This window comes from Nyctereutes procyonoides, unplaced genomic scaffold (genome assembly GCF_905146905.1).
Source record: "Nyctereutes procyonoides isolate TBG_1078 unplaced genomic scaffold, NYPRO_anot_genome, whole genome shotgun sequence".
NCBI lineage: Eukaryota > Metazoa > Chordata > Mammalia > Carnivora > Canidae > Nyctereutes > Nyctereutes procyonoides.
Genome location: NW_026575144.1, coordinates 10,345,304 through 10,628,822, shown reverse-complemented (window position 1 = coordinate 10,628,822; position 283,519 = coordinate 10,345,304). Strand labels below are relative to the sequence as shown.

Below are 283,519 nucleotides of genomic sequence, written 5' to 3'. Positions count from 1 at the left end.
ATGAAATGGGCAGCACCTGATCTAACAGACTGAAAGGACCTCTGAGGAGTTGTACAAAATAAAAGACTTTTATAGGCAGAAGGAGGAAGGAGCAAACAAGTCACATTAATAATAATAATAATAAAAGCAGGTTGGTTATTGCAAGGTGACTTTCCTTCAGGGGGTGGTGGGGGTCCATCAGGTAGATGACCTAAGGAGTGCTGATCAGGTGATGACTGATTGACTGGTTTCAGATTCCATTTCTGGGAGAGCTGAAATCATAAGTAAGTCTCGGTTCAGTGACATGGGGCTTAGCATAAGCAACTCCATTTTGTGCCTGTTGTCTTGTTTTTAACAGTTACTTTATAACACATAATAGCAATTTTAGTAGCTTTAAACAACTTAGTTTATTATCTTACCATTTCTGTCTGTCAGGAGGCCAGGCACAGCTTAATGGGGTCCTCCACTTGGGGTCTCACTCAAAGGACAAGAGAAGGTGTCATCTGTATTCTCACCTGCAGGCTTCACCAGGGAAGAATCTGCTTCCAAACCCACTCAGGTTGTTGGCAGAACTCATTTCCTTACACCTGTATAGTTTGATGGGAGGTCAGGAGGAGAGTCTTCTGGCTGTTAACTAGAGACTATCCTCAGCTCCCAAAGGCTACCTGCAGTCCTCCGTTGTATGACTGCCTCCACAGGTGGTTCAAAACATAGCTCTTTGCTTCTTCAGGGCCAGCAGGAAAGCCTCTCATTCCAATCAGTAAAAACAGTCTTATTTAATAACTTGTGATCATAATGGCATCCCCTTACCTTGCCAAATTCTACAAGCAAGTCCCAGGTCCCATCCAAACTCTCGTCCACACTCAAAGGATAAACACAAGGGGACAGGTATCACGAAGCTGCCTTAGATGCTGTTGAACACACCTCTAACCACACTCACTGCATAGATAAGTCCACTCTTTCTCAGGGCCTGAAATATCACCTATATCCTAATGATGTTCATATTTATGTCTCCAGCCTGGACCTCATCCCTCAACTCTGAACTCATGTATTCAGTTGCCTGCCTGACATTTCAATGTGGATTCAACCACCATCTCAAATGTAACGTCTCCAAAACCAAACACCTGTTTCCCATCAAACTTGATTCTCTCGTAGTCTTTCCCATTTTCGCAAATGGCAACTTCATCGTTCCAGTGCCTCAGGCCAAAAAATCATAAAATCATCCCAACTCATCTTTTCCACATACTCCACACTTAATGTATCTACAAATCCTGTGTGTTTCACCTTCAAAATACAGCCAGAATCTCACCACTTCTCCCTACCCCCACATTTACCACTCTGGTCCTGGCCAACACCACCTCTCACCTACATCGGTGGTCCTCACGCAGGAGAGTTTTGTGCACCTGCCCCCCAGGGGACTTTGACAGTGTCTGGAGACACTTCTGGTTGTCACAACTAGGGGAAAGGGTGCTACTGGCACCTAGTGGTCAGAGGTCAGGAGTCCTGGTAAATATCCTGTAGTGCAGGGGACAGCCCCCACAACAAGAATTTATGTGGCCCAAAATGTCATGAAATCTCAATCTATATTAATGTGAGTGGCCTCCTAACAGGTCTCCTGCCTCCAATCTTGCCCCCCACCATAAGTCTATTCTTCACACAGTAGCTTGAGTGATTCTTTTCTAATCTAAGTCAAGTCAAGCCTCTTCAAAACCATCCAACGGCTTCTTGTCTAGCACAAAGTTAAAGGCAAATCTTTACAGGATACCTGGGTGGCTCAGCGGTTGAGTGTCTGCCTTTGGCTTAGGGCGTGATCCCGGAGTCCTGGGATCGAGTCCTCCATCAGGTTCCCTGCAGGGAGCCTGCTTCTCCCTCTGCCTATGTCTCTGCCCCTCTCTCTGTGTCTCTCATGAATAAATAAATCTTAAAAAAAAAAAAAGACAAATCTTTACAATGGTCTTTGAGGCGTTACGTGATCTGAGCCTACCACCTTCCTTACTTATCACCTACCACTTGCCCTCTTGCTCATTTTTTATCCAGCACTATTGGTCACAGTGTAATTCTTGAAACACACCAGATGTGCTCCCACCTTGAGCTTGCTGTTTGCTTTGTTTGGAATACTCTTCTCCAAATAGCACGATTGCTTATTCCTTAATTTCCTCCAGGTCTTTGCTCAAATGAGGAAGACTTTCCTGACACAATCTTCTATAAAGTACCAACCTACTCCCTTAAACCCCCACCCTCCACATCCCCTTATGTAGCTTTACTTTTCTTTCTACCCATGTTGACACGTGACATATATGTATATTTATTTGCTTATTTTTTCACTCAACCACTAAAATGGAAGTTCCATGGGGGCAGTAAATTTATTTTGTCTGTTGTTAACTATTCTAAGATTTAGAACAGTACCTGACACATAGTAGGTGTTCCATAAATATTGCAGAATGGTTTGTTTCTATTTTTGCCTTCATTCTGCTCACTCTCTACACAGCAGCCAAAATGATCTTTTAGAAATACAAAAGGAATACCACCACCAGCCACAACCCACCACAACAAGACCCTTCAATGGCTTTTCATTGCGCTCAAGCCTCAGTTGACAGTCTTCAGACCAGGCCAGATGAAGATTTCAGAGTTCTTGAAGCACCTGGGTAGCTCAGATGGTTAAGCATCTGCCTTTGGCTCAGGTTGTGATCTTCTGGTCCTGGCATTGAGTTCCAGGGGCTCCCGGCTCAGTGGGGAGTATGCTTCTCTCTTTCTCTCTGCCTCCCCCTACCCCCCACACCCGTGCTCTCTCTCTCTCTCAAATGAATAAATAAAAATCTTTTTTTAAAAAAAGATTTCAGAGTTCTTAATCACTGAGAAGATTACGGTATCATTACCACTAGAGATAATTTTAAAGTTTTTAAATATTAGATCCCAAAATAAGTGTGTTAAAAGCCTAATTAATGATTTTGGATTTCACAAATTCGGATTTCACAAAGTCTCATTAATCTTTCACCTTGTGTATGTTTAATCTTTCCACTGCCCCCTTTTCTGCTTCAGGCACTAACTATACACTGCCAGAATTACTGTAATGGCCTTCCAATTTGTCTTCCCATCCCCAGCCCCATGCCTCTCTCCTTCCCCTCCCCACATCAATTCATCTTCTAAATTTATTTCAAGGAGCACCTGGGTGGCTCAGTGGTTGAGTGTCTGTCTTTGACTCAGGTAGTGATCCTGGGGTCCTAGGGATCGAGTCCCACATCGGGTTCCCCATGGAGAGCCTGCTTCTCCCTCTGCCTGTGTCTCTGCCTCTCTCTATGTCCTTAAGAATAAATAAATGATATCTTAAAAAAGTAAAAAAAATTTATTTCAAAATCATCACTCTAAAATGCACATCTCATTATATCCTTCTCCTATTGAAAATTAGTCAGTATCTCCTAAAGATGTCCGAATTTCCTTGGTGTAGGATTTCTGAAGACCCTTTGGTTAAATGTGACAGCAACCCAAAGAAAACTGGATTGAACAAAAGGGAAAAAGGAAACAAATAAAGCAAAACAAACAAAAAAAGGGAATTTTCAGGTTCATGTAGGGAAGAATACTGTGGTAGTTCATGAAATCAAAAGAGCTGCAGAGCTAGCAGAGTCAAGAGGTAGGGACTGGAAAGCAGAATACTTTTCTCTTTGTCCATGTCTCATGATTACTTGTCTCCACGTGGCTACTTTCTTTATGGACAGTCTCTTCAAATGTCAGGGAAGATGGCCACTGCCAGCTCCTGAATCCCATCTAGCAAGGCCAGCGACTTCACTAAAAAGAGAATGTCTCCTTCCTGCCATTTACACATCAATCCCAGGGAGGCTGCAATTGGTCCTATTTGTGTCAGGGGGACCAATCACTGAATGTTCATATGTGTGATTCCCCACCAGACTGCATAAAGCATGGAAGAAATTACCTCAGGCAATGGGCATTCTGCTCCCTAGAAGAGAGAGGTGAGAATGCACAGTGGTCAGCCACAACACATGGCCAACAGCTTCCACCATTTACTAAGCATGGCACCTAAAGACCTTGCAGATCTGGCACCTAATGACCTCTTCAACTCCACTTTTATCTGTTCCTTCCTAGTGTTCTGTGCTCTAATCACAGTGAACTACTGTGAATTCTTGGATGGTTTTGGCTCTCACATACCTGCAGGTAGCCACACGTACTGCTCTCTGTGCCTAAAACACTATTTGCTGGCTTGTTATATGAAGGTAATACCTTTGGACATTCTTCATACATCATACACTTCATACAACACCTCCTCCATGAAGTCTTTGTTTTGACTTCTCGGTTTTGCTATTATTTAGGGATAGTAAGGCCAACAGACCAGGAGACCACTGCCATTGAAAAGATAGTTGGTTACTCACAGATCTCAGGAGGAAGGGGGCCAGGCAACCACCAAGGTAAGGTTGAGGAGGACACAGGGAAGCACCAGCGTCTGTCAGGATAGTACTGAGGGTCTGTCAGGATAGGACTGAGAAATAAGAGCCTTTATTGTGGTTCCTGCAGGAGGGAATGGGGGAAGCAGGGACAGCAGTTTAGGACTGGCTCATTTGAATACTTCAGCAGGTGCTGGGGCCTAGGGGCTGTCTCTGGTTGTCTGGTACCTGGCCCGGGGTGGTTAAGGGTGATGAGTTCTACAGAGGAGGTGGTCAGGGATCCAGACTCTGCATTAATTGCTTTGCATTTAAAAAGCACACTCCCAGGTGAGTTGTTTACTGTCTCTAGGAATTGACCAACCCTGGAGGGGCAGTCCTTCTAGGGTCAGCAAGGCTCCAATTATCAAAGCATCAGAATATAGAAAATAAAAGAGGGCAGCCCAGGTGGCTCAGCGGCCTAGAGCCGCCTTCAGCCCAGGGTGTGATCCTGGGGACCCAGGATGGAGTCCCACGTCGGGCTCCCTGCATGGAGCCTGCTTCTCCCTCTGCCTGTGTCTCTGCCTCTCTCTCTCTCCCTGTGTCTCTTGTGAATAAATACATAAAATCTAAAAAAAAAGAAAAGAAAAGATATGACTACTCATCGTCCCTGATATTTTTCAGTCTCTCCCCCAAGCCAGGTTTATGTGTGCTTTCTTTATAATCCCGCAATAACTTGTGTATATTTGTCATTGCAAGGTGGCAGAGCCAACAATGGTATCCCAAGCAATAGCTCCAGCAATCTTCGACCTTCAAAGATTGATTGATTTATTCATAAAGACACACACACACACAGAGAGAGAGAGAGAGAGAGAGAGAGAGAGAGACAGGCAGAGGAAGAAGCAGCTACCATGCAGAGAGCCTGACGTGGGACTCGATCCAGGGTCTCCAGGATCATGCCCTAGGCTGTAGGCGGCGCTAAACCACTGAGCCACTGGGGCTGCCCAATCCTTGACCTTCACATTCCTTCTTGGGAAGTAAGTGAGAACTTTAAGCCATTTTAATTTTGATTTAATGGATATGTGACCTCATTTTATGCTGAGAGCCTGTAAGATTGCACAGTCTTTACTCACGTGTCTTAAGAAATATTTTTATTCATATTTTTTATTAAAATGATGACAACAACACTCTAGGTTTAGTATATTCTGAATTTCAATGCAGTACAGGCCACCACCATCTACTTATGCAGTCACTATTCATTTATCCTCATTCAGACTAATGAATACATTTTTTTCTCTGCATTATTATGCATATATTTGACCTTCCAAATACTCAGTTAATTAGGAAATTTTAAACTCTGAACTGCTCTTTTAAAAAATTCAGGCCTGTGAATATCCATGCATATAAAATCGAAACTGTATGCATGAATACATAACTACCCCTCACATAGCTGGTTATATAGTGCCTTCTTATCTTTATATGATGTCTGTGTGTGAATTAGGAAAAGAAGCTCCTTCCTTTGGGCAGATGCAGCTCCGTGTTGTGCAAGCTGCTTGAGGAGCAAAGTACAGGTTGGTTTTCAGCCAAAAGTATCTTCTTCTGAACTATTCTGTAAAACCATAGGCAAAGATGCTAAATGGGCACTTGCTTTGCTCCAATGGGCATAGCTCGATGCATGTTCTTTCCTGAGATTTTAATGTCCTCGAGGGGATATGATAGCCGTTATACAACAGCAAGTGAGAACTAACATATCACGGTGTAAATTTCAACCGCTTTAATAAAATGTTCGTGTTTATATTTAGGAACGTGAACACATATTTAACGTTTTTAGTGATTCAACTTTGAAGCAAAGCTCTTTATCATCTTTTCTTTGAGCCTTTAGGTTAATTAAAGAGTGCCCTGAGATTTCAAGGCAAATTGTCATGAGTCAGCATTTATCTACAATTACTTATCTCTGTAATCAAATTCTTCTCAAGAAACAAACTACAAGTAAACATACAATAAAACACAGATATAGTTTGGAAGCTGACTCAAATTGTCAACCACAACTGCTAATTACACATTTTCCATCAAGTCAGGTGATTGTCTATATGAAGGTAAATATTATAGATTTGCAGTTGAGAAATAAATATATAGTAATAAAATATACTTTTATTGTTTTTTACATTAATGGATTTTGGTTAATTCTTTCCCGTTTTTTTTACAAAAGAATTTATTTAGGTTCTGCTATGGACTGACTGTGCCCCTCCTCAAAATTCATATTTTGGAACTCTAATCCTCAATGTAATGACATTTACAGATAGGGCCTTTGGGAGGTTATTAGGGTCATGAGGGTGAGGCCCTAATAATGAGATTAGTGCCCTTGTGGGAAGAGACAGGAGAGAGTCAAATTCCTCTTTCTCTGATCTTTACCATTAGTGCAAATTATATTCCATACTATGGACGTATCATAGTTCATTTATCCATTAACCTACTGAAAGGCATATTTTCTTTTCCAAATTTTGGCAATTATGAATAAAGCTGCTATAAATACTTTTGTGTAGGTTCTTGTATGGACATATGTCTTCAGCTCGCTTGGGCAAATACTAAGAAGCATGATTGTTGGACCTTATGATAAAAGTATGTTTAGTTTTGTAGGAAACTGCAAAATCACCTTTTTAAAAAAATATTTTATTTATTTATTCATGAGAGACAAAGAAAGAGAGGCAGAGACATAGGTAGAGGGAGAAGCAGGAGCCTGATGTGGGACTCAATCCCAGGACTCCGGGAACATGACCTGAGCGGAAGGCAGATTCTCAACCACTGAGCTACCTCGGTGTCCCAGAAACTGCAAAATCACCTTTCAAAGTGGCTGTACCATTTTACATTCTCACCAACAATGAATGAGGGTCCCTGTTGCTCCACAGTCTTGCCAGAATTGGTGTTATACGGGGTGGCGGGGTGGGGGTGGGGAGAGCCAGAGAGCACAAGCAGGGGGAACAAGCAAAGGGGGAGAAGCAGCCTCCCTGCTGAAGACAAAGCAAATATGGCAAAACCATGACTAGGACATATGTCCCTAACTGCCATCTGATTATTCTTTCTTGTATTTTCTTCTATAAATGTTTTCTTGGTTCTTCTTTCTCACGAGATGATAAGACACAATCATGAGTGCCAGGATTCACCCCTAAATTTCTCTAGCTGTTTCAAATTCTGTCCAATAGATTTCAAGGTGACAGAGACTTAAGCAAGCTTAGTACTTCTATTACTTTAATAAAAACTTTTTACAAAGTATTTCCTCGAGTTAAAATTGACATTGGCATACTGATGTGTGAATCTAAAGATATTATTTCTGAACCCTTACTTATTCAACCAATATTTTATTGGAATCTGCTTCAATAAATATTTAATATTCCATACGAATACCAATTATTAAATAACAAAATATTGATATATGTATTAATACATAATACAGAATTATAAAAGAATATACAGTATTAATATAAAATATGATATACAAAATATAATATATGAAATATGATCATATTATTATATCAATAAATAAAATGCAATAAATAAATAAATGGGGACTCCTGGGTGGCTTAGTCAATTAGGCATCTGCCTTCAGCTTGGATCATGATCTCAAGGTCCTGGAGTGGAGCCCCATGTCAAGCTCCCTGCTTCTTCCTCCCCCTTTGCTTGTTCTCCCAGCTTGTGCTCTCTGTCTCTCCCTCTTTTTGTCATATAAATAAATAAAATATTTTTAAAATAAAATAAAAAATAAATGGGCAGGTACTGTACAAGACACAAGAGATAAGCAGTAGCAGAGAGGAAGTTCTCCCGGGCCTTCTGGCATTATATATTTTTTCCAATGATATTAAAGAAAGCTATTTTATGAATTAGTGGGTTAAAATAACTGACTTGTATGTAAGCCTCTCCTAAAAATATTCCTAATCAGTCATTTATTTTAAACACAGTACATTTGACTCAAAATAATAAAAAACATAAAGTATAATTCTAGCATATACACAAAATAAAATTAAATAGAATGACAGGTATTTACAGAAATTTATTGGGAGATTGGGTACTTGAGAGAAAGCAAGTACAAGGGAAAGACACTGAGGATATTTGTCGGTGTTTGGGAGTTTTTGTGTCCATTCAAGGACTTTGGTTCTCCGTATTACTCTGCTCCCTGGACTTTCAAAAAGGAGAGACTGGGAATGAACTGGGTGGATTACAGGGGTGCATGAAAGGATGTTGGACTTCATCAGTGATTCAGGATGCAGGATCAGAGGTGCAGACGTTGTCAGTGTGGCAGAGCTAGGGGAAGAGGAGTTGGTTTTACATATCTGGGATAAGCCATTTGGAGATACTGGCAAGGATTGGTTTCCGAAGATGGAAACATCAATTTACATTTTAATTCCTTAAAAAGAAACCAAAAAGTTAAGCAAGTATCCACCCATCCTTTGACAGTGAGAGTATAACCCGACATTTGCATCTAAGTAGAGCTCCCACTCCACCTTCTTTGGCAAACGGACCCACGTCCGCCTTTCCCTGTGATCACTGAGGATTGCTGGGCTGTGTGGGGAAATGGGCAGAAGCAGAACACCGTCTCCCAAAGCAAAGGGAAAAACTTTGCTTGTTCTAAGATTGACACCAAGTAATGGAGATTATCTTTTTCAAAAATAAAGTCAATATAACCTCACTTGGGCCCAAAATTCATTTCCATGTGGACTTCCGTCCCTATAGCAGAGCCATAAGTGTCAGGAAGGACTGCAGTGCCACTGAAACTAAAGAGGTCATGCACCACCTGAGTCTCAAAGTTGAGTTGTTTTGAATCCCCAGCTAGAGAAGCTTCTTCTTATTAACCTTCTAGGAACCAGACCTGACAGGCTCCATGTTAGTGTTTTTTTCCTAGTGTGTCGACTTTATTTAACTTTATTAACTTTCTTTAATATCATTGGAAAAAAATATATGATGTCAGAAGGGCAGGGACAACTTCTTCTTTGCTACTGCTTATCTCTTGTGTCTTGTGTACAGTACCTGCCCATTTATTTTTTATTTAATTTTTTCCTCGAGTGTCTTCCAATCATTAAAGTTGACTCAAGAAGTTTAGTGTTTGGGTGGAGGAAGATACAGGGCACGGAGTTGTCTGGGCAGAAGAGACTGAGGTGACCTCCTGGCTCCACACAGCCTGCGTGGTGTGCAAATGACCCAGAGTCCCCCCAGCTCCTGCCAGGGAGCAGAGAAAAGCCCAAGAGGAATGGGGCTGGGATGAGAGAGTCGCAGTATGCAGGGACTTCACAATAGGAGCCAGCCTCCAGTAGTGGGAGCACACAAGACCTGCCCAGGGCCAGCCACAAGCCACATCCTGCATCAAAGACCTTCAGTACCCCAGGACGCAGCGCGAATCCAAGGGCTTTGTCTCCAGTCCCAACCCACACTACACGCAGACCCAGGGCAGGGAGGAGGGTAAACCTTTACCTGAAAAAGACTGCGTGGTGCAACTGAGTGTTTAACTGCACCTAGTGGGGAAGCCGCATTGTGAATGTACTCTGCTTAACAGAAGATGCTGAGATACTGAAAGTCCTCCCACTTACTCTCCCTACAAGGCGGACCTCCATGAGCAAGAATGGACAAGACAATAAAGAAGCCATATTTTCTTTTTCACACTGATGGTAGCATGCACTCTATCCATCCACCAAGGGGGCAAATCCAAAAAACGTGCCGGAGTAACTCTGATAATCAAGCCCCCAAACTGGAGTAGGGCAATAAGGCCATGAGAGAAAAATCACCATAGGATAAGGCAAGGAAGCAGATTTGGTTCTGGTCATGTGGCAACTGTGGCAACTGACACGGAAGAGCTCTGTCTGCCATCCTAGGGGTCTGTGTCCCAGGAAAGGGCTGTGTGAAATGAATTGGAAGGTCTGTGTCAGGAAGAGCAGCCTAAGTGTCCATCACCAGATGAACAGACACACAAAATGTGGTAAATCCACACAGTGGAAGATTATTCAGCCTTACAAAGGAAGGAACATGGATGATGTGCCCGGTGGCTCATGCTGGCTCTTGGCTGGGACCTCAGCCAGAGCTAGACTGAAACCCTGCATGGTCCCATCAGTTTGGGGTTTCCTGCTGTCTGCCCCCACAAAGGACAAGTGTCCAATGTCAGAGGATGAGGGACAGGAATAGTCTCAGTTATTTCCTACATTAAGAGTTGCTTTGGAAACTTCCTGAAAACCCACCATGTCATCCTGGTAAGACCCCCTGCGATGTGGCTATAAAGGAATATCTATAACATTTATCCTATGACCCATGTTTTACTTTGTAGAATGCCAAACATTCAGCAAGCTCAAGAGTGGTCTATTTATCTGCAAGCCTGGGTTGCTGTTTCTTGCCTTTAAAAACCAAGTACTATAATTGCTACCATAGACTGGTACAGCCTTTTATAGTTTTCAAAGCATTTATGAGTTCTCCTCCTATTATGTAGCTTCTGAAAAGCAATGTGTATCAGTCAACGGTCTAACTAGCTTGAGCAGAAAAGGACTATTAAATATTATCAGGGGACTTGAAGAACCCCCCAGAGGGTATGGGGCTGTAGCACCACAGGACTGCCAGGGGACATACTGCACTGACTCCCCAACAGTGGGCCCTAGATGGAACCATGGCCATGGCTGCTCAGAGAACTCCAATCATTTGCCTCCATCCTTAGTGCTTGGTGCTTGCTTCTTCTCCCACCAAAGCCTCATGTGAGTGCATCTGATCAGCAGACAATAGGTCACATCTTTATATATTTGCAAGGTAGAATGAGAAAGTACTTTTCTGGCTTCTCTTTTGGGGTAGAAAGGTAAAACAGGAAAATTCCTCAAAGGTAGGAAGAGTGTCCAAAGGATGCTGGCAGTTGAAAATTATGATGAACATGACTAAGTATCACTGACCACCATAAGTGGGGTTTTCACATCTTGAAATGGTTATTATTGTGTTTTGGATGATTATGGAGAATTATTTGCTGTAGTCACAAGAGATCTGATAAGAGGGCACCTTTTAGATTTCTCTAACCAATAACGTCCGCATGCCGATCCTATGAAAAAGTTCTCTGAAAGAGCTGGTCAACTTTGATTGCAATACAATTTCTCGGTTGATTCTTTTCATCTCATTTGAAGCTGAGCTCAAAACTCTGTTCTCAGTGGGTGGCTGCATAATTGTTTTAATTCATTTGTTAAACGTAATTGTCTCTCCTCACTTCTGTCCTCTTCCTTTCATTTGTGCTCTGCAACAGGGTCCCTAATGGATGTGATTAGAGCTTCCCACAGTGTGCGGTGTGTGAGGGATGGAGTGTTAACATCGTTAAGCTGGGGACACGTCTTCATTTCATGTTTCAGACTTAGGCTGTTCCTTCTGACACCTGGGGGCTAAGTTAACAAGAGAGTTCTTTGATGGCTTTATGCGAGCTATTTCTGCTTGTCACATGCTAAAGGGGAGCTGGAGAACTGGGAGGAAGATAGAAGGCACAGAACAGGTGGGGTACCTTGTGTTAAACGACCATCCCCTCACCCCTGCCACCAACCCAGTAATTATCTGTGTGCATTTAAACAGAGACATCCCAGGACAGATCAGAGACAGGTCCTCGGCAAGAAGTCAGAACATATTCTTAGGAAGAGTAGTTATTATGCTAGTGGTCCCTTCTGAATCTTAGATTCAAGACCAAAATAGAACTTCTCACTTCTTGTGCCCTGAATTGAAAACTGGTGCCAAGGGAATAGTCTACCTGGCCCAATGCACCCTTGTTTACCCTAAGGATATGAAGATTTTGCCCTGCACTTTATTTCAGAAGTTTTATGGTTTTAGCCTTCATGTTTAAGTCTATGATCCATTCTTAGTTAATTTTTGGATATGGTGTGAGGTACGGGTGAGGATTTGTTTCCCATACATATGTCCAATGATAGAAATGCTTTCCAGCCAGTCCCCGAGAAGAATAAGCCTGGGTCATTCCCAGTGGGTTCCTGGCGATGGTCCAGCACAGCTTTTCTTTTGAGCAGGCAAGTAACTGAAAGAAAATCCTCAAATTTAACGATCTTCTCTACTGGGTTTCTAATGTTTCTTTTTTTTTTTTTTAAGATTTTACTTATTTATTCACGAGAGAAACAAAGACACAAGCAGAGGGAGAAGCAGGCTCCATGCGGGAGCCTGATGTGGGACTTAATCCTGAGACTCCAGGATCATGCCGAGCCGAAAGCAGACACTTAACCGCTGAGACACCCAGGTGACCCTCTAATCAGTTTCAGCTGAAGTCCATACATTTTATCTGCTCCCCCTTTTCAGCCAGCTTTCTATAGGTCACCTCAAGTCACCTGTTTAAATTAAACCTGCAAAAAATGACAAGATTACAAACTAAACCGCTTATAAGAGTGTCATTAAGTACCAATCTTTTATTCTTAACCCCAGGACTGGAGAAAACTCCTATTCTTGTGAGTAGAAATAGAGTGAGCACCCCTTTCCCATCCTATGCAATAGTGTGCATAGAAACCTTGTCCAAGTAAATCTTAGAATTTAGGTGTTATAGAAAACAGAACAATCATCAGTTTGATGAACCATTGGAAATGGGGACCTTCACAGCTTTGGCTTATAACAGTGGGCTTGTACATTTTTGGGTAGCTGTGTGTTATTGATGGACATCAGATTAGTTAGAGAGTTTCACCTGAGGAGCAGAGGCTTGTTGTAGCTGTTTTAGGTAGAGTCCAGAGATTCTGTATTAAAAAAAAAAGGCCTTTAAATGCATACAGCAACATTTATTGCACACTGAGATATCAACACTGAAAACTCAGCAAGTCTACAAGGTACAGAAGCATAAGCACCAATGAATAGATGGCAACAGGAGCTACAGGAATATTGAGGAGAGAAGACTGTGATACTTTTGGGTGGTCAGGGAAAGCTTCTAGAGGATTCAGTACCTGCTGTGATCATTGAGTCATGAAGAAGGGACGTCAGAAAGAGTAGTGTGGTGAGCAAGGGCACAGAAGATGAGCTAAGCCCATATGGCAGGTGGCAACTAGACTGGCAGGTGGGGCCACGAGAAACTGTGGTCAAGGCAAGCAGCCAGGAGCCAGGAAGCCTCCTTAAAGCCTGAACGCACATATATCATATTTCCCAGAGTAGCATATCCTCAAATGAGGATTATAAGACATATGATTATTTTACATACTGCTAATTGGGAACTTTGCCATTAAACCATGCTACATCTTTGATTGTAAGATGTATCCGAATTTCAAAGATGTTAGAATGTGTGGGGATAAAAGCGTAAGTCAGTGTGATTGCCAGCTTCCACGCCTCCCCCTCTCCCAGTTTCTCTCCCTCACCATTAGCTCTTGTGGACACTCAGGTAGCCCTGTAGATACCCATGTGGCAAGGAACGGAAGCCCTCTACACCTATCACCTGCATAGCCTGCCACGTGAGTGGACGTGTCCATGAGACAGCCGCAGCCCAGTTGACAGTTTGATGACAACCTCATGAGACACCCCGAAGCAGAAACACCCAGATAGGCTGCTTCCAGATGCCCGACCCTCAGAAACCGTGTGAGATCACAACTACTAAATATGTATTGTTTTAAGCTGCTAAGTTTGGGAGTAATTTATTACATAGCCATAGATGAGCGATTCTACACTCAGAATCAATGAAAGCCATATACCACATGTGTACTCGGTCAATGTCAGTCTAACATGCAGAAACAGGTATGCCCATCTGAGTCAGTTTGGACCCTGCAATGCCTCCAAACAGGTAGAGAGATTAAAGAGAGGTAATCATGGGGACTCAGGTGGTGGATCACATAGTCATGAATGAGGATGGTTTACAGAAGTAAGACTGGGAGGTTCCAAGCAAAGTATAAGTGCCTTCCAAGCTGAGACAGCTGTCTGCCTCTGTCCTGGAACATTCTATCTCCTTCCTACACAAGTAGAAGCCAACTCCAGAACAAAGTCCCACCATATTTCATAGAAAGAATTAAGTGGAATACTTCTACAAAGTAAGAAGCTCGAGGATGGGTGTGGATCCAGACATTTCCAGGATGCTAAAATTTTCAAATTTCAGAATGTTATAAGCCAGTGATAGATCCTGGAGGACCCTGACAGCTAGACTAAGGTATTTTGACATCATTGTGCAAGCCAAAGGCAGCCGTGGTGATTTGGAGCATGAGAGCTGGGTGATAATAACAGCCTTTAGGAAGATGAAACCGATCATGGCGTGCACTGTGACCTTGAGTCGGAGAAGCTATAAAAGCTGTGGCTATTTCCAGCATGAGGATGTCAGTTTAGACTTAGCAGAATCCTTGTTTTCTTATCCCTCAGGCCACCTGCCAGGCTCAGCATCAAAGTGAGCCTGATTTCTCTGTTCCCGGGGCCTTGCTAGCACCTCACCCTAACTAGAAATTTCTCTTCCCATGAGCACTCACTCCCTCATAAAAGCCCTTCCATAGGATACTTCTAGCAGCTGAAGTCCATCAAGGCAAGCATGCTGAGCCCAGGGCCAAAGATGGATTGGGTACTGGGAGAGGCTAGGGTGGGTGCCAAATCCTTGCAGAGGGAGAATGGGGCAGCCTCCCCTGGGGTATGGAAGGAGCTTCAGAAGAGTCAAACAGCTGATTCTAGAGGAGGATCTGCAAGAACAATGGCTTCCCACAGATGTTTTAATGTGCTGGAGGGATCTTAAACATACTCTGATTCAGCTCACAGTTTTGCTAATAAGGCACTGAGCCTAGACTCATACACGCAAGCTGTGGAAAAGTCTAGGCTCCTGGTCTGCAGTCCCCCAGGCTGGTCTTGTAGCACCTGCAGATCCTATCTGCCTCCATAAAGGAAGAAAACCCAGTGAGTACCTACACTGAAGGTGAGCATCCATGAAGGGGGATGACAGCACATGGTTCCTTAGAAAGCAAACTCCCCCTGTGATGTATTTGCTGATATTTTTGATGAGTTCAAGAGTAGAACTTGATGCTGGTGCCTTCCACTTTCACCTTGACAAAAATCATTTTTATACATGGGTGAAGGAGAAAAGAATTCACATCTAAGTTCACTTTCTGTGACTCTACTTAGTGGGAAGTTAGAAGGTAAACTCTACATATTTTCCTAAGTCTGATTTAAGAATGTCAAAAGATTAATGTGATTTATTCAAGATTATCTTATACTTCTATAATTAGTCCTTGCTAGTATAGATTTATTTTCCCTTACCTGGGAATGTCACAATCCTAAACAAGGGGAGGAAATCCCCCCACTCCAATTTTGTCATGTCCTTTTTCACATCTTTTCTCTCTTCCTGAGAAAGTCACACAGTTGACCTGTAGCACTTCATACTACCTAGGATGAAAGCAAAAGTCATAATACGTGTTAGTCACACAATATGATTGAAATACCTGTTTACAAAATTAATAGCAGCTTTATTTACCAACCTGTGCATTTTATTAAGCATCATTTTTTTTCTCTATGTTTCATGCAAACAAGCCCTATAGGGTTTTCTTTCTGGCAATATGGCAATCCAATTACCCAAATCGTCCTTCTTGCTGAAAATAACTATAAAGGTTGAAATTCAAAGGCTTCTTCAAAAAGCTGATGAGCTGGCAAGAAATCAAGACATACACAGGGAAAAATCCAAGGGAACACAGCAACAGAGGGAAATAGCAGAGCCAACTCTCAGCCTGGGGCATTTGCCAACCTTGGTGATCCTGAGATCTAGTTTTCAATGGCTTTGTGGAGCCTAGGAGACAGAGACACAGCACGAGACAGTCAACATGGCACATCCCAAAAGACCTTCTTCCTACAAAGCTGGGACCCCAGACAACCACACCCTCAGTGTTAGCTTGATCTGGAAATATACCCAACTCTCCCCTCACCACACTACAGCAATACAAGAAAGTCACCCAGCTCCTTGGTGTAGAGCAGAGGCAGAAACCACACCCATGTGAAGTTGTAGCCACAAGCTAGACTTTACACACATTTGCAGCACAGATTCATACTGCCTTGGGTAAAATAACAGCACTCAAGGTAAGATACATAAAAAAAAAGGTAAGATATAGCGTGGAGGGACACTGCACACTAATGGTCCCCTAGGCATCTGGCAAAATAACTGCAACTTCTCTACAGAGAGCTCTGCTTTAACTCCAGATAAATTAGGAATACTTTTTTTTTTAATTTAAATTTTAGGTAGTTAACATACAGTACAATGCTGGTTTCTGGAGTAAAATTCCATGATTCATCACTTATATACAACACGTAGTGCTTATCACAAGTGTCCTCCTTAATACCCAGGGAGGTAGTGACATGACTGCCCAGCAGTTCACGGTTAATAGCAGAAAGTGGGTGCCAAGACCCACTGCCCTCTACTGGCTTCCCAGATCCTATGCCTGAGAACAATGTAGCACCTTGGTGCCACCCTTCTTCCTGTGACACAGGGGATGCTTAGACCACCCTGTCATTCTTGGGACTCTGCCCTCTATGCCACCTGAGCACATTTAATCCAGGCACATCCCCCACGGTAGTGAACTTAAAAGTTCAGATTGTGCCTCTGCCTCTAATACTTCATGGTAGCCTCCAGAAGCTGGCTCCCTCCCCACTGCCATATCCACAGCTATGCCTCCCCCCAAGTGAACTTCTGCACCGCCTACCTTCTGAAAGGTGGTTGCATTTCTACTCATAGACTTGTAATTTTTGTTCTCTCCGACCTCTGATTGACTTCTTGGGTGTTCAGAATAATTTGACAATTATCTAGCTGTGTTAAGGGACAAGATGAGCTCAGGGTCATCCTACTCCTCTGTCATCCTACCTCCCCCCTCCAGAATCAGGAATTCTTAATCCTCAAAAAACTTTCTCAAATACATTTCCAAGTAGAACAAGCAGCTCACAGAAATATATCATAAATGTTCAAGGAAACAAGGTGGAATGATTGAGAACCATTACAGACAACAGACAATAGAAACAGACCTGCAAAGATCTCAGATACTGGAATTATCAGACACAGAATTAATATAACGGTGTTTTCTATGTTAACAAAGAAACAAACTTCAATTGGCAAGAAGATTTGAAAAAGAATGAAGTAGAATGTCTAGAAAGAAATGTTGTAACAGAAATAAATATCTGGGGATCTCTGGGTGGCGCAGCGGTTTGGCGCCTGCCTTTGGCTCGGGGCGCGATCCTGGAGACCCGGGATCGAATCCCACGTCGGGCTCCCGGTGCATGGAGCCTGCTTCTCCCTCTGCCTGTGTCTCTGCCTCTCTCTCTCTCTCTCTCTCTCTCTCTCTCTCTGTGTGTGTGTGTGTGTGACTATCGTAGATAAATAAAAATTTTAAAAAGAAAGAAAGAAATATCTATTTTTATAAAGATTTTATTTTATTTTATTTTACTTTTATTTTTTAAGATTTTATTTTATTTATTTGACAGAGAGATAGAGCCAGAGGGAGAGGGAGAAGCAGGCTCCCCACTGAGCAAGGAGACCAATACAGGGCTTAATACATTAGACATGACTAAAGAGAGAATTGGCAAAAGGAGTACAGATCTTAAGAACTTACTAAACGTCCCATAGAAAGGAGAAGAGATGGGGCAGTTGAAAGAAAAGTTATGAAGCAAGAAATGTAAAGTGAGAAAGTCTAACAGGTTTAACAAGATATTTAGAAGAAAAAAAAGATAAGACAGAGGAGATGAGGCACAGGCACTATTTAATGATGTAATGGCTAAAATTTTTCAAGAGCTTTGAAAGGACACAAATCCACATACAAAAGTCCAACAAAGGGATCCCTGGGTGGCGCAGTGGTTTGGCGCCTGCCTTTGGCCCAGGGCGCGATCCTGGAGACCCGGGATCGAATCCCACGTCGGGCTCCCGGTGCATGGAGCCTGCTTATCCCTCTACCTGTGTCTCTGCCTCTCTCTCTCTCTCTCTCTCTCTCTCTCTCTCTCTCTCTGTGTGTGTGTGTGTGTGTGACTATCATAAAAAAAAAAGTCCAACAAATACCTAACATAATGGAACTGTAGAAAAACAGTGACAGGGAGGAGATCTTAAAAGGGATCAGAGAGAAGAGAGAGGGTACCTTCAAAGGAGCAACCTTTAGCTTAATAATCTCAATAGCAACTGTAGAAGTCAGACAAAAACAAAATACTTCCAATGTGCTGAGAGAAGATAACCAGTGCACATGCACAGACACACACCTCTAGTCAAAGTATATTTCAAAGGTGAAGGCTAAATAAAGCCATTTTTAGGCTTATAAAAACTGAGCTTGCCACTAGCAGACATCAGGGAGTTGGGTTTTTTTAAAGATTTACTTTTTTATTTGAGAGAGAGAGCATGCGAGCAGGGGGAGAGGCAGAAGGAGAGGGAAAGAGAGTATCTTGAGCAGATTCCCCACTGAGCACAAAGCCCAACACAGAACTCAATCCCATGACCATCGGATCATGACCTGAGCTGAAATTAAGAATTGGACACAACTGACTAAGCCATCTAGGTGCCCCAGACATTGAAGAGTTTAGGGAAATTTTAAGGGATATTCTCTAAGTAGGAGAAAGGTGATACTAGATGCAAGGAATAAAAAGAAAAGGAAGTGATAATTACATGGGAAGATGTATTTTTAAATGGCTGTATAAAACAACAACAGTAATGTTTTGTAGGTCTAAAAATGACACAGAATTAAAATATATAAAAACAGCATAATAAACAGGTTCAATTTGTTGACAAGTGGAGTTTAAATATTCTTAAATCCTTGAAATTATTGGAAGGAGGTAAAAATATTTATTAACTCCAGGCTTTGATAAATTAAATAAGAATTTGGTAAAAACAACACAAGAATAAAAAGAATGTGTTGCTTCTGTAATCATAGGAAACTTAGAGGAAAAATTATTAGAAAAAACAAAATGAGGGGCACCTGGCTGGCTCAGTTAGTAGATCATGCAACTCTTGATACTGGGGTTGTGAGCTCAAGCCCCATGTTGGATATGGAGATCACTTAAAAATAAAATCTTTAAAAAGTTAGTTCAAAAGAAAGAAAAAGGGACAGAAAAGAAATAGAAAACAGTGAAACTAGAGGGGAAAGTATAGAATAAGACAGTGGCTATAAGTGCAATGATATAAGTCCAAATATATAAATAATTACAATAAATTAAAAGACAAAGATTGGGGTGCCTGAGTGGCTCAGTTAAGCATCTGACTCTTGATTTTGGCTCAGGTCATAATGCAGAGTCCTGGGATACAGCCCCATGTTGGCCTCTGTGCTCAGAGGAGAGTCTGCTTGAGATTCTCTCTCCCTCACGCTCTGCCCCCACACCACTCACACATTCATGCGCACGTTCTCTCTCTCTCTCTCTCTCTCTCGTGAGTAAATCTTTTAAAAAAGACAAAGATCATGTAGAAGTTAAAAAGTAATTTATCTACATGGCTGTTAGATCTTCGATGTTTTGATTCTAAAATAGAAATAGAAATACAAAGAGCCAGGGCACCTGGGTGACTTCAGTGGCTGACTCTTGATTTTGGCTCAGGTCATGATTCCAGGGTTGTGAGACGAGCACCGTGTAGAACTCTGCATCCCACATAGGATTCCGCACTTCGTGTGGGCCCCATGCTCATCACAGAGTCTGCTTGAGATTCTTTCTCACCCTTTCCCTCTGCCCTTCCCCCTCCCAACACAAGGATATGTGCTCTCTCTCTAAATAAATAAATAAAATATTTTTTTAAAAAGTACAAAGAGTCAGTAATAGTGAAGACATTCTTTAAAAGGGTGAACCTTATGATAAGGTTCTAATACTTAGGACAGCATGGCATTGGTTCAGGTGTAAAGGCATAGACAGGCCATTGGAATGTGATAGAATCCCAAAAACAGATGTATTTCATAGGCAATGCTACTGACATGTTAGGTAGCATCAGGGACAGAACCAGCATTTCAAAATATAGCATGAGTAAAATTGGTTCTCTATAGGGAAAAAGACCAAACTCACACCAAAATACACCCTGTAACTCCAAGAGGGTTCAAGTGAAAGGCAAAATCTATAAAATGTTTCAAAAACAATATAGAAAAATATCTTTATGACTTGAAGGAAGACAAGAATTTATTAAAGAAAAAGCAGAAACCATAACTTTAACAAATTCAACAATTTAAAATTAATTTTTTTTTCAAATCAAAGAGTCAGGACTAAAAAGACAGACAACCGGGCAGCCTGGGTGGCTCAGCGGTTTAGTGCCGCCTTCAGCCCAGGGTGTGATCCTAGAGTCCTGGGATTGAGTCCCATGTTGGGCTCCCTGCATGGAGCCTGCTTCTCCCTCTGCCTGTGTCTCTGCCTCTCTCTGTGTCTCTCATGAATAAATAAATAAAATATTTTTTAAAAGACAGACAACCTTTGAGAACATATTTGCTATACATGTAGTCAACAAATAACTAGTATATGGAAAATATGTATATTATTGACTATTTTATATCTTCCGAAAAATGTCTAAACAAGTCCCTTGCCCATTTTTTTAAGATTTTATTTACTTATTCATGAGAGACACAGAGAGAGGGGCAGAGATGCAGGCAGAGGGAGAAGCAGGCTCCACACAGGGAGCCCTACGTGGGACTCCATCCCAGGTCTCCAGGATTAGGCCCAGGGCTGAAGGCAGCACTACACTGCTGAGCCACCAGGGTTGCCCTCCCTTGCCCATTTTTATTTTTATTTTAAAGATTTTATTTATTTATTCATGAGTATACACAGAGAGGAGAGAGAGAGAGGCAGAGACACAGGCAGAGGGAGAAGCAGGCTTCACGCAGGGAGCCTGATGTGGGACTCGATCCAGGGTCTCCAGGATCACACCTCAGGCTGCAGGGGGCGCTAAACCGCTGAGCCACCGGGGCTGCTCCCTTGCCCATTTTTAAATTGGGTTATTTGTATTACTGTTCTTTCTGAGCTGAAGGAATTCCTTATATATGCTGGATATTAATCCCTTATCAGACATATGACTTGCAAATATTTGACAGATTTTTTTTAGTAAGAAACAAAAACCAAAATGCTTTGGAATGTAGTAGCATTCAACTAAATTCCTTCACTCAAATTGTTTCCATTGAAAGCCTAATGTATTTAAGAAAGAAAGAGGAAAGAAAGAAAGAAAGAAAGAAAGAAAGAAAGAAAGAAAGAAAGAAAGTCCAGACACCAAAAAAACTGGATTTCTAACATTTACCTCTCTCCTAGAGCATCATTTCTAGATTTTTCTCCATCTTTTTATCAATAAAGATTCCCACCCAAGCAAAAGTTTCTGTTCCATAACCCTAATTTATCTTCCTGACCTACTATACTGGAATTAGAGAAAATGATAATAAGAAAGATAGTACAACAGGAATACCTATGGTTTAGGGAACACATACAATTTGTCCATTCACCAGCTTAGCCCCCAAACCTATGAAGCACAGGTATTGCTATCCTCATTTCACAGGCAAGAAAAATAAGGGTCTGAGGGGAACCTGGGTGGTTCAGCAGTTGAGCATCTGACTTTGGCTCAGGGCATGGTCCTGGGGTCCTGGGATCGAGTCCCACATCCCCTGCTTCTCCTTCTGCCTATGTCTCTGCCTCTCTCCGTGTATCTCTCATGAACAAATAAATAAAACCTTTAAAAATAAAAAAGAAAGAAAATGAAAAAGAAGGCTCTGAAATGATGTCTTTTGTCCAAGGTCATGAGGCTGTAGGCAGAGAAGCCAAAATTCCATCTTGATTCCTCCAATGCTTGTGTTCTCAAGTACTGGGCAGTACTATCATCCTCGTGCCCGGAGAGAGGAAAATCCTACTGAACATTGCACCCTCTAAGAAGGTCTCTCTGTTGGTCCACCTGCTGGAGAAGGTACGTATCCTGACCTGTGATCGCACAGCCAATAATAATGGCCAACACTAAAGAGATAGAGCTCTACCCTTTACATCCATTATCTTGTTCAATCTTTGGAATGCTCTTATGAGAGCATAATACTATATCTTTTCACTGATGAGGAAACTAAGGTTTGGCTGAGTTAGATCATTAGCTGACAAGGGCAAGGGAGATGTGTGCCGTGCTAAGAGGCAGAGGACTGCATGGGTTGAGACTGGAGGCCTGGTTCTTTCCAGTTATCTCCTTCAAAGGAACAAACCTTTCTACCTGGCCCTGCTGTAACTTTGTCTGCAGATTCAAAGCAGGAAGGAGGGCACACGCCCAGCCATTCATATCTAACATTAATGTAGGGAGGGCCCAATGTTGCACCAGTATCCTTTCCCCCAGGCTTTGGGTTCTCTGCCAATCCTGGGACAGGCCTCTCCAGGAACAGATGGTGGGATTCTTAGATGCTTCCACTTGAGCAGAGCTGTGATAGGCACATCAACATGGAGGCCAGGCGCGGACCCTGAGATAGGCTAATTTCTTGCCAAGACACTGAGCTAATTGGCACCAGATGATCAGCTGTTGTTCCAAGAAGGGAAGGGCATCCCTTTTCAGAATGCCTGGCTGTAGCATAAGATTAGGGTCAGCCTGGGGAAGATTGGAGGGACAACATAGCTGGCTTCCATTTCATTTCTATTATGACTTCCTGCCAAACCCTGGAATGAGTTTTGGCAAGCACTAGAAAACTGAAGCCCACCAGGAGGGATTAGAGGATGAAGAATAGGATCATGATGATTATGGCAGAGAATTCTTGGTCACTCTCTTGAATTCTTAACTTGACCTATAAATGTTATCTTTAAAACTCTGTTTCAATATCTTTAATATTAACTTTTAGTAGCTATGCTGTTTATTTGTATGTTTCCTTCCTATTCTTTGCTTTCTGCATTCTAAAGTAGGACAGTCCACGTGGAATTGTAACTTTCAAAGACCTGATAGCCACTGACGAGCTGGTTAACCCTGGACAAGTCACTTCTGCTCTGTCCACTCCAGTCCCTCACTCCCACCCATCTTCTTCCTCCAAACTATAACATGCAGTAACTAATATCTTCAAAACACAAGTCTTTGAAGATTATGATGCTGCATTTGAGAAGACATGAAGCCTAGAAGGGCTACCAAATATACCTAAAAGTTGTTAATTTCTTAGAGTGGTTTATGAGTTAAAACTAAATATTAGGAATGGGCCCAAATCTCTTTTAGCTTTCTCTCTAACCCACACATCTTCAGTTCACAGAAAAGTCCTCAGACAAAATCATTTGAAATGCCATTCTGGCATTGCTTCCAAAGCTTCCAGTGTCACCCAGATCAGGAATGGGTTAAGCTGTATTTAAAGAATCAGATACGTGATCTTGAGAAACAGTTTATGACAGTTCATATTAAGATATAAAGTACTCTCACGTCCTTTCATTTACAAACGTAATGATCTCAGGGTCAAATCTGAAGCACCTGTAGTTCTATGAAGCTCTTGCGTAGTCTTAGGTGAAAAGCATGCCATAAATAACATTACTACATAGGCAAATTATATAATTGCACAAGATTTAAAAGACCTAGATCATGCTTTGTAATGAAAATCATGATGACGCAGAACTGTGCCTGGGGAAGGCTCTAATGCAGGAACATTGCTGGGGTCTCAGGACAATGAATTTGTCTGCCAGCCTCCTTCTCAATCCTGGCACCCCTGGTGCATTGATATGAACACCCAGATTGTCCCTTTCTTTCCTTGTACCAATGTTAGAATTCAAGAATAGTGACAACATTCTCCCTATATTTCAACAGATGCTTTGAAAACAAATGATCCTAGTTTCCAATTTTATTAAGAATTAAAATCCTTGTGCTCGCTTCGGCAGCACATATACTAAAAAAAAGAATTAAAATCCTCGAGGGTAATTAAGGAGTTCTTCTATTAAAACACATGGTGCGGGATGCCTCACTGGCTCAGTCAGAGGGGCGTGAGACTCTTGATCTCCAGGTCATGTGTTTGAGCTCCATGTTGGGTATAGAGATGACTTAAATAAATACGTAAACTTAATAAAATTGTTAGGTTTTTAAAAATAAATAAATAAAAATAAAAAATATGGTGTGATGTAAATATATGATGTCCATTTTAATAGCTTTTGTATTATTATTTGCCTAGCAGCTGGTTAATCAAATCAAGACTGATTTAAACTGAAAATGAGGGGCACCTGGGTGGCTCAGTGGTTGAGCGTCTGTTCGGCTCAGGGAGTGATTCCAGGGTCCTGGGATCGAGTCCAATATCAGGCTCCCCATAGGGAGCCTGCTTCTCCCTTTGTCTATGTCTCTGCCTCTCTCTGTGTCTCTCATGAATAAATAAATAAAATCTTTAAAAAATAATAAACTGTATATGAGTAAGGGAGGAGAAACACTGACACAGAATGATCATGGAAAATAGCAGTTAAGGCAAGGAAATGAGTATCTGGTGATTCACATGAGAAAAAAGGCAGGGAGTTAGAGGTAAGGCTTATGACCTCAGATGTTTATTACATAGATTATGCAGAGTAAATAAGGTGAATTGAGTAATAACACCAAGTGGTAAAGCTATCACAGAGATTTGGAAGATACTGTTTAAGTTGGAACCTAGAGATGCTGCTTGTTCTAGGCAGAAGCAGTTGAACAACAACATGGATTTCCACGTGGAGAAATCAGACCTGGAAATAGGATCTCAGGGGAGCATAGGGATAAGGATTGAAGAAAAGAAATTACAAAAGCGATATCCCAGTGCCTGTGTTCTACAGCACCTGATCAGGGAGAGGAAATAGGTAATAAAGTTCTAATGCAAATATGTTGTGGTCAAGGATCCTTTAGCAGAAGCTCCAAGATCCACAAAGCTCCGAATAGCTCGTTTGTCAGCAAAACTTGACCTGACATGAAGCTATTTATATTCTTTTGTTGGTGGTGGTGCTGGTTTTAGTCACTTTAGTTAAACAAAATACACACACATCAGAGAAGAAATTAGGAAACAGAGAGAAGAGTAGAAAATGAAAACTATCCAGTTATAAAAAAAAACTATCAGTGTTTTAGTGTAACTCCTGCCACACTTTTGGTTTTCTACCTACCTCCATGTCTACCTACTTACTTGCCTACCATCCATTATCTTTAACACCTAACGTGTAAATCTAGCTATACAAATATAGCTCTTTTTACAAAGGCTAGGTTATACTATACATATTATTCTATAAACTTCTTTCTTTTCCATTAAGTAGCAGATCACAAACAACATTTTGTAGAATTAACTATATGCTTACCATTGAATTAAGGTGGCTACACTTGCAGGAATGTACCCTCTTTATTAATTAACTACAACTTAATGCATTTAATTTTTTCAGACTTTTCATCACCAAAAGCAACCCTGTGATCATCATGCTAGTAACTAAATCTTTGCAAATAATTTAAATGATTTCCTTACCGTAAACCTCCAAATGTGAGATCATAAATCAAGAGATATTTTGATAAGTATTTGATACATTTGTCAAATAACTCTTTAAAAATTCTGTTTCAGTATATAATCATCTCACCAAGATGTTGGTATACCACCAACATATTAAAATGCTCATTTTCTAACAATCTCTCAACATTGAGTAGCAAAGTTAAAAATCTTTGCCAAATTTTAGGTGGAAATGGTGTTTACTTAATTTAATTTTAATATCTTTGATTACTAGTTATGATAGTTAATTTTATGTGTCAACTTGACCTGCCACAGGATGCACAGGTTAAACATTATTCCTCGGCTTGTCTGTGGTGTTATTTCTGGGTGAGGTAACATTTGACCTTGTGGGTTCAATATAGTTTGCCCTCCCCAGTGTGGGTGGGCATGATTCAGTCCACTGAAAGTCTAAACAGAAAAAAAGGTGTAGGAAGGAGGAATTCACCTCTTTTTTCCTGTCTCACTGCTTGAGCTGGAACATCTCAACTCACTTTCTCCAGCTCTTGGACAGGGACTTAAACCACCGATTCTGGTTCTCAGGCCTTTGGACTCAGATCAAATTATGCCACCAGCTTTCCAGGGTCTCCAACTTGCAGATGGCAGATGGTGGGACTATTCAACCTCTCATGGACCAATGTATGTGTGTGTCTGTGTGTGTGTGTGTATACAACATATATAAAACATATATATACCTATGTGTGTGTATATATATACATATACATATATGTTTTTTATGTTGTATATATACATATATATGTACACACACACACATACTCATATACATGCATATTGATTCTGTTTCTCTGAAGAATCCTTATACACCAGTGATGTTGAGCATTTTTCCATGAATTAATCAGCCAGTTGTGTGGTTTTTTTTTTTTTGTTGAGGCAAAACACACATAAATAAAAGTATACAAATCGAAAGTACAGCTTGGTGAATTATCACAGAGCCAACACATGCTGCAACCAGACAGAGGTCAAAAAACAGAATTCCCAGCACCTCAAACACTTCTTTTTGGCATGGTCTTTACCTTTCTCCTCAAAGGAGAGGGAGCAATTTCTGAATCAGTTAGCTATTGCCAGCAATCACTATTGTCATGGATGTGTGGCTTTGCTAATTTCAGCTGGGTTCATTAATGTATCTGGGGATCAGCTGATCTAGACTGGGCTTAGCTGGGCCACTATCCCAACATCTAACATCATAATTAAGCTTCACTTCTTTTAGTACTTTACATAGATGGACTCACACAATAGGTATTCTTTTATGTCTCGCTAATTTCATTCAATATTATTTTTTGAAGTTCGTCTGGCAGTATGTTTCATAACAGCTTGCAAGAGCTGATGATTTTTAATTTTTTAGGATTTTTTTTTAATTTTTAGGAATTTTGAAAGTCAGTTGTCAAACATAAAAATTAATTGATAAAAACCCATAATTAAATGAATTAGATTAAAAACAAAGGTAATAAATATTCAAAACTCATTGCTTCCTAATTATTCAATTACATTTTGCTTTTACCTATGCTCTTTATCTATCCATGAGGTTATTTATATCAATTGTAACAGCATGGAATAAGTATTATAAAAAGGAGCAGTATTGTGTGTTTCTTCCCAATCTTGTGTTCAACAGTGTCACATTGGTAGCTTGAAATTGGCCACAGTGGGAGTATTTACACCATGGAAATTAGCTAATGCTTTAAATTAGGGCTTTATTTTATTGTTCTGTTAATTCTCTAGACTTAAGAAAGTGATGGAGAAAATGTTAATTAAGAATGCAGGGCAGGGGGCAGCCCCGGTGGCGCAGCGGTTTGGCGCCGCCTGCAGCCCGGGGTGTGATCCTGGAGACCCGGGATCGAGTCCCACGTCGGGCTCCCTGCATGGAGCCTGCTTCTCCCTCTGCCTGTGTCTCTGCCTCTCTCTCGCTCTCTATGAATGAATGAATAAATAAATAAATAAATCTTTTTAAAAAAAAGAATGCAGGGCAGGGATTCCTGGGTGGCGCAGCGGTTTGGCGCCTGCCTTTGGCCCAGGGCGCGATCCTGCAGATCCGGGATCGAATCCCACGTCGGGCTCCCGGTGCATGGAGCCTGCTTCTCCCTCTGCCTGTGTCTCTGCCCCTCCCCCCGTGTGACTATCATAAATAAATAAATTAAAAAAAAAAAAAAAAAAAAAAAAAGAATGCAGGGCAGCCCGGGTAGCTCAGCGGTTTAGCGCCGCCTTCAGCCCAGGGTGTGATGCTGGAGACCTGGGATGGAGTCCGACGTCGCGCTTCCTGTTTGGAACCTGTTTCGTCTCTGCCTCTCTCTCTGTGTGTGTCTCTCATGAATAATAATAATAATAAAGAATGCAGATTAACCTTACAATTGCGTTGTGTCTGTAGTCAATTATATTGTGAGAAATAAATAAAAACAAATATTCTTCCAGTATTCAAAATTATTATCCAATTTAGTACAGAAGTTGCTCCCTTATTGACAAGTGAGAGGTCTTGATATAAATCTTCATTTTCTTTTGTCTTATTCTTTAACATAAGTAAAATGATCAAGTAATATGCATGTCAGAGCTACATTTATTTGTCAATTGCATCCACAGGCTGGCTACAGATACAAGAGTTCAGCAAGAATCAACAAAATTGAGAATCAATTGGCAATGTGAAATTTCCATTAAGGAGTATTACAGATTTTGTTATTTGTAGATTGTGTCCTATCCAAGATTGTGTCCTTATAGCAGTAAATTTATGACAAGTGTACGTATATATAGATATAGATAGATAGCTAGATAGATAGACAGAGATATAGAAAGATTTTCTTTTCCCAGAGAGACAGTTGTTAAACATTTAGCAGCCCCCCCTGGATTCATCTATATTACATATTGTTTTGTATGGTAGTAGCTCATTTATTTCCACTTCCTGTATGGTATTCCATTGAATGATTATACCACCATGTATTTATCCATTCTACTGTTGATTAATGTTTGGATGATTTCCAGATTTAGATTGAAGAAATAAGGCTCTTGAAAATTCTTGTGAATGTATTCTGGTACACATATGTACTCATTTCTTTTGATGTTCTATTAGTTGTTTTTTTGCTTATATAACAAATTATCTCAAATTTAGTGCCTTAAAACAACATAAATTCATAATGTTACAGTTCTGGAGATCAGAAGCCCAAAGCAGGTCTCATCGGGCTAAAATCAAGGTTTCGGCAGCAATGCATTGCTTCTGGAAAGTCCAGTGGACAGTCTGTTAGCCTTTTGCTCTTTCTAGAGACTACCCACATTCCTTGACCTTTCAGCCATCACTCGGGTAGGTGCCTACTTCCATTGTCACACCTCTTATTTGGAATCTGACTTCCTGCTTCTCCCTTGTAAGGACCCAAGTGTCATATTAAGCCTTCTTCAATAATCCAGGGTGACCCCTCCATCTCACGATCCTCAATTAATTTTTTAAAGACTTTATTTATTTATTCATGAGAGACACAGAGAGAGAGGAAGACACATAAGCAGAGGGAGAAGCAGGCTCCCTGCAGGAAGCCCCATGTGGGACTGCAGAATACAGTCTTGCAGGGATCCTGGTCATATTGGGCAGCATCCCACTGGTCCACCACACTGACAATAATATGCTGATTGGCTGAAGTGCTCAATCCCAATGAGCAGGGTAAACTTGGCCTCTGCACAAAAGAGCCACATAGGACTCTATCTGGAAGCCAGGGGGATTCACTGAGTCATTCTTAGGATTGCATGGCCAATAGGAACCTGGGATCATGGCCTGAGCCAAAGGCAGATGCTCAACCACTGAGCCACTCAGGTACTCCTATAAACCTTAATTTAAACACATGTGCAAAATCCCTGTTGCCAAGTAAGATAACCTAATCACAGGTAGCAAGGATTAGGATGTGCACATCTTTGTGGGTCCCATTATTCTGCTTGACATAGAAACGTTCTAAAAGTGGAATCAAAAATAAAATTAAATTAAATTAAAATAAAAGTGGAATCACGGAGCCACAAAACACACATATATTCAGTTTTAGAAAATCCTACCATGTAGTTTCCCCAAGTTGTCCCAATTTACCCTCCAGAACAATATCTGAGTATTTCTATTAATCCGCATTTTTGCTTGATAGGGTCGGTCCTCTTCTTTTGGGTCATTTCAGTGGATTAGTATTAGAATCTCATTGTAATTTCAACTTGCATTTTCCTGATGACTAAAGCAGATTTTTATAGGCTTATTGACTATTTGAATATCCTCTATTGTGAAGTGTGTGGTTGAGTCCACCCTCTATTCATTTTTATTTATTTTTTCTTTTTTGTCTCAAATATTCAAATACTTTTTATATAAAAGTACTTATATAAAATATTAAATGCTTTTTATATAAAAATGTAACTAATCACTCTTTTTCTCATTTCTTTTTTTAACTCAAATACAATTAACATATGGAGTGATGTTTGGTTCAGGGTTACAATATAGTGATTCAACAATTCTATATTTGGTGCTCATGACAATACGTGTGCTCTTAATCCTCTTCACCTATTTCACCCATCCCCTTACCCACCTATTCTTTTAGATGTATCCGAATTTTTTAAAATTTGTATTCTTGAATCAAGACTTCTATCATTCTAATTATTAAAATATTTTCTCCCACTCTGTGTCTTTCATTTTTTATTCCTTTTATCATGTTATTTGATGAACAGAACTTTCCATTTTAATATAATACACTTTATCAATCTTTTTCTTCATGGTTAATGTTTTCTGGATTGTTTAAGAAATTTTTTTGCCTACTTTGCCTACTCAGTGTCTTGAAGTGGTTCTCCTGCATTGTCTTCTAGAAGTCGTACTGTTTTACTTGTCACATTTATATCTACAATCTGTACAGAATTGATTTTTGTGTGTGGTGTGGGGTTTTTTCCTACCATGTAGATACGCAATTCACTTAACATTATCGAAAAAAATTCTTTGCCTTCATTCTTGCATTATTGTATGTACACTTATTTTTAATTCAGTACTGGACATTGAGCATAAAAATTCTGACGTATAATTTGAGGCTTTGAAGGATTTTATCCTTTTCCAGAGAGGATTAGCTTTTATTCTGCAGACAGGTTAGAGTAGATGATCTGAATCCAATCAAGGGTTGAGCTGATTGGAAGCTAGACCTTCAATCTTGGGGAAGCAGGTTTATTTCCAGGTTTCCCCTCCTTCCAAGGTATAGCCCCTTGGGGTCCCAACTGCAAGCCTTGGGGTTTGTCAGGGCCTCCCTCTTTGGCGGGTCATAATATTTGTCTCTCCTGCCCCATGGAAGTGCTGAAAGTTCTGCTCAGTTTCCCAGCCTTTTAGTTGTTTTTTCTTTTAGCTCCCCAGCCTCCTAGGTGCAACTTTAGAACCTACTAAGGATTCCAGAAGAAAAGTGTGACCTGATATCAGCTCACTCAAAATGAAACTGTAGCCCACCAGTCAAAGCAGAGGTTTAGGGGCACCTTAGTGGCTCAGTGGTTGAGCGTCTGCCTTTGGTTCTGGACATGATCCTGGGGTCCGAGGATTGAGTTCCACATTAGGCTCCTTGCAGGGAGCCTGCTTCTCCTTCTGCCTATGTCTCTGCCTCTCTCCCTGTATATCTCATGAATAAATAAAATCTTTTTTTAAATTTTTATTTATTTATGATAGAGAGAGAGAGAGAGGCAGAGACACAAGCAGAGGGAGAAACAGGCTCCATGCACTGGGAGCCTGACGTGGGATTCAATCCCGGGTCTCCAGGATCACGCCCTGGGCCAAAGGCAGGCGCTAAACCGCTGCGCCACCCAGGGATTCCAATAAATAAAATCTTAAAAAAAAAAAAAAAAGCAGAGGTTTATGGTGATCAGTTGATAATTGGAGTCTAACAGTGAGCTCACTCTGTGGCTATTCCCCTGGTTGCTGATTACTTGGCAACAAGGGACATTTCGATTGGAAATCCTAAGTAGAAACCCCCAGAATTTCCTCTCCTTACCACAATAGTAAGCCAGAAGCAATACTATACCTCCGGTGGAATTGCAGAGATTAATACTATCATCAAAGACTTGAAAGAGTGCTAGCTATCACACCACCAGTTAACTCACCTATTTGACCTGTGCAGAAGCCACGTAGATGCTGGAGAGTGATTGGGGATCATCCTAAACTAAATTAAATGGTAAGACTTCAAGTATGTCAGTGTAACATCTCTACTGGAGTAAATCAACAGAGCACCTGGCACTTGGTCTGCCACTATTGGGCCAATGGTGTAACTTCCCAGCGCTGTCTCAGGGACAATCAGTTGCCCGGCTCTCTGCCAGAATACAGTCTTGCAGGGATCCTGGTCATATTGGGCAGCATCCCACTGGTCCACCACACTGACAATAATATGCTGATTGGCTGAAGTGCTCAATCCCAATGAGCAGGGTAAACTTGGCCTCTGCACAAAAGAGCCACATAGGACTCTATCTGGAAGCCAGGGGGATTCACTGAGTCATTCTTAGGATTGCATGGCCAATAGTAAAGCTTAATGGAAGATGATGTAGCAACAACAAACGCAGTACAAGTAGAGACTCAGGCCCATGGAGAATGAAGACTTGCATCACAATACCCGGTAAAGGACCCTGAGCAGCTGAGGCTCTAGCTGGGAGGGCAAGAGAAATATGAACTGGGCAGTGGAAGAAGATAGCCAAAGACACCATGATCCCTTGACCACTTATAGAAATGAGTTCTGTAGAAGCTTTGTGTATTTTTCCTATACTTGTTATATGCCTATGTTTTCTGGCATATACCAGCCATTTTCTTTTCCTATATCCTTCCTATTTTAGTTATTTTTAAGATTTATTTATTTATGTTAGAGAAAGAGAGAGACCCCAGGCACATGTATGCACCCACGCAAAAGAGAGAGAGAGAGAGGAGAGGGAGAGCACCTTCAAACTGACTCCTCACTGAGTATGGAGCTGGATGCACCAAAGGATCCTGACCCTGAGGTCATGACCTGCACCAAAACCAAGAGTCAGATGCTTAACTGACTGAGCCACCCAGTTGTGCCTCCCATTTTAATTTTTATACACGTTGTTGGAAATTACCTTTACCATTTAGGTAACAGAATATTCCATGGAATGATAACTAAATCTTAAGATTAATTAATACAGCCAGTGACAGATACAATAACTCTTGGGACTCTGTGTCTTCTCATTTGGGGGAAAGATGAGAACTTCTCTGGCAAAGAGGAACATATCTCTCTATGTAGAAATATTGAGTGGTTTTGGTTTTATGTGAAAGTCTCATGGGCACGCAAGGGTGGGTGAGGAAGCTGAGCAGCACCAGGGTTAGGCTGCCAGGTAGCCATTCGCAGCCTCTTAGCTCCACATTCACCCTTCAGTGCCTGCTCTGCTATAAAGGACACAACTCTTGAAGCTTTCTTCTTTTCACTGTGAACATGGGGATATGCTTTGTCAGTAGAGGGCACTGGAGGAAAGCTTTTCTTCCTGGTTCCAGCTGATGTGTTTTGCTTTTGCTGGCTCCTGCTGTACTGCCCTTCCGGATGTTTGTGTGGAAACATCAGTGGTGCTCTGCCCCAGCCACATGTGCAGAGCTTGAGCCCCTTAAGAGACTTTGCTATTCTGGTAGGGGCCCAGGCACCATCTCTCTGGCCCTCCTGACACACAGACTGTACTTCAGGCCTCCAGGCTGCAGGGGGCCCCCAAGTCCTTCTGTGTGCTCACCTCCATCCTTGGCTCACTTGCACCCAGAGGGACGTTTCCTGCTTACCTGGTGAGATGTGGGCTAGCTCTGACCCAGCAGCCCAGCCGACTTCTCTGCCATGGGCAGAGGTGGGTGCTGCTACCACACCTTCTCCCATGAGGAGATCCCTTTCCAAGTTTGCCCCACCTGGGGGACTCCCCCTCAGCCCTAGGGCACACTCTTTCATTTTCTTTACATCATTGTAGTTATTCTCCTGGAGTAGTTTAATAATTCTTTATATTAAGCTTCCTGATTCTTCATTACTAGGTGGTTTCTGTTTTCTGATTGGTCCCAAACTGATGTGCAGGGCAATAATGAAGGGAAGCCCCAAAATGTCAGCAGGCAGCTGGCCCAGCCATCAATCAGTTCAAACTGGAACAGGAAGCCACAGGGCTCTGGAAGGGACGCAGCCTGAACTGATAGATTTCCTCACCACATGGAAAATTGAATCGAAAGGCTGTTGGGGGCATGAGAAAAAAATATCTACACATATATAGAATCATAAGACTATTCTAATTGATTTGATCATGTGGAAAACTATTGTGGGGCTGTGGGAAAAGCAAGAACTGGCTATAGGTACATCAAAGCCTTAGAGAAAATGAAAATCATGCATTTGTTAAATCAAGAATTAACAATTAATTATAAAGGAAAGGAAATAACAATCATAACATGCTACTTGCATGTGGAGTTTACAATATTTATGAAGTAATAATTCTAATGATTCCATCAAAATTGTGATAAACCTGTGGTTGAAAGTGAGGGGGTAGGAAGCAAAGCTGGTGATAAAGTGATGTAAGACGCCAAATCTTCTATCTAATATAAAAAACAACACCTATGATTGATGGAAGAAATTTCAGTCTAAGCATAAAAAGTAGAAACATAAAGCTAAGCATTAGAGAAAACTGGTAAGAGGGGATACTAATCATAGGCAAAGAATACTTACAGCACCTATAATATTTTTTGTAACAAACAATTCAGCATTACTTGACATTTTAACTATGTGCATGTATTACACAAACTTATTTCAGAGAAAAGCTAAGAAATTTCTTGGGTCGGAAGACAGTGAAGAGGAGGCAATCTTACGAGTTTGAAAGGTCCTCAAATATAATTCAAACAATACACTTACAGTTGATCTTGGAAGAAAAGGGGATGGTATGGAAAGAAGAAGCACACATGCCCAGAAAGCATAGCATGCGAACAATGGCAACTTGGCTAGTACCGTGCACGAAGGGAAGAAAACAGTCCAGATACATGAGAAAAAGAGCAGGACACAGAAGGTCACAGAGTGAGAGCTGTTGAGGGAAAGAAAAGGCGGGGCAAGCTCAAGGGACTTTTAAAGCTTGCTCTGTTTAACAATTCAGGCATTGTAAGATCCATTTTTCAACCGAGAGCTGCCACTCAGGAGGACATGTGCAGAGAGATCATAGAAAACATGAAATGAAGACCACACAGAACGCTACTCACCCCGGTGTAAGAGAGAACCCTCTGGCCAAGGGCCTTCTGCTGTAGAAAGGTCGAGTCTATGTGACTAAAACTGTAATGTGCAGATCCCCCAGAGAGCTTGTTAAAATGCAGTTTGTATTCAGAAAGTCTGGGATGGAGCTTGAAATCCTGAATTTCTAACAAGTTCCCCAGTCGTGCTACTCTTTGAATATCAAGAGTCTAAGTGATGCCAAGTTGGCCTTGCAACCAATCACTCAGAAAAACAAAGCCCAATGCATCAATCAATTGGGAAGGTCCAGAGTCTGGGAAACACACACATTCACATCACACGGGGCTGGTTCTGTCCAGGTGCTGCCAGGAAGATCGGTCTGTAAGCACTCCGGTTCTCAAGGACCCAGTCTTGTCAGAGGAGGAGGCACCTGAGAGAGAGCTGAGAAACTCCATCAGGAGTCTTTAAGAATTCCTTCACATCAAGGAAAGAGAGGTGTGGGGAGAGCGCCACAGCTGAGAAAACCACCAGCTCAAGAACCAGTCACTTGGAAGATTCTCCTCTTCCTCAGTGGCATTGCTGGACCTGTAAGTCTGGAAAATTTGACAATTTTTCAAGACATGCTTATGGACTGTGTAAAGAAATATGGATTATATGCTATTTATAATTAAGTGGAGGAGTCACTGGTTTAATAACCATACCCAAGTGTATTGATTAATTGGCTGATGTCAACTTAAAAGGACGTTTTAAAGGAGCTGTGGGCAGCTCTTTCATGTTCAACAGCATTAGTTGTGATTGGTGTGAAATGGGATGAAGAGGTACACATACAGTAGGACTCTTCTCCAAGTGACAGAAAACCAAGTCAGACAGGCTTAAGCAAAAAAGGACTGTATTATATGTATTGGCTCATTATGTATTTATTGGCTCATTGTATGTATTGACATTATATATTGTATTGGCACATTAATTTTTCCTATTTTTTATTATGGTGAAATATACATAATGTAAAATTTACTATCTTACCCACTTCTCTTTTTTAAAGATTTATTTATATGAGAGAGAGAGTGTGTGAGAGAGCCGGGGGAGGGGCAGAAGGAGAGAAAGAATCTTGAGCAGGCTCCCTGCTGAGCATGGAGCCCAGTACGGGACTTGATCTCACAACCCTGAGATCATGACCTGAGCGGAAACCAAGAATTGGACGCTCAACCAACTGAGACACCCAGGCGCCCCTTAACCATTTCAAAGTGTATATATCAAGGGTATTTAAGCCATTCATAACGTGCAATCATCACCAACCATCCATCTCTGGAACTCCTTTCATCTTGTAAAACTGAAACTCCATATTCATTAAACAATAGCTCCCTATTCCTTCCTCTCTCATAAGACCCTGGAAACCACCATTTTACTTTCTGTCTTTATGATTTTGACTACTTCTAAATATCTCAGATAAGTGTACACATTCTTTTGTGACCGGCGCATGTCTCTCCACATAATGGCCTCAAGGCTCATTCATGCTGTAGCATGTGTCAGGATTTCCTCCCTTCTCAAGACTGGACAAGATCCCATTTTATATAAATATATACAGTCCACATTTGGCTTACCCATTCGTCCACCAACAGACACTTGGGTTGCTTCTAGTAGAGTACATAGTTAGGTAGACATGAACTGGAGGGTAAAGTGGTGAAATGTAGGTGACACATTTGAAGTCCAAGAGCTCAGCATCCTCCCCAGGTGACAAGATGGCCATTGTCAGTTCCAGCAAGAACCTTGTAGGACCAAAAGCTCCCCTCCCAACCAGTAGGAGGAGCCCTGTAGAGGATTGGAAATAAGCCTCAGTGGGAGATCGCCCTAGCTATGACCCACAACCTATGCAAACATAAAAAGAAAATACACCCCTCACTCCAGGGCAGTCACCACCTCTGGACCTGCCCGTTCTCCCACCTTGAGAGTGCACTATCCCCAGTAAACTGCTCTGTCCTCGCTACCTTCCCTCTGGCTGTCTTAATTCCAGCAGAGATCCTCACATGTACCTTTCCAGGGGAATCCAAGGAGAAAAACCTCCATTTGCACAACACAGACTCTCCTACCAGCTACACCTCTTCCACTTTTGCCTGTTGTGAATAAGGCTGCTGTGAACGTGGGTGTACAAATACCTCTTTGAGACCCTGCTTTCAATTCTTTTGGGTATATACTCAGAAGTAGAATTGCTGGATCATATGATATTTCTTTCTTTCTTTTTTTTTTTTTTTTTTTAGTATGGCCTCTGTGTACCTAGTGGCTAAGCCCAGTGGAATCTAATAATGTGATAACTCTGGAAATCCGATTCTCTTCCTTCTCCAGAGTTTTCTGGCTTTTCTATTGTTCTTACATATTGTTTTTGACGTTTCTTTTATTGATGTTTCTTTTATCATCGTGGGCTGTCTCTCTGCTGAGGATCAGACTGAAATGTAAACTTAGGGTCTTCTGAGATCTTCTCCAAGCCTTTCCCTGGGCATGCACAGGCACTTTCTAATTTTTCCCGTATATGTAGTCGTTTCTCAAGGTTCTAGTCTTTAACGTCTGGCTCCCAAAAGGAGAAATAGAGAAAAATGAAGGTGGGGATGAGTTAGGAATGGAACCAGCATTTTAAATCTCTAGAAGTCACTCTAGCAGGATTTGGGGTGAGGTGGGAGAGTTGCTTGTGGCACAAATCCCCGATACTTGGGAGTACTGGGTCTTTTTTGTCTGTGTGGCTGGGGGCAGGCTGCTCCAGAAACACATGCACAACTGCCTGCTGAGGGTGGAGATGGGGGATGGGTAGACTACTGTGCTAAGAGCTGCAATTGACTGAAATTAACAGCAATTTACCATCCTAGTCTTCCCTGAAAGTTGCAAGCTTTCAATAGACTGCACAGTTCCAGAATAGTTGTATCTGGCAGATTCCGCTAGTGCAATTGTCTCTATGGGGAGACAGATGTCTGGTGCTTTGTACTCCAACATCTCCCCAGTCTCCTTCCTACTTGCCTTATTTATTATTGTTGTTATTATTTTCATCATAATAAGTGTACTCTTTAATCCCCATCACCTTATTTCACCCGTCCCCTGCCCTCCTATAACCATCAGTTTATTATAATTAAAAGTCTGCTTCTTGCTTTGTCTCTCTCTTTTTCCTTTGCTCATTTGTTTTGTTTTTTTAAATTCCACATATGAGGGGCACCTGGGTGGCTCAGTGGTTGAGCTCTGCCTTTGGCTCAGATTGTGATCCCTGGGTCCTAGAATAGAGTCCTACATCAGGCTCCCCAAAAGGAGTCTGCTTCTTCCTCTGCCTATGCCTCTGTGTGTGTGTGTCTTTTATGAATAAATAAAATCTTTAAAAAAATTCTGCATGAGTGAAATCATACATTTGTCTTCCTCTGACTTATTTTGCTTAGCATTATACACTGTGTTGTTACAAATGGCAAGATTTCATTCTTTTTATGGCTGAATAATATTCCATTATATATATGTGTATGTGTATTTAATACACACACTGTTTTTATATATATATGTATATATATACATATATATATGCCACTTCTTTATCCATTCATTAATTAGTGGGCTATTTCTATAGATTGGCTATTGTAAATAATGCTGCAATAAACATGAGGTGTGTGTATCCCTTTGAATTAGTGTTTCTGTGTTTTGGGGGTAAATACTCAGGAGTGCAATTACTGAGTGGTATTTTTAAAGGAGCCTGCACGCTGTTTTCCAGAATGACTGCACCAGTTTGCATTCCCACCAACAGAGCAAGAGGGTTCCTTTTTCTCCACATCTTCGCCAACACTTGTTATTTCTTATGGTTTTTATTTTAGCCATTCTGGTGCTGTGAGGTGATACTTAGTTTATTAATTTGAAAGACCAGAGCTAAGGTAGGGTCTAGACAGCTCGAAAACTCTAACTGGTTCTCAAACTGGCCGTGGCTCTCAGCAAATTAACAGAGTGCACAGAGTGGATGATTTGGGAGTTGCAAAAGAAGAATATAGTATAGGTATAGTCAGGGTATAAAATGAAGAGAAATCAGATCCACCTGGCAAGAAGGTCAGGAAAAACTTTTTTCTATGAAAAAGTCATGGAAGAGTCTTGGTTGAGTCTTGAAACATGGATATATGGTCTTTAAGAATTCAGAGGGCCCCAGTGTAGGAAGAACTACATCGTGATGAAATAAAAATGTCTGAGTTCAAATCCTGGTTCTATATTGGGTGCTGCAACCTTAAGCTAATTACACTTCACCGTTCTTAGTCTTTGTTGTCTCATCCATAAAATGGGTGTCATGGCTGGATTGTTAGCAATGGCTAAAATTTATTGAGAGCATATAATATGCCGGCTATCATGTGGATACCTTCAAACATGCATTGCGTTTACCTATGACATAGATATTCCTATTACCCCTATTTTTAGATGAAGAAACTGAGATTCCAGAAGGAAATTTTCTCTGTCATAGAAAGAGAGGGTAGGGCAGCCCCAGTGGCACAGCATTTTAGCGCTGCCTGCAGCCCAGGGCGTGATCCTGGAGACCCGGGATCGAGTCCCATGTCAGGCTCTCTGTATGATGCCTGCTTCTCCCTCTGCCTGTGTCTCTGCCTCTCTCTCTCTCTCTCTCTCTGTCTCTATGAATAAATAAATAAAATCTTTAAAAAAAAACCTTAAAAAAAAAGAAAGAGAGGGTAGACCAAGGTTTAAAACTTGGACAGAGGTGAGCCCCATGCCTTTAACCTTCTAGTCCTCTGGTGTTGTAGGACATATTTGTAAAACTCTTAGCAGGATGTCTGACACATAGTAAACACTCAGTAAGTGCTAGTTGTTGCTAGTGTTGCTTTTGTGGTTGCTGTTTTTCTGGTTGGATGTGATCTTGAAACATATTCTCTGCTCCAGCCACCAGCTCAGCCTTCTTATCTTGATAGTGGCCTGGCTGACCACAGTGCCCTACCTTATACCATATCATAATCTACTATCACACAGGATTTTGAGACAGGTATTTTCCTCCATGCTTGTCACATAAAATTCACCTCCACTTCTTCCTCAACATTTCTTAAACTCTCCTGACAAGGTCAGATGACACCAAGGCAAAAAGATGCAAATCCAGCAGAAAAGCTTTTTATTTTTTAAGATTTATTTATTTATTCATGAGAGACACAGAGAGAGAGGCAGAGACATAGGCAGAGGGAGAAGCAGGATCCCTGTGGGGAGCCTGATGCGGGACTCGATCCCAGGACCCCGGGACCACAACCTGAGCTAAAGGCAGACGCTCAACTGCTGAGCCACCCAGGCATCCCACAGCAGAAAACCTTTTTCCAAGGAATCTGTTTGCTTTAAAAATCACATAGGATTACTTTTCAGTGGTCAGATTTCTCATAAATACTGTGGTTTGGGGCACTTTCTTTGGGGCAAGAAGTTAATGCTCACAAAATGGGCACCTTGTTTCTGGTCCAAGGCACTGCTTCACCTTCAGAGTGTTTTTCCAGCTCAGCACCAGATGCTCCATGGCCCACTTTTATGCCCTTCCTTTTCTTTACACTTCCATGAGGATATCTGGGCATTTGCACTCTGGGAATTGTTATTCATAGCTCTAATGTGGCCAATTGTTTCTCTGTCCAGAGATTTGAAATCTACGAAGCATCCAAAACTTAAATGTTCATCCTCTGAGAAGCAACTGTCTCCTGTATAACCTTATATAAGTCCTGTGATCCCGGGCAGCCCTGGTGGCTCAGCGGTTTAATGCAGCCTACAGCTCAGGGTGTGATCCTGGAGACCCAGGATTGAGTCCTACGTGGGGCTCCCTGCTTAGAGCCTGCTTCTCTCTCTCTCTCTCTCTCTCTCTCTCTCTCTCTCTCTCTGTATCTCATGAATAAATAAATAAAATCTTAAAAAAAAAATAAGTCCTGTGAGAAGACCCAGGCTTAAAGTTGACCTGCTTTCTACTCTGGGGAAGAAGAGGTTGCGATGGCTTTTGTAAGATTTGGAATCCCACCTTTAAGATGGGTCATTTATCCTCTGGATGATCCCCAAAGCTATCTGGGGTGGTGACTCTCAACTCTTTCTGCTCATTTGAATTCACCTTGCGAGATTATAAAAGTTCCCAGTGCCCAAGCTAATCACATGAATCCCTGGGGTTTGAGTTCAGGCATCCGTATTTTTTAAATTCCTTACACAGTTTCAATGTGCAGTGAAGACCAAACCTCTCTGACCCTACAGCACGCTTCTTAAACTTAGATGTGCCTATAATTCACCAGGCGATATTGTGAAAATGCAGGCTTTGATTCGATAGGTCTAGGATGAGGCTTTTCCAACAAATTCCAGGTGCTGCTGATGGTGCTGGTCAGTAGGCCATGCTATGTACAGCAAAGCCCTAGGGAATATAGTTCTGTCTGCAGAAATTCAGACCGAAGTTCTTTAGGGCATGAAGAACAAACATGCACCCCAAGAGGACTGCTATTGATGGGTTATTAATTCCATCAATGCTAATTAGAATCACCTTTGGAGATTAGAAAAAATGGTTTCCATCCTGGAGATTCTGATTTATTGGTCTGAGCTAAGACTTTATATCTACATTTAAAAAATACTCCTTGGGTGATCATGGAACACGGTTATACCAACAACCATGGACAAAAATAACCACTACTCCATGAGTTTATTCTTTCAGAGAATTATGGGGGTGATGGGTTCAAGCTGTGGATTTTTGCAAACGAGGTTCTAGGGTCTTGACTTGGGATACCAGGACTGTCTGTCTGAAATCTATATTTATCCATGGGCACATATGAAATAAGTTCATAGGACCAAGGCAGCTGGAAATCTTGGCACAATGTTAAGAAACCAACCGTAACTTCCATCCAAAAAGGTAAGGTGGTTGTAGAATCCAAGATTAACCAGCAGACTAGCTGCATCTCTGTATCCCTCTGTCTCTCTCTCTCACACACACACAAACATACACATACACACCCCTAGACACAACCTTAATTTCCTTTCAGCCTGTGGTTATTTTTCAACTTAACATTGATAGTGTTCCTATGAGACAGTAACTTATCTCCAAAGAACCCAAAATGACAGATGGAAATGAAGACAGATAACACACCCAGAGAGACTTGCATTCTCTAAGATCAGGAGAATGACGGGTTTCCACTGTGGCCACACAGGTGGCGGGAGCATGTCCTCATCCTGACTTGCCTACAGCCCCATTTCCAGTCTCTCTCACAGGGACCAAATCTGCATCTTAAGTGCATGAAATTAATTGAATTTATCTTTATTCATGTGATAAATTTTTAAACTTGCAAATTAAAAATCATCATTTCCCCGTGAAACTCAAGTTAAATAAGAAGCCCTTACTCGTTTTCAGAATTCTGATATTTTAGAATTTGTGGGCTATTTTTTTTTAACTGACAGTAATCCCAAAATAGCCACTCATGTTCTAAACAGAGCAGGTATTCATAGATGCATATTAGGGAAGATGACTGCAGTTATGTTTCTAGGGCACAATGGTAAGTGTTGGAAACGTCCTCAGCCCAAAGAAAGACACAGAACCTTGAGAGAACAAAAAAGAAATGTGTTTCTCTCCTGTATTGTCTACATAGTATAGGGCACCATCACTCACCCGGTTACCAAAGCCAGACAGCCAAAAATCAGGATATTTGCTGAATGAATCCCTGATTTTCTCCATTCATACCACATGTACTGAATCACTGAGGTCAATTGATTCGACCACAAAATACTGCTCCAATTCACCCTCTGTTATATTTCTGACCCTACCTCTTCACATCAGGCTCTTTTCTCCCTCTTTCTCTAAGACAACAGCAGTAGCCATTCTTGAGCATTGTCTGTATATCAAGCACTGTGCTTGGTGCAGAGCATACAAAGAAAAATAAGACATGGCTTTATGCCTTCAAAAATGAATTCTAGAGGGGAAATGAGAAAAGTACTCAAAAACATTGCTCAAGTATTTAATATGTGCCAGGCACCAAGTTAGATACCAGGGTAGGGGTGGGGAGAGGTAGGGGACAAATAAGACAACATTTGTCTCCTCTTTTTGCTTCAGAACAATAAACCCTCCTTCCGAAAGCAAGCAAACAAACCCAAAAAAGGCAACTTCAACTAGCTTGGGCTCCCAGATTCCTGAAAAAGTTTCAGCAAGCAAACAACAGGAAGGACAGGTTGTACCCGAGCCTCAAGAATGCAAATACCCACAACATGATTTTCTACCTCCTTTCTCTACATGTTGGCTTCGTTTCCTCCACATAGCAGCCTGATTCTCTAGGGTTTCATCTTTTAGATACCTCTACCAGAAATCATCCTCTTTACATGACCCAGCTGGGGCCTTGAGTATATCCAACTGGCCCAGCTTGCCCTGAGTGCCCACCCTGGACAAGTGGACTGTGACCCAGGGGCACAGGAGCATGGCAGTTCCCAAACAGCCACAGATATGGCTGGGGGGAGGGTGACTAGCTCCCAGGAGGAGAGGGGCAGGACTTAGTGGACACAGGTATCTGTCACACTGAGGAATCAGAGGACGTGCGGTGTGGTGCGTACAGTGATTGGGTATTACAGGATTGGTCACAGTGGGTATTACTGTACCAGTAATCCCAGTGGTATTACAGTGGGTATTGGTTACCAGGGGTAACCAATAAAGCACAAAAGCCCAGGGTGGTGAGGTCTGAGCCAAGGCAGTAATTGCAGGAAGAAAAGATGGTGGAGGAAAAGATTACAAATAAGAACACTTGGTGATTAGGAGTACCTGGGTGCTCAATCAGTTGAGCGTGTGACTCTTGATTTCAGCTCAGGTCATGATCTCAGGGTTCTAGAATTAAGCCTCGCATCAGGCTCTGCTCAGTGGGGAGTCTGCATGAGGATTCTTTCCTTCTCACTCTGCCCCTCCTCTCTCTCAAAAGAAAATAAATAGATCTAAACACACACACACACACACACACCTGCTGGTTTATTTGCTGTGAGGCCAGACCACTGGGTGGCTGGAGGGGACCAGGAGCTGACCATTAAATGAAACCATTAAATGAAAGAATTATGGGGGATTGAGAAGTGATAAGGTCGTTTGGGCAACCGAGCTGACATTTCTACAAAATATCCATGTGAAAACTGAGGGACACTTGGGCTCTGAATATAAGGACCTGGAGTCATCAAAGCCATCATCTTCAGATACTAGAAGGATGATAAAATTAGCAAGAAGGCAGAGGAAACAGTGAAGAGCTATCACCAGTTAGCCCAGCGTTGGGAGAACCCAGATCTAATTTCAGTACAAAACCCTATAAAACTGCCTCCTCGTTATTACTTTTCACAGAGAGCAGAACTCTGACATTTTAGTGGCTAATAAGCATTCCTAGAGTTCTCCTTGAATCCCTCTATTCAATAAAGTAGGTAATTCAATTGAAAAAAAAAAACATGTACTTTTATGAGGCTTAGTGAAGTTCTTTTTATTTTGGATGAAAAAAAGAATCCAGCCCTAAGCCAGAATCTAGGCTGAAAGAGGCAACTTCCAGGCTCCACTGGAGCCCAGGAACTGTGGGGCAGGGGCCTGGGGGGTGACGATGTTATCTGCAGTGGAGGGCACAATAACCCGAGGTCCAGCTAAGACCCTCTCCGGAGCGGAGCAGCAGTGAGGGGCTGTGGGGACCCAATCAAAGGAGGATTTAAGGAAAACAGGTGGAGGTGTAGGAATGTGGGAGGGACAGGGTGTGTTGGTGACATTTCTTTTGTGCTCCCCTAAGACTGTGTGGCACTGCTTAGAAATGGAAATAAGCTGAGCTGACTGATATTAATCAGTACTGTACAAACCCTGGATTCCCAAGGGCCTCTCCATGTGGTTAACCATTTGCCCCAGGAAACTGGGAGGCCTCGGGGATTTCCTCGAGAAATATAATATGCTTCAGAATGAGGGGAATGGTTGATGTTTCAGAGGTTAGATCCCAAAGGGCAGATCTCGGTTCTCTCACATGGAAGGTCTTCTCACAGGACCCAAGGTTGACCAGACACTAGCCTCAGGCTGAGGGACAAGTTTCCTGTCTTCATACCCACAACTTTGTCCGTGGTCCCCTTGAAGCAGGGTGTAGATTTGCTCACCAGTGCCACGTCTCAGTCAAAACACCCATCAGGTGGGGTGTAGCCAGCACTGTTTGGTGGTCAATTTTCTCAGCATTCTCCTGGATGTAAGATTCCTATTTTCCAGACTGATGGGTTGCATGCTGTCGCCATAAAGCGACGTGACAACTTGTCGCGGGCAAGATTGGCATGTTAAACAACCCACAGTGACAGGATGGCTGCACTCAGACACCAGGCAAACGTTTTGCTCATCACTGGGGCCCTGGGGTGCTGCTCTGAGAAGGTCCCCTCTCCTGGGGACAGCAGGGAGCAGCAGCCCTGCCCATCCACGCGCTGGTTACCAAGGGCTCCTCGTAAGTCAGGAGTGAAGACCTGGCATCAGGGTCCTCTGAGGGGCCTTAGAGTGTTCCTACATATATGGTTGTGCAAATGGAAGAATCAAGAGGGGGTGCCTTGCATGATTTCTATTGGGAACTTAAGTCCACTGCAGAAAAAGGACGAAATGCTTCAGAGGAAGATTCTCCCCCTCCCTTCACCTCTCAAATATCGGTGTGCAGACGGTGAGGGAGCTGAAAGGGGGGCTCGTTTTCTAAGGTGGAGAAGTCCAGGTGCCACAGAGCGAGCCTCGAGGGTGCGGTCAGAGAGAGCGGTGGCCTCAGCTGAAGGCCAGTGGGCAAGGACCAGACACTCCTGAGCCTTGGCAGAGGCCCTGGCACCCAGCGGTTGTGGAGATTCACCAGTGCGTCAGTAACCCAGAAAACCAAGAGACACCTGGGACTTCGGGGAGGACAGTCTCAGGCATGTTACCCCTTGGGGCCTGCGGTCCACGTCCCCTTCTTCTCCTCAGCCATCACTCTCTGCCAGGGGGAGGGCTGGGCATGGAGGGCACGCTGGCGGGCCAAGCTAGGATTCAATCATTTAACAAACTGTGGCCAAGAATATACCAAGGAGCATGCCAGGCAGTGGGAAGTTGTGGTAGCCATTCCCGTAGAGTTTACATGTCAATGGGAATATTTGCTTCCAAAACCAAGAAAAATGAGCACATTAAATAATCACGAATCGAGTAGGTTGTGAAGGAAATAAATAGGGTGTGGAGTGGAGAATGATGAGGGTTGTCTCTTAGACATCTCCAAAGAGTTGTAGAGAGAGACTGAGAAGGAGCACAGTGTGCAAGGGTGGGGGGGCAGCAGCAAGTTCGTGTCCCAGAGGGAGAACAGGGCCTTTGGTGTGTTCGGGGAACAGAGGGCAGTAATAATGTGTAGGGAACAGGGTGAGAGTTGGATGGGGTGCCTGGGTGGCTTAGTGGTTAAGTGTCTGACTCTTGATCTCAGCTCGGGTCTTGATTTCAGAGTTGTGACTTCGAGCCCCACATGGGGCTCCATGTTGGGTGTGGAGCCTACTTATAAAAAAAAAAAAAAAGATAAAGCTGGTTAGATAGAGGCCAGGTCATGCAGGACCTTAGAGCCAGGGTAAGAAGTTTGAATTTCATCGTAAGGGCAATGGGATGCTATTGAAGAGTGTCAGACTGGAGAGAAACACGTCACTTCCTCTTGCTTCCTTATAGTGAACGAAACAGAAAGTAAAAAAACAAAACAAAACCTAGGGAGACTATAAAGCTGGTGTACAAATGGCTTCATATTTATATTTCAATGGCACGAGAGACTGCTCACTTTCTCTGGTCCCTATTTTATTCTTTGCCCTGGTGGCTCTCAATCCTGGCTGATTAGAATTACCTGGTGGACCTTTGAAAAAAATTACTGATTTTTTAAAAAGCAATTTTATTTATTTGACAGAAAGAGAGAAAGAGAGAGTGAACATAGCGGGGGCGGGGGGGAGCAGAGAGAGAGGGGGAGAAGCAGGCTCCCCCCTGAGCAGGCTTAATCCTTGAGATCATGACCTGAGCCAAAGGCAGACACGTAACTGACTGAGCCTCCCTGAAAAATTACTGGTTTTGCTCACTCTTTACCAATTAAGTCAGAATCCCAATCACAGTCGACCAGTAAATGACAAACTAGAATAAAACATTGTTAAGTTAGGTAACACAAAGGTTTAGTATCAAGAACTAGAAGAGTACATTCTCGGGGCACCTGGGTGGCTCAGTCAGTTAAGCATCCAACTCTTGATTTCCACTCAGGTCATGATCTCAGGGTCGTGAGGTCTAGGCCCATGTCAGGCTCCACACTCGGCATGGAGTCTGCTTGAGTTCCTCTCTTTCTCTGCCCCTCCCAGTCACGCTCTCTCTCTCTTTCTCAAATAAATACATAAATCTTTTTTTAAAAGTGCATTCTCTTTAGAATCAATAAGAATAGGGATTTAAAAAACGAATAAAGACAGGAGATCACATAAAGAAGAAATAGACCCGGCCACTAAGCTTCAAGAGGCATACAACTTCTCCAGCAATTAGGGAAATGCAAACCAAAATTGTAATGAGATGCCGTCTTTCACCCACAAGATGGATTTTTGAAAAGGAAATGACTGGTCACAATTGGTAAGGAGGCATGGGAACTGGTATGCTTAGATTCTGTGGAAGCATAAAATGGTTCAGCATTTTAAAAGAGTTGGCAGTATTTATTTTATTATAGAGAGCATATTCCACAATCTAATCATCTAGCAATTCCACTCTGAGTTTCTTTTCTACAGAAATACGTGTGTGCGCATAAAGATACATGTACAGTGTGGCATTGATGGTGAGCTTTTTTTTTTTTTTGAAGGAAATTGACAGCTCCATTAAGAGAGAAATGGCTGAATGAATTATGGGATAAAAACCCCATTTTGTTTTAAAAAAGAGATGTTGATGTAAATATAGTGACAAAGAAATATGTCTCGTATATTCTTCAGTGAAAAAAGCAAGCTGGAGAATATAATGTACAGTAGGACCCATTTATGTGATCCCATTATATTTGTGTGCCAGTCCCATTATTTTGTGCATTATTCTTCGTTCCCCCCCCCCACTCTGCCCCACCTCGAGGTACTTTGATTCCTGGTGATTTCTTGCGTTAGCGATTTTTGCAGGCAGAAAACACAAGTTGTGAGAAGTCAATAAGCTCACAGAAGACAGTACGCTAGGGCATGCCTTTAAGGTGAGACAGGAGGAGAAGGAATGCCTGGGTGACTCGGTGGCTGAGTGCCTGTGATCCCAGGGTCCTGGGATCGAGTCCCACATCAGGTTCCCCACAGGGATCCTGCTTCTCCCTCTACCTATGTCTCTGCCTCTCTCTCTGTGTCTCTCATGAATAGATAGATGGAATCTTTAAAAAAAAAAAAAGAAAAAAAGCAAGCGCACGCATGAGATTTCCTGCCATCTGAAAGGAAGTGGAAGATAAGGGTTTAGATCCAGAGGAAACCAGATATTGCCCCAGGGACAGCAAATGTCAGCAAGGACAGAGCCCCATGGGGACCCCATGGAGCTGGACCCAAGGAGTGGGTACCTTAGTCTGCCAAAGATGACAGTGCTCCTGCCACAAATGAGGCTCAGAATCAGCAGAGCCACTGGATTTGAAAGGACCCGGGCTCACACAGCAGATGATTAGCTGGCATGGGACCCTGGGATCTTGGTGTCATTCTAGGGGTGAGGAAGCCCCGGTGATGGGGGGTGGGGGGTTTGGATTCAGATTTAATTTGATTAAAAAATAATAAAGGAGGGGCACCTGTGTGGCTCTGCCTTTGGCTCATGTCATGATCCGGGGTCCTGAGATTGGGTCCCACAGCCAACTCCCCGTGGGAGGCCTGTTTTTCCCTCTGCCTACATCTCTGCCTCTCTGTGTCTCTCATGAATAAATAAATAAAATCTTTTTAAAAAAAATAAAGGAATGAAACATTTCAAGTGACGTCTGACTTGGGAGAAGGAGGTCTCCATGTTTCCAAATACCTGGAGGAAAGACTAGAGGGGGGATCCCTGGGTGGCGCAGCGGTTTGGCGCCTGCCTTTGGCCCAGGGCGCGATCCTGGAGACCTGGGATCGAATCCCACGTCGGGCTCCCGGTACGTGGAGCCTGCTTCTCCCTATGCCTATGTCTCTGCCTCTCTCTCTCTCTCTCTCTCTCTCTCTCTCTCTCTCTCTCTCTCTCTCTGACTATCATAAAGAAATAAAATTAAAAAAAAAAATTCTAGGAGGAAATGAATTTAAAAAAAAAAAAAAAAAAGACTAGAGGGGTCTGTGTTCACAGCTGATAGTGGTTATCCCGGGGAGAGGAGAGAAATTGCTTGAAGAGGGAGGCAGAGACTTTTAGTTTTACTATCACATCTCTCTGTTGTTTGAATTTTTGACATTGAACATCTATTACTTTGGTGATTTTTTTTTTTTATGATTGAAAAAGCTTTCCAGTTCTGCATGATCCCAAGCTAACCTGCCTTGCTATGCACATGCTCCTGATCCTGTCTCTTGGGGCCCTGACTCCTGATTCATTTCAGCTCTTCTCTGGTCACCCACATGTCTCTCCGGGAGGTCTGGTCCTCTTTCCTCCGCTGCTGTCTGTGTCTGCTTCTGCCACGACAGCACCAAATGCAGCCACAGCCAACCTTCTGCATCTGCCAGCCCCGGGCAGGTCCACTCCCTGCTACAGAAAGCTCCAGACTTGTTTTGACAACCTCTCTCTCCCTGAGTCTAGTCAGATTGGTTAACAGCTGCTTTCTCCTGCTTCGGGGAAAACATCATCTGCACGGGAGCTTCTGGAAAGTGATGGTGGGAAAAATGCAGGATGTGAAACTTTGATAGCAGGACGCTTATAACCTGAAATCAGGGCCCTGTGGTGGGGGGGTCTTTTGGCTCCCAGGCTCAGAGGGGATCACAGGTATCACTGGTTGGGGTGGACAGCACGGGACCCGAGGCTTGGGTACCAAGGAGGCATTTTGAAGTCAACTATGCATGAAAGAAGCAGCCTACTTACCTCCTCGCCAAACACCAGGTCGCTTCGCTTGGAACAGCATAGCCGATGCATTGCCTCATGCTGTGGTGACAACGCCACGCGGAGGGAGGGGGGAGGGTGGCCTGACCCTGCGCACCTGCCTTTCACTTAAAAATGTTTGTTGGGGGGTACCCTGGGTGGCTCAGCGGTTTAGTGCAGCCTTTAGCCCGGGGTGTGATCCTGGAGACCGGGGATCGAGTCCCACATCGGGCTCCCTGCATGGAGCCTGCTTCTCCCTCTGCCTGTGTCTCTGCATCTCTCTCTCTCTCTCTCTAATAAATAAATAAAATATTTTTAAAAAAGTGTTTGTTGGGGGAGATCCCTTCCCAGCTTCTCCTGGTGAATCCTTGCTTTCTGGGGATATTCAGCCTGTCATGTTGGCATCTGAGTCCTTGTAGCAAATGTCCAGAATTACATACACCCCACATTACCAAACAAGGGGAAGGGTCAACAATGTTTGCCAAGGGAGCATCGGTGACTGGGGAGGTGAGACTGACAGGACTGTAGCTCAGTTAAGTCTGGAACAGTTTGTTTCTGATGGGGCCACTCCCAGGAGCATCAGGCAGCTGTGTGTGTGGCCTCTGCCTCCTAGAAGAGGTATAACTTCCAGATAGTTCTTCATCTCTCCTTTCCTCAGTGTTCTCAGCCTCCTGAGATAGGTATGCTTCTGGTGTGTCTGAGGATTAATGAAGAACAAAGAGCCCACTGATACATAGCTGGTGTTCCTACACACATCACGTCCCTCCTGCCAGCGTCTGGGAGAAGGTCCTTCAAACTGTTGGTTATGTCTTCCCATGTAAGACCTGTAGACATATACAAAACCGACAGGGAAGCTCCGAGAAAAGGCATGCTTTCCCCTCATGCTTTTAAGGGACAAGATTACATACATATGAAGACATTCAGCACCCCTCTCCACTGCTGGGTTTGGCCACAGTGACCTCTGCCTGGTTGCAAGGAGACACCTAACTATTGTTGGGGTGCCATGTTTTCCCACTTTGTGTCTTTGCGGAGTTTCTATGTCTTCGGTTGTAGTATTTAAACAAGAAAGCACCAACTGTTTCCTTCAAATTCCTGATTAACTGAAGGGAACTCACCACCCATCTTTCTTTTTTCATATTGTTTCATCGTGGTAAATATATAGATCATAAAATTATCCAATTTAACCCTTTATGTGTGCTTTTAGTGGCACAATTACATTTACAGTTACCACCATCCATCTCCAGAACTTCTTCGGACGTAATTCGTACCACTAAAACATCTCTCCCCCTCTCAGCCCCTGGCAACCACCATTCTACTTTGTAGCTCTGTGAATTGACTCCTCTTGGAACCTCATGCAAGTGGAATCATACAATGGTTTCCCTATCGTGACTGACTTATTTCACTTAGATTCCTGTCCTCCAGGGTCATCCGTATTGTACCACATGTCAGAATTTTCTTCAGCCATTTTTGCATGGAGAAAGTCATTCTCTGTGAGGGTGTTCATGCTGTTCCTCAGCATTAGCTCTGTTCCCTGGAGCGGTCAGGGAAGAGGCGTGGAGAAGGAGTGTGACTGGTCCACACATGGCCACACATCTGTTTCCCACAGGGCTGTACTCTTTTTCCAGTTGTGAAATGGTTACCTTGGCAACGAATCACTTCTCTCATTTTTTAAGGTTGTAAGCAGATGCCCAAACTACAAGAGCAAAGGATTATGAAGGCTGAGTATACATTTATAGAAGGGAATAGTGAATTAATTTTTTAAAAACATACACACACACAAAGCGATTGTGACATGGTTCGTACACCTCATACTGAATCCAAGAAATATGTTTGAGCACGCTACCACCTGCCAGGCACTGTGCTAGCTCATGGGATTCAATGGTGAGCAGAATCAGATGCAGGATACATGGAGCCTGTGGTCAACAGGGGATGCACATGGACCCCCTAATTACAAACACAGCCGAACTCTCGGAGGGAAAAGACCGTGTTTTCACAAAAGCATAGACCAAAGGTACCTGACCTAGACTTCGAGGCTGAAAAGGTTTCCCTGAGGAATTAACATGGAAACAGAGACCAGAAATATGAGTAGGATTTGTACCGGCAGTTTGGGAAGGGGAAGGGCAGCCTGACGCAGGTGAGCATGTGTGCGCATGGTGACCAGAGAACACTCCTCTACTTCTTAGATCAGTCTGACAATTCCAAGTCTTCCAGGGACAAAGGCCATGTTACCTTGTCCTTCGCAGGTGGAGACCAACACAGGGATAACACTTTGCTGGAAAAATATCTTCTTGAGGTTTGCAGTATAGTCTGTCCTTCCTCTGGTTCCATGTGTTTCAGAGGAGGGTCTCTGGGCTGGATTGAGTCATGGCAGTGACCTGGGGGCAGGGTGCTAGGCCAGAGCCCAGATCCAGGGTGGTCAATCGGGGAGGCATGGGACTGGCCAGGAGGTCCCTGGGGACATGGAGAAGAGGGTCCAGTTCTAGAGGAAGCCAAGAACCACGAAGTCAGAACACAGTCTGGGCCTTAACCACTAGCTGGAGGTCTAGGGGTGGATGGTGGGGGAACTTGAACAGAACTAGAAAGTCAAAGTGAAAACCACTCACCCTATAGACTGGCTGGGCCTGGGGAGACCCAGGTGCCCTGGCCTGGCAATATTCTTCTCAGCAGTGAGATTCGGCTCACTCCTGTGCAAAAGTGCATGCAGCCATTCTGGCTGACCTAGGACTGGAGGGGGCTTATCTTTGACTCTCAGGATTCAGAGGCCACCTGAAAAGCAAGGAAGTGTGATGGAAGGGAAGGGAAGGCGCATACTTCACAGGTCTCCGGGGCTTTTTAGAGGAAGACAGTCTGTGCTGACGAGAAGACGACGTTGTGGTCAGAGGCCTCCGAGACCACCCTCTAAGTAAGTGGAAAGGCCTTCTTTAGATGGAAGGTTTGTCAATGATCCACTAGAAGGACTTATGGAACTCGGAAAAGCTGTAAGAGGCATGAATATGATTTATCCCAGTGAAAAAACGTAGGTTAAAACCAGAAAGGGAAAAGGTGTGAGGGGATGAAGTCCAGGAGAACTCGGGCTCGAGCTTCCAGGTGTGCTCTGCCACTGAGCTGTGCAGACAGCAGCTACTTCCCCCAGTGAGGCTGTGTGTCTGCCTGTTTAGGGCACTGATGGACAGGGACACTCCCCTAAGCCTCGGCGTGCAGGGTTTTTATTGGGAGTGGGTCACAAAAGTGTGGAACACCCATATGACTGACCTTAGTTCTCAGATTCCAGCTACTCCAGGATTCAAACTTGGCATGACCAAGGTCCCCACCACAAATCATGCGGTTACCATGGGCTATCTGGTGTGGCCAAAGCTCCAGGTATATCAAAGTATGCTTACTGGGCACATATTCAAAAGGCTTAGAGCCCATCTCTCGGAAGCCCCTCAAGGGCTAGTTTCTTTAGAATGTATGAGGTTTGAACACCCCAAACCTGCTGAGTTAGCTATTTACTACATAGCATGAAAGGCTTATCAAGAGGTTTAAGAGAAACCTACATCAGAGAAGGAGGAAATATGCCCTGGACAATTATCACCTCTTTCAAAAATTTGCGTTGTCTCATCCTTGAATCTTGGCTCTTTCGTGCCTCCAAAATGCCAATCATAACTTCCAGGTGACTTTTCTGGGTCCCCCTCACCTCCCATGCTGTCCCCATGTCTGGAATTGGGCCATGTTGGGGTGGGGCAAGGAGGCATCAAATCAGTGATGATCAGATATTTTATGCCCCACTTAGAAGTCACTATGAAACTAGCCTGGCTCTGCAATGTTGCATGTAGGAATCTGTGGGATGCGTCCAGGGTTCATTCCAGCATTTGCCATACACAGCTCACAGATGGTGTGTGCGGGATATTTTATCCCCCACTCCGTAATCACTGTGAAGCTAGGATACTCACTGTCTGGCCACCTCTCCCAGCATTCCCTCCCATCTCCCTCCCTCCCACCCCCCTCACCCCCTGTGCCAAATAATGCTTATTTTAGCATTGAGACAGAATCCTTCATTAAGTTACAGGCCTCAGCATTTTACCAGACTGCTTCTACTTGCAACTTCTTAAAGGCAACTAACCAAAGAGACGAATTATTTTCCCTGTGAATATTTTAAATACATTTGAACAAAACAAAATGGGTTTTAGAGGGATCCCTGGGTGGCGCAGCGGTTTAGGCTCCTGCCTTTGGCCCAGGGCACGATCCTGGAGACCCAGGATCGAGTCCCACATCGGGCTCCCGGTGCATGGAGCCTGCCTCTCCGCCTGTGTCTCTCTCCCTCTCCCTCTCTCTCTCTTTCTCTCTCTGTGTGACTATCATAAATAAATAAAAAAAAATTAAAAAAATGGGTTTTAGAATAAAAAGTAATTTTACCAAAAGAGAAAGTAATTATACCCACAAACTTCCCCACCATGTATCTCATCATCACAGGAAGCCACTTTGCAGTGAGGTCATTTCCAGTAACAAAAATGCCCATGCCTTTGCAGGTTGACCTTATCCTTTCTCTTAGGTGGCGCTTTCTAGAGATGCAGTGCCATAATTCACACAAACTACTGCAGTTACAGGAGTTTCAGGGCTAAGCCCTTTTGGTATTTATCAAATCGTTTTACCTTTTCCGTCTACAAGTGGAGCCACAGGTCAGTGCTAAGTGGAGATGATATTTAGCAGGGGCACACTAGGAGAGCATGCTGGTCAGTGTCGGTAGGCTCGGTTACTGCTCATGCCTGCCGATTGTTAAATACTTTGAATGTCACATCAAGTTCCACGTGGGAAGTGTGAGTACGGGGGGCCCTGAGTCATACCCTATTCAGTGGAGCATATTATAAATGGATAACACGATTTTCTTCACCAAAAGTTAACAGAACAAAAGGCTTAACTCTGGGCGCCATCAGCAGATCCCAGAACAGTAACAATTCCAAGTGCCTCATAGAGTTAATCTTAGTATTTATGATGGCCTACTTATTTCAGTTTTGTTTTAGAAACTTGGTTCACCACTCACAAAAATGTACAGATCCACAGTATATATTGTGTGATGAGGATGCAAACTTCCACCAAGGCACATTGCTAATCGGGGTTTTTAGGTTGTAAAGGGCAAGAGGCTGTAGGTATCTTCCCCTCTGTGAAGTGAATCATTCATTCCCTATACCAGCATTTCCCAGGCCCATGCCCTGCAGGATGACAGGTAAACTGAAAAGAAAATTGACATTCAAAAGTGTTTGGAATAGAGAACCTGGCGCCACTGCTAGTTCACACGTGCCCATGCCCCAGACCTTGACTCTGCCTCTACTCTGCACACACCTCTGCCCCAGACCCCAACATCAGCGAGAATCTCCTTGGCTGTGACTACCCCTTGCAGCGGAAAAGGGGAGCAGGAAGTTCCCAGCAACCCTTGCCACCACTGTTGACCCCCACAGCCTTGGCCACCGAGGACCCCTGCAGGCCACTGAGGACCGGGATGCTGCGCTCAACTGATGGAGCTACCCAAAGTCCACACTGCTGAACTCCCCTGTGGCAGAAGCCACCACTGCTCCCCCACTGAGCTGGACCAAATGGACCTAACAGGCATATACAGAATGTTCCACCCAACAGCAGAAGAATGAACATTCTCCTGAAGCACACATGGAACATTCTTAGGACAGATCACAGGGTTGATCTCAAAACAAGTCTTGACAAACTTAAGAAGATCTACATCATTCCAAGCACGTTTTTGGACCACAGTGGAATGAAACCAGAAGGCAAATGGGAAAATTCACAAATACGTGGAAACTAAATAACACACTTTGGAACAATCATTGGGTCAAAGAGGAAACCAAAAGGGAATTGAAAAGCACCTTGAGACAAATGAAAATGAGAACACATGTACCAAAACTTAGGATATATGATGAAAGTGTTCTCACCCCCCCACACACACAAACATTCCCTAATCAAGATACATGAACATATCTACATTCCTATTCTCTCTCCCCAACCCCAAGCAACTTCTGATCTGCTTTGTATCACTATATTTTAGTTTGCATTTTACATAAATGTGATATGTATTCTTTTTTGTTTTTTTTTGATCTGGCTTCTTGGGAAATCACATCTTAACCATCTCTTCATCCCCAGGGCTGAGCACTGTCACCTATTAGTGAGTCAACAGATATTTCAGAGTGCCTACTGTGTGCTAGGCTTTGGCCACACAATTCTAGGCACATAATAGGTGTCCAATAAATGCTTGATGACTGATTCTGTGAATCTGGGTATCCTAGACTCTTTTTTTCACTGACATATATTTCACATATCATAAATTAACCTTTTTAAAGTATGCAATTCAGTGGTTTTTAGTTTATAAACATGGGCAACCATCACCGCTATCAAATTCCAGAACATTTCCTCAACTACCCCACCCCCCACAAAAAACCCTCAAATCCATCTGCAGTCATTCCCCATTGCTCCCATTCCTCAGTGCCTGGCAACCACTAATTTGCTTTCTATGTAGATGTGATTCTTCCGGACATTTTCCATAAATGACATTATTACAGTAGCTGGTCTTTTGTGAGTGCTCCTTTCACTTGGCATAATGTTTCCCAAAGGTTCATTCATGTTGCTGCCTCTGTCTGGACTTCCTTCCTTTTTATGGCTGACCATTACCCCACTTCTGTTCACCCATTTATCAGCTGATGGGCATTTGGGTTATTTTGACTTGTTGGCAATTATGAATAATGACATTATAAACATTCAAGTATAAGTTCTTGTGTGAATATCTGTTTTCAATTCTTGGATGTACACCCAGAAGTGGAATTCCTGGGTCATAGGTTAGCTCTATGTTTAATTTTTTGAGGAAATGACTGGTCCCCAAAGTAGCTGCATCATATCATGTTCCCACTAACAATGTTAGAGGGTCCTAATTTCTCTGTGTAACAATTGTTATTCTCTGTGTTTTATCTTGTAGTCATCCTAGTGGGTATGAAGAGGTCTCTCACTCTGTTTTTGATTTACAACTTTCTAATAATGACTAATGATGCTGAGTTTGGTTTCATTTGCTTATTGGTAACACAGACTCATTAATTCATTCATATACTTGAGTCCCAGCTGTCACTTCTGTGTGATCTTAGAAAGGTTTCTTAGCTGTCCTGAGCTCAATTTTGTTATCTATGGAGTGGGAACCATAATCTGTCATGGCCTTGTTGAAAAGAACAGAGCTAATATATGTAAGGCTCTTGGCACAAAGTGAGAATTAATGAAGATGGAACAAACATTCATCATTATGATGACTAAGTTGTACTGGGACTAAGTTACCCAGCATTTGAGCTGGGTCTGGAAGGGAAGTAGTATTTTACTAGGTAGAAGTGGGAAGAAAGGAGATTCAACTAGGGTGACTATGAAAAAAAGGGAGAAAGTCACCTACAGTGGAATATGTGCAAGGAGTTCAAGCAATGCATCTGCCTGGGGGGGACCAAGGAAGGATGGGGGCTCAGACATGGAGGGCAACAGGAGCAGGACAAGAAGGTGTGCCTCATTCGGTTACAGCAAGTGCTGTGCTGTGGTTGTGTGGGCATGTGGGAGAGATAATATTGCTACCTGCTCGGTACCATGGATGTCTTGTGAGCATTGGCGTTGCTTGGATAGTCCTGATTACTCCTACTTCCTGATGTCTCCACACTGGCTCATCTAGGCCAACGCTTCACAATATGTGTTTAATTGATATTTCAGAGAAGCCAGCGTTTCCTACAGGGTCACAGGCAGAAAGTCCTCACACATCCTCCCTCAGGTCAGAAGAGCTTTTTAGGAGCCTCCACCGACCCCCTGGCAAGAGGAGACCAGTGAGGAGAAGCAGCTCGAGGATTTAACCAAGGATGCCCCGCAGAGGGCAATCTTCTGGCTGGCCCTGGTTGGACATGTGTTTGACAGACACTAACCCCTTCTACATCCTTTACCTGTTGTCCTCCTCTCAGGGACCTGACTCCTCAAATCCTGCTGGAAGGATCTGGCGTAAGACTTCAGTATGAATTTAAGCCAGTAAGCCCCTCTTATTTCTAGATGTATCTTCACCCCAAGCAATTCTTTCAATCGCAACTGAGTGGTACTTACCCCATGGGTGTAACCCTCTGTGATCTGAATGTGTAGCTTTCCCAGACCCTGATGAAAACAGCTATGGAAGACCAGCAATAAATGGGATGATGCATTAAACCCAGAAGCTGTGGTTTCCCCTCCTCCCGGGCTAGTTCCCAAACAGCCAGATTCACCAGCCCCGGTTGCTGGTGTGTGCCCGTGGGGACAAGAGCATAAACTTAGGAGCCAGATGCAGCAGATTCCCGTGTGACCTCTTAAGTGTCACCACGGATGCTCCTGAAGTTTTGTTTGGAAATTTACACGGAGGACGGACCACACACGTTACACGAGCGAGGAGCAGCTTCACGGCCGAGCTCACTCCTGCGCCCACTAACGGTTTTCTGATTTTAAACAGGCCTCGAGCGGGACCAGTACACGTGGCTGCCCTGCCCCAAGGTACAGAATGGAAGCCTTGACCGGAGTCCACGTCTTCGGGGAATCCAGTATCTTTTCCCACATAGGTGGCGGAACATCCAGGACAGGAGCTCTGTGAATAGAAGATAGGACACAGACGTGCCCTGGAGAAGGTTGTCGGTGGCACAACACCTGGCAAGTTTCCCTTGTAGGCTTGAGGAGACAGGGGCTGGCTTTGTGTCCCCCCTCTGCCCCTGAGGAAGGCCATCCCTGGACCTCCCCGAAGAAGGAGGCGGAAGGGAGCCTGCCCTCCATGGAAGGGGTTGACTTGCCCTCAGGGCCTAGCCAAACCCCAGTGCCCAGGGGGCATTGCTCCTCCCCTCCTGGGGGAGGTCCCCTCAGGTTGGCAGTATGCCTCTCCGAAACCAGTTGTTAGGGTCTCAAATCACAAAGGAGACATGGTGAGGACAGACATTTATGTCCTGGTAGGAACAGGGGCTTGGCAATATGGGAAGGGGGGGCCACTGCTGAGGTGCCTTATTCCAAGCCAGCGTCCCTGATCCCTGGGCCCCCATGATTCTGGGCACAAGGTCAAAAATTTCTCGCGTTCTGTTTAACTTTGCCAAGGCGGACTCACTCACTGTGTGCGGAACGCTCAGAAACACACCCCCGGGTGAACCACCTAATGGGTAAGGGCTCCTTTTGAAAGAGGCCAAGGTGAAGGCATGGTCCGGAAGGGACGGCGCTGAGCCCGCGTGCCCACGGGCGGGCCCTGCTCAGATCGGAGCTTCGGACAGCAGCTGCGGCCGCAGCGGACACACCTCCAGGCCCCCCGTGCCCGTGCAGGTCCCTCATGCTGGGGGGCCCTGCAAGCACCAGAGCCCTGGGATCCCCCGTGAAGGTCCCCCAGGGAGTTCTGGCCCTCTCCCCCGCCCCCCTCCCTTTCAGGAGCTGGGCCTCAGATGCCCTCTTCCGTCCCCATGCCCCGCGCCCACTGCCAGCCAAGTCAGGCTTCCCAGCACACCTGGCCCTCCTCACCCTCATTCTGCTGCATTATTTATCCAAAGTGGCGAGGACTATTTATAGCTCCTCTGAAAGGCAGCAGCCACTCAATTCCCGGGAAAGTGGAACATTGAGACATTAAAGGGTATTTTCAAAAGAGAAAAACATCCTCTCCCGGACTCCTGAGGTTGCTATCCCCATGCCTCCTCCAAAAATAGGCCTCCCGGCTCCTCTGCTGCCAGTTCTTTCCTTTGAGTTTCGAGCTGCTCTGCCAGCACCATGCCGAAAGCGAGAAATCTGTGAGCCACTTAGCTGCTCTTCCAAAATGGTCAGTTCCAATGTTCTAGCTCTCCTCCAAACCCAGAAAATCCCAGCATTCTTCCCTGAGTAGATACCCATCTGATGAAATGGTTGGAGCCAAGAAAAATAACTAAGTGGCAAATGGCCTTCCCACTGCAAGGAGCCAGGCATTTTGGAGGCTCTGCTCTCCGTAGGAGCACAAACCCATTTTATTTATTTATTTTTTAAATGGGTATCACTCTTATAACCATCTTTATCACATGAATGCTAAATTCTTCTCTATATGCATTACAAAATGGCTATCATATCCATCCCCCAAAATAACACTCTTCTCAACATAGCAAGTAGCAAAACCCATTTTAAATATCACCTCTGTAATGTTTTCAGCCTTCTGGGAAGATGCCCAGACACAATGATTTGCCGAAAGTCTCACAGATTTGTGTGATGCTAAATCAGAACCCCGTGAGCCCAGACGGATTCTCAGGCAAGAGCTAAGGAGCACAGCCAGCTTGGGGCTGGTAGGGGCAAGCCGGGGGCCAGTGCCGAGTTTAGAGATGGGGGGTCTAACTGGAGATTGTGGGGCAATATGTTCCAGAAGCCCAAGGGTGCTTACAGCACATGCGTCGCATTGCTGGGTACACGAGGTGATCTAGTGGCTGGGCCTGACACATGGCAACCATGTACCATGGCATCAGAGATGAGCAAACAGAAGCATTAGGAAGCCAGGAGACTGTCCAAGGCTACACAGTCCCAGGACCAGAGCCGGGACCCCCGAGTCACAGCCTGGGCTTTATTTTTCACAACTGGTTGATTGATCGATTGATTGAGGTACCAAGCATCTCCTGTAAGTGGCAAAAACAAGGCAAGTGGTCAAAGTTCCCAGGTATCAGTGAGAAGTAAGAAATGGAAGTAATAAGAAAAATTATATAAAGAGCAAGAACCAAGAAGGGCCTTGGCAACCCAGGCAACATTTTGTATCAGCGTGGGAGCTCTGAGATCTTTCCTATCACGGAGGAAGTCGGTCCCCAGGCTGGCTAATCTGAGGCCTGCAGGGAGGTGGAAGGGAACGCTCCTAACTTCAGAGAAAAGGAAGGAGTCACTTCTGTCAGGCAGCTCCAGGCATAGGGCCCCTGACAGAAGAGGAGCATCACAAAGCCTTTGCCCTCAAAGAGCTAATAAGCTAGAGAAGCCACACAACACAAAACATGAAACTGTGAGAGAATAATGCAAAATAGAACCTTCCACTGAAATATGATACAGACCTCATGGCCCCGAGCAGCCAGGGAGGAGGATCGATCATTGTATTTGGCTTCACAAAGACCATAAGGCTTGTGCTAGACTCGTATTAGACAGGACCTCTTCACTGCGACTATCAGAGCCTCCACTCAAACAGCTTAAGTACTAAGGGGGCAGTTTTTAGAAGGGTAGGGTAGTATCTTACCGACTTGTTATATAATTGAACCTAATACGGTGTCTACCTATTGGCCGGTAGGTTCTTTCTTCACCACAGGCTGAGATTCCTTAGCTCAAAGTCCATTAGCACCAAACTCAAATTTTTACACAGCTAATTATCTTTAAAATGGTCCAAACAAATGCATTTTTTGCCACTTCAAGACTGCTTGCCCTGCATTCCCCATGAAAGTTCATCCTGTATCTGTTGGCCACTGGTCAGATAGAACCTGTGGTTCTAACGCCCCAAGTCACTAAGGCCCTTTGGAGCTCACTGACCCAAAGACTATCTGTGGAGCTACTAAGTGCCACTGTCTAGACAGGACGGCCTCTTCTTTGATCCTCCTGTCCCCCATAAGTTCCCTTGCCCTTCAGGATAGTGCCCCCTTATTGCAACTCTGGATGGTCTCATGCAGGAAGGGACTTTCCGTCTCATGCCACTCTCTCTGGCAAAGCACCACTCATAAAGCTTGTGGGTTACTGTCTCTCCTGGTCATACCATTTGTCTTGATCGGCTCTAAATCCTTCAAATCCCCTATAAGACTCAAAAGAAAACTAAACAACTAAATCCAAGGAAGGAAGGAACCAGGGCATCTAGGATACTCCCAATAATGACTTCAATTAAGACTCTTCTATCTGTCTTGCCTTCATTCTCATTTATTGAAAACTAGCTTTCCCCACAAATGGGAGACAACAACTTCCCCTCTAGGCCCTTGGGGGGTCAGGATACCATGACTTTGCTCATGCTAGGGCCCTGTTTGACTGGAGTTGGGGGACAAATCCCTTCAAAGAAGGTGACTGACTGCTTGCCATACTTTAGATTCCCTGCAACTAGATCCTGAGATGGGAAGCTGTGTGCAGGTTTACTGGAGAATGCTCTTGGGACACACCCCTAAGGAAGAAAAGAAGGCAGGATTGGCCGATGGGAGAAGCTAACCTGTAGTGTGGTTGTATCTGAGGCCTCAGCTGATCCCCAGGGATCTCTGGAGCTGACTGTTATCCCCAGCTGAGACAAGACGGTTAGGCCCATGTCCTCCCTTCAGCCAGTTATTGTTCTGGACCATTTCCCTAGGAGTGGTATATCTCTGGGTGAGGCAGATCTCTGAAGTCAAGAGTAGTTCTCAGTGAAGGACACAGCTGTGAGCCGTCAGCAGCTGATAGTCCTAGACACTGGGGAATGGGCACATTGTCACTAAACAGGGCATTGGGGCAGTGCATGACAGCACTCAGGACTCTACACCCCTTGTACTGCTCAGATCTACTTGCTTCTTTTAAGTTTGTCCCATGTGGGAACAGCTGCTCTAGAATTTTGGTTGGTCTGGTTTTGAGGGAAATTTACATAAGATGGTTGTGGGTTGCTCTTGAGGTTGTAACTAATAGTCATGATAGCATCATCCCCTCCTCCCCAGCCCATTCTAGATTCAACTCATCTTTGGCTGGGGCCTTTTGGGTTGACCCCGACCTTTATTTCTGAGAGTTGTGAGACCCTGATTACCATGACCTTCTCATACCATCATTGTTGATGTTCATTTACCACTAAAACTGGACACAGAAGCACCAGCAGACTCCCTGTAGATCACTCAGACACTAAATGTATTTCTCCCTGCTCTCTTGTACAACATTAGTCCTACCCCTTCCTGATGGTGAGATCAATAATCCCTGCAGGGATGGTGACCCTTTTCCTTGCTCTCACACCCTGAAGTAATGGAGATGGGAGCCCCAAACTCCCAAAGTGAGCCACTGAGAGTATTGGTAAGTGTGGCCACTCCTACTCAGCCTCATGGGACATATCAGCATGTAATGGTGATTGATTGAGGCTGTATATTCTCCCCGGAGAATGACAACCCATCCTCACAGGGGATCATCTACAAAAACCATCTTTGAGAGGCATGCTCTCTCAGACTGTCAGCTGCTACGGGGCGCAGTATATAACAGGACACGTGGGTTATTTGTGACCACTAGACCTTACTTCCTTTTCTATAAAGTAAGTCCGCTGGCCTGCAATAATGTTGATAGAATTCTTTGTAGACAGATGAAATAAATACTTTACAAGTCCTCAGGTCATGGCCAAGGCCTATGGACAGGACAGACAAACTCATATTGAGAATGTGTGTTGTTCCAGTCAAATCAGCTGTACCAAGTGAACAGTGTTCTCTTCAAGGGATAATGCCATGTCAGAGCTTAGTGCAGATCTATTGCTGGCAGGCTGGACATGTGGCAGCTAAGTGAAAATTGGTGAGAGGAAGCTCTTGCTCTTGGGCCCATATATGACCTCCATCTCTGCCATGGAGCTACTCTGTTCATATATCACTTATACCAGCTCTGGAGTGGTTGACACGAACTTGCTGAGTCATTCTGTCTAGCTTGTTGTTCAAAGCCTCTTCCACAGTGGACACTATTTGGTGGGCATTAAGGTGTGATATTCTTTTGTCATTCTTTCCAGATCTCCTTGTCCCTGCCTTTCCAATCCTTCTCCTTCCAAGCCCTCACTAACCAGCTGGACCACTCATGATTGCTCATGGATCTTTGCATATTCTTGCCTTGGGCCTCTTCTTTTCCCATAATTGGGTGACCAGCTATGCTGCCTGGATCTCTACCTGTGAGAGAATTTTCCTTCCCTGCCATTTCAGGGCTGCTCCCAAAGAGTGCAGCTGCCATCTGTTTTTGATAAACTGACAAAATCTGAGCCATCCACGAACCAAGGTTGGCCCTTTCCTTTCCCTTGATCATAAGGGAACCTCCCAAACAGCCATTACTATGAGGTAGAGGAAAGCCAATGCAAAAGTGATGGATACCAGGTGATATGGACCACCTGTACACACAGTCTACTTGTACCTTCTGACCCTATTGTGCTTAATCTACATGTATAATTTCCACCCTTTGATGGATTGCTGCTGGGCCACTTGACCTAATGACTTGATGAGACTACAGAATCCAGTTCAGGATGGGCAGCTGTGGCCATGTGGTTACTTGATTTCCATGACCAGATGTTCCATTTGCCAAGATCCAGTCTTGGACAAGATCCAAGTCTTGTCTCTTTGTTCCTCAAATGGTATAACATTCTCTGCTACATGGGGCATAGCCTTGTTCCAGAATCTTCAAAGTCTACTTTATAATTCTCCTACTAAAGACTAGCATAAACCCCACAAAGCTACCATTCCCACTGTGAATAACTTTAGCATCTGGGTCTTCTGAATCACATGGTCCACAGAGCAGAGCTACATTCACCATTGCCTGGACCTGCTGCTGAGCCCGTTTCTGCCTTGGGCCCCACTCAAATCCCATGGCCTGTCATATCGCCCTGTAAATGTGTCAAAGTGTAGAATTTTCTCAAGTGTGGTATATGCTGCCAAAGGAATACCAAAAGGCCTACCAGGCATTGTACTTCATTAATAGTGGGAGGTATGAGATGCAATAAATCATCCTTTACTTTGGAGGGCACTTATAGGTGGGAGGGGACTGAATCTCCACATAATTCTTCTCCCACTCTTTGAAATGAATGTGCTACTGAGTGCTCCCCTGCCCCTTCTCCTCATCTGGTCTAATTAACATTATGCCATCTATATAGTGGACTAATGAGATGTTTCATGGAATATCCAGACTTAACTTCCATTAAGTCCAGATCCCTTTGGACTGCATCTGACAGAGACTAAGGAAGTTAACACAATGCTGGGGCAAGACCAGACATATGAACTGTTATCTATCCCATGTGAAGGTGAGCCATTTCTGATCCTTTGCCTAAATAGGGGTGGATGAGAACTGACTCATCAGGTCAATGGCCACATACTACATCCTGGAGGTTAATCTAACAAAGATACTGCAGTCAGCATGGTAGCTGTACTTGGTGTGGCTACTTGGTTAGGCTTGTGGTTGTTCACTGTTGCTAGGCATGATCCACTGATTTTTCTGGAGGCCAGACTGGTGAATTATAGCATTACACAACCATCACGCCTGCATTCATTACATTTTTAAAGTTTGCACTATTCTCTGGCATTCTCCATGGAGTGGATCATTGTTTTTTACTTCCTATCTTGACATAGGGTGGGAGTCATTTACAGTTTCTTGGTCTTTCCTACATTATAACCTTTTATCTTGGGTTTTGTCACCTACCAAGGTCCCCAAATATCAGTGTCAATCTAAACCCTGTGACCAACATCCTTAAGAGGACTGGGAACTCTCTTTTCCCTCAATGCACAATCACTTCAGTAAATGGCAGTAGGTCCCATTGGGGAAAATCTGCTATCATGGTCTATTTCACGTATCACTTGTTGAGGCCATGGTGCTCAGGTGTTTGGCCAACCACCAGTCTAAATACTGTGAAGGTATTTTTAAGACATGATTAACATTTAATTCAGTAGACTCTGAGTAAAGTAGATTCTCTCTATAATGTGAGTGGGCCTCATCCAATCAGTTGAAGACTAAGATTGAGAACTAAGACAGGTTTTCCCGAAGAAGAAATTCACCTTAAGATTGCTATTTCAACTTGTTCCTGAATCTTCAGGCTGCTTGCCTGCCCTATGGATTTCAGACTTGCCAGCCACCACAACTGCATGAGTGAATTCCTTAAAATTTCTCCCTCTCTTTCTCTCCTCCCAAATGAAGATAGCAGGATGGGCAGAGGGAGAAGTCACCTACCCTGAAGTTGCAACTGACACCTCAGGAGATCCTTTAAGGAATTCTGCGTCAGCCAGTCATTGGCTGCAGGGTATCCCTGGGAGGAAACAGAACTCTGGGGGGAGCTCTTCCCTGTAGCTGGGAGAGATGCAGCTGTGAGCTGTCAGCAGCTGGCATTCCCAGACTCTCAGAGATAAATGGACGAACCCTGAAGTGGGGATCTGCGGTGGAAAGCACAGTATCCCCCATACTACTGTTCCATGAAAGGGTGCTTGGCATAGAAAACAAATAGACATCCACTCTAACCCAAAGAAGTGGATACAATCTGTCTAGGTGTAGCAGATGGTGAGGTCATTTCAGCTGGGAAAAGGCCTGGACATGGAAATGAGCATGGAATATTCTGATGTGCAAGTAACCCAGTGAGTAGAAAGAGCAGGGAAAAACCAAAAGTCAGTTTAGGGTATCTGTAATAAGAGAAAAGGCATCATTTTGTCAGCCTCCAATTGGGAAAATTTTCCTCATATCTAGGTTGTTATGAAGATCCAGTGAAATTGTAACTTATGAAACCAAAGGAATAAAAAGAATAAAGCAAGGGGAGCCTGGGTGGCTCAGTAAGTCAAGCATCTGAGTCTTGATTTTGGCTCAGGTTATGGTCTCAAGGTCGTGGAATCAGGCCCCACATCAGGCTCTGCCCTCAGTGTGGAGCCTGCTTAAGATTCTCTCTCTCCTTCTCCCTCTGTCCCTCCTCCCTCCTCTTTAAAAAAAAAAGGTGGGGGGGGGGACTAAAACAAGGATTGCAAATTGAAATGTCTACAGGAGCTGGTCAGGCAACGTAAATAAGTAAAGCAGGATGAATTTTATTCTTTCAACACAGACACACGCGTATAAACTATGCCCCACCTCTGCTAGCCCATATAAAGGCTTTGAGCAAAGGAGAACACGACTGCCTGTCTGGGCTGTCACAGCCCAGTGCCAGGGGCATGGCTCGCAAGCAAGCCGAGCAGGGGCTGTTTCAGCTGTCTCACACCTGCTGTGCAGGGCAGATGCCACAATTGTTAGGCAGCCCCGCTAAGGTGTCCTGTTCCATTTTTCTTCAAACAAGTGGCCTTTTCTACCTTTTATTTCAGGAAGAACAGCAGACACAGCAGGTAGACACCAGGGACATGGAGCCTCAGCGCCAGGGTGACAACAGGGAATGCTGAGGACTGAGGTAAAGTGGCAACATCATGCTCCACTGTGCCCTGCAGGATGTGGGTTTTGTGTGGCCACATCCCGTGGTTTGTGACAATGTCAAGAATCTGGATTCTCTTTTCTTCTTGTGAAATCTCCTGCTTTCTCATTGCTTGCCAAGTTGTTTAAAAAGAAAAAAAGAATGGTTCAGTCCAAGCACAACATCACTGCTGGCTGCTGTTTCCCATCTGCAGACCATCCATTTGCAACTCGTCAGTTCAATAATCACGACCAGCACCACCCCCCAGCTACATTCGGGGACATGCTCAGAGAAAGAGTGGGGAGTTTGTGGAGCTGCTCTTGGTAAGAGCATCCTCTTGGTTCAAATTGGAGCTGGAAGTGTTTTCCTCAGTTCAAAGCCAAGTAAGTGAGAAAAAAGTCAAAAAAGATAAAGATGCTGCAGAACAAAGTGTTCAGGGCGGAGATACTGAGAGCGGAGTGCATCAGTATCAGAGGAAAGCACTTTCCTGGAAACTGCTAAATGGGTGGCAGGCCTCCTGTTGAGTCCATCGAAGCAAAGCAAAACCTTCTGGGGAATAAAATGATGAGCACTTCTTTACTTTTAAAAATCTGAACCCCACACCCGAGAGGTCTCAATGATTATTAGTAAGGGTTCTCCAATTAGGGGGACCCACTGACAACCTCTCCCATTTTCTGCTATCAAAATGAGAATTGGAAACCAGCACATTGTCTTCTCTCTGGATGGAGAAGGGGCGTGCATCCATCAGCCTAGGACTCAAAGGCCAGTGTCCTGGAAATGCATTAATCAGAGTTCTTTATTGCAACCAACAGAAAACAAGTCTGGCTACTTTAAGTGAAAAGAGGATTTATTAAAAAAAAAAAAGAAAAGAAAAGAGGATTTATTGGAAATATGATAGAGGAGCACAGAGTCCACCCGGGGGCCAGAGGGTAAGGGAAAAGAGCCAAAATAAAGAAAGCCCTGGGGCCGGGCATCCAGAAACCCCACTAAGCTTATGACTGGAGCATCCAGACTGCTATTTAAAGTAAGATTCCTTATAAACAGTGCATAGTTTTTAAAAAAATACAATACCTGAAGTTGATCCAATCTTTATTTTTTTAAATTGAACTATCTAGTGTTTTTATATTTAATATAATTGCTGATATGTTTGTGACTAAATTTATTACAAATTTTGTTTCACTTTTTAATAATTCTTTTCCTCTATTCCCTTACCTTCTTTTTCTTCCAGCTTTCTAATTTTTATGAATGTACCAAGTATAATATGAGGTCTATGGTTATTTTACTTCACATTTCTCTAGTTATTATGTTCTGAGCATCCTTAATATGATTCTTGGTCTTTCAGATTTCCTTCAATGAACTGACTCCTCACATTTTTTTTAAGATTTATTTATTTGAGGGAGAGAAGGAGAGGGTGTGAGTGGGGGGTGCAGAGAATGAGAGAGAATCTCAAGCAGACTCCTCCACTGAGCATAGAGCCCAACATGGGGCTCGATGTCCCGACCCTGAGATCGTGACCTGAGCTTAAAATCGAGAGTCAAACACTTAACTGAGCCATCCAGGCACCTCCTGCTTGTTCACATTCTTTGCTGAACTTTCAACCAGGCTCTTTCTTTTTCCTTGCTCATTTGCCAGAGCCCCTGGTTTAGGGTGGACATCCATCCCTTGTTTATTCTAAATATTGCATGTATCTTCTCCTAATCTGCTAATTTTGTCCATGGTATCCTTTGTTGACTAGGAATTGTTTTTTGGAGGAGAAATCATATCCACCTATCTTTTCTGCTTTCCACCTTTCTTATTATTAGACCACTAATATTGTCTTCCATTAAGTTGGTACATAGGGGAGTCCTTCTTTATAATATTAACTGGAGCCCAGGGTTTTTTCCCATATCAATAGTGAGTTAGTCTGTCCTTTTCTGACTGGTCTGTAACAGTTTTCTTGAAATATGAAGTTCACAAAGATCTGTCCCTGAGTGCTGCCTTCTGCGCCATTGATCTATTGTTTTTGCTGCAGGCCAGCAACAGACTGCAGCTCTTATCATGGCTTTTTAGGGGACATTAATATCTAGCAATATCTAGGGAGGCAAGTCTCCCTTCTTTTCTTATTCAAAATCAGCTGTGCTATTCGTGGTCCTTTCTTCCTCCATGTAAATTTTAGAATAAGTTTAGTGAATCTGAAAAAAATTGTCCTAAATTTTGAGTTAGAGTTGCAACCAATTTACTGATTTGGGGAATAGGATTGCGCTTTCATGTATTCACAAGAGCATAGGATATCTTTCTCTGTATTCATGTAATCTTTTCCATCTTTTTTTTTAAGATTTTATTTATTTATTCATGAGAGACACAGAGAGAGGCAGAGACATAGGCAGAGGAAGAAGCAGGCTCCCTAAGGAGAGCCTGAGGCAGGACTCAATCCCAGGACCCTGGGATCGTGACCTGAGCCAAAGGCAGACCTTCAACCACTGAGCCACCTGGGTGCCCTTCCACTTTTATTATAGTTTCAAGGTTTTCTCTATAGCAGTTTTGCCAGTTCCTTGTTACGTTAATCACCAGGTATGGTTCTTGATTTGTATTATATTTCTTAACTTCTTTTTAACCAAGTACTTTTATAATCCATTGATTCTCATTTAATAGCATATTGGGTATACATTCTTTTACTATTTTTTTTCTTTTACTATTTTTTAATGGTTATCCTAAATTAATACACACCCTTAACGTATTAAAGTCTACCATAAATTATTAATCTGCCCCTTCCTCGAGTGCAAGGACCTTAAGATATTTGAGCTACATTTATCCCTCTTTTGCTTTTCGTGCTATTGTTATTGAGTATTTTGTTTCTTAAATCCCACAAGATATTATTATTGTTAGAATTAGTGTTCATATTTATTTATCTACATTCTTTTTCCATTGTTAACCTCTACCTGGGACCATTTGCTTTCTGCCCAGACTTCCTGTAGTATATCCTTCAGTGTAGGTCAGTAGCTGACAAATTCTCTCAGTACCTGTATAGATGTGAATGTGTGCTTAAAATGTCTTTATTTCACCTTTATTTTTTAAGGCTAACTTCTCTGGGCATAGGCTTCTAGCTTGGCAGTGTTTGCTTTCAGTGATTTGAGAATAACACTGTCTTCTACTTCCATTGATATGTGGTTAAAAAAAAAAAGCTGTTGGTCTTACTATTGCTTTTTTCAAGAAAATCTTTTTTTTTTTTTTTTTTACGTGCTTTAGGACTTTTTTCTTTTTTTTTCCCTCCCTAGCAATTTCAGCAGTATGATTTACCTATGCCTGGCTTTCTTTTTTTTTTTCCTGGCTTTCTTTGTATTCATCCTGCTTGGGATACACAGAGCTTAGTAACTCTGAGATCTGACATTATTCATTAGTTTGAAAAACCCTTGGTCATTATCTCTTCAAATATTTTTTGTAGATCCACTCCCCCCTCTTCTTCAGTGACTAAATTTATGTATAATTTATGTGAACCATAAGACTTTTGTGTTCTTTCTTGTATTTTTAAAATCCACCTATTTAGAGGCACCTGGGTGGCACAGTCAGTTAAGCACTGGGCTCTTGGTTTTGAGTCAGGTTGTGATCTCAGTATCATGAGATCAGGTTCTGCATCAGGCTCTGAGCTCAGTGCAGACTCTCTCTCTCTCTCCCTCTGCCCCTCCTCACATGCTCTCTCTCACTCCCTAAAATAAATAAATAAATCTTAAAAAAATAAAACCCACCTGTCTTTTCATATTCCTATCTGATTACTTTCTTCTGATTAGACTTCCAATTCACTATTTCTCTTTTCAGTTTTGTCTAATCTGCTGTTAAGCTTATTCCTGAGTCCTTAATTTTAGTTATCATGATTTTTAGTGATAAATTTTCCATTTTATTCTTGTAGCTTGCATTTCTTTGAACTAAATTTTCCATGTTGTTTTTAAACATTTTGAATATATAAATCATAGTTAAAATCTAACTCTAATCATTTTAATATCTGGATTGCCCATGAGAATATTTCTATTATGTGATTTTTTTTTCTCTTGGTTTTTGGTCTAGTGTACTTTTGAATGCCTAGTTATATTTTTTTGAAGATTTTAATTTATTTGAGAGAGAGAGAGAGAATGAGCAAGGGGAGGGGTAGGGGAGAAGCAGATTTCCCACCTAGCAGGGAGTCAGATGTGGGGCTTGATCCCAGGATCCTGGAATCATGACCTGAGCCGAAGGCAGATGCTTAACCAACTGAGCCACCCAGGCACCCCAAGGTCATTTTTAATTGAATGTCCGCATTTTATATGACAAATGTTTTGTGGCTCAATATATTATCTTCCATTTACTTGTGTTTGGGGTAAGCAGTTGCATGAGGGGCAGATGACTTTAAAATGACTTGGGACTGAACTGATCTGAAGTTGAATTTTAGCACTTTGGAGAGCTGGTCTATTTCCGATTCACTCCTACTTCAGGGTATCATGTGAAAGTTTGGGGTGTTTGCTGGGATCTCTCTTTCTTGGTGGTTATTAAACATCAACTTTTGTCCCCAGCCTCATGTATATGACAAAAGTTCTGCTCAGCTTTCCAGGCTCTAAGTCACTGCTTTCACTTTTGGAATAATTAACTGCCTCAGTGGAAGGTGCAGCACTAAACAGGGCTCATCTTTCTGGATTTCCTTTCTCTCTGGAATTTTAACTCCTCAAGTCCTCACTATTTCAATATCTCTAACATTGGCAAACCAACGTTTCTTTTTTTCTTAAGATTTTTTATTTATTTATTCATAGAAACACACACACACACACAGAGGCAGAGACACAGGCAGAGGGAGAAGCAGGCTCCATGCAGAGAGCCTGACGTTAGGACTCGATCCAGGGTCTCCAGGATCACACCCTAGGCTGCAAGGCGTCACTAAACCGCTGAGCCACCAGGGCTGCCCCAAACATTTTCTTTCTGGCTTTTTTGGTCTTTCTCAGTAAGGAAGTAGGTTTGAAACAAACTACTCATTCACATTCATTTATGTATCATATATCAGGTAGAGATGTACAACATAATCCTTATTGTGGGTCTTCATCAAGACAAACTGAAACACACTGTTTTAACCCACACTCTACTGCAGGCTCTGTGCTTTATAGTCAGTATGATAGATAAGAAAACACACTGGCTTTGGAATAAAAGACTAGGGTTTATATCCTGTCTCTGTCTTTACCAAGTTGTGTTAAACAGGCAAGACACTTAAGCTTCACCCTCTTTCTGATTATCTGCAAACTGAAGAATTTGGGTAAAACGTTCTGTGATGTCCTTACCATTGTTTTTCTCTCACCTTCTCTAATTCAAAAATTGCTTAGACTTCTGTTTCTCACTTTTCCCACCTGCACATAGAAGTAATGGAAATAATAATAGCACACAAAGATGCATATTTCTCACATTTTGATGCCTCTGTAGTCAGTGTGCCTTACAGTTGACAGCATCTTATAAATACTGCCAGTTGGTCGTGACTCTGTGGTCATGACCTGTGAATGTGGAAACTTGGTCATAGCCACACACAGTCATCACTTTGCTTAACTGGGTCCATCGTCAGTACTACCATATTGAATTTAGTTGCCACTTAAAGACTCCTCAGAAAGATAACAATCTGTTTTAGGGTTGCAATGAAAAGTCATCATGAATGGAGAAAGACCCAGAAAAGAGCACTGGAGCATAAACTGGATATTAGTGTATGCAGCAGTTGGCTGAATCAAATTAAGCTACACGTATGTTTCTCAGAATCTCTAACCCTGTGAGGTTTCAGGTTAGAAATGACCAAAAGAGCATGACATTTAAGAGATGGAAATGAGGGATGTTTGGGTGGCTCAGTGGGTTAAGCATCTGCCTTTGGCTCAGATCATGATCCTAGGACCCTGGACTTGAGCTCCATACCAGGGCTCCCTCCTTGCTCAGCAAGGAGTCTGCTTCTCCCTCCCCCTGCTAGTGTGTATGTGCTATCTCTCTCTATCTCAAGTAAATATATATATATATATATATATATATATTTTTTTTTTTTTTTTTTTTTTTTTAAAAAGGGTGGAAATGAAGCAGCTGCCATTACTGTCAGACGGCCCTTGTGGTCAGATGCAGTGAAAGGGCCTACAGATTCCAGCTGTTTCTTTGTTTTCTCAGCTCCATTCATTTTTATCCCTGCTGCTGACCTTGCTGATCAACAATGGCCTCAGTCCACCACCAGACACTTAGCTGCAGAAGCAGTGAGTATGCAGAAGTGATAGCTTCTCACAGACATCTCCACAAGCTCCTATCTGGGGTGACCTAGAAGCTTTGACTTTTCCCTCTGTGCCAGCATGTCAGGTGGGCTGGCTGCTGAATCCTCTCTATGATACGTTGTGGACTCTTACTTCCTAATGTCTTCCAGAACCATACATGGTCATATTCCATGCAACTTACTGGCTCTATTCTCGTGACTGAACCCTGACTCCTACTATGTAGCAATCCCGTCATTGCATTAGTGTTCAAAATTCTTTATTGTCTTGCAAAGCGATAACCAAGTGCTTTACAGATTCTAAGAAATGAAGATGACTATGGTAGACAGAGCTATTTACATTTTGTACTGAGATTCATGCAAAATCCTTGCCTTTCACCCATGAAGCAATAAATGGAAAGTGGGAGACATTACCAAATCCTTTTGAGTAGATGAAAGATATGAGCAGTGAGAGGCTGCCATGACCCATGTTATATCTCATGGTTCAACCTTCAAGGTAGTGACTACGGTAGTTAGAGATGGCCAAGTCCTTTGTCCTTGTGTGTGCATGCTGCTCCATTAAGAAGGGAGTCTAGGGCACCTGGGTGGCTCAGTCTGCTAAGCGTCTGACTCTTGATTTCAGCTCAGATCATGATCTCAGAGTTGTGGGATCAAGACCCATAACAGGCTCCACACTGAGCATGGATCCTGCTTGAGATTCTCTCTCCCTCTGCCTCCCCCCCGGCCCCCCCAAAAAAATAAGAGAAAGAGAGAGCAGTCTAATTTCTCTTCTCTTGAATCTGGGCTTGACCAACAGAAGGCAGCAGAAATGTTCTGGGATTTCTAAGGCTGCATTATAAGAAGCCTACTCTTCCTGGATGTTTCCAAACACTCTCAGGACACTCCTGTAAATAGCCACCATGCTGTGACAATGTCCAAGTCATATTTGGAGGCCATTTGCTGTGCTCCAGCCAATGGTTCAGCTGATCTCCCTGTCAACAGCCCACATCAACTTCCAGGCAGGTGAGGGAGCCATCTTGGATGCCTACCAAATGTCTGATGGCTACAGCCCCAGTTAAACCCTTACCCCAGCTACACCACATGAGAGACCCCGAGGGCGAGTCACTTAGAGGAGTCTAGTCAACCCACAGAACTGTGAGATATCATCAAACAGGGATTGGATTAAGCCACTAACTTTTGTGATAATTTGCTTATTTGCTTTGCAGCAATTGATATGCAGAACACTGTCAAAGTTTAATTGGCATTTTTTCCTTTTTTTAAATACTAAAAATTATACGTGTTTAAAATTTTTGGCATTTCACATTTGATGACACGCAGTAATGATTTTCTCACGTATTTCACAGGGTTGCTTTGAGGATCCAATATTTTTACTAAGCTGGATCATAGTGTAGCTGTTTGTGTAGTTCTGTGGAATTCCTGTTGCTCCACATCCTCGCCAGCATCTGCTATTGTCAGTTCTTGGGATTGGGCACCAATTCCAAACACAGAACTACCTTCAAAAGACCTTTCTGTTCCTTGACCCTTACAAAATGCACACACACCACAGAAATTGATGTGTGCATTGGATGTGGAATGCAGGTTATTCTGAGGCTGTGGGAGCGCTCAGAACAGTGGCACCAGCTTCACAGGGGCCAACTACCAGGCAGAAATTCCTGTTTGCAGGGATCTCTATCCACACTAAGCCATCCCTCAAGTAGGAAACAAAGACAGTGATTTAATGTTTCCCAAACCCCAGCGGCTGACCCCATTGAGGAGTTTCTTTCTGTGGAGCCACGTCTACTTCTTAGAAGAGTGTGCTGATGTTGTGACCTCAGGGATAGCCATCAGCTAAGAGGACTACTTCGCTACCATCCTGCAGAGCCACAAATTCATTTGTAAACACTGGAGTGGTTGATCACAATATATGGAACTAAGATGCCTGAAGGGGAAAGACAAGCTTTTCCTTTGCTCTGGCTTCTCCCTCCTGTGAATCAAGTTCTCAAATGTTGACCACATCTAATGTGAGTCACTTGCTTGCCCTTCTCACTGGTTATCCTGTAAAGGACTTGAAATTAGGATACAAATTATATTAGTTGACTCAATTCGTCAAAAGATTTTGGTGGTGAGGAAAATGCACCAATTTTGCTTCATTTTTTTGAATCCAGTCACATTACAGGAAGCGTCTTTTGTAAGACGCCAAAGCCTATTTTTTAATCGCCCCACCCCCACCTGCTTTGAGCTGCCAGGGAGAAGTGTTCTCCTGCCATTTCACGATTATTCTCTTCCCCCTCCTGACTCCCCCGGGGAGGCTGCCTGGCTGGGTCTGTCTCCAGCTGCTACTCAGTTTGGCACAACTCAGCCAGCGCAGTACAGGCAGCTAGAGGTCAGCAGAGGAAGGGTGAGGGGACGTGGGCCATGGTGGTGGTGGAGGGGGTGGTGTCCAAACCTAGGTGGCCAGGGTGGGCTGGGAATGTGGGAATATAGTCATCCTGTCCATGCTGTGCCTGCCCACAGCCAGGCTCGCTGAGCACCAGCTCCCTGTGAAGCACATTTTAGGTCTTGGAAGGAGAGATTAAACATAAACTCACACACACACACAACACACACAAACACACACACATAATATAGTTTGCCCATGCTGCCATAACACGGTACTACAGACCAGGTGACTTAAACAACATTTATTTCCTCTTTGTTCTGGAGGCCAGAAGTCTAAGATTAAGGTATCAGCAGGGTTGGCTTCTCCTGAGGTCTTCATTCTTGGCTTGCAAATGGCTGCCTTCTCCCTGTGTTTTCATACTGTCTTCTCTCTGCACATAAGTGTGTCCTAATCTCCTCTTCTTATAAGGATACCAGCCTTGCTGGATTAGGGTCCACCTTCATGATTTCATTTTAACTTTATTATCGCTTTAAAGAACCTATCTCCAAATACAGCCACATTCTGAAGCACTGAGGGTTAGAGATTTGTCATATGAATTTTGGGGGAACACAATTCAGCTCATATCACATTCATGTACATATAGACACGCACATGCACAGAGTTTCTTTCTTCGAGGATGCTGATATTACTGAGTCCATGCAAGGAAATATAAATTTTGAACTGTAGTCTTCTAAGTCTATCTGTGGCACTACTCTAGACGTTGTACCAAAGGGTCACAAAATTGTTCCTAACTTCAGTTAACTTAAAAGTTGAACCTGGCTCTTGTTTTAGAGCAACTATTTTTCATTTTTCTGCACTTGTGATCCTGAGACTGTTGGAATGGAGCAGGGTAGCTGTGTAGCTGTGTTGACTGGGTAACTCTCAAAATGAGGCCTGGGACCATTTGCCTTGGGATCACCAAAGTTGCTTGTTAAAAATGCTTTCATTTTTACAGCAATAAAAGTGAACAAAGTATTGCCATACTTAGCAATAACTGACGAATCTCTCCAGCATAATGTTGAGCAAAAAAACCCAGTCACACAATAATGCATTCTGTATGATTCCATTTTTAGTTGGTATTTTTAAAGCAGTGCGTAACTAATCTATGATATTGAAGGGTATGGATATAACTGTGATGAAGGTCAAACAGGTTCATGGTGGTAACAGTTTACTTGGATTGTCGTTACATGACAACTTCTCAAAACACATACTACTGACTTGTGTGCTTTGCTTTGTGCATGTTTTTCTTGAGTTTTAGAAAGTTATATAAGAAAATAACTCAGGGGCACCTGAGAGGCTCAACTGTTAAGCATCTGACTCTTGATTTCGGCTCAGGTCATGATCTCAGGGCTGTGAGACTGAGCCCCAGATTCTGGGCAAGGAGCCTACTCAAGATTCTCTCTTCCTCTGCCTCTCCCCCTTCCTCCTCCTCATGCATGCATGCTCTCTCCCTCTCTTGTTCTCTATCTCTATCTAAAAAGAAAAGTAGATAAAAGAAAGAAAGAGAAAGAAAATATCTCCAACATTTTCCATTTGACTTTCCAAGCCACCATTTCTTTTACTTTGAATCTTATTATCATCATGCCATGGGTAAATCACTTATCTTTTCCTTCAGTAAGTTGGAAACTCCTGAAATTTCAAAAAAAAAAAAAAGTTTCATTAAGGACTATGACATGCCAAACAAATATCAGCAAAGAAAATTTAGAAGGGAAAAAAACCCAGGTTTATTTAGAATGATATGGCTTTTAGCACAGTTTAGGGGTCTCCTGCCCATTCATTTACTCTGCCTGGGGAGGGAAGAGAAGGGGAAAAGAGAGAGAGAGAGTGTGAGGACAAAGAAGAGGAGAGGGATGGAGGGAGAAGAAGGAGGAAGGAAGAAAAAACCTTTGGTGAATTCTTCCATAAAGAGGAAGAGCCTCCTGTCATGATACAACAGTGCAACACCTCACCAAGTTTATCCAAGCTGGATTTCAGGGGATAATTCACTTTGGGGGTATACCCCTTTGTCTTGTGAGTCTCTAAAATTCCTGTTTTCCCTTAAACTTGGCCAAATCTTGCATTTTGCAGACCCCTCCTGGGGAACAGATGGCAGAGCACAGGGCTCTGAAGGGTGGCTCCTGGGGGAGCAGCCCAGGTGGGGTGAGGGCCCAGGTCACACAGCTCTCTCTCCTTTCCCGACCTGGGATTCTGCAGTCTTGGGGACACAGGCGTGGGAAGGTCAAGTGTGACATTTTCCTATCTCCCCCAAACAACCTGTATTTATCACCATTAGGAATGTTCTAAGTTCTATGTCATTGAACTGAATGAAAGTACTAAAAATGTGTATGGACCCATGAAAGAAATTGAAGATGGCACAAAGAAATCAGAAGATATTCTATGCTGATGGACTGAAAGAACAAATATTGTTAAAACGTCTATATTACCCAAAGCAATCTACACATTTAATGCAATCCCTGTCAAAATGCCAACAGCATTTTTCACAGGGCTAGAACAAGCAATTCTAAAAATCTAAAATTTGTATAGAACCACTTTAAAAGACCTGGAATGGCCAAAGCAATCTTGAAAAAGCAAAGCAAAACTGGAAGCATCACAATTCTGGACGTCAAGTTATAGTATAAAGCTGTAGTGATCAAAACAGTATGGCAGTGGCACAAAAATAAACACACAGATCAATAGAACAGAATAGAAAACCCAGAAATAAGCCCACAACTATATGGTCAATTAATCCTTGACAAAGCAGGAAAGAATATCCAGTGCAGAAAAGACAGCCTGTTCAACAAATGGTGTTGAAAAAACTGGACAACAACATGCAAAAGCATGAAACTGGACCACTTTCTGACACTATACCCAAAAATAAATTCAAAAGGAAATAAAGACCAAAATGTGAGGTCTAAAACCATAAGAATCCTAGAAGAGAGCACAGGCAGTAACCTCTTTGACACTGACCATAGCAACTCTTTTCTAGATATGTCCCCTGAGGCAAGGGAAACAAAAGCAAAAATAAACTATTGGGACTTAATCAAAATAAAAAGCTTTTGCACGGGAAAGGAAACAATCAACAAAAACCAAAGGCAACCTACAGAATGGGAGATTTTTGCAAAGGACACATTTTATGAGGAACTTATAAAACTCAACACTCAAAAAAACACTCAGAAAAATAAATAATCCAACTAAAAAATGGCCAGAAGACAAAAAAGAGATATTTCTCCAAAGAAGACATCCAGATGGCCAACAGACACATGAAAAGATGCTCATCATCACTTATCATCAGGGAAGTGTAAATCAAAACCTCAATGAGCTATCACAACTCTCAGAATGGTTAGAACCAATGAAACCAATAAATGGTTAAAATAAAAAGAAACAAGTGTTGGCGAGGATGTGGAGAAAAAGGAATCCTCGTACACTGTTGATGGGAATGCAAACTGGTGCAGCCACTGTGGAAAACAGCATAGAGCTTCTTCAAAAAGTTAAAAATAGAACTACAGTAGGATCGTAGGATCCAGCAATCACACTACTGAGCATTTACCCAAAGAAAACAAAAACACTAAATCAAATGGATACATGGCATCCGTATGTTTATAACAGCATTATCCATAATAGCCAAGACATGGAAGCAGCCTGAGCATCCATCAATTGATGAATGGATAAGGAAGATGTGGTATATGTGCACATGTATATGAATGTTATTCAGCCATAAAAAATGAAATCTTTTTGCAACAACATGTATATGATGAGGAGAACAAAGGCAAGAGAAAAGTAGCCAAAATGAAATCTGACGGCTTGCAGCCCAGTGATAGATACCTGAACATGCAGAGCATAATCTTCCTCAAGGAACTCATGCATGTCTTAGTGATGATGTTTTGCCAAAAACTAAGAGTAACTTTATCTTAACAACAACTAGTCCCTCAAGATCCTGAAAGCCTTCCTTTCAAATTCCTTAGAGACTTCCTTAGAGACTTTTAATTAGTTAGGGACCCCAACTAATTAAAAAGTATATAATCAGTCACTCCTCATAATCCCAGTGCAGCTCTTTCTGCCCATGGGTCTTGTCCCCGTGCAATAATAAAATCACCTTTTTGCACCATAAAATGTCTCAAGAATTCTTTCTTGACCATTGGACTCAATGGTCCTTAGTCAGATGGAGCTGTGGAGTATTACACTAAGTGAAAGAAGTCAGTCAGAGAAAGACAAATACCATATGATTTCACTCATCTATGGAATTTAAGAAACAAGAAAAACAGGAGAAAGAGAGAAACAAACCAAGAAACAGACTTTAACTACAGAGAACACACTGATGGTTTCTGGAGTGGAGGTTGGGGGGGAGAGGGGGGCAGGGGAAGTCTATTTTATAGATTTTTTTCTCTTATGAGTCATGCTTTCTGATGTTTAGACATGATCCCTCACTGATTCCCAAGTCCAGAAGTTTTTCTCCTTATCTTCTAAAAGTTCTATAATTATATGTTTTTCATTGAACCTATTTAAAATTCATTTTTGTGCAAAGTAAGGATTAGGTTGAGGGTGTTATATTTGGGGCTTATGGTTATCCAATTGCTCTAATATCATTTGTTAAAAAGTGATCTTTCCTCCATTGTACTTCTTTTGAATCTTTGTCAGATTAGTTCCCTTACCTGTGTGGATCTATTTCTGACTTCTCTATTTTGTTGCATTAATCTATGTGTCTATCCTTCCACCAACACCACTGAGTAACTATAACTGGCTGTACAGTAGTCCTTAATATTCAGTAGTGTAATTCTACTTTATTCTTCTTTCTAAAAAATTTCTTCAGCTCTAGGGACATGATATTTTTCTCCATTTATTTAGCTCTTCTTTTATTTCTTCTATTAGTATTGTGTGGGTTTGTTTGTTTTTTTAAGATTTTATCTCTTTATTCATGAGAGACACACAGAGAGAGGCAGAGATATAGGCAGAAGGAGAAGCAGGCTCTCTGTGGGGAGCCTGATGCGGGGCTTGATCCCAGGACCCCAGGATCATAACCTGAGCCAAAGGCAGATGCTCAATCATTAAGCCACCCAGGCTTCCCTATTGTGTGGTTTTGGCATAAACTGTAGGCATAGTTCCTTAGATTTACACCTAAGTCAACTTTTTGAGAAGTTGTAAATGATATTGAAAATGTAATTTTAATGAATCACAGTTTCATTGCAAGTATGTAAAAATACCACTGATTTTTATATAATTATCTTAGATCCTGTTGCCTTGCTAAACTCAATATTTTTAAAAGATTTTTTAAGGAAATTCTTTGGAATGATTTAAGTAGACCATTATATCACCTGCACTTACGACAGGCTTGTTCCTTCCTTTCCAATATGTATGCTTGTCTTTTCATTCCTTATTATTTTAACTAGAACTTTTGGCATTATTTTGATTAACAGTGTTGAGAGCAAACACTCATTTTATATTTGACTATCAGAGGAATGCATTCAGTATTTCTCTCTTTCTTTCTTTTTTTTTTTAATCCAGATTGAGAGAGAGAGAGAGAGGCAGAGACACAGGCAGAGGGAGAAGCAGACTCCATGCAGGGAGCCCGACGTGGGACTCGATCCCGGGTCTCCAGGATCACACCTCAGGCTGCAGGCGGCGCTAAACCGCTGCGCCACCTGGGCTGCCCCGCATTCAGTATTTCAACATCGATGTTAGTTGTAGGTATTTGTTATTGAAGAAATTAACTTTCCTCTTAATTAGTACCTTGAATAACTACACTACATTGATTATTCATGGAAGACAAAAGTGCTTCTTAATTATATTCATTTTCTTTTTCTTTTTCAGAGAAGCCACGCTTTTGACTGATAATTTTGTTTTTAAATTTTTATTATCAAAGTATAGTTAATATACAATGTTATATTAGTTTCAGGTATATAGCATAGTGATTCAACAATTCTATACATTATTCAGTGCTCAGTGTGATAAACGTAGGCCCCATCTGTCATCCTACAATGCTATTATAACATTGAATCTATTCCCCGTGCTGTACTTAAATCTATCTTTACATAAGTGGCTTTTTTTTCCCTAACCTCTGGTGACATACTTAGAAAGCTATTCCTCATCTTAAATTTGTTCTATAATTCATCTAAATGAGTTGTTACATAATTTTTAAAAAGCATTTCTGTGACCTAGGGGATAGTATGCTAAGTGAAATAAGGCAGACACAGAAAGACAATTACCATATGATTTCACTTACACGTAGAATCTAGAAAATCAGAACAAATGAACAAACCAGAAATGGAAGTGATCTCATAAAGACAGAGCACAAACGGGATGGCCAGGGAGGAAGGGGCCGAGGATGGGTAAAATAAACGAAAGGTATTAAGAGGCACAAACTTTCAGTTATAAAATGATAAGTCACGGGTTTAAAAAGAACAGTATAAGGAATATAGCCAGTAATATTGTAATCACATGGTATGGTGACAGATGGTAACCACACTCATCACGATGAGCACTGAGTCATGCACAAAACCACTACGTTGCACACCTGAAACTAATACAGTACTGTATGTCACCTATAGTTCAATTTTTAAACAGTGGATTTCCGATTAAAAAACAAAGTACTACTCTTTCAGGATTATTTTTATTAAATGATGGGCAGATCAGTCATCTTCACCCATTCCCTGATGCCCCTCCCCCAAACAAGTCTTGTCAGAGGAGAGGACACTGGGGAGGGGTGAATGCCAAGGTTGTCTGTTGCGATTATTACTAAGATTTTTTAATGCGCTCCACATAATATCTCTGACCCTTAGTATTCCTTGTGTTAGAAAAAAAAAACAGCCTTGGATAATGTAATGTTTAGGGCACTTCTAGCTTTAAAATTCCATAAATTACATTCAGATTCTAGTTTAAAGAATATAAAATCTGTTGCAGCCACTGATTAATTCACTTACACACAAAATGATGAAACCCACACAAAATATGCCTTAGCTGGAGTTTGAAATCTTACTAACAATAACAAAAAAATGTGTTTTATATTCTGTAATGGCCATTTAATTAAAATGGTTGCATGAAAGTGTCCTGCCTCTGTCTATTGTGCTTCCAAACAGCAGTCACCAAATGACAGCTAGAGGCCCTGGAGAGCGCACCTACGCCATGCCACACGGCAATAGGTACAGTGGCCGAGCTGTGACTTCATCCTGGACATGCTCTTTCTCTCATTTCCCCTCTGCCAACATTCTCTAGGATGCCTCCATACCCTCTCTAAAAAAATGTTCTATACTCCCACCCATATTAACGTTGTCTTTTATTTTTTGTTTTCTGATGCCTTGACACCTGGGGTCCTGCTGACCCTGAAGGGACTGTCCCCGCAGAGGCTAATTGATCCCCAGAGATAGTAAACAACTAGCCTGAGAGCAAGCGTCTCACATACAGCCAACCCATCCAGAGCCTACACCCCCAGCCACCTTCTCCAAAGGGATCTCACTGTCCCTCTGCCCTAATCATCCAGGGCCAGGCACCGGGGCACCAGGTAAAGCCAGCCTGTTGGCCTTCCAATACCTAGAGAATAATAAAATTCACATGAAAACACCCTACTTCCTTCCTATTCCCTGAAGGGCCTACATGGGATGGATGCCAAAGGCACGCTCTGTCTCCACATCCATGAAAGATTTTTGACGCTGACCTCTACACTTGCCATGGTGTTGGCTGGGTCTGTCTAGGCATCGAACTCAGTCCTTAGTGACTGTGCATGAGCTCCATGGATCTCATCCTGGATTGCAGCTGTCCGTTCTGCATCCACAGGAAGACCAGAGCCCTTTCTCAAGCCTTGAGTAGGATTTTGCCTGCACATTGTTTATTAAATGGAACAATGAGGCAATGCCTTCACCCACCTTCCTCTCTCTGCACTTGGCCTTGGGGGTGTGCAGGTCTGGTCCTTCTATCGGAGCAGCTAATCCCTGCCCAGCCCCTCTCACAGGCTCACAAGGTGCCTCCTTGCAGGTCCCACCATGTGCTCTGTGGCCAGGAAAACAGCACCCTGCACCCAACAAGGTGAGGCGAGGAGGCCACACAGGTGATCAGCTTCCCCATGCATCTTGAGACCTTCAGGTTGCCAGCAGAACTGAGAACTTGACTTGACAGGACATCTGGGAGTCAAAATCCCTCACAGAAACTCAAAGCACCAAGCACAGATCCTAGAAACATGGGCTGCTTGACACCCTACAGTTGAAGGACTTGCTCACCGTTTCCATGGCCAAAGGAACTCACACCCACTCCAAGCCTCAAGACAATCTCCGCTCCTGCCTGTTGAGGGCGGGGGGGGGGGGGGGGCAGCGGGGGGGGGGGTCAGTGCACTGAGCTACTAAAATTCCAGCATAATGTGTACAGCCCTTTACAGTCTGCAGATTTTTCCTATACCCTGTCTCATTTCATCCATAGAAACAACTAGAAAACAATCATGCAGCAACACAAAGCAATGGTTGATGACACTACTATAAAAGTTAAGTCTTCTGATGAGTTCGGGAAAATATTGAGGAAGAGAAAGACTTTATTTAGTTTTAATTTTTTTTACCTTTGTTTTTATTTAATTTCAATTTGCCAACATATAGTATAACACCCAGTGCTCATTCCATCAAGTGCCTTCCTCAGTGCCCATCGCCCAGTTACCCCAACCCCCCACCCACCTCCCTTCTGCAACCCTTTGTTTCCCAGAGTTAGGAGTTTCTCATGGTTTGTCTCCCTAATTTTTCTCAGTTCCCCTCTTTTCACTTATAATCCCTTTCACTATTTCTTATAATCCTCATATGAGTGGAACTATATGATGATTGTCCTTCTCCGATTGACTTATTTTACTCAGCATAATACCCTCTAGTTCCACCCATGTCGAAGCAAATGGTGGGTATTTGTCCTTTCTGAAGGCTGAATAATATTCCATTGTATACATAGACCACATCTTCTTTATCCATTCATCTTTCGATGGACACCGAGGCTCCTTCCACAGTTTGGCTATTGTGGACGTTGCTGCTATAAATATTGGGGTGCAGGTGTCCTGTCATTTCACTGCATCTGTATCTTTGGGGTAAATCCCCAGCAGTGCAATTGCTGGGTCGTAGGGCAGATCTATTTTTAACTCTTTGAGGAACCTCCACACAGTTTTCCAGAGTGGCTGCACCAGTTCACATTCCCTCCAACAGTGTAAGAGGGTTCCCCTTTCTCCACATCCTCTCTAACATTTGTTGTTTCCCATCTTGTTAATTTTCCCCATTCTCACTGGTGTGAGGTGGTATCTCATTGTGGTTTTGATTTGTATGATTTTGATTTTGATTTTGATGGCAAGTGATGTGGAGCGTTCTCTCATGTGCTTGTTGGCCATGTCTATGTCTTCTTTGGAGAAATTTCTGTTCATGTCTTCTCCCATTTCATGATTGGATTGTTTGTTTCTTGGGTATTGAGTTTGATAAGTTCTTTATAGATCTTGGATACTAGCCCTTTATCTGATACGTCATTTGCAAATATCTCCTCCCATTCTGTAGGTTGTCTTTGAGTTTTGTTGACTGTTTCTTTTGCTGTGCGGAAGCTTTTTATCTCGATGAAGTCCCAACAGTTCATTTTTGCTTTTGTTTCCCTTGCCTTCATAGATGTATCTTGCAAGAAGTTACTGTGCCCAAGTTCAAAAAGGTTGCTTCTCTAGGATTTTGATGGATCTTTGTCTCACATTTAGATCTTTCATCCATTTTGAGTTTATCTTTGTGTATGGTGTACGAGAATGGTCTAGTTTCATCCTTCTGCACGTGGCTGTCCAATTTTCCCAGCACCATTTATTGAAGAGATTGTTCTTTTTCCAGTGGATATTCTTTCCTGCTTTGTCAAATATAAGTTGACCATAGAGTTGACTGGTTCAACACTTGTAAAACAATCAACATGATAGATCACATCAACAAGAGAAAAAACAAGAACTATATGATCCTCTCAATAGATGCAAAGAAGGCATTTGACAAAATACAGCATCCATTCCTGATTAAAACTTTATTTAGTTTTTAAAAAAACAATTCATGTGGGGGCTCCTGGGTGGCACAGTCGGTTCAGCATCCGACCCTTGATCTCACCTCAGGTCTTGATCTCAGGATTGTGAGTTCAAGCCCCGCATTGGACTCCGTGCTGGGTATGGACCCTACTTAAAAAAGAATCAATTCAAGATACAAAGGTGACTTTCCTCCTGTGTACCCCAAACTTTTCTCAAGATCAAAAGAGTTCTTTAATAATGATGACTATTGTTTATATTTGCCTAATGATTTATAGTTTACAAGTATTTCCAAGTATATTTCTTAATTAGTTCTTGCCAAAAAATAAAAAATAAATAAAAGCTAACACAAGATTTGTGTTTTATCCCAGTATTATAAATGAGGAAATTGAGGCTCAGGGAGTCGACATTCTCCAGCTGAGCGTTCACTATGTTTAATTAAAGCAGCTGCTATAAAGTGTTGAAATGAAAAAGCAAGCTCATGTATGGCCTCATTACAAAGTTCCACTTTGGCTTCCTGTTCTTCATCACTCCTCTGACTCCGGTGAATTCTGTTCCTGGGATCCCTTCTCCACTGCAATGGACCAAGCACAATCTTGGGACACTCTGTCTGAAAAGATGGAGACAGGACCCGGATGGGAGGGGGCTCAGGAGAAGTGGTGCCCCAGGGAGCAGGGATGCGGCTCAGGCAGCAGGGGTACCATACAAAGCATTCCCTCGCTGAAGTGCAGATCTTTGGGGGAAACCACACAGACAACACACAAAACAAACCCAAGCTTCCAATAAAGCTGAGTGAGAAAATAAGTCTAGTCTCGCATGGGGGTATGCTTAGAGTATTATGTTGTTTCCCCGGGCTAAGGGCTTGGATCCAGAGCAACTCAAAGATTTGTTCATGATTGTTCCATGCACTCTCCCATGGCCAGCATCGTGCTGAAGATTCACGAGTGAACAAATTCACCCTGCAGTCACTGTGAGTGGGGGTGACAGACCCCACAGTGACCCCCCCCCAGGGGAGACACATACCTCCCTTGATCCTCCTGCGCCCCAAGGGGAGTGGCCGACCAGGGTAGTAGGAGCAAAGGGAAAGGCTCAGAACTTTCACTCCCTGGAGGTTCACTCTCCTTTTCCTCCCCAGAACTGCTCAGTTCAGCATTGGGAAAGATTCTGTGCTTTGGCTTATTCTAGTGGACCGTGGCATCACACGTTGAGAGCATTTCAATAGGTGGGTGGGTCTTCGGGTGTTTGGCCCTTAGCGTTTGCTCTCTCCATGCCATGGGCCAGGTCCATTCCCCTCCACACCTTTGGCTACACCAGAACCTGGGTTCTTAGAGAAACTGAGGCCAGGCTGAACCCGAGTATAAAAATCAATCCCACGTTCACATTCCCACATGCTCCCCACCCTGCCCCGGGGAGAAGGGAACCTATAATTGGGGATTTTTTTTTTTTTTTAACAAGGCTGCTTTCACACATCACACACAGCCTGAGGCCATGTGGGAAAGGTGGTTAGAACCTGGAGAAATTACCCAGCCAGGGCTGCTGAGTTTTCCAGCCCTCCCTCGCCACCAGCCCTGGGAGAGCAGCTGAGCCTTGGGAAGCGACATTGCTCTAAATAGACAGAAAATTTCACACATAAGCTCGGCAGATTTTCAAAAGAAGAAGTAATAAAGTACTTGTGATAGCAAGTAGCCTTCCTTGGATTATTTCTCAAAATCCAGTGGATTTAACCCCCTGTGGCTTCCGGACTACACTAGTAAACTCATAACCAATGCCATCATTCTACCCTTAAGAGGCTGTTGACCATCTCTGCCATTGGTAAGGTTAGAAAAATACTCTGAGGGGATGTTGAGGGCTTTAGCGACCCCTGGTTCAATTTAAGTGTAAATGATTAGAGCAAATGTATGGGAGCAATTGTATGGTGGGAGCTATGCTAGTTCGTTGGGACGGCCACAACCCGGTACCAGAGCCCCGGCTTGAACAACAGGGTGTCATTATCTCCCACATCTGGAGGCCGAAGTCTAAGACCAAGGTGTCGGTTCCTTCTGAGGTCTCTCTCCGTGGCTTGTCAATGGCTGTCTTCTTCTCACATGGTCTCCTATGTGTGTCTGTGTCCTCAACCCCTCTTCTTAGAGGGACACCGATTGTGTTTGACTAGGGCCCACCCTAATGACCCCATTTTCACTTAATCACCTCTTTCACAACCTTATGTCCAAATACGGTCACATTCAGAGGTGCTGGGAACTAGAACGTCAGCATATATACCTAGGGAAGGGCCACGTGTTGGCCCTTATCACCAACCATAAGCTACGCTTCACATGAAAGGAACAATTTATGTGTTTCTCCTTCCAAACACACGCAGACCCACATAGAATTCTGTGGTTCTCCTTCAACATTCTTTTGTATTATCATGAGTGTCATTTGCACCTGCAAGGACTTCAAGTTTATCTTTGGAACTTACTGGACTTTTTTTTAAATCTATAAAAGTGGTAGACCATAACATACTCTTAGGCTTTGGGCTTTTCCAATTCCTCAAACTTAAATACAAGGCAAGAGCAGAGCCCCACAAATGGGCATACAGTCTGACGGAGAGGGAAAGCACAAGACTTGCAGTTGCCAGGCCCGATGCCCGCAGGGCTCTGCCAAGTGTTACTGTGCAAGCTTGGGCAACTGGGCTGACCTTCCTAAGAGTTGGCTCCCCTCTTCAAAATCGCCCTACCCAATGAGGTCTGTAGGACAATCTAATGAGATATTGTAAAGCAATTAAAGCATAAGGGGTGAGAGTAACATCTTTTTAAATTGAATTTTTCTGTGATTCTTCAAAGTACTGCCAAAATTCCCTCCAGCTCCAAAAATGCTAAGCCCAGCTGTCCAGCCACTGCCCAGGGAGTCTTACCTTGAGACCTGCTCCAGCTACTACTGCTCCTAGCCAGTCCTCCCAAAACATAAGGTTGTCAAACACCAGTGCTTGATGCTACTGATGCTTCGTGTCAGGGAGGCCACAGGACACAGTAGGGATGACTAGTCTCTGTTCTCTGACGTCTGGGCCACAGCTGGGGAGACTTTGTGGCTGTGAATGGAAATATCCACAGATGTCTTCTCTTCCTGAAAGTTTCCCTGCTGGAAACTTCCCACACATCTGGTCCCTAGACTGTGTAGACTACAAAGTTTGGGTCAATGGGGCCTGTTGACATAGGTACCTAGGCATGGACTCCCCATGGGGCCTGGGCTTCCAAAAGCCAGTGTCCCAGTGAAGGAAGTGGAAACAGCCTCGCTCCTCATCATTCAGCCACTCCTGTCACTCTATAGGTTATAAAAAATAGTCGCCAACCACTCAAATTCAGGAGAAGGGGACATAGACCTGAAGTGTCCATGAAGGGAGTATTTGCAGCAATATGTAATAAGCCCCCACAAGATTCTTGGGCAGAAGGAGGGAGACAGGGACCAAGCAGCCTGGAGAGGAAAACTGCCCTCATCTGGCTTGGGGTAGAGATGAGGAGAACAATCAGCCGTCAGTGACTTTTGCCCTACTTTAATGGAAACTAAAGCATTATTTTATTTCCTTCCAAAGATATACAGGGTCCTCCGCCATTCTGGGCCTCAGTTTCTCCATTGGCAAAATGAAGAGATTAAAATGGATGATCTTAAGACTATTTTTACTTTAAAAATCTAAGAGTCTATCATGACTCCACCCCTGCAATCTGCCCAATGAACATCTCTACCAAACTGTTCTTCAAGACTAGCTGAACTAGAGAAGCAGCATGGGGCCAGCTACTCACACCTCCTCTGGGATTCCTTTCAGTGCCACATACCCCAGGGTCCCCTTCTAGAGCTCCTCCCCTTACCACAGCTTCTTGCAATTCAATCACAGCTAGATCTCCATGTGTATATGGCCCCTGTGCTTCTCTGAGGTTCTCCACACAACCCCTGGCCCAGATGAAAGGCTCCCTCTTCTCTGGTCTTCCAGGACCAGCCCTCCTGGAAAGTGTCTAACAGAGCTTTTGTGACAAAGAGGAGAGGGATGTAAAGGCACATTCCCCTACCTCCCAGGCAGGTGAGCTACCTGGCGTCGGGAAAGACCATCACTAGGACCCCGCCCCCCCCAACTTGTTCCTCCTAGAGTTCCCTGGTGGTACCAACCACTGAGGTGCACACCCGAGGAAGTGGAAGGCTTTGGTTAAAAAGCACCTGGGGAAATACATTTTCTTTTATGACTAGGTGGCACATAAAGTACATTAAATAACATACCATGTTTTATTATTTGATTTGAACATTGTTATTTTATTGGTCAGTGTCATAATCTCAAAAGCAAGATTCTAAGATACCATTCTAGCTGACTCTTTCTGAGAAGGAGATTCCAGAAAGTTGTTCACTTTGGCATATTTTCCCACAGAAGCAGCACCACCTGTGAGCAACTACTGCCTACTTCACGAAGGCAACAAGTACAAAACTTTGAGGTCCATTATAAGTACTATATTTACAGGCCATTTCCCCCAGTAGGTAGGTTTGTGGGAAGCGGGAGGGTCAAGAACCATGACTTACACATCTTTTCACTCCCCTCTTCCTTTGCTTTCAGTGATCCTCCCACCCCACCATTAGCATCATATTTATAGAAGGAGAGAGACAAATGTGTATTGGGTGATGCTGTGGCACCTCCTCCTCGGTGACTTGCGTCCCTTGTCACTCTACACTTCCTCTCCTTCTTTGAGGCTTACCCAGCCCAGCCTCCTGTCCTCTTGCTCTCAGGATGCAAACACCAACCACAATTCCTAGGACCTGGGCTCTCAGCAGCAGCGAGAAGAGGCAGAGAGAAGCATGTGTACGTCCCCACCACCTCACAGCATCCCTCACCCTGTCTGGGTCTTCCTTCACTCTGCTGGCCGCTCCTGTTTACACAGGATTACACAGCCAAACAGTTTTTGGCACGATCCCAACACAATCACCATAATTCCTCCAGCTCCCAATATGGATCAGCGTTGCTTGATTAAACACATCCGTTTAAAGTAAAAGCCTCATTAATATCCAGGGTTGTAAGCCCATTTCACTTGGATAAGTGCTTGCATTATTATTTGATTTGATTTATTCCTCAGCCCAGCTGCCATCCTAAGTCTCCTCTCCACTTAATTTAGCATCCAAAGTAGATGTGTCTGTCTCGCCGGACTTTCAGTCTAGAGGAGCACCAAGACTGGAGGCCCTCCCAGTCTTGTTTTCGCCATCTTTCAAAAGTCTCTCCTTTCTCTCTGGAGTGGAGGATATCCAGGACATCTTAACCCCGGAAAGAGGAGGAAAATAAAACCAGGCACAATAGAACAAATAGAGGCTCGTTTCCTACATGGGCCATGAGGGATTGTCTTCAATGCATGGAACTCAAGTTAAGTCTACGCTGGTCCTGGCTTCCTCCAGGGGCCTTCACTGACACTTCATGGGATTGTTGGGACAGTCTTCCCACAGAGAGATGGGGATGGGGATGACGGCTCTCTAGTCCCATGCATGCCATTGAAATCATCTCTGCAAGGTCACAGCTCACACCTGTCATCTCGGCTGGATTCTGTCCACCTCCCCCTGGATGTCTCCCAGTCTTAAACTTCTTTGGAGAACAGCCCCATGCTAGGCACTCTCCTTATTGACTTTCTCCACGTAATCCCGGGTTCCATAGTTTTCCAGATAAGAACACAGTGGGGGGAAAAGTCACTCCCACACTGCCCCTCTGCTAGTCCCTGGACCAGTAACTCTCAAAATTATGGAGTGGTGGAGACAGAGTGCTATCTCCTGCTAGCCGGTTCTGATTCACCTCCCCTGAAGGTTTCTCCCTCCCCTCCAATCTCCTAAAGGCCCATTCCAGGGAGAACCAGACATGCCCTTTCAGGTGTGTTGAGAATGTTTGGGAAGATTTTGCAGGTGGTGGGGGGTGTAGTGTGGAAGGGCCTATCTTCCCCCTTCTCCTGAACTCTGAGATGTATTGGGGGAAATGTGTAGGAAACTAATGTCCATACATCTCAATTCTTCTGATACAGATCATGGGCACTAAAAGTCAACTTTCCACAAGAAACGGTGCCTCTCTTCCATATCTTTGAAATATGAAAAATTTATGTGACATGGAACTGAGGACAGATAGCAAACTAAGGTGGCCCAAAAGATTGTAGGGATGATAAATGGGTTTCAGTGGGTGGTGGGAGCTGCTGAGAGTTTAGACTGATTATCAGTCATCACTATGATTTGTGGAGGATTTCATTTTACAAAAGGAATTAGAGATGATTTGAGATTACTGCAAGATAAATTCACATTACCTTACTTGACTTCAAAACACGTCATGAGTGGGAGGGAAGGAATGGAGTGATGGCTTGCACCTGTAGTCCCTGCCCCATGCTAAGTAGACTGTCCCCCGCAAGGCACCCAGGATGGGGCTAATGATGATGCATCACCACAGAGCTTTCTTTCTTCACACAATTTTTTTGCTGTTTCATCAAAATGGAAGTGCATCCATTGAACCTCATCACGCGTGAAGACTCCATCCATCAGGTATGACAGAGCAGGGAAAACGATGGTGAGATGTACTAGTGGGGTATTTTCTGAAAGCTGCCTTCTGACCTGCAGCTGGGGAGAAGGGCCAGCCTTGGAGCCAGGTGGAGAGAAAGATGCTGGTGTGCCACCTACTCTCACTTGCATGAACAGGTTGAAAACTAAAACAAAAGGAAGGCCCCTTCATCTCCTCACAGAACAGCCTCTGAAAAACACTGACAAGCTGCCAAAGTTATTTTCCAGTGGTGAGGTGGAAAGAAACACTGTGTTTGGGATGGAAATGAGTAAGGGAGGCTGAGACATAGCCCTGTGCTCTGCCAGAGATGATCCTGTGTATTTTCCACGAGGTTGCGAGATCTCTAGACTCTAAGCTATGTCTTGTTGATGTTTCACAAAAGATTTAGGTCAATTGTCCATGCTACTAAATGAAGCTGGATGCTGATGGAAGTTATGGGAAAGCTAAAGCCCCAAAGCTACTCTTGCTGCTCCCAAAACTATATGGTTCCAAAGCCTGAAGGCAATTTGGGGTTCTTCTCTTACTGCCACCTTGATATGTCTTCCATTTGGCAAACATGCACTTTATTTTTTTTTAAGTTTTTATTTAAATTCCAGTTAGTTAACAGAGAGTGTACTGTTAGTTTCAGGTGTGTAATACAGTGATTGGACACTTCCATACATCACCCGGTGCTCACCATGACAAGTGCATTCCTTAATCCCTGTCACCTATTTCCTCCATCCCTCCCCCACCTCCCCTCTGGTGACCATCAATTTGTTCTCTATAGTTGAGTCTAGACACACATGTACTTTAAATGTGCTGTGCCCAAGAAACCATGCTAAGCTTTAGCTGAGTGCCAGGAAGATTTCAGATTTTGCCCCATAGGAAGTATGATCCCAATGGGCTGACAGCAAACCTATGCACCTGTCAGATTAGCCTCTGCCTACAACCTTTCCACCCCTTGGCACTTGCAGTGGCTACCAGTGTATCCCATCTGTTCCAACACTTGCCTTTGGTCCTGAACAGGGCTTCCTGGACTGACCTCCATCATGTAACCAGCAGGAATTCTTCATTAATGACCCAGCATTGTCTAGCATCATTGTTGCTATGGTGATAGTCACTTATGAATATATTAGGAGAAAAATAGCCACATTCTAGCAGGTGTACAGTCCTGGTATGGCATACAGCACTGGCTAATAAAGTTCTCTAATTTTCCCCAAGACTTCTCTTTTCCCCAAGACTTAAATTAGGAACCGATATGTAACTGCTAAGAACACGATTTCCCTAGCAACAGGAGAAATGCTATTCCCTCCTGTTGGGGAGGCTAAAAATAACATTGCATGTACCACTGTAACCAGCTGGAATCTACGAATCATCTCCTGTAACATCCCTCTGGTCATAGCAGATGCCTAACTCCCTGTCTCATCCAGCATCAAGGTGACCTTTCTAAGGCACAAGTGTCATTCCTGCATAGAATCCTTCAGGCTTCTCTTTTGACAAGGGAGGGGAAAGGTCATAGTCAGCTTGATCCTCATGAGCAGGGCAGAGCTCTCTTCCTCCCCCTTCCCCAGCACACCAATGTTCTAGGCATAAGCAATTACTCAAGATTCTCTGAACAGACCATGTGTCTGCCTGCCTGGCTGCCTGCCCTCTCTCCATCCCTCCTCCCTCCCTCCCTTCTTTTTGATATAATTAACATACAATAAAATAAAAAACATCCTAAGGGATCAGTTCAATGAGTTTTGACAGCATCTGCAGGGTGAGATACCGAACATTTTCAGTGCTCTAGAAAGTTTTCCCAAATCCTTTTCCAGTCTATCCACCATCCCCCTACCTAGAGGCAACCATTTTCTGAACTTCACTGCCGCAAATTAGTTTTGTCTATTCTGGAACTTCATAAGTGGAATCATATAGACAATATTATTTTGTGCATTCCATTGTGTGCATATGCCACAATTGGTTTTATTAGTTTCAGAGGTAGAATTTAGAGACTCATCAGTTGCTCATTACATCTCGTGCCCTCCCTGATGCCCATCACCCAGCTACCCCATCCCCCCCCACCTCCCCTCCAGCGACCTGCAGTTCGTTTCCCAGAGTTCAGTGTCTCTTATGATTTGCCTCCCTCTGCTTTCATCTTATTTTATTTTTCCTTCCCTTCCCCTGTGTTCATTTGTTTTGTTTTCTTAAATTCCACATATGAGTGAAATCATATAGTATTTCTTTTTTTCTGACTTATTCTCTTAGCACAATACCCTCTATTTCCACCCATGTCATTGCAAATGGCAAGATTTCATTCTTTTTTTTCTTTAAAGATTTTATTTATTTATTCATGAGACACAGAGAGAAAGAGAGAGAGAGAGAGGCAGAGACACAGGCAGAGGAAGCAGGCCCCATGCAGGGAGCCCCACACCCACATGGGAACCGATCCTGGGTCTCCAGGATCAGGCCCTGGGCTGAAGGCGGCGCTAAACCGCTGAGCCACCCGGGCTGCCTGATTTCATTCTTTTTGATGGCTGAGTAATATTCCTCTATGTATGTATGTATGTGTGTGTACACATTTTCTTTATCAAAAAAATATGGAATGCTTCACAAATTTGCACATCATCCTTGTACTGGGGCCATGCTAATCTTCTCTATATCATTCCAATCTTTGTATATCTGCTGCTGAAGTGAGCACTATGCCACTATTTTAAAATCTACTTTTCTGTTGATGGACCTTTGAACTGTTTTCAGTTTGAGATTATTATGAAGAAGGCTCTTAAGAATATTTTCACGCAAAAAAAAAAGAATATTTTTATGCTAGTCTTTTGGTGAACAATCATTTATTTCTCTTGGGCAAATGCCTAGAATTGGAACTGCAGGGCCATGGAGTAGGTATATGGTCATCTTTACTAGAGCCTGCCAGAAGATTCTCCAAACTGCATGCGTCTTTTGACTCTTCTATCTATATCCCCGCTGACATTTGGTATTGTTTTTTTTTTTTTTATTTTACTGTTCTGGGTCGGTGTGTCATAGTGTCTTATTGTGGTTTTAACTTTCATTTTTCTAACAATTAATGATGTGAGTATATTTTCATGTACTTACTGGCCCCTTGCATATTGTCTTTTGTGAAGTGGCTGTCCAAGTATTTTGTGCATTAAAAAAATTGATTGTTTATCTTCTTATTAATTTATTAATACTATGTTCTGGATGTAAGTATTTATCAGATATATGTTCTGCAAATAGTTTTTCCCTATCTGTGCTTTGTCTGCTCATTTTCTTAACGGTAACATTGATGACCAAAAACTTTTAATTTTGATGAAGTCCAATTTATCAGTTATTTTTGTCATGATTTGTCCTTTTTGTGTCTTGTTTCAACAATCTGTATCTAAGTGAAAGTTGCAAAGAATTTCTCGTATATTTTCTTCTAGAAGATTTATAATTTTTTTTCATACAGGTTTTTGATTCATCTCAAATTACTTTATTTGTGCTGTGAGACAGGAGTTGACATCACTATTTTTCCCCAATGAAAATATTCAGTATTTCTAGCACTATTTGTTGAAAGATTTTCCTGTCACCATTGAATTATTTTGGCACCCTTGTCTAAAAATAAGTTGACTGGAAAAGTAGGGGTCTATTTCTTGTCTTCCACTGACCTATGCTTTTACCCCTACACAATACCACATTGACTTGATTATTGTGTTTATAGAAAGTCTTGGAATCATGTAATGTAAGTTCTTTAACACTTTTCTACATCAAGATAATTTTGGCACTTCTAGGTGCTCTGAATTTCCATAAAAGCTTTAGAATTAGATTTTCTATTTCTTCCCCCAAAAACTTGCTGTTAATTTTGGTAGGCATTCCTTTGGAACTATTAGATTAATTTAAAGCAGATAAACATTTTAAGACATTGATCCTTCTAATCCATGAATATGGTGTATTTCTCCACTTGTTTATATCTTCTTTAATTCCTCTCAAAAATGCTTACAGTTTCCAGTGCAAAATTCTTTTTAAAAATATTTTATTTAAATTCAATTTGTCAACATATAGTATAACATCCAGTGCTCATGTCATCATGTGCCCTCTTTAGTGGCAGGGTAAAATTTGTGCACATCTTTCATAATTTAATGAAATTTATTGAATATATAGGAGTGAATTTACACTCTTAGATATTTGACTTTTTAATGCTACTGTAAAGAGTATTGTTTTATTGTTCAATAAAATAATTTATTACTTCACCTGCGTACTTTGGCATGTGCAGTTCCAGACATAGGGCATGGCTTTATGTACCTGTCACCCCTCATTCTGAGCATCACTCTCTGTAGGAAGCCCTTCTCTCTTTTCCTGGCCTGATTTAGTAATCTCATTTCTGTATTATGATAAAAGTCTGTGTGGGTTCTATAATGAAACCCACAGTGCAAAGATCCTGTCATATTCAACTATGTGTTTATTGCCTGTCTCCTAACTAGACTTGGAGAGCAGCAACTGTGTCTCTAGTCTCTGTTAACAATATTGAGTGAAACAGTCAGCATATAGACTCACAAGTCAAACAAGGACATCGTAAAGTCGTAAAGAATTTCAGCTGTCATCAAGTGCAATTCTCTGCATGAATCTCCATTTTATCATTGCATGTCCAGAATGCAGCCAACCTGTCTAGTTTGGGCTACGGCCAGATATAATGCCCTTTATGCGGTTCTTTGTGTCCATTAAAAGTAGACCTGTGGAAGAGGCTTCCATTGGAATTGAAGGACATTCTGGATTTTCTGCTTGAATACTAAAGATCTCGTGCCACGTCTACTTGAATAATATTTTCTCCCCTTTGTTTTTTGGTTTTAGGCATAGTTAAAACATTCTAATTCTTTCCCTCTTAAGCATATTCATTTGGTACCATTTTATGTTTTAGAAAGTTTATCTTTACATTTCCCCAATTAGTAAATAATAATTACCTGATTGTTGGTATTCATGCCAATTCTAGGCAGTATTACTCAGTGAGAAATTGTAGCTGCTTGAAACTTTTTGTTCTGCCCCTCATTAGGTGTGTAATTTTGTCTCTACATGTATAAGGAGAACTGTATGATTGTGTTCATTGTACAAATTTATTATGTTGATGGAAATGTGGTTGTTCATCTCTAGGAAACTGGAAAGGTATAGTGTATTAAATGCCTTTTATGATGTATCACACAACAATTAGAAATGGTGAACCACGGATGCCTAGGTGGCTCAGAGGTTGAGTGTCTGCCTTTGGCTCAGGGTGTGATCCTGGAGTCCCGGGATCGAATCCCTCATCTGGCTCCCTGCAGGGAGCTTGCTTCTTCCTCTGTCTGTGTTTCTGTCTCTCTCTCTCTCTCTCTCTCTCTCTCTCTGTGTGTCTCTCATGAATAAATAAATAAAGTCTTAAAAAAAAAAAAAGAAGTGGTGAACCAGATGCATACATAACAATATAGATGGATCTTAAGAACTATGCCATTGGGTTCAGAAAAAGAAGTATGTAACACAAAAACATTTATGTAAATTAAAAACTCATCAAACATCAATAAAAATGCAACAAACAACAAACCTCATTTTTGAAAAATATATTGAAACAAATATACACCAGAATTCTTTCCGAGGTAGAAGGGTGCATTTTAAGAGTGGGGAATAAGGGATAAAAGTGAACCAAGGAAGCATCCAGCAGACCGCTAGTGATAATATGCTGTGAAATAAGGAACTTGAGAAATTCAAGCTTCTGATTATAAGATCTGAAAGAAGAGAATTAATAAGGTAAAAGATTTTGAGAGGATTAAATGAAGTAATTCAGGAAAAACTCTTAGCAAGTGCCTAGCACATAGTAAATATTGACTAATCCCATTAAACTAATATTACTAGACTAATATGTGCTTTAAAAGCACTGTTTATGGGGAAAGGGACCTTCATTTTGCTCATTCTGGCATCTCTAGCACCAGAACAGTGCCTGGCTCATTATAGGTGCTTGAATGAATACCAGGCATTGAGATACAATGATGAGCAAAAGCAATATTGTTTCTGCCCTGATGGAGCTAACAATTTGGAAGAGAGACAAATACCAATAAAAATTTATATAAATAAATACAAAATCACAACCATTTCTAAGTGCAAGTGCTCATGGTTCTATCAGAGGCCATAATGGGAACATTTAAACTGGTCAGAGATATCAGAAAAAGCTTCCTTAAGCAAGTGACCTATGAGTCATTGTGAGTAAGAATTAGCTAGATAAAAAAGGATGATCATTCCAGACAGGATATACAGCATGTGCAATGTCCCTGTGGCAGAGGAGAGCTTGGCAAATACAGGAGCCTGAAAGGCAGGGTGAAGGGACCCAGCAGGGCATTGAGGCTGGAGAGGCGGTGGGGCTAGACCATGCAAGGCCTCACCAACCAAGTCAAGGGACTTGTCTTTATCTTCTGAGCAGTTAAAAGTTGATGAAAGGCTTTAAGAGCAGAGGCACACAAACACAATCAGATATTCTTTTTTATTTTGTTTGTTTGTTTATTTTTAGAAGTAGGGAGGGGCAGAGGGAGAGGGAATCTTAAGCAGGCTCCACACCCAGCAGGGAGCCCGACACGAGGCTTGATCTCAGGACCCTGAGATAATGACCTGAGCCAAAATCAGGAATCAGATGCTTAACCAAATGAGCCACCCAGGTGCCCCCAGATTTCTTTTGTAGAAGATCATTCAGGCATCAGTTTTTAGTGTATGTGGCACTGGGCTAGTAGTGACGGGATAGAGAGAAGTGAGTGGATAGCAAATATTGGAATTATTATCATGTCTGAACCATTGATATAAGACCATCTTCAGGGAATCCCTGGGTGGCTCAGCGGTTTAGCGTTGCCTTCAGCCCAGGGTGTGATACTGGAGACCCGGGATTGAGTCTACACATGGAGCCTGCTTCTCCCTCTGCCTGTGTCTCTGCCTCTCTCCCTCTCTGTCTTTCATGATTAAATGAATTAAAAAATCTTTAAAAAAAAAAAAAGACTATCTTCAATATAGTTGATTCCTAGATATTAAGTCTGAATCTATCTGAAATAATTTTGGTGCTCATAGGAGGGACTTATGGATTATAAGATGCCCAAGGCTCACAATGAGATGACATCTCTAAACAAACTAGGGGCAAAGGCCATTCCTCCATCTCTCCTCATACTGTCACTCTACTTGACAACTGGAAGGATTTGGGCTCTATAAATGTTTTACTCCAAATGTATACATTCAAACTAGTTGGTGATGGCCCTGGCCTCATTGATATGCAAATTCAACACATTTATCAACTAACCTTGAAGTCTGGTGCTGCCAACAGGCCTCTGCCTGCCCATTTCCTGGACCATACTGGTCCAGCCTACAGGCTACACACTTGCCTGCCTGGAGGAAAGAGAACACATGTTCTGCAATCTGTTTGTCACTCACCTACAAAGCCACACCAAGAGACACACTAAGTCAACAGACTCCTACAACCATCCCCACCCACCCTGGCTATCCCTACCCTGAAGCAGGGCCACAGCTAGCCTCTGAAACAAAGCTCAACTCGAAACTCTCAAAAATCAAGTTGAGTACATAAACTTGTGTTCTCAGTTTCCTTTCTAAGGTAGCTCACCCACCCTAACTTACCCTCAAATTGCATCCCATGCAAAAAGCTGTTGCTGTGAAGCAAGTCATTGCCTCTCACCTTCAAACCACTCCATAAATTTTAGTTCCTTCTTTGCACACTTATGCAGGGGAGCCCCTCACAACTTGCCACATGATGATTCAGTATTCATTTCTCATGAGAGGCATCTTATGATCCCTTCAGATTCTAAGAATCAAAAATACAGGGGCGCCTGGGTGGCTCAGTCAGTTAAGTGTCCAACCCTTGATTTCAGCTCAGGTCTTGATCTCAGGGTTGTGAATTCAAGATCTTCGTTAAAAGGCATTCCAGTGAATGCTGGTAAGCATATAGAAAATATCAGTACCTGGGAGAGGGGTCACCTGAATGCTGAATTGTCCATCAGATACTTCTTTTTCTTCTGCTAAGTATCAACTAAGGGTTCCTCCAGTATGGAATCCAGCTTACACACTCATGCATTCCTACCCTGCAACCCCCCAGGGTGTTGCCCTGGTCATTCACTGACTATTGCAGTCATTTAATGTATCACTTGACAAATTTCCTAAGTACATACTATACACAAAGCTGCCTTTGTGGACACAAATTTCTGCAGGAAGGAAGAGCATATGCTTGAAAGCACAAGCATTAGGAGACCCATATTTCTGCATAGTGTCTTCAGATGCAGAGAGAAACATGTTCTTACATGTTCTTACATGTGTAGGACAAGTGTCAGCCAGAGCTGCCCTCAGAGCTGCCCTTCAGCTCACTCACCTGGACTCTGAAGTCCATTAGCCATGCAGTCAGGGAGCAAGTTCTCTGCCAAGCCAAATTAGTGGTGTAGCCTGGCCTGAGATGCCAGGGGGATGCAAGCAGCTCCTGTCCCACTGATATCCACATCTCATGCTCCTACATTACTCTCCCTTGTATTCCATATTTGTCGATTTAAAGATGTTTAAAGTTCATCGCAGTACTCTTCACAGTCAAAAGGCAGAGAAACCCAAATGTCCATCAACATATCAATGGATAAACAAACGTGGTCTATCCGTACAATGGAATATTATTCAATCTTAAAAAGGAAGGAATTTCTTGGGGAGCCTGGGTGGCTCAGTCAGTTAAGCATTCAACTCTTGATTTTGGCTCAGGTCATGAGCTCAAGGTGGTGTGATCAAGCACTGTGTTGGGCTTTGCAACCAGCAAGGAGTTTGCCTGGGATTCTCTCTCCCTCTGCCCCTCCCCCTCCTCATGCTCTTTCTCTGAATAAATAAAATCTTTTTTTTTTTTTAAGGGAACGTAATTCTGACAAATGCTACAACATGAACTTTGAGGACATCAGGCTACATGAAATAAGCCAGTCCAAGTACTGAATAATCTCACATAGATGTGGTCCCTAGAATAGTCAGATTCCTAGATACAGAAAGCAGAATGCTGGGGGCCAAGGGGCAGTAGACTGGGGGAAGGGGGAGTTAGTGTTTAATGGGCACAGAATTTCAGTTTTGCAAGATGAAAGAGTTCTGGAGCTAGTTGATGGTGATGGTTGCAAAATGGTGTGTATGTACTTTATGTCTCTGAACTGTATACTTAAAAATGGTTAATTTGATAAATTTCATGTAATGTATAGTTAACTACCATTCTTAAGTAAAAAGAGATGTTTAAGGGGGGAAATAACAGCAGATGAGGTCAGTAGGAGTAATATATTTACTGACCAAAAATATTTGGTCAGACTGTGGAAGGTCATCTACCTGGCTGATCCAAGCAAGCCAGCCTCTGCAGAATAGGAGCAGTTGTGGAGGGAACTAGTGTTCGGGCCACCTGCCCCATCACCACCTACGCACACCATCTGGTATTCCAGGTGTAGACAGAGCTTGATTATTAACCCAGGCCAGGACTAGATAGATGGGTGCATAAAGGATGGGGCATGTTGGAAAGATCAAGAACTATTGAAGTTTCAGAGTTGTCCAATAGGAAAGATGGTGGAAAGAACCTCAGGTACCAACAATTCATCACTAAATACTCCACTGGATGCAAATTCCAAGCCACTTGCTGGGGTGAACCTTCAGAACGCTCTCATTAAAGATGAGGTGAAGTGACTTTTCCCCAAGCTACACAGATTGATGGAAGGGGCCCCCTCCCCTCCTGACTCTGGTGCTCTTTCTATTCTTTCATGAAATAAACCCACATTCTGAAGGAGGTTCAGCCCCTCTATAATCCTTATTATGGGGGACAGACACCCTCAAATCCACCCCAGAATCTCTGCAATGGCCACAGTTACCTTTCCCTTCCAGCCTCCCCTAAATTTCAGCTGGCCAGGAAGGTTTTAGGCTGCTCCTGCTCCGGTGAACCTCATCCATGGACTGTGTATCAAGTCTGTCCTTCTGCTAAGTGGTTGGGCTCCGCCGGACAATGTTTGGGGAGCATGCAGACCTGTTCCTTTGCACAGCACATCCTCAGTGAGGCCCCTTGATTGTCCACAGTGACAGCTCCAACTGCCGTTCCCCTCTCCTTAAGCTCCTGAGACACCCACACCTCACCCTTCCAGACTCTGCCTCTAACTTGTCCCTGACTTCATCCAGAAAGTTGAAGCCAACAGGTCTAAATTTGCTCTTTGTCCATCCTGCCCCACCCCCTCATCCCCTGCAGGTCAGACTACAAGGGTCCTTCCTCCTGCCCAAGACCTTTCTTTTCCCAGAGGATTAGATTCCCTTTTGCCTACCTCCAGTGGGTTCTCCATCCATAATTTTTTTTCCTCTTCATGTCCTTAGGTGCATTGTCACTGGGTCCTTTAAAGTCTCAGGTTAAAGCTTTCTCCGAAGATGTACCCTCTTGATCCTCCAGATCCTCACCTCCCATTCGCTCAGCAAGCTACATATCGTTTAGATCCAAGAACTGCGCATAGGTGTATTTATTCTTTAAATTATTTTGCCATAAATAAATTAATTAATTAATTAATTAATTAATAATTTTGTCTTTCGGCACCATTTGACTTTGCTGACCCCTCTATTCTTATGGAAATCCTCTCCTTCCTGCCTTCTACTGCTTTGACTATTGCTTCTTGGTGTCCTCGGTTTCCTTTTTCTCCACTTGCCTTTTAAACATTAGTGTTTAGGGAGGTGGTCGGTCTGGTCCACTCTCCTCCTCCTTCTCTTGGGCATTTAGATTCATTTGTTTGCTCTCAACCCCTCATCTAAATTTGGATCCAGCTCTGACCTTTCCCTCAAGCTTTAGACCAGCCTACTGAGCTGCCTTCTGGGCATCTCCACCCGAGAGTCTCAAACCACCTCACAGGAAGCCTGTCTGAAAAGGGACTCATCCATCACCTGCTCCTCCACAAGACGCTGCTCCTTCCATATTCTGATGTCAGTTCTGCCTGCTTGCCAAGGTCACAAAGCTGATGCTCCCTGGGGCCTTTTCCCTCCACAGGTTCTATCAATTACCGGATCCTGCTGAACATTCCTCATCCTTTATGCACAACTGCTCAAATTCAGCCCTTATCTCCTCTTGCCTGGATGCTGACAGTGGTCTCTCATCTGGTCATCCTGCCTTCAGCCCGGTCTCCTTCATCTTCTTCTCAGTGAAGCTGACACAGAGCTCTACCTAACACATAAATATGTCCCTGTTGCTACCTGGATTCTAGCCCCCCCATTTTTCCCCCAATTTTATTTATCTATTTATTTATTATTGACTAGGCATGTGAGTGGGGGGAGGGGAAAGGGAGAGAGAGGATCTCAAACAGACTCCACATTGAGTGCAGAGCCCAACGTGGGCCTCAATCTCATGACCCTGAGATCATCACCTGATCCAAAATGAAGAGTTGGTTGCTCAACCAACTGAGTCAACCACACCCCAAACCTATTTTTAGTGATTTCTTATCATCTACATAATAACATTCAAGCTCTGTAGCTTAGCATATAAAGACTTTCATAAACAGCTTTTATGTTTCAGTTATATCAAACCATTGTTTAGTATATTATACCACTTTATTATAGAATTATTAAAGGATACATTTTCAAGTGGATAAGCAGGATTCTCATACCAATATAAAATGAACACATGTCAAAGAGTTTATTTTGTTCACTATTTAATCTGAGAAACAGTCATAGGGTACAACTGATTATAAGGAAAATCCTAGGAACAGACAAATATGGAGACAATAAGTAATACTAATATGAATTTGTTTAACAGATGCAAACCTGTGTTTTGTGTGTGTGTGTGTGTGTGTGGCAGTAAGGAAATCCATTGTCCTTCCATTGGGAAAAACTCATTTTCATGTCAACAGTCATTTGCATGGAAATCATTGCAGTATATGAACTAGCACCCCACAGTTCCTCCCTAATATTAACATCTTACATTAGGATGGTACATTTGTTTCAATTAATGGGCCAGCATGGATCTCCTGGTATTAACAAAAGTCCATTCTTTATTCAGACTTCCTTAGCTTTTATCTAACATCCTTTTTCTATTAGAAGAATCTGGAATACGTGTCACACTTAGTCACCAGGTCACCTTAGGCTCCCCTTGGCTGTGACTGTGACAGTTTCTCAGACTTTGTCTTTGATTAATTAGACAGTTTTGAGGACCGGTCAGGTGTATTGTAGGATGCACATCTACTGGAATTTGTGTGATTTTTTTTCTTTTCTTTATTTATTCATGAGAGACAGAGAGAGAGAGGCAGAGACACAGGCAGAGGGAGAAGCAGGCTCCATGCAGGGAGCCCAACGTGGGACTCAATCCCAGTCTCCAGGATCACACCCTGGCTGAAGGCAGCACTAAACCGCTGAGCCACCCAGGCTGCCCTGTGCGATGTTTTTCTTATGACTAGAGTTCTAGGCTCTTAGGAGGAAGACCACAGAAGTAAAATACCTTTCTCATCACATTATATCATGAATCAATGCTGGCAATATGACTCACTCCTTTGATGTTGACCTTAATCAACTGCCTTAGGTAGTACCTGCCAGATTTTTCTACTGTAAAGCTGGTCTTTTTTCCTTCTTCCATACTTTGCTCTTTGGAAGGATCTCACAATGTGCAGCTCTCACTTAAGGAATGGGAAGTTATACTAGTCCTCCTATAGGGTAAAATAACTACATAACTCACTTGAAGTTATTCTGCATAGAAGATTTATCAAAGATTTGTCCCTTCTTTCTTATTTATCAACTTACTCATCCTTTATAAATATCAATGTGTTGTCATTTGTTAATTGTTGTTTCCAGCACTTTCTTATTTTCTGGCACTACAGACTTCTCCAGGCTCATCCTGTTTATTTCCTGCCCCAGTCCTAGAATCAGCCATTCTATTCTATTCTATTCTATTCTATTCTATTCTATTCTATTCTATTCTACTCTGTTTCCTTTTATTGGAACCCAAGGGCTGGGTACTAGGTGCACTCACTGATACTGTGGTGTCATTGCTTCTAACTTTTTTTTAGCATATAATAGAAGACTTAGCATTTATTCATTAAAGCATACAGGAAATCTATGTATTTCAAATAATCCTACAAGTAATAGATTCTCTGTGTCCTGAATCTAACTAGAATTGGTGCAATTTGTCCATCTCCTTGTGGTTCTTTAGATACATCTAAGGATGGTACTGAATATTCAGGGAAGCTGGGTGTTCTAGAGTTCTATCCATTTAGACTAACGGCAAAAGCCATCACCCCCCACAACCAGTAACCTTTAGACCTCTCGTGTCTACTCTCTTAACCCCATCCTTTAGCTTCTTTGATTGTGATCAGCATTTTGTTTTTCACTGTCCACTGGCAAAGGAATGTATGTGACCATATGTGTGTATATTGACTGATATCTGTATCTGTATCTCAATATATGGATCTCACATACACACACATATAAAAATGTGTAGAGCTCTCTATAAAGATATGGCTATATATATCATTTATTTATCTTATCATATATCATGATATATATATATATGAATATATATCTAGCCTCTGCCCCTTCCTAGTCTGTAACTTTCCATTCCAACAGTGAGAAGCCTAGCTCCCATTATCTGCCATCCACTCACTTAGTTGTTTGATTCTAGTATACCTGTATAGTGGTATCAGAAACGTTAACCTGTACCCCTATGGAAAATAACTTTTTCAACTAGAGTATGGTGTATACATGCTGTTCCCTCTGCTGTTATCTTACAGATTCCATCCATTTGCAAAGTTTTCAAAGATCAGCACCTTTTCCCCAATCCCTTCAAGTACCCTTATTTCACACATTTGTAATACAGTGATCATTTGCATTCTTTCCTGGAATCCACCAAGCCACTAAATGGTTTTTTAAATGTGCATGCAATAAGGTTCACCGAGGTATAAAGTTCTATGAGTTTTGACAAATGTCATGTATCTACCATTATAGTATTATACAGAAATAGTTTCCCTGCCCTACAAATCCCCTGTGCTTCACCTATTCATCCCTCCCTACCTTAAACCACTGATCCTTTTACTGTCTCCCTAGTTTCACCTTTTTCAGTATGTCAGATAATTGAAATCACATACAGATCTTTCTTGGCTTATGATGGGTTATGTCCCAACACACCCATTGTTATTTGAAAATACTGTAAGTTGAAAAGGCAATTATACACTATTGTATGAAACATCACAGCTCAGTCTAGCCTAACTTAAACATGTTCAGAACATTTACATCAGCCTATAGTTGGGAAAAATCACCTAACACAAAGCTTATTTTGTAATAAAGTGTTGAATATCTACAGTATTCATCAAATACTGTACTGAAAGTAAAAAGCGAAATGGTTATATGGGTATAGAATTGTTTAAGTGTGTCACTTATTGATCCTCATGATTACCTGGCTACCTGGGTCTACAGATGCTGACACTGCCCAGGACCATGAGAGAGGATCCTACTGAATATCATTAGCCTCAGAAAAAATCTAAATTCAAAACTTCAAGTAGGAGGACACCTGAGGGGCTCAGTAGTTGAGCATCTGCCTTTGGCTCAGGTCGTGATCCTGGGGTCCTGGGATTGAGTCTCACATCAGGCTCCCCTCAGGGAGCCTCCTTCTCCCTATACCTATGTCTCTGCCTCTCTCTGTGTCTTCATGAATAAGTAAATAAATAAAATATTTAGAAAAAAATCTTCAGGGCAGCCTCGGATGGCTCAGCGGTTTAGCTCCACCTTGGGCCTGGGGCCTGATCCTGGAGACCGGGGATGGAGTCCCACGTCGGGCTCCCTGCATGGAGCCTGCTTCTCCCTCTGCCTGTGTCTCTGCCTCTCTCTTTCAGTGTCTCTCATGAATAAATAAATATCTTAAAAAAAAAAAAGAAAAAATCTTCAAGTACGGTTTCTACTGAACACACATCGCTTTCATACCATTGTAAAGTTAAAGAATCATAAGTTGAACCATAGTACAACAGAGACCCTCTGTAATACAGGCACATTTCAGGGATATTGTGGGTTCAGTCTCAGACCATCACAATAAAGCAAATATCACAACTGAGGCAAATAAACTTTTGGTTTCCCAGTACAGATAAAAGTTATGTTTAACTATATTGTAGTCTATTAAGTGTGAAATGGCATTATGTCTAAAAAAAAAAAAACAATGTGCACCTACCTTAATTTAAAAATACTTTATCACAGGGGTGCCTGGGTGGTTTAGTCAGATAAGCATCAGACTCTTGGTTTCTGCTCAGGTCATGATCTCAAGATCATGAGATCAAGCCCCATGTTAAGATCTGTGCTTAGTGGGAGTCTGTTTGAGATTCCATCTCCCTCTTCCTCTGTCCCTCCTGCTCGTGCTCTCTCTCTAAAATAAATAAATAAATCTTTAAAAAAATACTTTATTGCTGAAAAACTAACCATCACCTGAGCTTTTGGGGAGTTGTAGTCTCTTTCCTGCTGGAGGGTTTTGCCTTGATGTTGATGGATGCTGACTATCAGCGTGGTGGCTGCTGAGGGTTGGGGCGGCTGTGGTCATTTCTTAAAATAAGACAACAATCAGGTTTGCCACATAGCTTGACCCTTCCTTTCGTGAACAATTTCTCTGTAGCATGTGATGCTGTTTGATAGCATTTTACCCATAGGAGAACTTCTTTCAAAATTGGAGTCAATCCTCTCAACCCTGCTGCTGCTTTATTGACCAAGCTTATATAATATTCTAAATCCTTTGTTGTCATTTCAACAATCTTCACAGCATCTTCCCCAGGAGTAGATTTCATCTCAAGAAGCCACTTTCTTTGCTTATCCATAAGAAGCAACTCTTCATCCATTAAAGTTTGATCATGAAATTGCAGCCATTCAGCCACATCTAATTACAGTTCTCTTGCTGTTTCCACCACATCTGCAGTGACTTCCTCCACTGAAGCCTTGAACCCCTCAAGTCCTCATGAGAAGTGGCATCAACTTCTTCCAAACTCTCGCTAATGTTGATGTTTTCACCTCTCCTCATGAGTCATGAATGTTCTTAATGGCATCTAGAATGGTGAAGACTTTCCAGAGGTTTTCAATTTACTTTGCCCAGATACATCAGAGTAATCACTGTTTATGGCAGCTATAACCTTCTGAAATGTATTTTTTGAATAAAAAAACTTGAAAGTCAAAATGACCACTTGATCCATGGGTTGCAAAATGAATGCTGTGTCAATGGGCATGAAAAAACATTAATCCTGCTGTACATCTCCAACAGAGCTCTTGGGTTACCAGGCACATTGTCAATAACTAGTAAGGTTTTGAAAGGAATCTTTTTTCCAAGCAATAGTTCTCAACAGTGAGCTTAAAATCCTCAGTAAACAATGTGGTAAACAGATGTACTGTCATCCAGGCTTTGTTGTTCCATTTATAGAGCACAGGCAGAGTAGTTTTGGGATAATTCTTAAGGGCCTTTGGATTTTCAGAATAATAAATGAGCTTTGGCTTCAACTTCAATTCACTGGCTGCATTAGCTCCCAACAAGAGAATCCGCCTATCTTTTGAAGCTTTAAAGCCAAGCATCGACTTCTCTCTAGCTATGTAAGTCTTAGGCATCTTCTTCCAATATAAGGCTGTTTTGTCCACACTGAAAATCTGTTGTTTGGTGTAGCCACGTTCATGCATGATCTCAGCTAAATCTTGTGGATAGCTTGCTGTAGCCTCTACATCAGTACTTGCTGCTTCACCTTGTACTTTTATGTTATGAAGATGGCTTATATTTTCCTTAAAACTCATCAATTAACCTCTGTTGGCTTCAAACTTTTCTTCTACAGCTTCCTCACCTCTCTAAGCCTTCACAGAATTAAAGAGAGACAGGGCCTTTCTCTGGATTAGGCTTTGGTTGAAGGGAACGTTGTGGCCAGTTTGATCTTCTATCTAGATCAGTAGAATTGTCTCTGTATCAGCAAGAAGGCTGTTTCTCTTTCTTATCACTTGTGTGCTCACTGGAGTAGCACTTTGAATTTCCTTCAAGAACCTCTTTGCATTGACAACTTGACTAAGGGTTTGGTGCAAGAGGCCTAGGTTCTGGTCTATCTCAGCCTTGGACATGCCTTCCTCACTAAACTTAATCATTTCGAGCTTTTGATTTAATGTGAGAGATGTGTGACTCTTCCTTTCACTTGAACACTTAGAAGCCTTTGTAAGGATATTCACTGGCCTGATGTCAATTTTGTGTCTCAGAGGGAGAGAGGGAACAGCCAGTTGGTGGAACAGTCAGAACACATATAACATTTGTCAGTTAAGTTCGCCCTCTCACAGGGGCTTGGTTGAGGTATGCCTGTACACAGCCCTTTCAGACTGACTTCTTTCAGCTAGTAATATGCATTAAAGTTGTCTCTGTGTCTTTTCATGGCTTTTCATTTCTTTTTATCTTTGAATAATACTCCATTGCCTAGATATAACACAGTTTGTTTATTCGTCTTAAAGGACATCTTGGTTGCTTCCAGTTTTTAGTGCTTACACATAAAGATGCTAGAACCATTCATGTACAGGTTTTTGTAGGACATAAGTTGTCAACTCAGTTGGGTAAATTGGCAGTGGGATTGGTGGGTTGCATGGTAAAAATTCGTTTAGCTTTGTAAAAACTACCAAAGTGTCTCCCCAAGTAGCTTTACCGAATTTTGCCTTACCCAGTACAGACAGCAATGTATGGGAGTTCCTCATTCTCCCTAGAATTTGGTACCATCGCTTTTCTGGATTTTTAGCTATCCTACTCAGTGTATAGTGGTATCTCATTGTTGTTTGAATTTGCAGTATCCTAACAACAAATGATGCTGAGAATCTTTCCATATGCTTTTTTTGCCATCTGTATATCTTCTTTGGTGAAGGGTCTGTCCACATCTTTTTTTTCTTTCATAATTGCGATTTTGTTGGTTGTTCCAGAGATCAATACACAGGCGTCATGAATAATTCGTACACAATTCTCAACGCATGTACCAAAAATACAAGAAGCCATGTTGTTTTTTTTTCTAAACATTCTAGTGAAATTCCAGCTTAACATTTTCAGGCAAATTTTTCCTAAGAAGATACTAGGTAACAGTATCTTCAGAGGTTGATAAGCTGTTACATTGCAAGTCTCAGTAATTCACATTTCACTGCCATGTATCCTCCATACTCCAAATTTCAATCTTTCACAGCACAGTGACAAAGTTATTAGGAAAACTGGACTTCCATGACTAAAGGTCTTAAAGAATGCACACAGTCTGAGAAGCAAGGAAAAACCACAATCATCAGACAGCAGTTTCCCTGAAGAAGTAATTCTCCTGAAAACAACATGGGAATAGAAGAGTAATTTCAAATGTTCAAGAATTGATGTGCTGTTTCAGGTCAGCAGTGGCTTCCACAGCCTGCCAGCAGCCCTGGGGGTGACAGTCTTCCACTGTTCCCTTCCTCTCGCCCTCGAAGGTGAATCACTTCACCTCCATCGCTTTTCCTGCTTCTGCTGCTGTCTATTGTGGGCTTTTCATGTCTATCTCACATTCAGAAGCCCTGAGAGAGGATGTGATGGGTTCAGTTAGTGCCCATCATTCAAGCTGGATCGAGTCGTCTGATACCCCTGATCTCATAGGTCACAGGCTAGCTTATAACGCTTCCTGCCTTTGGGAAAGGCATCATCCACCCCACCCCACCACCATCCCAGTCTAATTACCTGTAATAAGGTGTTGGGGTCACATATATCAGGCAGGGAGACATAAGGTAGGGGTCCCCTGACCCTCGGGAAAGTGGGGTGCACAGTACTTATACAGGCTAATTCAGATTTTTCTTGGGCAAAGTTGGTCATAGAGTTTTCCCCAGTGGCAGCCTCTTCTCCTCATCATCCCTGCTGACAAATGTCCATCCCTCCCCAACACATGAACATTAGAATTAAGGGTGCCCCTAAAGGAGAAGGCCACCTGAATCAGAATGAGCTTCTGTCCCCTGCCATAAAGGCAACAGTCCATCCCAGAATTCAGTACCCTAATTGAGCAGACATTTGTGCTGTCCCCCTTCCACTCTTGGTCAGGATGGAACATGGACACTGTAACTGGCAAAAGCATTTGTCAACAAAGTCAAGAGTAAAAGAGGAGGAGGGGCTTACTGTGGACCCATTCATTCTGTGCATGGGATATAGATATAGATATAGATGTAGATATAGATATATATGCTTTCTGTTTATTTTTTTATATGCTTTCTGTTTAATGATAATCTCATGACATTTGTATAGGCTTTATTTTCACATGCATTCAACCTTAGAATATAACATGATGTAGGTATCATTATGTCCATTGTGTAGAAGAGTAAACTAACAAGAAGAAAAATTAAGTAGTTTGTGCAAGCTGTCACAGCTGGTAGGTTAAACCAAAATTTAAATCACCATGTTATGGAAGGTCCCAGGGAAAAGTGGTGCTATTATGCCCTCCTAAAGCTATTTCTAACGATTGATGTTTTTGGTTTGGGTTTTGGTTGTTTGTGGTGTGTGTGTGTGTCTCAGAAATGATCTCTGAAAAGTGTATGATGTGAGATGTAATCTGTATGTGGATGTGAGTACCGAGAATGACATAGGATGCAATTGCATCTTTGGTATCTTATTTAAATAGCTGTTTCCCAAAAAGGAGCTGTGGCATTATCCCTAAAGCAAATGCCATTTTCCATGAATTGTAGCTAGTTTTGTGCCTCTAAGAAGCCTTCAGAAATATTCACCAGCTTCCTCTACTCTCTCGAACAAGACACTGTCTACAGAATAATTAATATGTCCCCTTTTCTTTCTCCACCTGTGGTCATGAGGAACATACCTTCCTGGGGTCTGAAGCAAGGTACTTATCAAAGGGGAGAAAAAAATTATGTTAGCCAAGTTTGCTCCTGGGATGTTTCCCCTTTTTCTTTTTGTGTATTTTCAAACTCACTTCAGTCTTGGGCCAAAATATTTCCTTGCTCTTGTAGCCCAGATCTTTCTAATTTCCACTTGAGGGCTTGTGCTTCACAGTAAAAATCACAGGGGCAATTGTAATTAAAGTGCAGTCACATCTGCATTTCAAATGAACTCAATCCATTTTGGTTCTCATAATATTGGGGGATGAATAAATCATGCTCTCGAAGTTGTGAATGGCTGCAAAACTGAGTCTCAGGAGAGAGAGAAACTGTAAGCTTCCAAATGCTCTGAGCTATTCTGGGCAGCTAAGGTGTTGCTTTGAGGACTTATTATAAACCGGGATATTATTCTCTTTGGAACATTTTGAATGGTCCTGAAAAGTTCATCATTGACCTAGAGGAGTTGTATCAGGTTATCTGAACCTTCACGCAGGAGCGATTCACTCTTTCCTCACTTAGAAAAATACGTTCTTCGCTGTGACAGGTAACATGCCAGAAATGCCACCTTTGGTGATTTATTATAAATTGGTAATTTATTGTTTTGATTTTCATCTTAAGGACCTGTCATGGAGGAAAGATGGAACATGAGTAGTTTTCTATGGGCCATTACAGGATTGTTTGTGTTTAGTTGATGGGTCACCAAAGAGTTTCTGTCAAAACCAAAAGCCAAACTTCTGTTTCTGGCAGTATGCTAGTTTGGGCACCTTGTCCAACCCTTTAGATTGAAATGACTATATTACATTGTTCCTCTTAAATGCATTGTTGGATGGCACCTAAGTAAGAAATCCACAGACTCAGGCAGCCCAGGTGGCTCAGCAGTTTAGCGACGCCTTCAGCCTAGGGCCTGATCCTGGAGACCAGGATCGAGTCCCACATCGGGCTCTCTGCATGGAGCCTGCTTCTCCCTCTGCCTGTGCCTCTGCCTCTCTCCCTCTCTGTGTCTCTCATAAATAAATAAATAAATAAATAAATAAATAAATAAATAAATAAATAAAATCTTAAAAAAAGAAAAGAAATCCACAGAGGCTCAAAGCAAAGCAAAATCACAAACCTTAGGAGTTAAGCAGGTGGAGATCTAGCTTTCATTTAGAGGGTTTCTGTTAAACAATGGAAAACTTGAGCTTCTGCTTTAATAAGTAAGTAGGTATGAGAGGCCAGATTAAAATCTTAGAGACCACCTCAAGTAAGGAAGCTGATGCAAAATATCTACATAAGGCTGGAAATCCAAAGGGCTACTATAATATTTAGTGTTAGGTGAACCAGAAAGAAACCCTAATTGCAGATGATTAAAGTAAGGAAATTACCTGTCTAGACTTAATGCTGGGGAAAAGAAAAATCATTGCCCTCAGAATACATAGCCATAGATAAAATATTGTACAAGTTTTCAGACTAAATTCAGATGACCTCTTAGCTTCTAAAAACCACCAACAAATGATTTTATTTAAAGTAGTCCCAGGTTGGCAGCACCTCCACACTACTGTGAAAAGCAAATGTGAATCGTCTTTGAAAGAATTCAGCATTAGCCCAGGACTCAAAGAATTCCCAGAGATAACAGTCCAAGGAAATAAGTTGCTCAAGGCACAAATCACAAAACCCATGAGGAAATAAAGCAGTATGTGTGACAACCAGCATAGCCAATAGACAGAAAAAAAAATCCTCAAAGATATATGAGCTAGAAACAGTAGATCACACAAAATGACTATGAAGGTATTTTTTAAAAGAACGATTAAAATTAAAAAGCAATAAGTGAAATGAAAATTCAATGAATGGATTAGCCAGCAGATTAGAGATGGTTAAAGAGAAATTCAGTGAACTTGAAGATAGGTCAAAAACATGTTTTAGAATGTAGCTTAGTGACACAAGGGAAACAAAACATGAAAAAGGAGATAGGAAACGGAGAGGCTATCGTGACAGGGTGTAACATATGTCTAACAGATTGTCAGCATGAGGTTAAGGAAGGTAGATCATATTTTAAGAATGTATCCAGAATAGTAGAAGGACACCAATTTTCAGATCCAAGAAATCAGGTGAATTCCAAAGTGCTAGCAGGTGGAAGACCTGCTAACAAGAAAATAAATTCATGAATGTGTCAGTAAATCTAATGTACATTTATAACACAAAAGGTTTCAATAATATTAGACTTATAGGTCAAAAAGTAATGTAGTATTAAAATTCTAGACTGCATAAAATGCACATTGGAAGGGTATTGGTCATTAAAGTTTTTGAAAGTCCTTGTGTATTTCAAGAGGAGGTTAAAGATGCTTTTTACTTTTAGTCTTTATAAGCAACATACATGTACTTGAAGATCTAGGGTAGTTTTCATAATACTAGAAACTACTCTAAAAATATAGAAATGGAGAAAAACCATGAGAGACTCTTAGGTATAGGAAACAAACTAAGGGTTGCTGGAGGGGAGGTGGGTAGGGAGATGGGGTAACTGGGTAATGGGCATTAAGGAGGGCATGTATTGTGATGAGCACTGGGTGTTATATGCAACTTATAAATTGTTGAACACTAAAAAATAAAGAAAAAGATAAAGAAGATGTGATATATAAAAAATTAAACATTTTTTAAAAGTAGAAATGGTAAAAGGCTATTTACTGCAGTGCTATGTATAATAGCAAAAAGCTGAAAACAACACATATATTCATCAGTAGGTGACTGGTTGAATAAATTATGATATATCCATGCGGGGGGGGGTTTCTATGAAAAGAATGAAAATATAATTTCCAAACAAAGTACACAGAAAAAATAAAATGAGTGGGGAGAAAACTCTCAATCATTCCAAAAGAAGGCAGAAAAAGGAGGAAAATATAAATAGAAAAAGTGGACAAATGTAAGCATATAATATTATAGTAATGACTAGAAATCTGGCACATCAGTAACTATAATAAATTTAAAATGACTAACCTCTATAGTTAGAAGTAGCAAGTGAAAGTCAGAGTTAAAATAATCCCATGCAAGGCTGATTACAAGAGATGTACCTGAAGATATTATCTCAAGTGATTAAAAGTCAATGAATGGGAAAATACATACCAGCTGAATATTAACCCCCTAAAAGCTGACATGAAGAATTCAAAGAAAATACATTTCCCTGGAGATTCACTAGAGATAAAGATAATGAGGAAAAGTTCAATACATAAGAATGAATGTGGGGATGCCTGAGTGGCTCAGTGGGTTAAGCATCTGAATCTTGGTTTCAGCTCAGGTCATGATCTCATGGGTTGTGAGATCAAGCCCCACATTGAGATCTGAATTGAGCAGGGAATCTGCTTAAAGATTCTCTCCCTCTGCCCCTCCTTCACTTGCATTCTCTTTTGCTCTCTCTAAAATTAATAAATCTTTTAAAATAATCTTTTAAATCTTTTCTTTCTTTAAAAAAGAAAAAGAGGGCAGCCCGTGTGGCTCAGCAGTTTGGCACTGTCTTCTGCCCAGGGTCTGATCTTGGAGACCCGGGATCGAGTCCCACATCAGGCTCTCTGCATGGAGCCTGCTTCTCCCTCTGCCTCTGTCTCTGCTTCTCTCTCTCTCTCTGTCTCTCATGCATAAATAAATAAAATCTTTTTTAAAAAAATAAAAAATAAGAAGAATTAATATGTAGGAAATTCATATTTAATTTCAAAATGCATAAATCAAAAATTGACCATTGAAAGAAGAAATATAAAACTTCATGGTAATAGTGGGAGATTTTAATATATCTCTCTGTAGATAATCATAGTAAACAAGCTATAATTGACAAATCAAGCAAACCAAATATTAATAAGTATGTAAACAATATACAACATCACTCTTCAAATTGAGAGAAAACACATTCTTTTCAGGCACATATGGGATGGCCATGAAAACTGACCATCTTCTAGGTCATAAAGCTTCCCACATCAAATTTAGAATTCAGGATTGGCATCACATATGTATTGGACCACAATGCAATTATGCTAGAGCATATACACAACAGCAACTACAATACCTGGAGAAAAGTCGTACATCTAGACATTAAAAATAGACTTTTAAACGCTCATTGGTCCAAAAAGAATTATAATGGAAGTGGGAAAATAGTTGGATGTAATAAAAATATTAGGTATCAAACTTATAGGACAGCTAAAACAGTACTCTATTAGACTAGGTATTAACATTATTTTTGCAATAATGAAGTGGTTCAACAACTTCACTTCAAGAACACAGTAGAATTAAATCAGAGAGATTAGGAGGATAGAATGATGAAGTAGATGGTAATTATAAAAGAAACAAAGTTGCTTTAGAAAGAGAATATCAACTAAACCAAAAGTTGGTTCTTTGAAAAAGTTAAATGAATAGAAAACTTTTGTTGAAATTTATTAAGAAAAAGAGGGGACAGGGGCGCCTGTGAAGCACAGCAGTTTGAGCATCAGACTCTTGATTTCAGCGCAGGTCGTGATCTCTGGGTCACGAGATCAAGCCTCACATCAGGCTCTGTGCTCAGTGTGGAGCCTGCTTGTAATTCTATCTCTCCCTCTGCCCCTCCCTCCACCTGTCCTCTCTCTAAAATAAATAAATAAATAAATGAATCTTAAAAAGAAAAAAAAAGAGGACAAAGGCCCCAGCAATTCTACTGGAAGAGTAAACAAGAATACATGCCTGCTGAGACAAAATGGGTAAGAATATATGATACACCTCTTTATGCGAATACATTATAACAATTAATGGATTGGACAAATTCCTTTTAAGTGCAGTTGATCAATAGGACTTAGAAAAGAGGAATAGTCTTAAAATGACTAAGGAGACTGAATCAGTAGTTTAAAAATATTGTCTCAAAGAAATATTGAGTCCCAATTGGCTTTACCACCAGTTTTACCAAACATTCAAGAACAATTAAGTGCTATAACTTCCAGATAATATTTTTTTCAAAAAGGATAATATCTCCAATTCACTTTTTGAAGTTAGAATGACTATGATATCAAAAACCCGATAAGAACAATAAAAAGTAAAATTGTAGGTCAATCTCACTTGTGAGTGTAAATGCAAAAAACCTCTGCAGAACAATGAAAGCCAGCAATACATAAATGATTTATGCATCATGACCAAGAAGGTCTAGCCCTGGGATTGAAGGCAAATTAAGACCACAATGAGATATCACTTTACACCTGTCAGAATGGCTACAATAAAAAACACAAGAAACAACAAATGTTGGCAAAGATCAGGGTTAGAAAGAAATCCTCATGCACTGTTAGTGGGAATGCAAACTTGTGCAGCCACTGTGGAAGACAGTATGGAGGTTCCTCAAAAAGTTAAAAATAGAATCATCATATAAGATAGTAATCCCACTACTGGGTATTTACCCAAAGAAAATAATAGTACTAATTGGAAAAGATATATACACCTTTATGTTTATTGCAGCATTATTTACAATAGGCACGATACAGAAGCAACCCAAGTGTCCATTGATGGATGAATGGATAAAGACGATGTGGTATGTATACAGTATGGAATATTACTCAGCCATAAAAAGAAAGAGCTCTTCAATGACATGGATGGATTTAGAGGGTATAATGATAAGTGAATTAAGTCAGATACATAAAGACAAATACCATATAATTTCACTTATATGTGTAATTTAAGAAACAAATGAACAAAGAAAAAAAGGAGACAAACAAACAGCAGGCTCTTAAAATACAGAGAACAAACTGATGGTTTCCAGAGGGGAGTGGGTATATGTGAAATAGATAAAGGGAATTAAGACACTAAACCATGATGAGCAGAGAGTAACATATAGAATTGTTGAATCACAATATTGTACACCTGAAACTAATATAATATTGTATATTTATTTTACTTGAATTTTTTAAAAGGCTGGTTTAACATCAGGAAAGTGATTTATGAAATTCATCACAATAATATGTGATGATTGTCTTGGTAGATGCAGAAAGAACATTTGATAAAATTTCACTTCTAATCATGACAAAATCTCCTAGCAAACTGTAATGAGGAAGGAACTTCCACAACTTAATGAAGGGCATAAAAAATATATAACAAACATTATACCTAATGGGTATAACTTCTGAGTTGACTCAGAAGCCACTTGAAGAGATTCCCAGGGGCCAAAGTTTAGGACAGTTTGAACATTACTAAAAATAATAATAGCTATGGATGTAAACACATCACAATAGGTAAGCCCAGGAGTTATTCATGATAAAACAAATGAAGATAATAAAAATTTCTTAATTGGAGGGGATCCCTGGGTGGCTTTTTACAAGTGCCTGCCTTTGGCCCAGGGCATGATCGAGTCCCGCGTCAGGCTTCCGGCATGGAGCCTGCTTCTCCCTCCTCCTGTGTCTGTGCCTCTCTCTCTCTCTCTCTCTCTATGTCTATCATGAATAAATAAATTTAAAAAAAAAATCTGTTTCTTAAAAAAAAAAAATTCTTAATTGGAGGTGCCTGAGTGGCTTGGTGGGTTAAGCAGCTGACTTGTGATTTAGGCTCAGTTCATGATCTCACAGTCATGAGATCAAGACCCATGTGGCCTTCTGTGCTCAGTGGAGAATCTTCTTGAGATTCTCTCTCCTTCTCCCTTGCCCCTCCCCCACTCACATGTGTTTTCTGTCTTTCTCTTAAATAAATAAATAAACCTTTATTAAAAATCTCTTAATAATTGCCTTTAAAGATAGTAGGATACCAGCTTCTTAGTTTGAAAAGTAATAAGTAGGGACATCTGGATGGTTCAGTCTGTCGAGCATCTGCCTTCAGCTCAGGTCATGATCCCAGGGTCCTGGAACCAAGCCTCAATAGGGCTCTCCACTCAGCAAGGGGTCTGCCCTTCCCCCTGCACCTCTCTCTGCCCCTGTTTGCCATACTCCCTCTCAAATAATTAAATAAATATTTTTTTAAGTAATGAATAATGAAAAAGAATCAAGAATTTACATCATCTCAAAAAAAAAAAAGAATTTACATCATCTCTTTTGTATGGACTGTTCCTCAGAGCAACCAAATAGTTGATGAGAAAAACTTTCCCCGTGGGATGCCTGGGTGGCTCAGCAATTGAGCGTCTACCTTTGGCTCAGGGCATGATCCTGGGCTCTGGGATCGAGTCCCACATCAGGCTCCCTGCGAGGAGCCTGCTTCTCCCTCTGCCTATGTTTCTGTCTCTCTCTGTATGTCTCTCATGAATAAATAAAAATCTTTTTTTAAAAAAGATACTTTCCCTTTATCACTGCTGATGAATGAAATAACAGTAAAATTAGAATATCGTATCTTTGGAACCCGTGATGATCATCGGTGGTTGTGAACATCACATAAAGACAGGTAAGTAGACACTGTGTCTCATGATGGAAGTGTTCTACTCTTGAGTTCCTCCTCCTACCCTGCCCAAGAATCAAAGGTGAATCAGAGTAGGCTGGTAGAGCTATCAATTTATAGGAAACACAGGAGGAAGAACAGACTGTTAGCACAGAGATGCAATTAGCAAAATCCCAAATGTGGCAAATCCTAAAGGCCAAGTGCTCTAGTTTTTTTCAAGAAATAAAACTGCAAGAAAGTGGGGAGGAGAAAAAGAGGGTGAGCATCAGCAGCCCCGTGAATCCATCATGTCCCGGATTTCTTCTCTCTGTTCCACTCTCCTGAGAGTGAGAGCTGCTGAGTCATGGTCAAGAGATGGCTGCCAAACCTGCAAATACAGTGTCCATGAAGAGGGAGAAAGAATTCTGGAGAGCCTTTCCTTGATTTGAGAAGGGCAGCCCTTTTCAGGGACTTCCAATCTTGACTCAGGCACAATTAGGTCTCCAAGAACCCCCAGCTACAGGGGAGTTAAGAGGCATGACTGGCCTTAACTAGGCACAGTGTCTCAAAGAAAAGTGGGGTTAGGCTAGTTAGGAAGAGATGGGGAGTAGAGACTGAGCAGCAGGTGGCCACTTGTCTCTAGCACAGACAGATTTGTGTTGTCCTGGAGACACTGCTTTGTCTGATGAGATTAGAGAAATGACTGGGGCCCAGATCACTGCTCATGGCTTGGAACAGAGGGACATTTCTGACTTGTGAGGCGTGTTCTTATTCATGCTGTATTCCAACCAAGGTAGCTAACCAGCCAGTGTACCATGCAATGATGTACGCAGTCGCGAACAGGGCTCCTCTCTTCCCTCAATCCTGACTTCTTTGCCCAAATGCCATTAACAAAAGGAATTGTCTTTCTCAGGTAGTGATCTGGAGTCCTGGAATCAAGCCCTGCATTGGGCTCCCTGTTCAGCAGGGAGTCTGCTTCTCCCTCTGCCCCTCCCCCGTTTTCTCTTTATCTCAAATAAATGAATAAAATCTTAAAAAAAAAATTTTTACAAGCTTTATTTGCTGCTTCCTAGACATTGCTATCCATTATAGCCTATATTTGGGTGCCCTCTTCATTCTTTAGATATGTCATATAAAAGAAGAATTAGATCAATTTTCTTTTGACAGAACTATTTTCCCTCTACTTCAATAGAATACTGAGAATGATATAAAATCCTGTTATTGATACCATCGAGTCTTAGAATCTATAAGTATCACTAGTCACATACCTATGCCAGAGAGTTACGCCACAGCCAGGAAAGTGCCTTTTCCTGTCTCTCCCTGTCTTCTTTCTATTCAGAGAAGGAAAGAAAATTTTTAAAAAATTAACAGACTGTAATTTTTAGGGCATGTTATGGTTTGCATTGTGTCCCCCCAAAATATCCATATCTGTAAATGTGACCTTATTTGGAAAAAAAATTAAGATAAGGTCATGAGGGTGGGCCCAAAGCCAATGTGACCAGCACCCTTATGAAAAGGGGAACTTTGGGCCTAAACAGCACATGGGCAGAGAGAAGATATTAGAGAACAAAGATGTGATGTTGGAGGCAGATTGGTACTGGCGCAGCTATAAGCCAAGAACCCGAGAACCGCTAGCTTTCCAGCAGGACCTCCCAGAAGCTAGGAAGAGGCAAGGAAGGAGCCCACCCAGTCTTAGGGGGAGCATGGCCCTACGAACACCTTCATTTTGGACTTCCAGGCTCCAGAATTGTGACACAATAAATTTCTGTTGTTTAAGTCACCCAGTTTGTGGTCCTTGGTTACAGCTGCCCTAAGTAACTAATATATAGGACAATTTTTGGTTTACAGAAAAATGGATCAGAAAGCGGAAGACTCTCATATAGTCCCTCATAACATGCCCTCCCCCAACAAGATTTCCCCTATTACTAACCTCTTGTGTGGTATATTTGTCACAAATGATGAGCCAATATTGATGCATTATTATGAATTGAAATCCACAGGTTACATTAAGGTTTCACTTGCTCTGTAGTACCTGGTATGGTTTTTGTTTAGACGTAAGTTTTCAGCTTAACTGGGTAAATACCAAGGAGCACAATTGCTGGATCATATGGTAAGAGTATGTTTCATTTTGTGAAAACTGCCAAACCATCTTCCAAAATGGTTGTACTGTTTTGAATTCCTACCGGAAGTGAATGAGAAATTATGTTGATCCTCATCCTTGCCAGAATTCGGTGATGTAGGTATGTGGCGGTATGTCATTGCCATTTTAATTTGCAATTCCCTGAGGACATTTGAGTGAAGCATCTTTTCACATGCATATTTGCCATCACTGTGAAGCTCAGATCTTTTGAAGTTCAGATCTTCTGCTTATTTTTAAGTTGGGTTGTTTGTTTTCTTGTTGTTGAGTTTGTGTTTTGGATACCATGCCTTTTCAGATATGTGTTTTGCAAATATTTTCCCCTACTCTGTAGCTTGTCTTTCATTTGTTAAACAGTGTCTTTCACAGAGCAGAAGCTTTTAATTTTAATGAAGTACAACTTACCAATTTTTTCTTTCACGGTGTTTTTTGATCTAAAAAGCCATTGCCCGAGCCCTCGGTCAACTAGATTTTCTCCTGTTATCTTTTGTGAGTTATATAGTTTTGCATTTTGCACTTAGGTCCAAGATCCATCTTGAGTTAATTTCTGTGAAAAATGTGAGATTTGTGTCTACTTTCATTCACTTGCATAGACACGTCCAGCTGTTCCAGCAGTATTTGTTAAAAAAGATTATCATTTCTCCAATGGATCGTCTTTGTTCCTTTGTCAAAGATGAGTTGACTATGTGTGGGTCTATTTTATAAAAAGCCCACTATCTGTGGGCTTTTTATTCTCATCCACGGGTCTAGTCATCTATTCTTTTGCCAGAACTACACTGTCTTGATTGCTGTAGCTTCTTTTAAGTCTTTTTTTTTTTCTTTTAAGTCTTAAAGTCAAATAGCATCAGTCCTCCAACTTTGTTCAGTATTGTGTTGGCTATTATGGGTCTCTGCCTTCTCGTATCAATTTGAAACTTTAGAGTTGGTCAATATCCACAAAATAACTTGCTGGGATTGTGATTGGGATTGTAGTGAATGTATCGATCAATTTGGGAAGAACTGACATCTTTACACTGTTGAGTCTTCCAATCCATATACATGGAGTCTCTCTCCATTGATTTAATTCTTGTTTCATTTCTTTCATCAGAGCTTTGTAGTTGTCCTTACATAGATCCTGTACATATTTTGTTAGATTTACGCCTAAATTGTTGGGGGGGGGGCAAGGAAAGAGGATTTTTTAAAAATACTTTATTTATTTATTTATTTATTTATTTATTTATTTGAGAGAGAGACAGACAGATAGCAAGAGAGAGCATGAGCAGGAAGGAGAGGGAGAAGTAGGCTCAGCACTGAGCAGGGAGCACGATGTGGCTCTCTGGATCTAGCACCATGACCCGAGCTGAAGGCAGATGCCCAACTGACTGAGCCACCCAGGTGCCCCAGAAAAGAGGATTTTTAAAAGGTATTTTAAAAGAGAAAATAAAATTAGAAACCTTGGCAGTTACAGAGAAGTAAAGTAAAAGGAGAACAATTAAGCTGCAGTTCAAGGCATAATTCCAAATGCAAAATACCAAAGGAACAGTATATAGTTTGCTAAAAGGCATAAAGAAAACCCTGAAGACTTCTTTAGTGAAATAAACATGTAAAAAAAACAAGCTAAGAACCTGAAAACACAGTCCAGAGATGAAGCCAGCTTTCTGCAAGTCAGAGAAAATTCACCTTAGCTAGCAAGTCTCCTTAGCAACCCCCTGCCCCCTACCGTGCCCTGAAGTTCATCCCTGCAAGGCAAGGAGAAGAGAGAGAAAGTCATGAGCAGGGCCACAAAAACCTCCCAAAGCTCTCTTCCACTGGTCAGAAAACCAAGTCAAGCCTTTGAGACATCACCTTTTCTGAGAAAGCACAGGCTTTCAGATAGACTATGGGGAAATGCCAATCCCTATCCAAAATTAGACATCTCATCTCACACAGGAGGATAATGAGGACTTAGAGAGATATCATTTGTCAAATGTTGTTTGTCAAGCACAACTGCTGGAAAATTTTCCCCCGAAAAAGAAGGAGTGTTTGTTGATAACAAGCTTGGTGGCAGAGATTGGACTCTGAGAGCAGGGCTTTCAGAAAGCAAGAAAACAAAGGAGACAATTGAACTGCTTTCTGGAGGAATGAACAGGAATTCGAGGGTGTGAGGAATGCTGAGAACAGAGGGGAGAAGAGAAATTGAGAGAAAATCACCCGAGGATGACTGAGCAGAATGGTTCAGTGTCTAAAGGACTAGCCTCCAGTGGAAATTGGATAATTTCATGGTGTGGGGGGCCAGTTCAAGGACTTTTAGGGAGCTACCATATAGATTGACTCCTTCCTCATCCTCCCATCCATCCATTATGTCTGCTCTACTTCATTGCTTTTTGTGAAATGAAGATGTTGGGGGGAATCGAGGAAAGCAGGCTGGATTCCACACAGGCTCAGCACAGAGAAGAGAAAGAAACAGGCTCTAGGGGGAGAACACAAGTGATCTCAAAGCAGCAATTCAAAGGCTGATATGACCACCAGAAGACAAAGTTCAGGGAATACACAGACATCTTGGAGAAAAATAGGACATGACGATCAAATGCTTAACTAGGCTGCACAACAAAGAAAAAGGTCTCCTCTTTAAAAATGGTGACAACCAACTTTAATCATCTGTTTCTTCCGTTTCAGTTTTTGGGTCCAAACAATTTACAAGCATTATCTCCTTTGACCTTATAATCCTATGAGGTTAGGGCTCTTCTCATTGCCTTTATCTGCAAATAAGGAAATTGAGACTTAGAGAAAGTAAAAACTTGTCCAAGGGCACTCAGCAAGTGACCAAACCAGGAATTGAGCCCCCACTGCCCAACTCCAGAGCCCAAAGCTCACCTATGATGGTTTAAAGCTGTTCCTTTGGTTCACAAACAAGAATGACTCACATCTAAGAGGTCTTATGATTCACTGGAACCCTTCTTGCCAAGGTCACCAAACTACCTTCTGGCTGCAAAATCCAATGAGCTGACTTCTTGGGTCACAAAAGAAACAGAATCCAGTTTTTGCTCTTTTTATTTTTTTCAATGACAATCACTAATGTGAATCTTGCCCAAGCCAGATGCTTCTTCCTCCCTCCTTGGAACTTTATTTTTCTCTACAGCACTCATCCATATTTGACATTTTATATTTCACTGCTTTGTCCATTGTGTTCTCCACAACTAGCTGTCCCAACAGCAGAGGCTTTTGTCCATTTTATTAGTACTCAGTCAATATTTGTTCAATGGGCCTTAGTATTTACTAAGACTACAACATTCTGGAGATGTGTTGGCAGTTCTTTGAAAAGTTAAACAAGCATCTACCCTATGTCCTGGCAATTCTACTCCTAGGCATTTACCTAAAAGAAGTGAAAATATATGTCCCTGTCTCTCCCCCACTGAAGTCCTGTGTAAGACTGTTCATAATAAATAAGTCAGACAGAGGAAAACAAATGCTATAGGATTTCAGTTGTATGTGGACTCTAAAAACAAAACAAACCAACAAATGAACACAAACAGACTCCTAAATACAGAGAACAGAATGGTGGTTGCCAGGGAGAGGTAGGTGAGGGAATGGGAGGATTAAAGAAGATTAAGAGATACAAACTTTGACTTATATAATAAATAAATAAGACACAGAGATGAAAAGTACAGCGTAGGGAATATAGTCAATAATACTGTAATGTTGTGTAGTGACAGATGGTGACTACACTTGCCACGATGAGCACTGAGTAATGTAGAGGGTTGTCAAACCACTCTGCTGTACACTTGAAACTAATATAAAGTTGTATGTTAATTATACTTCAGTAAAAATTTTTTTTTAATTAGGAAAAAAAAGTGTTCAGAAGAACCTTATTCCTAACAACCAACCCAGATGTCAATCAACAAAAGAATGGATAAGCTATGGTACCTTCTTTAAATGAACTAGCTAGCACTCAGCAATGAAGAACAACAAACCACTGATATAAAAAGCAATATGATGTGGGCGCTTGGGTGACTCAGTAGGTTAACGTCTGCCTTGGGTTTAGGTCAGGATCCTGGGGTCCTGGGACTAAGCCCCAAGTTGGTGGGGGAGGGTCCCTGCTCAGTGGGGAGCTTGCTTCTCCCTCTGTCTCTTTGCTCCTCCCCCCCTGCTTGTGCTCCCTCTGTCTCTCTGCCAAATAAATAAATAAAATCTTAAAAAAAAACAGTATGCATGAATCTCAAACACATATGTTATATGAAAGATGTCAGACACAAAAGACACAGAAAGATCATGGAATATATTATTTCATTTTATATGACTTTACTTTTTTTAAGATTTTATTTATTTGACAGAGAGAGAGAGAGAGAAGTCACAGGAGGAGCAGCAGGCAGAGGGCGAGGGAGAAGCAGGCTCTCCGCTGAGCAGGGAGCGGGACGTGGGGCTCTATCCCAGGACCCTGAAATCACGACCTGAGCCGAAAGCAGATGCTTAACCGACTCAGCCACCCAGGCGCCCCATTTTATATGACTTTGAAGAACAGGCACAGCTAATCTCTGGTAGTAAATGTTAGAGCAGTGGTTACCTGGGGAGTGAGTTCTGGCATTGACCTGCAGGGGTTGGAGGAAGCTTTCTGGACTTACAGAGAGTTTTTCTCAATTTAGTTCTGGGCAGTGGTTACAGAAATGTAAACAAGTGTCAAAATGTATCAAATGGATCACTTAAAATGCATATGTACATGTTATGTGTGTAAATTATGCCTCAACTTTTAAAAAACTTGTTTTTAAGAGGTTAGTCAAGGACACCTGCGTGGCTCAGCAATTGAGCATCTGCCTTTGGCTCAGGGCATGATCCCGCTGTCCCGGGATCGAGTCCCACATGGCGCTCCCTGCAAGGAGCTTGCTTCTCCCTTTGCCTGGGTCTCTGCCTCTCTCTGCGGGTCTCTCATGAATACATAAATTAAAAAAAAATTTTTTTTTTAAGTTGGAGAATTGGTTTTTTTCTTCCTCTTGAAAAGCAAGGGGATCTGGTGAAATAGACTCCCATTTACTAGCTGGGAGATTTCTTTGCCTCTGTTCCCCCACAGGAAGAATGCAACACTTGCCGGATGGAATTTTTGTCAAGATTAAGCAAGACAAGGTATATATAGTATGCTCAGCATCTTATTAACTGGCACAAAATAAGTGCTCCAAATATGTTAATCCTCTGTCTTGCTTTTAAAAATAAAAGATGATTTTATAGCCTGATTGCTTTGCTCCAACTAATTCAAGATTTCGGCTATCTTTTTTGCCCACTGACAATTTTCTGAGCATGCCTCTGTTCTTTAGAAATTGAAAAATTCAGTCCATAAGACCACAAGTGCTTTTGACCTTGACACAATGCAAAACTGGGTCAAATTGAATCAATCTAGATAATGGTGAGGTTAAATGTCATTTCTGAAGTGTATTCCCTAAACTTCAGATCTTCATATTTTTTTAAGGCAGTGAAATGATAGAAGGGGCTTATTGACAAAAGCCTTTAACAACTGTCATTTTGATTCTCAAAGTAAATGTCTGCTAAAGGTCATGAATTTGGTTGGTGCTGTCGTCTTATTATCATGGAAAATAAAAGCGATTATTGCTTGATTTTGCATTATTGACCTGTGTAATGATTTCTGTCACTGTGAAGTCCTGCTCCAGGGATCCTGCACGATCGTCACATCGCTGATGCGGCTCCCTTCCTCTGTTTCCCTGAGGGGCACCATGACAGCCAGGTTAGCAGGATGTCAGTTCTAAGTCAGGCGGTGAGAATGGGCCCCTCTGCCCTGCAGGAACTGCAATGACAGCCGTGGGCAGCAGGCAGATCCAAGGACTTTAAACCCACGTCTGAGAAACTGCAGAATCTATGAGGTGGGAGGACCTGTGACAGCTCAGAATCTGGTGGCCCCCAGGCTGACTGGAGGTGTCCTGATAACCTGGCTTCTATGGACACATAAAAGTGACAGGTCCACCCTCCAAGCCCTTGACCATCCTTGCACCTGGAAATCCCTGTCCACCGCCCTGAGGGTGACCATCCACCTGGAACAGTGCATTGTCTGCTTTCTTTTCTTTTTTTTTCTTTTTTCTTTTCTTTTCTTTCTTTTCCTTTTCTTTTTTTTTATAAACTTTTTTTAAAGATTTTATTTATTTATTCATGAGAGACACAGAGAGAGGCAGAGACACAGGCAGAAGGAGAAGCAGGCTCCACGCAGGGAGCCTGATGTGGGACTCGATCCTGGGACTCCGGGATCATGATCCGAGCCGAAGGCAGACGTTCAACCTCTGAGCCACCCAGGTCTCCCTGTCTGCTTTATTTTCTTTCCACGATTACACTTGACCAGAGGTCGGACACAGTTGTACACATCCGGAACCAGCAAGAAACAGCTAATGGTAAACTCTACCCCTTCCCAGTATTGACTGCTGGTGTCCGCTGCCACCCAAATCAGCAGTCCCAGGACACTTGGCCAGCCAGAGTCTCAAGGTCTGCCTTCTACCTTCGGGTTTTCCTTGTAGACTGGCATCATGGGGCTTTACTGGAATAAGGAGTTAGAAATGTGGGACCCTCCTTTCTTCTCATCCCAGCAGTGCCACATGGGGTATTTTACGGATTAAGATGAATATTACGAAGCCTCTGTGGCCCTGGGCAAGTTTTTCTTTCTAAGTCTGATTTCCTTTTCTCTAAAGTGGGGATGCCACCTCATAGGGTTGTCCTGGGGATTGAATGAAGAAAGAATATAGCTCCTGGCTCACTGCCTTCAGAGTAAGTACTCAACAGATGGCAGCTATTGCTGAGTGTAATTAATTTCATAACAACATCCTAAAGCCTTGCTCTCTCCTGCTCATCATCCCAAGTTAGCATTTTCTCCAGGCTTCACTACTGCATTGGGTCTCTCCATCATGTGGCTTCGCCCAAGTTGTTTTGCTGGGACACTTCTGCACCTGCTGTATTAGAGAAGCTCACCTTTTCTTAGGTTTCCTCTCCCTTCCAAAGAGATGAGAAAAATGGGTCCGAGAAGGTAAGATGCCTAAGAAAATTCTTCTGAAATCCTGAAAAGTCTATTTTCTCCTATGGCTCAGTATCCCCTCATAAGCAGGAAATACAGAACCACTTAGGACCCATCAGATAAACAGAGATGGAACCAGCAGATTAACGGTAGTGAACTCCTTTGATGTCATCTTACAAAAATGTTCCAAGATGATACACGCAAGGCGTTTCATGGTCTTCCACTTTTGCTCATTGTTTTCTTATTCCTTAAGCAGAATGAGCGCCACAGAATGACGACCTCTTCTTGCTGGAAGACTCCATAGAGATCTGGTCTGTGGTGTCCTAACTGAGGGCCAGGAAGGCCTTCAAAGCAGGGGCTGTGACTCTGAAACCGCACCTGATTTTTATGGATATGCATGTTTTTGGGGAGAGGTCCACCACTCGCATGGCTTCTCAAGGATTCAGTGTCCCAACCTCCTGATTTTACATATGAAGTGGGATATTCATATGTAAATAAATAAGGCCTGGGATCCCTGGGTGGCTCAGCGGTTTGGTGCCTGCCTTTGGCCCAGGGCGCGATCTTGGGGTCCCGGGATCGAGTCCCACGTCGGGCTCCCAGCATGGAGCCTGCTTCTTCCTCTGCCTGTGTCTCTGCCTCTCTCTCTCTCTCTCTTTCTCTCTCTCTCTCTCTCTCCCTATGCCTATCATGAGTGAATAAAAAAAAAAAAGAAGAAGAAGAAGAAGCTAAGGCCAGGGCACCTGGGTGGCTCAGTGGTGGAGTGTCTGCCTTTGGCTCAGGTCAGGACCCCGGGGTCCTGGGATGGAGTCCCGCATGGAGCCTGCTTCTCCCTCTGCCTATGTCTCTGCCTCTCTCTGTGACTCTCATGAATGTATAGATAAAATTAAAAAAAAAAAAAAAAGCTAAGGCCTGTAGAGAACACGTGGGGTTTTTTCAAACTAATTTAAACATGATTGTGACTAAAAGAGGACTACTGTTAAGAAGAGCTGTGGGACAACTGTATCTTTGTAGCCCATCTGTCAGACCACCTCTCTCAAAACCTAGCAGGCTTACCTCGAATTTCTAAAGCCTCCTGGCTACCCGTATACTGTGCTCTACCCTGCAGAGAGGGTTGCAGATTTATCAACAAACCAGCAGCAGCAATAACAACAAAAGAATGCCTCCTTAAATTTGAATCTCACATAAACCACAAATAACGTTCTAGTATAAGTAGGTCCCATCTGAAATCCGCTTTTGACCAAGCAGCCCTCTATGGAGATGACAAAGCCAGGTAGGCTGTGGCTCTGACCTATAGCACATTTTAGGAATGTTCTTGTTTAATTGCTAAGTAAGAATAGGGTCATCTGGGAGCAGAGACCAGGGCCCCCAAATTGGCTGAAAGGTCTGGAAGGAGCCCAAGGAAAGCACATAAATCCATGACCCAGCGGTAAGTAGTATTTCCTAGGTTAAGCCTACTCAGTTTAGCCCACTTAGTGAGGGAAGCCTCTCTAAATTGAGGAAGGTTGAAACTAGGAGTCAGAAACAGTCCCCTCCTGACCTAAAAGCTGTAAAGAGGTATGGCAAGGGTTCCCTCTCTCCTGTGAAGCGAAGCTGGCAGGGCTCACCCAGGACACAAGGCTAGTAGGGACTACTATGCCACCCTGCAGGGAATGAAAAGAACATCCCTTCCATAAGTAAAAAGCCAGAATTACTAAATTACTGTTTCTCAATAATCATAATTAGCAAAATAACGTCAATCTGTAGAAATTTTTGCAAATCTAATTAATTTAAAAATTATAGGAAATGGAAAACTAAACCACAAATAATTTAGAAACTCAAAGTCACTAGCCTATAAAATAACCGCACCTCAACACTTGACGTTCATGGCGATGTTGCCACAATAGTTCTATGGCTTAGCTGTCCCAATATCTTGCTTTCTGTAAAAATCATTGCTAGATTTGACTGCCTTACTTGTGGTATTTTAGGCCTTACATCTTTGAAAATAAGCTTGAATTCTGAGGAACTACATTGGCAATGTTAAATATATCCTGAGAGCTACAGAAGTATGCAGAAAGGCATCTGATAAGCTACAGTTGCAAATACATTAAAAGACACTAACAGATGACACACTGGAGTTCAGAAAGTAGCCTGAGGCTTTTAGCTCCTCATATGTTGATGTTATACCATCTATTTCTTTTATAAATTATATCATAAAGTACTACTACATGTTCATTATAATTCTCAGATACATGGCATCTAAATCACTGAGAAGGTCATGATGCTGAGTATCTAAACCTGTATTTTTATTATTATTATTTTAGAAAAAGAAGGAGAGCATGCATGCATGAGTGGGAGAGGAGCGGAGGGAAAGGCCCAAGTAGACTCTGCTGAGTGTGGAGCCCCAGCTGGGGCTCAGTCTCATGACCCTGAGATCATGATCTGCGCCAAAATCAAGGGTCAGACACTTATTCAACTGAGCCACTCGGGTGCCCCTAAACCTGCCTTCAGAAAATGATACTGTTGTAAGAAATATTTAAAAAAGAAATTTTTGAATGAATTTTGTATTAGAGTTGGATGATCATGGGATTCAGAGACAAAATGGGTTTTCATTATCCTTTCTCTTATATTTTGTACATGAGAGAAATTGGCATCAATGTAAGAGATTGCAATTTGTTTAGCACCAATAATATCTATTTTATAAATATTGCCTCTCTTTTTCTTCAAAAAACTTCTGAATCCCTTCAATGCTTTTGTAATCATAATGTACATTGAATTTTGGTTCCTATAATTCTTTGCTAATAATATTAATTTTACTTAATATGCTATGGCAAATTAGTCCTGAACAAATAAATATAAAAGTGGATTTTTATTAAACTTTATTTTCATTCAAATGTAGTTAACATATAGTGTTATATTGGTTCCAAGTATGCAGTATAGTGATTCAGTAATTCCATATATTACTCAGTGCTCATCAAGATGAGTGTCTTCTTAATCCCCTCCATCTATTTCACTCATTCCCCCCCCCACCTCCACCCGCCCACACTGCCCTGTCTGGTAACTGCCAGATTGTTTCTATATGTAAGAGTCTGGGTTTTGTTTTTTTGTGTTTTTTGTTAGGAAGATTGTCTCTTTTTTATTTTCCCACCTTTTATTTATTATTTTGTTTTTAAAATTCCACATATGAATGAAATCATATTGTATTTGTCTTTCTCTGACTGACATATTTCACTTAGCATTATACTCTCTAGCTCTATCCATATTGCTGCAAATGGCAAGATTTCATTGTTTTTATGGCTGAATAATACTCCATTTTATACACACACACACACACACACACACACACACACACACACACCCCACATCTTCTTTATCCATTCATCAGTCTATGGACACTTCGGCTGTTTCTATAGTTTGGCAATTGTAAATAATGCTGCAATAAACATACGGGTGCATGTATCCCTTCCAATTAATGTTTGCGTTCTTTGGGTAAATACTGCAATCCCTGGATTGGTAGGCTAGTTCTATTAATTTTTGAGGAACTTTCATACTGTTTTCTACAGTGGCTGTACCAGTTTGCATCCCCACCAGCAGTGTATAAGGGTTCCTTTTTCTCCATATTCTCACCAATATTTGTTGTTTCTTGGGTTTTTAATTTTAGCCATTCTGACAGATGTGAGTGATATTCATTGTGCTTTTGATTTGCATTTCCCAGGTAATGGGAATGTGACATTGAGTACTTTTTTCATGTGCCTGTTGGCCATCTGTATGTCTTCTTTGGAAGAATGTCTGTTTATGTCTTCTGCCTATTTTTGATTGGATTATTTGTGATTTTTGGATACCGAGTTGTATCAGTTCTTTAATATTTTGGATACTAACCCTTTATCGGATAGGTCATTTGCAAATATCTTCTCCCATTCAGTAGATTGTCTTTCAGTTTTGTTGATCATTCCCTTTGTTGTGCAGAGCTCTTTAATTTGATATAATCCCAATAATTTATTTTTGCTTTTGTTTTCCTTGCCTCAGGAGACATATGTAGGAAAATGTTGTTACAGCCAATGTCAGAGACATTAGTATCTGTGCTCTCTTCTAAGAGCACAGATCTTTCAGGTTTCTGGGCTCACATTTAGGTCTTTAATCCATTTTGAGTTTATTTTTGTGTATGGTATGTAGCTGTCCAATTTTCCCAATACCTTTTGTTGAAGAGACTGTCTTTTCCCCATTGCATATTCTTACCTCCATTGTTGAAGATTGATTGACCATATAATCATGAGTTTATTTCTGGGCTCTCTATTCTATTCCATTGATCTATGTGTCTATTTTTTACCAGTACCTCACTATTTCGATTGGTATAGCTTTGTAATATAACCTGAAGTCTGGGGTTGTGATGTCTCCAGCTTTGTTTTTCTTTTTCAAGATGGCTTTGGCTATTCAGGGTCCTTTGTGGTTCCCATACAAATTTAGGATGGTTTTAGTTCTGTGAAAAATGCTGTTGGTATTTTGATAGGGGTGGTGCTAAATCTGTGTACTGATTTGGGTAGAATGGAAATTACAACTCTATTTGTTCTTCCAATCCATGAGCATGGAAAGTTTTTCCATTTGTTTGTGTTGCCTAAAAGTGAATTTTTTTTAAAAAAGTAAACCTTTGGCTGAAATATAGAATTTATATCTTTACTAAACATTAAGAATTTCTAAAATAAAATTAATTGACTTTTCATAGCATGAGGATAATAACTCAACCTTTCCATTGTATATCGAATAATATTTCAGATTTATGTTTGATAAATGTGTTTTCACTACATTCCAACATTTCACTGAAGTTGAAAGTACTTGCATAGTTTTTGGATAGTATACAAAATTCCCATAGTTCAAAGGACTTTTTTTCTGCATCATTTCTCACCAAATTTGAAGAATGTGCAGAACCTCACATGAAGTGTCAGCGCCTAAGTAGAGTGAAAAGATTGTTCCTCTGTCACTTCAGCCTGGCATGGAGCCTCTGACCAGAGCAACGTGAGGAGAGTAGCCCCATGAGGTGGGATTGGAGAAGAAGCCCAGTGTTGGGAGTAGAGCCTGCATGGGATAAAGAGAGAATCCTCACAGAGGGGGAGCCCAGCCAGTCATCAGAGTCTGAGCAGGAGGGTGTCCACATGAGCAGGGGCAGTGCAGCACAGAGAATCTGAACCAATGTGAGGTGAAGTAGGCATTTGGTAGGGGATATGCAAGTTAGGGTACACACAGGAGAACTGATCAAATTGTGTAAGTATATTAAGGATAATAGGAGCCAGTTTTCTTTTTTTTATTATTTTAAAGATTTTTATTTATTTATTCATAGAGACACAGAGAGAGAGAGAAAGGCAGAGACACAGGCAGAGGGAGAAGCAGGCACCATGCAGAGAGCCTGACGTGGACTCGATCCCGGGTCTCCAGGATCACGCCCTGGGCTGCAGGCGGCACTAAACTGCTGCGCCACTGGGACTGCCCAGGAGCCAGGTTTCTTAAGTTACACATTTGGAAGGGAGAAAAGAGCTAGAATTATTAGACCTATATATTGCATTGAGATTGAAAGTAATTGTATGAACTCAAGTCCAAAATATATAGAAGTAAATGCAGAAGGAAATGTATGTATGTATACTCACAAACACATGTGTGTGAACATACACATATATATACATTTAATACTGTTCACTAGCTTGCTTGGAAACAATGACATCTCAATGGCAATGAGCACACCTAGAGTTCAGATCTTGGCTTCTAAATTCCCTTTCTCAACCCAAAAGACTCCACCCCAAAATTACTAGAACTCATACAGGAATTCAGCAAAGTGGCAGGATATACAATCAAAGCACAGAAATCAGTTGCATTTCTGTACACTGAGACAGAAGAAAGAGAAATTAAGGAGTCAATCCCATTTACGATTATACCCCAAACCATAAGATACCTAGAAATAAACCTAACCAAAGAGGCAAAGGATCTGTACTCATAAAACTATAGCACATTCATGAAAGAAATTGAAGAAGGCACAAAGATATGGAAAAATGTTCTACACTCATGTATTAGAAGAACAAATATTGTTAAAATGTCTATGCTATCTAGAATAATCCCTATCAAAATATCATCAACTTATTTCACAGAGCTGGACAAGATAATCCTAAAATTTGTATGGAACCAGAAAAGATCCCAAATAGCCAAATGAATGTTGAAAAAGAAAACCAAAGCTGGTGGCATCACAATTCCAGACTTCAAGCTCTATTACAAAGCTGTAATCATCAAGATAGTGTGGTACTAACACAAAAACAGACAGATCAATGGAACAGAATAGAGAACCCAGAAGTGGACCCTCAGCTCTATGTTCAAGTAATCTTTGGCAAAGCAGGAAAGAATATCCAATGGAAAAAAGAGTCTCTTCAACAAATGGTGTTGGGAAATTGAACAGCCACATGCAGAAGAATGAAACTAGACCATTTCCTCATGCCATACACAAAAATAGACTCAAAGTGGATGAAAGCACTAAATGTGAGACAGGAATCTATCAAAAACCTAAAGGAGAACACAGACCACAACCTCTGTGACCTCAGCTGCAGCAACCTCTTGCTAGACACATCTCCAAAGGCAAGGAAAACAAAAGCAAAAATGAACTATTGGGAATTCATCAAGATAAGAAGCTTTTGCAAAGCAAAGGAAAGAGTCGACAAAACCAAAAGACAATCCACAGAATGGGAGAAGATATTTGCAAATGACATATAAGACAAGGGGTTAGTCCCCAAAATCTATAAAGAACTTATCAAACTTAATACCTAAGGAAATAACTCAATTGAGAAATGAGCAGAAGATATGAACAGATATTTCTCCAAAGAAGACATACAAATGGCCAATAGACACATGAAAAAATACTCAATGTGACTCAGCATCAGGGAAATACAAATCAAAATCACAATGAGATACCACCTCACACCAGTTAGAATGGCTAAAATTAACAAGTCAGGAAACAACAGATGTTGGCAGGGATGTGGAGAAAGGGGAACCTTCTTGCACTGTTGGTGAGAATGCAAGCTGATGCAGCCACTTTGGAAAACAGTTTGAAGGTTCCTCAAAAAGTTGAAAATAGAGCTACTCTATGATCCAGCAATTGCATTCCTGGGTATATACCCCAAAGATACAAATATAGTGATCTGAAGGGGTGCTTGCACCCCAATGTTTATAGTAGCAATGTCCACAATAGCTAAACTATAGAAAGAGCCCAGATGTCTATTGACAGATAAATGGATAAAGAAGACATGTCTGTCAAGACACATAACCTTTATGAGTACAGATCATACACACACACACACACACACACACACACACAATGGAATATTACTCCACCATCAAAAAAATGAGATCTTGCCATTTGCAACAATGTGAATGAAACTAGAGGATATTATGCTAAGTGAAATAAGTTAATCAGAGAAAGACAATTATCATATGATCTCACTTACATGTGGAATTTAAGAAACAAAACAAAAGATGATAGAGGAAGAGAGGAAAAAACAAAACAAGATGAGGGAGACAAATCATAAGAGACTCTCAATCATAGGAAACAAACTGAGGGTCACTGGAGGTGAGAGGGATGGGGTAATTGAGTGAAGGACACTACAGAAGGTATGTGATTATATAAGACTGATGAATCATTGATCTCTGCCTCTGAAACCAATAATATGTAATACATTAATTAATTGAATTAAATTCCCTTTTCCACTTAAATAATAAATAAATAAATTATAAAATAATAAAATAAAATAAATAAATTCCCTTTTCCACTTAAAAGAACCAGAAGTTAACTGATCCTAGGGCTGGGGAGGCAAAGTACAAGATAAACTCGGAACACCTTGTTGTGTTGTAGTACTCAAAGAATGAGGAATATTGTCAAAAGGAAACAGAAGTCAGTTTGAAGGGGCCCCTACTGGTAAGACTGGAAACAACATAATCATCAGAATAAATAATGATGGCAACAGATTATAATTCATTAAAAAAGAGGAAAACATGTATCCATACAAATATTAAAAATAAATAATAAATAAAAAGTTTGATGAGGAATGGTATATTTAAATAGTGTTAAAATACCACCCCCACTAAACACTTCTGAATTTTGAAAGAGAAATGTATAACTTCACAGTGAAGAGTGGAACAGTCTACCTTACCAGGTGATCAAAATTACCGACATCAGTGATGGGACAAACAAAAATCCTATGCTACCTAGGATGCAATGAAAAGAACAGAGTCACTTCTGTGTTATTTCTGTCAAGACACATAACCTGGATCTAATCATGAGGAAATGTCAGACAAACCAAAACTGAGGAACACTCCAGAACATAACTGGCCTGTAATTTTCAAAAGTATCAAGTTTATGAAGGTCAAGAAATGACTGAAAAATTGTTTCAGACTAAAGGAGACTAAGACCAATGAATACATGCAGGCATATTGGACAATTGCCAGAAGATGAAGGAGATCTGTGTATGAAATGATAGATATCCATGTAAATTTCCTGATTTTGATGCTTGCAATGTGTTTTTGTGGGAGAATATTCTCATTTGTAGGAAATCCACACCAAAGTATGCAGGAGTGATGGAGGATTCAGATTATCACTGAACTCTCAAATGATTTAGGAAAAGAAGCTCCTCATCTAAGCTTTTGATTGTTTCAAAATAAAAAGTAATAATGTACAGAAGGAAGGATATAAAATTTCCTAAATAGGTTTTAAGTAACTTCAATCTACTGTTTTCTTTTTTTTTTTTTTTAAGATTTATTTATTTATTCATGAGAGACAGAGAAAGAGGCAGAGACACAGGCAGAGAGAGAGGCATGCTCCCCACCGGGAGCCCAATGTGGGACTCCATCACGGATCCCAGGATCATGCCCTTAGCCAAAGGCAGACGCTCAACTGCTGAGCCACTCATGCATCCCAATCTACTGTGTTTTCTATGCACATTTGCAGCACAGTGTATTTCTGGCCCAAATTATTTTTTATTAAATTTAGTATTTGTGTTTAGCACGCTTGATAAGTGTTTTAACTTAGAATTTGTAATCTTATGAAGTAATATGTATTAAAATTTTAAAGTAATAAGTAAATATTTAAAGTAACATGTACGTAACAGGTTGGTAACTTATATAACAACTAAACCTCCATGTTATTGAAAGCAACTGCTATAGTACAACTAGTGGACCTTTTTTTTTTAAGAAGGTTTTATTTATTTATTCATGAGAGACAGAATGAGAGAACGAGGGAGGCAGAGATACAGAGGGAGAAGCAGGCTCCATGCAGGGAGCCGGACATGGGACTCTATCCCAAGTCTCCAGGATCAGGCCCTGGGCTGAAGGCGGCACTCAACTGCTGAGCTACCGGGCTACCCCTAGTGGACCATTTTGTAGTAGTTTCTAACTTATTTCTGTGTGATATATTGTGACTTATTAATAGTCGATGACTATTAGCTATTAAAAATGATTGTGACACTATGAAAGTACATATAAATTGGAAATTCAAAATGTCATCCTGTTTTCAGCAAACAAATCTCAGAAGATATGATCAACAAATCAACTTCAAAAGATCAAATTTAGCTAGTGTCTAATATCACTGGTGTCTCGTTTTTCATTTTAAGATAACAATCAGTATATGAATCAGAAAAGCAGCTCTTTGTCTAGAAGCTGTTTATTTTATTTTATTATTTTTTAAGCTGTTTATTTTAGAAATTGTTTCGGCTAAAAGGTCTTTATCCAATGTATTTTTGTTTCATAATCAAAGCAGAATGATACACAGACATCTCTCACTTAACATTAGTTAATCCATTCTTGAAACTCAGATGCTCTGAACAATAATAAAAATAGTCTTTTGCCCAATTATTTTCAATGGGAAAATTTAATATACATTATATGTCAACAGAAAACCCCAAACAACTTACTAAGACATAACTAAAGCACAGTGAAATGCCTACATGTAAGTAACAAACTCATAAGGGGATATAAAATGCTTAAAACATTGTTTCCTGATCATCTATCAATTAATATGCTTGCTCTATATTCAACGGCATGTAGAGTTTGCATTCTATATTACATATTTCACACATACGTATACATATAATACATTTACATATATTACAATAATACAGCACAGCAAATAACAGACATCAACAAATGAATCTGATAGAGAAAATGTAGACAGAAGTTTGCAATAAATTAAGGCAATTTCCTGCAATGCTACTCATGCAGGGAGGACCCTCGGAGCTGGCAAATTTAAAAAGCTCCTTCTGTAGACACTCCTGGCTCCTGATTAATCTTCAGAGAAGGTAGGTGACACTACAGGATAAGAAAATTGCCAAGGATAGCTCTGCTTACACTCTCAGCACTTACTTGTATAAATTTCCTTATAGTGTGCTATGGAGACATGAAGCCGTTTTTAAAAAGCAAAGCTGGTCATCCTACGGCCTCATGTCAAGAACAGGGATAATGCTGCTTATGTCATTTAAGCCTCCAGTGTCCAGGTTTTTGATCTGATGCTCTTCAGGGTCTTCACTGTAGTCTTTCTCAAGCTCAATGGCCAATAATTCCACAGCAGGAGCTTTAGGGGAGCTCGCTGATTTCTTTTTTGGCTGTCTTTTCCAAGCCTGCTTCCTCGGTAAGAGTCATAGCTTTGCCTGGGCATCCACCACCTCCTAGAGCCTTTGAAATCAGCCACAAATTGCCGTGCTAATTCCTTCCAGAACCACATATCATTTGCAGAAAAACTCTTTGTTATGCCTTGCCAATAATAGCGAAGATTTCATTTGCAACCTGGACCAGGTTAGGGAATGTTCTCCACATGAATGTGAGCAAATGTCTTTATACTAAGATGTACATTCTATAAATATTGGACTTTGCAAATCCAGTAAATAAGGTATGCTTGTGTACTCACCCTGCTGGAAGGAGGCACTCTAACTTTTTTTAAGATTTTATTTTATTTTTTTTAAAGATTTTATTTATTTATTCATGAGAGACACACAGAGAAAGAGAGAGAGAGGCAGAGACACAGGTAGGGGAGAAGCAGGCTCCATGCAAGGAACCTGATGTGGCACTCGATCTCGGGTCTCCAGGATGACACCCTGGGCTACAGGTGGCGCTAAACCGCTGGGCCACCAGGGCTGCCTCAATTTTATTTATTCATTCATGAGAAACACAGAGAAGAGAGGCAGAGACACAGGCAGAAGGGGAAGCTCCCTCTGCTCCCTGCGGGGAGCCTAATGCAGGACTCGATCCCAGGACTCCGGGATCATGACCTGAGCCAAAGGCAGACGCTCAACCACTGAACCACTCAGGTGTCCGTCCCATGGAAGGAGGCACTTTATATCCATCTTTCAGAAAATTGGTACAACATACTTAATTTTCATAACAAAGAAGGCAGTGTTATGTCATCTATGAAAAAAATGCCATAATAAGCAAAAAACTGCCTCTTTGGAATCAACAAATTAATAATATATATATATTTTTAATTTTCAAAATAAAAAAGATACAAAGATGTCTGTAATGCTAAGCGCATCCCTTAGTTATAGCAACCTGAACAGTTATATATGGCCACCGGTAGTCTGATTCATACATCAATTCACTTGGCAGTCCATTAGAAGAGAGCCTCACACATGAAAAGTTTTCAATAAGACACTGACAAGATGGCCAGGAAGCCTTCTTCCCTGGCTTTTTCAAGTGTCCAGACATCCACTTAACCTACCTCACCAACTCACCAACCTCATTGCCATGCTTACTGTGGTAAATCCAATTTATTTTCCTCTCCGATAGGAGATGGAACGAGAGCTGCTCACACACGTGTATGGACTTCTCATTCCCTCTTGCTCTGACCCTGCACAATGCTCTCCTCTCCACCCAGAAGTTCCTGGGTCAAATTATATGACTCGGGTTGTTTTTCTCTCTACCTCAAGTCCTCTGGGTGACAAACAATTGTCTCAAACTAATAATCTTGTTGCCATATGCTATGATTCTGCTTCATTCTCCCAGTAAAGTTCAGTATTTTCCCCTAAAGCTTGGTGTATCAGTATTGTTAATTTAGGAGGCTGCAAACATTTACTTTGATTTTTGGAGCACTAAGGGCTAAAAGAACTTTGTGATCATATTGATTTTAAGGGGAATGTATTTTTAAAGTTCTGGGTTGGCAAATCTGGGATGAAAGGTCCGGTCCTAGAGCTGTAGTTTCAAGACTCAGATGGAAACATCACAGATCAGCAGAGAAGAAACTGACAGCTCCTGTTTTCTTTAATAGTTATTGTGTGTGTCTTTTTTAAAAATTATTTATTTATTTATTTATTTTTAAATTTTAAAATTTATTTATTTATTTATTTATTTATTTATTTATTTATTTATTTATTTATTCAGACACAGGCAGAGGGAGAAGCAGGCTCCATGCAGGGAGCCCGAAGTGGGATCGGGTCTCCAGGATCACACCCTGGGCTGAAGGAGGCGCTAAACCGCTGAGCCACCTGGGCTGCCCTGTGTGTGTCTTTAAAAACCATCTCTATTTTTCCACTTTTAGAGATTAATCCTAGGAATTAATGGTACAAATCAAAGTGTCCTATTTCTTTTTAAAAAGTCTTCTCCAGGGATCCCTGGGTGGCGCAGCGGTTTAGCGCCTGCCTTTGGCCCAGGGCGCGATCCTGGAGACCCGGGATCGAATCCCACGTCGGGCTCCTGGTGCATGGAGCCTGCTTCTCCCTCTGCCTGTGTCTCTGCCTCTCTCTCTCTCTCACTGTGTGCCTATCATAAATAAATAAAAATTAAAAAAAAAAAAGTCTTCTCCAGGGCGCCTGGGTGGCTCAGTTGGTTGAACATCTGACTCTTGATTGTGGCTCAGGTCATGACCTCAGGGGCTATGCCCTCAGTGGGGAGTCTGCTTCTCTCCCTTTGTTCCCTCCCCATCAGGCACAAGCATGCCTGCGAGCTCTCTGTTTCTCTCTCTCTCAGTGAATAAATAAATAAATAAATAAATAAATAAATAAATAAATAAATCTTTAAAAATTCTTCTCCAAAGCGAATTTGAGAAACAGTAGGAAGTAAAGGAGCAGGAAGTAAATATTAGTAAGGAGCAGGAAGTAAATATTAGAAGTTTTATTTGTATTTCATGTCATCCATTTAAATGTTTACCTTTTGCATATCATTTACAATGCACATAATTTAGTACAGTAGTACAGTCTATAATTTATTTAAAATTTTGCTTACTTTGGTGGTATGTCCTTAAAACTTTTTTTTTTTTTTTTTTTTTTTTTTGTGAAAGAGAGGCACACAATAATAAATGTTTGGAGATCATTGCTCCAGGGACTCTGATATTTCCCCAAGTCCTGTTTCCTTCCATTCATTCTGGAATTATTAGACCCTCTTCACCGCCACATCTGCTCCCTGAAATATGCCCTGTGTGGCACCCACCTCTCATGCTTCACCCAGGCAATCACTGCAGGTGGTACTGGGATTACCCTAGGAAAAAGGGTGGGCCTCATGGGTTTGCTGTGTCACCTCCATGAACAGTCCTTGGTACTGGACAGCTAGTGCAGCCCACGTTTGCAATCACAGGCTCTGGAACCAAAGTGGATGTAAATCCCAGCTGGCCCCTCACTAGCAATGTGGCTTTGGGAGAGTTGTGTGACTTCTCACCAAGACCTAATTAGTGTTCATCCATAATATGGAGGAGAAAATAGTGTGACCCCCATTGGGCTGTCATCAGGATCATGAGATCATTTGACTCAAGTGCTCAGCAGTACCTGGCACATAGTAGGCTTTCTGTAAAAAGTTGTTGTATTGATATTATAGTTCCCATTACTCATACTAACAAAAATTATGATTTGAGATGACTTTCAAGCAAGGTCTCTTTCCTGGATTTTGAAGAATTTTTTTTAAGATTTTTATTTGAGAGAGAGAGAGAACAAGTGCGCCAATATGAGCACATGAGCAGGGAGGAGGGGCAAAGGAAGAGAGAGAGAACCAGATTCCCAGCTAAGCAGGGAGCCAAAAGGCAGATGCTTAACCCACTGAGCCACTCAACACCCCTGGACTTCCAAGATTAACCTGCTTCAAAATGGATTCTGCTCTACTGTGAAGAATGAGTTAACCAGCTGCCAGTGGATTTCTCCTGAATCTTTTCTGAACTTTTTAGGATCCTCCCTAGAGAAAATTTCTAAAGGGAAAAAAGTGGAGAAATACTCTCATTCTAAAGGATGTGTAGGGGAAATTATTAATTTTGTCAAAAAATAGTGCCTTGGACATAGAAGACATTCAGTGAAGCCTGCTGTGTAGAGAATGTATCTCTCCAGAACTCATATGTTGAAAACCTAATGCCCAAAATGACATTACTGGGAGATGGGGTCTTTGGGAGATGCTTAGGTCATGAGGGTCGAGCCCTCATGGGTGAGATTAGGGTCTTCATAAGAGAGACCTCACAGAGATCTCTCACCTCTTCCACCACATGATGCTACAGGGAGAAGATGGTCATCTGTGACCCAGGAAGTGGGACCCTCTAAGAGACATGGAATTTGCCAGTGCCTTGATCTTAGACTTCCTAGCCTCCAGAACTATGAGAAATAAACATCTTTTGTTTAAAGCACCCTGTCTATGGTGTTTTGTTATAGCAGTCCAAACTAAGATAAAGCTTATCTTTTATACCTACAAATAGCACAAATATTAACAATAATAAGAAAAAAAAGGCACATTGTGGCCAATGACATGTAATGAGTATCATCTCTCCTTTACAGAGCCAAGAGCTTAATTAGGTTTAGACAACTCAGTAGAGTATGATTAAAACAAACATCAGCAAGATGTCTAAATGCTCAAGTCCTCTGCCTGTTACTTTTCTGCTAAAACAAAAGAAAGACCCTAGGCAGGTTTTGGTTGCCACTGAGCACCAGAGGGCCAAGTCCCAAATTAGAAAGCTTTGGGGTTTGTTTTAATTGTGGATGTGTGGAATTACATACAAGCTCTCTTTGATCATTCCAAAGGATGTTTCCCTGGAAGGTTGCAAATACATCTCAGTCTACCAACTAAGGCATACAAAAAAAATATACTTTTAGTGTTTTTAAATGTGTCTAAATTTTCAAATTTCTGTTTCAGATCCAGTTTTGACTATTGTTATGGGCTCAGCTGAGAGCCCTCCAATTCCTATGTCGAAGTCCTAACACCCAGCACCTCCAAATGTGACTTTATTCAGAAACAGAATTTTTAAAGAGGTGATTAAGGGAAAATGAGCTCATTGGGGGTGGACCTTAATCCAATATGACTGGTGTGCTTATGAGAAGAGGAGATTAGGACATAGACAATACACACCGAAGGGCAGTCATTTGGAGATACAGTGGAGAAGACAGCTCTCTCCAAGCCAAGGAGAGAGGCCTTTGAAGAATTGAACACCTTGATCCTGGACTTCTGGCCTCCAGAACTTTAAGAGAATAAAATTTATGTTGTCTAAACCACCCAGCTTTTGACATTTTGTTTACACCAGCCCAAGCAGAAAACCTACAATTCAGAAGTTTGAGGAACCTACCCCTGTACTTTATCCTAAAGTTGTTTCAGCCTGAGGGACTTGTGTGATGCTATTGTGACAGGGAAGGAGACTCATGGCACTCACCCCACTGGGTCATTGAGACATCGCACCGCTGCTCCCAGGGCTGGCTACATAATTTGCAGGCACAGTGCAAAATGAAGATATAGGGCCTTTTGTTCAAAAGCATGGACAAAGAGTTGTTAAAGGCACTAAAATAAAGAGCTCGTTTCCTCCATGATCTTTCTTTTGCTGTGTTGTGGCTGCTGTTTTCTATTTGCATTTAATGTCATTCTAAATAAATAAAAATTTAAAAATGTAATTATGAGCATGAATTTTGCCATTTATCTTTGTATGGTGCAATGCCAGTTTTAAATTATTCGCAAATGGACTCCACAGCTGGTACGTGCATATGTGCCCTATTCTTATCAGAACAGTGGAAATCCTGCACAGAAGCAGCTCAGTTGTCTTTACCTGGTGATACACCCACGTTCCACCAACCCTTCACCCTCAGCTTACTGATAAGTAAGGAACTTGAAATGACCAGGAGCAATGTGCTTTCTTTCCCTTCCCTTCTAAGTCACCGCTTATAAGGCTTTGGTAACACAGGGAGGTAACATGAGTGAGAAAGGATATGACAGCATTCTGGGCTGTTCACAAGATGCCACTGCCTTCTATCTGTGCTCAAAGCAAGCTCTGGTCCATAGGGAAGGTGTGCTTTTGTTGACTCAGGCATAAATGTCACGTGCTCAGCAGGTTTGCTGAACCCCACGCATGGGGTGTCCACTTGAACTCTGTGCTCACCAGACAGGGTAAGCGGTATAAAAAAATGAGGAGGCCAGGAATGGTGGACACGCATCTTGGGCCATCTCCTCTGCTCATGCACATCCGCTGTCCCATCCACTTTACTGGCAAAACACAAATTCACAAATAAAATTGAAGAAATATCAGATAGTAACGTTAGAGCATTAAATTCAATTTGGGGCCCTTCTAAGGGTGGAGCCCTTGGGGGCAGGGTCTTCCATGGGTGAGACCTTCTGGGGGAGGGGTCTCCCATCGGTGGGGCCTTTGGGGGGTCTTTTGAGGGCCGGGCCTTCTGGGATGGGGCCCTTCTGGGGGTGGGGTCTTCTGGGACCGGGGTTGGGGGGCCTGGAGGAGAGCAGTTCCTCTGCTGGCCAGGCTGTACTCAACTGCAAAGCTGGCCCTGCCTCTCCCTCCGCTCTTTCCCCAGGGACTTTTAGGCTTTGGAGACTAACGTTAAAACTAAATATATCTAATTGGTTTATAGCTGTGGTTGGACAGCATTCTTTCAATATTAATTGACTGGTTTTTCTCAGTATTTGTCGAACCTCTCCCAACTCGAGGCTTTCTCATAAAAAGCAATGCAAGGCTGGCCTTCCAATTGGGTCAAGCTGTTTGGTGATTCTCTGAAAAAACCCACCCTCCCTGCACTGCTCAGGAGAGTACTGCTGCATCTTAGGAAAAATATAAATAACACATCAAATGTATTTATTTATTATATTTATGTGTATACACTGAATTCTATGTTTACATATATACCTATAAAATAAAAATATTATTTAAGATGCTGTTTTGCCCTCTAGTTTGGTAAGATGGAACATGTTTCGTTCAAAATATTTTCCTTAACTCCATAACAATTTAACATCGTCTTAGTTAATCCTCACAACATCTCCACCTTTCAGATGTTAGGATTAAGGTTCAGTGAAATCCAACCACTGTGCCTGAGGTCATACACCCAGTGTGTGGCTGCCTGCCACAGTCTAGCAGCCCAAATTGCCACCACGTGGTTGGGAGGGGGTGAGTGTCTTTGGCCAGGCAGACAAAGCTGAAAGATGAAAAGAAGGAAGTCATGATTAGTCTTTCTTTTTGGCCCAAAAAAGAGGATTTAGAAAGAGTCCTGTTGCCCAAAGGAGGAGGCCCCCCATTGGTCCTGGCTGGGCAGGAGTCTAAGAGCAGAAGATATGTTCCATCATCAGGGAGAATTGGCTTCTCCTTCATACAGATGTCATAGGTACCCTCTCACCTGATAAATTTCTGTCCACTAGTCATTCCCCTACTCCTGCCCCATGATTACGCTCTCAGGAAATGGCTGATAAATACATTCAACCTACAGAATCATAGCAAATGAAGTAACATATTGGTCCATCCTAGGAGCTTTTGATTATTATGAAGGGCCAAGTCATCCTAGGGCAAATTCACACATTTCAAGAACCAGTAAAATGACTCCAAGTGTAACATAAGAGCTAGTGATCATTGGTCCAGAAATATTTCTGGGAGTCCTTCTTAACATCCCTCCATCATTCCTTCTAATCTCCAAGTGAACGGTACTTTGGTTTTCTTTTCTTTTTTAATTTATGATAGTCACACACACACACACACACAGAGAGAGAGAGAGAGACAGAGAGAGACGCAGAGACATAGGCAGAGGGAGAAGCAGGCTCCATACACTGGGAGCCCGACGTGGGATTCGATCCTGGGTCTCCAGGATCGCGCCCTGGGCCAAAGGCAGGCGCCAAACCGCTGCGCCACCCAGGGTTCCCGTACTTTGGTTTTCTGAAAGAAATATGGATGACACAGTAAACTGTGACCCCTGCAGCTTAATTCATCCCTGAACAACAATTAATACTGATGGTTTGGACGATGGATACTTTCCTGGGTTGGGAAAAGAGCTGAAGCAGAATGTATGAGGCAGCCCTTTCTCCCTGGATATAAATAATTAAAGCCAGTAGCCACCCCTCATGTACAGCCACTGTGCTTTAGGTATTGCCGATTATCCCTAAATGAGAGTGAGATGGGAGGGGAAGCAGATGACAGTCAAAAAACTATGGGCCTTAACTGCCCATTAAGAGTCCAACCTGACATTAGACTGAGTTTGAGTCCTGATTCCATCATATACTAGCTGTATGAACTTGGAAAACTGAACTCACCTCTTGAAGCATCAGCTTTGCCACCTTAGAGCGAGAACAGTGAGTAACACTGACCTCACAGGGCTTGTTTTGAGAATTAAATTAGATACTGTCCATTTAGCATAGTTCCTGGCTTATAGAAGGCATACTTAAAAGTTGATTATAATTTTTATGGACCTCCAACTTTTAGCCTTCTATAAAGAACCAAATGATATCTCTGAAAAATACCAACTACTTAACTTTGTTACGGGAAAGTGGTCTCTATGTTGACCTGATTAGAATAAGGTGGAAAATCCTTCTTGTTTAAACCTTGTTGAAAATTTTCTAAACTCCGTCAACTCTTCTGCTTTGGTAATTAGAACAAATGTTAGAGACTAATGTTTTGATAATTGAGTTGCTTGTCGTAACCAAGGGCATTTCAACATTAATGTTTATGAAAAATTACTGCAAATGAAGATACATGGTGACAGGTTGCGCTAACTTTGATGGAAGCGCTGATAATGAGTGTTTCTTCTTGTGATTCCCTATTTTTTTCTCCTGCAGATTATATTCTACTTAGGTGATGTTGGAGTTGGAGTGCAGATTACATTCTATTTATGTGATGGCTCAGGTATGCTGCGTGGTTTTTTTGGTGCTTGGCCTTTCACAGACAATCTCGTAAGAACCATCACTGTCACTGTAAGAAAACTAGGGGACAGATGTGGCTTGACACTAAGCCTACAACAAGATATCAGCTCAACAATCTCCATAAAATTCAATCCTGAAAGTCTAATGGATACTTTCATTTTTGTCATTGCCACCTACAGGTATATGAATTTAGGAACACTGAGAAGGTCCCTCTTCTAGCAGGGAACATCTCTCTGCATTTCGTAGAATACCTGTTTCCACCACAGAGCAATCCATTCTTTTGTGTAAAGTCTTAACTGCCCGGGGCTGTTTCTCCTTTATTTTTTTTAATTTTTAAAAATATTTTATTTATTTATTCATGAGAGACACAGAGAGAGGCAGAGACACTGGCAGAGGGAGAAGCAGGCTCCATGCAGGGAGCTCGATGCGGGACTCCATCCCAGGTCTCCAGGATCACGCCCTGGGCTGAAGACACTTTTATTTATTTATTTATTTATCTATCTATCTATCTATCTATCTATCTATCTATTTATTTATTTATTTATGATAGTCACACAAAGAGAGAGAGAGAGAGAGGCAGAGACACAGGCAGAAGGAGAAGCAGGCTCCATGCACCAGGAGCCCGACGTGGGATTCGATCCCGGGTCTCCAGGATCGCGCCCTGGGCCAAAAGCAGGTACTTAACCACTGCGCCACCCAGGGATCCCTGGGCTGAAGACACTTAATCGCTGAGCCACCCAGGCATCCCTGTTTCTCCTTTAAATGTGAATAAACTTTGGGGATGGTACTCAGATCCCTTTCTTTTACAGGAGAACAGTGGAGTGGGGATTGGGCGTGCTTCAAGAGGGAGAATGTCCCCAAGGGGACAGAAAAAGGACACAAATATACAAAATCCTGTTTTCTAAGAACGTAAAAAGCTAATATTTTTTTCTTTGCTCTAAATAGCTCACAATGTTCATGTGTTGAAGGTAATTGATTGAAACCCTGGGAAGAAAAGGTAGGTTGAAGCACTAATCAGAGTTGTTTGTGCTGCTTTGCAGGGATCTGGCTGCACTAAATAATTTCAAGGAAATATTAATTATCTAAGCTACGCAGAATAAGCCATTTATTGACTTCCTTTTCAACGGCCCTTAATCCTTCTCCTGAATTCTTACATGCCTCCTTAGCTGGCACAGAGTACAGTCCCATCATTACAATCACTGTCTGCTACTCTCACCGTCATCATAAGCACCTGATAAAACCCTGCCTTGGGAAAACCCAACCCTCTGTCTACTCCATGTCTGCCCCTGGCAGCTGAACATAGTTGGAGAAAAATGCAATCATACCGGCAGGTTTCATATTAAGTTCTCAACCACAAATCCAAGTATGTTTCTCTAACTGACTGCGACTCTACTCTCCTCATGAAATATTTTGACTATTTCACATCTTCTTTCCTCAAACTCCTAACCCAGGGATTCTCAACTCTGGCCACACTTTTGAATCACCTGGAAGCCTTTAAAACACAGCAGTGCCCAGGCCCACCTCCAGAGAATCTGATTTAATTGGTGTAGAACAGGGCCTGGATATGAGTGTGCTTTTAAAATTCTCCAGGTGATTCTAATGTACAACCATTTTGTTCAGAGTGAGAACTGAACCCTTCCTCAGATACAGCTGATGTCCCTTCTGATGACTTCATTGAGAAAAGCAAACTGGAGGGTACCTGGTGGCTCAGTGGTTATGTGTCTGATTCTTGGTTTCAGCTTAAGTCATGAGCTCAGGGTCAAGGAGTTGAGCCCTGAATCCTTTCAGGGTCCGCACTCAGTGGGGAGTCTGCTTAAGGTTCTCTCTCTCCCTCTCCCCTACCCCCCACACCCGTGCTCTCTCTCCCTTTAAAATAAATATACCTTAAAAAGAAAGAAAATTAAATCAGTAAGGAAAGAAGACCCACAGACTCCCCCTAAATTTATCTGCATGAGCCCCTTATTCCAATCCCATCTGAGTGAGGACAAGTCCTTCCATCTGTGCACTCACATCTATTGCCATTCAAGCAACCAAGGACCTTGTTTTAGGAACTGTTTCTTCTCTGTCCAGCATCTCTCTTATACCTTCCCTACTGAATCATCCCACAAGCATTCAAACATCTCCTGATCTTCAGAAATCTCTTCCCAACCTCAAACCCACCTCTGGCACTTCCCTTTTCTCTCCTCCCTTTTGTAGCAAAACTCCTCAAAATTTGTCTTGACTCAATACCCTCATTTCTTCTCCCATTTTCTTTAACTCCAATCATATTTTCATCCCCCTTTTGCCAAACTAAGTGGTTACTTCTCAGCCCTCATTGTACTAGATCTCTCAGCAGCATTCAACACAGTTACTCCCTCCTTGAAATACTTTCTTAGCTTCTAAAACTCATTGTCTCAGGTCTTCAACTTCATTTCCCTTATCTCTAAATATGAATATACTCCAGGATCCATCCTCAGACCTTTCCTCTATACTCAGTCCTTGGTAACTATCCATTTTCTACCATCTATCGGCTGATAACTTCTCCCCTCTACCTTCAGTCCAGACCTGGATCTTGAACTTTCTTCCACTGTCTGCTTTCCACATCCACCTAGATATGTTAAAGCGAACATGTTCAAAACCAAGCTCTTATTCTTCTCCAACCCTGCTGCTCTTACAGTAGCTCAAAGAGAAAACTATACAGTTATTATTGATTCATCCCTTTCTCTCACTGCCCACATTTAATTCTTTGGTAAATGCTGTGGATTCTACCTTCAAAATATATTCTAAATCTGACCAGTTCTCATCACTTCAGTTATTTCCACTCTGGTCCAAAGCACCATCTTTTATAGCCTGACTTATTGTAACAGTATCCTATCTAGTCTTCTGGATTCCATCTTTGCTCTGTTTTAGTTTACTTTCTACTCAGAGTTAAAGCAATCCATTTAAGACACAAGTCAGATCTTGTTATTTCTCTGCTCTAAGATCTCCAGTGGCTCCCTACTTCACTCAACATAAAATCCAGTCTTACAAAATTTAACACTCAGCTTCCTTCACAATTCATCTCCTACCACTTCACTCAGCTCTCTCTGACTCAGCTCACTAGCTTCTTTAGTGTTTATAGACTATAGCTAGTGTGAGCCTCCCATGGGGGGTTTGCCCTTGTTTCCTCTCTCTTTTTTTTTTAAAGATTTTATTTATTTATTCATGAGAGACAGAGAGAGGGAGAAAGAGAGAGAGAGAGGCAGAGACACAGGCAGAAGGAGAAGCAGGCTCCATGCAGGGAGCCCGACACAGGACTCTATCCCAGGTCTCCAGGATCACACCCTGAGCTGAAGGCAGCACTAAACCTCTGAGCCACCTGGGCTGCCCTTGTTTCCTCTTCTTAAATGAACCTGTCCTACTCTCTGAATCTACTCAAGGATCTACCAATGTCTTCTTATCAGAATAACTTCTCCTGACCATATATGCAACCAGCACCAGTATCACCACCAACAAAACCAACATAATTTCTGTCCCTCTACTTTTTACCCCTTATCAACAACTGACATCTTGCATATTTATGTTTTTGTCTATTTTCTCTCCTCTACTTGAATGTAGATGCTATAAAAACAGTATTTGTGTTTTTTTCCTGATTTATTCTCAGTGCTCAGAAGAGAATTTGACATGTAATAGGTACTCAGTACATATTTGTTGAATGAATGAATGAATTAATCAATCAATGGAAATGTCAGGGTATCTCAAACCTAAGAAAGATTTTCCCCAAGAGTTTTCTAATGCACTACCATATTTCATTCTCTGCATCTCTGGATTAACTAGTAAATTCAGCATATAAAATCATTTTGAGCAAGGTTGGGTCCTTAAGCTTCTAAGTCAGATACGATTCCAAATGTCACACTGTGCCATGCACATTTGCCTCCAACCTTCTCCCCCATATGTTGGTCATGATTCAGCAGCTGCGGCTCTCCCCTCCCCCAATCTCAGTTCCAGGAGATTCTCCTTGGCTCTGGCTCCTCTTTGTGGGTAATGAAGGCAATGTGGGGAGAAGCAGCAGCTGCCCTGACTCACCTCTGCTTCTCCATTCATAGTGACCCAGCAACACAGCCTGTGCAGTATGGGGCTGGTCAGGTCAGTGTCTGCCACTTTAGCACTTTTGTTCATTTTTGTTCCCTTGCAGCAACTCGTCCATTTGCAAAATCAAAAACTGTAAAAGAACCAACAGGCGGCAATACACCATATTTTATGGATTCTAAGATGCCCCGCCTCCCATTTTCTTTCACATCTCCAACATCATGAATTGTCTTATAGTTGGTGCTGAGAGGGTGAAAGTCCCTATAAAGTCACCACAGCAGGACACCTGGGTGGCTGCGGCTGAGCGGCTGCCTTCTGCTCAGGGCATGATTCCAGGATCTGGGATTGAGTCCCACATCGGGCTCCCCGCATGGAGCCTGCTGCTCCCTCTGCCTGTGTCTCTGCCTCTCTCTCTGTGTCTGTCATGAATAAATAAATAAATATTAAAAAAAATAAAGTCACCACAGCCTGAGCCTGTGCCACCTTGGTTACTATTCCTAGGGCATGCCTGACCATCTATATCCATTGGCATGCCAGGCCACAGGCCTTTTGAGGACCATTTGAAGAAGGAAAATAAAATGGTTATTATATGAAAATCTTGGATAATGTAAAAAAATAAATACAAAACCCCACCAGCATCAAACCATGCAGAATGGAGGGGCGGCAACTTGGATGACCTCAGAGTACTTTTATAAGAAACGTGGCATGCAAATTAATCTTGAGAAAGAAGAACAAAGCTGGAGGTATCACTATATCAGATTTCAAGATATACTACAGAGCTATAGTTATCAAAACAGTAGGATGTTGGCAGAAAAATAGAGACATAAATCAATGGAAACAGGACATAGAGCCCAGAAATAAATCCACAGTCAATTAATGGTCAATATGGTCAATTAATCTTTGACAAAGGAGGCAATAATATGTAATGGGAAAAATGCAGTCTTTTCAAAAACAGTGTAGGGAGAACTGGACAGCTACATGCAAAAGAATGAAACTAGATCTCATTCTTTCACCATACACATAAAGAAGTTCAACATTGATTAAAGATCTACATGTGAGGGGCGCCTGAGTGGCTCAGTGGTTGAGCATCTGCCTTCAGCTCAGAGCATGATCCCAGGATCCAGGATCAAGTCCCACATTGGGCTCCTTGCAGGGAGCCTGCTTCTCCCTCTGCCTGTGTCTCTGCCTTTCTCTCCGTGTGTCTTTAATGAATAAATAAATAAACTCTTAAAAAAAAAAAAAGATCTAAATGTGAGATCTGAGGGGTGCCTGGCAGGCTCAGTCCATACAGCATGCAACTCCTGATCTTGGGTTGTGAGTCCAAGTCCCACATCGGGCAAAGAGCTTACTTAAGAAAATAAATGTGAGACCTGAAACCATAAAACTCCTAAAAGAGAACAGGCAGTAATCTCTTGGAGATTGGCTTTAGCAACATATTTTTGGGTATGTCTGCTCAGTGAAGGACAACAAAAGCAAAATAAACCATTGGAACTACATCAAAATTAAAAAAAAAAAAGAAACATAACAAAACTTTTGCACAGTAAGGAAACCAACAAAACCAAAAAGGAACCTACAGAATGGGAGAAGACAGTAGTGAATGATAAATCTCATAAAAGATTAATAGTCAAAATATGTAAAGAACACCAAAAAAAAAATCCTACAAATAATCCAATTGAAAAACTGGGCAGAGGACCTAAATAGACATTTTTCCAAAAAAATACATGCAGATGCCCAACACACACGTAAAAAGATGCTCAACATCACTATCATCAGGAAAATAAAATCAGAACCACAATGAGATTTATCATCTTATACCCATCAGAATGGCTAGTATTAAAAAGACAAGAAAGAACAAGTGTTGGCCAGGAGGAAAAGAAAAAGGAACCCTTCTGCACTGTTACTGGGAATGTAAACTGGTGCAACCACTGTGGAAAACAGTATGGAGTTTCCTCAGAAAACTAAACATAGAATTACCATACGCTTCAGTAATTCTACTACTTGGTATTTACCCAAAGGAAATACAAACACTGATTCAAAAAGATATATACACTCCTAGGTTTATTGCATCATTATTTACAATAGCCAAGATATGGAAGCAATCCAAGTGTCCATTGATGGATGAATGGGTAAAGATATGGTATATGTATGCAATGGAATATGGCCCAGCTATAAAAATGAATGAGATCTTGCTGTTTGTGACAATATGGTAGACCTAAAGGATATTATGCTAAGTGAAATAAGTCAGATAGAGAAAGGCAAATACCATATGATTTCATTTATTTGTGGAATCTAAAAAATTAAACAAATGAACAAACAAAGAAAAAAAACAGAAACAGACTCTTGAATACAACGAACAAACTTGTGGTCGTTGGAGGGGAAGTGGATGGGAGGATGGGTGAAATAGGTAAAGGGTATTAAGAGGTACAAATTTCCTGTTATAAAATAAAATAATTTCCTGTACTCATCGGGAGATGGAAAATAAAGCATTGGGAATATAGTCGATACTATTGTATACGTTTGTATGACAAGAGGTGATGATACACTTAATTGTGGCGAGCACTGAGTAATAGAATCGTCAAATCACTATATTCTACACCTGAAACTAATTTAACATTGAATGTCAGCTATATGTCAATAATAAAATTTTTTTTTAAGTGTAGCATGACAGAAGTTCTGTGGATTGGAGGAACATATTGTGGGAAAAATCTGGGCATTGAAAACTCTCAGTTAGAAAGTAAATAAGAATAGTGAGATCCTGAATGTGAAGCTCTGGAAAAACATTAACCAGCTATCTTAACTTTTATTTTTATGTATGCACTAAGGCGATACATGATAAAAAAAAAATCTGTCTAAATACTTATCAAAGAGCTTTTTCAATACATTTAAATTGAAATATTAATGAAAAGAAAACATTGTATCATAGTTTGAAAGGTAGCATTTTTTTTTCTTTCTTCTTAAAACATACCAGTAAATGAGGCCAAGACTCAATGAAATATGGCTTTAGCCCCAATTATGTAAAAGCATGAATCCCTGGCTTATCAAAACCTAAGGAATCTACTGCACAAATGGATTGCTCTTAGTACTCGGGAGCCTTTTGTGCAGACTATAAACCAAAAGCTGAATATTAATCGAAAATTATTTAATTACATTACAAAGTTATATTACTTGGAAGATGTATTTAAAGGACTCAAAGTTAAAAGATCTCAGTATAATACGGTTTCTATAATTATCCTCACAGAGAACATTACTTATAAAAGTTAATGATGTAGAATCATGATGGTAGCATCAAGTAGGAGGTTGCCAAGCAGATGGGAATGTTCTTTGGTTTTTGTTTTCCAATTGTTTTCTTCCCTTTCCTTGTTTCCTTCCACAAGGAGAATCAGCCACCTGTCTTTAAAAGGCTGAAATATTTTTACTTTTCTTGGTTGGAAACGCTTGCTTAAACAAAGTAACACTTGGTTGCTAAACACTTCATTCTAAACTGACATAGACATCTAATTTTTGTTTGGCAAGTTTTTGGATAACAATTTGATCTCCCAGTCTGTTTCTTTTGTAACCATATAATCCTCTCCCCAATGTTGCGAGCTGTGTGAGCTACAAGCACTTGTGAGCTCATAAACACAAAGGCTCTATGGTTTCTTTGGGATTAGCACCATGCAAATGCAAATTTGGGACAATGGAAGACTGTGTCCATCCTTGTAACTGTTAATTGCTCTATTTTGTGCTTCTTCTGGGTAGTAAAGCAAGCCATTGTTTTTAAAATACACACTCACTTTAGCTGCTCTTTCATTGGCTACCTGGAGAGAGAAGGAATTCTTGCCTATAGATTTCACTATAATTGTCTAGATCCCATTCAATTATATTTTTATAGATCACATTAGCTCTTACAGGTGTGTTACAGAATTCCCAACTGCAGAATTTGAACTTGAGCTTTGGAGTTTTACTTTTGCATCTTCAATCTATGCATCATTGACCTTTTAAAGTCTGATTACCTTGTATATACTCTCTTCAAAATCTTTTGCTGGTTAGCACAGTTGATGATATGCTGGAAACCAGCTCTTTTCTGCGGTATAATTCTTCCAACGGAGTTGAAATGCTTTGCAAACAATTTCACAATACATCAGCCAATCCATATAGAAAGCAATGTCATGTGAATCCCTTCCTTTTTAATATATTGTCTTTCAGTAGTTATCATGAATTCATGCCCCTACATGGGCTCTGGTTCGGGAGGAGGAAACAGGGGCTTGAGAGGGGAGGGCAAGAGCAGAAGCTGGCCACCTGCTGTTAGAATTGACCTTAGTTGGTGGTCCCAACATCTTCATCCTTTATGCATGCTCAGAAATAGCAACATGCCTTTTCCTTTTATGTAATCATTATTTAGTTAATACCCAGTAGGATTTGTAAGCCCTTCACATCTCTGTGGATTTATTTTATTTCAGAGTGCAAGTGACTTTATGGCCCAATTACCATCATTATGGCTTATTGCACTATTTGTGGGAGGGAGATAGGAGCAAAAGGACCGGCCCTATGCATCGCCATCAAGAGAATGAGCGCCACACACTCCTGGCCAAGGACGACGGGTGGATGATACCTTTCTGTTCTATTGTTTATCGGAGAACTGAAGCCTGGGTGACTGTGCTATATTTTAATAGACGAGAGTATCAAACGTATGAGTAAGGATGTTGCAACAGTGGTGGTAGAGTGATGAATATTTGGGATGTAATGAATATTTTGAGTTTGAAAGGTGTCACACGTCAAAGACGAGGATTGGAATGACTAAGACCAGATCCTGCCACCCTCACATTACCGGGGTATTGAAGCAAGACTCAGTTAGCATCTGACCCCAGAAATGGACCGGCGAGGCCGGCTCCTAATTAGAGCAAGATTCCCGGAAGCCAGGGAGCCCTTGCGCTTGGAGAAGCTCGGGGCGCAGCCGCCGCAGCAGCGGCCGCCGCGACCCTCGGGCCCGCCGCCTACCTGGAGTCTCGGCAGCGCCTGGTTCAGAACCACCGGGGCGGACAGCTCCCCGGCGCCAGGCGCCGCCTGCCGGGGGGACGGCGCGCGGGGTTCGCGCTCCGCGAGCCCGCTCGGGCGGCGGGAAGAACTGGCCGGGTCCCCTCCCCCGCCGCCCCTCTCCGGCACCCACGCGGGTCCTCCCTTCCCCCTGCGCGTAGCCGTCCCGGGCACACATCCCCGCAGGCGAGGGAGCCGCCGGTCGCCCTCCCCCTCCCCTCGCCCCGCCCCGCCCCGCCCCGCGCCGGCCCCGCCCCGCCCCCCCGCCCCGCGCCGGCCCCGCCCCCCGCCCCGCGCCGGCCCCGCCCCGCCCTGGCTCCCCATTGGCCGGCGGGCCGGAGGTGCGAGGAGGCGGGGCCCGCCTCTGGCGGCTCGCGCCCGGGAAGGTCGGCCGGGGAGCGCCGGGTGCCGCGGGAGGGCGCGCGGGGACGCGGCGGGCGCCGAGGAGACGCAGCGGCGGCGGCGGCGGCGGCGGCGGCAGCAGCGGCGGCAGCGGCGGCAGCGGCGGCGGCGCCTGGGCCCGGCCGCAGCCCGTGGGCCTCCCGCCCGCGCGCCCTGCGTCCCGCCGCGGCCCGCAGCCTGCGGCGCGCCAGCTCCGAGGGCGCTTCCCCGGGCGCCGGGCCCGAGGCGGCCAAGACGGCGGGCCGGCCGGGCGCGGGGCGGCGGGCGCTGTGCTGCGGGCTGCGCTGGTGGGGGGCGGCGGGCCGCGGCGCGGGCCCGGGGCCCGGCGCGTGCGGCTGGGAGGCGCTGTGGGGGGCGGGCGCGCGGGCGGCGGCCGGGGCTATGGCCGAGGGCGGCGGGGGCGCGCGGAGGAGGGCGCCGGCGCTGCTGGAGGCGGCCCGCGCGCGCTACGAGAGCCTGCACATCTCGGACGACGTGTTCGGCGAGTCGGGCCCGGACAGCGGCGGGAACCCCTTCTACAGCACGTCGGCCGCCTCGCGCTCCTCCTCGGCCGCCTCGTCGGACGACGAGCACGAGCGCCCCGGGCCGCCGCCGCCCGCCGCCGCCGCCGCCGCCGCCGCCGCCGCGCCGGAGCCGGAGGAGGACGAGGCTGGCGCGGGCTGGACCGCCACGCTGCGGGACCGGCCGCCGCCGCGCTTCGAGGACACGGGCGGTGAGGCGCGGCGCGGCGCGGCGCGGGGCGGGGCGGGCGGCGCGGGGGCGGCCCGGGAACTCCGGACCCCGGGGGCGGCTGCTCCGCCGCAGCTGGGCGCGTCGGGGCTCCCTGGGGCCCAGGCGGCGGGGGTGTGAGGGGCGGGAATCAGGCTGCCCACGTAGGGCCCCGAGTTCCCGCGGGCGCACAGCACGGGGCCGGGCCGGGGCCGGGCCAGCACCCCGCCGCCGGCCTGGACCTGGAGGGGCCCTTCCCTCGCTTGCGGGGAGCGTCCGAGTCGCTCACACCTGTGGGGTCGCGCTTGAGGGCTGCGTTGGAGTTAGGCTTCCCAGTTGGAGGGACTCCGAAAACCTGACGCTGCGTGTGTGTGCGCGTGTGTGGGCATTTTGTACTGGTGGCCCCAGAGCAGCCTTACCCAGGTGCCAGGGGTGGGGCAGGGGCAGTTGGAGGGAGGCGCGGTGAGAGCCTCGGGAGGGGCCACCCAGGACGTCCTCACTGGCTTGTGTTTTCTCCAGTTATCCTGAAAAACTTTGTCCGTGCCTTTCAGGATCACTTGCTAAGAGCAGAGAAGAGCGAAAGGACAAGTTTAGCAGCGTTAAGGTGTATGTATGCGCTTGGGCCAGAACACTCCTCCATTTGTGTTCTGCCGACCACCGACCACCGCCGTCTTGGCCAAGCCCCTGATACCTGGAGGTCGCAGGAGTGCTGGCAGCTGGGGCTGCTTGAGGTCCTCTTTTACTGCCTCCTTTTTTGAGAGTTGGTTTTAAAACATCTCACCCTGCAGAAGCTCTGAGGCCTCTGCCCTCTGGGACAGGTAGAGACCAACCAGCTGTGCCCACCCGTCCCCGGATGCGTTCGTGCCTTGCTCAGCAGCCTTCTGTGGCAGACCCTTGTTTCTGCACAACATTTTTGTGTGGAAGGGTGTGCAACCGGTGTTGCTGAGGACCAGGGAGTGGCCAGACCCGGCATGATGCGGCTTTTCCTGGGGCTCTGCCTGAGGATTGTTCAACCAGTCAGGAATACAGCGCATAGGAGGACAGACCCAGGGGACCCCTGGCCAGTGCCTGGGCTTGGATCTGGACATCATTGCTGCAGCCTGCTGCTAGGCTGGTTGGGTTGGCTGGACTCTCAGCAGGGAGTGGTCTGCAAACCTCCAGCAGGCAGGCTGCAGTGTGGACGCACTGAGCTTTGCAGGGTCCCAGTTAACTGTGCAGCGTTTTGGAATGGGTAAATTTAACAAAATGTTCTCGTTTAGGCTTTGGTTAAGAGTTTGGGCGTGTCCAAGGTCATGTCACTCTGTATAATCCTTTGAAACCCCCTACATTTTCCAGAATGTCCTAAGGGCTTGCAGCCCCAGACGCCTGTTTTCCATTAAATTAGCTCTTTAAGAATTGTACGTACCCAGAGCTCTGGTTTGGCAGACTTGATGCTGTGAGTGTTGTGATCCAGTTTTTTGATCTTGGAACTTGAGACACATGTCCTCTTGTTTCCCTAACATCTCCAGGGGAAAACAGGGGAAATTGTGTTAGGTTAGGCCTGGTTATGAAGAAGATCCTTGAGTGTGTGGGTGTTGGAAAGGATGAACACACCTAAATAAATTTTAAAGCAATATTATATTTCTTAGTAACCTATACTATAGAGAAATTCTGCATCAGAGCAATTTAATCTAGCCACTGCAGCACTTAAATGGTCATGAAGTGCAGGATCATGTGTCATTTAGTACTAGGTTCAAATTCTGCTTCGTTTGGATGTTCACTGAACTTACACCTAGACCTGAGAATCCCAGGCAAGCGCTTTAACCAAAGACATTTGTGGTTATTTGATGGTATTTATACCCAATTTTGTTTTCCGGTTTTGTGTGGAAACTTGCTTTTAAAATCCAACCCTAATGAAGAATTTCCTTTCCTCCTTGAAACAGTCTTTCCCTGAGGGAAATTTGGAGTGGTGGTGGTGGAGGGGTGAGGTTGATGGTTTATTAAGCTTGAGTTCAGATTGCCTGAAACAATGGGATATGATTTATGGGAGCTGAAAATAGGCACTGGGCAGAGAAAACCCTTGTGCCTAGTGGCGACGGGGTGGGGGGGTGGGGATGGACATGTTTATTAGAGTCTGAGAGCTGCACCCTGGTCGCTCTGAGAGCAAAGAGGTTCAGGCTCTGAGGTTTATCAAAGTATAGAATCTAACCCTACTTTCAAGGAATGCAGTTTGGGCCTTTCTTCCATCTTTGATCTTGGTTTGTTAACAGATCTCACTGGGCTGGTAGGGTAGGACAGGGAGGCAAGCCAGGAGGGTGGTGTTTTGATCTGTAATCAGCCCTCATAAGAAAATTTGTGGCATAAATGGCTGTTGCTGCTAGAATCAGGTGAGGAAAGCAAAGGGTTTTAGACTTAGGGAACAGGCTTGCTTACCTTCTGCTGTAAAATCATGTTTATGTATGTAAATAGGGACATGTGTGAACGAGTATGTGTGCAACTGTGTCTTATATGTAAATACATATTGCTGGTTTGGGCCAGTTAGGGTTTTTTCGGTTTTTGTTTTTAATTAGAAAGAGATTACAACTGCTGTCTGGGAACCCTCTGGTGGCCTAGAGTCCCTGTGCATGAGAGAGGCGTGGGCACCGGGCACCATTGAACTTTGATTCACATTTGCAGTGCACCCAGTAGGGAGACACTTGGTGCCCAGCTGAGGGGAGGAGGGGGAGGGAGGCAGAGGCATTTCTGGGGTTAAAGTGGAGACTCCGCTAGCTGCTCTTCAGAGCGTTCTAGGCTTCCCAGACTCTTCTGTTTTTTTCCATGTATTTAGCTTCCTGGGATCAGGTGCTCCAGAAGTGCAGCCAGCAATTATGGGTGGAAAGGTCCCCTCCCTCCTCCCTCTCCCCTCCTCCCCAGGTTCTGATTGTGCCTGGAGATGTGTCCCCTTGAGATGATTTAAATACAAAGACCAGGTTTTGGGAGCTGGCTGCAGGCTCTTAACCCCTGTGTGAATGGAGGGTCAGCCTTGGAGTTGGAAATGCTTACTGGGAGCGCAAGGCCCTGAGAACCCTCTGCAAATCAGACTTGCAGTTATCTCTCTAAAATATCCCCCTCAAGCTGTCAGCCTGGCCTGCCCACTGTGCAAATAACCGACACAGCATGTGAGCTCACTCTTTGGAGACAGCATAAAATCAGGCCCGGCTGCCTTTTGGGCTTCTGCCCTTTTGGTTTCTTATTCTGAGCAGTCTTGTGATTCCTTCTCTCTGAGGAGGCGAAGGAACAGACAGATTCACAGATGCTCTGGGGCTCCTGTGTGTGCAGCTTTGTGGGTCCTTTGTCGTGGCTGGCTGGGATCTGAGCTGTTTGCTCTTTATATTAGAGGTTGGACTTCATAGGAGCGTTTTTGCCATGTACCATGTCAGCAGCCTTCTGTAATCATTCAGTAGGGAGGTATGACCTTGAGAAGCTGGTGAGGACCACAGGGCTTTGAAAATTAACATTGTTAAATGTTTTATCCTAGGGTTTGTTGTTGGCTTGTTTGGCTTAAAATCTTTTTTTCTAACAAGAGGAGAAAAATCTCTCTCTTGAACCAGAATTAAACGGAGCCTTTCATAATGGATTTATGAGCTCAGGTACCTGGGCCCCTGTCAGTGGTGTCCAGGAGCAGCTGCTCCCACGTTCAGGTCTGTACCACATTCTGTGGCTCCGGGAGGAACTCTGAGTCTGGGTGAGCTACAAGGTACATCTTATGAGTGCTCCATAATAACCAACCAAACATGTGCCACCACCAGGGAGAATTCAGAGAAGGAGCTGCCTGGAGAGAGGTTCTCTTCCGTAGTGAGGATGACACTGATCATCACTGGCAGTCCCCGTGATGCTTTTTCATCATCACCCTGAACCTTCCCAAGTACTCAGAGAACAAGCATCACCTCTGCTTCACAGAGAAACACAGATGGGGTGTTGTAGGCAGGGTCTGGGGCGATGAGATTACCTGGTGGAATGCTAGCCTTCTAACTAGGTAGACTTGAGCATTCAGGGATGGTTGTAGCTTTTTATTTTTTTCTTTGCAGCTTCTAAAGCCTTGTTCAGTCAGAAGTATTTACTTTCATATTTTTACACAGAATTGCTTTTAACCTTTTATGGGCGGGGGCAATATGCAGTTCTGTGAGGTTTAATGCCTGTATGGATTTGTGTAACCAATCTCCACAGTCAGATAGGGGACAGAAAATCTGAAATTTATCTATTTAATCCCTGCTATGCCTCGGCCATTGTGATGAGAGTTTAGAGTGTTTCTGCAGGTAGGGCATTGAATACATTGGCAGTCTGGGGGTTTTGTGAAGTCAGGTACTCAGTTTTAAAGTCCAAAACTCACCTTTACTATTAAGAACTATGATTATATATTTATTTAACCATATATGTACATCTTAAGGGGGGGGGAATGATAAAATTTTAAGAAATCCCATTATTTCTCATTACCGTAGATGATCATAGTTAAACATATTGAGTGTATCCTTCATCTATCTTAAGTTACATCTTGTTGGGCAATCTGCTTTTTACTTCTAATTAATATATCGTAAATGTTCTCCATTTAAATTTTAGAATGTCAGTTTTAATGAGTCTGTAATATTACACAGTTCCCTCTGGGTGGGCATTGAATTCATTGACTCCTCCCCCTCTTATTTATTATGTGATGATAAATATTCTTGAGGCTTAAGTTTGTGTGCACATCCTTATTAGCACATTCCTTAGCATAAAATGATCAAAACAGAATTGAATTAAGGACATGTAAGGTTTTTGATATCTGGTGAAACAGCCTCCCCGAGATGCACCTACCATACTCCTGCCTGCAGTATATCAGAAAGGCTGTTAGAAGATCTTGTGTAGCGAGGACAGTACACCAGAGCGTGTTCCTGCTGGTAGGGTGCTCTTAGAGAACCATTGCACTGAATAAGGCCTGTTGAGGTGTAACACACATACAGTGCATGAGTCGTAGTCCACAGCACAGTGTGTGTAACTATTACCTAAGTGAAGTCCAGAATGTTCCCAGCACCCCAGAGATTTCCCTGCTCCTTCCCAGTCAGTAGCCCCCTGCCTCCAGGGGTAATCATTATTCCAGCTTCTATTCTATCACCATCGATTAATTTTGCCTGTTACTTTGGTCTGGTTATTCAGTTCTTATTATTGTACATTGCAGTCTTTAATTTCACATTGCATGTAGTATTGCATCATATAAATACGATAGTTTGTTTTCCCTTATCCTATTAATGGTCTTTTACATTGTATCCAGTTTGAGGCTTCTGTGGGTATAGCTGCTTCAGACATTCTTGTGTTTCTGATGGACATATAGGTCATTTCCCTTGGGCACATAAACCTTAGGAGTAGGTATGTTGGGTCACAGGTTAGATGCATATCTCAATCTCAGAACTATTGACCTTATGGGCTGGATAATTCTTTGTTGAGAAGGCCTGTCTTGTGCATTGCCAGATGTTTAGCAGCATCCCTGGCCCCTACCCACTGAAGGGCTAGTGGCACCCTTTCCACTAGTTACGACAGCCAAACATTTCTCCAGACATTGTCATATGTCTCCTGGGAAGCAAAATCACCTAGTTGAGAATCACTGCTTTATTTTATTTATGTATGTATGTATTTATCTATTTAATTAATTAAAGATTTTATTTCTTTATTTGAGAGAGAGAGCGAGCACACACAGAGAGGGAGAAGCAGATTCCCTGCTAAGCAGAGAGACCAACATGGGCTGGAGATCATGACCTGAGCTGAAGGCAGATGCCCAACCAACCGGCTGAGCCACCCAGGCACCCCCATTTGTTTAAAGATTTTATTTATTTGAGAGAGAGTAAAAACATGAGACAGGGAGACAGAGAACATGAGCAGGGGGAGGGGCAGAAGGAGAGAGTCTTTCCATTGAGCGGGGAGCCCAATGCGGGGCTCGATCCCAGGATCCAAGATCGTGACCTGAGCTGAAGGCAAAGGCTTAACTGGCTGAGCCACCCCAGCCACCCAGGTGCCTCCTTAAGAACCACTGCTTTTTTTTTTTTTTTAAAGATTTTATTTATTTATTAATGAGAGAGACAGAGAGAGAGGCAGAGACAAGGCAGAGGGAGAAGCAGGCTCCATGCAGGGAGCCCAATGTGGGACTCAATCTGGGACTGCGGGATCATACCCTGAGCTGAAGACAGATGCTCAACCACTGAGCCACCCAGGCACCCCAAGAACCACTGCTTTAGTACATCCTGCCAAACAGTTTTCCAGTTTATACACCCACTGGCAACATACGAGATGTGCCATCTATTAATTCAGCAAGCATTTTGAACCCTACTGGGATAAAATATAAATAAGACATGTCTTGGGATGCCTGGGTGGCTCAGCAGTTGAGTATCTGCCTTTAGCTCTGGGCATGATCCCGGAGTTCTGGAATCAAGTCCCACATTGGGCTTCCTGCATGGAGCTTGCTTCTTCTCTGCCTGTGTCTCTGCCTCTCTCTCTGTGTGTCTCTCATGAATAAATAAATAAAATCTTAAAAAAAAAAATGACAAGACATGTCTCCTGGGGTCCAGCAAGAGAGCCAAGGTGAAGAAAAGGAGGAAGAGTTTCTGGTGAACAGTGTCATCAAGGTAAACGTGGATTTAGATGGGATTTGGGAGACACACCCCCTAATTCAGTCGGTTTGGGGAAGTGGCACCTCTGATGGAGGCAGCCCCTAAGCTGCATCTTGAAGAACAGATAAAGATTAGTCAGGTGAAGAGGAAGGAAAAGAGCATCTCAAACTCCAGCAACGGCTGGGAGGGGAGAGAAGGTATGCCACTGTGCCCCTGAGCGGCCCCATCTTCTCCTAAACCGAGCATCTTGACCTGGGGCCTTCTCAGTGACAGTGTCCTGCAGTTTGACATTATGTAGTTGTTACCATATTGCAAGTAACTGTAGCTGGAATCTGAGCTCCCTAGTTCAGAGACCAATCTAGGTGTTACCTACAAGTGCTGGAGCCCATGGGGTAGGGGCCTGGGCAGGTTTGGTGAGAAGTCCGAACTTAGAGAGGATGGAATCTGTGGACAAGCCCTGTGATCTTCCCCCACAGGAAGGAAGAGGAAAAGAGACCACTCAAGGTGCTGTGGTAAAGTCTGTACTGGCGGGAGGAAGTGCGGTATTATCTCGGGGTGGGAGGGACTCCTAGGCTACCTAAAACATCCTGTAATGTGAAGATGCTGTTCTGTCTCAATGGGCACATGGTATGAAGAGTCCCTCTCTCCTTTGTTATTATAGAAGTATGAATTCCTGGCCATATTTAGCTGCATATTTAATAAATCACTGTACTAAAAAGTTTAGAACCACAAATCTTTACACTCTAACTGGGAGAGCATCACAGCATCACTCCTTGGCCAGGAAATTGGAAACTTCATCTGCTTGGATTTCCAGCTTCCAGTCTTGACACCCCACCCCCTCCCCATTCCTTCTGTGGAAGAAGAGCGCTCTTTTACAAACAAGCTCATCTACTGACTCTTCTGCTTAAACCTTCCAGTGGCTTCCAGTTGAAGCTAAAGGGAATCCCAGAATCCTTTGCAAGGCTTCCAACACCCTTAGGTGTTCCATAGCCTTCCTTTCCAGTGTCCCTTTGGTCACCTGTCCTGCCATCGACACAAAATGTACCCATCTCAGAGCCTTCATGCCTGCAGAGCCCATACCTGGAATGTTCTTCATAGTAGCCCTTGCTTGTTAGTTTGGTCTTGGTTCAGATGTCATTGTGTCCAGAATATAAAATCACTGCCTTCCTGCTGTCCCTCTTCGCAGCCTCATGTAAGCTAAAACATTGCCCACGTGTGCTGAGACCTCAGATGTCTTGGTCACGTTAGAACATGGTAAGTCCTCAATGTTTGTTGAATAAAGAAATGAACAAAAGAATGAATGGACATAGAACTAGATTGTTTGGAAATCAGCACCAATGAAGAGATGTCTCCAAGGAGCTAAGCATTTTCTACATCCCAAGTAGTGGAAGAGAGGTTGGGGCAGCTCTTGAGGGAATGGATTCCTTACTAGGAAGGTTCTGAAGTAGGCCTGGGATGTATTTTACAGGGTTTTATGTCTTGCATAGGAAACTGAATTTGGCTGCTGAGGAACTCATCAACACTTGGGCTTCTGCCGCCTGCCCACTTCCTAAGAGCTAGAAACCCCCATGACAGGAGTCTGTTAGAAATTTGCAGAGTCTGCAGGAGAGGGGCACCTGCAGGGGGTGGCTCAGTGGCTGAGTGTCTGCCGTTCGCTCAGGTTGTGATCCTGGGGTTCTGGGATCGAGTTTCGCATCGGGCTCCCTGCGGGAACCCTACTTCTTCCTCTGCCTATGTCTCTGCCTCTTTCTCTGGTCTCTTATGAATAAATAAATAAAATCTTTAAAAAAAAAAAAAAAGGAAATTTGCAGGGGAACCAGGTTCTTGTATCCCCTCATCTGTTTAACAAGTACTTGTTCATCGCGCTCTATGTGCCAGATAGTGTTCTAAGCACTTTTCTTTCTTTCTTTCTTTCTTTCTTTCTTTCTTTCTTTCTTTCTTTCTTTCTTTCTTTCTTTCTTTCTTTCTTTCCTTCCTTCCTTCCTCTTTCTTTCTTTCTTTCTTTCTTTCTTTCTTTCTTTCTTTCTTTCTTTCTTTCTTTCTCTCTCTCTCTCTCTCTCTCTCTCTCTCTCTTTCTTTCTTTCTTTCTTTCTTTCTTTCTTTCTTTCTTTCTTTCTTTCTTTCTTTCTTTCTTTCTTTCTTTCTTTCTTTCTTTCTTTCTTTCTTTCTTTTTTTTGATTTTATCTATTTGTGAGGGTAAGACCCTGTACCAGCAGGGAGAAGGGCAGGGGGAGAGGGACAAGCTGACTCCCCACTGAGCACGGAGCCTGACTTAGGACCCTATCCCAGGACCCCGAGATCATGATCTGAGCTGAAGTCAGATGCTTAACTGATGCCAACCAGATGCCCCTAAGCACTTTGTAATGTATGTGATCCTCAAAACAATCTCGTGAGGCATTATCATCCCTGTTTTTAACATAAGGAAACTGAGTCACAGGTTAAGTGACCTAGGTTGAACTAGTTCCCTTGATTAAGGGTCAAGGAAGCATCATATTGAGAGCATAAGTGTGGAACACAGTATATGCTGGTCATATCAATTAATTAATGATAGTCCCTTGCAAGGGGCTCTTGAAGACCAGTGTCATTCTCCAAATCTCTCTCACCTGTTGCCTCTCTTCTCAGGCAGTGGCTGCACCTCAGTTCCCAGCATCCCTTGCAGTGAGACAGACCACTGCCTGGATTCAGGGCAGTGGAAAGTGAGCCAAAGTGTGGACCCCACTCTCAGGGCTGGCCACATGGAAGCTCTTCTCAGCCAGGCATCAGAGATGTTGGGGGCCAGTAGATGAAAGGACCTTGTATCTAAACCACCCTTTGGAGAAAAGCCACTCACATCAGTCATATTTGTCATGGACTAATTTATGTCGGCAAGAAATGAACTTCTTTATTGTTTGATTCATCATACATTTGATGAGGGGTTGTTAGAACAGCCCGCTTAAGTAGCACAGACCCTAAAGAAAAGAGGATTGATGGAAAAGCAGGTTCAGATCAGTAGGGCCACATGCCGACTCATTGTGTGAGGATTCACAAGGGGGAAATGATGGAAAACAACCGGGGAATAAAAATGAATTCTTTGTTCTTCTCTCGGAGATTCCCCCAGTAACTTTGGAAGTAGACAGGTAAGATCCTGCAGGTAAGCAATGTGCATAGGCTGCCCTAGATAGAGTTGTTTAATTGGACATCGATGGTTTGAAGCTGTAGATGTTTTGAAAGGGTAGTAGGTTTATGGCTGGAGAGGACCCGGGGGCAGGAGGCCTGGGCGGTGCCATGTGCTCACCCTGTGATTTTGGGCAAGGGGCTCAGTGGAATTTGCCTTCCCTGCAGGAGCTCCTTCCCAGGGTTGTGAGAATCAGTAAGATGTGTGGGGAAGCACAGAGCTGGTGCGTCCTTGCAAGTAGCTTTATCTTTATTCCTTTAAACCCCTTTTGTCCCATGTGGCCAAAAGGCCCACAATGGATATTGTGCTACTTAGATTTTCAAAACTTTTTAGCAATCAGGAACCTTGGAGAGGAGAAACCCAGGCTACATAGAAGAACCAGTGGAAAACAAACGCTGTCTTTGAAGTTGTTAGTCGTAGGGCCCCTGAGCCCAGACCCTCCCCTCCGCTGGCAGCCCCTCAGTTCCTGAGGTGCCCTGTAAGGCATCACCAGGCACAGTCTGAGAATCTACCTCACACTCTTCTGTCAAGGCCCTCCAGCTGGGTCAGAAGGGGACAGACCCCAGAGCAGGTGACAGGGGCCTCTGAGAAGTGCCCCATTCTTTCCAAGATGGTGAAGAGACTGGTAGGTTGATGCAATTCTGATGTTTCAAAGCTGCCAAAAAGCGCCCATGGCAAAAGCAATTAAAAAGTTATTTTGGATGGAACTGGAGTGGGAGGACACCTGTTTTCTTGTTTAGGAAACTGTTAGAGAAGATCAGGGATCGAGATAAAGGATGATTTTCTGAGAAAAAAAAATGTAAATAAGTGGAATTGTCTAAGGAGTGTGTTGAGAGTCTTTTTTTATAGATGTTCCTCCTGCATTTGGGGAAGGTGGAGAATCCATAACATCTCAAATTTCAGTTTTTCTGAGAATCCACAGCTGAATTTGGCAGGTGGGGGAGGGGTATACTGCGTAAAGATTCTGAGCTGCTGTGAGTGAGCAGAGCTCCACTCCACAGCTCACGTAGGAAAGTTGATACCTCCCTCCTCATTTGCCTGTAATGAAACTTGCTTTTCTTAGGTCCTAGCATTCGAGGCAAATAAATACGTTCCCTTTGGTTTGCTCTTTGAGTAGTATTTCAGCAGGATTTCCATTATGTTTTCGTTTTCTTCCTCTGGGTGGGAAACTGAACCACAATTTATGGCATCTTAGGGGACGTGCACGCAGAATTCCAGTGGGATCCTGGCACAAAACCTAATTGGGAAATTGGAGACCATCGCAGTGAGAAGCTTCTCCTTAAGATCGAAAGAGGTGCATGTTATGCAAATATTAGCAAGTGTAAGTTCATAGTATCTGTAAAAAATTTATAGACTCCTTATCTTCAAGAAGGCTGGCAGATAAGTAATTGATCCTGGAAAAGATGCAGGTAAATTCAGGGAGATGGCTGATTACTTCAGGGAAGCTGGAATGGCTAAAGAGTATGGCCCAAACTTCTGAAGATGGTGTATGAGATACTTCAGTGGGAAGGAATGAAGATCTGTAGCTGTCTGATTCTGCTTCTCGGGAAGGCATGGTGATGTGGTACCCAGAGCTCTGGGGACAGACACATACCCGGGTGCCCATCTCAGCCCTGTCTCTCAAGCGACACCTCCCAGAGAGCAGCTGCAGGTCCCAGGTGACTTCACACAGGGTCAGACACGGTAGGCACTCAGCAAAGTACCCCTTCCCCCAACTTGGTGAGTTCCTAAGGGCGATAGCAACGTCCTCAACATCCCTACTGCCAAAGGACCAACCAGAGTCATGTGGCCCGTGGGGTATGCCAGCATTCCTTCACCCCCCATCAGCTTATTGGCAGCAAGGTTGGAAATGTTTTAAATTGCCCGGGAAATTAAAGCAAATGGCTCCAGAAAGAAGTTTCTGAATGCAGACTTCATGTTTTGAGTACATTTCATTCATTTGGCAGATACTGACAGTACTTCCGACGTGCCAGGTGCTACATTAGAAACTCTGATTTGAGAAGTAACAAGGAGAGGTTCTAGCCCTCAGCCAGCATAGAGCCTAGTGATGAGTGCAGGTGGTCCTCAAATCATCATGATGCCAAGTAATAGGTGCTATCATAAAAAGGATGTCCTAGGAGCTATAACAGAGCACCCGAGGTGGGGGGGGGGGAGGGTGCCAGCACCAACACTTTGCTAGAGCCTTGGTAAACGTGATGGGTGCAGATGGCTCCAGGGAAAACCAAAGGACTGCTCAAATTCCTGCTCCTTATTAACAGCTCCAAGTGCCCCTGTGAGAGACTGAATCAGAGCTCAGCAAGCCAGGAGTTTGGCTTGACTTGGGGTGGCATCGCTGTGCCTGAGTTTTGACCTGCAGCTCATGCTCTGATTCACATTTTCAGTAAGGACTACGACAAAATAAATTTTAAAAATCTTTAAAAAATGGGGTGCTTGGGTGACTCAGTGCCTTCGGCTTGGGTCGTGATCCCAGAATCCTGGGGTCAAGTCCTGCGTCTGCTTCTCCCTCTGCCTATCTCTGCCTCTCTCTCTGTGTCTCTCATGAATAAATACAAAAAAAAAAAAAATCTTAAAAAGGAGTATGATGAATTGTAATGTCTACAACAGAGTATCCTGTACTCTGGTACTGGGAAAGTACATGAAGGCTATGGGGTTGAAAACAAGAGTACCTTTTTTCTGGGTAGTGCTAATTGCATGTAGTGTTTTATAATTAGAGATGTGAATGCATCCAATCTCATTTGCATCTTATTGCATTGATATCCTACATGATTTTACCTTCTTCTCTGTTAAAAATCTCCTCACCTCTGCTTCTGGCCCTGTTGACAACTTGGTGCTCTCATCCAGGAACCCATTTGTACCTACCCATGCACGTGTGGAGGTTTTGTCATTGTTTTATCTGCCTCTTGATCAAGCAGCACTTCTTGTTTAATAATACTTCATGAATAACTTCCTTCTGTTCTTATCTTAATTTTTGTAAGAAATGGCTGCTGAACTTTTATCAAATGCCTTCATTTTTATCAGATGCGTTTATTGCTATGGTCTTAGAGTTTTTTCACAGTTAATTTAGGGATGAGGTAAATTTTATTGATTTTTCTGGTCTTGAGCTTCCTTTAATTTCCTGGAATAAATCCAAGTTGGTCTCAGGATGTATCCCTTTGATAGATGGATGACTTCTGTTATTTGCTAACATTAGTTCAGTTTCTGTAACTAATCTGTCATAAGCCAGATTCGTTAATAGTTCTCCTCTCATCCCTCCCAGGTTTGGGTATTAAAATCATGCTCAGCTTCATAAAGTGAATTGGCTTATTATTTTTTAATTGCCTATTGCCATTTAACAGTAGAATGATGGGTTATTCAGCCGCAAAACTGCCTGGTCTTGATACTTTTTTTTTTTTTAATTTTCCACTTCTTGAATCATTTGGATGATTTTGTTTTCCGAGGAAATCATCATTTCTCCTAGGTTATCAAATATGTTACCATAAAATGCCTTGCAGTTTCATGATTCTTCTATTTGCTTTTATATCTGTTCAAATCCCTTATCTGTTTTGCATCTCTCTCTCTGTGTCTCTTCCTCTTTTCCCCCACTCCCTGAACACCCCCCCCCTTCCCTCTTATCCTTAATAGGGCATTTGAGGTCTCTTATTGTTTTATTAGTCTTTTCAAAGAACCAACTTTGAGTTTATTTGCCCCTCTTATGTTTTTTATTAGTTTAAAATTTTATCTTTATTATAATTACGGCTCTCTGTTTTGATTTATTGAGCTGTCCCTTTCTGATGGGTTTAAATGAATACAGCATTTCTTTTCTTAAAAACAATGTTTAAAATTGAAAGCGTTTGACACTAAAATCTCCTTAGAGTGTATCCTCCTTTCCATTGCTTTCAGGATTTTCTTTAGTCTTTTTTTTAAATTTCTTCTTTAATTGAAGAGTATATTTAATTTCTATGTGGTTACCATTTTTTGTTACCTAATTATTTAATTCACATTTTACTGGATTGTGATCAAAGAACTGTCCTTTAAATCTTTAATTTGGAAGGCTTGTAAAGGTTTTCTTTGTTGCCATATATGCAGTTAATCTTTATAAATGTGGCATTTTATAGGTGTAAGAAAAAAATGTATGTTTTTTTGATGGAAGAAAGGGTGTCTATTTTCTGTGTCTTTTTTTAAAGATTTATTCATTCATTCATTCATTCATTCATTCATGAGAGACACAGAGGGAGAGACAGAGACATAGGCAGAGGGAGAAGAAGCAGGCTGTCTGCATGGAGCCTGATGCAGGACTCAATCCTAGAACCCCGGGATCATGACCTGAGCCAAAGGCAGATGCTCAACCACTGAACCACCCAGGCACCTCTGTTTTTTTCTCTCTAGTAGGTACTCCCATTTGAAGAGCTAAAATTTTACCATGTTCTTGCATTTTTAGAGTTGTTAGGTATCATATTGTTAGGTGTATACATACTTAGACCTTTAATATTGTCTTTCCAAACTGTACCTTTAATCATGTCATCTTAGTACCTATAACCTGATATCCAGCTTATCTGCTATTAATTTTGCCATTCCTGCTTCCTCTTCATGCCTAGTATCTCCACACCTGGTAAATTTTTTTCAACCCTTTTTTGCCATTTTAAGTATATTTCTTGAACAGCATGAGCATGTATTTTTACCATCACCTGATGGCACTTTTAATTTAGTTGGGGAAGTAAGTCTGTATATGTTTAAAGTAATAAAAAACAGGCATGATTTATTCCTTCCATCTTTATTTTGCTTTTTTCTTTTCCCCATTTTTGATGTTTTAATCAAGTTCATGCTTTTTCTACTTGATAAATGCAGAAGTTTTCTTTGCATCTTTGTGATAACAGCTTAAATGAAATATAATTCACAGGCTATACCAGTCACTCATTTAATGTGTACAATTTAATGGCTTTAAGTATCATTAACTATACTATTCTAACCCATTAGCACATTTTTGTTATGTCTAAAAGAAACTTAGCCATCACCACCACTAATCTACTTTCAGTCTCCCTAGATTTATCTATTCTGGAAATTCCATATAAATTAAATTATGCAACATGTGGTCTTTTGTGACTGGCTTCTTTCAATTAGCAGAATGTGTTCAAGGCTCATCTGTGTTGTTGTGTGTATCACAATTCCATTCCTTTTTAAGGCTGAATAATATTCCATTGATTGGATAGATCATGTTTGTTTGTTTTTTTAATTTGTTCATCAGTTGATGAACATTTGGGTTGTTGTCTTTATGCTGTTATGAATAAACCAGTTTTTGTGTGGGGATAGTTTTCATTTTTCTTGGGTATATATGCAGGAATGATATTGGTGGGTCATATGATAACTATGTGTTCATTTTGAGGTATTACTAACCTGTTTCTAATATGGTTGCACCATTTTTACAAGCCCACCAACAGTGTACGGTGGTTTCAGTTTCTCCACATCCCTGCCAACACTTGTTGTTTTAGGGATTTTTGATAGTAGCCATCCATGTGGGTAGGAGATGGTATCTCATTGTGGTTTTGATTTGTATTTCCCTAATGATTAGTGATGTTGAGCATATTTTCATGTGCTTATTGGCTATATATATATTATATATATGCATATATAATATGTATATATTATATATATTTGCATATTAAGAAATGTGTATTCAGGTCATTTGTCCATTTCTTAATTGGATTGTCTGAGTTGTAAGAATTCTTTATACAATCTGGATATGTGTTTCTTATAAGGTGTATGATTTGCAGATATTTTTTCCCGTTTAGTGGCTTGTCTTTTGACTTTATTGATGGTGTCCTTGAAAGCACAAAACTTTGACATTTTGATGGAGTTCCATTTATATATATATATATATATATATATATATATTTTTTTTTTTTTTGGTTGCTTATGCTTTGGGGTCATAGGTGAGGAGGCAGTGACAAGTTCAAGACTACTAACATTTACCTCTGTTTTCTTCTGAGAACTTATCATTTTAATCTTATATTTATGTCTTTGATGTATTTTGAATTATTTTTTCTATATGGTGTGAGGTAGGGTTCCAATTTCATTTGTATGTGAATATTGAGTTGTTTCAGCACCACTTGTTGAAAATACTATTCTTTCCCCATGTAACTGATACCCTTGTTGAATATCAATTAATTATAATTTATTTCTATTTTAATAGTATTTTGTCTCATTCTCTTTCCCTCTCTCATAATTGAATGCATATTCCTCCACCATCATTTGAAAACAACACACTGTTCTCCCAGCTGTTTTCCCCAGAACAAAATCTTTTGTATCAAGAATCCTTATTTCACTTTTAAAGATTTATTACTGTGCTTTTGTTTTATACACGCACAAAGCACCAAATGTAGATTTTTTCCAAATTGCTAAATGTTTGCCTAAGACTGATGCCAATTGTAGGGTGAACTTCTAGAATAAAAATACAGCCTGAAGTTTTTGTTCTTTTTAAAAAAGCATTTATTATTAAACATTTTAGGTGTCAGAATTCAAAAAGTTGACAATATATAGTACAGGAATAATTTCTCATACTGCTATAGGCAATATTGTACTTATAGTCACTCTACTGCACATTTATGAAATGAGAAGTTTACTTTCAGTTGGGGTTATGGAGGAGCAAGGTATTTTTAGCTCTTGTGCCAACGTAGGAACTTATGTCAGTGTTGTCTCCACCTTCTTCCTTAATAGTAGCTCTGGAAGGTCAAAACTTCCTCCATCTCCTAGACTTGAGGATTTGACTGGTACATGAGATGGTGCAATTTTGTTGATGTAATCCCATGTGTATTGCTCACAGATGTTCTCTAAATATTTGCAGGAGTAAACTTCAGATGTTGCCCTCACTTTTTTATTTCTGATATTTCTGACTGCAGTTGCTACTACTTATAGTCATTTGAGGAAAAACTAGGAATGTGGCATTGGAACAATGTGTTTTTCTTTCAAGATAACAAAATCATTTCTTAATATATGTATGTGTCTCAGATTTTGGTATACGAACATGGATTTTGGTGTCTGCCCTGAGGAGGTGATACGTATCGTCTTTGTATCATCATAGGGAACACTTGTACTCTCATGACACATCAGCTTGGTTACCTAGAATTCTCTGGGCCCACCAGAAAGCCAGAAACACTGATGAATTCCTTATTACTCCAGCAGGCTGTCAGCCCTCAAAGGCCTTCTGAATGTGTTTGCACATCCACATGTCTGCTGTACAAGATACAGAAAGAGCATGTTAGTTCTCTTTAGGATTCACAGTGTGGGTGACTCTTGACAATTTTGTTTTTGTTTTTTTTTTTGTTTGTTTGTTTTTTGTTTTTTTTCTTGACAATTTTTCATCTGAGGACGGAAAGTGGTAATCTACAGTAATCGTTTCAACATGCATTTTGAGGGTAGCATTAGTTTCCATTGACTTAAAACTTCAAGGAATTGTCTTTCTAAAGGGCATTTTTGTAAGGCCTGTTATATTTTAAAACTTGATTAATGAAAATGAAATTTTTCTGTAATGTTTTCTTCCTACTCTATATATTAGTTTTCAGGACTGGATTGAAAGTGATTTATTGTGGATGGTGTTAGACATGATTGTGGACTTTTTTTCTGTTCCTGAAGTTTAAAGGGGACAGAGTTGACTTTCTGACTTTAATTTATCGTCACTAGATGAAGAATTCCCAAATAGGACTTTTTCTTGAAATATTCCTAGCCTGAATTAATTAAATGACTATAACATTAAATTCCTCAGGGCTGTTTGCTTTAGTATGACTTAGGCTAATACATGATATAATTCTACAAAGATTATAATTATGATATTATCCAACCTCTGTTACTCTGCCTTGTATCGTTACTTAAATTTTCTGTCAGTTCTAACTTCTGACATTTTAATTATAACATGTCTTGATGTAGTTCTCTTTTTGGACCTCTCTAAGCTTCCTGAATCTGGATGTCTATTTCTTTTCTGAGCTTAGGGAATTGTTTAGCTATTATTTTTTTTCAAATCAGTTTCCTGCCCCCTTTCCTCTCTCTTTTCCCTCGGGGACCCCTATTATGTGAACATTATTATTCCATGTGATGTTGCCCCATCAGTCTCTCAACCTATCTGCACTTTTTAAGATTGTTTTTTATTTTTGCTGCTCTGTGGGTGAGTTCCACCGCCTGTCTTCCAGGTCACTGATCCTTCTTTCTGCTTCATCTAGTCTGCTGTTGAACATTCTTGTGTATTTTTCAGTTGACTTCTTGTTTTCGTTAGTTCGTGACTTCTATTTGGTACTTTCTTGTATTTTCTATCTCCTTATTGAAGTTCTCACTGTGTTCATCCATTCTTTTTAAAGTTTTATTTATTTTAGGGAGAGAGAGAGCAGGGACGAGTACGTGGGAAGGGGAAGAAGGAGAGGGAAAGGAGCAGACTCCTACTGAATGTGGAGCCCAACATGGGCTCAATCTCATGACCCCAAGATCACGAAACTAAGAGCTGGATGTTTAACCAACTGAACCGCCTGGGTGCCCCAGTATTATTGCTTTTTGGTCTAGACAGTCTTGTGGGACTGCGACTGTAAACCCTGCTAGGCAGTCTGGAGGTTTACCAAGCATGAGCTTCTCCCTGAGGAGTAAGGGGTTTGCACCCCAAAGCAGGCATCCCAGCCCTTGGGACCTGCAAACAGACTCTGGGCAGCAGTTGCAAACATCAGGACTCCAGATGAATGTATCCGCTCCTTCTTGGGAGGTACTGGTGAGCTACATAGCAAGGCCTAGGGAGAGTGCAAAGATGGTATCTCCTGGCCTCTGTTCCCTTGGAGCACTTTCATAGCCTCCAGACATGTAGCAGACCTGAAGTTGGCCTCTCAGGTTGAAGCTCTAGGACAAGGAAAAGGCTTTTTTTCACAGGAAATCTGGGGATGTGTTTAAGTCAGGTGTCTCTGCAGTGCCCTGGGGTTGGTGGCCTGCCAAGAACCATCTGTCTGATTGTTTCAGTCTGGGAGGGAGTCAGGAATATAAGCCCCTGCCTGCCACTGGAGCTAAGTGATCAAGGAGAGTCACCTGTTTGGTCTGTGCTCACTCCCTGGCTTTAGTGAAGCAGTTGGACAGTGCAGGGGTAGACATGCCCCCTAGTTTTGGCAGGGCAGTGGGAGATTGCAAGAACTGTGTACACCTCTAGTTTAGTATGGCCACGGGAGATTTCAGGGGCTGAGTGCACCCCCCACTCTGGCAGGGCCAAGGGAGATGCAGGTACTACACACACCTGCCTAAACTAGCAGCACTACAGGACAGAAAGAGAGTGTAGGAATGGTGCTCACCAGTGTCTCCTTCCAGGAGAGAGTCCCAATAGGCCCCTGCCCCTCTGGCAGACTGTAAGGTGAGCAGACATCTTTTTCACAGGGTACCTGGGTGGCTCAGTCAGTTGTACATCCACCTTTTGATTTCTGCTTACGTCGTGATCTCAGGGTCATGAGACTGAGCCCTGGATCAGGCTCCACACTCAGCATGGAGTCTGCTTGTCCCTCTCCCTCTGCTTCTCCCCCACTTGCACACGCTTGCATGTGTTCTCGTGCTTGCTCTCTCTCAAATAATAAATAAAATATTTTTAAAAAAGATATTTTGCACAAATAATCTAGGCACTTTTCAAACTGCTGCTTTTGTTCCAGGCCCAAGGTTGAGTGAGTCTGTGCACAAGCTATTCAAGAGTGTAGTCTCTGACCTCTACAGCGCTTTGGGTCTCCTAGACTTAAGCCCTATTGTTTTTCAAAGCCAGACATTTTGGGGGCTCATCTCTCTGGTACAGGTCCCAAGGGAGAAACCTCCTTTGTGAGAGGCCTTCTGATTGTGGGTTACTGCACTGGGTTAGGGTTTGGGGCAAAACCATGTCTCTGCCTTTCCTACCCATCTTCCTGTGGAAGACCTAGTTTTCAGGTCTTTTTCGGAGGGATTTGTTTTATACCTAGCTGTAGATCCAGAGTGTCTGTGGGAGGAGGTAAGTTCATGGTTGTCCTCTGAGTCCATCTTGGGCTTCCTATCGCTGCCACTTTTTTTTTTTTTTAAGATTTTATTTGTTTATTCATGAGAGAGAGAGACATAGGCAAGGGGAGAAGCAAGCTCCCCATGGGGAGCCTGGTGCAGGACTTGATCTGGGTCTTCAGGATGATAGACCTGAGCTGAAGGCAGATGCTCAACCACTGAGTCACCCAGGCGCCCCCTGCTTTTTCAGTCTTTATTGCAACATTTTACCCTTACCATAACAATTACACATTTATATTTTAACTTCTAGAATTTCAACATAGAAAGCACATGAGGTTATCTTTTCAGCCTGAGTTATGCCTAGAATACAGAATTGAATGTGCAAATGAATGCTCAGATATTCATAACAAATCTGAATTATAGGTCTTGTGCATCTATCACTTAAGGTAGTAATGCTGCTTAGGCATGGTGGGAACCTACATGATCAGCCATCATTTCTGGAGCATCAGAAATGACATTGAGGTTGGCATCAGCCATTCAGCCTTGGTCATTGGCCATCAATTTTCTGTCCATGGGGTCTTGGTTTTGGTTTGTATTTTGATAGAGCCTTTTCTTTTTTTTTTTTTTTAAGTTTGTTTGTTTGTTTGTTTGTTTGATACACAGAGAGATGGAGAGACAGGCAGAGACACAGGCAGAGGGAAAAGCAGGATCCCGGGACTCCAGGATCACGCCCTGGGCCAAAGGCAGGCACTAAACCGCTGAGCCACCCAGGGATCCCTGGTAGAGCCTTTTCTTAATTTTCTCTGCTGTGATGTGATGTGCCTAGTAGTAGACACTGTGAATTTTCTTTTATTTTTATTTATTTATTTATTTATTTAAATTTTTATTTATTTATGATAGAGAGAGAGAGACAGAGACACAGGCAGAGGGAGAAGCAGGCTACATGCACCGGGAGCCTGACGCGGGACTCGATCCCGGGTCTCCAGGATCGCGCCCTGGGCCAAAGGCAGGCGCTAAACCGCTGCGCCACCCAGGGATCCCTGTGAATTTTCTTTTTTTCTTGGCAACAGAATGAGATCTTGCCTGGGGAACCTGGTACCCAGAGCTCTCTCACTATCCATGGCTGCTCCAACAGTATTGCGGTGTTGTCCTTAGCCTGTTGTGTGCCTTTCCATCTCGGGTATGAGTTCATTCTTCCTGAAGGGCTGTCTTCCCCCTGCCCTCTTTTATCCTTAGGTTCAGAAAGGTTACTAGCATTTGCCTCTGTGTGTCTTTTCTTATCACTTCTGTCCAGAGTAGGTGCCCTTTATTGCTCCTTCTTCATCTGGCCCATTTCTCTCAGTCTTAGGATACAGCCTTAAAGTCCCCTATCTTCTCCTTTAAGATTTCCATCTCTTCACACTTGTAATCTTGCTTTGTGCTTTCTTGACTTGATCTTCTGATTCAAAAATCACGCATGACTACCTCCACCTTCTCTTTATGTGAAGAGGTTATTTTGGAAGTCTGTGTTTTTTCTGTTTTTTGTTTGTTTGTTTGTTTTTTAAGAGGCAGGAAATCTTTTTTTTTTCCTGTATGTGTTGCAATTGAATCTCTGAGGACTATTATTATTTCTTAAAATTGAAGTTGTCCATAGTACTCTCTTCTTGGTTGTGTGTTGTGTTTCTTCTGAGCATGCCACATTCTGCTCTGAGACCCTTGGGAAGGGGCTTATCTTTCTTTGTGGGCCCATGGGGCTGGGGAGTATTTAAGGGTGAGAGAGAGAGCGGCCCTCCCTGTGTCACCAGCTGATAATCAGCAGAACCCTTCTGGTGCCCCTCCCTGCTCATCCTCTGGAGGAAATCTTCTCTCAGCTGTTTCTCTACCTCTAGAGCCTGGGAGTCTAGACAGCACACAGGTAAGCACTCACCTACCTGCTGCATCCATAGGTGGCTTCAGGCCTTCTGGTCCTGGGGCTCCAGGGCTGCTCCCTCCAGCTCCAGGCAGAAAAAGGCTGCTGTCCTTCCTGCCTAGAGCCACAGGCTGTGCACCCAGGTACCTGTGGTCCTCAGGGCTGGAGAGGCAGAGTCCAGGCAGGAGTGGACAGAAAGGCAATGCTAGGGTCACCATCTTCTTTCAAAGAGAAATGCGAAAGACTTGATCTCAAGGAAAGGAATAAAGGTTTATTGGGCGGCACATTGCTGAAATTACTTGATTTTGCACTTAAATAAGTATTGTTGTCCCCACTCTACCAGTGAAGGAGCCTGGGAGATTAAGTGATTGTCCCAGGAAGTCATAGTGGTGGAACCAGGAGGTGAACCCGCTGTGCTGTGTTTCTGCTCCCCGTATCCCTTTCTTAGGGGAGAGGCCAGGAGGCGCCTGGCCTGCAGGAAGTGTTTAAAGTTAGCTCTTGCTGCTTTGTGGCACTCTGCTGTCCTCACAGTTACACACCTGGGGAAAATGCTAGAGTGAGAGGTTTCTTTCCTGTGGATTTATGTTTAGAGCGTCCATTATTCAAAGTTTTTAACCAGGACTTGGTCTGGTAGTTGCTTGGATGAATACAAGAGGCCATTGAGGGCAGAAGTCACCCTGAAGAACCTTATTCTCAGCAGATGCAAAGACCATGTAAGCAGATGCTTGGGGGAGCCCTGGTGTCCCAGTGGTTTAGTGCTGCCTTCAGCCCAGGGCGTGATCCTGGAGACCCGGGATCAAGTCCCACATCCAGCTCCCTGCATGGAGCTTGCTTCTCCCTCTTCCTGTGTCTCTCCCTCTCTATCTCTCTCTCTCTTTCTCTCTGCTTCTCTCATGAACAAATAAATAAAATCTTAAAAAAAAAAAAAGCAGATGCTTGAAGCTGCCATTGGCAGGGGGTTGCATGTGTTCTGCTTAGGCCGAATATTACATAATTTGGGCATATTAAAATGTTGCTATTGCTATCATGAAAGGCTTTGGTTTTGGTCTTTTAGGATAGCTCGACCTATTTTCTTCACTTTCTACCTGGAGATTAAAAGACCAGATCCTCAGAGCCAAGAGGAGGCGAGCCTGGTTTTCTGGTGCAGGCTCAGCCAGGTTCTGAGACCTTTGCCCAGCCCGTGTCAGCATCCGCCAAGTAGCTTAGCTGGTGCCAGACCTAAGGGCACCTGAACAGTTTCTTATGTAATATTGGGTTAAGTTTGAAAGTATAAAGAACAATAGACTTTTGAGTCAAAATTCCTGAATCTCCTTTGAATCCAGCCAAATCCTTGAATTCTCCTACTTCCCAGTCTCTACCGATTTCCTTGGCAAAGTAACCTGAGCCTTGGTTTTCTAATCTGTAAAATGAGGGAATAGTAGCTACGTCACTGTATTTTTGGAAGGGATCACACGTTTGTAAAGCATGTGTAATGTCAAGCCCGTAGCATTTCCTACATGAACATTAGTCCCTCTCACTTCGGTCTGCTGCTTGAACCCTTCTGAGCTTTTCTTGGGGTAAAGGGGAGAGATGCTGGGTCATGTAAACAGTTTGTACGGGGCTTGCTTGGTCAGTGAGCGCCCCAGGCTCACTGCCTTTGAGGTGATGGCTCATGCATGTACATGGACATCAGCGTCACTTAGGATCTGTTTTTATAGGGGATCCTGGGTAGCTTGGTGGTTTAGTGTCTGCCTTTGGCCTGGGGCATGGTGCTGGGGTCTGGGGATCGAATCCTGTGTCGGGCTCCTGGCATGGAGCCTGCTTCTCCCTCTGCCTGTGTCTCTGCCTCTCTCTCTCTCTCTCTCTATCATGAATAAATAAATGAAATCTTAAAAAAAGATCTGTTTTTACAGACTTAAAAATTTTAGAGATTTACTCCACTCTCTTTCTTATAATCTTTTCAAGAGCATTCCACTTAGAGAAACATGTAAGAGTTATAGTATGAGAAAACAAAACAAAAAAATTTCCGTAGCAAATGAACTCCTGTGCAATCATATATTGTTATACTGTTGGCCTTTAGTGTTTTTACTCATCTATACTGTTTTACTATAAAAGTTTTACTATAGTTGCCTTCATGATCTTCCTTTCATAGTCTTGAGTCATCATCAAGTTCTACATACTTATAGAGCACTAAAGAATTCTAAATCTTTAGAATGGTTGACTGCCAAACTCCACTAACTAATCATTATTTCTTACTATCGTGAAAACCTTTCCTTGCTCATCCTTGTGTGTGCTAGTTCAGTTGTTCTCTTTCTCTCTTCTTTCCCTTTCTGTGGTAAAATGAGATTTTTCTTTACTAAGAACTGATCTATAATATAGGAATTTCCTTATGTGCCTTGCTCAGTGTAGGCTATTTTAATGTTACTTGAATAAATGCATTCAATAACTAATTATAAATATTCAGATGAAATCTAATAGAATTATGATTTCCTCAAGTCTATCTATGATAGATCATTATCTATAAATGTGTTCATCCTCCCTCGTGAGGTTTTGGTTATGGAATTTGATTAGAAATGTTTGGCATTAATCAATTCTTTTTTCAAGGAAAGACTCGGGAAGTCTGAGAGATCAGAGGTTTTAGCTGGACCCAAAGGCAGATGGCCCTACCTCCATTAGCTCCTGGCAGGGGCTTTAGGGGCTGGAGTCCTGCTGTCTTATGGTGTGAGCTGGTTTGGAAGCCTGTGGGCCGCCCACTTCAGCTCTCTCTGCATCATGTTCCTGCCCGGGTCTTGCTGGGGGGCTGGCAGGTGTTCAAGCCATGCAGCAGGGGTGAAGGGAGCACACCGGACCCGTGGCCCTGCGCCAGCCCGCATGCAGTGGGGCCCTGGTGCAGGGGTGAGATGCTGGTGGCTAGCAGCAACAGCTGTGGCTGGAGGCCTATGGTCTCTAGTTTGGGAGATGCCAGGCAGTGGAGACCCTGGAAGTGTGCAACCTGATTGCTTATTAATGCCAACATGTTTTCAGTTTCTTTTACCCTCTGGAAATGAGAGGAGAGCAGTGGTTCTTCCTCGTGGATCCAGCTGCCACCTTCCAGAAGGAAGTACCTTGTGCTACCCCCGTGGGCAGCTCCCCAGCCTGACCACAGCGGGGCCCACTGGCTCTGGGTCAGTCCTTCCTGCACTGCAGCTGAGCTCCACCCTTTGAGCTGGCCGTGTGACAGGGTCTGCTCTCCATGCACTCTTGGAGCACCCTTCAGTGTGCTGTGCTGCTCGCCTTCTCTCTTGCCCCAGTGGCCAGCCTTTGGCCCTGAGGTCCTTGGTGGAACTGTCAGGAGTTCCCTGTAAGAAGAGCCACCTCGGTGTCAACACCAGCCACTGAGCACTTCTGCATGCTAAGTGCTATCACACGCCTTCACACACCACCACACACCTTCACACACCACCACATGCCATCACACACCACCACATGCCTTCATACACCATCGCACACCTTCGCACACCTTCACATCCCCCAGTGGCTATAAGCATCGCTGTTTGTAATAAGCATCATCTGCACCCCACAGTGGATGAGGGATGGAGCCAAGATGGGCACCCACAACCAAAGTTGCTTACTACCTGGGGTGTCTGTGACCCCGGAAGCTCCTGTGACTCGGGCGGTGTCAATGTCCTTTCCTCTGACCACACAATCTCCTTAAAAGCACAACCCATTCCCTGTCTGACAGTCTGCATAGAGCAACCTCTATTGGTAGATGCCAGGAATCGGGATGGAGGGAGAGCATATTGAAGGGGGCAGTGGTGCTTCCAGGGTAACTGTACACAGTACATATGTTTCTCAGGGTCGTGATAAAATCACCGAGGTTTTAATGGTTGTGTCAGAACCCTGACCCTGGGACCTCATAGCTGGGTGACCTCTCTGAGTCCATTTTCTCATTTATAAAGTGTAGAGATATCAACTTAGCTCAGAGGATGGTTAAGAGAATTAACGTGTCTAATATATACAGAGTCCCTTTCCTAGTGCCTGGCACATACGAGGTACTCAGGGCAGGCACTTTCAGTGTTACTGTTGTTCTGTATCCATGCAGTAGATGGTGAACTAATGTGTTCACTGAGCACTTACTCTGTTTAGGAATGGTTCTGGGCCCTTGGAATACATCAGTGAACAAAGCTGGTTATTGTCTTCTGGAGGGAGAAGCAGACAGCAAGCAATAATCAGGACAAACAGATGGCATATTAGAGTGGAGGTGTTTCAGAGGAATGGAACAGTAGACAGGACTGGGCTGGGGCTTGGAGAGGATGGAGCAGGGAAGGAGGTTCAGTTATGGAATTAGAAAGGGGCAGACAAGATGGACCCCACTGAGAAGCTAGGACCTGCGGGAAGGCTTTCAGGACTGGAGGGAGTTGGCCAAGTGGACATCCGGGAAGTGGGCATTCCTCCCGTCCGGCTGGGGGCGGGCAGTGGCCAGCGGGTAAGGCCCAAGGTGGAAGTGTGCCTGGAGGGTTCGTGACAGCAGGAGCAGGTTGCTGAGGAGGAAGTGAGGGAGGGGGAGGAGGAAGAGGTCACCTGGGTAAAGGGTGGAGGTGGATTGTAGAGGACCTTCCAGCCCATCTTAAGGGCATGGCTTTTCCTTTGAATGAAATGGGAGCCTCTGGAGTGTTTTTAAACAAAGAGTAATGTGGCCCAGTGTAACTTTTGAGGAGCTACTCCAAGCACGCGGGGTTGAGACCAGAGTAGAGGAGGGCAAGCATGGGATCTGACCCCTGCCACAGTCTGACAGGAGGTGGTGGAGGAATGGATGCTGTGAGGTGTGCAGCTTCCGGATGTGTGGTGAGACTAGATCCGGAGGGGCACTCACGTGGATCAGACGATTCGACCTTGGGCAACGCGTGTTGGAGGAATCTCCACCAACCTTGACAGAAGATATATGCATGATTTTGCTAAAAGTTTGGATTAGGATCAAGTGGAGATGCTGCCAGCAGCATCTTCCTGACACCGTGCAGTCTGGTACCCTCTGCCTCCTGCAGGCGATAGTGGTAGCCCTACTGACAGCGGTGTCTGGGCAGCAGAGTAGAAGGCCGGCTGGGCAGTGCGCAGTATGGCTGAGTTCCTAGGCATCGAAGAGGTGGGTCTAACCGCTTTCATCTCTAAGAGAGTGCTTGCTGGAGTCTCTGGACCAGTGCGAGGGCTCTGGGAGGGGGGGCCAGGGAGAGGGATCAGCTCTGCTGATGGGCCTCTCCTGAGAAGGGCTCCCCTGGGCGTCTCCAGGCAAAACCTGCTCATTGAGTAGTTGTCTCCCTGAGGAGACACCAGGTGGGCATCAGCAAGACCGGGAGGAATGTTTTTATGGGATTAGGGTTGCTAGATAGAATATAGGATGCCAATTCAATGTGAATTTGAAATGATAAATACCGTCTTAGTGGGCATATCCATATAAAAGGCTGTTTGTTGTTTATTGGAAATTCACTTTGAGCTAGGCATCCTGTATTTTATTTTGCTAAATCTGGCCACTTTCTCTTGGTGCTTTCTTGCTAATTGATGGGCTGCACCTGAGACCGAGTCTGCCACCTTAGTAACCTGTCAGGGTTGCCAGGTAACGAGACTCGACTTTGAAAGCATCGATTAATCTTGTGGGGAAAAGGTTGTAGTGGGTTCCCTCAGGCTTAGTCTCCATTGTCTGGGCTGAGTCAGGGCCTCATCCTGAGCTCAGTCCTGAGCTCTGAGCTCAATCAGAGGACCCTGGGCCTCCCGCCATCCTTCCTTTTCTGTTTTTCCCAAATGAGTTACCCCAGGGGATGAAAGTGCTGGGTTCTAAGCCCTTTTGGAGGATGTGGCTGGCCTGGAGGGAGGCAGTGCTGAGAACTAGGCTAGGGGTCTTCACCCCCTGCCAACCCTGGACTGGGAGCTGCAGTGGTGGAGTTGGCTGTCAGGAGCACAGTTGCCTTGGGCTGGCTCTGCCCTCTCAGGGCTTATGGTCTGTTCTAGGGAGACCTCTGCTTCCAGTCCTATTCTGAGTACCTCCTCTGCTAGATGTCACCTCGCGTCTCTAGGAGCTGGTTATGTGCCCCCCCCCCCATTGGTATGTTAAATTTCTAATTCCCAGCATTTCCAGATGCGACTGTATTTGGAGACATGGTCTTTAAAGAGATGATTCAGTTAAAATGAAGTCGTTCGGGTGGGCCCCAATCCAATACAGATCAGGATACAGATATTCATCTAAGGAAGACCATGTAAAGACACAGGGAAAAGATAACCAGGTATAGGCCAAGGAGAGAGGATTCAGGAGAAACTACCCCTGTGCACAGTTTGATTTCCGACTGCTGGCTTCCAGAACAGGGGGACAGTACATTCCTATTTCAGTCCCCCAGTCATTGGTTGTTTGTTATGGCAGCTCCGGCGGACAGTAGACCATTCTACAAGGAAGCGTGTCAGACACAGGAATCACCATGGCAGACAGGCTGGACTCCGGGGGTTGAGGGGAGGCAGCCTCAGCTTTGCTTGCCCTTGGGGACTGTCAGGAGCCTGTGGGATTCCCCAGGACCAGATGCACCATGTCGGATGTGAAGGTGAGCTGTGGGAGGTGAGGGACTTCTATCCAGTGTGCTTGCTAGCCTGGCCTGGGAGGATCTTTAGGGCATTGCTGGCTCCTGACCACAGGGGCCTGGTGCCAGGCTGGGGACTCTGCCCCCAGAGCCAGCTCTGTGTTTTCATGGCTCACAGCTTTGGAGCTGGATTCTTGATAGCAGCATCTTCGTTTAAGCTCTACAGAAGGCAAATCACATAAGGAAAATGTCAGCCAGCTCAGAAGCTTTGAGACTATTGATCTCCCTCGAGATCTAACTTCTTTATGTGTTTTAGCTGTAACAGCCCTGCAGAAGAGTGTACGATCTTAAGTCACAGCTCGATGGATTTTTGCATATGTATATGCCCATGTGTTCCTGGAGGAGGTTTTGAAAATAATATTATCCTAGAGCTATTTTTATGGCAGTGACATCTTTGAGTAATTGTAATTCATAAATACATCCCACCCAGTCAAAAACTAGGAATTTGAGGGGTGCCTAGGTGGCTCAGTTGGTTAAGCGTCTGCCTTTGGCTCAGGTCATGATCTCAGTAGTCCTGGGATTGAGCCCCAATTGGGCTCCCTGCTCAGCAGGGAGTCTGCTTCTCCTCTGCCTATGTCTCTGCCTCTCTGTGTGTGTGTCTCATGAATAAATAAAAATTTTAAAACAAAACTAGGAATTTGAAGACTTGGATTAATTGGAGGAGGGACAGCAAAACTTGATTTTAAGTTACTGTTTTTGTTATGGTCTAGAACTTCAAATGATAGAATTTCTACTTTTTCCATGTGAGTGGTATTGGGGGGGGGGGTTGCTTTAAGATTCCATAGTTAGGGAAACCATCTCCTGAACTTAAATTGGAGAAGTTAGCTGGTGAGCAAAGCCAAATGGTACCTCCATTCAACAGATCAGTGCAGCTTGAAGCCCCCTACCCCCCCACCCCCAGCCTTAACAGGGGCCTGAGCCAGCATAACGGGGGGGGGGGGGTTCATGTGAGCCTGCAGGCTTGTGTGTGTGTGTGTGTGTGTGTGTGTGTGCACGCTCAGGTGGCTGTAGATTCTCTCTTTGGGCTACAGAGAGCTGAGAATTTGGCATAAACCAAAATGGAACCCTGTATCCAAGAGCACTGATGTGTCTTTCTTAAGAGGACACCCCAAACATGACTCCTGACCCCTAGAAATGGTCTGTTGGTACATGAATTTTCAAGACACCCTTCTTCTGATTTACTAATTTTGAAACCTGACTGTTTTACGTAGTACCTTATAAACAGGCTTGCTACACTAATCTGCTTGATCCTCACAACAGTGCTGCGGGAAGGCTCTTTCTTGGTTTAAAATATGGAGGCTCACATAGGCCATGGGCAAGTCAGGGGCACCCTGGGTTTTGCAGCCCAGGGTCTTATGTGACACCCCTCGTGTGCTGCCCCCTGCCTCCATGGAGCTTCTTAGAGTACTTGTGGAAGGTTACCAACTCAGTGTGAATGAGGAGCGATAGTAGCTCTGTGTACTGCTGTGGGTGTCCCAGGCATGCCTTAGCTATGGAGGTTTACCACCCTTTGTTTTTTTAAATGTTTATTTATTTATTTGAGACAGAGTGTTCATGAGCAGGAGGAGGAGCAGAGGGAGAGAGGGTGAAGGAAACAGACTTCCTGCTGAGCCAGGAGCCTGACCACATGGGCCTCAAGCTTGATCTCACAACCCTGAGATCATGACCTGAGCCAAAACCAAGAGTCGGATACTTAACCAGCTGAGCCACCCAGGCTCTGCTCATGACCTCCTATTGTAAAAAACAGTTCTACAAGCCCCAGGCTGGAGACCTTCATAGGAGCAGGAGTTTGGGATGTGGAGAGAAGAGGAGGAGTGAGGAGACCAGAGGAGTTGGGAAGAGGAAGCTGGGGAGGGGTGGGAAGGAAAAGCCAGAGCTTTGGGAGCTGAGGGATGGGGGTTGGAGCACCTGCTCTCCTGGCACTCAGAAACTTCAGCCCTGAATGCAGTGGAAGGATAGGGTCTTTTGAACCCAGGGGAAGTTTTATGGGAAAGTATGTGGGGCTTGGTGAGGTTGGTTGGCAGCGTTCACTAGGCATGCTATCTCAGGTCACAGGTGCGGGATGGGAGGGGTATCTTACCTGTCCTGCTGTGGAAATAGTCCTGACCAAGGGGTTGGTGGTCTCCAGGGAGATAAAGAGACAGTAGCATATTTTGTTGAAAACCTGGATAAAGCATATGGGACTGCTTGTTTTGAGGAGCTGCAGGTAGGGTTTGAATAAGAAAAGCCTGGGGTTATGAGAAGATTTACATTCAGGGGGAGAGACTGAATGAGTAAGAGAGGAAGGAATGGGTGGAAGCCAGGAGTGTGGGGATGGGGCCACGGGCAGACTCTGGGGACTGCAGGTATGGACTCTGCAGCCCAGAGCCTGTGAGGGGACAGAGCAAACCCTTTAAAGCTACCTGGGTTTCTAAGCAGAGTGTGGACTGGGTGGGGCCCCAGGGAGATCGCTCCTCTTTGCTGAACTCTGTTCGTAGCCCGTCATGGGTGCCAGGATTGGGCCAGAGCCTCTCCGACCAGATGTGGGCCATGCCCTAGGATGGACTGACCTGCCTGGATGGGATGTCACAGAATGGGTCCATCCTTTCCTCCTGTCCACCCCAGGGCCTCCTGAGTTCTGATGTCCCCTCTCCCAGCACTGGCCTCACATCTGTCCCAGAGCACACATACCCCTCCTCCCTTTCCGTCCCCAACCCCTCGCTCATTCCTCAGCACTGAGCACCACCCTCCTCCTAGGACAAGCGCCTTGCCTCCTCCCTCGTGTCTCACCCTCACCTCCCTCTTGGCCACACACCCCCCACCCCCCAAGCCTTCAAACTTAGAGTCCAGCTGCCTGTCACCACCCACCTGCTGCTCAGTGAAGTCTGGTGAGGTGCTCCCCAGGCCTCATGGGGTGAGTGGCAAAACTTTTGGAGGATTTCTGTGGTTGAGATCCCAAGCTGGAATGGGAACATGGTCAGGAGACAGAAGCTGCTGAGGAGCCATTCAGGCCCTGGAGACATAGTTCATGCTGGGAAAAGGAGTCATGTGGACCCAGTGGGAGGGGAGGGCCCTGGGGGCCAGAGAGCAAAGGTGTTGGTGGTAGGGAATCTAGACAAGGCTCTGATGGAGGATGGGTTTCCAAGGAGCTCTGAGAGGATGGATGAGAAGATAAAAGGCTGTGGGGTTGAGTCCTGAGGCGGATGCCCTGGGTGCCATGCTGGCAGGTGCTGCCCTCCAGGGCTCCTGGGAGTGAGAGAGAGAATGACAAAGCCCTGAGTGCTTTTTAACTGAACTTTGGATGGGGGGTGGGTGTGGGGGGAGAGCTGCCTGGAAGTAAAAGACATTTCAAGCTTTAACTTGAAACAGGCTCAGGTGGTGGCCTGTCATCAAAGCCTTCTGCCTCAAAGCCTAGGCTTTGGCCTTCCCCAGCCACTTGTTTTGTGGGCTAGACCACAGAGTCGTCCCAGCCGGAGACTCTGTGCCAAGCACACATGGGCCCAGGCATCCTGATACCCTGGGGCTTCCTCCTCAGGGCCAACCTGTCCATAATGTGGGGCCCTCCGCACCTCTCATTGCAGCCCCTGTATAGAAGGGGGGCCAGGAGGTCAACTGGAAGTCCAAGACCAGGTCCAACGTGAGTCTTTTCTCCTTTCTGAGTTCTCTCTTCTCTCCATCTTCCTGCAGGCAGCACACACTACAGGTGTAGACTTTCCTCAGTGATGCCTTGAGCCCTTCGATGGAAGGTCCTGGTCGAAATGTAGGTTGCAGTTACCTTCTCTGCTCCAGCTTTCAGGACCCAGGGCCTGTGAAGGGAGGCAGGAGACAGATGCAGAAACAGTGTTTGATGCTGATGCAGATATGGGTCCTCTGTGCCAGAAAGTCATCTGTTGGGTGACCCAGGCTAGAGTGCCACCCTGCCCTCCCGGGAGGGATTTGGGCACCACCAGTCAGAGCTATTGCTAGTCTTCCCGGCCTGGAATCAGGTGTCCAGCATTCATTGTGTTAAAGAAGCCCCTTATTTTACAGCTAGGAGGGAGGGAGTAGAGGCCCAGAGAGGTCAGGCTGTAGGTGTTGAGCTCCCAGCAGGGTCCACGAGTGGGTGTGAGCTGTCCAGAAGGCCCCTCAGGGTAGCTGGAAGGGGGCGCCTGTGTGAGCATGGCTTCCTGTGGGGATTCCCAAGCATGCTGCTGCTGGTCCACCTGCTGGTCCACCTGCTGGTCGAGGGGGATGTTACTCTGGGTCCATAGTTCAGAGTTAAAATAAGGACCCTGGGGTGATGCATAAAGCTAAATGTGTTTTTGGTTGCAGTTCCATTCTTTTTACTTTTTTAATGTTAAAATGGTTAAAATCATGACCGAGATTTGGTGGGGGAGGGGACTCATGGCCAAACAATCTTTGGAGCCCTTTGTGTTCCCTTCTGTTTTGTAAATCATCATCCATGTGTGAAATTGAGAAGCCCATGAACACGAATGTCTTCAGCAGCCTCCTGCCTCCCACTGATCAGGAAGGGTCCTCTCTTGGCCAGAATCGGGAACATGCTTGCTCACCATCTCCAGGCGGCTTAGTGCCTCCTGGCTTCATTCCATGTGGGAACTTCTCTGAAGCCTCAGGAGGGCCAACCATTTGTCTGGGATCAGCACCTTCGAAGCTCACCAGGGCAGTTTAAAAGAGAAAATTCAAAGGAAGTAAGATATTCATTTGGGTTTTGAGATCTGGGTATGAAGCTTCACAGTCCTGGTAAGCATCAATCCTGCCTTTTCCTGCAAAAAGTTCATTTCATCTCTGCTCTTTCCTAACCACATCATTAAATGAGTGAATGCCCAGCAGGATGCCTGCATCTGGCTCCCTGTGGCCCCCTTCTCTGGGCCAGGCTCAGGCTGCTGCTGGGCCTGGAAGAAAGGCCTGCAGTTTGTGGCTTCGTTTTTATCTAATGGTATAACGGAGATCAGTGCCAGGCATTTGGTGCTGCTTAGTAATTGCAAGGCCCATTTTATTTATTGGCTATTAGAAAGGTGAGGGTGAGGTTTATTTTTCTTGGAAACAGCACACTGTCTTATTTGCACCAAAAGTACCCCAGGAGCTGTGTTCTATGGACAACCAGATGCCACTCTTTGTACTCACAGGAGCACACAGTGTGGTCCCAGAAGCTGTTCTAGCACAAAGAGAAAAGCGTGTTGTAATGGTGTTGATCTGGAGAAGAGGCCAACATTTATATAGGGCGTTATATAGTGACTGACACACTTGGGCCAACATTTATATAGGGCGTTATACTTTTCGCTGATGCCGGCGTCTTATGTGGGTCGCACCATGGTATATGCCATTTTATAATGCCATTCGAGAAGTCGTCTCTTGGTAAAACCTCTATTATATCCCTGTGGGAAGGACAGAGCAAACACATTTTTTCCTAGGGGGAAGAAATGAGGGGGCAAAATTGGAAAATTGCTAAATTGGAGTACCATATGCAGTTTCTTCTGAATCTTGCCTAAATGTTTTGATGACTAAATGAGAGAGTGAGTCAGGACCCCGTCTGAGACCCTCACTTTGTGTGGTTGCAAATTAACCCCCATTTGCTGCGTTCCAGATGTTTGCTGCCAGTGACTGACAGGCTGGCAACGGCTCCCCACCCCACCGCCCAACACTCACACGCCTGGGCAAACTCTGTCCTTGGCGATGCGCCCCAGTGCTTTCCTGGTGGATTTGTAAGCCCAGTCACTCTGACGATCCTGAGACCAATCCCTGCTCTGAGTGAGATACCCAGCCTTAGACTTGGTTCGTTCTCACTCTTGTCAAAGCCCAGCAGCAAAGACAGCCAGGAACACAACTGTTGTCAAATAAATGTGGGTTGATTGAGTTTGTTGCAGTGAGAACGTGCGCCTCACTGGATGGCTTGGTAAGAGGGGATTGGGAGGAGCTCTGTACAGGGATTTGGGCTTCTGCTGGGGTGAGTCTAAGACAGGTTTGAGGAAGACGAGGCCAGTTCTGCATTAAACATCCTGGTCATTTTATGTAGAAGATGGCAGATTGGGGTGAGCCTGGAGTGGCCACCAGTGGTAGATGCAGCAAGAGATGGTTAGTTACTCTGATGGTTGCAGAGTGCCCCTCTGTCTGGTGTTGTTCCCCACCCCCAATATTACAGGGTGGCTTCATCTGATGATTGTTACATTCTGGGGCATCCTAAGTTCAGGTGGGAATATCCCAGCCTGGCTGTCAGCAATATTAGGGCTTTGCTTGATTTTCTCACCCTCCCACCTCCTCTGGACACCAGTTCCTTTCTTTGTAGCAGGGATGAGGCTGAATCCTTGGGCTGGTTGGAAATCCAGCTCTAGGGCACATCGGGGCCCACTCTACACCTACTGGGTGATCAGCAGCATAGTGAGGTCCTGCAGAGGTTTCTAGGCACATACGAGTTGGAGTAACCCCGCTCATCATACCTTTGTGTGTTCAGTGAAGGGAATGGATCTGACAAACGACAGTCCTCTTGGGCAACAGGCATGGTCTGTCCTAAATTCCTCTTGTTGCCTCTTCAAGATAATATAGCATACATAAAATAAATGAAGACTGTCTCAGCCATCCCACTGAAAGCTGGTGGTAAGTAAAATTGTATTACACTGTGAGGAAGGTAGGGTTTATGTTGGGAGCCCGGGTCCCATATTGACCTCACCCTCTTATGAGCTATTCCTTCTCCTCCTCTCTCCCTATGAAAACTTGTCTTGACACTTAAGAAAGATCTAATAAAGTCATTATGCCAGGGCGTTAGTGCTAATGGTTAATTTCCGTACCTGAGCGCTCTGGGGTATTTTAACTTTCAGCCAGATACCAGGGGTCTTGACCCAAAGGTGTGAAATTCTAATGATAGAATTTCTATTAGTGAGAAACTTTTCATGGTAAAGAGAAGAGTTGTAAGTGCCAGGCTTGTAGTTTACCCTCTGGGCATTTGGACAAGACTGAACAGACCTTGCTGATGATGGCCAGGTGAAGCTCTGGCTTTCATAATCCAGACCCCTCTGATCTCACGGAGTTGATTCATTCATTTATTGCCTTGAAGGTGATCGGATAACCAGCTATCCAGGTTTGTATGAGACTAAGGAGTTTTGTGGGATGCTGGACTTGCAGCCCTAAAATCCGTTCAGTCGTAGACAGGGTGGGATGGTTGGTCACCAGAGGGTGAGAGATGTGCCTGTTTTGAAGACATGTGCAAGGTGTTAATGGCTCTTTAAATGTCATATGTTGGTACTACCTCACTGCAAGGATACTGGCCTTCTGTTTAAAATGAATCTGATTGGAGTATGGTGGGGCGCTATCTGGCCAGTGCTTCTGTGCTCATTGTCTCTTGGGAGCCTCACAGTGCTTGAGAGCAATGACATGGAGGCAGCGTCTGGGACCAGTGGGCCTTTGAAGAGGTCTGAGCTCTGTGGATATTTGAGAGCTCCACTGCTCAGACCCTTGCAAAGGTGTAGGCACTCAGTCATCAGCTAACTTTTCCTGGCTTTTGCCTCCATTTCCAGCTTCTCAGACAAAACATATTCTGGGGAAAGGCACTCTGTCTAACTGTCTTGTGGACAAGGGGCTTTGTGGGCTGACAGGGTGAGCAGAGATGGGAGTGGAAGCCCAGAGGTGAGAGAAGCCAAGATGGAGATGGGCACAGTGGGCTCAGCCTACCTGTGAGGTGACGGAGCTTGGGGAACTGGTGGCATAGCTGTCCATTCCAGGCAAAAGTACCTTTGTGTCCAACCAAGCAGTTGTAAAGCTTCCTGACTTAAAAGGAGCCAGTTTGCTTTATGAGCAGGAGATTCCTAATTTCTTTGGGGAATACTTTTTGGAAAGAGGGGTGGAGAAATGGAAATTACCACTAGCCAAGTATTGGATCACGTATTTCTACCACTTGGATCCAATTTAAGATTATTACTGAATGTCATGTTAATAAAGACAAGAGGCAGAGTAGTCGAGGGAGGGAAAGTATGTTAATACTTTGGATGTTTTGACTTTGGATAGTGTGGTGAAATGTAGTTTTTTGACTCCATGGGTGGGAAGTGGGGGAAGGAGAGGAGTTCTGAGGGATGTATGTTTCAGAGACTTGATCAGGCTTGTACACATCGTGCAGTGAGGTTGTGTGCAGGGTCCTGGAAAGAGGTGGACCCCAGTTCAAATACTGCCTCTGGCATGCAGATGTGGGATCCTCAAGCAGAGTATAATCCCTCCTTTTAATACTTTCCCTCTGCTGAAGACAAGTGTGCTAGCCACTCTGCCAGGAAATCACCAGATGTGCCCTCAGTTCAGCTTCACAGATACGGGAAATCGTTCTCTTATGTACATATTACAAATAAAGAAACAGAAACTTAGAGAATAAAAGTGATTCATCCGGCATTTTATAGGTGGTGAGGGGCAGAACAAAGTCCATTGGTCATTTATCATTTTTTTGTCTTCAGAATAGAAGTAATTCATGGGGAGAAGAACCCTGAGGTTCCTTCCCCATCTCCCTTCTGTTCTTTCTAGTGCTTGCTTAGTCCTCTGAAAAACTGTTTCCAGGAGGGCAGTTCAAAATGGAGGCATAAGAAGACCCTGAACTCACCTCTTCCCATGAGTACACCAAATCTACAGCTATGTATGGAACATTCCCTCTGAAAAAGACTTGAAAGCTAGCTGAACAGCTCTTCCACAACGGAGGATAAAAGACCACATCAAAATGGCTGGGAGAGGCAAAGACACAGTCTTACCAAAAACCTCACCCCCAGCACAGTGATCCAAAGGTGGGAGGGATCTCACAGACAACAGATCGTTTCCCTGAGGAGTGAAGGGTTCAAGCCCCACATCAGGCACCCTAACCCTTTTGGCCTGCACTGGAGAGATGAGCCCCCAGAACTCCTGGCTTTGAAAAACAATGGGGCTTACACCCAGGAGATCTACAGAGCTGTGCGAAACTCTGCTTTAAAGGGCTCAGGCACAGACCCCTGGGATGCAGTGCAAAAGGAGCCCATTGAAAAGTGCTTAGATCTATGTGAAGGAAATTCATTGACTAATTTTAAAGCATCTGCTAAAGAGGCAGGACTGTGATGTAAGTTCCTCCGGGGATGGAGGTGCTGGTGAGTACTACTTTTACGCTCTTCTTCTTCTTCTTCTTCTTTTTTTTTTTTTTGTAATTTTTATTTACTTAGGATAGTCACAGAGAGAGAGAGAGAGAGGCAGAGACACAGGCAGAGGGAGAAGCAGGCTCCATGCACCGGGAGCCCGATGTGGGATTCGATCCCGGGTCTCCAGGATCGCGCCCTGGGCCAAAGGCAGGCGCCAAACTGCTGCGCCACCCAGGGATCCCTATGCTCTTCTTCTATCCTGCTTATGCTGCTTGTCCTGGCCCAGGGCTTTCCTATGGCCCCACACTGCTAAACCTGTCAGGCAGGCATGCCCCAGCCCAGTACTCCCTGCATTCCTGCCAAAGGAGCACACATCCCTGTGTGTATGCAGCCCACACAGGGGACAACCTTTGAACATGTGGCTCATGGGGCTTGTGTTTCTGGGCTCCATAGATGGAAACAATTGGAGAGGCCGTTCTTGGCAGGCCATCATCCCCAGAACACCCCATAGACAGCCAGCTGAAACGTACCCTGGTCTTTCTGTGACCACCCTTTTGAACCTGGAGGAGAGAGCTCTTTCTTCTAATATATACAAACAGAGAGTGAAGCAAAAGGAAACAGAGGATTATGTTCCAGATGAAAGAACAAGATAAAAACCCTTAATGAAATGGAGATAATTTACCTCCTAGAGAGTTCAAAGTAATGGTTATAACTCATTGATCTTGGGAGAAGAATGGATGAACAAAGAGGAAACATAAGAAAGTACCAGACAGGGACGCCTGGGTGGCTCATTGGTTGAGTGTGTCTGCCTTTGGCCCAGGGCATGATCCTGGGGTCCCCGGATGGAGTCCCACATCAGGCTTCCTGCATTACAGCCTGCTTCTCCCTCTGCCTGTGTCTCTGCCTCTCTGTCTTTCATGAGTAAATAAATAAAATCTTTTTTTTTTAATAAATAAAATCTTAAAAAAAAGTACCAGACAAAAGCCACAGAACTGAAAAAAAAACAATAAATGAACTCAAAATGCACTTGAGAGGTTCAATAGCAGACTAGATGAAGCAGAAGAAAGGATCTGTGACCTGGAAGGCAGGGCAGTGGGACACACCCAAACAGAGCAGCAGAAAGAACAAAAAAAGAATTTTAGAAAGTGAAGAGAACATAGGAACGATGATCGATCAAGTGGAACAACATTCCATTATAACTCTCCCAGAAGGAGAATAAGAGAGAGAAAGGGCAGAAAACTTACTTGAAGAAATAATGGCAAAAACTTCCATAACTTGAGGAAGAAGCATTCAGATCCCGAAGCCCAGAGAATTCCAAGTAAGAGGAACCCAAAGAAGCCTACAGTAAGACACACTATCATTAAATTGTCAAAAAGTTAAAGAGAGAATCTTAAAAGCAGCAAGAGCAAAACAACTTATTTCATTCAGGGGATTCTCCTTAGACTATCAGCAGACTTTTTAGAAATTTTGTAGGCCAGGAGGGAATAGCATGATATATTCAAGTTGCTGAAAGCAAAACAACAACAACAACAAAAAAAATCCAACAAAGGATACTCTACCTGGCAAGATTATCATTCAGAACTGAAGAAGAGAGAGAATTTTCTAGACAAACAAAAACTAAAGGAGATTACTACTACTAAACTGGCCTTACAAGAAATGTTAAAAGGATTTCTTTAAGCTGAAAAGAAAGGGCACTAATTGGTAACAAGACAACTTATGAAAGTAAATATTTCACTGGTGAAGTTATAGTAAATGTTGTAGACTAATCACTTAAAAAGTTAGCGTGAAGGTGAAAAGACAAAAGTAATAAAAATAACTAACTGCAACAGTTAAAAGACACACAAGGTAAAAAGTAAAATGTGACATTGAAAACATAAAACATGGGAAGGGGAATAAAAATGTAAAATTTTAGGTGAGGTCAAAATTAACTTGTCAATTTGAAATAGATATCTAGGCTGATGCATGTAAGTCTTGTAGTTACCACAAAACAGAAACCTAGATACACAGAAGAGAACCAAATATAAATATAATACTAAAGAGTATAAAACTACAAAGTAAAACAAGAGAAGTAAAAAAATGAAAAATAAAAATAAATCAAACAAGAGAAGTAGAAAGAATAACTACAAAACAGGCAGAAAGCAATGAACAAAATGGCATTAAGTACAATCCTATCAATAATTGCTTTAAATGTAAATGGACTCAGTTCTTCAAACAGCATAGAGTGTCTGAATAGATAAAAAACAAAGACCCATCTGTATGCTGCATACAAGAGACCCACTTGAGATGTAAGGACACACAGACAGAAAGTGAAGGTATAGAAAAAGGTATTTCATACTACTGGAAACCTGTAAAGTAAAGCTAAGGCAGCTGTACTTATATCAGACAAAACAAACTTTAAAACAAAGATTGTACTATATAAGACAAAGTTGGACAGTTTATGATAAAGGGATTAATCCAGCAAGAAGATATAACCGTTTGTAAATATTTATGTACTGAACATAATGAGCACTTAAATCTATAAAGCAAAGATTACAGACCTAAAGGGAGAAATCAAGAGCAATACAATAATAGTAGGGGACTTTAATACCCCACTTCTCCACTTATATCAATGGATAGATTGTCCACAGAAAATCGGTAAGGAAACATTGGCATTAAATGACATGTTAGACCAAATGGACTTTAATAGATAGTTACACAGAAACTTCCACTCAAAAGCAGGGTAATGTGCATTCTTCTCAAGTGCACCAGAAACATTTTCCAGGATAAATCCTATGTCAGGTCACAAAACAAGTCTCAATAAATTTAAGAAGATTGAAATCATGTCAAGTATCTTTTCAGACCACAGTGGCCTGAATCTGGAACTCAATTACAAACAAACTAGAAAAATCACAAATATGTGGAGATGAAACAACATGTTCCTAAACAGTGAGCCAATGAAGAAATTGAAGGAGAAATTTAAAAAACACCTTGAGAAACATGAAAATAAAAATAAAACATTCTTAAAATCTGTGGGGTACGGCAAAAGCAGTTCTGAGAGGAAAGTTCATGGCAATACAGGCATACCTCAAGAAATAAGAAAAATGTCAAGCAATCCAGTGTTATACCTGAAGGAAATAAAAAAAGCATGATAAATAGAAACAAAAGTGATAGAAGACATCCATGAAACTGAGAGCAGTGTTTTTAGAAAGATAAAATTGATAAACCTTTAGTTAGTTTCACTGAGAGAAAAAGAGGGCTCAAATAAATGAAATCAGAAATGAAAGATGGAGAGTTATAGCTGCTACCAGAGAAATACAAAGGATCATAAGAAACTACTATGAGGAATGCCTGGGTGACTCAGTTGGTTAAGCATCCAACTCGATCTCAGTTCATGTCTTGATCTCAGGGATGTGAGTTCAAGCCCCATGTTAAGCTTGATACCCAACGGGGAGCCCACTAAAAAAAAAAAAAAAAAAAAAAAAAAAAACCAAAACTGTGAATAATTATAGGCCCACAAATTTAGCAGCCTAGAAAAAAAAAATCGATGTATTCCTAGAAGCAATCTTCAGGACTGAATTATGAAGGAATAGAGAATCTGAACACACCAACTGAATCAGTAATCAAAAACCTCCCAACAAACAGAAGTCCAGGACCAGACAGCTTCACTGTTCAATTCTACCAAACATTCAGAAGTTTAATACCTGTCCTTCTCAAACTTTCCCAAAAAATCGAATAGGGAATGCTTCTAAACTCATTTTACAAGACCGGCATTACCCTGATACCAAAACCAGATGAGGACACGACAACAGCAACAAAAATACAGGCCAATATCTCTGATGCACATAAATGCGAAAGAAGAATCTTCCCCAAATATTATAAATTGAATTCAGCAACAGGAGGATCTTCTTAAAAAGATCCTACGCCATGATCAAAAGGGGTTTATTCTAGGTGTGCAAGGATGGTTCAGTATCTGCAAATCCATCAACATGATATGATGCATTAACCAAATGCAGGATAGAAATCAGATGATGATCTCAATAGAATCAGAAAAAGCACATGACTTGGGGCACCTGGGTATGGCTAAGTCAGTTGAGTCCAACTCCTGATTTTGGCTCAGGTTGTGATCCTCAGGGTCATGAGATCAAGCCCTGCATTGGGCTCTGTGCTAAGTGTGGAGTCTGCTTAAGATTTTTTTCCCTCTCCTTCTGGCCCCTACCCATGCTCGCTCTCTTGGGAAAAAGAAAGAGAGAGAGAGAGCAAGCAAGCATCTGACAAAGTTCAATATCCATCTATGATAAAAACTGTCTACAAGGCAAGTATAGAGGGAATATACCTCAACCTAAAACAGCCATATGTGACAAGCCGACAGCTAACATTACATTCAGTGGTGAAAAGCTAAAAACTTTTCCACTAAAGTCAAGAACAAGACAAAGATGCTCACTCTTACCACTTTTATTCAACATAGTATTGGAAGTTTTAGCCACAGTATTTAGGGAAGAAAAGGAATATAAGGCATCCATATTGGAAAGGAGGAAGTAAAACTGTTGGTATTTGTACACAACATGATTTTATATAAAGAAAACCTTAAAGACTCCACAATCTGTTAGAACTAATAAATTCAGTGAAGTTGCAGAATACAAAATCAAAAAAGCTTTTGCACTTTTTTGTACAATAAGAATGAACTATCAGAAAGGGAAATTAAGAAAACTATCCCATTTACAGTTATATCAAAAAGAATAAAATACCTAGGAATAAACTTAACCAGTAAAGACCTATGCACTCCAAACCACTGGACACTGATGAGAGAAATTGAAGTTACATATACATGGAAGGATACTCCATGCTCATGGCTTGGGAGATTCATGTTGTTAAATGTCCATATTAACCCAAAGCAGTCTATACATTTGATGCAGTCCCTATCAAAATTCCAATGGCGTTCTTCACAGAAATAGAACAGACCCAAGATTAGTATGAAACTGCAAAAGATCCTGAATAGTGAAAATGATCGTAAAAAACAACAGCAAAGCTGGAGACATCACACACTCTGATTTCAAACTAATGCAAAGGCGATAGTAATCAAAAGAGTATCATTTTGACATGAAATCAGATGTATAGATCAGTGGAACAGAAATAAATCCAAGCATGTATGGGCAATTAATTTACAACAAAGTTGCTGAGAATGTGCACTAGGGAAAGGACAGTCCAGTCCCTTCAATAAATGGTGCTGGGAAGATAGGGCCACAATATTATCCCAAACATAAAAATTAACTACGAATGGATTAAAGATTTGAGTATAATTCTAGAAACCATAAAATCCTAGAAGAAAACAGACAGTAAGCTCTTTGATGGTGTTCTTGGCACTATTTTTTAGGATCTGACTCCAGAGGCATTGGCAACAAGTGCAAACACTGGCCTGTATCAAACTATAAAGTGTGTGCACAGCAAAGGGAGCCATCAACAAAACAAAAAGGCAGCTTACTGAACGGGAGAAGATATTTGTAAATCATATATCCAATAAGGGGCTAATATTTAAAATATACAAAGAGCACTTAGAAATCAATTACAAAAACAAATTTGATATAAAAATGGGCAAAGAATCTGGATGGGCACACATAAAAGACCCACAAATGGTCAACAGGCATACGCCAAGATGTTCAACATCTCTAGTTATCAGGGAAATACCAGTCAAAACCACAGTGAGGTCTCATCTCACAGTTATCAGAATGGGTATTATCAAAAGACCAGAAATAACAAATGTTGGTGAGGATGTGGAGAAAGTGGCACCGTTGTACAGTGTTAGTGGGAAGATAAATTGGTGCTACCAGTGTAGGAAACTGTATGGAGGTTTCACAGAAAACTAAAAATAACCATTACCATATAATCTAGCATTTTCACTTTCAGGTATTTTTCTGAGGAAAATGAAACCACTAATTTAAGAAGATATATACACTCCCATGCTCATTGCAGCATTATTTACAATACACAGGACAGGGAAGCAACCTCAGTGTGCATCGATAGATGAATGCATAGGTTGCGGTGTGTATATATGCAATGGAATACCACTCAGCCATAAAGAACAATGGAATCTTGGCATTTGCAACAACATGGATGGACCTTTAAGGTATTCTGCTGAGTGAAATAAGTCAGAAAGACAAATACTGTATGATCTCTCTTATATGTGGATTCTAATGAACAAAGTCTGCTTCCTAGATGCAGAGAACTGATTGGTGGTTGCCTGAGGGGAGGAGATATTGGGGGGAGGGTTCGCAAAATGGGAAAAGGAAGTCAAGAAGTTCAAACTTCCAGTCATAAATAAGTCATGGGGATGTAATGTACATCATGGTGACTGTGGTCGATGCTACCATATTGCACATTATGTAATGATACGATATATGGTAACAGGGAAGCTAGAGTTTTGCAATGTATACAAATGTGGAATTATTATGTTATACACCTGAAACTAATGTTACATGTCAGTTATACCTCAATAATAATTTTTCCAGGACTCTGGTTAAAGGACTATTGTTAGGTACATATGTTTTCAGTCACTGGACTCAATTTGGCTCTTCATAAAGGTGACACTTAAAATCGCTGCGTTTTATTTTGCCCATCAACCTAGCATTGCGAATGAAACAGGCTCTCTCTTTTCTCATGGTCTGTTCATGCCCAGCTTTGGGCTTGAAATTTTAGTCTCCCACACATGGGACTTCAGGATTTGGATGCAGATTACCCCATAGCTTACTCTACCCTCCTGTTTGCTGAAATCACAGTGTCTTCTGGCTGTGGGGCCTTGACTTTGAATAGAGAGACAGATGCTTGGTAATTACAAGGTTTCCTTCCTCCAGTGCGGGATTGGCAAGTAATTGCTTTGTTTTTTAAGGGAGAAATTTCAGCAGCATTTTAAAGAGCCAGACCCACAGCTTTTATGTGACAGGAAAAATGAAGTGAACCCTTGAAATACTTCCACCTCTCGTCCTGAGGCCAAGGGATTTTGGAAAAGGAAGCTTGAGTGAGATTCCATTGAAGTGAATGACAGGATGGGAAAGGTCGAGTGGCTGTCAGAGCCATGGTGGATGGGTACCATGTGTCACAAGTGTGCTGAGTCAGAGCAAGTTTCTCCCTCTGCTTCTTTAAGGGTGCAAAAGGAAGGCTCTTTGTGTGTGTGTGGGTGGGGGAAAGTTAGAAAATACAAATAAGCAAAAGGAAAATACCCAAATTCCCCCTCACTCTGAGCTCAGCACTGTTTGCATTTTGGTAAACATCTTTCTAGATGCTGTGTGTATGTGTGTTTAATTTAAAGATGAGCTTGTACTCTGTTTTTCATAAGCTGATTTTTTCCCCCCATTTAACATCATATGGCAACCAAATGCTCTTCAGTAAATACACAGCTCCATCCTTACTGCTCAAAAGGTGGTCCTTGGACCAGCAGCCACCTGGGAGCTTATAGGAAATGCAGATTCTTAGGCCCAAGAATCCGTATTTTCCACAAGATCCTAGTGATGTTTATGTAATTTTGAGCTTAAGGAGTACTGAACCACATCATTTTTAATAGCTGCCTAATATTCCATTTTATAAATGGAATAACTCTCTGCACATGTAGATTTTATATGAATTTTCACTTTTATAATTAGTAATGTGATGAACATCCTTATACCAAATGTCCTTGTCTCCTTGTCTCATTATCTGCCTGGGATACATTAGTCGAAGAGGACCCCCCTCTTAAGATCTTTGATGAAAGTTGCCAGATTTCCCTCCCATCAGAAGTAAGAGTGTTCATTTTCCCGTGCTGATTCAGGCAGTTATCCTTTATAAAAAAAAAGTCTTTAATAGTTTGATAGAAATAAATGGTACCTCCTCACCAGTGGTTAATTTGTCTGATGCTTGTGTGGTTGAACATGAATGCATTTACTTATTAACCTTTTGTTTATTTTTTTTAAAGATTTTATTTAATTTATTTATTCACAAGAGACACCAAGAGAGGCAGAGACACAGGCAGAAGGAGAAGCAGGCTCCATGCAGGGAGCCTGACGTGGGACTCGATCCTGGGACTCCAGGATCATGCCCTGGGCCGAAGGCAGGTGCTCAACCACTGAGCCACCCGGGTGTCCCTAGGCTTTTGTTTTGATTTTGTAAGTTGTTTAGATCCTTTGTTTTCCTTGAGGTGGTTTGTCATTTTTCTACTTGATTCGGTAAGAACTCTTGGCATATTTAGATATTATGTCTTTGAAACGTGTTAAAAATATACTTTGCATTTCCAGCATGGTGTTTTGTCCTCGCATTTGATTATGTGGCAAGTGCAGGAAGAGATTTTGGGGAAGGAAGCCTGATATAGGAGAATGCATGCGATATAACTACAGAAGCTTTCCTCTTAAACCGATATGGACATCATGGCTTACGGAAGAAGTGAATTCAGGGTTCTGACTGAACAAACCTAAGCCAGGATGGTCTGTCCCTGCTGCTCTAGCGGCTCAGAGAACCTCACTGACCTTGACAAATTTCAGTTTCTTCTATTTCTTTTTTTTTTTCCAGAGATTTTATTTATTTATTCATGAGAGACAGAGAGGCAGAGCCAGAGCCAGAGGGAGAAGCAGGCTTCTCGAGGCAGCCGGATGTGGGACTCGATCTTGGGGCTCTGGGACCACTCCCTGAGCCGAAGGCGGATGCTCAACCTCTGAGCCACCCAGGCGTCCCAAGTTTCTTCTTTTTCATGAGGCTGGATTTTTTTTAGGACACAGAGCTGGAGGAACTTTTAATTTTTTAAATAAACCTTTTAGCCTAGCAGACAGGTGGTAGTATATGTCCGTGCCTATAGAGTGCCATTTCTATAAAATTGTAAAATTTCTAAAAGGAGAGTGGGTAGGGACATGAACCAGAAAGGTGCTCTGAAGACATTCATGTTTCTAAGTGACCTTACTTATAACCTCATTTCCAGGATTCATTATTTCTGAGCCAACAATAAATTAGCCTTACTGAAAGTACCTTTCTCTTGACCCTGATTGAGGTGCTTTTTAAGGAGCTGGTGTGGTTTAGATTCAGAATTAGACTAAAGGACAAAACAGGCAGAATCCAAGCTGGCCCCAGATGGCCCCTGGGCTCGGGGAGGAAGCCGTAACCTCCCAGAGCCCAGCAGGCTGGCAGTGGGCGTGCAGGGCAGCCAGAAGGCTGTGCCGGCCGGCTCGCTGGGGCTCGCTGGGGCTCGCTGGGGCTCGGCTGGGGCACGCTGGGCCCTTGGGTCAGGTGGCTGACGCGGGGGCTGGTGGGGAGAAAGAGGCTCACCTTTTTGGCAGGAAAGGAGGCCTGTGCCGGGTCTGCCCTCAGCGGTATTTTCCACCTGTGAACAGGCTGTGCTTCCAGCTCCCTCCTGAACAACCAGAGTCCTCCTGCACCACAACATATAGGGCTGACTCAGAGCATTTCCTGGTGACATGCTGAGGAAGAGGCAGAGGCAGGGCAGAGGCTGATACTGTCCAAGCCGTAAGAGTGCTTGGGAATCCGGAGGATGGAGTGCATTTTGTTTAAAGATGAAGACAATAGGAAAAGTGTTACGCAGAGGGTCCCAGCTGAGCCATTTTTTCCAGATTTTGCGAGCAGTGGAGAAAATGGATTGGGGGGGGTGGGGTTTGCGGAAGAGGCCCGAAGAGGTGTTCCAGCCAGAGGAAACAAGGCAGGGGCCTAGGGTTGGAGACCTGGGCCATTCCTCACACTGGGGTTGGAGAGGGTGAAGGTGGAGGAGAGGTGGGGAATGAGATGGTTGAGGTGGGAAGGGGTGGCTGGCGCTCCGTACTGAGGTGCCGGGCTCTGTGGGTTGGCGAGGCCCCAGGTGTAAAGGTGCAGAGGAAGGGCCTGGTCTTGAAGGGTGGCTGGATTTTGGACTGGCACAGAAGGGCTCCTGGGCTCCCACAGCCAGTCAGGGTGCTGTTAATATGGAAGTAAGTGGTGGTTAAGGCACCTACCACACTCTGCTCCATCCAGGCCAGCCAGGCAGTGTGCTCATGCAGGTGTGGGCCAGTTCAGGCTGCCAGGGGGCCAGCCTCTGCTTGGAGTTCAGGGTACACAGCACATCTGCCAGCTCCCTGGTGTAGAGGTGCAGAGACAAAGTGTGCCCGAGAAGAGCCACCCCTCTGCAGTGGCTGCCAGGAAGGTGGCAGTGACCTCCCAGCAGCACCAGGAAAGACACGGGTGGGAGCTGCTCTAGGTTCCAGGCTGGAGCAGCATGTGTGCCTTTCCCCAGGGACACCAGCGGGGAGGCTGGTGGCATCTACTGGCCCTGAGGTATATTATGAGCACTTGTGAGCAGCAGGATTATACTATGGCCGAGTGTCTTCACAGCCTGATGGGAGATGAGTTGAGAAGGGAAGCACTCTGGGTGCTTGGAAACAAAAGATTTGGGATTAGCTGTGGTTCCAACTTTATAGTTCATGTGAATTCCTCAGTGTCATTTAGCCTTCAGTTTCCTTATCTGTAACGGCAAAGGAATAGCGGTTTCAGAGGTTTGATGTGGAAATGATTGTGTGACAGCAGTTTACATAAACTATAAAGCACTGTGCACACAGAGTATTTTCCTTGTTTCTCCTCTACAAGACCAGCAAGGGGCTCTTCTGGTAGGAGACACCTCCCTGCCCCTGAGCCGCCCACCTGCAGCTCTGCAGAGCCACCTGCCTCTATGGGGCCTAGTGCTTTCTTACTTTTCTTTCTTTCTTCTGTTCCTGGTAAGATTCAGCTCTTCGCTCTCGTGGGCCACTTGAGTGCTCTCACCTTTGTTCCACTTAAACTGTCTCTCCTTCCTGACAGCTAAACCCTTTGCACAAACGGAGGCTGCGCCTCTGGGTCTTGGGTACTGGTGTGAATGCTGACCGTCACAGCCTCCCTCCCACCCTGGGTGTGCATTTGCTTACAGAATGGTCTTTGGGAACCCTAAAGCCATACCCACACTGGGCATGGACATTTCCTCTTTCTCCTTTCTGCTGATGTATAAAGTCTTCGGCAACAAGAGTAAGAAGGAGGGGTGGTCCAATGTTTATAGCAGCAATGTCCACAATAGCCAAACTGTGGAAGGAGTTTCAGTGTCCAGCGAAAGATGAATGGATAAAGATGATGTATATGTATATATACAATGGAATATTATTCAGCCATTAGAAATGACAAATACCCACCATTTGCTTCAACGTGGATAGAACTGGAGGGTATTACGCTGAGTGAAGTAAGTCAATCGGAGAAGGACGAACATTATATGGTCTCATTCATTCGGGGAATATAAAAAGTAGTGAAAACGAATAAAGGAGAAAGGAGAGAAAATGAGTGGGAAATATCAGAGAGGGTGACAGAGCATGAGAGACTCCTCTAACTCTGAGAAATGAACAAGGGGTAATGGAAGGGGAGGTGGGCGGGGGGGGATGGGGTGACTGGGTGACGGGCACTGAGGGGGCACATGTCGGGATGAGCATTGGGTGTTACGCTATATGCTGGCAAATCGAACTCCAATAAAAAATATGCAAAAAAAAAAAAAAGGAGGAGTAGGGTGGGGCTGGGTGGAGTTCCCCGCCTGGAGGGGTGCTGCAGGGTGCAGGCCTGGCCTAGGTGTGCCCTGACCTCAGCTGTCCTGAGGGCCCAGCATAGGGAGGTGCAGCCCCTGGCCACTGCCTACGACACTGGTTTGGTCTGAATTAGGAACTTGCATCAATAGTCTGAATTAGGAAGTCTAGGTATAATTAAGTGAAGGAAAATGGCTTGAAAGTACTGCTCGTTTCCTCCGAATGTGCCCACATGGGGCTTTGTTTACCATGCCTTGATTACAAGGGAGGGCCATTTGACTTAATTGACTTGGAAGGCATCAAGCACACCCACCTGTCTGGCACTGGGCTCTTGTCTGTGCTGGGACAGAGGCTCCTGGAGAAGCACTGGCTGGGCCCTGGATCTGTGTCATAGGTAGCCTGTGCCCCCTGCCCTGCTGGAATGCCCAGCCCTGGTAGCCTGTGCCCCCTGCCCTGCTGGAATGCCCAGCCCTGGTAGCAGATGAACAGGAGATCCGTAATTGCAATTAGGTGTGATAGAAGTAGTAATTAAGAACTGAGGCACGATGGAACCGGACCTTCAGGGTTCAGATCCAGCTGCTTGGACAAGTCTGGAGTTTCTTGTTTCAGTTTCTTGCATCTATAAAATGGGGACAGTAAGTTCTTAAAGGGTAAAAGGAAGACTAAGTGAGCTAATATGTATCAGTGCTTAGCACCAGCTACTATTAGGAGATGCTAAGGAACTGCTAGCTTTTTTAAAAAATGGAAGTATCATTGGCATGTACCATTAGTTTCAGGTGTACGAGATAATGATTTGATGTTTGCATATAAGTGTAATGGACATCAGCCATGCATAGTTAGAATTTTTTTTTTTTTGCCACAAGAACTTTTTTTTTTTAATATTTTATTTATTCATGAGAGGAAGAGACACAGGCAGAGGGAGGAGAAGGAGGCTCTATGCAGGGAACCCAATGTGGGACTGGATCCCGGGAATCCAGGATCAGGCCCTGAACCAAAGGCAGATGCTCACTGCTGAGCCACCCAGGTGTCCCACCATGAGAACTTTTAAGATCTACTTTCTTAGCAGCTTTGCAGCATGTAATACAGTGTTACTAACTATAGTCACCTTGCTGTCCATTGCATCCCCAGGACTCTTCATTTTGTAACTGGAAGTTTGCACCTTTGATCCCCTCTGTCTGCTCTTTTGATCACAGGGGAGGAGCAGAAGGCAAATGGAGGAGTCACTGCCGTGGGGTCCTGAGGGGCAGTGGGAATACATGGACGAGGGGAAGCCGGCAGTGCAAGAGCTCGAGGCCTGAAGTACACAGAGCAGATAGTGTGGAGGGCTCCTGGGATAATAGGGACATAGAGTGAAGGCATCCTTTACACTGTAGGCAGTGTGAGGCCAGAGGCTTTCCAGTAGGGCTGTGGCATGACGAGGGTCATATTGTAACAGACTAATTCTGGCAATAGTGAGGGAGGAGGTGGAGAGACTGGTTGATGGCACTCAAGGGGGAGCAGTCCTTCCAGGTAGTACTTCTGGCACCCGGGAGAGTGATTCCACTGATGCGGGCTGGAGGGTGGGCAGGTTGAAAAGAGGGCCCCCGGTGCAGCTGGGATGGGGTGCTGGTCACCTGCAGGGAGAGCAGGAGCAGCAAGGGTTGAGTGTGTCATCCATGGGGTGCTCCCCAGAGGTGGACATCTTGGTGGTCAGCCCAGAAGGGCGGCTGGAGCCAAGGTGAGAGGTTGAGGTCATGGAGTGTGGACTGTGGTTGGCGGTGAGGCAACATGTGGGTCCCTTCAGGTCCTGCTCTTCCTTGGTGACTTTATGCATCAGAAAAAAGACTCCCTGGTGGCTTGGCAGTCGGGTCCTTCCCATCTTGTGCGTATGTCACCAAGGAACCTGGACATCAGCTGTTGTGGGTCGATTCTCACCAGTGTCTTTATCCAGAGAGGAGGATAAAATCGGGCCTACTCACAGAGTTAGGGAGAAGGGAAAGGGGATGCGGGTGTGTGAGAGGACCCCTCATTGTCATGGATATGGTGGGCCTTGCCCAGTTCTGGGTCAGGCCAGGATCTGCTGGGCTGCAGGGGAGGCCTTATGCTCAGGGCTATGTGGCAGCTCCCAAGAGAGCTTTTACTGGGGACATTTGTCCCTGAAAGGTTTACATAGAGCAGACAAGGAGCAGGGAGGTGGTTCAAATGGGGTGAAGAGAGAAGCAGCCCCTTCATATGGAATATCCACGGTTGAAAGATAACCCAGTTCCACGGACTGCAGGCTGTACTCCTAATACTGTTTCTTCCTGGACTCTCAAGCATGCATGGGGGCATGTGGGTGAGCACGTAGGAACCCCATTTGGCTCCAGGTGGCTGGGAGGTTTGTGAATGCAGAGAGAAAAGGAATGGCAGGAATGACCATGGAGGCTGGGCAGTGAAGGGACACTTTATCTCCTTGGCACTCAGCATCATTGTGACAACAAATTAATGAAAGAACCACCTGGTGACCCTTTTATTACAATCCTTGAATAGGAGTGGATGTGATTCCTTAGTGCTGTGTTAGATCCTGTCTCTACAGAAAGGTGGTGGAAGGTGGGAGCAGAGGGAAATGCCATGTCCTCGGTGGTGGTGTTAAATCATAATCAGAAGTGGGAGGTGTAGAGCAGCACCCGGGTGGCTCAGTCGATTAAGCATCCGACTGGTGATTTTGGCTCAGGTCATGATCTCAGGGTTGTGAGGTAGAGGTCTGTCGGTTCTGCACTCAGCATGGAGTCAGCCTGGGATTCTCTCTATCCTTCTTCCTCTCCCCCTCCCCTCCACTCTCTCTCTCTCCCCCCTCTCCTCTCTAAAAAAAAAAAAAAAAAGTTGAATATGCATGAATAATATATCTCCCAAATAATTCTGTCACTCTTGATTCCAAAAGTAAAGATGTATTTGGTGTTTATTAGTCTGTGATGTGTTCCTTTGCTGAGCAGACTGTGCTCCTTGACCTTGGACTTGGGAAGAGTAGTCCTAGATCTCAAAGGACAGTCTACATTTTTTATTAGTCTCTGTAAATGTAGCTTCCCTCCTCCTCAGAGTCAGAATCAAGCCAGAGGTGCATCTTGATGTAGCCTCACTGGTCTTTAGAAAAAAGCTGCAAGTCTAATCACCATGTTTGCTTTGGGAAGCACACGGTGAGCCTGGGCGTTTGGCAGCCCTGTGAATAATGGTAACAGGTGCTGTTCCATGTTTGGTGTGTACCTGCGCTCTGCTTTCATGCAGCATTTCATTTCATCCTCAGGATTGCTCTTTGAGGCAGGTACTGTCATCATCTCCTCTTTACAGATGGGGCAACTAATGTTTGGGGTTGTGAACCTTGTCCAGGGCACTAGTGGGATGGGTCAGATCTGCTGGCCGGCCGCCCTGGTACTCCCCGCTCCCTGTGCAGAGCATTCTCAGAGACTTTGCCTCGGCTCAGCTGAGTGCCCGGCGGGGCTCTGGGGTCAAGTGATCCGTTCCCAGGTAGACACTGGCATCATTGTCCTCACAGCTGGGCTGCTTACTGCATGCCTGGTGCCATTGGCATCAGCATGTCTTTGGAATGCCATTTTTTTTTTCTTTGTGCCTATTGCAGTCTCTGCTCTCTGATTCTGCATCGGGATCAAATCTGAGTCATCTGTGGGACTTCTGTCCCTCTTTACCTTTGGAGATAAAGCACCATTCCCACCACTACCTCAGGGGATTTGCTGCAAGGGGATCAAAACCCATCCCTCATACCTGTGCATTGAGGGTTTCGCCCACTGCAGGCTGAGTGCACTCGGAGTCGAGAAGGAGTTTTCCCTTTCACATCAAGGGTGGGCAGCTCTTTGCCTCACTTAGAATTCTAGGAATGAGGCTTCTTTCCGCTAAGGGGCCTTCTCCTTCCTACCTGCTGGTCATTGTAGCTGCTATTCTTGAGTACTTCGTGGGCGCCAGGCATGGTGCTACCAAGAACTGTACAGATACCATCACAGACCTCCTCTGACTACCCTGTGAGTGGGAGAGCTTAGCCCATAAGAATATGGCAGCAGCAGCAGCAGCAGCAGCAGCAGCAGCAGCAGCAATGAATTTAGGGCTGGTTTCTTTTCTATTCTTTTTTTTAAAACATTTTATTTATCCATTCATGAGGGAGGCAGGGACATAGGCAGAGGGAGAAGCAGGCTTCCAACGGGGACCCAGATGCAGGACTCCATCCCAGGACTCCGGGATCACGACCTGAGCCAAAGGCAGACACTCAACCATTGAGCCACCCAGGTGCTGCTAGGACTGGTTTCTTTACTGGGGACAATTGTGTGTTTTAAAGAGCTGGAAAGAGCCTAAGACAGTCTTAGTCCAGCTCCTTTATTCAGCCCACAAGGGAAAAAGTCATTTGGCCAGCGTCAGGCTGCTCATCTGTGGTGAAGCCAGGCTGGAGCCTCTCTGTCTGTCTGCTGCTGGACCCTCTGCTCTGCCCCACTGGTGTCTACGCACACCTCGGGCACCCACGTGGGCAGCGTGTAGTGGCCATGGTATTAGGTCCCACCCAGCCCTGCAGGATGTGTTCATTGTGACTCTTGGGGTTAGCATGTGAAGTCTGAGTCATGGTAATGTGAACAGAGTAAATGAGGACCATGCCAGTCCCTGGGACATGTTCATAGAGCGCAGGGGCCATGGGATGAGAAACCAAGGGCAGAGCCTCTGTTGGCCCACTTGTCGATGGGGCTGCTGGTTTGGATGATCCCTCTGTTTTCTGTAGTCATTTTGGACCTTTCTAGAAGAACTCCAGAGAGTGGATCGAGTAGGTCAGGCAAGCAGAGTCCAGGAGGATAGGACTCCTCAGAGACACTTTGGACAAGCTCCGGGTTGGGTAGGAGACAGGGAGTGCCTCCTGAACCATTGGAATTTAATAAAATGACATAAAACCGCTCTCTGGAATACTCCTCTGGAACTGTGGCTGCATAGGAAGGAAGGAACGTGTGCATCTGAAGTTGGACTGCTCCTGGTGCTCTTCGCACTCTGTTGACTCCATGTCAAACCAGGAGGCTGTGCATAACAACAAAATAATAAAAGCAGCAGCAACAGGCATACCCCGTCATTCCTGAACCCTCCCAACCACTGAACCCTCCCAACCACTGTCCCAGGCAGGTAGCCTGAGGCTCAAGATCACAGAGCGCACAAGCAGCACATTCACACCCAGACTCTTGGTGCTGGAATCTGCACCCTTAACCACCAGTTGTCATGGGAGGATGGCAGGATTTAAACCAACAAAAATATAATGTGAAAGTGTCCATAGCAGCTCCCAACACAGGTACATGTTTGGGGCGGGAAGAGAGCGTCTCCTTCTTGCTATCCAACCATGTCCTCTTGGATATTTTTCTATCACTGAAGTTCTTCCCTTTATTGAGAGCGAGAGGGAGAAAGCTGAGATGAGCTTGTGCGTTTGAAAACTCCGAGTCTGGCCTGGCCATCTATTTATCTTGCATGTAAGGGATTAGGAAGATGGGAGCTTTCTTCCTCGATACATCTCGAGCATCCAGTGAGGAAATTGCAGGTGGCCCACCTGCTCTGTGCGTTTAGGGCCAACTCACAGTTGGAACAGAGTATAGGAGGAGCTTCCGCCATGGCTTTTAGCTGCCCCCTCCCCGCCTCTGCTGGCTCATTAGTACCCACACCCCTCCAGGCAAGGTCCCTGCTTGCATTTTTCCAATAGCTGCTAACAGCTGCTTTTCCTTCCCTGAGTCTTGACAAACAATACCTCTGGTCAGAGAGAGGAATATTTATAACCAGTGGAAAGCATAAACAAGTATTTGACTGCCATATTAACATTTTTGGGATTCTTTTATTTTTTTCAGCCTCATAAAAAATTCATCTCCTGAGGTCTATACTGTTGTCAGACTGCAAAAGTTTGGGGTATTTTTGTGCATCTGCACTTATACCTTCTTAGAAATTTAAGTAGGGGGAGGAGGAAATCCCAAAGAAGAAAAAGGGTCTGGAGGCCTTTGGAATTGCCTGGAGAGATTTCACTGCAGGCCCCTCACCACTGCGAGTAGGGCAGGGGACACTCCTGGCGCGCTGCTGGGGTTGTAGGCTCTGGAACAGGCCTGGGCCTGGAGGTCCCTCCTGCTTCTCATGGGCTCTTGTGGCCTCCTGTGTAAGAAATGGAGAGTGATGCTTGAGGCAGCGAGGCCACAGCACACAGGATATCACTGCTAGGAAGGGATCTGGAAATCTCCTAATCCCTCTCTCAAGTGAAACTGCCCTTGACTTTTAAAGGAGGTTAGAAGGACATCAGGACCTCAAGTACCCCCTTCTTTACAATTTTATCCGCTGTTCTTTATCTACTTGTAGAGACTGTACATTCAATTATATCATTTGTTTCCAGAAATCATATTCAGAGAAGCATAAAGAAAACAGTGGAAATCACTTTATAACCTTACCACTCCAAGATGATCATGTGACCCCCTTGACTTAAACCTTTTAGTCATTCAGAGTTTACAGGCACACTTTTTAAAGTTTGGACCATTTGTACTGCTTTCTCATCTTTTTAAGGATGGTCTCATGAGTTTTCTTAAGCCCTTAAATGTTCCTCAAGAACATTCCTTTTTAATGTATGGAAAATTGCATGTCATGAATGTTCCCTATTTGGGGACGTTTAGTTTATCTGGACTGTTTTCCTTTACAAGACACACGTGCATCTCTGAATGTTTCCTTAGAATAACGTCAAAGCTGTGAATGCTTTGTAAAGGCACGTTTCTCCTTAGAAATTTTATGCCTTTGGGGCACCTTGGGTGGCTCAGTTGGTCAGTTAAGTAGCCAACTCTTGATTTCAGCTTAGGTTATGATCTCAGGGTCCTAAGATCGAGCCCTGTGTCAGGCTCCCTGCTCAGTGGGGAGTCTGCAGATTCCCTCTCCCTCTCCTCCCATCCCTGCGTGTGTGCACACACATGAGCACGCTCTCTGTCTCTCAAATAAATAAAAGAAATTTTATGCCATTTTATACTTGCATAAACAGTATGTTTCTGTGAGTTCTAAAAGATACCAGGGGCCAGTCTCCTAAGTATGCTCAGATGTTTAGGGGAGAATGTCATCTTGTTTTGCCCTTCCCTACTGAATGTGGCAGATACATGGCCCCTTGCACCCTGGTCCCCTTCACCTACATTAGGCACTGCTCATCAGTCACAGCACCACCCTTCCCCTGGCCACAGGCTTCACAGTCCTCCTTAACCTGTATACAGGCAGCTACTGACCATTCACATTGACACCAGAGCCATAACCTGTTTGCCATCTCTGAATCAAAGATTGACACCTATTCTGAAGAGGTGCAGAGTCCTCAGTTTTATTCATTCCTGGAGAGGTGTATGTGGGGGAATTGGGGTTGGGGAGCATCATAGGTGAGATTTCCAAGGCATCTGAGTGAGGCTAAAACCTACCAGTCTTTGCCCTGATCACTGTCATCCTGTAGCTACTCTGTTCTCTACCACTGGAGTGATTTAGGAAATTAAAGCCTTTGATACTCATTGCAGCCTTTATTAAAATGAAAACTCCCTTGGGAAGGGTCATATCTGAAGGCACTACCCGCTGGTACTTCAATTCTCAGTCAAGATCCTAGCAGGCCTGCAGAGCTTGGGTAATTGGGGGCAGTTGGGGATGTACCCTGGAGAAAGCCTGGGCCAGCAGAAGGTGGCCCAAGGACCAAAGCCACCTGCTCCTGGGCCCTGAAACCTCCTTACCCGTTCCTCAGTTGGCATCTTGTTTGGCCACAGTGAGACTCTGGAAGGGACCCACACATCACGTGTGCTGATTGGCTTCCATCCAGCAAATGTGGTCTGGTGTTAGGACAAGAGTGGGTGGGATAGTAACTCCCATCTCTACCACCGCTTAGCTAACAGTGCATTGCAGAGAACATCCCTCTTGAAGAAAGACGTGAAATAATTAAGGTTCCTGTGGAAGCGTGCCAGCCTTTCCACATCTACCCTCATTTGAAGGGTTTCAGTTGAGAGGTGCAATCTGTGTTCTTAGCGTTTCCATGGGTTACTGTCTGGGAGCAACCTCTTTATCTAATATGAGAACATTTGTGGGCCGGTGGTGGGGAAGGGGTTTACGGCATTTGCTTGATAGGGTATAGTGTTCTGTCTTCTTACAGCTTCCACTTTTGATTAGTCAGTCTAGTTTTTTTGTCTTTATGCATGAAGGTTAGGAATGGTGATGTATGTGCTTTGCAATTGACCTTTCTAGCATGGGGTCACTCTGCCCGGGAAGGGAATCTAGAAAAAACCAAGAGCTACAAAACTGCTGTCCAAACATGGTCACTGCAATCTAATGTGGATAATTTGTCAGAAGGTGAGTGCTGAGCTGCCAAGGACCGTGCTTTTTCTATCATAAACCCCATCAGTTTGTTCTTCCTGGGACTTTTGACCTTGGAAATGCCTGTGCTTCCCGGGCAGTTCTCCCACTTGTTGGCAGTCGGCCTGCGCCTTGGCTGGCTAGGGTTGACTCCCAGTGGGAAGCAGTTACCTCTTCTCCCTCCCTATTCTCCATGCTTGGGCAGCTGGCGCATAGCTGTGATTGGCACTTGGGGAGCTGCATTGGGCAGTGTGTTTCCATCATAAGGCAGCCACATGGCGGGGAGGAAGCAGCTTGGGTACATACCAAGCTCTGACCTTGAACAGGTGGTCCAAGCTCTTTGCCTCTGTTTTTACATCTGCAAAACTTCCCTTAGAAATGTGGTATCAATGTCCAGAAATCCCTGGTGGTGTTATAGGTACATCATCACCTCTGAATTAAGGCTAGTGTCTCCTTCCCACACTAGACACCTCAAACTTAGGTACCTCATGGAATGAAAGAATGAACTGCAGATGCTTCCTTCCTGAAGGAATAATCTGGCTTTTGTCCAACTTAAACAAATCTGTTGTGCATAGAACAACACACTCTAGGTGTCCTCTCTTAAGCTCATTGATGCAGTGGCATTGGGGTAGGTGGCAGTCACCTCTGTGTCTTCCTAAAAGAGCAGGTGTTTTTTAAACTTGCCTGAGTTATTTAGAATTCAAGTCCCAGCCAGTTCTTCCCCTAGCCAGAAGCTGGTCCCCAGGATTGATTGAGGAAGAGCCCAACTGTCCCAAATGAAAGCTGCCGCTCTTGCCTAGAGCTAGGTCTCCTCCAAGGGTATTTTTCGCCTCTTGATGCTTGCATTTTTGTAAGAACCTCATCCCGAGGCTGTATACTTTGAAGTTTAGGAAAAATAACATTGCCACAAGGTAGGGCAATTAGAATGGCTTTCGTATTAGCAGGTATCAGGCACAGTTTAGAGGATGCACAGGTGAGCCTCAAAGTGTGAGCTACTGGAGACCACTGGAGGTCTCGCTGATCTCAGCTGCGCTATGACTCTGGACAGTGTCTGTGAGTGACTGGTCCCCTCCAGACCAGAAGGGAAAAGGAGGTCCCTGTGACAGCAGCAAATGTGGTTCAGCTGGCCTGCATTTATGGAGCACCTTTTCTGGAAAATAAGTAAAACGAGCTCCTGCATCTGTGGGGCTTGCATTCCAGCTAATACATGGGGTCAGATCACAGATGGGCAATGTAGGGGGAGGCTCTTTCACTTCCTCTGCCTCATTTCTGTAAAGGCTTCCACTGCTGTTAGCCATGTGTGTTAGGTTGTGTCTTTGGGGGCATTAGAACTGGGAATGCCTGGGAAGATGTGCCACAGTCGGTGGTCAAGGGCGTGGACTCAGGCTGGCCATCGGACATGGATTCTGGTTATGCCCCTTGCTAGTTGTGTGACCTTAGGCAAGTCCCTTAACCTGTCTGTGACTCATTGGATAGGTGGGGCGTTAATGATGGCACAGATCTCCCAGAGCTGTCATCTAGGAGTAAGTGAATCATTTATAAAGCAGAACACGCATAAAATCTAAGTGTATATGTGTATGCTAGATAAAATAAACATTCTTCATTCATACTGACAAATAAATCCCCACCTCAGCAATACTTGGAGCTGGACTCCGGATGTGTGGAAAGGCTCTAGGAGCCTGGATGCCACAATTCTCCCAGCATAGCCTTGTTTTCTCCTGGGAAAGCAAGACCGTGGTGCCACTTGTCCTGGGGCTGCAGGTTGACTGACTGGTGGTACAGGGTCAGCCTCCAGTGCTCCTTGCACTGGCTTGACTCTGTGAATGCAGACCCTCTCTTGTGCTAACTGGCTAGCTCTGTCCTCAGCCTTTGCCCAGGCATCAGCCCTACCTTCATTTTAGGGTGAGGATGCCAAGGCCTGGGCTGCATCAGCTCCCTTACCCTGGGGCAGTCATTATGGGGATTTGCTCCTTTCTCACTGTCACCCTGGAATCTGTCCATCCCACCTCCCTTTTGTCCTCCTCCTCCCATTTCACATTCCGGCTCTCAGGGTTTGGGTGGATGTGCAAGGAATTAGAAGGATACAATTAGTGTGCGGCGTAAAGCCCCTCCAGCTTGCCTTCGTTCTTCTTAGAGCAACTATGCCAAGCTGGGGCCTAGTACCATCTGTCCCTGCACAGGGTGCTGTGGGTGGCCCAGGGTAGTAGAAAGATAGATGGGAACTCCCCTGGAAGCCACGCCTTTGCACTCCCTCCTCCCTCCTGACCCCTACAATCTTGCCTGATGATGAAGAGAGAGATCTTGCCTACCTGATGAACAGAGAGAAGGAACACAGTGCCGGGTCCACAGACCTGAGCTGGGCTGTGAAAGGCAGCAGTGGGCTGCACCAGTGATGCCAAGCCAGGAGGGGAGATGCCACAACCTGTGTCCTAATAGGTTTGTATGGGGAGGGAGTCTGGTACCATTCCCCGCCCCTCCATGCATAGACCCTGCATAACCAGCTGACTGCATTGGGAGGGGAGGCCAGGGGCCGGTAGAGGAAGAGCTGTCCCTACTTGCACCTGCCTGAAGGCCCAATTCCATGCAGTCATCTTTGATCTCCTGTGCATCATTCACCTAACCACCTACCAAGGAGCTGCTTCTCTGGTAGGGCTTCTCCAGCCCCAGAGCAGAAGTCCGGGCCCACCTTCCAATGACAATGACCAGGTTTAGGTGGCGTCGTGACCTGTACCTTCTCTTTTGGGTTGGAGAGGGCCAGGCCTCACAGAGCCTCCTGGCTTCTCCACAGACCCTGTCATTGTCTCTGGCCTGAGGCCCAGGCATTGCAGAGGTCGTGATGGGCCTGGGCCAGTTGCCTTATGTTTGTTTGCTTCCTTTGGGCTCCCGGTATTTTTTCAGTGCTAAGACTGGATTACAAAAATGACACATTTTGTATGCCCAGCTCTGTCTGTGCAACTCTGTTTAATCTTATTTGTAGGTAAGCACAGATGCCTAAATCCAGGGTCTCAAGGGATGTGATGTGTATAGGCTCATAGTTCCTGCCCACACCCCTACCCCCCTTCAGGCACAGGCACGTATGCACATGATGTGGTCCTGGCTATGCCTCATGCTGCCTGGAGGGGTCCCCAGACTCAGACTTGGCACAGGCATCATGAATCTGACCCTGTGTCTTCTCTTCTCTCCCTCATCGTTTTTCCCATGAGCCCCTCAGTGCTCTCAACCTTTGTGAGCTGTGGGGTGCTGCTGGTGACCCTGAAATCCAAAGAACCTTTGAATACATTTCCCTTTTTGCACATTCAGTGACCTATCTGTTAAGTACCTCAGTGGGCCACACACTGCTCTAGGCAGTGAAGATACAGCAGGGAACCCAACAGACAAGAGTCTGTGTCTGGGTGGACCTCTTGTCAACCCCTTCTAGTAACCTCTCCCTAGGGATTTATCCTAAGTGATAAAATCCCTCCTGACTTCCTCCAAAATTCTCCAGGATTTCTAGTTTACACTCCTGCAGCCAGGCCCACCGGTGGTATGTGCTCTGCTGGGCCCCAATGGTCCCCATCCCCACTCGTTTTGAGGGGGTGCTGAGTGCCTCAACTCGCAGGTCTTTCTAAGAATTTATTTCAGGCAAGGAAACAATTCTCAAGTCTATATGTTTTTAAATAGTCAGTTTTCAGCTTTTGTCTTCCCTCCCCAAGCCTCTTTCCACCTTCCAATGCTTCTGCTCTGCCTCCCCTCGCAGCTGTTTTGATGGTCAGAACTTCATCACACACTTGGAAAATCGGAAGCAACCACAAAGCTAGAAGGACTCAGCCATCTGGGGAGTCTTTATTCCCGTGTGCGTGGGATGTACATGGCTGGGGAGAGAGGATGTGAGCTCCTTCATTTCTCAGCTAGTGTGACCTGGAGCTGGTTCTTCATGAGCCTGTGCTTCCACAGCTGCAAAGTGGGCATCCTGGCAACTCTTTGGTTGGCTGCTGTGAGAATTAAATATGGTCACATACTTGCTCATTGTAGTGCTTGGTGCAAAGACCCTCCAACAGGCACACCAGAATTTTTTGTTCTGACAGGTGTATACTTGGAGTACACCTGAAAAAGCCTGGGGTAACTGCCCATCCTTCTCATGTTCGTCCTCCCTGAGGGCCTGGGAAATGGTCCTTTTCTCTGTTGCATGTCTTGGAGGAAGGAGTAGGGAGGTTCTGGGGAGCATGTCCCAGGCCATAGGAAACAGGCCAGGGGTGGGACTGGCTGGGGTGGGACTCAGTCAGTGGGTTCAACAAAGGCCCAATCCACAGGAGGAGGTAGGTCTGGGGAAGGAGCCTGAGGAAGAAAGAGCACAGCACCCCAGATAGAAATAGGACATGAACCTAGTTTGGTTAAGGGTGAAGAACTCCAGTGGGTGTGCTTGGTGCAGCAAGAAGGGAGCAAGAAAAACTGTGAAGTCCTGGAGAAAATGAGCAAATTGTCTGTGTGGCCCATCCCCAACCGGTCACTGTGCACGAAGTAGGGCCTTTGAGAGTGGGCGGGCCCCAGACGGTGGCTCAGCAGCCCCCTAGCACCACGTCCCTTCCCCAGCATCTTCCCAAGAGGGAAACACGCTCCCGCTGCCCTTTCTGTATCCAAGGAGAGGCTTTAAAAATATAGCCTCCTGTGAAAAATAGACACAGTGTCTACATGAAATATAAACTGTGGTTGCTAAGGCTGCTGTTCTGTAATAGCCATCTGGTAAGTCAGCTCTGGGAAGTGGGGCAGAAGCCTGGGCTACGGGATCAGCGGATGCTGTTGGGCCTGTGATTAGATCTCATTATTGGACACCCACCTGGCAGCAGGCGCTATGTGAGGCACCTCCCACTTCATCTGCACCCCAACTGTGAACTTCAGGGTATTATGAGCTTCACTTTACAGCATGGAGACTGGGATGTAATGAGTACTCGAGCCTGGATGTGTGTGTTTCTCCAGAATTCATGTGCTCAGACCTAATTCCAAAGGTGAAGGTATTAGGAGGTGGGCCTTGGGAGGTGCTTAGATCATGAGGGTAGGGGGTCTCATGATAGGATTAGTGTCTTAGAAAAGAGACCCCTGAGATCTCCCTGGACCCTCCTCTGTGTGGAAACTCAGTGAGAAGACAGCCCTTCGTGAACCAGAGCGTGGTCTTAGCCAGACACCAAGTCTGTCAACACCCTGATCTTGGACTTCACCTCCAGAACTGTGGGTAATACATTTCTGCTGTTTAAGCTACCCAGCCTGTGCTATTCCACATGCACTAAGATTAAGAGATGAAACAATTTGCCCCAGGTCACTGCCCTCTTGAGTCAAGGAGCTGGAGGCCAGTCCTGTCCTTGACTGCTGGACAGCAGTGATTTCAAAATTGTGATAGAAGACTTTCATATAATTCTTTACATTCCTCAGGATAATTACACCATTGTCTTTACTGTTTCATTAGTCTTCGAAGGGAGATGAGGCAGGTTGCCAATGAAAAACTGAAACCCAGAGAAACTGCAGTTTTGCAGAGGTTTAGTTAGTGAATGAATCAGAAACAGACCAGCTCCTGCCCTCTCCCCACCCCAGCTGCAGGTAACTCTGCCTCTCATCCTTAACAGACACCTTTCTTTGCTGTGTTCTAGCTCAGCTCTAAGGAAAAGTGAAATCTGTGGTTTTAGAGAGGAAGTGTCCTAGTGGATAAGCCTGGTCCAGGGCACAGGGGATGGGAAAGGGCACAGCAGATAAGTGAAGTTCTGTGCACAGGGGATGAGTGAGGTCCAGGGCACAGGAGTGGATGAGGTCATGGGGCTGAGCCTGGCCCAGCTGTTCTCACGGGCCTCATGGACTGAAGAAGGCCAGAGCATACGTAGCCATGGGAGGACTCACAGAGTCATGAATAGCCATGGAATAGCCCTGTCACCTGGCCTTTAGGCTTCTTTTTTTTTTGTTTTTAAGATTTTTTTTTTTAAATTCATGAGAGAGAGAGAGGCAGAGACACAGGCAGAGGGAGAAGCAGGCTCCATGCAGGGAGCCCGATGTGGGACTAATCTAGGTTCCCAGGATCAGGTCCTGGCTGAAGGCAGCGCTAAACCTCTGAACCACTCGGGCTGCCCGGCCTTTAGGCTTCTATCACTAAGGGAGTCAGAGTCACAATGAAGATGTGTATCTGCCAGTGTTTATTCATTCCTTTGACATCTGAGCTGTTGCTCTGTAGCCACGTCTATGCTAGGCCCTCTGTTTATAACCCTTCCTGTGTTGTCACCTTGCTGCTTACATAGAAACCAGATGTGGTAGGAGGGGTAAAAGTTCCTTGTTCTGTGTGTACAAGCACATGTGACCTGATCTCTGTTCACTAACAAAGTCCTGGCCTGGACAAAGCACAGGACCTGGAATGTAGAGTCCCACTGCTCCACATAGAGAGGATGCTGGAGCGTCCTCAGGCCCAGGCGTGTGGCAGTGAGAGCTCACCCCTTCTGTTTCAGCAGCTCCCTGTTGGCTCATTGCACATGGGGGTGGTCAGGGTCACCTCTGCCCACCAGAGCACCCCATCCCCCCAAGAGGCTTTATAGCAGTCAACTGCAGGTGGCAGGTACTTGAGTTGGCGTCTTCACACGTGAACAAAATTGTATGTTTCATGTAAGTTAGACTATATGTATATAGGTGCCTTGTGTGGTGAATGTTCTTGAAGGTGAGCTGTCTTGAGAAGTTTTTACATGTCAGGCTTAGGTGCATGCCACCCCTTCTCTGTAAAGCAGCTCTTTGTCACGTGACCCTTGGTCAAGGTTGTAGATTTAATGCCTGCATTAGTCAACAAATTAGCCCTCTTCTGGAAGAACCACATATCACTGTGCTGGGGCCCATGTTCCCCCTGAACAGCATCAACTCAAGGGTCAGATTCCAGAATCATTTCTTTGTATCACCAGTTCGTTTGCCAACCACTATGCCCTGTTAGTTTGAGGAAGACCACACACGGGCATGCTCAGAGGGAACTCTTCTGTGTTGCTGCTGATAGGGAGGCCCTGCAACCAGGAAAATAACTGGTGCTGTACTTGGGGTTTTCTGGCCAAGCTTCTACATGTTTTCTAAGGGCTCTGGAGGAATGGTTAGGAGCTTCATGTGTCCTCCATGGGAAGGCACCATTTAGAGGGAGATATTAATCTGAACCTGCGTTGGTAGGTTGGTATGCATTGCAGGTCAGGCCAAAAGAGGAAGGGTTGCTGGACGCTGCTCACAGCTGCCCAGTGAGACAGGTGTGGGCAACCCTATCGGCTACACAGAGGTGGAGGGCCCGAGCCCCAGGGGAGTCAGGAGCATGGCCAGGATGCAAGCCCAAGGCTCCCGCCCCTGGCTGTGAATCGGATTCGTTACCAGTCCTTTAGCTGGGGGCCACAAGGTTGAAGAAGGAAAGAAGAAGTCTGTGAGTTCTGGAGTGGCTGTGTGGTTGGATTCTGCAGCCGGGACCGGGGAGGGCACCACAGCTTGTCAGACGGACCACTCGTCCTGCACATCAGCCATGGGGTGGGGATGGGAGGGGAGGAAGGAAATGGAGAGAAATGAGGATTCGTTTAGTGGAAGATAAAGCCCAGCTGCCGCCAGCACGGAGGACACAATGGCTTGACTCTATTCTACTTACCCTTTTACAGAATGCAACGTCTCAATTTTTTTTTTTTTATGTCTCAACTGGAGGAATATTTTTGTGATAATGCAGGATGTTCTTTTATGTTTTTATATCTGCTTGATTTTGCCTGGAGATTATTATTTCATTATTTTAAACCCTTAATTCAGAATGTTAAGTGATCCTTATCTATGTCACAAAACTGCAGACAGTTGGATGCCTGGATGGCTCAGCAGTTGAGCGTCTGCCTTTGGCTCAGAGCCTGATCCCGGAGTTCCGGGATCGAGTCCCACGTCGGGCTCCCTGCATGGAGCCTGCTTCTCCCTCTGCTTATGTCTGCCTCTCTCTCTCTCTCTCTCTCTCTCTCTCTCTCTCTCTGTGTGTGTATGTGTGTCTCATGAATAAATAAATAAAATCTTTTAAAAAAATTGTAGATAATTGATGCCCCAAAATGTCACTTTATGCAAAATGCCAGTCTCCTCTCAAAATGAATGCTTTTGTCTGTAGAGGGTTGGACTTTAGGAAGCCATACTTGTCTTCCAGAGAGTGTGAAGGTAGAGATCAGGGCCACAGGCTGTAGTTGTAAAGTGGGTACAGGGAAGGCAGGGTTGCTCCTGAAGGGAGGGTTGCTCCTGAAGGACGCTCCCTCACACCTAGTGGGACTCATGCTGGACTAGCCAGGACAGGCAGTGCATGGTCTGTGTGAAGGTCCTGTGGCTTGTGCTCACTTGATAGGTAAGGAAACCAAGGTGCAGAGAGGTGGTGTGGCCTGCCCAGGGTCACATAACCAGCAACCACAGACAGGGAAGGATGGCCAGAAAGAGATCTGAAGTGGTTTCCACCAGTTCAGGGAAGGAGGAAATTAGACAAAAACAAGACCCAGAGCCAGCCCAACTGAGCTGGGGACCTGGAAGTCACTGTGATGCTTCCCTCCCACGTTCTGCCCACCGATCCAGTGTTCCAAATTCCCAGGTGGTCTTCCTCCCCAGGACTTACCATGTTGGCCCTTCTTGGCTTCCTGGACCTCACTTGTGTCCTTAGGGAGGTGTGGGCAGAGGTATGCAAGCCCCTGCTCCACCTGCCCGGGCACCCTGCCCAGCTAGCCGGGGGAGACCCACTGAACTGTACTGTACTCTCAGCCTTACCCACCCTGGCCCTATAACCTGCTTCTTCCACACAGATGTTTCCAGCTGTCTTTTTTACTAGGTGTTAACATGGGCTGTTGTCCCAGACACCAGCTCCTTCCCATGGATCTCAGCAAAGATGTCTTTCCTTCTGAATGGGCCGTGGCATCTGCCCTACCCATTCACCCACTCTCCATGCACCTTGTCAGCAAGGGTGTCTGACATACCGTGAGCTGGGAGCAGCATGACAGCCTTTACCTTGGCCATTGCACTTCAATTAGGTCACAGGATGAGACAGTAGACCAAAACAAGTATGTAAGTCCCTAATAAAACACCTCTGTGATAAATGCAAAGATGGAAGCCTACTTGAGAGGAAGATTGACAGGACCAGCAGTGGTGTCTGCCTGTGGTTGGGTGGGCTTTATCACTTGATGAAGCTGGAGCCCCAGGACGGCTTGCATCCTTCAGATGGATCTGCATGGATGCAGGCCCCGGGATGGAAGGAGCTTGAGGCCTGGGCCTGACCCCAGGTTTGTCTGCACACCTGATTGCCTGGCCTTGGGGAATGGCCTGGGATGGGAGTAGGTAGGTCCAGGGCATGCAGACCCTTGATAAAGAATGTGCATTTGCTTTAAGCGCAGTGGGAAGTCACAGGAGTGTTTTAATTAAGCAGGGGAGTCTTGTGATCTGGTTTATATTCTTTAAAAAAATTTTTCTCGTTGCTATGAATCATTTGGGGAGGCCGTTTTTGTCTTCTAGGCCAGAGGTGGTGGCCGCCTGGGCCAGAGCGCTACAGTGGGTGGCTGATGACGCACTCTAGAGGTGGAGTGGCAGGACGTGCTGATGGGCCGGATGTGGGGGTGCAGGGAGAAGAGGAATCCACAGCAGTTCAGGCTTCTGGCTGATGGGGAGGAGCAAAAAGGGAGGGGACAGTGAGGGATCTGGAGTTTCAGTCTGGACACGTGGTTTAAGATACCAGCTTCGTTCATGTCCTGGTACAGATGGAGATGATAAATGGATGAGGCCACCCATTAGTGGAGGCCCTGGCCCCGGGCTTCCGGTCACCTGCAGTACCCGGCACACCTACAGGGAAGTGGACCGCAGTGCGGTGTGTAGAAGTGAGGGAGCCAGGACAGGAAGCAGCCATGGCCACCCCTCAGTTAGGTCCCTGCTGGGGCTCACTGGCTTCAGGAACAGTCCAGGCCCTGTGCCTGCCAGTGCCTGCAGCCAGTCTTCTCTCTTGTACAGTCTGCTAAACGCAGGGCATTTACTCTGGTCACTAGGCCTTTTTTCTGGTCACTGGGCCTTTGTGGGAGATGGTCTCACTGCCTGCGATGTTCTGTAACCTCCCTGCCCTCCCTCCACGGGGGCTGCTGACTTCACAGCCTCCTGCCTCTAAAGACATCTCATGTGGCTCTCCAGGGAGCCTCCCAGACCATACCTCCCCAGGATCTGGACTCAGGGTCCCTCTTGTAGGCACCGCCCTTCCCCCACCCCAAGCCTGACCTCAGTGGGTCACTGACTGCCGCCTGTTCCTGTCACTACCCGAGAACTGGGGAGAGAATATCAGGTCTTACTCCATTCTTTTCCCAGGATCAGTATGATACTCAGGCGATCACTGGATAAGTGGTTCTGCCAACTGCCCCTGTGTTACGGTCTAAACAAGACATCTGCTTTTGTAATCACTCCTGAAAAGAGTGGGTCAGTTCCTAGCTTGGGGTGGTGGGGGGGAATCTCTGGGGGATCTATTACTAAACCATTCTTTTTTTTTTTTTTTTAAGATATATTTGTTTTTTAGAGAGACCAGGGGTGAGGAGGGGCAGAAGGAGAGAGAATCTCAAGCAGACTCCCCGCTGAGCACAGAGCCAAAGGCAGGGCTTGTTCCCACCAGCCTGAGATCATGAACTGAGTTGAAACCAAGAGTCAGACTCAAGCAACTGAGCACCCAGGCGCCCCATTGTTAATTGGTCTTTTTGTTAATGCTACCCTGGGTCTGTGGGTCTGCTGTAGTATCCTGGGACAGAGGGAGCAGGTGATCCCCTGTAGGTTCAGGGAACGAGGTGGGTGATGGTGATGGGGCCTTGAAGGCCGACATGGTGTGTAGGGAAGGGAGCGAGGAGGGAGACGATTATATGAGTTTATGACTTGGCAGTGCACCTCCGCGGGCAGAGCCCTGTACCCCAAGCCCAAACACCAAGGGCATACCTGCTTTTCCTCCTCCAGGTCCTCTCTGCCACCCTGCCCCCATCCCAACTCCCAGTCCCATGCTGCCTTTGCATTTCTTGCAATGCAGGTTCCCCCTTTCCCTTCAGAGTTCCTTCCGGCTGTGCATTATAACCCTATATCACCCACTGTGATAGGTGTGTGTGGCAGAGGAGGAGGGAGCTGATGGGTTTGAAGACCATGCACCTGGCTAAGTTGTGTGTACACTGCCCAGAAAAGCCACATCTCTGCTTGTCCACTTGTGAGAGCAGCAGGAATGCTGCTAAATTGTTACAGCAGGCAGTAGGTGTTCTTGGACTGGCTCTGGGCTAGGTGGGGTGAAGGTCCCCCTTCTGTATTAGGCGCTTAGAAGTGAGTGACCTGGGGCTGTGTCCCTATATTTCTGAGCTTCTAGTTCCCCACCTGCAGGAGGGGATGATGCTTCATGAGGATCTTCTGAGGGTCACATGGGGTAATATCTGGAAAAGCTCCTGTAAATGAATCAAATGTAGGAGAGTCTTATCTTGGCTGGGGGTGCTGTCCACCCCCAGGGCCGTGTTATTAAATGGTCATATAACAAAGTTGGTAATGCATATTGAATCTCCTGCGTGGCATGCTCTCCCTCTCCTCCTCTCCTGCCTCCTTCCCAGTGGCCAGCCTGTGCCAACACTTCTCAACTAGGAAGAGTCACGACAGCTAAAAGGGGCTGTGGAGGACACTTAGAAATCCAAACTAAACAGATAACAGGGAGCCAGATACTTTCCAGTTTCTTCATGAAGCAGCTGGCCAGGGCAGAGTTTGCTGTGCAGATTCATTTTGAAATAGCCTGGGAGGCAAAATTACTTTAAAGATAACTTCTGGAAGAGAAAATTTCATTCTGCTTACTCAGCATGATGTAGCAATTAAAATGCTGGTTTTCCTTGTCTTTGAGAGCTACCCCTGAATAATTTATGGCTTCACCCACTGGAGGCTCTAAGTCTTTGCTAAAATGAAATGATTTCCACTAAGAGTGGGTGTGGGGCTTCAGGCTATTGTCGCTACCCCGGGGCCCCTCTGTCTTCTGGCCTCAGGGTCTCAGGGCCAGGGTTGCCACCTCCAGGAACAGTTAGGCGCCAGTGGCAGCAGCACCACCTGGTGCCCTTCCAAAAAATGGTTGGTGACAGGGAGTATGGTGGCCACTTGGCTCTCTGGGCTGTAGTTTTTTTCTGTAAAAAGAGGGTAGTTAGAGCATTCTAAAGCTCTCAGGCCAAGTCAGGGGATTTCTGTTGATGATGTCTCAGTTTCCACAACAGCCTTGCATAGCAGCTCTTCCATTTTCCACGTGAAACAGATGAAGATATTTATCTAAGACTGTGCAGTTAGCTAGAAGTCAATTTCGGCTCCCAAATCTATCCAGTCTAAAACCTGCGCTGTCTTGTCCTTGACTTATTTTGCCATGAAAAACTTGTTTTTCAGAGACTGCTTAAATTAGTGGTAGAGAAAGGTTGGGGGTGTTCAAAATTCTGAACATGCACAGCTTTCCCTAGAAATTGCAAAGCTTGTCTCCTGAAGGAGTATCTGGCTGGCTCAGTTGGTGGAGTGTGTGACTCTGGGTCTTGGGTCATAAGTTCGAGCCCCAAATTGGGCGTAGAGATTACATAAAAAAAATTAAAAAACAAAAACTTGTCTCCTACAAATCTCTACATGATGTTAGCCTGGCTTAAGTCACTATATGGAATTTTTTTTTTTAACATTTTATTTATAAGAGACACAGAGAGGCAGAGACACAGGCAAAGGGAGAAGCAGGTTCCCTGTGGGGAGCCTGATGTGGGACTCAATTCCAGGACCCCGGATCATGCCCTGAGCTGAAGTAGATGCTCAACCACTGAGCCAGCCGGGTGCCCCTTAGGAGTCATATCTCTTAAGAGTGCGTGTGTGTGTGTTTCAAAAGGCTGTCCCTGCATTAGTCAAAAATTGTGAGGTTTTCATTTCCCTGGTGAAATTATCTGAACGAGTCCCTTCAGATTTATTCACCAATAAATTTCAAGTGGCCACGTGGAGAGTTCCAGGACAGGAAGACTGCAGTCTCGCCAGGGTGGGCATTTTCAGGCTCCGAGGGGTGAAAGCATTCTTACTTAGAGAACTCACCTCCCCTTCCAAGAAAGAGGAGGCGCAAAAGTGGTGCCCGTGCAGGTGGGCTGGGAATGCAGGGTGCAGGTGCAGGGAGGACCCTGGGACCCCAGCTCACGGGGGATGGGGGTGCCCAGCCGGGACCGACCACAGAGGGGGAGGGTGCCAGGGTAGGTGCGCCCCACGGAGCCCAGGCACCCATCTGGCTGCGTGTGGTGCTCACGGCCACGAACACCGCCCCCAACCTCTGTTGCAGGTCCAACCCGAAAGATGCCCCCTGGCGCCAGTGCCATGGACTTCTTCCAGCTTTTTGTCCCAGACAACGTGCTCAAGAACATGGTGGTGCAGACAAACATGTATGCCAAGAAGTTCCAGGAGCGCTTCGGCAGCGACGGCGCGTGGGCCGAGGTGACGCTGACGGAGATGAAGGCGTTCCTGGGCTACATGATCTCCACCAGCATCTCCCACTGCGAGTCGGTCCTCAGCATTTGGAGCGGCGGCTTCTATAGCAACAGGAGCCTCGCCCTGGTCATGAGCCAGGCCCGCTTCGAGAAGATCCTCAAGTACTTCCACGTGGTGGCCTTCCGCTCCAGCCAGACCACGCACGGCCTCTACAAGGTCCAGCCCTTCCTCGACTCCCTGCAGAACGGCTTCGACTCTGCCTTCAGGCCTTCCCAAACCCAGGTGAGGCCCGCGGGCGGGGCCTCCCTCCCTGGTGGCAGCCTCTCAGCCCGCCTTCGCCCCAGGGCACCCCTTCTTCTCCTGTACTCCCTCCCACCCTCCCCAGCTCCAGACCACAGAGAAGTCAGAGCCAGGTTTAGCTCAGACACTCCGTTCCCCTCCTCCTTGCCCGACTCCTCCCTCCTCTTGATGGTGCTGTCTTTCCAAACTCTAGGTTTTCCAGGCTAATGTAAATTTTCTTCTACTAAGAACCTCTAATATTAACTTGCTGTGTTCTTCCCTGCTGGTGAGGAAAGGGCCGAAGCCTTGTAGGTGGCAGAGGGAAGGAGGCCAAAATCTACACCAGGATCACTCAGGTGCTGGGGTCCACCTGGCACATGTGACACAGGCAGGGCCTTTGGACCAGGGTCTGATAGAGCCCTACACCTAGCTCTTCAGCCCCCTGACAAACCTTCCCAACGTCCCTAACTGGTTCTGGAAGGCTCCGTTTGCTCTCAGCTCCTGAGCCTTCTGGTGTTGACATGTGGCCAGTACCCTTAGCTGTGGTGAGATGCGACTTTCAGGGTCGTCCTCAAAGCTACTCCACTGGTCTAGCAAAATGAGGAGGTGGCTTATTTCTGGGATGCCTCTACACAAAACTTTCGAAAGTTTTTGGCCCACATGAGCCCAATTCCATTTGACCCATTTGATGTGGAAACACAAATTGACATCATTTTTGTTTGTGTATTTAAAGAGCCACCAGTCCACCTGCTCTCCCTTGTGCTTTTCCCTTAAGGGCCTTCTTCAGGGCAGCCCTGGTGGCTCAGCGGTTTGGCGCTGCCTTTAGCCCAGGATGTGATCCTGGAGACCTGGGATCGAGTCACACATCGGGTTCCCTGCATGGAGCCTGTTTCTCCCTCTGCCTGTGTCTCTGCCTCTCTCTCTCTCTCTCTCTCTCTCGAATAAATAAAATCTTTTTTTTTTTTTTTTAAAAAGGGCCTTCTTCATAAATCTCAGATTCTTTCTTATGTTTTCCCTTTCCCTGACTCTGTATCTTGCCTCTTTCCCTGCACAGCTGAAAATCACCGGATTTTTGTGGGGGAAGATGCCTCCCTATTTCAGGTCTGTGGGAGCCTTAAAACAATCTCTGGAAGCGTTCCCCCTGCTGTTCTGTGAATATTCTGGGCTCATTATGATTTCCAGGTGTTTGTGATGCTCTTTCTGACTCCCAGAAGCATTTCCCTCTTCTCTCTGCCTTAACAGATTTACCCGGTCTCTGGGGCCCAATGCAGGGCCAGTATTTCCGTGCTGGTCTGTGCTTTCCCGAATGTCCCCACTATTTACAGGGCAGCTGAGTATCATTCTTTCTTGTTCCCCAGTCTCTTACCTTCGAGACAGGAGGTGGGGTCTTTTGGGCCCTGCCTTAAACAGGATCAGGGCTGGGCATATTTTTTGTTTCACTGAATATTTGCTTGGTTGAAAATGAACCAAACCAGAGCCATGCTGGCTGGATGCAAGGGGAAAAGGATATTCTGACCGTGGTCAGGACCAGCCGTTTGAGCAGCTACTGGAAGAGGCTGCAGGCTTGCTCTGGGTATCTCTCAAGAATCAAACAGCCAGCTGCTTGGATGATTGATACTTAACAGCATAAAGATAAGGCTTCTGATGATCCTTCTAGCCCCTAGACTAGGCCAGCCTTGTCCAGGGTTATACTCCTGTTTGTGGTGTTATGTGAGTTGGCCTTGTGCCATCAGGGCCCCAGCAGGAAATTCTTTTTTTTTTTTTCTTTAAGGTTTTGTTTATTTATACATGAGAGACAGAGAGAGAGAGAGAGAGAGAGAGAGATATGCAGAGACACAGGCACAAGGAGAAGCAGGCTCCATGCAGGGAGCCTGACATGGGACTCGATCCCGGGTCTCCAGGATCACACCCTGGGCTGAAGGCAGTGCTAAACCACTGAGCCACCTGGGCTGCCCCCCAGCAGGAAATTCTAAAGCTTTCCTGGTATTCCAGCTTTTCTCTTCTGTGAAAAGTCCCTGTTTGGAATCTGGAACTTTCATTTGGGTAGAAGGGGATCAAGTAGTGGGTTTGTTTGGGAGTTGCCATCTGCCACCCCCAAAGCCTCAGGGCTCCTGTGAAGGGTCTTCACTCTGCCTGCTGTGGACAGTTGGCACAGTTCTCCATCAGATGTGTGGGTGGATCTGCTCCAGGCTCCCCAGCATCACTCCGTATCCCACTCCCTCACACACACACCACCCTCAAAACACACGGCACACTTGCCTTGCAAACCACACACACCCTCTGCCCTGCAGTTTCTGGAGCCTTTCTGTACCAGCAAATGTGACCCTCTGGGATGAGTTTAGAACTTTCACACAGCCTTCAAAAACCGGATGGTTCTCAGGGTCTAACAGTAACCCACGCAGCCATGTGTCATGTGTGCCCACACTCGTGTTTATACACAAATGCAAAATGAGGAGATGTTGCATTTCCTCAAAACTGGGAACCGATTAAATTAGAAGAGTATTTTCGGACAGGGATTATGCAAGTAAATAAATGGATGCTTTGTCTTTCCTCTACCATAACCACTGCCACGCCACAAAATGAGCTTGTCCTACAGGAAAGACTCAGGAAATAGAGTTGGGTAAGGTGGCTGCTGGCCAGCCAGCATCCTGGAGAAGGAAATGCTTTTCTGGCATGCATAGCTTTCATGCAGAGTTTTGCTTTGGTGAGGCGTATGACGAAATGTAAATGCACACAGACTAGAGGTACATTGGCTTTCTGGAGATGAGGGAGCGAGGGCAGTTTTATGTACTGTGGCTTCACAGGGGCCCGAGTAGGACATACTTCTTTTCTTTTTTTAAAGATTTATTTATTTATTTATGATAGACATAGAGAGAGAGAGGGGCAGAGACAGGAGGAGGGAGAAGCAGGCTCCATGCCGGGAACCTGATGTGGGACTCGATCTCGGGACTCCAGGATCGCGCCCTGGGCCAAAGGCAGGCGTTAAACCGCTGAGCCACCCAGGGATCCCCAGGACATGCTTCTTGAGCAGGGGGAGCAGAGCAGGAACAGGCAGGCAGCCAGAGGGCGACTTTCTATCATCTTCCCCCTCAACACCCCCTCCATGTCCCCACAGTGTGTGGGACTTACCCATTTGACTACAGTGGTTCCAAATGGGGCTTTGAATGTTTTAGGAATCCATGGAGTCGGGAAGCCCCCGTGGCTTAGCGGTTTAGCGCCGCCTTCAGCCCAGGGCCTGATCCTGGAGACCTGGGATCGAGTCCCATCTCGGGCTCCCTGCATGGAGCCTGCTTCGCCCTCTGTCTGTGTCTCTGCCTCTCTCTCTCTCTCTCTCTCTCTCTCTCTCTCTCTCTCTCCTGAATAAATAAATTTTAAAAATCTTAAAAAAAAAAAAAAGGAATCCACAGAGTCAGCTAGGCATGAGGGCCGGGGAAGGCACAGTGGCTAGGCAGCTTCTCCAGCCCTCCCCTTCACGAGCATCAGACAGGGGAGACAGGTTTAAGGTCCACATGCTTGGGAACCCTGGGTGGCTCAGTGGTTTAGTGCCTGCCTTCCGCCCGGGGCCTGATCCTGGAGGCCCAGGATCGAGTCCCACATCGGGTTCCCTGCAAGGAGCCTGCTTCTCCCTCTGCCTGTGTCTCTGCCTCTCTCGCTCTCTCTGTGTGTCTCCCATGAATAAGTAAATAAAATCTTTTTTTTTTTTTTTTTTTTTAAAGAGGTCCACATGCTTCCACCAACAGAGCAGTCTGGGGGCCAGGCTGAACGTTACAAGGCTGCTGCTGTTTTATTTTTATTTTTTTATTTTTTTGCTGCTGCTGTTTTAATGGAATTCAGGGTAGCATTAATGGAAGGGTGGAAGGATACTGTCTAAATCACAGCTGGTAAGTACCGTCCTTGAATCTGCCCTTGTCAGACAGTGTTCTGACATCACGTGGGAGCTTGTTGGATATGCAGAAGCTCGGGCCCTGCCCCAAACCTACTAGAGCAGAATTTACCCTTTAGTGAGATCTTGGCTGACTGGTTGGTTTGTTAGAGTTCCAAAAGCACTGGTGGAGAGCAGGGGTTGGCACACTCTTTCTGTCAGTGGCCAGCTGGTCAGTAGTAGGCTTCATAGGCCATAGGGTCTCTGTTGCATCTTGTACAATGTGCTCTTGTAGCCCAGGAGCAGCCACTGAGAATACGTGAGTGAACCTGGCAGGTCCCAGTAAAACTTTATTTACAGCAGGTGGTGAGCTAGACTCTACCACAGTTTGCTGGTCCCCCATCTAGGGCATTGGGTATGGTTCTTGGAATCCTATCATTTCCTGCATTCTTCATTTCAATGAAATTCAGACACACATGCCAATTTGTAATTAAGCTTGAGAAAGATTTGGGAGGAGAGGTGTAGCAGATTCCTAAATTTACCCAAAAGTCTCCTCAGAGAAGCTTTAGCTTGAAGAAACAAAATTTGACCACCACCCCCACTCCATTTTTTTTATGCCAGTTCTTTTTACTTTATAGTCTTGTCATTGAAAACATCTTATAACCATGTTATAAAGAAATGGAAATAGGTGAAATACATTTACAGTTTGTCTTGGGAATCCGTGTCTGGAAGGACACAATGTGGAAGAAAGCAGAGGCTGGGTTATGGGGCACGGCCACAAGGCACCGGGTTCATTTCGGGGGTGGATTTTAAGGAGAGATCGTTCAGCCCTGGGGGACAAAGGTTGAGGACCCGTGTGAGAGCAGTCTTGAATACCTAAAGAAATAGTAGGTGTTTTTCTTTGTTTCTCACAGGGACAGACATTAGATCAATAGGCTCAGATTAAATGTGAGCGAAAGAACTTTTTAGCAGTTGGAGCTGTCCATCAGAAAGGTCTTTTCTGGGGCACCTGCATGGCTCAGTAGTTGAGCATCTGCCTTCGGCTCAGATCGTGATCCTGGGGTCTTGGGATGGAGTCCCGCATTGGGCTCCCCACAGGGAGCCTGCTTCTCCCTCTGCCTATGTCTCTTCCTGTCTATCTGTGTCTCTCATGAATAAATAAATAAAATCTTAAAAAAAAAAAAAAAGAAAGGTCTTTTCTGAAAACAAGTGGGCATGTCCTACTAGAAGTCAGGACTCCTGGAGATCCCTCTACCAAGTGAGAGTTTGCTCTGGGGACCTTGAGCCACTAAGAATAATAATTATTATACACGTAATGAGATAACTATAAATATATTTAAAATATATGAGTATCTACATTAAATATGTATTGTTTTATAAATGAGTAAAATAAAAATAAAATTACCTTTTAATTTTCTATTTACTGAATACCTGCTATATGTCAGGGCCCAGGCTAAGTGCCTTGCATACGGTTTCTTAATTCATTCTCCCCAAAACACTGGTATAGATATTACCCTTTATAGATGAAGAGACTCAGGATCAGAGAGGTAAGGTAACTTAGGTCACACAGCTGCTCAAAGGCAGAGACTCCATTGGAGCAGAGATCTGATGACATCCCATCCCCCCAAACTCACGCTACCTTCCATGAGCATCTCTGCTTTTTCCATTCCTGGCAGGTGCTACACGAACCCCTGATTGATGAGGACCCTGTGTTCATTGCCACGTGCACGGAGCGGGAACTCCGAAAGAGGAAAAAACGGAAATTCAGCCTGTGGGTCAGGCAGTGTTCTTCCACTGGCTTCATTATCCAGGTGAGCCCCGGGATGGGCCCAGGGAGGCCAAGGGACAGTCCAAAGGACTCGGCTCGTTTGGTAACTGATGAGCTGGCTCACTCACCCTTTCCCTGAGCCTTCCCCAGAAGCTGCAGCAGGTGCAGGCCTGAGCTGCTCCCTCCTCATGAGGACACTGGGGCAGCTGGCCAGCCCTTCCTGTCCTGTCCAGCCCTTCTGGTTCAGTAACAACAGTAGACACTGATCAAGGCCCCGACCGTGTTGGCCGAGGCTTTACCAAAAGAGTGGGTCCGAGAGGCAACTACCATGTCTCTTGAGGACATGCTGTGTGGTGGTCCCAAAAGGTCCCTCCCACCCCAACCTTCCAGGTCTCTGTCCCACCATAGTGTAGCGAGGAAACCTTTTTCCTAGGCTGCCAACAGCCAGCTGGTTAAGTTAGCCTTCGTCAGGAGTCCGGCCCTCTGAGCCAGCTGGGCACCTGCTCACTGGCCCTGCTTTGCTCCAAGAGACACAGATGAGTATTTCAAAAGTGGCCACGCTCCACTGCAGGGAAAGTGTCAGTTCAGCTGCCAGGATCAGCCGGGGTGCAGAGTGCACAAAAGGAGAAGGTGGGGGCTGGCAAACAATGTGGCACCTATGTGACAGCTCCAGGCCCCAGGCTGGTTTATCCTGTCTTCCTCGCTGGACACCTTCTCCTGACTGTCAGGCCTGCCAGCCCTGCCTCACTGCCCTGGCCTGGCTGCTGCCTCAGATCTGAGGCACAGGGGGTTTGCACTCCCTTCTCTCTGAGCCAGGGGAGGAGTTGAGCCAGAGAAGAAGTTGTGAGAAGATTTGCTTGTGCACCTCCTCACCACAGTCAAGGAAGTGCATGTGCTCCAGGCAAACATGTCTGCTAAGAAGGACCATCCCATTCTCTCCCTGCAGGCCTGTAGGACCTTCAGCTTGGGCTGGGGCCAGGAGCTCCAGCTGGACCCCAGACCTGAGTCAGCTTGAGCACAGGCTTCAGGCAGTTGCCACAGTGGACCTTTCCCAGAGCAGGATTGACCCAGGATCAATCCTGGGTCCTGAGGCCTGGGCCCCTCTGTCCCTTCACAGTCTCCACTGTCCTTTGCAGTGACACTCACTGGAGACAGCAGCGTGAGGTTCACTTTATATGAGCCTTCCTAAGGAATGTTCAGTCCTCCTTTGAATAAGTACTTTCCCACTACCTGTTCACTGCAGCATTGTGCCAGGCACTGGAAGGCAGAAACACAGTCCTGCCTTCTCAGACATCTGCCCATGTGGCTTCTGAACAGATGTTCATACGTGGGTTCTGTGCATGTCTATACTTCCTTTTTACTGGAAGCACTGAGTAGCTAGAAACCATGCCCATTACCTGGCAAGGCCACAGATCTCTCCCTGGGTACAAGTTCTTCCCAACTTTGTAAAATCTGTAAAATCCCCATCTATAAAAAGGTTGGATTGGTCCCTTGAAACTTCCTGTTGTTAGTTTGTCTAAGATTTTATTTATTTATTCATGAGAGAAACAGAGAGGCAGGGACATAGAGGGAGAAGCAGGCTCCTCACAGGGAGCCCGATGTGGGCCTTGATCCGAGGACCATAGGATCACGCCCTAAGCCAAAGGCAGATGCTCAACCACTGAGCTACCCAGGCATCCCAGTTTTCCTTTTGTTTCTAAAACTCTGTGATTCCAGGAGGCTTTCCTGCAGCACGAGGGTCTGTATTTAGAAGCCAAACCGGAGCTGGCCCAATCCAATCCAAAGTGGTTGGTCATTCCGTGGCCTGGGCAACAGCAGTGGTTACCCTTCAGCCACAGGCTCCCCCATGACAGTGTGGAGCAAGAACTTTCTTGGCTGCCCCAGTTTATCTCCTTTGTTCCTTGGTCAAGAGGAAGGGGCCTGTGTCAGGCAGCAGGGCAGGGAAGGTCACCACAGGACCTTTGTGCCTTCTTTGCAGACATTGTGTAGGGTTGTATGCCCAAGAACATGGTCTTCGTTTTAGTTTGTCAGATATATTCTTCTCCAAAGTGACTTTTCAGCAGAGAAGCCCGACTGCTGAGCCTCCAGAAGACTGTGGCCAGCCTCTGGCATGAAAAGCCCTTGGCCATTCTGGTTCTTTCTCTCTGGAGCAGTCTGCCCAGCCATCGTTTCCAAGGTCAGCTGCATGTTTTGCTGCAGCCAGTGGGGGATGCAAGCTGATGTGATACATAAATCAGAGGGGACACGTGCGTGATTCTGCTTTGGTTCATCTGCTCTGCCCATGAGAGAGTGTCCAGGCCGGATCCCCGAGGTCTGAAAACCCGTGAGCTGTGGAACTTTTCCTCATGCCACTAAGCTTCCATGGCAGTGCATTACATGTTGACCTAGACAACCCTGGGCCTACCAGCTTGGGCCTGCAGAGCTGACCAGACTGCTCTATTCTAGTCACTTAGGCACAGACTGAGCCGATGTCTTGAAGGAACAGTGGATTTATAGGTGGGTTTCTAGAAGAAACTGCAGTCTTGCTTCGGCTTTGCCATTTCATTCTGCCAAGACTCAGCATTTGTTGGCTGGGCTGCATGCTTCTGAAGCATGGTCAGGCTGAGGATTAACTCCACTGGAAACATAGTAGTTAAAGGCATAAGTGAGGGGAAAAAATGATCACTGTGGTGAGTGATTTCCCTGCTGGTGCCAGGAAAGGTTAGTGGGAGAGAATCAGGAGCTTAGTGCAGCCAGCCCATCCTGTGTGGGCCTTAAATGGGGGGAGTTTCTCTCCACAGGGCATCTAGGTGAGGAGTGGGAGCCGACGGCTAGACAGAAATAATAATACAGGGGCACCCAGATGGCACAGCCGGTTGACTCTTGGTTTTGGCTGAGGTTGTGATCTCAAGGTTGTGGGTTGGAGACCCACGTCAGGGTCCAGGCTCAGCAGACCCTCTACCCTTCCCACTTGTGGTACACTCACTTTCTCTCTCTCTCTCTCTCTCTCTCAAATAAATAAAATCTTTAAAATAATAAATAATAATAATGATGGTTGTTTAGAAGAACTCTGGTATTTTTCGTTATTTTCTCAGGAAAGGACTGTAGGGAGGGATGTGATAGGAGGGAGGTAGAAGGAGAGATTAAATTGACTCATTCTGGAAGTTCAAGGGTTAATATCGCTTGTTTCTGGGTTTCTGGGCATGCAGGAGGTAGGGGTGAAAGCTTCCAGAAGAAAGTAGCAGCTGTGGGAGCTGCTGAGAGCCAGTGGGACCCTCCTGTCAGTGTCATCCCGTGCTGTGAAGCATCTCTGCCTTGTCTGTCCTCAGAGCTCTCTTGAGAACCTTGCTGTGGCAAGCTCTTACAGAGGCTTGCCTCAGACCACTGGCCCTGGGCTCCCACTTGGCATCTGTGGAGCTGTCCTGCATGTCCGCTTACCTTAAACGTCCTTCCATCCAAAATGTCTGTCTTGGTGTTGTGCTACGCACCAAATGGTTGACCATAACTCCACACGTGGAGATGCCGGCCTGCAGTGCTCGGGCCTGCAGGACAATCCGATGGGCCCATTCACATGGCTCTGTGATGCCAGCTGTAGGCCCCAGGCCCTTTGTCTTTGCAGTCTGGTCAACTGTAATAAGAGGAATGGTGGGTAATGGAATAAGGAGCGTATTTTTTTTATTGTGGCAAAATATGCATAGCTTGTAAAATTTACCGTTTGAGCCATTTTTCAATGTTCAGTGGCATGAAGTTTGTTCACGTGTTGTGCAGCCAATACCACCGTCCATTTCTAGAATTTTTTCACTGTGTCATGCATCTGGGAGCATATGTCTTAGCTGGGGGATAATACGCTATCATGTAGAAATAGTGACTTCCCCATGAGCAAAGGCACTTTGCACACACACTGCGGATACTGCTGGAGCTTGGAGGTGAGATCCCTGGCACCTTGGTTTGGTTGAGCTTTGGCACTGTCTCCAAGGTTGTCATGCTTTCCTTGGTTAGGTTTTTTGTTTTGGGTTTTCTTTTCTTTTAGATTGATTTATTTATTTTAGAGAATGTGCAAGCAAGCACAGGTAAAGGGAGAGGGAGAGAGAAACTTCAGCAGACTCCTTGCCAAGTTAGAAGCCCGGGGTGAGGCTTGATCTCAAGACTCTGAGATCATGACCTGAACTGAAACCAAGAGCCAGTGCTCAACCAACTGCACCACCCAGGTGCCACTCCCCCCCCCCCCCATCACTGTCAGGTTTACCCCAGTCTCCAGCCATGGGCCTTTGGAATCCCAGTTACAGACAGTTGAGTGATCAGGATGTTGGTGTGCTTCGCAGTCCTCAGTCCCATGGCCATCTGTTCGTACTCCATGCAGGGACAGCAGTGTCAGTCACTTGTGTTGTCCTCGGGGCACTCTGTCATCAGGCAGCTCTGCAGAATGTGAGGTGCCAGAGAGTGCCTCCTCCACTTGACTCCCTTCCTGACTTGGCCTTTCTGGTTTCATCCCCCGACATCAGCAAGGCTCAGAGATAGCGATAATTAATTTTGTGTATTGGTTTGGCTGGACCACAGGACCCAGATACTTGGTCAAATGCAATTCTTTTTTTTTTTTAAAGATTTATTTATTTATTTATTTATGATAGAGAGGCAGAGAGGCAGAGACACAGGAGGAGGGAGAAGCAGGCTCCATGCCGGGAGCCTGATGTGGGTCTCGATCCCAGGACTCCAGGATTGCGCCCTGGGCCAAAGGTAGGCGCTAAACCGCTGAGCCACCCAGGAATCCCGATCAAATGCAATTCTTGATGTTTCTATGAAGGTGTTTTTTTGGGGGGATGAGATTAACAAACCCGTAGACTTTGAGTAAAGCAGGTGAGGGATGGGCCTCATCTAATCAGTTGAAGACCTTAATAGGAAAAAACTGATGAACCTGGAAGAAGACAGAAATCTGCCAGAAAAATGCCTTTGGATTTGACCTGTAACTCTTTCCTGGGCCTCGAGCCCACCAGCCTGTCCTGTTAGACTTACTGAGCCTCCATAATCATGTGAGCCAATTTCTTAAAATAAATGTCTATCCTTCCAAACAGATAGAAGTGATTGTGTGTGTGTGTGTGTGTTTGTATACACACACACCTCCTGTTGGTTCTATGCAGAGGTTTTCCTGCACTCCACCTGGCTTAGAGGTAAGTGTTCTTGTAGGAGAGACAGGTATATTAAAAACCATTCATAAATACAGTATGACAGGTACAGCATTAGAAATGCATGTACAGTGTTATGAGGCCACAGGAGGGCACCTGCGGCTAAGAAAGGCTCCCCAAGGCGTGCAGAATAAGGCATGTGATGCACCCCTGCAGAAAGCATCTGTGGCAGCAGGCACTGGAACGGGAGCCAGCGTCTCCCTCCCCACTCCCCTGGGCGCACCCACTGAGCCTGGTATAATCTTTTAAGCCGTACACAAGGGAAAAACCGAAGCTCCCAGAGAGTAAGTCATTTATCCAAGAGTCATGGCTGAGAGGCCGTGGAGCAGAAGCAGTGGCCAAAGGGCTGGCGGGCTCCTTGTCCAGCGGTCTGTGTGTAGCCTGCGTCCCGCTCCCTGGGGCCCTCTCAGGAAGGGAGGAAGAAATAACCACGCGGCTCGGGGTGTTCTCTTTGACTTGGACATCTATGTGGAAAGTATTTCTGTGACTCACCTTTCAAATGTCCATTTAAGAAGAATCGGGGATCGTGGCATATTTATATCTGCAGTAGAAAATCCTCAAGGCTAATGGAGGCCTATTTATCCCTCTGTGCCCACACCCTGCCATGGACTCCCAGCAGTCTCCCAACAGACTCATGGAAGATCTTGAGGCTTTGGGCTTTTTGACCCCAGGCTCTCATAGCGGTAGAATAAGCAGGCAGGGAGTCATATTAAGTGAGGCTCTGAAAATTCTGAGATGTAGTCACTTCTTGGGTTCTAAATGTTCTGTACCCTGTGAGACCACAGCTCATGCCTTCTTTTGGTAGAACCACTGCCATTTGTAGATTAGAGGCTTATGGTGTGCTCAAGAGCATATACTGTGTCCTGTGTCCCAGGTCTGCCAAGAACTGTCTCCAGCCCCAACATACTCTCTAGCTCATGCCATTTGCAGAGGGCCTCTGAGAAAGGGGGCCAGCCAAGGGGACAGGATCCACCTATGCCTTTTGTGGTCTCCCTTGTGAGCTGGAGAAGACTGAAAGGAGAGACTTATACTGAAGATGTGACTTCCACTTTCTGGGGAAAATCCTGTTGTTGACAGGTTGGGATTCCTTAGTCTGAGACATTAACTTTGCTCATTTTGGAAGCCTTGTGATATTTTTGTGGGGGTCAGAGAGAGACTGTCTCTATAGAGACTTACTGTTCTGCCTCTACTATGTCAGAAAGATTGAGAATCTGGTGGGAAAAAATTGGCCAGCAGTTTAGTTGATGTTATATTGACCCATGGTGACCATAGAGCCCTGAGATTCTTTGGGGGGTGGAGGGAGGGTCTGGTAATTAAAAAAAATATCTCCTAGCCTAGTCAAAAAGAGCAGATCTCTCCTATTTGAATGTGTTGAACTAGGCCACCTGCCTCTATAGTATGAGACCTGCGGTTCCCAGCGAGGGGTGTTGGCAGGCGGGAGACCCCCAAGGAGGGCTTGGTTTCCTGCTCAGTGAACTGACCTTCACTTGGAGGTGGTTGGGCTTCGGGAACCAGAATTCAGGATGGAAACTCCCCAGGCAAAAGGACCCCCGGCTCCCACCCCCTGCACATTGCTCAGTGTGTCCAGGCAGAGCCCAGGTGTGCATCTGTGAGGGGTTCTGTAAATGGGGTCCCTGCACCCCGTGTTTTTGGGGGAGGAGCTGATCTAAAAGCACCTCACTTCCTTTCAGCTTGACCTGTGGATTCACGACAGCTTTGTCTGGGGTTCAGAACAGGGAGATTGGCATCGGTGGAGAGCCTGCTGTGTGCCAGCTCCATGCTTGGGCATTTCCCATGCGTTACTCATTTTCTCCTCACTGCAATGTTAGGATGGAGGCAATGCTCCTGCCCTTTCCACTGCGAGGACCTGAGGCACAGAGAGGGGAGCCACCTGGCCAGAGTGCCAGCCGTAAAGTGACATGACAGAGCTGGGATGAAATGCAGCCTTTCTCACCCAACAGCCCACCCTCCTAACCACCGGGCTGTGTGAGCAAATTTTCCTCACTGTATACAAAAACCACGTATCTATTTCTTACCCATCATGGTTGGTGTTTGATTGATGTTTTAGCACCAGTTGTCACAGTCTCCCTTATCTGAGACCTACTTTTTATGTTGGAAAGAACTTGAGGAATTGGCACTGGTGTTTGTCCTTATTTGATTTTTAATCTTTTTTAAATTCTAAGTGAATGAAATCTTTTGCTCCTGACCTAGAACTAACTGGATTAGCTTGAAATGTGAGGATCAGAGTGGGATTAATTAACTAGAGTGGATTTTGCTTATGGAGTCAAAACCTGGGCAGGACAGGGGGCCTTCGTCCATCTGTTTAGTTGTACATGGTGGGGACGCAGGCATCCATCCTGGTATGTTGGATGTGGTTATGTCACAGGATGGAGTTGGCTGGGGTACAAGACATCTGTCATATCATCTCTGAGTGTCTTGGAGCAAGTAGCTGAGAACTAATTCCGTCCGCAGTCTGTAGAGTGGAAGTGACCAGCCCTCCTTACCACGGAGGGATTCAGAGGGGACAGTAAAGTATTAAGTGAGTCAGGCACCGACTGGACCAGATGGAACCCTGGCCTTCTCCCCAGGGAACTAAGAATCTACGACGGCTGTGATGCGAGTGGATGCCAAGAGCCCGCAGAATGTTGCCACCCATCCCTCTGCCGCGCCTCACCAAGATTGGAACTTTGGAATGAAAAAAAGCAAGGTTCTTGCCAGGGTCAGTCCTGCTGAAGGTTTAGCTAGAGATGAGAAGAACCATGGCACATGAGCCTGCCCTGGCCATGGGCAAGGTAAGAGGCAACGTGAGAGAAGATTGGTGGCAGGAGTCAGCATGGCGATGAGACGGTGGTTTGCAGACTTTGCTGGAAAATAATCGGGTTCATAAGCCAAGGATGGCATAAAGCAGTGGTGTCCAGAACTTTCCATTACTACTAGCCCATGTGACTGCCAAGTGTTGAAATATAACTGGTATGACTGACGATTTGAATTTTTCATTTTACTTAATTTTGATTAAATTAAAACAGCCACATGTGTGTCTAGACGCTACAGCCTGGGCATAGAGCTTTGCTATTAAAAAAAAATCACCTTTACATGCACAGGTGTCACAGACAATGGCCTTGTGAGGTACATAGAGTATAATGATCCTTGCAAACGAGGAAACCACAGCCCAGAGCAATTAAGTAACTTGCCCCAAATCTCACTGGCTAGTGAACAGCAGAGCCCACGTGCACCGAGCCCAGCGCGATGCCTTCACCACCTCCTTGTGGCGGGTGAACGTTGCTTACACATTACAGCTCTCACAAGTGGCCGCCCGTGAGACGCCCTAGCGGACAGCCTCCCACATCACCATGGGCTCACCCGCCTAATTTCAGGGAGCTCAGACCCTGCACTCCCGCATTGCTTCCCCACTGCGAGGATGCCACCGTCCACTTGCTTCCTGCACTGTCCACCTGCTTCGAGCTGAGGATCACAGCTCCTGATGATGAGTGACTTCCCCGTCCCCAGAGGTGCCCTGCTCAGACGGGCACAACAGAAACAGGGAAATTTAAAAAAAGAAAAAAGAAAAAAAGAAACAGGGAAATTCCCTGTTCCATTCTGCTCTGAAAGAGAAGTAGGGCCAGTGGTCTAGACCTGCATCTCTGAACCCGATTTTCCTCGAGACAGGAAGAGTGCCAAAACCCTAGTGACAGCTTGAGACAGCTTTGTCGGTGCATTTAAAGAGTTCTTCATCTGTCCGTTACTGCAGCTGTCACCAATGTTCTTTCCAGAAGGTGGGTGGGGCAGGGCAGGTGAGCCAGGTCCCACCTCTCCAGGTCTTGGGAGCATTGCAGAAATGGGCTATAATAGTCGTGTGTTGCCTAGGTCCCCCCAGGGATTACTATTATAATCTGTATTTCCTAAGATACTTTCTATTGTCATGTCAGTATAAAATATGCAACATGGGGCACCTGGGAGGCTCAGTGGTTGAGGATCTGCCGTTGGCTCAGGTCGTGATTCCAGAGTCCTGGGATCAAGTCCCATATCGGGCTCCCCACAGGGAGCCTGCTTCTCCCTCTCTGCCTGTGTCTCTGCCTCTCTCTGTGTCTCTCATGAATAAATAAATAAGAAATCTTTAAGCAAAAAATATGCAACATTAATTGTAATGTTCTGGGGCAAAGTGTAATGCTGTATATTAATTTTCCTTCCTATTCTTCCAAATCTACATATTTAAAAGTTACTAAATCATAGGAGCAAGAAAAACTTTTTTTAAGGAAAAGTGTAAAGGTTGGCAATGGAAAGATACATTTTTCTGCCTTACAGACACGTGTCAGACAAGCTTGTGGCTCAGATAGTAAAGTTTTCTGCAGCAAATTCCATATTCCCCAGGGGTGGATGATGCCCTGTGGGACTGTTTTAGTGCAAGGATGCTCTCTCTAGATATGTGTAAGGTGAGACAGGACTTTTTGGAAGGCACACCAGCCAGCAATTACACAGCTAAGGGAAGGGTGTTTCCTTCAGCACTGTCTTCCTGAGGCTCTTACAGAGAGCACCCGGCACAGAGTGTGAGCGTGTGTGTGAATGTCCAGCAATGCTGCCTTTCTCGGATTACTGATCCCTAGGGCAGGCTTTCAAAATTCGTTTGTGTGTCTGCTGTAGTTGTAGCAATGGTGGAGTTGGGACAAGATTCTATTGGAGGCTATGATTTTTTCATAGATTTATTCATTTAGCTAAGGGGTACAAATTGACATTTTTGACCAGCTGAACTAATTCAGTCAAAGCCAACCCAGACCAGTGGGATATTAGACCAAGGCGACCATCAACACCTGTCAGGCTGAGCCCTCCTTGGCCAGGTTCTGACTGCCCGGTTAACAGTTCCTCCTAAATTGTGCCCCTTGTTGTGGACTTTTTTTTTTTTTTTTTTGATGTTGTGGACTTTTGAAGTAATTTTTTATGTTACTTATTTAAATGTAGATCCTATTTTATATTCACTTTAAAAATAAACTCACACCAGAGGGGAGGGGGCTGGGGGGATAGGAGAAATAGGTGAGGGGGATTAAAAGATACAAACCTGAGACGCCTGGGTGGCTCAGTGGTTGAGCATCTGCCTTCAGTGTAGGGCATGATCCCAGGGTCCTGGAATCGAGTCCCACATCGGGCTCCCTGCAGGGAGCCTGCTTCTCCCTCTGCCTGTGTCTCTCTTCCTCTCTCTCTCTGTCTCTCATGAATAAATAAATAAAATCTTTTTAAAAATAAAAAATAAAGGGTACAAACTTCCAGTTATAAAATAAATCATGGGGACGAAAAAAGTACAGCATAGGGAATATAGTTAGAAATATTACAATAACTTTTTGTGGTGACAGATGGTGACTACACTTGTTGGGATGATTATTACACCTGAAACTAATATATATAGTATGTTACATATAATATTATAGTATTATTATATGTTAGCTGTACTTTAAATAGCTTAAGAAATTGCATATAGCAAAAGAGTAAAATAAACTCATTATTTTATAGCAACAAGTGCCCCAAATTTGGACCGCCCTTGGACTTTGATGACTGTCACTTGTGGCCTCAGTCTTCCTCCAGATTTTCCTAATAAGAATGTGAAGACCTTTGATTCCATACCTCTCCCCCGCTCCTGTGCTGGAATGACCCAAGTGCCTTCTCCTTGGGAGGAGACTGGACAAAATGTGGGGAAACGCCAGTGCCCAGATAGGCCCATGTGCACACACAGACTCAGCAACTACAGGGTGGCTCCTTAAGGACTGCATGTCACTGGCTTGGAGGGGACCATATATCCCCCAGGAGAGTGAGAGACTGGCCCCTACTGAGAGTGATCATCCTCTGTACACGTGTCCCCAACACAGCATCTCTAACAGCCACTTACATAGATCGGGGTTGTCTTGGGAAAGAAATACTGCAAGTTCCAAATGTACCTGTGCTGGAGTACTGATAAGGAAGTTCATTTGTCATTACGTTTAGTCATTTTGTGATGAAATTGTATTATGTTTAGCATCTGAAAGCAAACATTTCAAAACATCTGTAATTCCAATGTAGAGAGATAGCTACTTGAGGAATAGAGTCAACATATCTATATAAACACACACACACACACACACACACACCATTTTATAATCCAGTTATTTTGGGGATCCCTGGATGGCTCAGCAGTTTAGCGCCTGCCTTCGGCCTAGGGTGTGATCCTGGAGTCCTGGGATTGAGTCCCACATTGGGCTCTGCATGCATTAGCATGCATGGAGCCTGCTTCTCCCTCTGCCTGTGTATCTGTCTCTCTCATAAATAAATAAATAAAATCTTTATATATATATATAATCCAGTTATTGCACTTAGGATATTATGAACCTTTTACTATATTCTTAAATAATTTTTCTAGATCATGATCTTTTAAAAAATTGCACTACTTAAAAGTAGGTAGGTATGATGGAATAATTTTAATCAGCCTCCTTTTCATGTGAGGTAATTAGGTTGCTGCTATTTTTTTTTTTTTTTTTAAGATTTATTTGAGGGAGAGTGAGAGAACACAGGGAGGGGCAGAGAGAGGAGAAAAGCAGAGTCTGCCAAGTGCGGACCCTGATACGGGGCTGTCTCATGACCCTGAGATCATGACCTGAGCCAAAATCAAAAGTCGGATGCCTAACCAGCTGAGCCACCCAGGAGCCCCAGGTGGTTGTTAATTTTTTTGCCATTATAAAAAAATGTCTGAGATACATGGTTATATAAATATGAGGTCTTAAGTGCATTTCTGATTGTTACCTTAGGTTTAATCCCTAAAAGTGGAATTCATCAGTGCAATAGCATACATGTGTTTAAGATTTCCATCATGCTACAGAATTGCCCTATAGAAAGCACCGTACCAGGGCAGCCCCTGTGGCACAGCAGTTTAGCGCCACCTGCAGCCCAGGGTGTGATCCTGGAGACCCAGGATCGAGTCCCACATCAGGCTTCTTGCATAGAACCTGCTTCTCCCTCTGCCTGTGTCTCTGTCTCTCTCTCTCTGTGTCTCTCATGAATAAATAAATAAAATATTAAAAAAAAAAGGACCATACCAGCTTACTACTTTCACCAATATGGGAGGTTGGGGTGGAGGGAAGATGATGTTGCTGTTGGTCCACACACATTGTACATTGAAATCAGTCTGTTTTCCGAGTAACAAGCTGACATCATCACCAGCACTCCACCTATCAGCTATGGTGTTAGAATTCTTCAGGTCCATAGAAATGCTGTTGTTGAAGCGTTATGCAGGCAGTAGGCACAGCTCTAGGACGCTCACAAGGTTCCTGCCCCTGGTATGCACACACCTTCTCCCACTTACTCACTCAAACACGAATCCAGGCATTGCCGCAAAGGAATTTTGATTTCGTGGGTAAAATAATGGTCCTAAATCCATTGATCTTAGAAAGGAAATTTTCCTGGGTGGGTCTGACATAATTAGGCGAGTCTTTAAAAGGAACAGGCCCTTCATGGAAAAGAGATTATAGAAAGGAGGGATTCAACCTGAGGGAGGGTTTCCACTTCAGACTTTGGAGGTGGAGGGGCCATGCTATAAGGGACGCAGGTGGCCTCTTGGAGCTGAAGACAGTCCCTGCCCAGTCCTGCAGCCAGAAGGGAACAACTTGAATGAGCCTGAAAGGATCCCGAGCGCCAGCTGACACATGGCCTGCCGCCACTTTGCAGCCTTGGGAAACTCACCCATGCCGTTTTTGCTCTTCCAGCCACAGAACTGGAAGCTAATAAATGGGTCTTGTTTAACCCACTAAGCTCGTGGTGACTGACATGCAGCAAAAACAGATCTGAGTTTGATTTGTTTTAAGATTTTATTTATTCATGAGAGACACAGAGAGAGGCAGAGACATAGGCAGAGGGGAGCCTGATGCAGTACTCGATCCTGGGACCCTGGGATCACTACCTGAGCCAAAAGCAGACACTCAACCACTGAGCCACCTAGGTACCCCACATCTAGGGTTTTTTCAGCCAGATTGTGTGACTTTCTGGATCATTTTCTCCTCCTTGACACATTTTACTCTTTACCTCTCTCTTCACATTCTCTTCCTACCTCCCTGACCCTTCCTTTCCATATTTCCCTGGGAGTTCCTTGCCTGGCCACGCTCCAGATGCTGGTGACCCTTGACTGTTACCCAGGTGTCCTCATCCCTGACCTCCGCCAACATAGGTCTTCCTCTGTGGCTTCTGCTTGCGTGTCTCTCAGGCACCCTCGGCTCAGCCTGGTCCCAGCTGGATTTGTGTCTTCTCCACACCACCCCCTCCCACTACCACCTTCTCACTGCCTTTTCTTGTCCCTCTTTCCAAATTAGAACCCGTTTCTTGCCTTACTGCCTGAATCTGACCTCTCCCTTAAAAGTAGGAACAGTGTTGAAGACCAATTTCACTTTCAGGGAAATTGTGAAAATGATTTTGTTTCCTTAAATCAGAAGAGAAGAAAACCAAACACTTTTCAAGTTGAAGAAACTGCTTTAATATATCATGTTAATGTATTTGTCTTTATGACAGTGCAGTTGGTAGAATGCAACTTAAGAGGGGTCCACAGAAGCAGAAGACCCATGAGAGTCCCACATAGCCCTGACCCCACCTAGTTTCTAAGGATGTGGACATTTGTACTGATGGTGGCATGCGTCACCTTACCTGTGGCCCTGAAAGTGGGGTAGGTGCTTTTTGAGGTGATCTTAATGGATGGAGCTTTGGTTCCTGGGAAGGGTTGCAAATCGCTGGTGATTTGGAGCTGCTGTGTTGGCCATGCCTGCCCTGGCAGGGGTCGTCTGAGCTGGGAAGTTCTCTCTTGCCTTCAGCTACTTGCCTCTGTGTTTCGGTACTTGTCTCACGATGAATAGAAGTGGCCAGTTCCTCCAGCAGGTGTGAGGGATTCTCTGTCCCCTGGTCAGGCACTCTAGTTCCATTCTGAGTGTCACCCCAAGGGGACTGTGACAGGTCCATGCAGCCCCTGCGTGCCACCCCATGGCCCACCCCACGGATGTGCGCACTTCCAGAGAGCAAAGGGAGAGCACGTTGGTCAGAGCAACTGAATCTAGTCTGGGAATCAAAGAGATGACATTTTGAAGGTGCGTCATGCTTTGAAGCCTGTTAGCCAGGAACCCAGGCAATCCACCTTCCAGAGGGCTAACTTTAGTGCTGAAAATGCATAGATGAGTCTTTGGCTCACGCAGTGCCCCAGCCAGGAAGCCACCCTGGCAAGAACCTGTTAGAAACATGTGATCCTCTCTAGGCTATTATAAGATCCAAGAGAGAATCAGCGTTTTCTGAACCCTTTGCTGTCAGAACTGCAGCAGGGCAGTGTTGTTCTGACATAGGATCAGACCTGCTCATGCCAGTCTCATCCCATCATGAATAGAGGGCTGCACGCTGGGGATCCCTGGGTGGCTCAGCAGTTTAGCACCTGCCTTTGGCCTGGGGCGTGATCCTGGAGTCCCAGGATTGAGTCCCACATCGGGCTCCCTGCATGGAGCCTGCTTCTCCCTCTGCCTGTGTCTCTGCCTGTCTGTCTGTCTGTCTGTCTCTCTCTGTCTCTGTCTCTGATGAATAAATAAATAAATCTTAAAAAAAAAAAGAGGGCTGCACGCTTTTCAGGAGAGGGCCTTGCCTACTGTGCAGCTTTGGTGGGGCATCTGAGGTTGGCGTGTGTGCAGCTCTGTTCTTCTCTCTGATGCCAACATGTTTCCCCTGCATCTGAAGCTCAGACCCAGCTAAACACTAAAGTGCGTTGAGGAACTCTCAGAATCCTAGCATTGACAGGGACTTTGGTGGCTGTTGAGCCCTCATTAGCTGTGCAGACCTTCAACCTGGCCTTGCATCTCTCTGAGCCACCCATTCAGTTGTGGGTAGTGCTGAGGGCTAGTGGGGGTTCTGATGCTTGAACGCAGTGTTTCCTAGCCATTTGTATGTAGTCACTATGCTTCTGCCTTAGGAAGATCTTAATGATCATTTTACAAGACACCTCTCTTGCCAAAAGAAGCGGTTCTTGGACTCCTTCCATGCTCCTTCCCCAGGCTTAGTGCCACTCCCTCTGTTAGGGGCCAAATTGTGCCCCTTCAATTCTTGTGTTTTAGTCCTAACCTCCAGTACTACAGGATAGGGCCTTTAAAGAGATGATTAATTAATGTTAAAAAGATGTCATTGGGGTCAGCCCTAATCTAAAATGACTGGTGTCCTTCCAAGAAGAGGAGACTAGGACACAGACACACACAGAGGGACAGCCATCTATAGGCCAAGAAGAGAGGACTCAGGGGAAACCAGCCCTGGCAGCCTCTTGATCTCAGACTTCCAGCCTCCAGAACTGGGAGCAAGTACCTTTCTGTTTGTGATGGCCACACCCAGCAGACTGCTCCACCAACCCAGCACACCTCTCCTTGTGCCTTGTAAAGAGTAGCATCCAGAAGAACTGATCATGGTTTGGCCAAAGAAGCATAGCATGGTCACCATCCATATTATTATTTTTTTTAAATATTTTATTTATTTATTTATTTGACAGAGAGAGAGAGAGCAAGCACATAGAGGGAGAAACTGGGTTCCTACCAAGCAGGGAGCCCGATGTGTGGCTTGATCCCAGGACCCCAGGATCAAGATCTGAGCCAGAGGCAGACGCCCAACCAACTGAGCCACCCAGGTGTCCTACCACCCATATTATTAACGAGCCAGAATCCTATTAACTTGGCTGGTCATGGCATCCAGTGACCATCTCCAAAGGCTTTCATGTTTGTTTTCTAGAACTATTCTTGCTCAATCCCATTTCTTGCATCTTATACCAGACGCAGTTACTTTTTGAACTTGGTTGTGGGATTTTACATGTGGTCCTGTTAAATTTTGCCTGCTTTGGGCTGAGTGTGCCAGTGACTGCCCCCATACCTCAGGGAAGACTTTGGAAACCACCTGGGGTGTCATCAAGGTTTGGGGCCTGAGGGGTTCCCACAACACACACCCCATTCCCCGGTGAGAACCCGGGGTTTGGATGGAGGATTTCCTTTTGAATGACACATGGGACAAAACTAACTGTCTCTAAGGTGGATATCAGGCTGCACAGTGCCCAGCATGGGTACGATGGGGTTTCAGGTAGGTATGAATCTCAGCCTTAGGTGCGAAACCCATGGTAGTGGCCACAAGAATTGGGCTTCGCTGAAGGAGAGAAGACAGGTTCTGAGAAATGTCCTGGCTCAGCCAAAATCACGTGTGATGTGTGACACAGGCAAAGCTTGGCTTCTCTATCCCTGTCAAAGAGATTTCTTCTGAGAATTGAGGCGAGAAAGGTACAGAGATCCCAAAACGAAATGGAGTCCTGCCACGTTATGTAAAAGATGTTCTATATCATTAAGCCATTGCCTGCCAGGCTGCAAGAAAGTAGGGTCCTCCCTGAGGACATCTCAGGTGAGTGTTAGGGACAGGATTAGCCCTCAGAAGATGAGCTGCTTTTGGAATTAGACCCATTCACCGATTCTTCATCTGCCTCAGGAACATCAGACACGGTATTTAGCATGTGATTGAAGTAATCTGACCAAGGACAGATATTGTGGACAGGCCTGGGTCCTCTCCGGGGCCATGTTGTTTTTTCACAGCAGAGCATCATTGGCTGTCTGCATGGACAGGCCTGCAGTTCTGTGTCTCAAAGGACAGTCAGGGGTAGCCTCATGGCCAACCCAGTGTCTGTTGTCCCTGGGGCATCTGACAGGCACAGGCGAGCACTATTAGCTTGCGACATGCTGCCGTAAAGGCACCTAAAACATTCCACAAGAAGAACTCCAGTCCCTTAAGGAGAACAGTAGTTAGTACCCATATGACAAATTCTTCACGACTTGGTCAGTCATTGGGTGGACCGGACTCTTCTCAAATCCATTCCCGTTTCCAGTGATCTCCCTTTTGGTGATGTTCCTGGAAGGTGTTCATGGGACAAAGAGTGTAAAACTTGCTTGCTAATCCCAGTACAACCTCTTTGCTGGTCCTAGCAACTCAGGGGAGTTTTGAATCCCTGCTCCTGACTTCTCTTCTGCCTGTATGGTGGCTACTCTGAATAATAAAGGGCAACAGTAAATACAGATGCACTTTGTGTGTTAGAAAGCTGTGTTCAGGGGTGTCTGGGTGGCTCAGTCGGTTAAATGCCCAACTCTTGGTTTCAGTTCAGGTCATGATCTCGGAGTCATGGGATCGAGCCCCATGTCAGGCTCTGTGCTGAGCTTATAGCCTGGTTAAGATTCTCTCCCTCTGCTCCTCCCACTCCCACACCCCCCAAAACCAACAACTGTATTCAAATGGAAAGTACAGGGACAAGCTTACAGGTGAGGTGGCCTTAAACTTTTATTTAATGTAAATTAAAGCTCCAGACTGGGGGATGTGTTTGCGTTGACCTTAGCTGCCAGATTCGCTACTTGTAATAGTTTGACCCTTTTCTTCTCTACCTTGACATTTCTAAACTGAAAAGTTCTGCCAAGCCACCAGCTGCCTGGGCTCCATGGTGGCCTTGGGAGTTCCCCATGGCCTCTACAGGCTGAGGAGGCAATGGGGTGGGAGGGCTGCAGAACCAGCAGCTCATGGGAGAGGTGGCTTTTGCACCCAGTATTGGCCCAGCGAGGGCAGCCTGTGCTTTCTGAAACCTTGGGCCCCAGCCTGACATTCCATGAGCTCATGTGATTCCTTTGTATTTCTGTTCAAGATTTATGTCCACCTGAAGGAAGGCGGGGGTCCTGATGGGCTAGATGCACTGAAGAATAAGCCTCAGCTCCACAGCATGGTGGCCCGAAGCCTGTGCCGGAACGCAGCTGGCAAGAACTACATCATCTTCACGGGGCCCAGCATTACCAGCCTGACCTTGTTTGAGGAGCTGGAAAAGCAAGGTTTGTTGTGTGGTGAGCCGGTCCTGAGTGTGGCCCCTGCCCCCTGGAAAAGTTGGTGGCAGGGGAGCCTGGGGGGTGCAGGTGCGTCGCAACCAGCACACACCATAGGCTGCTTGGCCAGGGGGGAACATGATGGTTTCATCCTGCCACATGCCTGGACCCTGCTGGGCACTGGAGATCAGAAGGGACACCTGCCACCGGCTTGAGCTCTGGGGGGCATGCATGGCATGTTGGCGCAAAGCTCTACCCGGGGCACAGTTGAGAGACCATGGCCATTGAAGGGGCCTTCTAGTGGCTAAGTCCATTCGGGCTGTTCTAACAAAATACCATAGCCTGGGCGGCTTATAATCAGCAGCAGACATTTATTCCTCAGAGCTCTGGAGGCTGGGAGTCAAGATCAGGGCGCCAGGTAGGTCAGGTGAGGGCCTCTTCCAGGTTGCAGACCTGAAATGCCAGAAGCTACAGGGAGCTATCTGGGGTCCCTGTCCATAAGGGCTCTGCTCCCATTCATGAGGGCTCCACCCTTATGACCCAGGCCCCTCCCAGAGGCCCCACCTCCTCATCCCATGGTCTTGGGCATTAGGCTTTCAGCAGAGGAATTTGAGGGGAACACAGACATTTGCTCTGTAGCACCTAGACACTCCTCCTGCTAAGGCCCTGAAGTCTTCAGACCTATAATGTGACCTCTCCAGTTGACATGGATGTCACGGAGAATTACGTAGATGAATACAGGCTGCAGTGCAGCGGGCCTCAGAAAATTCTTAGTATCCCTTGGTGCTGAGGTGCTTTGTTCATCAGTTGAAAGATTGGAAAGCCTTCGTGGCTAAGACAGAAATGGGGGCTCTAGAAGATGTGGACTGAGTCAGGGAGCCCAAGAGCAAGCTGCATATCCTTTGCTTTGTCCTACATTTTGGGGATTTATATCTTGTCCACTCGGGAGAAACATAAAAAGCTTCTGCTCTGCTATGTCAGCCACTGGAATTGCAGACCTATTGCTTAGCAACGGATCAGACATCTAGCCTTAAAACAGAATCCTCTCAAGTAATGGGGAGCCAAGGGCTTCTGACCTTGACCTCAGCCACAGTGATGAGGAATCAGCCCCTGGACTCTGTGCTCTGCTGGCTCTGCTGTGTCTTACTCATCTGCAAGGTCCAGTGCCCCATTGGGCTTGGTTTTTAATTGTGGGGAGAACTCAGGGTGGAGAGAACACTATATGAAGAGGGGTTGTAGAAGTCAAGTTGGAAAAAAATTGGCGCTAATGTGTGTTAACCAGCCACTTTGGGAGAATGATGGGTTCCCACGTTAGGGGTGTGGTGAGAGCCAGGGCTCCCTTCCCCACTCGCCTGCTCATTCAAGTCCTGGCGTGGGTGCAGAGCCATGGTTCTCAATTGTCCCTACGCTGTTTGCACCAGCCCCTAGGGACTCTGGCTGCGCTGGTGTGGGCTGGTGCCCCCCAGGGGATTCCCATGGGCAGCCAGGATTGAGGAGGGGCATCGTAGCGGAGAGTCTGGCTGTCCCTCCGTGGGTGTACAGAGACTACTTTGTAAGACAGCCAGAAAAGACATTTATATAAGAAGTGCTGTTTTCATGAAGGGGCAGATTCATGAAGTTTGGATGCTATTTGAATTTTCTTTTTCCCCCTTATAAAAATGTACCTGCTCTTTGGCTGGTCATGTGTATTGATGGCTGAGCCCTGGGTGGATGACTTAAAACATACTTTACCTTGTTCGCCTAATCCTCTCCACTGTTTTAAAAATAGTTTCTTATTTTTAAATAATAAGACTGGAGTGGCTGGAGGAGTTCCTGCAGAGGTGTGAGTGGCCAGGAGTGCTCTTATTTTGAGCAGCAAGACTGGACCGTGCCACCCAGGGGGTCCTGCTCTGCACCATTTGAGCAGCAAAGGGAACCTCCTGAGGGAGGCAGCTCCTCAGGGTGTCTGTCCAGGGTGGGGTGGAGGTGGATGAGGGAAGCATGTGCACAGGTTACATGATGAATCAGTGTCAGTCTCCAGTGAGCTTTAGTCTTTGACCCAAGACCCTGGGGATGAGACCGTCCCCAGCCACTTCAGGCAGAAGTGCCGCTCCGCGTCGCCTCCAGGCATCCAGACCAGACCTGGCTACAGGGAGGAACAGACTCCCCGTGGCCCGCTCAGTGGGGCAGGCCCATGCTGGGGAGGACCAGGAAAGGCCTTGAGCCCAGGGTGGAATTTGCTGAGCCCTCCTTGTCCACACTGTGCTCACCATCCCTCCTGCTCCGCCCCGGAACCTTCCTGTGCATCAAAGGCCACACTGTTGCTCCTCCCTCGGGAGGCTTTATGTTCAAAGGCAGGACACTGGCTGGATGCATATTGCTTAATGATTATTGCCTCTGCATTTAACTTACCTCCAAGGGGACGGGGGCTCCGTCTTGCACACTGCCTCTGGGTGCTTCTGGGTGCAAGCAGAGGGCTGGACCTGCGGCTGGTTGAATCTTGGCAAGAGTGTTAAGGGGTCATGGTGTGGTCAGACTTGGATAACAGACAGACCTGTGCTTAATCCCTGCCTTTGCCCTTCCAGCCGTGAGCTTGGGGGCCTATTGGAGCTGCACTTCCTCTCCTATAATGTGGGTAGGATGACCTGAGTGCAGAAGTTTCTAGAAGCAGATAGCAGGATGGGTACCCATGCTGAGCACTGTGCCTGGCACACAGTGGGTGCTCTAAGGACGAGACCCCTGTTGGTACTGCTGATGGCTCACGTGATGGTCTCACGTGTAATTGTAAAGATACATATGGAAGTACTGGGAGGGAGAGACGGCACGTCTGGGATCCAGGTCCCCAAACTGTCACAGTCTCTTCTCTAGGACCCACCCCCCAAGCATCAGCACGCTTTCTGCACGGGGCCTCCCCGCCGGTGTGGCCACAGCTTTGTGTCCCTCTCCCCGCAGAGATTTACTGCTGCGGCCTGCTCAGCTCCAGGAAGAGTGACTGCACCGGCCTGCCCCCGTCCATGCTGAGCAACCCGGCCACCGCCCCGGCGCGGGGCCAGCACCGCATCAAGATGAAGGGGAACATGTCTCTGATCTGCTGGTACAACAAAGGGCACTTCCGCTTCCTGACCAATGCCTACTCGCCCGTGCAGCAAGGTGGGGCCCCGCGGGGTGTCGGTGGGGCCGTGGGGTTTTGGGCGGCTCTCCCCTCGGGTGGCTCCCAATCCTCGGCCGCTCCTGGGCCGGGCTCTGACCACGCTGTGTCGGACGGGGGGCGAGAGCTGTCTGGGCCCGCGGGCTGCCAGCTGCTGCTGCTGGTGGCCTGTGAGCAGGAGAGAAGCCGCGACGACGGGATTGGCAGGTGCCCCGGCTTGTGCGTGGCCGCCGAGAGTGGCGTGTACTCGATCACTTGATCACCCAGGATTCCCTGAAGAATCTGTTCTGACAAGACAGGAAAATATCAACTGTTTTATCAGTTCAGTGTCTTCCTCAGAGGTTAACCATTGGTGTTTTTTTTTGTTTTTTTGTTTTGTTTTTTTTTTTTTTTTTTTTTTGGATGTTCAGGTGATTCTGTCTTTAATTTTCCTTGGGGTTTAAAATCCATTCCTAAGAAAGGGATTTACTTAGCAAGCAGTCTCTAGTTAAAGCAACTACAGCTGAAACACTTTTAAACTGCTGAAAAGGGAGCTGGAAATGACCATGGGGCACTTTACAAAAATATTTACGGTTACATAGTGTATTTGAAAATCCCTGGTATTCCTTTATATTAGGACATCTTTCCTCTTTACTTCTGAAGGAACATTGCAAGGGGCTCAGTTGTGTGGGAGTGGTGTGGGGGGCACGTATGTGGGGCATGGGCTGTGTGTGTGTACGTGCCGTGCGTGTGAGTCACGTGTGTGTGTGGTGGTGTGTATGTGCACAATGTGTGTGTATATATGTGTGTGTGTGTAGTGTCTGTGGTGCATGTGGTATGTGATGTATATATATGTGGTGTGTGTGTGTGTGTCTGGGGTGTGTGGTGTGTATCTGTGATGTATATGTATGGGGGGGAATGTGTGCTTAATTAATGTCTGCCATTCATTTATTCCCATCCCTGACCCCCTGCACACACACTGAAGTTATGTTACATGTCAGTAGAGATGACAATCCAGGGATGCAAGCCTATGGGACCTAGGTTTACAGAGTTACGGAAAGCTGCCAGTTTCTCAAGGAAGGGCTGTGTGAAGGGCACTTAGAGGAAATGTTTGGAATTGACCTTGCAAGCTGAAGGCAAGAGTTTGAAATGGACTTCTAGACTCCTGTGACTGGGCAAGCATTCACAGGAGAATGTTCGGGAAGAGCTGTTCGGGTAGGAGCTGCCTCCCACTAAATTGTGCATGACAAATTGTAAATTATGCAATACAGTTTAAGATGGCAAAACCTTAAAACCCCAATCTCTAGGGTTGGGAGCCTTAAATCCATCACCAAGGGAACCAGCAAGGAGGCTATTGATGAGAAAGAAGAGAAAATGGGTAGGGTTGATTTTTAAATAGGCCAAAATTTGGTATTTGTGTTTCCTTCGGTTATAGTTTCCATTTCTAAAGTACTCTATTAGAAACCACAAAGTCCTGGGGCGCCTGGGTGGCTCAGTCTGTTAGCATCTGCCTTCGCCTCAGGTCACTATTTCAGGGTCCTGGAATCAAGCCCCATGTTGGGTTCCCTGCTTAGCAGTCAGTCTACTTCTACTTCTGCCCCCCTACACCCCTGCTCATGCTCGTTCTCTCCCTCTCTCTCAAATAAATAAAATATTTTTTTAAAAATCACAAAGTCTCAAATCTTAGACTCCCTTAAAAACCCCAGGGAGTATGCCCTGGCCCCTCTGGCAGCACCTCTGGAAAGTACCCCCAGGGTGGATGGTATGGGCACCCATGAGCCAGACCTGCTCTGGAGCAGGAGCACCCGGAGGGAAGGAGGCAGTGTGGAGAGCCCAGGCTGGGTGGCCCACCTCTCATCTCTATGGGAAATCCTTTTACTAGTCCACATCTCAGAGTATTTTTTTTTTTTTAATGAAGGGGAAGATATTTGCTTTTCAATGTATTTCAAAACCATGATTTTTAAAAACCACTTATTAGTATTTCATTTTTCTTTAAATGTCATAATTTTTCTGCCTCCACCCCCCCATTAATGATCCATTTTTTCATAATATGAATAATGATGTAGTGAATATTTCCATACTTTTGGGTACATCTTTGATCACTTCCTGAAAATAAATCTGAGAGTGGAACGGCTGGCCCGGAGGGTCTGAACACTTTGAAGGCTTTCAATGACATGTTGCCTAAAGACCGTCCTTACCACTATGACAGGCTAGGAGCGGACTGTTACTCCTCCTGTGTTTATCAACACAGATGTTGTTGTTTTGGTTTTTTTTTTCTAAATTTGTCAATCGTGGGTGAAAATGCTACAAAATTTAAAATCTGAATTGCATGATTATTGATGAGGTTGAGTGTCTCCTTGTGTATCTGTTGGCCAACTTTCCATGATTTCTTCTTGTCCACCTTTTCCTTTGAGGCACTTGTCTTATTGAAAGCAAATTTTATGCCTATAGCAAGTATTTTTCTGTATTTGTTTTCCCTTTGTGCTTTTATTTATTTAACAAGTTGTTTTTCATTCTGCATGGGAAGATCTGCCGATCATATTCTTTGTTCTTACAAGAGCTTTGAAAGTCCCTGCTCTGTCCAAGGGGCGGGATGAGTGTTAGATCACCTGGTTGTCTTACAGTGTGATTTTTGTGCTCTTTACAGTAACCCCCAGCCATCAGTTGGATTTTTACTTTTTTTAAGTGGCAAGAGTTGCTTGACCAAGCAGCCCTGTCTCTGTGCCTGAACCCTTTATAGAAAAATTCTTTCTTTTTCTTGTATTTTAAGTATCACCCAGAGGATGAAGTCTCAAATATTATAAAGAATGCCTTTGAGCTTGATACTCTCTCCTGCTGTGAATACACACACACACACACACACACACACACACACACACTTCTAAAAGTTGAACAGAATTTCCAATTTTAGAAAATATATAACTGGTGAGGAACATTTTAGGAATGGGCTTATTATTTCTTCTGGATTCTAAGGAAAGATGCCCCTTCTTTCAGAGAGTGTGAGCATGTGCACAGTCTTCTTAAAAGTTACCTGCTATCACATAGCCAGGGACATCTGTGTGCAGAACCAAACCTTTCTGCTTTTCTTCAGAAATCCATCTTGGATCTGTCATCTCCCTACCAGAGTCTTTGCCCAGAGTCTTTGCCCAATTGGGGTGCATACTCCATGAGACTGATGGGTGTCAGAATGTGTGTGTAGGACTGGGTCAGGTCTTGGCTCATTCATTCAGACTCACAGGATGGCAGAAAGAATGTCAGCCGTGCCGCACGTAGCCTGGGGAGGCGGTCGGCAGAACTGCCACTGCTGTGTGAGTGCACGTGTTTCTCCTACCAGGTCAGATAGTTTTCATGGCGCCACAGAGGTATGTACATAGAGTACATCTATGCACGGAGATTTGCATGGCTGTAAATGTGCAGGGTCCTTCCAGGGCACCTGTGGGCCATGTCCTGGTGAAGTCAGCAAAGCCAGTAAAGCTCAGACAACCTCTTGTCAACACGTCCAGTGCCCGAGCTTTTTGGTCCTCAGAAAAGGATATTCTAGGGCAGCAACCTTACTCTTTCTAGCTGGAATAGTATCTCAAAATCCAAAATATCACCAGGGAGGAGGGTGATCTGGTTTATAAAATCGGGGTAATGCTCAAGCAGGTGAGTGCACACCCAGGTTTGGAAGCCACTCTGCTGAGATGTCCAGCAGAAAGCCTCATTGTAAGTTAAAGACTATAAGAATGATGGGAAGGAAATGAAGGGCTAGGGTAGGACCCCCACAGTTGGGGAGACAGGACACGGCAGTTGAGGAACTGTGGCCTTGGCAGTGCTGGGGCCAGGAGGCCAGAGCTGCAGGCTATGGGAGCTCCAGGGACGTGGTTGACTCTGAGGTCCTTGACACGTGAGCTGGACTCACTGGAGACTGGGTGACTCAGAGCGAGTCACACTCTGCATCTGGGAACTCTATTTCTGTATAGGGATGATCTGATGTGCCCATATCCACCATGGCTTCCATGGAGCCCTAATAGGGCCTGAGCCTCTTTAGACTCTGAGAAAGCTGTAATTTTGGATAAATTTAAGCAGAGCTAGGAAATCTGCCCAGGCCTGGGCTCATTTGAGACTAGGCTGTTTCCCTGATTGGTCTTAGACTGGGGTAGGGTGGCTGAGATAAGGGACTGGAAACATGCATGCTCAGGGGTTCTGTTGGGGAGGAACAGCCCTCCTTGGAGACTGTAGGATAGGCCCACCCTGCCTGTATGGCTGGATCCCCAGACAGTAGAGCATCTTTCATGGAGAGGGGATTCACAAACAAGCAGAGTCCCAGAACCCTCTGGACAGGAGGAAGCCCCCAGCCTGGGCATCAAGGTCCTCTGACTCTCAAAGAGCTTTAGGAAATGCATCACTTGGGGCCCTGCCAATCTCAAGTTCTCCAGGTATTTCTTTGCATGAAAACCCAATATCTGGGGGGATGACTGGGGACAGGGACCAAAAGAAAGAGAAAGATCCCAGTTCAGGGCTCAGTCTGTGCAGATGGATCCCTGCACTCCTGTCTCTTGCAGGTCCCTTGGTGAAAGGGTGGGAGACACTGTAGGTGAGCCCCTTGTGCTTGCAGGGGCCATGCCACGGCGCTTCAGCTGTATCCATTCAAATAGTGCCAACTTCACAATTCTTTAGATTGATGCTTCTAAAACAAAACAAAACAAATCAAAAAATGGTGGGGCTCTCGTAATCACATCATGCTGCAGGGGGAGGCTGGTGAGAGATGGTAGTAAATCCCAACTACACCTGAGCACACAAGGCTTCTTGGAAGAACACATTCTTCCAAGTCTTCTGTGTCGTCTCTGGAAGGCAGCTCTTGGTCTCTGAGGCAGGTCTTGGAAAATAGGTTGTCCCGCAGTGGTTTGGGCAGCAGGGTGAGGAGGGCTGGTTCATCACTTTCTGTTCCTCACACCCGTCAGTAGGCAGTGCCCTGGACGCATTCCCGTTTGCATTTAGTAGAGGAAAAGCATGGGGTGGCAGGGGGCAGAGCTTCAGGGGTGGCCCAGTGCAAAAGGCTCCTTCCATCCCTTGGTCCTCAGAGCCCCCCAGAAGTCCTGGGAAGCATGAAAGTGGCTCCTCGCTCTTCTGCATCTGTAACTCCACCCTTGTGCTGTGATGGAGGCAGGCAAAGGAGGCCGAAAGGACTCCCTGCACTCCCTGAGCGGCAGCCTTCCTGTGGGGAGGGAGGAGAAGGGGAGAATGAGTCCCCTGTCTCCCCTTTGCTCTCCGAAGGCCTGACCAGTCCAACACCCTCCCCAGTGCCACTTAAAGCCACCTTTGGGCCCGTCGTCGCCCCGCGTGCCCGCAGTGCCCCTGCGCCCTGGGCACTCATCTATATGTTCTCCTCAAGTCCTCTGAAGCTTTTAGGGACCGGTGTCTACCTTCTGCGTCCCCCCTCCCCACCCCCAGCTCCCCGTTTTATGGCAGGACGGCCAAGCAGGGTGGAGATAGGCACCTTCGTTCGGAACAGGGTGTGATCTTCTGTCTTCTCCGCAGGAGTGATCATCAAGAGGAAGAGTGGGGAGATCCCCTGCCCCTTGGCCGTGGAGGCGTTCGCTGCTCACCTCAGCTACATCTGCAAATACGATGACAAGTACAGCAAGTAAGTGAACAGGCAGTTCGCAGCCACAGGAGGGCGCCTGCGGTCTCACCAGTGCGGACTACAGGCTGCTACAGGCTGCTGGGTGGGGTGGTGGTGGTCCCCCAGTCACAGAAGGGACAGAGCAAGCCCCCGGGAGACAAAATCCGGGCGCTCGCCCACGCAGCCCCCTCCCCGCTGGGCACCCTGCCTCCTTCCCTGCCAGCCTTGCCCTGAGGCGCCCTTCCTTCCACTCACTGGGCCCTGAGCCTGCACCCTCTGTCCCCCGGCCAGACCAGCCTCCCCTTCGTCCCCCCACTGTGGCAGAGCATGCAGCGTCAGTCCCGGGCGGCGTCACACAGAGCCCAGTTTTCTAGCACAGGTTACATAATCCTTTGCACCGTGGATGCCTGCAGTGGCTGTGGCCTCCGCATTGTGCACACGTCCATGCGCACCTGTACTCACCGTGGCAGGAACTCAAGAAGCGACTGCTAGTAACATTGAGTGTGACCAATAACAGCTAGGGTTGAGCCTTAAGACCTAGAACAAGGTTGGAGTAACCCCAAAGACAGGTGGGCATTTATTCAGCCCACCTGGAGGGGAATCTGCTGGGCTTCTTCATGGCAGAGAGAAAACCGAGGACCCAGTTCTTCCTGGAGTGCTCAGCCTGGGTCCGCAGGGGAGCCCCATGCCACAGGGAGTCCTTGAGCAAATGTTCATTGCCTGCCAGCTGTGTGCTCAGCACCTGCGGCTCTATGCGGTTGTTATAAAGAAATCTGCATTTATTTAGTAGACACATTAGAGTCCACCCTGTGCAGGTGGCAGTGAGGATACTGATCCTCAAACAGTCCTCAGTGGGTGCAGAGACGAGGAAGCAGGTGGAGGACACAATGCAGGGATTGGCCCTAGAGGGGTACCATCCTCAGTCTCAGGACAGAGGCCTCCCTGAGGTGCCATCTGGCCCGGATCTAACAGGAAGGAGGGGTGGCGAGGAGGCGGACGCATTGCAGAGGCCTGCAGCTGCAGGTGCACTTGCCCTTGGGAAGTGGAAGCAGTTCAGTGTGCGGGACGCAGCATCTGAGGAGGGCCCTTGGTGAGGAGGGTGGGCGGCCCTTCAGGCCCTATACCCTGGAGCTTCTGAACCTGGCCATGGCGGGCCCGGCCCCTGGTTCCAGCAGTGACCCACCTCCCACCTGATCCTCTGATAGGAATCGTTTTCGTCATCTTAGTCTTAAGTAAAGTTCACCGTGAGAGAGCCTCAGCGGGAGCCGGCCCGCAGCCCAATTCCTACCCCCCAGAGCTCCTCTGCAGCAGCACCGACCATGAGGTGGCCTTGGGGACTGTCTCCCCTGACCCGGGCTCCCATGAACCACCTGCATCAGCCTTTCTTATTCCTCTGCCCTCCTAGGTATTTCATTTCTCACAAACCAAACAAGACCTGGCAGCAGGTGTTCTGGTTCGCCATCAGCATCGCAATCAACAACGCGTACATCCTGTACAAAATGTCAGATGCCTACCACGTGAAGAGGTACAGCCGGGCGCAGTTTGGCGAGAGACTGGTGAGGGAGCTGCTGGGTCTGGAGGAAGCCTCCCCAGCCCACTGACGCCGAGGCGGCCAGGCTTAGGTGAGGCCCAGGTCCGGGAGGCTGGAGGAGGGAGAGAGCCTGCCGTTCGGACCTGCCCAGCCAGAGCCCTGGGGCGCCCCGGGGGTGGGCCCAGCCCGAGGGGTGCCCAAGGCCTCCACAGGGACCAGGGTGGGCCTGGTCAGAGGATGGCTGCTGTCCCGGTTCCCCTTCAAAGAAGAGCACGTCCTCTGTCCAGAAGCAGCCACCCACCCATGCCAGGACGGGTGCTGCACCCAGACTCCACATGCAGGCCAGAGTGCTGCATCCTCATGACACCCATGGAGCTCACCTCGGCGCAGGGGACCTGGGAAGGCCGTCGCCACCAGAGGCGCCGAGGAGAGGATGAGCCAGGCCATGTTCTGCTAGAAATGTCTGCTCTGTAAAGACACAAAGACATTTGTAACCTGGTTCTATCTCGTACCATGTCTGGAGGTGACCAGAAGCAAGCAGGTAGCGCTACGGTGGTCCAGGTGTGCACAGGAGACCAGAGCGCGCTCCGGCACTTGCCTCTCGTGAGCAGCTTAGAACGGGTCTCCTGGGAACAAGAAACACAAACTGGGTGCCAGTAGAATGCAGGGATGAAACGGGAGAGCGGTTGCCATTCTGCGTCCCTACTCGTTTCATCTCTCTGGCTGGTGGCCGGGGTGGGGGCAAGGGAAGATGCCAACAGAACCGCAGTGATGTGTGATGCTATTTTTTATTTTTAAATATATCTTCAGGTTATTTTCTTACTGTTGCTTAAGATCTTCTGTAAAAGGAAAATGTGCCCCTTCTTTTCCATTCCCCACCAATCCCCTCCACCCCCATCCGTGACTTTTTGCATGAGCACCGTTCGGTGTGCCTGTGACTGTGCCAGGACCCGAGAGGGCAGCTCGCTTCCAGGACAAACACGGTTCCACCCCATCAAGGATCGAGGGGGGGGCCTGTGGGCCTTTGGCTTCATCACAGGCATCACCCTTGGCAGAATTACGGTTTCGAAAAACCTGTAGCGTTGCTGGAGCAGACCGCGAAAGGTCTGGGGCCGGCACTTGCTGAGTCTCTCCTGCCCGTGTGTGGTGGCCTGGCAGTGTCTGTCCGAGCTCCCCCAGACCCTGGGAGCCCTGCGAGGGGCCAGTGGCGGGGATCTGCCATGGGGCTGGGGCCCAGCTCGCTCCCCCGGGGACTGAGGACCGCACGCCGCGTGCTCACTTCCCACAACATCGGGGGCCCCCTTGTGAACGTCCGTCCGCCTGTGTCCATGGGAGGCCTCGGCCCGGGTGGCCCACTGCTCTGACCATCCCCCACTGACGCGAAACCGTGATTTCTGGAGTTACACCATCCTCCCACACACACCCCAATTTATGTACCCCCCTCATATATTTTTTTTTCACAAAGGCAAAATCTATTCTACTCAGGCTTTGGGACTTTCTTCCTTGTTCCTACTCAGTGAATTCCAAGTGTTGCTGGCCGCATGCTCCGAACTCCATGTCATTTCTGTATCCTAGGTTCATGATGATCCCACCTCGCCCTGTGGTTTGAATTCGATGCCACGGATTGTAGGCCACATTTTCAATTGTGTTTCAGAACACCTTTGCCTGTCCTTTAATTGGATTGAAAGCACTTTTACCACATGGAGAAATATATTTTTAATTTGTGATGCTTTTCTACAAGGTCCACTCTTTCTGAGTCTAATGTGTTTCCAACACTTAGGGAGACTCTGATGAAAGCTGATGAATTTTCTTTTCTGTCTAAATAAGTAAAAAAAAAAAATAAAAGTCTATTTAGATGCTGATTCTTTGTTAGTATGTGAGTTTCTTTACAATGACAGGGACAACAGTACGGGCCACTCTTTTAAGACTCAACTTCTTGTTAGATCATTTGGTGTGTATGATCTTAAACTGTCCTTAGCATCCTGTGCTTCTGAGCAGTTTAAAAAAGAAATTCAGTCAAGTCTCTCTCTCTTTTTTTAAAGATTTTATTTATTTATTTATTTATTTATGTATTATGTATGTATGTATGTATGTATGTATGTATGTATGTATGTATTTATTTGACAGAGAGAGAGAAAGCACACCAGCAGGGGCAGAGGCAGAGGAAAAAAGCAGACTCCCTGCTCAGCAAGAAGCCAGACCTGGGGCTCGATCCCAGGACCTTGGGATCATGACCTGAACCAAAGGCAGATGCTTAACTGACTTGAGCCAACCAGGCGCCCTGAAATTCAGTTAAGTCCCAACTACTAGAAATTGATACTGATCCCCTGGCCCTGTAAAGCACAGTCATTCTAGGTGGCTCTGCCCCGGAAGACAGTCCAGCCTGCCTTCCAAATGGGATTCCTCCCCATTTCTCCCAGTTGGCCTTATCATCCACATTCACACACACAGCCACCGTGGGATGGCGGGTGGGTGACTTCGCGTGACCAAGTAATTAGAGGGACTTAGCCCATTTCAATGCTCTGGGTTTTAAGTAGTAACCAACTGTTTTCAGATAAATGCTCAACGGATAGGACTTTCTAGGGAAGCCCCTGCAAAGGTTGGGAAGAGTTTCTGTCCTTCCAGAAGGAGGACAAAGTGACACGGAGTACTGAATAGGAAAACCTGCAACTGGTGAGACCTTGCTGCACAGATGTGAGGCCAAGGGCCTTGTGGAGTGCTCCAGTTAAAATCCACCTGGCTCCAGTAGGCCCGTGGGCTTGAAGGCCCTCAGGTTGGCCCTAGATTGGCTCCTGTAGTATCTGGCTGCTGGTGGTGCCTGGAGGTGTGGGGGGGTCGGGCAAGAAGTGGCTCTCAGCAGAGTGGGAGCCAGGAGGCATGTGGGCAACTGCGTGGCATGGCCAGTGAGACCTTTCCGCCGGGGCCTGTTGCCATGCCCCACCACTGCCCTGTGGGATGGTTCTGCCGCAGGGTCTAAATGCCAAAAACAGAACAAGGAGTTTCCCGACCCTTGTGAAAAACAAAACGCCAGCAAAAATCTAGAAGTTTTTCCAAAGAAAGCTCTATTAGACCAAATGTACTGAGCTTCATGTGGTTTAGGTCACCAGAGAGTGGTGATATTCAGAATTAAGGTCAGGTTAAGCCTTCAGAGGAGGGAACTTGGGTGAGTTTTTGTTTGTATAGGCTGCTGCCTTCTTACAAGTTTCTTTCTTTCTTTCTTTCTTTCTTTCTTTCTTTCTTTCTTTCTTTTTTAAAGATTTTTAAGATTTTATTTATTCATGATAGAAGTAGAGAGAGAGAGAGAGACAGAGACACAGGCAGAGGGAGAAGCAGGGTCCATGCAGGGAGCCCGAGCGGAACTCGATTCCGGGACTCCAGGAGCATGCCCTGGACCAAAGGCAGGCGCTAAACCACTGAGCCACCCAGGGATCCCCTTACCAGTTTCTTTTTTTTTTTTTTAATTTTTTTTTTATTTATTTATGATAGTCACAGAGAGAGAGAGAGAGAGAGAGGCAGAGACACAGGCAGAGGGAGAAGCAGGCTCCATGCACCGGGAGCCCGATGTGGGATTCGATCCTGGGTCTCCAGGATCGCGCCCTGGGCCAAAGGCAGGCGCCAAACCGCTGCGCCACCCAGGGATCCCCTTACCAGTTTCTTTATGTCAGTCACGTTGTCTCCTCACACCACACAGCCTCAATTTTTAATAAGGTCTAACTATACTCAATGGAACATTATAATACTAAGGTCATATAACACGGATGAGTTACGTTGGAAAACTTTGGCATTTGGATCATTCTGGTTAAAGACATCCAGTTTATTGGTTCCATTAGACAAGGCCTGGCCTCCGGAATCGAATGAACTCTACAGTTGTTGCAGAGATGATGGCAGATGCCAGGACAGGGACTGGAAGGCCTGGCTCATTGTGCATGGCTGTGCAGTGGTCCTCAGGAAGCAGGCCTCCGCATCGAGCCATGAAGGAGGAAGGCCAGACCCACCCATGAGATGGACGTGGCAGTTGGCATGGGAGGGCACTTACCTGGCAGGCAGGCACCAGACCTGCCTGGCTTAGCATACTCCAGAAAAGACAGAATCAGCCTCAGAAGGCCGGAACCAGCCTGTATCTGACCAAAATTGCCAATTTGCCATACAACCGACTTCATGTGTCTGGAAAACACTTTCCTGGGAACCAGTTCTCCATTAGTATTTCTGGAAAGTGTGGCACTACATGTGAGCAACAAGTCAAAAAGTGATTCTAGCTCTTGAAGAAGTCATAACCAAGCAGAAAGAAAGTTTCTTACCTCATAAATACCCATATGCAGTTAAAATTTCTGTTCCTTCCATTCCGTCTCTGGCTTACACTTGGTTCTCTTTTCTTTTCTTTCTTTCTTTTTTTTTTTTTTTGGTTCTGTTTTCTCCAAGGAAATGGGGTACTGGCTACTGGCCCCTTTCTCCAGCCTGACAACTGGTGTGAGGGTTTGCTTGTCCCTGGTTAACTTCTAATGTCCCACATCATTCAGTAAGGTCACAACTTCAGCAAAAGTAGTGATAGGAAAAAATCATTTACTGGGAAGAGATTTTTAGCTATTGAAGAGGTTTTTAGCTATTTTAACTAGCTCTTTCCCTAGGCTTGGTGTCTTTAAAATGCATCTGTTTCTCAAAATATTAAAAATAGTACTACCAGGGGTGCAAGGAGTAAAGCATGCTACTCTTGGTCTCAGGGCCATGAGTTCAAGTCCTGTGTTGGGCATAGAGATTACTTTTAAAACGTAGTACTCCCATATGATCCAGCAATTCTGCTTCCGGGTATTTATCTGAAGAGAATGAAAACACTAGTTTGAGAAGGTATGTGCAGCCCTGTGATCACTGCAGCATTATTTACAATAGCCAAGATCTAGAAGCCACCTATGTGTCCATCAATGAATGAATGGGTAATAAAAGATATGGAGATATATATACACACACACGTATACATATATACACATAATACATATATGTATATCTTCATGCAGTAGAATTTTTTTAGCCTTCAAGAATGAAATCTTGCTGTTTGTGACAACATGGATCAACTTTGAGGGAATTATGCTAAATGAAATAAGACAAAAATAAATATCTCTTTTATATGTGGAATCCAGAAAATATAAATATATATTTATATGTATATAAAATTAAGCTCATAAATCTAGAGAACCGGATTGGTAGTTGCCAGAGGTAGGGGACAGGGAGTGAGAGAAATGAGTGACTGCTTTTTTTTTTTTAAGTTAGATTGATGCCAAAAAAATTAAAATGCATCTAGTTTCATAATTGAGAGCTTCCTCTCAGTGAATAGGATGTAGAAAGAAGAACAAAAGAAGGAAGAAGGGGATGTGTGATGTGTATTATTTCAGTAGATCAAAAAGAATGGGACGGTTACATATTATTTTTTAGGTGTAGATTTAAGGTCTGGAGTTGTGAGATTGTGGAGTTTTTCTACTGAGGCATTTTGGAGTCACTTTTATCTGTGTCAACACAATGCCGTACGTAGCTGATTGTGGCTTTTTAAAGTGTGTGCCTCATCAGTATCTACCAGTATTTAATCAGTGGAAGGACGATATCCAAAGTGGGACCAGCACTCTACCAGATGCTGTACAGTTAAGGCATGAGTCCCATCCTGGCCACCATCCTACAAGAAGAGACGACAATGACCAGTTAGGAGGTCCTGGCAGCCAGGACAGTGGGTCCACATAGAAACAAAATGATAGGGGCAGTTGGGAAAACGGGGTGATTAGCCTGGTTGGTGAGGCGCAGACTCAAGAGGGAAGGTGACGTTGTCTCCGACTCCCCAGTCTCCTAGGCACCTCGTGGTGCCTATCAGTAGGAATCGGACGTCAGCTCACTGGGGAGAGTAGGTTCCAGTGTCTAGAGATGCTGGGCCCTGGGACAGGACACCTCAGAAAGCAGGGAACACTCTGCCCATGACTGAAGGTCTTCCACCAGAGGCAGTTCCCGACATGGGAAGGTCCCAGAGGGCGTTGTGTGGGCAGGAGGTGGCCTTGAGCCCGGGCTGTGGGCTTGAGCAGGACGCACCTGCTGGCAGCCCTGGTCTTAACTGAGGAGAAGCAGAAGATAGATGAGGCAAAGGCCTGGCTCCTGGGCTCCTGGGCAGAGGCTGCTGGGGATGAAGAAGGAACCAACGTACGAAGACGAAGACAATTGCCTCTGCAGAGGATGCCCCAGCTCCCAGCTGCTCACCTTCCTCTGCCCCGGCTGGAGGTTCCCACTTCTCTGAGTTCAGGGGCAGCCGCCACCAGCAACAGGAAAAAACGTGTCAAGGAATCTAGAAAGACTGCTGCTTTATTTGAAAACCTCTTTGCACCCTTACATTATCTGGCTTTTCCTTACGGTTTCCAGTTAAGATTCATTAGGAGGAAGATTTTAATCTTATCATAAACTGCACTTCTGTAGCCGCCCTCGGGGGATGTCACACACCTACATCCCCGTCCCTCTAGTGAAGATAAAGTGTACCCTTCTGTCAGGATTTTAATGTCACACTAACCCTTGCAGTAAATCTTTACACATTTTGTATATCATGTGCTACATTCTGAATCCTAAAATGTGAGGTATTTCATGTACAGACGCACATACACAAATGTATGTGATTTAACCCTGGTATCGCGTGTGGTTTTTATCTCTTCAGCAAAGTCTGTCTACAGTCAGCAGCTTTGAAATCCAACCAGATATGTTGCATTTGCTTCTCTCTGGGGGAGGGAGGCTATGATGAAGGAAATTCATGAAAAGCATCACAGGACCTGTTGCCAGATTACATAACAGCAGAGGTTGGGGAAAGCCTGGCGAACCCACCCTATGGATTCCCCCAAAGGTAAAGCGGGATGGATGGCAGGTAAGGGAGCCCCAGGGGCTGCAGGCATGTCGGGACACCTGAGCCTTCCCAATTCTGCTGCTAATGCTGGGGGAGGTCGGGGTGGGGGGTTCCCGTGGGTGCCCCCCTCTATCTCGCCCTCCCATCCTGTTCGAGTTGAGGAGGGGGCAGGTGGGAACGAGCGGTCTTCACCCTCGGAGGCCAGATTGTGCTGCCTGCTGCTCCCTCAGCTGCTGCCATCACCACTGCCGGTCATCCTCCCCCTTTTCAGAAGCTTCTGGAATTGGAAGCATGAAACTGGGGTGAGCATCTGCTTGTCAGAAGGTAGTTCCTTGTGAGCAAAGTGAGAGATGCAAGGAAAAGTGGTTACGTGTGAGAGCTGGGACGTGCGGGGGCATCAGCCAAGCACAGGGGCCATCCGTGACTTCGCCGCCGTCGCTGGTTGTCGCCTAAGAGGCCAAAAGGCGGGGGCACTGTTGTCATTAACGTAGAACATCTTTGCGTATAGCGAAATGTCAGATCCCACTTTCCAGGGTTCTTTTCACACTTCATTACAGGAGAATAAAAAGATTTGGAGAAGCGTGTGCTTTTCAACTTAAAATCCAAATTAAAACATCCTCACAGCACATACTGGCAATGTTTTAAGTTCTCCTGTAAGCCAAAAATAATTTTCTTCTATTATTAGTTTCAGAGGTAAAATTCAGTGATTCATCGGTTGCCTATAACATCCGGGGCTTGTGACATCACGTGCCGCCTCAGTGCCGGTCACCCAGTTACCCCGTCCCCCCACTCCCCCCCCCCAGCAACCCTCAGTTTGTCCCCAGAGTTGAGCGTCTCTTATGGTTTGTCTCCCTCTCTGATTTGGTCCAAAAATAATTTTCAAACACTCTTTTAAAGTTTTAAAGACTTCAGATCTTTGCTTGCCCAACTTTCCAGCAAGTGACGCGTTGATCTTTCCTTCATTATGTGCTGACCCCGAGGTGGTCCGTTTCTTAGCTGACTCCCCTCCACCACGGTCCACCTGTCTCTCTCTCCATCTCTCCATCCCTCTCCCTCTGACTCCTCTCCCTGCAAATGTCTCCCCTTCTCCGCTTTTCCCTCCCTCACTTCCCCCCACCTTCCTCTGCCCTCCCCCTCTACCTCTGCCCGTCCTCCCCTCCTCCCTGGGCCCACAGGACCCTGGTGAGCCCAGGACTCATGCCCGACTCTCCTCTCTGGATGGGGACGGGAGTCGGATGTGCCTCCTGTTACCTGGGCTCTTCCTTCCTGTTCTCTGGCATCCTGGTTCCCAGGGCTCACTGCCCCGCACGGACTCTCCTCAAGTAGGGGTGGGGGACGTGATGTAGCACGTATCAGAGATATCACAAGACGGGCACCTGGGTGGCTCAGTGGCGCTCGCCTGCTTGTGGCTCAGGGTGTGATCCCAGGGTCCCAGGATCGAGTCCCACATCAGGTCCCCCGCAAGGAGCCTGCTTCTCCCTCTGCCTGTGTCTCTGCCTCTCTCTGTGTCCCTCTTGAAGAAATAAATAAAATCTTAAAAAAAAATGATATCCCAAGAACAGAGATGCCCCCAGAAAGAGGTGAGACTTCAACAGGGAGACCGAAGACTGTTTATGGCCAGGAATGAATGACGAGATTACTGATCCTTGGGGGCCCAGCCTTCTACACCATCTCTCGGGGCTCAGGGGAATACTCAGAAAATCGAACAGCTGCTTTCTGGTTTCAGAGAGAGGACAGCAGAGGGAAAGTAGACCAAAGATCATTTATTAAAGAGACTTTTGGGGCAGCCTGGGTGGCACAGCAGTTCAGCGCCTGCCTTCAGCCCAGGTGTGATCCTGGAGTCCTGGGATCGAGTCCCACAACGGGCTCCCTGCTTGGAGCCTGCTTCTCCCTCTGCCTGTGTCTCTGCCTCTCATGAATAAATAAATAAAATCTTTTTTTTTTAAGAAGCTTTTGTTGAACTCTTCTAAACCACTAGACACTGGGGAGGGACAAGCAGAGTCTTTTCCATCAAGGACTGTCAAGTAGTGGGAGGCACGCACACAAATACCTCACGGAACTAGAGTAATAACACTATATGAAAAGATAACCAGCGACAGTGACCACACTTTCTCACCCACAAAGGGGGGGTACGCTGGCTGGACCGTGTTCTGTCACTGGGGCAGGACATTATTAAAGGCACTGTTTGAGGAGATCTGTGTGGGCCAGAGAGAGGTCAAGTGTGAATGTCATGTCACAAAATGAATGTGCTCGTTTCAGGGAGCAAACCTGTGTGCCACTGCTTCATCTTGGGCCAAAGGCTCTGGGATCTGCTGCTGGCAGCGTCTTGGGCCAACAGGCACGAGCCCAACGACTGTGCCCCAGTCTAATCCCCCCGATGCCACAGGGCAAGAGAATGTGAGGTCCATCCATGTTAAAATTTGTGCTTTAAAGGAGAAATGATCCATCTGGAGGAAGGACCTGCCCCTGAAGGAGTCAGAGACAGCCGAACACCACATTCCCTGCACCAGGCACCCCTGATGAGGAGACAGTGGCTGAGTGTCCCCTCTCCTCCCTGTCCCCAGTCCCAGGAACTAGAAAAAGACGGAGTAAGACGGTTCTCCGGGACTCCGTCACCCGCGGCCCCAGCCCTTGGCACCAGTGTGACCTTGGGCAGCCTGTGTTAAGTCTTGTGGTGGCCGCCACCTTTTGGTCACATTCGTCATCCAGCACAGCGACCATGAGTAACCGAGACCCAGGACCTGCAACCTAGGCGCATTCTTGGAGGTGACAGGATGGCACCCAGAAGGGCCGTAGGAGAGCCGGGAGGATGACCTGGAGTCGGCTGGTCTGAGCTCAACACCGTCACAGTGAAGAAAGAGAAATGTCTAGCAACCTGGTCTGGCTTCGGGTCCAACGTCTTCCGAACCAGAGTCCTGGCCGCCTGCTGCCTTCTGGAAGGCCTCCTCCTCCCGGAGCCGCCGCCGGCCCCCTCGCGCCCGGCAGAGGGCAGCAGAGCCTCGGGCCGAGTCGGGAGGCGCCGCGCTCCAGGCCCTGGGCGCCCCGTGAGCAGGTGACCCGGGGCCGTCAGACCTCCCGGGCGCGCGGCCGAGCCCCCTGCCTCCCGGCGTGACGACCCCCACGTAGGGAGGAGCCGCGGCGAGTCGAAGGGGGTCGGCGGTCCTTGAAAAGACACCGGGTGCCCGGGAGGGAAGAAATAGGCTTTGGGGGATGTTGGGGCGCGGGGCGCAGGGACGGGTGGGGTGGGGTTCAGCGGCCGGATGGGAGCAGGTTCCGAGGACGGAGTCCGGCCTGGCGGGGCCCCCGGCGGCCGCGCCCCCCGCCCCCCCCCCGGGTGGGGCCCCGGCCTGGAGCAGCGCGGCCTGCGCGGCGGGAGGCGCCCAGGACCGACGTGGTGCCTCGCGGAACCGGGGCGCACACGGGCAGGGAGCGGTGCCCCGGGGCTACGGGCCTGACGGGCAAGGACCCCTCGTCCTCCGCCCCCTCCCAGCTCCTGCCGCGCCTCCAGGAGCCAGACCCAGCCAGTCGGGGGCTGCGGGCTCCCCGAGCCGGGGGACGGCGGCTCTGCAGGGGGCACCGCCCCGGCACAGGCTCCGCGGGCCGCCCTGGGCAGTATGCACGCGGCTCTGGAGGGGCCGGCTTTGGGGACTGCCCCCCCGGCGACCCCCCAGGGCCCTGCCTGGAGGAGGCCGGTGGCCTGGCCCCTGGCTTCGACTGGGACTTCGGAGGAGGTGAAAACGGGGCTCCATCTGCTTCCATTTGGGGGGCAGTCCCCAAAAGCCGAGGGGAGCGCAGAGTTGGCGGGTTCAGCGCAGGAGGTTCCAGAGGCCTGAGCGGGGTCCCCGCGGCCGCCGCTGTCCCCGCAGCCAGGTCGCGCAGTACCGCGGCTTCCCGGGAGAGGGCAGCCTGGAGCAGCCGGGGGGGGGCGCGGTCCTGGTCCAGGGGAGGGTGCGGGAGGGTGCCCCCAAACCCTCGGGGACGCTGCCGGGCCCTGTCCACCTACACGGCCTTGGTCTCTGCTCGTGTCGCCGTGTGCACCCACCTCGGGGAGGAGGCTCCTGCCGGTGGAAAGCACTTGGGGACGCGCTGCGCGGACCCCACTTCAGGGTTCAGCCTCTCCAGGGGCGGGCTCTGCACACCGGGGCGTCAGCAGCATCTCTGCCTCGGCTCCCCAGGACAGTACCTGCCTGGCCTCCTTCCCAAGGACACGGGGATGACAGCGGGAGGGGAACCCCCAGGCACCACTCACTGTCCTCACTAACACACCATGGCCTCAGCAACCCCCTCCCCCGTGACAAACCCACAACCTCGGCACACGGAGGTCAGCACTGTCACAGGCCACCTGCTCTCGTCACCCCATTTCTTGTACCCAGGCGGGAGGTGGGTGCTGGTCCAGGGATGGCCCTGCAGGCCAACCAGCGCCGAGGCCTGCTTCCTACCACGCGGCCCAACCCGCAGGTGCTCCGGGGCTGGCTGGGTCACGTGTCCCCTCATTAGCCAGGGAAAGGCTAGCAAGTAGGACGTTCGTTCCCTGATCAGCTTGCTAAACTTGCATAGATACATGATGATGATAGATACATGAGAGATAATAGATTGATAAATAATAGATCAATAGATAATAGATCGATATAGATGATAGATATAGATAGATGATAGTCTTTTTGCTTAAATGTGCCAAAAGTTGGCTTAGATGTCCCATTCTGGATTTTTTTTTCTACTTCTGAGAGTCTGTCCTTAGCCTTCTGGTATCTCGTGGTTCAGAAGCAACCGAGGTCCAACCCAGGTGGGGGAGCCACCAGCACAGGGAAACCTCGGGGGTCCCCATGATGCCCTTGGTTTCCGCTCCCTGCTGGTGGTCTGCAGCGCCCTGGGGGCGGAGGTGCCGGCAGGCCACAAGCTCTGGCAGGCCACCTCCCTTCCCCTGTGATTGTGTCTCACAAGCAACCACAGCTCATTCGGTAGAGGACTCAAGAACAACCCCAGATGTGATGTGTGTAGTGCCAAGAAGACCTGTTGTGTGACTAGATCTATTTTTCCAAAAAGAGAGAGAGAGAGAGAGAGAGAGAGGGAGAGAGGAGAGTCACGTTCTTCTTCTTCTTCTTCTTCTTTCTTCTTCTTCTTCTTCTTCTTCTTCTTCTTCTTCTTCTTCTTCTTCTTCTTCTTCTTCTTTCTTTCTTCTTCTTTCTTTCTTCTTCTTCTTTCTTCTTTTTTTGGTGTGTGGTGCTTCTGATGGTAAGTTCTGGATTCAGTTCCTGACTGCATTTTTTATTCAGCAAGCTATCAGCCTGTTTGGGCTTCACTGTTCTCACTTGTAAAATGGAGACAGTGATTCTGACTTACAGAGTGTCGGAAAGTAAGTCCCCTTCCCCCTGCCCCAGGGCCTGGCAGCCACAGGTCCCTTTGGTACCAGAAAGCCAAGTAGCAGGGAAAACATTCTTTACCAGAATGTGCACATTCTAGGGAGAGGCTAAGCTTTCTGGGGCTGCAGGTAGACCCCAGAGCAGGCTTCTCCTATGCTCCCTGTTCCTTCCGACCCACCCCCAAGCAGCAGCAGAACCCAAAGGAAGAAAGAAAGGGGAAAAAAAGAACCCAGTGTAGACAGTTTAGCTTAAAGTGGGGTGGGTGCGGTGTGGGGGGTGGGGGGGAGAAGGGATTACAGGTCCAGGGAAGTGGGGAGGAGGAAGAGAGGAAGAGGCAGGTGGCCTTGTAGGGAGCACTCCCTATCCAGATCCGAGGAGCCGCGAGGGGCAGCACAGCTTTAGGATCTCGCCACGGCCTCCCTGCTCCTTACTGAGCTCACCACCTGAACCATGAGAAATGACCGTCTTCTCAAGTATGTATGTTTTACCAGCCATGCCTGTTGCGGAGTGCCCACTCTTCCTTCTGGTAATAAGGGACACTCTACTCAGATTTGCTAATGTGTGCAGATCTCACGGCACAAGGGTGAGTGCTCAAAACATGGTAGATTTTATGGAGATAGGGGCACCTGGGTGGCTTAGTGGGTGAGCGTCTGCCTTTGGCTTAGGGCGTGATCCCGGAGTCCTGGGATCGAGTCCTCCATCAGGTTCCCTGCAGGGAGCCTGCTTCTCCCTCTGCCTGTATCTCTGCCTCTCTCTGTGTGTCTCTCATGAATAAATAAATAAAATCTTAAAAAAAAAAAAAGATTTTGTGGAGATGGATGGAGAACACCCGGAGGGCCGAAAACGAACAGTAGATGTCCAAGTGCTTTAGAGGGCTTGCCTCCAAGTCACACCAAAAGATTTTAATAGATATTATGATCAAAGCTGTGTTGACCCACAAAAAGTAGAAAACAGAGGAGCCTCCAGGCTATTTCCCACAACAGCTGCACCATTTTGCATTCTCACGAAAGGTGTATAGTGGTACCAATTTCTCCACAGGCTCCACAACACTTGCTGTCATTTCTTGTTTTGATAATGGCCATCCTGACAGGTGGGAAATGACATCCCATTGTGGTTTTGAGTTGCATTTCCCTGATGATAAGTGCTGTTGGCATTTTTTCATATACCTGTTGGTTATTTGTATGTCTTCTTTGGAGAAATTAAAAACAGAACAGCCAAATGATCCAGCGATCACTTCTGGGTATTTATTCAAAAGAATTAAGTCAGGGTCTTCAAGGATTCTAGTCCCCATGTTCATTGCAGCATTAGCCATGGCAGCCAATATGTAGAATAATCCAAGCGGGTGGATGGATACAGAAAATGTGTATTGTACATCAGACGGGATATTCAACCTTTAGAAAGAAGAAAACTCTGCCACATGTGACATCATGGCTGAGTCTTGACATCATGCTGAGTGAAATGAGCTGCACAACAGAAAAGCAAACATGTCAGGATCCCACTTGTACGGCACTGCTCAGAGATACAGCAGGTTCCCTTCTAGGACCACCACAATAGAGCAAATATCTCAAGTGAGTCAAATCAGTGTTTTGGTGTCCCAGTGCAGATACATGTTATGCTTACACCAGACTGTTGTCTATTAAGTGTGCAATAGCAGTGTCTAAAAACACAACGTGCAGACCCTAATTTAAAGATACTTTATGGGCAGCCCAGGTGGCTCAGAGGTTTAGCGACGCCTTTGGCCCAGGGCGTAATCCTGGAGACCCTGGATTAAGTCCCACAACGGGCTTCCTGCATGGAGTCTGCTTCTCCCTCGGCCTGTGTCTCTGTGCCTTTCTCTCTCTGTGTCTCTCATGAATGAATGAATGAATAAATAATCTTAAAAAAATAAAGATACTTTATTGCTAAAAATGCCATCATCTAAGCTTTTGGGGAGTTGTAATCATTTTTGTAGGTGGAGAATCTTGCCTTGATTTTTTGTTTGTTTGTTTGTTTTTAAAGATTTATTATTTATTTATTTATTTATTTATTTATTTATTTATTTGAAAGAGAGACAGAGAGTGCATGAGCAAGAGCGGGGACAGAAGGCGAGGGAGAAGCAGGCTCCCCGCTGAGCAGGAAGCCCCACACAGGACTTGATCCCAGGGCCCTGAGATCACAACCAGAGCGAAAGGCAGACACTTAACTGACTGAGCCACCCAGGCGCCCCTTGCCTTGATGCCAATGGCCGCTGAACCATCAGGGTGGGGGCTGGTGAAGGCTGGGGTGGCTGCGGCCACGTCTGAAGACACAATCAATTTTGTTGCATCAGCTGACTCTTCCTTTTAAGGATGATTTCTCCATGGCACGCAATGCTATTTGATAGCATTTTGCCCACAGTAGAACTTCTTTGAAAATTGGAGTCTGTCCTCTCAGCACCCTGCTGCTGCCTTAACAACTAAGCTTCTGTGATATTCTAAATCCTTTGTTTGCATTCCAGCAAACTTCACAGCCTCTTCACCAGGAGATCCCATCTCAAGAAACCACATCCTTCGCTCATCGATAAGAAGCAACTCCTCATCCGTTAAAATTTTATCATGAGATTGCAGCCATTCAGCCACAGCTTCAGCCTCCACTTCTAATTCCACTTCTCCTGCTGTTTCCACCCCATCCGCAGTGGCTTCCTCCACTGAAGTCTTGAACCTTCAATTTGAAGAAGACAAAAAATCTGCAAAGGGCCAATAAAATGAGGTATGGCCGCCTAAGGCACCCACGATGGCCACAGTCACAGAATCAGCAGGGACTGGTGGTGGCCAGGGGCTGGTGGAGGGGGAGGGGAGTTACTAATCAATAAACAGTCTCAGGTAAGTGGGAGGGACGGCTCTGGGGACCTCCTGGATAACATGGTGCCTGTAACCAACGACACTCTATTGTACACCTCGAACGTTCATTAAGAGGGTAGATCCCGTGTTATGCTCTTATCACACTAAAATAAAATTGAAAAAAAAATCAGAAAACAGAACCATGACAGGTGCAGCCCAAGCAGGTGGACAGCACGATGACCAACAAGTGCCTTCCTCGCCATCAAGCCTGATGGGGTCCAGCGCAGCCTGGACCTCAAGCGTTTTGAGCAAAAGCAACTCTGCCTCATTGCTACAAAATTAATTCGCTTTTGAAGACCTTCTCAAGGAATGCAGCGCTGACCTGAGGACCTGTAGGACCCTGTATCCTTTGCGGCCTGGTGAAGTGTACGCCATCGGGCCTGTGGGGCCACAGTCAGGGAGGGGCCAAATGTGGTGAAGACAGGCCGAGGGCTGCTCGGGGACCCTGGCCCTGTGGGACCTGGGACCATCCGTGGGGACCTTTGCATCCAAGCTGGCTGGACGTTACCATGGCAGCGATTCCTCGGAGAGGGTGGAGAAGGAGATCGGCTTGTGGTTGGGCCTGAGGAGCTGGTGGATGGGAGGAGCTGTGCTCAGAGCCGCTGGACGAGGAAGGACATGAGAGCAGACCCCGGTGCTCCCCGCACCCTGCCCGCAGCCGCTCACTGGCAGGGCCCAGGCCCTCGCAACCCACGTTACTTTTGAGAACTTCCTTAACATCTGGAGCTGGACATGCTCCCTGTACAGTATCATGTGGTACCGTCAGATTAAAATGTTTCATCCCATGTAAAAGAGAAAAAATAGAACAGAACCATGAGCTGGTCACACAGCAGCTGGACACGAAGCAGGAAGTTAGATTCTTCTTTGCATTATCTGCTCGGCGTGGTCAAGTGAATGAGCAGGTGTCTCACCTGTGCACAGGGGAGGTGCCGGGAGGAGCCAGGAACAAAGAGGCTCCTATGCCTATTTCTGGGCATCTTTGGTACAAAGATAAACAAACAGCAGTCTTTCCAGAATGGTCCACATTAATCTTGCCAAGAACCGGGAGCGCAGGTGTAGGGACCTCTTAGGGTCTCCCCGTGATCTGATGATTAGTACTGAAATAGGAGCGTGTCGGAAGAAACAAATCCTTTCCCTGCTCCTGCTCCCGCCGCAAGTGCCCCCGGCGGTGTAGACGGCGGTGTAGACTGCTGGCCCTCTGTGATCTGAGAGACTCTGAAAGTCCTCCCGTCCGTGGGGCCTTCCCTCCATCACTCACACCTCAGAAAGTCCGTGCTTTGTCTCCTAAGCATCTCTGATGGAAGACAAAAGTCCCCTGCCCCTCTGAGGGTGATAGATAAACTGTCTTCCATTAATGGTTTAGTGTGTGAAATAGTTAATTGCTATCGTTCATTTAAATTCATTGAACCAGTCTTTCTAGAAAAACCTTGCATAAATCAAGGAGGCGGGTTTTAACTATTTCCTGGTTGCCAGCTTGGGAAGACCGGTGAGACCCAGGTCCCTGCCTGCCCAGCAGCCAGGCGGAGGGAGGCACAGACACAGGGAGCCACCGTTTACGCAGGGGACAGTTCTGTGCAGAGCGCTATGGAAACTTGAAAGAACGTTCTGGGAGGCCAGGGCCATTGAAAGCTAGGACTTCAGGGATGCTTAGCAGGGTCCAGGGAGGAGTGAGGCAGAGGGCTAATGAGTGAAAGGGCTGGAAGTGGTTGGCAAGGGTCAAGGTCGATTAAGACCTAGTGATGACTGGTCACAGCAGGAAAATGTTTTCCTTTGTTTTTAGTCACAGGGCAGGCATGGGGGTTCCAACTATGAAGGAAAGCATTGTTTTGTGAATGTATATGAGATTTATCTTTTTCTGGGAAGAAGGTCTGTAGAGTTCTTCAGATCTACAGAGTCCATAATCCTGGCAGAGTTAGGCCCCCTGTGCTCCTCAATGGCAAGACCTTGAGAGCTTTTAAGCAGGGGTGTGTCTCCACAAGAACACAGCTGTGCTCTAGAAAGTTCTGGCAGACAGTTGTGCAGCTCAGAGGCAGGAGGCCAGGCTGACCATGCTGAGGCCGGAATCCATGTGGCAGGTGGTGGAACTGAGGGGACCTGGGCTCTGACTTGGGCTTTGACTTGGGCTCTCTGGCTGTGGGTACCGCTGGGCCCCACTTTCTCTGCTTGAGAGGAGACAACACAGAACTGAGTCTTTATAAAGTTGTTGCTGCCACAGGACTAATGCAAACTGCATCTTGACAAAGAGAAATGTTCGGCGGGGCACCTGGCTGGCTCAGTCAGATGAGCATGCAACTCTTGATCTTGGGGTTGTGAGTTCAAGCCCCACGATAGGCAGGGAGCTTACTTTAAAAAGAAGAAGAGAGAAACATTCATTCTTCATGTAGGCACCTTCTATAGCTGACACTATTCTGGGCATTAATGTCCCTCTCCTGAGGGATCTCATGTCCTGGTGGCCAGATGTACGGGGAACATCCACACACAAACAAGAACATTTTAGAAAGTGTTACGGAAATACAAGAAAGGAGGGGTGGGGCGGGAGAGCCATCACAAGAGGCATCTTTGAGGAGGGGACGTTTGATCTGAGGCTTCAAGAGAAGAAGGCAGGTCCTTAAGATCTTGGGGGAAGAGCATTCTGAGCAGAGGGAATGGCCAGAGCAGTGGACATCGGCTCTGTAGCTTAAAGGAGCAAAAAGAAGGCTGGAAGGGCAGAGCAGAGTGACCGCAGGAACGTGGCAAGTGGCCAGACTGGGGGCAGAGGGCGGGGAGCCACGGCCCAGACTGGGTGGCTCTGGGGAGTTGGGAGCGTTGCACACTAACAGTATTTGGAAGCCATGGGAAGGTTTTCTTTCTGTTTTTCCTTTTGTTTTCTGTTTGTTTTTTTGTTGCTGTTTTAAAATCACTAAATTCTACCTCTCAAGTTAATAATACATTATATGATGATTAAATTGAATTTAAATAAAAAAGAAAAAAACTTGGACGCAACCTCATCTGATGTCTTTTTTTTTTTAGATAATTTTTTATTTTGAAATAGCTCAGGAGTCACAAGAAGTGGCAAAACTAGTAGAGGTATTTCCCATTTATCCTTCACAAGTTTGTGTGTGGACAGCTAGTTTCATCTCCCTTGGGTAGGCGCCTACGAGTAGAGCCATGATTATTTATTCATGAGACACAGAGAAGCAGGCTCCTTGCGGGGATCCCAATGTGGGACTCGATCCCGATCCCCGGAGCCTGGGACCACACCCTGAGCTAAATGCAGCCGCTCAGCCGCTCAGCCACCAAGATGCCCCATCGGATCTCTTTTTTTGAAAGTCATTTTAGCACTTAGGGAGAGACAGCATTGAAGAAAAGCAACTGTGGGACGAAGAGGCTAACCTGGGGGTGCCGCAAGGCACAAGAAGGCAGGGGCTTGTCCTGGAGCAGCTGAGGAGCATGAGAGCAGCCCCGGACCTGGGGTACGTTTTGGAAGGGAGAGTAATGAAGGGCACCTCTCAGGTCTCGGGGAGCAAGTGTGGACTGCCAGTCAGAAGCCAAGCCTCTGTTTTCTGGGTTACGTGAGCCTGGCTGTGGGGTCTTGAGTACATCACTTAACTTTTAGTCAAATCACTCATTCTTGACTCATAACTTGGAGCACCACTGTGGGGTGGTGGAGTTCCCAGCTGTTGAATATTTGAAGTGCTGTCAGAGAGAACAAATGGACTTATTTGAAACCGCTCAGAATTAGGGCCAGAGGTGGGCTCCATCTAAAAGAGCTTTTCCTAATGACCTGAACAACCTGCAGTGGGTTGTGCCACCCCAGCAGCTGGGATCTGCTCATTGAATGGCAAGCTGCTGGCGGGTTGCATTTGTTTTTTGAGATTTTTAATTTATTCTTGAGGGAAAGCAAGAAAGAGAGAGAGTGTGTGCACAGAGGGAGAGGGAGACACAGACTCTGGGCTGAGTGAAGAGCCAACATGGGGCTTGATACCAGGACCCTGGGATTATGACCTGAGCCAAAGGCAGATTCTTAACTGACTGATCCACCCATGTATCCCACTGCTGGTGTGTTTTAGATTAGCTGCCCTCAGCCTATGGAATGGAGAAGATATTTGCAAATGACATATCCAATAAAGGGTTAGCATCCAAAATCTATAAAGAACTTATCAAACTCAACACCTGAAAAACAAATAACCCAGTTAGAAATGGGCAGAAGCCATGAATAGACATTTTTCCAAAGAAGACATCCAGATGGCCAACAGACACATGGAAAGATGTTTAATATCACTCATCCTCAGGGAAATGTGAATCAAACCTACAATGAGATATCACCTCACACTAGTCAGAATGGCTAAAATTAACAACATGGGAAACAGCAGATGTTGGAGAGGATGTGGAGAAAGGGGAACCCTCTTACACTGTTGGTGAGAATGCAGACTGGTGCAGCCACTGTGGAAAGCAGTATGAAGGTTCCTCAGAAAGTTAAAGGTAGAGCTACCCCTACGATTCAGCACTACTCGATACTCAGCCAAAGGTTATAAATTCTTTAAAAATATGGATTCGAAGGAGTACATGCACCCCAATGTAGCAGCATCATCAATAATAGCCAAACCATGGAAAGAGCCCAAATGTCCACCAACTGATGACATGGGTAAAGTTGTGGTGCATACACATAATGGAATATTACTCAGCCATCAAAAAGAATGGAATCCTGCCATTTGCAACAATGTGGGTGGAACTAGAGGGTATTCTAATCAAAATATAGAAAGACAAATACCATATGATCTCACTCATATGTAGAATTTAAGAAACAAAACAGATGAACATATTGAAAGAAGGGGAAAAAAAGAGAGAGGGAGACAAGCCATAAGAAATGCTTAAAGATAGAGAACAAACTGAGGGTTGCTGGAGGGAGCTAGGTCGGGGGTGGGCTTGATGGGCGATGGGCATTAAGGACAGCACTTGTGATGAGCACTGGGTGTTGCATGTGAGTGACAGATCACTGTATTGTTCTCCTGAAGCCACTTTTGAACTGTATGTTAACTAAAATTTTAAATAAAAAATTGAAAAGAGGGCAGCCCGGGTGGCTCAGCGGTTTAGCGCCACCTTCAGCCCAGGGCCTGATCCTGGAGACCTGGTATCGATTCCCACGTCAGGCTCCCTGCATGGAGCCTGCTTCTCCCTGTGCCTGTGTCTCTGCCAATCTCTCTCTCTCTCTCTCTCTCTCTCTCTCTCTGTCTTTCATGAAATAAAATCTTTAAACATTTTTTAAAAGAAAAAGAAATAACAATAAATCATTTGGCTGCCCTCAAAGAAAATGAGGGTGCACTTGATGAAGAGTGAGGTCCACTATGACCCCAAGCTCTGGACGCTTTTAGACTCCAGCTTCACCTTTTGTAGACTGAGCATTGAAGCCAGAAAATGTGCAAAGGCATGCAGGAGCTTTCACACAGGTGCTCTTTCTGGGTTCATTAAAAACTGACTGGAGACAGTGGGTGCCTAGTATATCTCTGGGTGCTCTGGGGCTTATACTAAAGATTAATGAAACCAGAGCTGACATTGTTTTACTGCCACTTATTAAGTAATTATACTAAGCACCTTACATATATTAGCTTTTGTTAATCCTAATAACAACCCAATGACATAGGTACTTTTGTTATCGCTAATACACAGATGAAGAAATGGAAGCACAGACAGGTTAAGAAACTTGGTCAAATCACACCAGTAGTAGGTGACACAGGTAGGGCGTGAATTCAGACAGCCTGAGCCCATGGCCCGTACTCTCAGTTTTTACCCTCATCACTAAGATGTGGCTCCAGGACCATTGTAGCCAATCTGGGAATATCTGACCCTACCATGTGAGACCATTTAGAATGTACACAAGGCAACACAAAGTTGTTTGTGGTAGTTGTCACCTCCTGAAATTGCAATTTAAGTTGAGAGGAAAGAATATTCAAAGTATGGACCTCTCTCCTGCCAGGTTGGCTTTCCTTGTGAGGAGTGAGTAAGGCAGGCTGTGTACAGGGGGGTGGCTGGCCTGGGGGGGGCTCCTGTCTGGGAAGCAGCTTCTGTGAAGGGGGTGTGAGACCGAGCTCCACACCGGGCCCTGCGCTGGGCGCGGAGCCTGCCTGAGATGCTCTCCCCCCACCCTGCCCCCCATCCCCCATCTCTAAAAAAAAAAAGGAAAAGGGAAGAAAAGAAAGAGCAAGCCCTGGGCCAAGCTTGAGGAGCACAGGCTCGTCTGTAGGGACCCCCACGGCCCCGTCAGCCCATCTTCATGTGGGTGGGGGGGGGCTGGCTTTCTTGCAGGTGCCCCCCCCCCCCAGCTGCCTGTGAGGCTCTCCTCTCTCTCCTGGAAGACACTTCTGCCTGCAGGACACAGGATGTAATAACACCTGGGTGGGGGGTGACAGTGACAGGTGGCGCTAGTCTGGAGCAGGGAGCTGCTTGAAATCCCTGGATCCCATCTCCCAGCAACCTCTCGGTGTCAGCACTGGCTTCGGCCGACACCTGGCACCTGGCACCTGCGGTGCCACCTGGCCGTGCAGACCTCCACCTGCCTGGATGCA

General features: G+C 44.9%; 1 protein-coding gene and 1 non-coding gene across 2 annotated transcripts; one reads left to right on the top strand and one right to left on the bottom strand.

The window, feature by feature from the left end:
• Nucleotides 1-94,445: 94,445 nt before the first annotated feature.
• Nucleotides 94,446-94,552, bottom strand: LOC129499278 (U6 spliceosomal RNA). Its single transcript, XR_008662329.1, has one exon. It is a non-coding gene; the product is annotated as a U6 spliceosomal RNA (small nuclear RNA).
• A 62,407-nt stretch (nucleotides 94,553-156,959) lies between these two features.
• On the top strand, nucleotides 156,960-263,753 carry PGBD5 (piggyBac transposable element derived 5). Its single transcript, XM_055308700.1, has 7 exons — nucleotides 156,960-157,290; nucleotides 227,600-228,027; nucleotides 233,563-233,697; nucleotides 251,490-251,670; nucleotides 254,593-254,790; nucleotides 260,288-260,393; nucleotides 261,778-263,753. Exons 1-7 carry the CDS (start codon nucleotides 156,960-156,962, stop codon nucleotides 261,971-261,973), a joined length of 1,575 nt encoding a protein of 524 aa, XP_055164675.1. The 3' UTR covers nucleotides 261,974-263,753.
• Nucleotides 263,754-283,519: the final 19,766 nt, after the last annotated feature.

Coding starts and splice junctions, on each gene's coding strand:
- PGBD5 (XM_055308700.1), top strand. CDS start 156,960: ATGGCCGAGGGCGGCGGGGGCGCGCGGAGGAGGGCGCCGGCGCTGCTG. Junction 157,291..227,599: donor GCGCTTCGAGGACACGGGCG/GTGAGGCGCGGC, acceptor CCTCTGTTGCAG/GTCCAACCCGAAAGATGCCC. Junction 254,791..260,287: donor CTACTCGCCCGTGCAGCAAG/GTGGGGCCCCGC, acceptor TCTTCTCCGCAG/GAGTGATCATCAAGAGGAAG.